The sequence below is a fragment of the Zosterops lateralis genome, assembly GCF_965231275.1.
Source record: "Zosterops lateralis genome assembly, chromosome: 5".
Classification (NCBI taxonomy): Eukaryota; Metazoa; Chordata; class Aves; order Passeriformes; family Zosteropidae; genus Zosterops; species Zosterops lateralis.
In genome coordinates this window covers 9903923-10127929 of record NC_139766.1, presented here as the reverse complement: position 1 = coordinate 10127929, position 224007 = coordinate 9903923, and the positions used below count along the sequence as shown (strand labels likewise).

At 39.6% G+C, this 224007-nt stretch overlaps 4 protein-coding genes and 1 long non-coding RNA gene across 10 annotated transcripts; 2 read left to right on the top strand and 3 right to left on the bottom strand.

The window, feature by feature from the left end:
* Window positions 1-31934: 31934 nt before the first annotated feature.
* Window positions 31935-83048, bottom strand: LOC310909466. Of its 2 annotated transcripts, none has more exons than XR_014590078.1 (4): window positions 82932-83048; window positions 76477-76531; window positions 76165-76388; window positions 31935-32050 (listed from the first exon to the last, which is right to left on the bottom strand). It is a non-coding gene; the product is annotated as an uncharacterized lncRNA (long non-coding RNA). The 2 variants fall into 2 exon arrangements; XR_014590079.1 differs by lacking the exon at window positions 31935-32050 and adding an exon at window positions 73725-74588.
* Window positions 83049-87574: 4526 nt separating this feature from the next.
* LOC310909465 (C-C motif chemokine 3-like) lies at window positions 87575-89063 on the top strand. Its single transcript, XM_083861311.1, has 3 exons — window positions 87575-87734; window positions 87971-88076; window positions 88258-89063. Exons 1-3 carry the CDS (start codon window positions 87629-87631, stop codon window positions 88349-88351), a joined length of 306 nt encoding a protein of 101 aa, XP_083717437.1. The 5' UTR covers window positions 87575-87628; the 3' UTR covers window positions 88352-89063.
* Window positions 89064-91174: 2111 nt separating this feature from the next.
* On the top strand, window positions 91175-101438 carry LRPAP1 (LDL receptor related protein associated protein 1). The gene is made up of 8 exons (XM_083860938.1): window positions 91175-91359; window positions 95565-95709; window positions 96051-96175; window positions 97507-97627; window positions 98520-98678; window positions 99227-99309; window positions 100216-100392; window positions 100704-101438. Exons 1-8 carry the CDS (start codon window positions 91180-91182, stop codon window positions 100767-100769), a joined length of 1056 nt encoding a protein of 351 aa, XP_083717064.1. The 5' UTR covers window positions 91175-91179; the 3' UTR covers window positions 100770-101438.
* Window positions 101439-110088: 8650 nt separating this feature from the next.
* DOK7 (docking protein 7) lies at window positions 110089-172233 on the bottom strand. 4 transcript variants are annotated; one of them, XM_083861624.1, is made up of 12 exons: window positions 169730-172233; window positions 169558-169603; window positions 167201-167500; window positions 163142-163342; window positions 156184-156303; window positions 148419-148526; window positions 146014-146888; window positions 127144-127186; window positions 118373-118438; window positions 117242-117313; window positions 114268-114420; window positions 110089-111952 (listed from the first exon to the last, which is right to left on the bottom strand). In XM_083861624.1, exons 1-12 carry the CDS (start codon window positions 169781-169783, stop codon window positions 111816-111818), a joined length of 2175 nt encoding a protein of 724 aa, XP_083717750.1. In that variant the 5' UTR covers window positions 169784-172233; the 3' UTR covers window positions 110089-111815. The 4 variants fall into 4 exon arrangements, with proteins under 4 accessions (XP_083717750.1, XP_083717751.1, XP_083717752.1 ...); XM_083861625.1 differs by having other exon boundaries at window positions 167201-167446; XM_083861626.1 differs by having other exon boundaries at window positions 167201-167431.
* A 964-nt stretch (window positions 172234-173197) lies between these two features.
* Window positions 173198-213181, bottom strand: HGFAC (HGF activator). Of its 2 annotated transcripts, none has more exons than XM_083861628.1 (14): window positions 212977-213181; window positions 211362-211416; window positions 209443-209539; window positions 204297-204370; window positions 199503-199616; window positions 198736-198867; window positions 197259-197369; window positions 185297-185471; window positions 182895-182980; window positions 182202-182442; window positions 179538-179677; window positions 177259-177399; window positions 176101-176231; window positions 173198-173767 (listed from the first exon to the last, which is right to left on the bottom strand). In XM_083861628.1, the coding sequence occupies exons 1-14, from the start codon at window positions 213040-213042 to the stop codon at window positions 173597-173599; spliced, it is 1734 nt and encodes a 577-aa protein (XP_083717754.1). In that variant the 5' UTR covers window positions 213043-213181; the 3' UTR covers window positions 173198-173596. The 2 variants fall into 2 exon arrangements, with proteins under 2 accessions (XP_083717754.1, XP_083717753.1); XM_083861627.1 differs by having other exon boundaries at window positions 176101-176249; window positions 212977-213180.
* Window positions 213182-224007: the final 10826 nt, after the last annotated feature.

Here is a 224007-nt window from a genome sequence, read left to right as displayed (position 1 = left end):
AGTTGCAAGAGTTTTCTCTTCTTTATTTCTGTACAAGTGACAAGGCTGCCCTGAACAGGATCATTACCTTTTCAGTTAATAGAACACTCAATAGACAGTAGTAAAAATATGACTGTGACTAGCACAAAGCTGGGATCTTTGTCTTTGGCTAGTACTTAGCTGTTTACTAATAGTGTACATGCATTTGCATTAACACAGTGCCAACAGCTTCACTGCATTTCAACACCCTGTTGCTTTAGGAGTGGAGGAAGCCCAAGATAACCGCCTTAACATCTGGTGAGCTAAAGAAATGGGACAGAGAATAAAAGCATAAAATAACTGTACTGGTAGACAGAGAAGGGACGGAGAGGAAGGTTAAGCTCATCCAGTTGCGTGTTGAGGAGTGCAGTGTTGTCAATCCAACAGCTGCTGCTCCATGGAACCCCTACTGAGATTAGCAAATTCTACTGCCTATACTCCTTTAATTGGCTACCTAGGAACCCTAGGATGTCAGGGTTCTCAGGTAATTCAAAATTAGACAGCATCAATCCACCCCCCAGAGATGAAGGGAGCTGCCCAAGAAGCCCTTGGTTAAAGTGAGAAAATTGCCCACATATGATTTTGCTCCAGATTATGGCCTGGACTGGGCTGCTGCCAGAAATCCTTCACATTCAATCTGTTTAGGACATTACCACCCCTTTCTGATGTAAGGTTTTGTACAACGCTGTCTGCCTCAGGAAGCTACTTAGATATACTCCCCTAAGAAGAAGCATTTTAGAAAATTTGCTTTTAAAATATTAGATTATAAAAGTGTTAACTTTCCGTATGATATGGCACAGCTTTGTTGATTAAAAAACAACTTAAACTCTTATTTGGTATATCTAAATGCAAGCACAGCTATTACAGCCTTCTCTAGCAGGTGAGAACTACTTCTGGTTAAATGCAATCCATATGCAGCAGAAAGTTTACTATCACACGGCTCCCCTGATGATTAGAACTTTTCCTGATTACCTGGAACAAGGAGTCTTCTTCTTCTGACCATCCTAGTGAAGGAGCCTCTCTGAGGACAATATTCCCATTAATGTTATACTCCTGTCTACAGGTCTGCATCTCTCTTTTATCTTCCCTTGCAAACAAGGAAGAACAAACTTGTATTTTCTCTACTTTGTAACATTCAAAATTTGGATGAAAAAAAACTTGAAAGAAGCAAATCACTGCCTCATTCAAGCTCACAGGCCTATATACTCCTAAGTATGCCAACATCCACATAAATGGAGTGTGGAAATGGTGAATCACAACTGTTGTAGTATGTGAATTAGCTAGATGTGACATGGCATATCCTTTTGCTAGCACCTTTATTACTTTTCTATGGTTGAAACATCAACTTCTTAAAAAAAGTTATGCACCATGGATACAGTTATTTATTTCCACCTCCACAAAAGTTACAAGTTTCAAATCTGCCCTCACCGTTTCACATTCTATTTTAAATAGCAAAACATAACTCTGATACTGGAGTTTCCATTTATTTATAAAACTGCTAAACTGGTCATCATGATTCCCTTCCTTCACTCTCTTCCTCTAAAAACTGAAAAAAAAAAAAAAAAAAAAAGGAATTACAAAAGAGCTTTCAGAGCTCAAAAACCCACAGAGGCATTACAGCATGTTTCTTTTCCACTGCCTGGGAAGTCACTGTTCCAACTGTCACAACAGACATCGTCCCTTAGTGTCAGCACGGCAAAATCCACACTGTCCCACCTGCCAGAAATTAAGGAAATGTGAAATCAGGTCAGAAGAAGATTGGGTGGTAGACTAGATAAAACATAAGTCCTCCAGGAAATACAGAATGATCAGCCTGCACCTCACCTGCCCAGGGTTGAGCCCCATTCCTTACAAACCCACTGCCACCTTCCCACAGCACCAGCAGGGAAATGTCTGCTTTGATTTCTGTAATTGCTGCCTTGGTGCTGCTTAGCAATTCCTCTCCTTTGGTAGGAGGGCAATCATTCTCATTAGATGTCAGAGTGCGACAAGCAGAGCGCTTTTGTTTGGAGTGCAGTGCAGAATGATGATTTCGAGTCTGAGAGCTGGGGAGAGCACTCCTCCCTTTGGAAATTAACAACTGACAGATGTTAGAACATCATTAAACATATACAAAGGCTCAGGGCCTCCTTGCAAAGTTCACTGTTCTATTCAATATTGGCTAATTCCAGGAGGAATTGCTTGCTGCAGCACAGGTAACTCAAACTTATCTCGTAGCACAGTGCTGGACTGAAAACCAAGGTGCCAGTGACAACCTTCCAGGAGCATTGGCCAATTAATCTCAGCAGCAGAGACTTTTAAATGTCATCCAAATCTCATCTGTGGGGCATGCCAAAAATATTTCGTACTTTTCACAAGCTAACTCTGCTTTATACCCAGGTCTATCTTTCTCATGAGATCAAAGGAGTTCTGTCTTTATGCCTTGTGAAACAAGCAATTATTAATCCTGTGTGAAACTTTATTGACATCTCAGTGTTGAGAATGAGAATGAGGTTCTTGCACCAAGTTTCAGCCACAGAGATGATTGAAGTGTCTAGTTTGGTCTTCTCTACATCGAATGAGCCTAGCAAAAGATGAACTCTGGGTCTAGAAAAAGGGATGATTGCTCACACAAGAAATTTCAGATAACTGCAATAGTACCTGTAACTTTGGAAATGAAAAGCAGGAAAGGACAGTACTTAGACAGAATTCCCATTTGTGGGGGTACAAAGGGTGACTGAGAAAAAGACTGGGCAAGAAAAAATTAAGGAGAATAGACTCGGACAAGATATATAAGGAAAACTGGACCTAACCTTATCAGAGGCTAAGATACAGGAACAGGGAGAGGAGGCTGCTGACCAGAGGATACATCCTGGGATGTCAAAGTTCATCTCTTTTTCTTCCATTGGTAAATGCCTCTGCAGCCCTTGGCAAAGTTTTACCTCACCCTTCACACTCTGGGATGTGAGGGGTGAAGCTGCAGTGGCCACAGGGCTGCCCAAGGCTGCCACTCTTGTTCCTCCACCCCTGAACTCATGAAACTACCACCCCAGGAACCTGACACTTCTGCACATGCAGCCACAGCAGCAGCTTGTTTTAGAAGCCTTGTGTCCTTGCACACAAAGTAGGGAAAAATTGTGTTATTGTGCTCCCTTACTTCATTGTGCACGACAACTTCCATGAAACCAGGGGTTACTATTAAAGACAGAAGAGCGAAAATTCAAACATAGTCATTAAAACTATGGAAAAAGTTCTAGAGAAGGATGTGCTTTTCCCAGAATAAATTTTAAAAAAGGTTTTAACACATTTTTCACATTTATTGTTTGGGTGTTTGGGGTTTTGTTCTTTTTACATCTACTTGCACTGCAAGTATTGTGGTGAATTCTTCCTAAGTGTTATTTTTAACATTGTAATTTGTCATGGTAATAATTTGTCAGGTTAAAAAAAGTGTTATTCTAATAGTTAAGAAAATGCATTCAGGAAAACTACAAAAAATATTAAAGCTTAGCTCCAAGCTCTCCCTCTTGCAAAGGCAACTGTTGGAAATACAGAACTGCCTAAGTCAGAGGAGCAATGACCTTGGGTAGAGCGCAGTAACAGATACTAGGGCACAAAACAAACAGATTTGTAGTTGAATGAGCCTTACATAAAGCATTTTTATTATGCAAGAGACAAGAGATGGAAAATTATTCTGTGTACACCTCTTCCAGGCAGAGTGCTGCCAGCCTGGACAGCCCATTGCCCCTTCCTCTGAGGGAAACAACAGGTTTATTTTTAATCCCAGTGGATTTTCCCCTCTCACTGCCACATAGGCAAAGCTTTTCTCTTCCTCCAGTAAACTGAGCCTAATCCCATCTCCATCAGACATGTCCTCACCAGCTCATGTAACATTAACAAGCCCCTCACCACAGGGAAAAAACCTCTTACCAACAAACCACAAAATATCTTCCCCTACAGAACAGAGCAAATCCAATCAATATGTGCAGCTAATTGAGACAAACGAGCAAGTTCAGGCCTGGCAGCAAGCAACCAGGGTGATGAGTTGGTAACAGATGGGGAAGGATTTGGCACAGATGGCTCTGATCCAGTTCCCTGCAGGAGCTGCAGGAGGCCCATGCACAGTGCAGGGGTGAGCAAGTTCCAGATGCAGGAAGCTGGGCCAGGATAACCCTATAAAACCACAGACTATTGCTCTTGCAGCACTATTGCTCCAGCTGGAACACTTCTGCTCTGCATCCCATGCCTGCCCTGTTCTAGGGATGAGTTGAAAGAGGACACCTGGTAAAAACTCTTTTTTCACTCCAGGAAAATAACCGTAAGTAACCTTAAGAAGGAGAAACAAGGGGGAAAGTCTCTCACCAGCAAAAGGGCTTTCTGAGGACAGTCAGAAACCCTCACTGAAGGATTTGTTCTCAACATAAGTTTTCTAATATCACTTCAACATTTTTGAAAAGTCAGTGCAAAAGAGGTTTAGGTTTTTTACTACATATTTCAAGGAAAAGTGTAGAAAATATTTTATCACAGAGCTAAAAGTGGTATGTCATTATCAAAAGTACTAAAGAGATAAAACACAGTACTGAGCTATGTGAAGTACAAAGACAAGCAACACAGGGTTACCCCCTTCTAGCTCAACCTAGTCAAACAATTAAAACACCCAATTATGTAGCATGGAGTTATCTAGTCCCCAATTCTCATTAGAAATAATTAGGTGTGTTAATTTGATATAATATTTTTCACCATATAGAAAAAAATCCAGCCTGATGTCTGATAATCTGGTGTTGTCATTCACAACTGAGATTTAAGTAATCTTAAAAGAGATAAGGTTCTTCATTATAATAATGAAGCTGTAATTAACATCAAGCACCTGTTGAAGTCATGCTTCCAATAGCGTGTTATGACTCTTTTTGATGAATTACAAACAGGTGAAATTTTTAAGATTTATAATGCAGAACTGTAGAAGTTAGTCTAGATTAATAAATCTGGCTCATAAAGGGATATGTCCCATTTTACATTTCAGGTAGGTTTAGCTTTCAAGATATTTCTTCACTCAGAGGAATGGAACTTGCTTTTTAAAGAAATTGCATTTTCTGCACCTCAAAAAGACAATAATCTGTGTCATTTGCAAAGAGCACAAGATGAGAGGAACAGTCAACATGGTATAGAAATGGATTAATGCACAGAAGCACATTTACTGTACTGTATGACCTTGAAAAGGTGTGAAATTCTAAAAATCCTGTGGCCATGTCCATAGGATTTACTTACCACAGACAATGGGCTTCCAGTCTGTAAGTGACAATGAATGAAAAGGAAGTAGGTGTATAAGTCAATCATATGACTACAAGCCATCAATGTGACGCAGATATGAAAAATATTATTGTAATTCCTCACCAGGGAAAGTATTTTCCATAGAGACAAGGAGTTATTAATGCCATTTTACAAGGCACTAAATATCCTTTTTGCACCATATGTAATCCTGGCCATGGGTGCTGAAAAGAGATGAACTGAGATCAGTCTAAGATGGAAAAACAGATATTAACATGTTCAGAAGAAGAAGAAGCTAATTTCTGAGAGAAATCAACACATTTTGTTTAACCTTATAAAACCAGAGTTGCAAGGGCTAAAATGTTATATTGCTATAAATACATCAGTGAAGTAAAGATGAGATGAGAAAAAAAAGGTTATGTAATTTTAAAGATAATTGTGGTAGAAACACATGACCCTAAACTGATCATGAGTAAATGTACATTGGAAATGTAAACAAGCTTTCTAAGCTATTAAAAAAAAAAAAACTAAAATTGACTTCAGCTGAATTTTTCACCAGTGGGAGGTTAGAGCTCATGGCATCTCAGCATGGAAATGCCAGTCATAGTTCTCTTGCTAATTTATTTCTTTCAAAATCTCTATTAAAATGCTGTCATACCTTTTCTGGAGGCTACATAACATATACATATACATATAACAGCAGGTGGAAGGGACAAGTAACTAGGAAATTCTGAGTCTCGAACTCACCTGACACTTGCAAATCTCTGTTTTCTCTAACAGCCCCTTTCTGTCTGCCCAGTCATTGTGTGCATTGACCGTAGACAAACTACAGGAACTGCTGTTGCATTTGAGAGAAGTGTACTTGTGTATCTATGTGAGGTATTTGTGTATTTATGTGAGGAAAGAACAACCACTAAACTAAAGTCTGGTCCAGAGGCAGGAACCAGATCTTCTGTACACAGTATTGGAAGAAGGAAAAAAAAAAAAAAAAACAAAACACAACATAAATCATAAATTGTTTAAATTTTACTTGTGGGATTTTTCTTTTTTTTTTTATACCTAAGGACCTCAGAAAAATCTTCTCGTTAGACAATTAACATTTTATGGATAGGTCCAGTTAAAACAATTCTGGTGTTGGCTGCCCACCAAACAAATGCAAACCTCACAACTGATCTTTCATCCACTATGGTCAGGCAATCCCTAGAGCTCAGTGCTGCATGCAGTTCATTTCTCTCAGCAAATAAGCAGAATTATTTAATAACAACAGCTGTCTCATATCTATCCCACTTGTAATTCCATTAATCAGAAAAGCTTATGCCAGGCTAAACAAATGTATATTTTTTCCTCACTCCTGAGCTCTGCTGCCTTGGTTTATTAGTGTTGGGAGATGATTTAGAGTAGAAGAAGGAAGGAGAGGCTGGTACTCCAACCCTGCAGTCCTAACAGGTGGGCATGAGGCAGAAGGGCAAGCCATGGGCAGCTACCTGGGAGGAACAAAAGCTCAGTCCTAGATTTAGGATACAGCAAGATCAATATCTCTTTAGATACAGAAAAGCAAACCACATAGAAAGCAAGCCACTGCCTGGACCTGATGGGTTTACAAACGAGGCTTTGTCCTGGTTGCACTACCTGCAAAGCAGCATTTTAACGATGTGTTCCCTTAGCCAGTCACCCTCCTAAAAGCCTTTGTGAAACAAGTCAGCAGCTTTCTGCAGCCTGGCTCAAATTCAGCCCAGTCTACAGCTTGAAAAGTGCACAGAAGTGATACTGAATTATACAACTGCCATACAACCTGCCCAAGCAAAGAAGCAGCAAGAGGCAGAGAGCTCCCAAGTCACTTTTAATGGCTGTGAAAAAAAATATGCTTTGATACATTATAAAACATTGGGGCAAAATTTCCAACTACTGTTGCTCCTTCAAGGGCTTGAAGAGGCCAGCTAGCAGATATATTGACAGTCTTTCAAATTAATAGTACCCTTCTGATTTGATTTTCTTGGCCAAACTTTTGCCAAGTTCAGAAGAGCCCAAACTGTGATTTGGCCTTTGTATTATATTATCTCTCTTAGTCTTTTATCAAACTGGCTCATCTCGGCTTTCATTTCTCTTTTTCACAGCTCTCATAATCTCTTCTACCTACTTCAGCATTGTCTATTATTTCCTTCCTTTGAATAAACTTTTGAGGAAAAAAATATCAAGATTCAGCCTTTACATACAAAATAAATTTCTGCACATACATTTACTTAGGGAAATATTTTATTTGGCTTTTCTTTATGAATTAGATTTGAAACCATTAATTTTTTGCTTATTTTACCTACTCTAATAATCACTGGGCAGCATCAGGTGGTAAGTGGGAAAAAGGTCAGGACCAGCAAATTTTTCCTTGTTTGTATTTTATATTTTGTTTCTTAATAAATTGAACAGATTCTCTACTAAAAACGTTGCAACCAACCATAGCCACTTAAAGAAAAGTACCTGAAAGAAATAGATATGCTCTATATCAACATTCTTTTCTAAGAGAAAGGTTGCAAACAGTGAAACAGTTAAATAAACACTGAAACTGATGGCTACACACCAAAGACAAAAGTTTCAGCATGATTCTGGTAAATCTGTCAAAGAAAATCCACCTCCAATGAGGAAGTCTCCATCCATTTTCGCTTTTACCATTTTCTGGTATTAACAGCACTGAGGTTACCTGTAGCTTAATGGAAAGGGTTCTTTCTTTCTCTAGTGCAAGTTAGATATGCAGTTGATCTTTTTTTTTCAGGTTTTTTGTACATCACGATTATATTCATTGTTATCAGCAAAAAAACAATCCCTGATTTAGTGACTGATCTGTCCTATCACTAGCAAATGCATAGTTTTCTTTACTTGTTTTGGTGAGGCTTTTTTCAATGGTTTTTCTCTGGGTAATTTTTATTCTCCTCCCACTCTAGAAACTAAAAAATGATCCATAATCTTCACACTAAACTGTTTTTTTAACATCAATGCATGTACTAAAGGCTGAAGGAGAGGACTATGACCTCCCTTTGCTTCTCAAGTGTTTCAGAAGTAGAATCACAGCAGCATTTGTGGAATGTTGCTTGCAGTGGAAATAACACTACAGAAAATATTAAGCTCTATCTTTGATTTTCCAGTCAGACTGAGAAGGCAGAATTCATAAGGAATTCATTAATCTCATTGCAGTTATCAGTCCTGTTTCCCAGAGACCAGTGTTGGTTGCTGTTCTGTTCTTTACCTTATAATTCTTTACTAATTGATTTATGTATCAGTTGCTTTATTATTTAACTTATATAGGCTGTTAAGCTATTTCTTAGGCCTGAAATCACCCCAGCCTCCTGTACATAATTTTTCAACATTGATCAAACATTAATATTCTGCCAATCTTCTGAAACTTCCTTACAGTTATTAATTATCTTATTGAAGATAATTCCTTGACTGACAGTTTAAAAACTCCTGCATTCAAGCCCAGATATTTTTTTTAATATTTTTTTTTATTTGTAGCAGCTTTCAACTCCAGTAGTAACTGAGGAGAAAAATAAGTACCTTCCAATATACCCTCTAATACATCAGAGGCAAGAAATAGTTCTTGATTCCATCTTTATGGTTGTTAAAGTTACTAACCTGACTACTTTTCCCATTTCTGTCTAACCAATGTCAGAGCTAGTATTTCTTATTATTCTTATAATATGTGTTTCTATCAGTAGTCTCATTTCCATACCCCACCATTATTCCTCAGTCTCCAGTGACCCTCAGTTCCCCCAGCTTTGAGCTCTAAGATAACTGTATCTCAACCCTGCAACTGAGGTAGGATGACAATAAACCTGATTTCCCAGAACCTTTTGGCCTGAGAATTACAGAGCACCTCATTACACATCCCTGGAAGGCAGAGCCTGCAGCTGCACTGTGAAGATCAAAAGCAAGAAGTCCTGGTAAAATGGAGACTAACATTCATACATGTCAGAGCTGGGCAGAGTCTTGAGAGAAGAAGATCCTAAACACAATCCTTCTGCCTTTCAGTTTAAACTTGTGGGTATCCAGCAAGTTGCATTGTTACTCTTTGCTCTCTGCAGGCTGCGCTCATTTTAACAGTTTCTACTACTAAATAAAAATATTAAATCTCCATCATCTGCACTGGTAGCAAAATGGTTTTTAGTGTATAGCTTTCTTGGAAACAAGAGATTTATTTTCATTTATTTTTGCTTTGAAGTCATACAAAGCCAACAACAAAAAAGGGAGAGTTCAGAGCAGAATCTACGATCGTTGTTTGAAACATTGCAAAATTTAAAACTTTATAGGGGAGGTAAAATGGTAAAAAAAATATGGGAAAATATATTAATTTAATAAAAAATAGTGCTTATCTAGTATAAGTAGACTGCATACCCTAAAGAAGATATGAACGTCCTTCACCTTTACTCCTGACATCCTTGGATTCCACGCTCTTTAACTGATAAGAAGGATTCAATTTTTTCTGTCATATAAACAAGCTGAAAAAGCCATGGAATTTTAAAATTCCCTTGTAGTAAGAGTCTCTTCCAGTTGAAAAAGGAGTAAGAGTTGTGTGGTAAAGTCAAGTACAGATATCCCAGCAATGCTGCCGTAGGTGGGGAAATGACTTCCAACACTGAAAATGGTGAAAAACACTGTGAGGTAGAATCCTCCAAAGAACAGTTCTGTAGGACCAAGAAAACAAGAAGCAATCTTGCTTTCCTTGCCCAGCAGGTTTAACTAACACTGAATAAAGAAAAGTAAGGGAGAAGAGGGATGTCTAAATATGAACATTTCAGACAGGAATGACTCAGAAATATGTGTTACTGGGATACAAAGAAATTCTTGTATTTTTTAACTCTGTGGAACTGAACTGTTTTTCTGTACATTTATGGTTTTCAATTTATTGACTAGACCCTCAATACTTTAATGACTTTGGCCAAGGACAGAGTAAGGGATATGAGGTGATGAACGTCACAGCAGCAAAAGTTATCCCAAACCCCAGTAGTCATTTCTTTTCCTGCACTCATGTTTTAAATTCCAATACATTTCTGCAAGGTTTCCCTGATGCATCAGAACTAAAAGAGGGATTGATTTGGACCAAAAAACAGCCTTTCAGATACTTCTAAAATTCTGAATCCCCACCACTGGGATTTTCTCCCCCACAAATAAGTAATTCTTTATAAGCTATGCTTTGTCAAACTTTCACAGCCACAGTGTCTAAGTTACCTTGCTTTCTAGCTCAGGAAATGTGGATATAGATATAAAAGACCATTCACACAGAGTGGAGCTATGAGGACAACTACAAATTTAAAGCCAAAATTGGAGGTGAATTGCAACCATTGTGCTGGAAGGATCTTGGCCTCAACTGGAAAAACAGACTCAAGTTTGTCTGAATCATCTGTATCACAGTGGAACTTATTCATTGAAATAATATAACCATCATCCATTCCTAGATTTGGAGAAGCTGATAGAAAAGTTAAAGGTCACAATGATTGAAAAAAAAAATATCCAATAAGAGAGAGAGAGAGAGAGATATCTCCAGATCTCCATACATAATAGGCATTATTCTGGGGCTACTGTTGGAGTTTGGAGATCTGGGAAGTCCAAACACTGCAACTACGAAATCACTCTTGCTGTAGTGTCTACTACATGTGGGACAAAACAGCTTCTAGATATCCTCCTTCATGGGAAGAAAACTTGGGAGAGTCACCCTAGAGTCATCGTTGAAATTGTTCTAAGCAAATGTATTTGGACTAAAGGCAAATGACACTTTTGCTGGCCAGCTCCAGCCTGAGGTTTGCTAACAAGCAAGACACTGAAAACTCTCCTAGCCCCACTTCAAAAACAGTGTACTGAAAACATTTGATCCATGAAGTAAAAGATGAAATAAGTATTCAATAAAAAGTAAAATTTAAAAAAATCCATTCTATCTATCCTAATGGGAAGAGAAAAATGGTGACACTTTTACTTCCTACTCTTCTCTACATTCTTTTTAATTTCTTATCATTAATCTTGCACTGCCTTGCACAGGTAAAGTAATGTATGACATTTCCTGAAAATTCATTTACATTGAGATGAGTTCAAATTATTTCTCTGGAATAACTTGTCAGTTGCTGTTGTAATTCTTAAATAACGCAATTCATAAGGCATTTCTCTTAAATGAACCCTTAAAAATTTTATAACTTGCTATTACACACTGAATATTAAGAGGACAGAATATAAAACTGAGTAGACTAAATGATCGATAGATTAAATAGATAGTATTATTATTACTGATATTTGAATCACTAATAAATATTTGAGTTACTAGTTTGATATACAACCTATGTGTAAGTCACCAGCAATAACTCAACCTGAGTACAATTAAAATACAATTTGCTTCAGAGATCTCAGTGAAAAGTTTTTCTCCCACCATGCCTTGTTGGAAATAATTTCCATCAAATAAAACATTTGTTTCCCTTGTAAATTCCTGTTCCTTGTCTCTCATGTGGATGCCTTTTCCACAATTTATATAACTTGAAGACTCAAAAATTTAAAAGTGAATCTCCTTTTTCAATCTCAGATGTAGTTTATCATAACTTTTGAGAACCCTGTAGGTTTCCCATGTTATACTGAAAAGTTTAACATAGTTTTGAAAGTGAGTTTCACAAATTCCTCAGCCTATTTAATGTTCATTTTATTCACATGGTTTGCAAGCCATTAAGGTTCTTTCATTCTCATCAGTGCAAAGAACACCAGTAAAGAGTAAAACTAGGAAAATTCTTTGAGTTCAGAATAATTGCCAGCTTAATCACAAATATTCTCTTAAAATTACATCTGTACAGTGTTTTCTTCAGCATACAAGTAGTTGATGTGCACATTCATAGAGAAATGTGCACTTAAGAGGCTAATGAATGTGGATCAGTTCTATATTCACAGAATTTCATTCCTCTGCCATCTGGTTGGAGCTTACGACAGATCACAACCAATAATGATCACTTAGGTAGATAAAAAACAGACCTACAAAATTATCTACTTTGTAAACCTGTAGCTATTCCACCCTCTACAATTTTGGAATGGAGGGAAAAGTTTCCACAAATTATTTTCTGCCACTGCCTGTACCCTCTACTGTGTGAGGCTGTGTTAATCTTTCTCACAGTCATATATGGGTGCCCTGCCCCCGGGTCATCAGTGCTGATAACCCACATTGCTGAGCCTGCTGGTCTGGGGCTCCTCTGGCATCAGTCAGATATGGCACATCTGCTCTCAGAAGGTGCAGAGGTCTGTGAGAATGGGCAGCTGCAGAGAATCTGTCTGTAGGCAACAGATTGGTTTTCTCACTGATAGAAAAAACAGTATTAAACAAAGGGTGTTAAATAGGTGGGTTGGGTGTTTTTCCTTACAGCAGTTGGAAAGTTAAAATTCCTCTAAAAGCCATTCTTTCTCACTGATGAGTTACAAGCCAGCTCTGCTCCCTGAAGATATTTGTTCATTCCCCCCTCCTTCCCCACTGCAGGAGGATTAAACTATTTCTCAGTGCAGTGAGCTGATTAATTTTGTTCAGCCAGTGCAGCTCCTTTTCGGGCAGGGGAGTATCACAGATTTACAGTTTTCATTACCTAAGGCTGAAATTGTTAATGAGGTTTGTGCTGGCTGCAGGGGGCTGAGGGAAGGCACTGCTCAGTTTGAATAGCCAGGCTACAAGGATGCCTTGCACAAGGCACTGGATGTGACTCCAGCCTTACACCCTCCACAAATGTTTATTTCATTGGCTCAGTGTGAACACTTCTCTCTCGATTCACAAACTGTGGTAAAAACTTGAGGCTTTTCCTCTGCACACCTGACCCAGGTTAAACTGGTTTTGAGCATGAGATGGACATATCTCACTGAGAGCAAGCAGGATTTGCTCCCTTGCACACAGGGACAGGTGTTCCTGCAGCCCTCATCCTTTACAGCTGGAGATGAGGAAGGTCTGGATGGCTCTGGGGCCATGGGCTGTCCCTCCTGTGTGTTAATGGGTACACCCACAGCCACCAGCAAGTTATGCACACCAGATGCTTGGCATTTTTGGGAAAGCAGAAAACATTTACTCCAAGTAATTCTTTCTAGGTAGGAAATAATTATTTCTATTGATGCACAGAGCAGAACATCTCTAATCAAAGGCCATGTTATACAGTTAAACACAACCTCTGATTGATGTAATCACTAAAGAATAGACAAAGTGCTTTATGATATAAGAATATTGAACAGTTCTTTTTTAGGTTTGGGTTTTGGGGGCTTTTTTGGCAGTGTTTTTTTGGGGGTTCTTTTTGTTTGTTTTTGGTTGGGTTGTTGGGATTTTTTTTAACCAAATCCATCAAAAATACATTGCATTTAATAGGTTTATCTAAAACCTTGATGGAATAGCAGTGTTGCCCTATTCTCAGCTTTCTAGCATATGACAGGGATAAAGATATGGAAATACTTAAATGTTAGTTATGTGCCTGCCTGAATAGAACAAAAATGACAGTATTTTTCATTATATAGCACACATATAGGAAAAATTAATTTTCATGAGACAGATGATATTCCTGAGTTTCAGTGAAGGAACAGTTTCTCCTGCTTTGTAGGGTAACATAGAACACAAGCTTTGAATTCGTGGCTCAGTAGTCACAAGGCTCTTTAGGAGCCAGAGATCAGCACATTCAGTATTGGCACTGAAGGCAAAGTAAAAACATTCAGTCAGTTGATTAAAAGAGCCTGAAGAAAGAGTGAGCTACAGGGAAGGAGGAACTGCTAGGAATAGCAAAGGGGGCAAGGAGCATTTGGGAATTCAGGTTTTCTTTATTTATCTATGTCCAGGCTTGGACTCATACATATCTGGGAAAATTTTCTTTCATAGACTTAGAGCTGTGAAGGGGTTTGTAAGCTGTTATTTTAATTAGTATCTTAATCTGACAAGTCACATGCTCAGAGAATTCAGAGCCTAAAACACTTGAAAATCTTTATCAACTAGTCTTGGGTTGCTTATTTTTTATATCAACTAAGCCTCAAAAATATCTAATTTGTGCAAGTTAGCTGTGCAGCAAATGTGCTCAAAGGCAAAGCACCGGGCTGAAATGCTGTAAAGTGAATTTGCTTCAAAGGGTGTAATAGCCCAGCTGTGATCAAGAAGGAAACATGGTTAGATGTAAAAGCATATTAAATATGGTATCAAAGTTCCTTGAATGCAGGTCTTTAGAGAATAGATTTAAACAGCACAGCAAAAACACGAAACAACTTTGGGGCATTCTGATATAACATAGAAACAGATGTTTTGTAGTGAGTAAAACATTTACAAAACCTCCTTAGAGGTAAATTTTCTGTATTCAAAGTATCACACTTTCCATAGTTCAGTTGATTTTCTCACGGAAAAAATCTTACCCAGATTTGTTAAACTAAAAATCAAGTAGGACATCAGTTGAGTCCTCAGCATGAGAGAGTAAGGCTGAGTGTTGTTTGATACTGCCAAGGAAAACTACCCTGGTATGACGAGCCCCTCATTTGGCCTTTCAATAATGTATTTTCTCTCCTTGAGAGTGGAAACAAATTCAGTGAAATGTAATTTCTATTCAAAGAATCGACATGTGTTTGCTTTATAGAAGCTCATTTTTGGGTTAATTCACAAACTCCCTCAGGGTTATACTTTGAAATGAAGATTTAATGAAGACAAATATATTCACCCACCCAGAAAAAATATTTTAATTGCTATATCTCTGATATTACCAGAGCATCAAGAATCCTGGCAACATAAGAGGCACTTGTATTTCATGCAAAGATAGAAGATTAAAAATGGCAGTGAATGAAGGAAAAAAAAATTAAATGCCTGGTAAATCAGTCCTATTTGAATTCAGTGCAAACAAAACTCTTGGCTACAAGGTTACAATATGGTTTCACTGAGACCATAAAGGGTTACAAACCTGGGCTGTGAAAAAGTCAAACATATGTCACAATCCATTCTGTGCAGCAGAAATGGTGTAAACTATAAACTCTATAACTATTTTTTTTCTGGATGAGTTGCATTGTGGAGATAATTTAGCTACTGTGTTGCATGACATTATTATCATAATAGATATTGATATAATTATTATCATAATATCATGAATAGACTCACTCCTGGGTGAAGGGTGAAATGGAAAAAAAGGCTGTATGTGCTAGAGTAAGAGAAAAAGAATCCAAAAAATTGTGATTTGATTATAAAAGTCTTTGCATTTTCATGATGCAGAGATATTACTGAAGTCAAAAAATACAATCCAAAAGGAGAGTAATTTAAAATTTCTGTTTCACAGAAGAAAAATAAAGAATACACGTCTTCTTAGTATAGACACTGTCTTAAATATAACTCTATGAAATATAGCAATTCTGAGTGCTTAGTTGAGATCTAAATGTATGAGATATATCAAATATATTTAAAATGCTCATACTGAAAATGCAGACCTATAATAGGGCAAAAGATAACAAAATAGATACCTTATATTGGAGCTAAATGGAAAATCCTGAAAGAGCTGACAATAATAGAGAAAAAAAAAAAAAAGACAGTGGTAATCATCCCCAAATGCTTGGCAATCCAGGATCTCCTGGAATATTACATTGTATCGCCTAGAAAATTACATCCTGGATAAACCATGGCAGAAGATGAGATAAAAGGTGGTGGGGTTCAGCTGAATAGTTTTGTTTAAGAAAAGCATAAAGAGACCAGTGGAAGAAACTGAAAGGTGGCAGATAAGGCCAGGTACTACTCCCAGAGGTTGAAGACAGGCAGGGCAGATGCCAGGAAGGTTATTGGGAGAACCAGTGTGGGAAGGATTGCTACAGACTCAGCCAAAGGTGTGTAATTTTACCTCTAACTTTGATTCCAGTGATCATAATTTAAGATGAAGCTTAACCATGTAGGATTTCTCGTGTCCTCTTGGTCTTTCTCTCTTTGCAGTCCAGTGCATTTTATTCATTAAGTGCTTGGAGAGGATTTCAAGTCATTTCTAACATAGAAGCCAGGAAGGAATACATGTTGCCAGCTTTTCTGAATCTGAATTAATCAGCATTTCTTGCAGTCTTGACTTCTGTTTTTCATCTTCACTTTAATTTAAAAAAATCACAAGGAAGGGACTTTTTCAACCTGTTGGTGATCAGAGGAAGAGTCTGTACTAAGCAAAGTGTACTGCAAGGTTGCTGAGAAGATGCATCCTCTGACATATTCTGTAAAATGATTCAGTCAGTTATTTTTTGCTGCTTAATTCCTCTGTCAATTCATAACAAACACAAGGCGAGAACAATAACAGTAATAAGCCTTGTCTGAAGACAGATGTCTTACCTCTATTTTCTTCTTGAGATATTCTTTCTAATTTACGTATAATTGCAGTGATGTTCAGAGCAAACAGTCAAAGAAGTAAAACCACAAGATGCCAGGCTGCAGTTTCCAGACTCTCCACACATGTTGCAAGCAGCATCTTCCTAATTTTATAATCTTCAAATTCATGCAGGAAGAATGACACTATATCATTTTGGTAAGCTTATTTACCTGGGGATAGCAAGATCCTACCCCTCTACTAGTGGCCATTCACAGCATTTATAATGCGACTTCTCCAGAACACACTGGGAAAGACCCACCAAAACACACTTCTGACTTGCTCAGTGTCTGCAAAATTGTTTCAAATCCCTGTCCAAACCAAGGATAGTGCTAACTTGAAGTCATTTCCCATCTCTCAAAAAATTGTATTACCTCCTATTGTATGTGGAGCAAAGGAATCCATGCCCCACCTCACTGCATTTTGGGTGCTCTCTTTGCCTTTTCCAGGATCTAAGACCTTTGCCAGGTCATCCATTAATATCTGAAAAACAAGTAGGAGATGGAAGAGCAATGCGTTTTTTATAACAAAAGGCCAGGTGGTGACAGATCACAGGGAGTGGTGGAGATCAAGGCAATACCTGGCTCCCATGGTGAAAATCCATTTTTCACTGGCAGAACCTGCAGAGCATGGACTGCTGTGGAGGGCAGAGTTTTCTTGGAGGTGGAGCATCAAACTGGCACAGCAGGAAAGCAACACACCCAAAACAGCTCCAAATGAAGTCTCAGAATAGTTCTTGTTCCTGTCTATAGTGTGGAAACCATAAGTCTTGCATGCCCCTGGCACAGGAAAATTCCTCATCCCAGTAGAACAGAGATGGCAAATTGAGGCTGTTTTTTCCAGCATTACTTGGGAAAAAAACCCAACTAATTCTGTGTGTTAACTGCACCTCTCCGAAGGCTCTTCAACCCAGTTCTCTGATGGAAAGGGTTTCATTAATTACAACACAGAGTCCTGACATCGTCACTGGAACAATGCTCCTGGTTTCTGAAGTTCCAACAAATCACCAATTTGTAGGTGAACCCCTGCCCTGTCTGCACTGACTGCTTCAACAGCCTGTGCCTTTGTGCTCCCACTGAAGTTTCATACTGCTGTACATGCACTGAGTCACGGTGATTATTTCCTCACTTAAATTGTTTCTTCTGTCTCTCTCTGTTCCTGTTAAGTGAATACAAATGGCAAAACATGTTCACTCAGTAGAACAGAGGAAAAACAGCAATATAACAGCATCTTATTGTCTTTTTCATTCAAGACAGTTTTATAACCCCAAACAACCATGATTTCAACCAGCACACAACTACCATAATTTGGGCTGCTTTTACTGTTGTCAAACAGTCTCATACTGGATTAGGCCCTAAATAACTATATTTTAGTCCAAAACATCTCTATCTGCAGCCCAATTCCTCAAAGTTCCTTTGTTCTCTCTTCCTCACTCCGTACTAAGTGTGTTACTGGAAAAATCACTGAGTTAATCAACAAGGTAATAGAATGCCTGGAAGTATGAACAACAAAATGGGTAACACATAATATATTCATCCCTTCCTTTTGGGGAGCAGAGCAGCCCTATCAAGTGACATGGAAGAATAGCTTATGAAACTAATGGATGAACAGTGTTGTCACAGCCTGATGGAAAAGTAAAAGCTTTAATTGAAATATTTTTGCAGACATGAGAGGCAGAATTTCACTGTCACAGTATTAAATTCATGGAGTAAAATTGTCTTTTTCATCATTCCAAGTGCAGTAAAGTTATAAGATATCTTGTTCTTGAGGTTGGGGTTTTGGTTTTCTTTGATTTTGGGATTGTTTTAAAGGATTTTAATGTCCCCCCATTATTACAAAAAATTGCCTTGTGTGGAAAATCCCCAAAATTCTGGTGACATCATGTCTGGGAAACAACAATTTCTCCTTGCAAATAACTAGATATGAAAAAAATCAGGATTCTGAGCACCTCAAGTTCTACTTGCAACTTCAAAGCATTTTGGTACCACATGATGTGAAATTCTCTAGGGTTCTGCTTTAAGGCTTCTCAGTGACCATGTGTGCTTCACTTTCAGAAATCTAACAAGGCTTTGGAAAACAGCAGAATATTGGAAAGAGCATTCTCCCACAGGATTTGGATTTGAGCTCTGATGCCTGTTTTTCTGTGTCAGTATACTAAAGTGCCTTTAATCAGTGAAAGATGTAGGAAGCATTAATTTCTTCACACCTGAACATACCCAAATAATGCTATTTGGGAATGTAAAAACAATTTAGCTTAGAGGAGAGGTCATGTACTGCATTTTCCCTCTAGACAAAGAAATATAAATTTGATCATACCCTTGATGGATGAGACGCCATGGGAAGTATACTTGAGAGGATGAGAAGCATATGTATGAGTGACTAACAAATACAATTATCACAGATACCAAAGTTCTCAAGAAAGATGTAAAAAATTAGAAATTAATTCCTCTTCAGGAAGAACTCCTGAGTATAGTCAACTGAGTATCATTAACAGTGGATTTGGGGAGAAAATAAAATAAAATAAAATAAAATAAAATAGGTACTTTGCACAAGCAAGGTGTAAAGGTGTAATAAAAACTACTCCAAGTGGATCTGAGAACAAAAATGAAAAGTCCATTAACTTGTTGTTGTGTTCTCTCATCATCTTCTCATGATAGTAATTGTTCATCTTTCCCCATATGTGCAACAGGATGAAGGGTGAAGGTCCCAAGGCCACCAACCTTGGGACCCAGTGGGTGAAATAACCAGGGAAAGGGGTATCTGCAAGAAAGTGTGTGCATCACAATTTTAACTGCATTGTTATTACTGAGGCTTTTTCTCCGTGGCAGTATTAATTTCCATTTTCTTTTCTTTCTCCTGTAGTAATTAAATTTGATTATAAACACTCCTGGGGACTATTAAGGCTTCAGCTCTACTAGCAGCAAAACATTGGCTTTACATAGAGGATGTGTTTCCTTTCTGCCCTTTCCAGTGCTGTGACTGGAGTGGTGCACCTGTACTCCTTCCCTACATCAGCATCCTGCCCAATGGGCATTTCACATCTGATTTACACATGCCAAGAAGTGATTCTCTTTTCAATATTGTTTTACACTTGGTATCCCCATTCAGCCCATTGGTATCACACTTTCTACCCATAATTTCTAGAGATTTTTTCCTTTCACTTCCCTGCTGTACCCTGCAGCCAGTCTGCCTGATGATAACTGCCACTGCACATTCCTACTGGATCCTCTGCAGCTTGACCCCCACTACATCTCAAGGTGAGAGGAAAAGCAGACAAGATACAGAACAGTTTTTCTGCCTTTCTACATGCCTAACAAACTGGTCTTCATAAAGCTGTAAAAGGCAATGCTGCTCTTGCTGGTCTCATGTGCCAGTAATCATATTTCAATAAATAACTCAGGAACTACAACAGCTTACTTGAGAAAGAAAAAGAGCAGCTCAGCAAAAGGACTTAATGAATTTTAAAATCAAATTAACTTGACCAATAACGCTAAAATTTTTCAGACATTACTTTATTAAACCTACCCAGGGCACAGGTATTCATAAATGTTTTAAAACCAAAAATAAAGTACTTTAAGCTGCTTCACTAAAACAATACTTCTACGACTGCACACACACACAGGCACTGAAGGGTTTGTTCTTCCAGATAAACAGATAGTTTTATTGTGGTTGTGTCAGACTGGATGCCACCTGTGTGAGGGCCTCACTTGACAGAAATATGAATTGGAGAAAGTAACAACAGCACCATCCCTGAGAAAAGAGGGAAACCTTTCTATACCACTGAAAGCAGAACATGCAAGCAAACCTCCCACTGGGAACAAACCTGTTCTACCCTGTCTACTCGTTAGTATGCTTTTTTCTTGCCAAGCTCTATGCAGAGAGGTTCTGTGTCATTAGCTAACACAAATCCAGGTTCAAAGAGGTCTTTGAAGTGACAAACCTAAAATGACAAGGGATGGAAAAATAAACTGTGTACCCAGTAAGGCTGAGCTCTCTTTAATGATGACTGTAACTGGAATACACAATAGAGCAGAAATATCAGCTTTTAGGCCCATTATACAAATAGCACTCAATGAGTAGTTGTGCCTTAATGAATGATAGTGCAGGGACAGATCAAAGAATGCTGAGTTCTCATGACAAGGTTTCTAATGCACAGATGCATAAGAGCAGGACTTTAGAGCTACAGCCTTCAGATCACAGAGACTATCAGCTTTTTGCCAGCAATGGTGCTGTGAAAATTTGCATCATTAGAGGCTTTAGTTTGTTGACTGCATTGGGACATCTCACTTGGGGTCTGAATTAAAATATGTAGGTCCACAGTGGGTAGATTATTGCAGCTACAAGGAATGCCAGGAATAAAGACTGTGAGGGCAGGAGTAACCTGTGGGATTAGACTAGACAAGGTGAGGAAGAAGGAAGAATTATTTACACATGCAGAGACGTTTAAACTTGACATGGTGTTGAATGGGGGAGCCATTTGCATCCTGCACTTGTGCAGGTGATCAGGCAGTGCCCTCCCTCCCTCCCCTCTGCTGCAGGAGCTCAGTTCTGGCTGGATTCTCATTCTGGGGCTGTTCCACAAGAGCTGATCTATCTGGGTGTCTTATCCAGATGTGACTTTGCACAGAATTTTCCTAAAACCTGTGCAATGCAGTTGGGCTGTGCTGGGGACAGAACCAAGGTAAGAGGAAAATCTCACAGTTTCAAGCCCTGAGGCTGTGGGCACCAGGGTAAGCACATCTCAAGCTGTGACTGGTGTGAGAATGTCTGCCAGGCTGCTTTGAAAGCCTCCTGTACAAGTCAGGCTCCCAGACCCTCAGTGCAGTGGCATCTGAATTAGGAGCATTTTGAGCATTTGGACCTGTCAGCATCTCTTGGGCCAAAGAGCAAGATCTGAGCAAGGGCTCTGAGGATCCCTGTGGGACATGACCCATGGCTCCAGTGGCAATGATGTATCCTAGTGCCTCTGTGGATTTATTCCTACACACTCAAATACTTCAGTAAATCTCAGCACTGAGCTTTGATCTGCATCCTCTTTTCCTCCAGTCATGAGTGCTTTATGATTAGTCTGTCATTGAGCCTATAAGGACTAATGTCATTTAGTGTTCTATCTTGGGGACTTTAAACTTTGAAATTGAAGGACAAAAAGTTACAAAGGGTACAGAGGATACACCTGGGACCTGGGAATCAACATCAGAATCAAGTGGTTTAGCAGCATTCAATCTCTTCTTGAAATCTCCTACTGAAGCATCAAAAAGAGGCCAATTCTAGGCCCTTCTTTTAAAAGAAGTTTCAAAGCATTTGGGATTTAATGATGACCTAGTTTGACTTCTGATAACAACTGAAGACAGAATAATAAAAAATAGTAACTAACATAAAAAAAAAATGATAATTGTATGTTTTGTCTCAGTAAGGAAGAAGGTAATTAACAGCAACCAGTGAATAATAGCACAAAATCCCATTTATGTCTTCTGACAAAACAAGAGCTAAAGAACATTCAACTATAACATGCAGCAATGCATTTACTCAAATTCAAAGAACCAATTGTCCCAAGATCTCAACAAGATCAAAAGTAGAGCCTGGTGTGGCATTTTTCAGAACACTTTTTTTTTTTTTTAATAGGGGAATGGCTGCTGAAAGATAAAACATATTTTCAGAAACCTGTTTTGACAGAACTGTTTTCACTTGCCTAGGATGAAAATGCTGGGGAACAACAAAGAAAGAAACATAATTTTTTACCTGTTCTCCCACTAAACCAGCATGCTGGGCAATGCATCTTGGCATGGAAAGCATGTTCAAAAGCTTGCCACCACTTAGAATTTGAATTTCTTTCCTTCCCTTCTCAAACAAGTGCTGTGTGAGCTCACTTTGTCCCAGCAGGATGCCATAGTTAGAGAAAATATCTCCCAAAGGAGAGACCAGAACAGATTTGGGAGGAGAAAATGTTCAAAATGCAATTTTGCATTCATGTACACACTTCATCTACAAAGCCAGAAGGAACATTCCTATTCACAAAAGGTTTAGAAAAATTTTTACCATAAATTTGGTTTTATTTCTCAAATTTTTTTTTATTTCTCAGCCACACACAATGCTAAACAATGCTGAGAAAAAATTAGCCATCAAAACAGATACTGGAACCATTAGCAAATGTGTTGTTTATGTTTATATTTCTCTCTAAAAATACTGAGTGTACTCAAAACACAATGACTAAAGAAAAGAGACATTTGTAGACTTTTTAATAGATCTTCCTCCACACTAATGCCCATATACCTGCTTTTCCCTCCTGTCAAAATTGGAACCTGACATCATTACAGGTGTAATGTGGCAAGACCATCTGTATCCTTAAAAAAAGGATACACAGAGATTAGAATAAATGTAACTGTGTACCCACAGTTGCAAAATACATTTAGTACTAACTTAAAAAAAAACGCCAGTAAAATTGCAATTCACATTTCATAGTGATAAAGTATGGTATATTAGGCCCTTTTCCTTCTCACCAGAGAGTAAAAATAACAATCAGAATCAGAAGTATCCCCTTTGAAGTACCAATGATGCCAGACAGAAGACATGCACTTTCTGCAAATTGGGAAGTACTTACAAATTTATGATCCCTGAAATCGTATTTCCCTGATATTGTTCATATAATGTGTAAGCAAACAGATCTAGGACTATTATAGGGAGAAATTTTGATAGTGCTGTAGGCAAATTGGGCATGCAAACTGAAAGGCAAATGCCTTCTTTGAAAAATCTTTAGTATTGTGGCCCTCTCTGACTATAATTGCCAGCCTTTTTAATTGCTTGCTAACCATGACCAGCCTCTGCCACACTGACATAAAATTAGCAACATTTCATTGCAATACTGAGTGGTTCACAATCTTTCTTTTCCAGAAATATGTCGACTTCCTGAAGAATAATGACAAGATCTGGCTGCAGAGTAGTATAAGTGCACTTTTCTTTGATGTACTTAGAAGTGTCAAGTGTTAAAAGAATAAACAACCCAATAATTGCTAGTTAGAACTAAAGTAGGTCTGGAAGTTGCATTTTGTCATGAAAATTGTGACAAGAGATGTAAAAAAATTACTTTAACTCAATCATCTTCACAGTCTGTCTCAGTAAAATGAAAACCTGAAATCACTGCTCTAGTTCTTGGGGACCGAATGTCTCTAATTCTTTGTTCTAAAAAGACAAAGATGGGTGTGAAAATAACGCTTTAAACACTGTGTTTTCCAGGTGAGCGGCTCAGTGCTTCTCCAGGCAATTGCTCATATGTTTTTTATCTAAGGCAGATGCTGTTAGTGCTCTCAAATCATATTTTCATTGCCTAAAACAAATGCACACACAAAGCCAAGTGTCCTTACTAACTCCGGGTCAGCTCCTGCCACTCCATTTAAATTAATGAGAATCTCTCCAGAATATGAACTTAAGCAGTTGTTCTTCATGCTCAACATTAAATTGGCTTTCATGGTGGAATTAATGATGGGAAGTCAATGATGGAACTCAGAAGTAATGATTTAAACTACAAAATACTCTAACAGGAGCACTGCTGTAAGCGTGTCCTAAAGGGTTTTCCTATCAAATGTGTATCAATAATCTCTGATATGTTACATGTTCCAGACATAAAGAAGAGGGAGTATAATTTTCTCGTAGTTACCAGAAAAAAATAACCAACTTGTTTGACACATGATCAATTTCTCTTGCTGAAGCAGAATGAAGGCATAGGCAAAATCCTCAGCTGGTATTTAAAAAAGAGATAGAGATTCCCTCCTCCCTCAATCATTTTCATCAAAGCCTTTGCAGGGAAGCAGGTTGGCACTGAGATGAAGGTATATTTCTCTCTTTCAGGTGGTCTGTAAGTAGCTGAGGGAGAAGGCAGAGGCAAACAAACTCAAGGACTACTTCAAGCCTTGGGTAAACCCTCACAAGAGCCCAGCACTCAGGAGAATGAAGGACTCCCCACAGTGCCAAGGGGAGGAGAGGGGCCCACCTGCCCCCCCCCCCCCCCCCCCCCATAGCTATTTCCTAAAAAACATTTATTTTAGAATGTGAGATTGATGTTAAATGCCACGTTTTGCTTAAAGATGCCCAAGCCATTTCAGCTTCACAAGTTTATATCCATGTTTCTTCAAAGTTTTTCTTTCCCACGTTTCTAATCTAATAATTTTTTAAATTCTCAGATATTCTTGGTTACCTACCCACTCCTCAAATCTGCATTGCCTTTTGCCAACACTGTAGGTTTAGTCACCAGACAGGCTATACCATGTTCTAGGTGGGAAAAACCTCTTTTTTATTACTGGTCCATCAGGCAACTAAAAATACAAAAGACACAAACACTGAGAAAATGCAAAAGTAAAAGTAAGATCTGTCCATGGCTCTGACTTAACTAGACTGTATCCCTGTCATGGCACTGGCCATTGCCACGCTTTATATGGATAAAATGCAAAAGAAACCTTTACTGAAAGGTAATATAGAGATACTGAAAGATAATATAATATAATATATCTTTGTATATGTATTTAAGTCTGCTCAAGGCTGAGTGTACCAGGTGGAAAAGCTGAAAAATACTTGAAAACCTAATAAAAAGTGAATTCTGGTAAGTGATATTTTCATATTGAAATAGACTCATGAAACAGGATGGAGAGATGCTTTGAGGAACTTGAAAACATCTGAATTTCTTTTGGTCCTACCAGAAATAGGGACCCAGTGAAGAAATATATCATCTCAAGTGGTGGCAGGGTTAATCACAATCCCTGAATTCCAGGTCAAAATGTGAATTTGATATTGATGTAACAGTGATAATGTCTGTGCTTCAGGGAAAGCTGCCAACATAATGAATGCTTGTGGACACAGGCAAAGCTGCAGCACTGGTATATACTGGCATTTAATAACTGGTTTCACAGCCAGGAAAGCAAGCTAAGGGCAATACTTTTTCCAATCCATTTTTTTGGTGCTGTTTTGGAAAAAAGACATTCAGGTACAGCCCTTGCTGGAATGGGTATGACCCACACTGAAGTCACTAGGATAGTTTTTGGTAAAGATGTGCAACCACCACAATTTGTGAAGGACCACAACTGGGACACTGAATTTTGGTGGCACCAGAGTGCCTGATTCCTTTAAACTCTCTTGAAATCCCCAGCACACAATTTAACAAAGCGTTACAATAGAATGCATTTCCAAATTATGTCAAATTGAAATTCAAACATGGCTGGCTGCACTAATACATACTAATGGAGCAAAACACTCATACCCTTAATCCTCACTGACACTTCTGGTTTACATTCTTCTCTCCAGTGTCTCATTATGCATGTTCTCACTACTCTTATAAATTTTCGTTTATGTGTCTTCTTCCTTACTTAAAATGCAAACATCTGGATTAAATCAACTAAAATCACCCTGTCAGTTTTTCACTTACTCAATAGTTTTTTAAACAGAGCTTCCAGCTTGTCTGTATTTTCAAACCTCCATCATTAAGAAAACATGAACTCTCAGTTGGTAGTTTCACTGTCTGATCATGTTCCTTTGAATGATTTCTGCTGGAATGTAAATATAATCACTCTGATTTGGTATTTGTTAGCAAGCTGCAGATTCAAAAACAAATACAGATATGTGGCTACAGAGCTTACATCTTTTATTAACAACAAATTGAGCTGAATTGAGCCCCAATCTGAGTGAGCATTTCATGCCAGCTCTGAGGCAGGGGGATGTAACTTGTGCTGCTGTGATGAGCCTCTGGTACTAGAAATGTTTTTGGGTCTTAGCATGGAAAATTTTGTCCACTTGTAAGAGCAGCTCCACAGAGGTTTTAGTTATTTTACACCAATGGATTATCCCTCCTGTATTGCTCTTTGGTGTGGAGCAATAACAAACCAGATTTCTAAATTCTTTTCTGAATCATGCTTTGCTGAGCTCTCCTCAGCAGGGCACCAGTAAAGCCCTCCCAGAGCAACCAAGCTGTGTCACAATTAGATGGCAAATATCTCAGGAGTACTAAGGAATGTGGAGAGCACTTGTGAAATAAAAGCTTTGCAAAAAAAAAAAAAAAAAAAAAAAAAAAAAAAAAAAATTAAGCAACACAGGAAAATTTTAACCAGAGAGAAGACTGGAGAGACTGGAGCATGTCTGACAAGCATCTTTATCAGAAAGGGTGTTATCCTTCTCCCACATCACCCTGCAAATGGAAGTTTGTGTGCCAAAGTAGGACACAAGGAGGTTGTGTAAGCCAAAACCTGACTGACAACAGCTGGTACTCAGGGGGTTATGATGGAAAAATGTTGGTATAGCCTTACAGAGCCCAAATGTACCCTCCCTGTTATCTCCTCTCTCCCTTACACTTCCCCAACAGCCTTCCACAACTGCTTAATATCTTGATATGTCTCAAAACAACAGCTTTTCTTTAGGGTCCCTCTACAGCCCATAGTGGTACCTTAAAATTAATGTAAATAAATATTTTAATTTTTAAGCAATTTTCAGCTAGAAAATAGAAATCTTTTCAAAATGCTGATAAAAAATTCAAAATGCCAATAAAAATCCAATACTTTCAAAACTTTTTAGATGTTTATCTATAAAAATTCACAAAATGGGTCTCCTTCCACAGGCACTTTTGGTTTCAACTGATTATTCCCAGAAAAATGAGTGCAAATGTCCTGATTAAGTCTTGTTATAAAATGTCAGGCAAGTAATGTCTGCAGCAATGAGAAGCAATTAAATGTTCAAGTAAAACAATCAAATGCAGGAAACTGTGCTGTGAAAGTCAAAAGTCATAGGGCCAGCAGAGAAAACTTGGGAAAAGAACATAAGTGACTAGGAAAAAAGCTAAAAAGGAGACTTTTGTGAACTCATCAGTGTAAAGAAGTGATTAGTCTCCTTTGTGAAAAGAGTAAATGAAGGAGAAAATAGAATATAAATAAAATTGTCAGAATGAAGATCCAAGAGATGTGAAGCTGACAAGGTGTAGGAAAGAGATTTAGAGAAAACTACAATTGGGAAAAATTGAATGCACCAGAGTAAGGCATCTTGGTCATATTTCTCTGTAAGAATGAAGAAGTTCACTGGTCCTGCCTTAAAGATACAAGACAGCTGCAGTTCAAATGTCTCTACTTTAAAGGCTGTTGTCATCAAACTGCCAAATGTTGTTATTTTTAGCAAACCACTAATTTCATGTATTTAGGACAAGAAAGGTACCTCACAATTTTTAATGCACTCCAGAAGTAGCAGATAATTTATTTGTTGAAAAATTCAGATGGATGAAATTCCTTTGTGAACAGAGGGTTTTTTTCATTAAGAAGATGCCAAAATGTGGAGAGGAAGCTACCACTCCACAGCCCAAAGCAACCAAATTGCATGGATATTAAAGCAAGTGTAATTGTGTGATACAAAAGGGGATTGCAATTATTCACAGTGAGGTAACATTTTACTCTTCAGGAAAGAAAAGCTGAATATGTAGATGAATTGCCCAATAAGTTGAGTCAAATCAAGTCTGCTAAACTTTTTGCCATCAGATATGAAGCATGTGGGAGAAGTAAGAAATTAAAACATGTTCTTAAAATATTGGTAAGGCCAGAGTTGCTGGGGTGAAGACTCTGCATTTTCTTTAATTTTATATGATGATTCCTCTCTAGTTCTGGTCATTTGTGTATATATTCCACTCTTAACAAGACTTCTGAAAATGTATGAGTTCTGCAATTTGCACAAAGAAAATTGTGTATAGAAATGTCTCCTTCACTCTTTTTTATGTGACTGAAAGAGATTTTTTCCTCAACTACATTTCTTCTTTCCATCTTCTGTGAAGGATGAAGGATTCCCTTTGATCACTCCACATCAACCTTTTTCAACTCTGTGCTCACTTTACATTCAAATACTTTGGTTTTATCTGTTGTCTCCCATAGCAACAGTAGATTTCCTTAATGCTGAAATCAGTTAAAACTTTGAAGATCTGTAACTTCTGTGGTTAATGGGAAGTGCATGTCTCATCCTTTCCCTCCAGTCTGGATGTCAAGCTGGATGGATAGCAAAGCTCCTTTAGTATTAATTTTTCCTTAGTAACAATACCTGTTTGATTTATATGGTAACACCTTCCAGCAAGACAACTGGCTTTAATCTCTTCACAGTATGTGGCACAGAAAAATAAGTAACTTCCCACTTGACTGCCATACTAGTGAAATACAGGGAAATGCTCTTCCTTTAATGAGTATATGACAAAAAGAACCTGCTGCCTACCCTGGGCCAAGGCCATGGAACAGAAAGATGTGAACATGGGGGGTGACCTGGGGTGGAGAGTGACATTCACATCCAGCAGCACGTTAAGTTCCCTCCTCAATGAAATTGCTGCCAATTGAGTGGCTCCTCTTGTGAGCACTGTGGGTGTTTTCCAGCACAGAGGGAGAACAAGCTGGATAATGTGGAGGTCAGCACTGTTAATGGACTAATCACCCCGTGCATGTGTGACTCAGGGACTCTCACTCTGAGTACCAGCTCTGACACTCATCCTCCTGGAGGAGAAGGTCCAGCACTGCCAGAGCACTGAAGCCACACTCCTACACAGCTCCAGTGTGCTCCAAGCAGCCAGAGAGGGAAAGGGGCAGTACAGCCTGCCCTGAACACACAATGGAGCTCAGGTGTGAATGGAAGAGGGCAGGTGCCCACTCCTTTAGCTTCCCCAGGAAGCAGCCTGGGTATTGTGGTAGAGGAGGTGATCACTACAACCAAAAAACTTCCTTTCCCCATCTTCAGTATTCTGACAGCCAGTTCCCTGGCTGCATCGAAGTTTCCCAGCAGGAGAGGTGTGAGCAGGAAAAGGTGGAAAAGACTCTATAAACCCCAGTGTTTTCTTTTCTTTACTGTTAATTTTCAAAGATACACTCTTCTGAGAAAGAAATCCTACGGACACCTGGGACAGAGTCTGTAGACTCAAAAACATATCATCTATTCATTACAGATATTTTGCTGTTCTTTACCCCATATAGAAAGCCCAGGTATGTTCTATGACACTGCCCAGGAGATCATGCTTAACTTCGCACAAACAGTTTCAATTTATTTTGAGCCAGTGCAGTTTGTCGGGTCCCTGTTGTTGAGAAAGAGCAAGCAGAGTTTTTTCAGTCTGTCTGGGTTTTTCTTCCTTTACTTTATGAAATGTTTTGTGTGCTGATACAAAAGATGCCTGGAGCATAAAAAAGCACATGGTTCTGTTGGACTAAAGACACTCTGACAGGAGATACTTTTTTTAATCCTTTCACTGAAGTTGTGTTCTGGTTACAGTCTTGTTATGTGTCCATGCTTCTTTTTAAGATGTGTTTTTATTTTGCAAGCAAAAAGAAGTGAGCTGTAAGCTTCTGAAAACACAGGCAAGATCTTGGTCATGAGGATGGCAGTAATTTCCCACTTCATGTTCTGTACCAAACATAAGTCAACAACTAATCATCATAAGAGTCTGCATGGTGTTCCTTAGGTATTGCTATTAGCTCTAATCTTGCAGTGAGATGGAAAGCATGGCAGGTGCTACGTAACTTCTCCATGTGATTGTCAGGGCACAACGACATGACATTTGTCAGTTCTGAAGAGAAATATACAAAAAGAGAGAAAAAAATAGTCTTGGTGTTAGGACCACTCTTGAAAAGCACTCACCGTTCTAAATTGCACTGGACTGTATGTGAAGATATAAAAATGAAAGATAAGACTAATTTTGTACATGTAAATGATGAAATGAAAGTAAAACCTTGCAGGAAAGCTGCATTGTCTCTGAATAATCTCCAGTACCTTTTTTGTGACACCAAAGAAAGCATTCAGCTGGCACCATCTGCCCCACCTCTTTCACCAAGTTTTATTGAAATAGAGCCAAAGACTGCCTATTATCCTTATTGAAGAGTGAGAAGAGCCAGGAAGTTCTAAAGAGCTTCATCTGCATTTGATGTGGAGCACATTCTCATCCACTGCTTTGCCCTATCAAATCCATCTCTCACCCCAGGGCCATCAGGAGTTCTGGTTCATCAGAAGCTCTGAGGACTCCAACCACCCCTGGCTCTCCAAATCAGCTGCTCCCCCACTGACTGCAGGTGCTCCTTCAAGAGTTTGTTTTCCAGTCTTGCTCTGAGACTGATTGAGGCTTTCCCAGCTGTACAGCCCAACTTACTGTCACACTTCTCATGTGGTAAAGTTCAGAGGTTTAAAGGATGTGCACTGGCAAGCACACAGCACTCAGAAGTGTTTCATTATTAAGCTGCTTCAGTGCAACAAATATAAGCAATAACATCTTGTAACTTAATCAGCTTCTTATGTAAACACTGTAGACAGTGTTCATCAGTGAGGTATCATCTTATTGCACATGCCACCATTTATTTGCCATAGTGATGAATGCTTTAAGGGTGAAGTGTAAGTGCTTTAGGAATGCAGTTTTTAAGAAGTTTTAAGTCAGGTAAATCAAACCATGGAGTTGAATCAACCCAAATGACAGAGCTGTAAAGTCAGATATAACCCAAGGTGCAGTTCTCCTCAACAAATCACCACAGGTGTCTTGTGCATGGCTTTGTCAGCCCTTTGAGAACTTCAGTTACCCTCCTCTTTAATGCAGTATCTGAGTGCTTATGGTGCACACTCTCAAGCTCCCCATGTAATTGCATAATTAAAACAATTAAATTTCTTAATTTTTAGGCTTTCATACTATTTCTTTACCCTACAATGAGATTCCTGGATCAGGAAACTCTTAAGAGCTCATTAATATCATTACAGCACATTCCTGAAGAGAGGAAAAGAGAAAATATACTTTAAAAAGTAACAAGAAGAAGGAAGTGGTACTATTTCAGTACTTTAAGAGCCTTTCCCTAGGAAAAGGGAACTGATTTTGCAGTTCTCTCTACATGTGCTCTTGCTCTGGCAAGTCTTTCCCACATGCAGTGTAGGGGAGGTGCTCTTAATGTGCAGCAGAGCTCAAAAAAGGCTGTTTTGTCACTGGCAACTGCTGGGTCTGTGTTAGTATCTCACTGCTCCCCTGTCTTGCTGCTGAGGAGATGACAAGGTCTTACAGTGCTAAAACGCTGGAAGGATTCCTCCACCATGAAATGCCAAAATAATGGAAGTTTGTGCCCGAGGGGGAGCAGTTCATTGCAGTTCTGTTAATTAAAGGAAAGCCGAATTTCTTTTTTTTTTTTTAATTTCATGTCAGCGATGGAGAATCCTGCAAGCCATGGGGAGTGGGTTTTGATTTTTCAGAAGACACCCATAGTTTATGATTTGGGATTATATTTTGGTATTATGCTTTGTATTATGACATTAAGTTTTCTCACCTGTGTTTAATGGAGTGCTGACCATTGGTCTTGAAAAGCACTTGAAAAACTATTTCGCCTCCAAAAAAAAATAGCTGTTGCAATCCATTAGCCCCATGCAGACTTTGTCATAAAAAAATGTTTCCTCAGAAAGTGCTGTGCATGTTTGGCAGATTTATATGCATTTATGTTGACAGGTTTCTTGAAATCCTATGGAAAGAAAACATCGTTTAAAGGCACAGTTTAAGGCTATGCATCTCTCAAAGGTTGCCTGACACTAAGAGGTTACCAAGTTTCATTAAGACAAAATTTCAAAGGATGAAAGCAGTGACTGTAATAGCACCAAACATCTAACTTAAAACATCAATTCATCCACCTCTCACCTGAATTTTGTTTTCTAGGCTATTTCATCTGCAACTACAATAACATAAATAAATAGCCTGGGAGAACTCAAGGCTTATTTAGCAGTATATTTCTAAGTAAACAACCTGCTCAGTAGAAAGTGCAGCTCCAGCACTGTGCCCCAGCCAATGCTGGTCAGGTCTCTGCAGTGTGTCTGCAGCCCCAGAGCTGCAGGTCCTTGGCATATTCAACTGCAATTATTTAGGAGTGAGTTGGTGAAACCAGTGCAAGTGTGACTCCAGCAGGTTCCCAGGGGAGGAGCTGGCTGCAGAGCTGAGGCTTCCCTGCAGCCATTTCCCAACTGAATGGTTTGGAGGCTCCTATTTCCATCATGGTGTTCAATTAGCCTGGAGAAAAGGAGACTCAGAGGTGACCTTATCACTCTCTACAACTCCCTGAAAGGTGGTTGTGGTCAGGTGGGGGTTGGTTTCTTTCTCCAGGCAGCAACTGACAGAACGAGAGGACACAGTCTAAAGCTGCACTAAGGGAAATATAGGGTGGATATTAGGATAAAGTTTTTCACAGAAAGGGTGATAAAGTACTGGAATGGTCTGCCTGGGGAGGTGGTGGATTCATTATCTCTGGATGTGTTTAAGAAAAGACTGGATGTGGCACTTGGTGCCATGGTTTAGTTGAGATTAGTGTTGGGTGGGACTTGATGATCCTGGAGGTCACTTCCAGCCTAATGATTCTGATTCTGATTCAGTAACGCTTTAGTTTTGTCCAGATCAAGGGTGGGATGCAGCTCCACAACTCCCTAGAGGCAGCTGGACCAGCTCACAGTCACCCATGAGAAAACCCCTGGCAAAGCTTTGTATTTGCACCTCACAATGCACAAAGCTTTCTTCAGATAATGGGAACAATCTTGCAAAAGAAAAATAAAATTTGCTAAGCAAAAGCTTACTATGCATCTCAGAGCTGGACATTGCAGCTCCAAGTGAGCAGTTTCTATTTCTCTGTTTCTGCACATGCCCACTCCTCAAATCAGAAAATTCCTGTTATTTTCTTTTTCAAGAATTGTACAGATTTTACCAAAATTTTATGAACCAAATAAGGTTCCTGCTATTTTTTCCCCTAAATTTCATTTTTATTATCAAGCAGTAACATGAAGACATGGATAAACAAACAAAACAGACCTTTGTTCTATCTATTTTTTCGCCATACAGTTATACTGGAAGGAATTCTACAGAAATAGCTGTTTTCTCCAAAGGAAACATGAAGTATAGTCACTGAAAGGTTTCTTTCTGTATTAGAGAACTACAGTGGTCCAAGCCAGATGCTGAGTAGTGCAAGCCTTATCAACAGGAACCAAATAGATAATCTTTATCCCAGTAAGACTCATGATTATCTGTATGTATAATACACATATTTCAGCATGACAAGCATTGGTCAACTGTTTTGTCCCTGTTCACAAGTAAGTTCACATACCCCTGCTAGTTGTCTGAGAAAGGAGAGTGCTGGGGCTAAGCCCTTGAGATAACCCATTTATTCATTATAAACCTAAATACAGATTTAGGTGCATTAAAAGACTCTTCTAAATTTGGAAGCAATGTTCCAGATGTCTGGGCTGAAACATAACTGTAAGGAATTAAATTCTCCCTCAGCCCCCCACAATAAAGGAACAATATCAGCCCCACTTGAGACTTAGATTTTGCCTTTCCCTCAGATGTGATGTATTTCAAGAAGTCAATGGCTTTATTTACATCTGAGACACTGTCTCCACCTCCCCTCCCTCCCTCCTCAAAAATTTCCCTGATATCTGAAGCTGACATACTACCTGCAGAAAGCCCTCTGATTTTTTTTTTTCATTTTTTCAATTAGCATTTTGCATTTTTAAGCCTTTGATTCATGTGTAATTGACATCTTGCCCTTTGTTCTCTTCAGTGGGCTGTGCTTACCTCTCCTTCTCTTTTCATCCACATAATGTAGTTTTCTCTTTTCTGTTTCACTTCCTGCTCTTCCACGTTTCAATATTTCTTTATTACAGCTCATTGTTCTCTCCTTGTTAGCAAAGCTTCTATTTTTTCACATGGAGGCACACTAAAGGCAGCCTGATTTGAAATGTCACCTATAATCTTGTTTTCCATTCCAAGAAATTTATGAATTCTTACAAAATTTGGAAAGCCATGTTTTGCACTCTGTTTGGTAACATAAATCCAATGTTCCTAACAGCAGTTATGTGAAGTAACGTGAATTCCTCACAATAATTCCAGATTACAAAGGGATATACATAAACCCATAAATATATACATTAAAAAAACCCAAAAAAAAAAACCCAAAAAACCCCAAAGGAGATATTCGAACTAAAAAGTATTTTCATTCTTGTTCCATCAGAAAAGAATCAAAACCAAAACAATTTTTAAAACAGTGTAAATTAAGGCTTTTCCATGTTTATTATATGGAGGACATATACAAGAAGTTCTAATAAGATAATGTAGGAATGTAACAGTATTTGTATTTTTTATAGTAATGCCAAAGAAGTCCAGAAAAAAACATGATCTTTTTTTGCTAAGAATACCAACAGCTACACATGCAGAAGAAGAGGCAGGTTCTAATCCCAACACAATTAGCAACACAAGGCAAGTTCAAAAAGAAATGTGAAATGACCTGCTCAGGAAGCCAAACAGATTCCTTGGGTGGAATGTGTTCTCTGAAAAGCTCATTCCTCATCTTTACCAACTCAGATCTCCCTTACATAAAATCTGATTTAAGCTTCAAACCATATGCACCAGAGGAAGTTTTTACTGTTTTCTCTTTTTCTACCACGATTTAGTGACTATTTTTCTTTAAGGCTGAAATTCTTGCTGAGTAACTGCAGGAGCCATCAGACCATGTTGCAGTTTTACTATTTGGAGAAGTAAGTTAGGGAAAAAATTCATCCATCTTTAAAATGCCTGTCATTTTGCATATTGATAATCAGAGGGGAAAAAAGGTTAAAAAAAAAAGTTGGGATGGGGGAAAATATTCAAAATCCTTCTCTTCCTTGGGTTCCCATAGTAGGATTAACCTGAAGGAGTGTTCTGACTCAATCTCATCAAGTTAAAGAAGACAAGAATAGATATATTTTCAGAGAAGGTTTCCAGAAGGACAAGGTTCCTGCTCTGCTCTGCTCTGCTCAGAGCAGTCCCTGTTTCCACAAGTGCTGCTTGGTGAGGGTGTGCAGGCTGGGGGTGCATTGAGAAGAAGGAATTTTATTCTTAATCCGTGTGAATTATATTAATTTGGACTAGAAAGGCCCCTCTTGCTTGTCCATAATGTCCCTCTGTCACCTACACTGTTTCTCCACACAAACAGAAGCACATAGAAGAAATCAGTCCAACAGCTTCTCAAAGTAAATATGACCCCACAAAAAACTTACTGAAATGTTTTGTGATGCAGCTGTAAATTAAACAAAGGGAAAAGAGGTGAAATTAAAATTAGAATAGCTGCTTTCAAAAGACACCAAATTGCCCAGGAGTCTGGGATTTTAACTGTCTGACAGAAAGCAGAGCCCTCAGTGTTGGACTCATTTCCTCACCAGTAAGTTCTCAGACAAACATTCGTGTATTCAGATCCATCCAGTCCATGCCATTTAAACCTGTACTTCAGTTATGGGGAAAAGAAAAATCAAGATGAAGGAAAACTGAGTTTTAAACTCTCAGAAATGGCTTTGCAATTCATTTGGTGTTCCTTCTTGGAGTCCAAGCTTCTAACTCATGTCTGCACATAATAATCTCAGCTTTCATTTGGGGGACAAAAAATAAGACTCCAAGTTTCTGTGGCTTAGAAAGATAAGAGGAAATATGTACAGCCTAAGGGTTTCCAAATCAGAAGAACAAATTTTAAAAATCTCAGAGATGATCTGCTTTAAAATCTCATGATTTATAATCTGCTCTGGAACCACCTTTGGCCTCTGACTTAATTAGTTTTGTAAGCATAGGACTGTAAATACTTCATTTCCCAAACAGACTTTTAGCAGTTCTCCTCATCCTAAGGATTTTCTGGTCATACAACTTTTGACTAATTCCACTGTAAGAAATGGCCTCTACAATATTTTTAGGAATGTTTCTTTAAAATCTTCTTATTTCAAGACATTTTAGTATACTGTAGAGGGAATATAAAATCACCGTAATTTATCACTGATGTAAAATAAGACTGTGAATAAAACACCCTAAATGGGCTGTTTTATTCTTATTCCTGTTCTCAGCGAATATTTGGTTTTGAAAAACAGAAATCATAATAATTTTAATGCAAATCAAGTTACCTTATTCCCCCTCCATCACCACACAATCAAATAAAGTGGCAAGGGAAATTACTGCAATTCCCTGAACTTGTTTTGCTATGCACAGAAACTTCTGAATACATATCATGTGAGGCAGTAATTAAGTTCCTTACTTATTTACTTCTTCTATTGGGGCTGCTTCATCTGAGCCACAGTCTTTTGGCAGGAAATCCAAATATTCATCTATTATGAGATGCAGAGTATCCTGAGCTGTTCTAGCTGCTCACAGTTTAATTTAGATATTAGCCATAAACACACCTGGGATTAGACAATGGCTATGCACTGCCTAGAAATGAAGAAGCTATAGAAATCCCTGTGTAGAAAAATCTGGCATGAAAACATAAGTGCTGTTCATGAAGAACACAAACCAGAGCTTGCTTCCAGAGGGATTTAAAGTATAAGGAATGTGAAAGAAGCAGAGGCTGGAGAACTGTCTTAGCTTCATACAGGTCCCAAACAGGGACTCAACAGAGTAAGTCAGTTTTGCAATTCCACAGGCTCTCAACATCTCCTGAAAAGTCTTTAAGATGAATATTTCCAAGCAAGAGAGAGAATAAGATATCTGGCTCAGTGTTATTGTTGTGACCAGCCAGACAGTTGAGAGGAGGAACAGCAGCAAAGGATAAGAATCAAAAGTCACTCCATCACAGCCTCCCACCTGTGTTCTGAGACCAGATCCTCCCAAAGGCCATGCAATATTAAAACTTTTACAACAATCAGGCCAGAAATGTAAGGCCATCAAAGTTTCACTGGAGGAATGATCCTTTAATAGAAGGAGTTTGTGTTTTTTCTCAATTGTCTTGCTGTTCTGCCTAGTTTCTTTGAATGCATGAGCTGATTTTAAGCAGAGGTTCTACCTGCAGACCATGCACAGACATTCAATATTCTTCCAGAATAAAAAAAAAAAAATCTACAAAGGCGATTTCAGACGTGGAAGCCTTTACTTGTGTGTTACACCACTACCTATAGTTCCTTTCCACTGCAACTTCCAACTTATTAGCTGGGTGAAAATTTCCACTCAAGAAGAAAGTAAAATTTATTTTAAATAGAAGTATCTATAATAATTATTATATAATAACTCCTTCATGATTTTACAGACTTGTCTGGCCATATCTCCTTTATTTGTTATAGTTCAAAGGGCTATAGTTCTATTTTAGCTTATTAGTGTTACATTCATTTTCTTTTGTGCTTATATTTGTGCCTGGGATTCATTAAGGTATCTAACAAACAGAGGCTAAGAAAATCAGATTTAAATATTCATTGATACATAAAATTTTATTAACAAAAAATTATGAAGTTATGAAATGTTACATGATTACATTAATATTAAAAAATACAACTTATTACTTAGACATTTATTTAGTTACTTTGTTTCCATTACAGATGTTCTAGACAATTTTATTAAGAAACTCTCCTGTTCTTTCATTGTTTACCTCTAATTGCCAAATGTGTGTTACTGCTAAATTGTTAGACTGATGATGTTATGAAAAGAAGGCATTCTTAGGCTAAAGTCCAGTTGTATCAGTAAAAATGGCATCAGGAAATGAAAGTAAAGACCCTGAAACAGGAGACAGCATCACAGACATGAGGTTGGCAGAATTCAGTCCAAGCTGTGGACTTTGGCCTTACAGAAGATGCTCTGCTAGATGAGATTTTCCAAACAAAGATGAACGGCAGTGGGTTTGGTAGAGGACTGCCCAGCTGGCTCTGGGCTGGGGGCACCAGCCCTGTGAGGAGGGGATGAAGTCATGCAAAGAAATTGTACCTGCCTTAGATTATGATTATTATTATTATTATTATTATTATTATTATTATGTGTAGATGAAAAATGTAGGAGTTGTGTTGGAGACCTGCTCTTGTTGCTCCTCCTGTTAGTGGCAGAGTTTTCTTTGATTTCAGTAGTACAGGATTAGACTTTGGCATGACAAATACCATTGCCAACAGATGTGGAGTGGGATTTTCACAGTGTCTACCTAAATCCTTCTTAAATCTCTGCCCAAACCATAAATTCACAAATAAGAGACTTCATATTCAGAGATTTTTATCTGTTGTGTCTGTTAAGGCCCAATGCACTTTGCAGTCCCTAGAAGTGGCAACTTCAGAGGGAGAGACAGAAGACAGAGCACTTATTGGTGATGAAATAAATCCAAAGGAGACAAAGACAGAGGCAGGGCTGGGGGCAAGGCCACCACATTGCTCAGGTGACAAAGCCTGAGCTCCAGGGAGTCTCCCAGTCCCAAAGACAGGAGTGTGGCTGAGGCCCCAGGTGTGACCAGGCATTAAGGAGTTAAGGAGTGGCCCCAGAGCCCTGGCACAGGCACACATTGAGGAGAGGTTCACACAGCAGAGAGGTTGACACTGGAGACAAGGAGAAAGCTTTTCACAGGGAGGGCAGTCAAACAGTGAGACATTGCCCAGAGAGCCAGTCCTTGTCCTGTGCAAGTTTTCCAAAGTCGGGATAAATTCCTGAACACCCTGGTGTGACCACACAGCTGACCCAGACTGGAAGTGAAGGTGCCTTCCAGTCAGATTGCTTATGAGATCCTATACTTCTGTGAAATTTAAGTGACTATTTAACCTAATCTTAGTTGTCATATTTCAAACAGAGTGCAAAAATGTGTATCAGTGGCATTTTATTTATACCACTCAAGAAACTGAGAGTTTCATACTGATTTACTTGTTTTATGTAATTTCTACAGACAAGAGATTTCTACAGACCAGACTTAGATCTTAATATTCATTTTTCTTGCCTTGTATAACCCGTACATGATACAGTGTTTTTATCTCTCCATCTTCATATTTCAAATGGATTTATTCTGTAGCATTTAAATATCTTTTGCATGTCTCTTGTACTCTCCATAGAATACTGTTATTTTACAACTTAATACACTATCAGATGCTTCAACATATCATTTATTTCCCTACCAAGCCTGTCATTTTTCCCTTGGTGAGACAAGTGTTACAATGGCTATTTAATTAGATAGAAGGTAACTGATCAACTTCTTTGCATTTATCAGACTGAAAATGTTTCTATTAATTTGCTGCTTTGTGCTTTGGCATTGCACTGATGTGTGCAAAGAGCTCTGATGAGAATACAGAGGAATCTGCCACTTCAGTGCATGGGGGAATGTCATCAGGGAACGAGAAATGTGCTGCAAGCCCAAGGGTTTTGCTTTTTGCTAAGGCAGAGGAATGTGCACTTCTCACCCAGAAATATTTTATTGTTAATGTTGCTGTTTAATCTCAGATATGTTCAAATAGATCATTGCACCAATTCTTATGGTTCTTCTGATACTCCGCAATAACTGAACTGCTTTAAATACTTTGACAACTGCTGGCCAAAAATGTGTATCATTTAAGCCCTTTTTTATTCAATCACTTCCATCTCCCAGGTGACAATGTTGTATTCTTGTACTTGTAAACATAAACCTGTACCACATGAGTACAGACCCTCTCACCCTTTTTCTGCCTCACCCTCATCCTTTAATGTCCTGATACCTGATACCAATTCAGAAATTCATTTAAGATTTGTCCAACACACTTATAAATGTTGAGGGGAAAAATGGGAATCCATTCATAAGGCAGGTGGAAGAGGATCCCTCTACACATTTTTTGCAAATATATGCAGCCAAAAAAAGGCAACCAATAACTGCATTGCAGCCTGCATATACGATAAATAGGAACACTAGATTCATTATGCAGGTTATCAGCCTCTGGTCCTGGCTGAATCTCTAATTTCATATATGGAAGTATAAATCTATATATTGTACAATGCTAAATATAGGCTTCTATATCTCATGATCTAGGTATCTGAAACCTGAAAAATACAGAACATCAAACAGTTTATCTGCATCTGTTTTCCTTAATATTTTTTCTGTAAAATAGAATTATTTGGAAAACAATGTTAAGATCATCAAATTCAACCACTAATCCAGCACTACCAAGTCCGCCACTAATTCATGTCCCTAAATGCCACATCTACACATCTTTCAAATACCTCTGTGGATAATGGTAATAATAACTATTCCTCAATGAGTGCAGGGCTTCATCCTCATCAGATTGCATCCTCTTCCTTCATGCATCAAGATTAACTTAAACACTCATCCATTCATCCAGAGAATCTGCAAAGTGAGCATCATCACTTCCATACCATCATTCAGTCCATTAATAAAAGTACCAAACAGCTTTGCAGACAGGACAGACCTCTGAAGGTCCTCCATGACACAGCTGTGCACCACACAGTGCACAACTCAATATCTACCTCTCTGAAGCCTCCAGTGAGTTTTGAAGCCCTTAGAGGTTTTTTTCATTAAAATTTTCTATTTCATAGAAAAAACAAAAGGCCTGAGTTTTGAAAATTGGGTGGGAGAAAAATTTGGAATGGAATTTGAAATTTAGAAATATGAAAGTCAAGTAAAATCACTTAACAGTCATGCAGTAGGGTCTCAGGTATACAAATAAAAATATATATTTGGTTTAAAGCCCTAAACCCTTCATTCAGTAAATAAGGGCTGCTTCTCTCAACCTCAAAGACTAGTTTTAAAAACCAGCTAGTTATTAAACATTAATTCAGGTGCACTTATGAATAAGAAACCACTTACCTTCTTTGTGATTCTATTCACAATAAGCAGAACTATTATCATATTTTATCATTAAGCTATCATGAGATTTAGAAATAAAATCTGCTTACTGGGAAATGAGGCCTTCATAAAGGAAAGGCTTATTTAAAGTTCATTACATCCATAGAAGGCTGTCTAAAATGTCCATGTTTAGGCACTCCAGAATTACAGGGGTCATCTTCAGAGGAACCACAGTTGCTAGGAGACTCAAGCATCAAAGTACCAAAACTTTGTAATTCACCCTTTTTTGTCAAGGGATGTTGATAAATGTACTCCCCACAATGCACAAGGTTTTAACCAGGCCTGCATCATTTTGCATGAGAAGGGGGGACCACAGCCTCCCTTTACTGTGTTCTAAGCACAGTAAAACAGGAGTTGCACATTTCCTACTCTTGGAGTAGAAGTGATTTTGCTACATCCCTTTCCCACATCGTCTCACTCCATTAACAACTCCCAAAGGCAACTGGCCCTAATGGGCAAGATAAACAGAGTCAGCATTTAATCATCTGTGATATAAAAGGCTGCCCAGTGAAGGAAGAGCAAGGGGAGTTTGGGGTGGGCAGTTTGTAAGGCAACACTAAATTTGAAAACAGCTCAGCCTGAATGAGAGGATCCAGTCATATGTGGTGGAAACAATGTTTGGGGATTTTTTTTGCCTAGGTGTAGCAATGGATCACCTTATCTCCAGATGCACAGAAGCACCAGCTGGATACAATAACCTATTTGTTTCTGTTGACCCCAGAGATCTGGTTATCAGAAAAGAGCCACCTTTTGACTGGATTAAAGCAAAAATTACACTCATCTTCAAAATGGGCAAGAAGGAGGACCCGGGAAAACTTCTGGGCAGTCAACCTCACCTCCATCCCTGGAAAGGTGATGGAAGATAACATTCTGGGGGTCATCAAGCAGCATGTAAAAGGAAAGAAGGTCTTTGGGAGTAGTCAGCATGGACTCATGAGGGGGAACCATACTTGGCCAATCTGACAGCCCTTTGTGATGGCATGGGCAGGATGAAGGAGGAGCAGTGGTTGTTGTTTACCTTGCCTTCAGCAAGGCTTTTGAGGCTACCCTGGGATTCTGTGATGTTACAATATGCATTTTGGGTTTTCTAAAGTTCTGTAAGGTTTTGTTATTAAGTTTCTGTAAATGGTTCATCCCTACCAACCCCCCTTTCCCAAATCCCTGTAATTTCCCTTACAATAGCTTCTCCCAGTCCATTGCAATTCTTCCATGATAAGTTCCATTGACACACTCTATTGCTTGATTGCTCTGGCAAAAGCTAGATGACCCAGACAGGCTTCAGCTTTCCTCACTCCCCTTTTGCCCCAAAATAGCCATGCCAATGCCCCCTGTTCCTAAGTCACTCCTCCTCATTCCCAAAGGTAACACCCCCCTGTACTTAAGGGCAGGTAAGCCGTAGAACAGGTCACTTGCACGTTGGCCTTGGCCTGAATAAAACCTTCCTGGTCCCCAAGTGTGAGTCCACTCCTTCTTCCAGCCTGGAACATGTCTCTGTCTGGGGTCTGGACCCACAGGAATAACTCATTTATATAGTTATCTGAAGAGCAGGGCTGGCTGGGGATCAGCTCAGAAGAAACCAGAGTGCACATCACTGCAATACTTCCATTCCTTTTAAGGTGAAGTCCCAAGGCACTGCCAGCCTCATAATGAACAAATAGTTACAGGAATTATTTTGAAGTGAAATGAAAGTGCTGAAGGCAGTCTGCCCTTAGCACTGAAATGGCTGCAGAGGCTTGTGGGCACCTTGACTGCAAGATTACTGAGATGGTTCCAGCACAAATGAGCTAATATAAAGTAGAAAATAATGGAACAAGGACATCCTCTAAGGACAGGTTATTTGTGACTCTCTGTACCTCTAGACAGATCAGGTCCAGGAAAATTGCCCAGAGACATACAGACTTGCACAGGTAACTACTAATCTGATCTACCTGGATGGGAGACAGGCTTTTCTTTATTTACACAGTCTGGTTACCATGTTCTACCAAAATGACTTGAAGAATTTCATTACATGTGTATTTTCCTTGATTAGCAACAGATCTGAATATATCTTTCCTTAACATCAAGTCAAATTTTGATTATTCCAAGCCAGCTCACTCTCAGGGCAGCAAAATAGATTCTATAAATTATTTATTCATATGATAAGGAAATAGTGCTTCTTCCATATCCATATGAATTATCTGGGGCTGGAACTAGATGATCTTTAAGGTTCTATCCAACTTCAAAATGAAGTAAAATCTATACACAGATCAGGACTATAAAACTCTGTAACCCTGAATCCACCAAAAGCTTGATTCAAAGCTATTCCTTGAATAGTTTCTTTAGTGTAATCATTCTTTGCTATTTCAGTGATACTTCTGAGTCTCCAGTGAGTGCACAATGCAGCACTTTCATTCCCTGTAATAACCCTAACACGGGCAAAATGATAAATTCCTGAACTAGACATTTGCTTCTCTTGTATTATATAGTCAGGAGTTTCTCCCCAGGTAACACAGCATTGCCTATTCCTCAAGATAGAAAATTAAGGGGTTTGCCTTCCATCTCAATTTTAACCCATCCCTGGCTCACCAGCTGCAGAGAGTTATCCAGATCAAGAACAGAAAAGTTCTGCTCTTGGTCTTGTCTCTGCCCTCCCATGGCTGTGGTCTGCAGAACAGAGTGTTACAGCAGCAGGATAACAAGTCCTTGTTTCCAGGAGATGGTTTCCATACCTCACATTTGCAGAACCCTACCTATTCAAGCATGTGCCAAATTACATTTAACAGTGCCAGAGTCATAAAGGAGTTGAATGCTAATTCCAATCACAAACTCTGTCAAGATGAAAACTCTCTTGAGGGATCTATTGATGTTTGGGTCCCCATGCATACCCCAATCCTTTTGTCCTTCATTGTCACTCACGTCTTTGCATCTCGAACACAATTATATTCAGAGCAAGACCACAGGGCATGAACTCATTCCATATTTACCTCCTAGTCCCAGAAAGGTCATCAGTTCCCATAGTGAGAGCAGATTTAAAAGTACTGCCACTTCAGCACCTCTGTGTCAGGTGTCTTTTGACCTCATAGTAACTCTGCAGGGACTTGGGGTTTTGGCAGCGTGAGATTCTCTGCACAGCTTACCTGTAATTATAAATCCATTTACTCAGTACAGTTCTTGATATGTATTTTTTAATTTATAGATGTTTTAAAGATAATTACTTAGTTTCATTAAAAGTAAATCTGAAATAGGAATACACTGCTACAATAGTAATATTTCACTTTAATAGAAAGAGATATTGACATATTTTAGATACAAACAAACCAGGGAGATATAGTGAGTGCGGCCACTTAGGCTGATTGAAAGATGATTGAATAATGGCCACATTACTGTGAGAAAAAGTGGCTTCCTCTTGAAAAATAATTGTTTTTCTGTCTAGCTGCAGCAGAGTAGGTGGGAAGCTTAGATTGTTTTGTTCAATCAAAAGATGACAAGAGTATGGATGTAAATCTGTACATTTAATTTAGGTTCCTTTTTTAATAGAAAAGTACTATTTTGAAACAAAGCCAAAGTTAACTCCAAATTCACTGACATGTATTCGGATATTTGAACATTTTCCTCCATTCTCTGCAGCCTCAACTATTTACAAAGTTGTAAACTGAAAACAGTTTAGTTGTTCTCCCATAGTTCATTTTTTGATTGAATGTATTTCACCCACAAAATATTATCACTCTGGCTCCATTGGGAGTATAAATAAATAATTTAAAATTCGTTGTGTTCACAACCAATGATTTTCATCAGTCACACAACCGTACTGCATTTTGCTCTGAAAGACATCAGCTGTTATTCTCCAAGGATATGGCATCAAATGACCAGACTCTTGGACTTCTCTTGAGAGATCAAAAAGCAATACTATTGGTCTATTCTCCTCGAGTGATCAGAAGTAAAGTTATTATCTGTGTTCACCCTTCTGTTGCTATCATTTTTTCATCATACACATTTCCATTCCAAGCAGTTTCAAAAGGGAATATTTTATCTTGGTGCTTTTTTTTTTTTTTTTTTTTTTTTTTTTTTTTTTTTTTTTGTGGTTTGTTTTTTTTTTTCCTTTCCTACACCTTGAGCAAATACTAAACAAGATTATGGCAGCGCCTGAGAAATGAGCCCCCTTCTTTCTCCTGGCTTGCAAATCTGGTATCCCACATTACAGTGTCTTACTGGGGGCTTCTTTCCTATTTGTCAGCTCTGGGACCAGAGGATTGCAGGTTAAAATCCAGGTAGCTTGGTTCTGTAATAGCTCTACAGAAAGAGACATTAACCAGGAAACTACACAAGTAAAACCAGCAATTCAGGCAATGAACACACTGCTACTCCACTCTGCCAGTGCTACATTAATGATGCAGCATCTCACAGCTGCGTCAGAAGTTCCTCCATCTGAATGAGGTTAAAGGTGAATCAATTAGTTTAGATATAGAAGAATTAGAAATAAGTTCAAAATATCCTCTCAGACCAACATACCTGAGAACACTGTGAAATATTTTTCAAAAATTGCTCCAAGCAGAAAGTGAACTTTGTATAACGATCATGATAGATGTTTTACCTTTACAGTCTGATTTCCCAAACCAAAACTCACTTGAAATGCCAGAGAGGATCTGAAATGTCTTGGTTTAATATCAAGAGAAAATGAGATCTGAGAAGTCACCAGAGGCATAGAGCTCTGGCAATGCACTGTCCCCTAGAATATATTATTTTAAATTATCAGACAAGCCTTTGCCACTTCAGAATTGAATGCCCAGTTAGTATGGATGTAAACAAAGGGAGCTTTCTAAAAACCAGGTTATTGGACAGAAGCTGAATCAGTGGGGCAAGCTGCCTTTCTGCCCTCCCCGTGGAGGTTTCCATCTCCCTACTCATCCTTCTGGCTCTGTACAGCAGTAGAGGCCATGACACACCTGCAAGTGTTACCCAGCCCAGAGGTTTGATCTCCACCACAGGACCCATGGCAGTATAAAGCCTGGCCCAGAAGGTACTTGGAAAGGAAAGAAAAAACCTGCAAAAAAAAAACATCTAGCCTTTCCAGGACTGGGTATTTCTGAATCACAGCCCCCCAAAATAAACTCTTATTCTGAGTCTTCCTACAATCACATCAAAAGCCAACAACAAACCTCTTGACCAACACATCCCCTAAGTATGGAAGCTGGAACCTTCTCAGTGTAAGATGAAGATGACAGAACTTGTCAAACAGATGTTGAAGGTGGCAGTTTTCTTAAAAGGAAGAAAAATATGAGTACAGCAATAAAACAGTATGACAAAAAATTGGGCAAATTAAAATTTTATGAGTGGTTGAAATTCTGGAATGTCCTATATTTCTATGTTTTTCTTTGCCATCTTGAAATTCTTTTAATATCTTTATTCAAATCAAACCAGTGATTTCTGTTATATGTCAGACAGTAAAGGCTATTTGCTGTGTATACTCCATATGTACAAAACTACTTCACATTTCAGTATTTATTAGCTTAATAAAAAAAATAATCACTTACAAATATTTTCAAAAACTGACAGTGAAAGCACTGAAGCCATAATTTGTAGAGTTTTGGGATATCTCTGACCCTTCTGAATTGAATGAGGCAGCAAAAGTGAAGTAATATTGGGGAACACTGCACTTCTTGCAGGGATAATTTTTTTTAATTGAAGATTTTAAAATAAAGAATTGACAAAGAAAAACAGATTTCTTTCATATTAGTAAAAACAGAAGAAACTGAAAACACTGGATATAAAAACACAACTAGAGTCTCTGCTAAGAAGGCATTGCCTATGAAAGGTCCAAGACTTACAGCAACACAGGGGAAAGGTTATCTTGAAACAAAATAGCTTCCACATCCATCTCCACACAGGTTTAGAAAGGTTGCCAGGATGTTCATGTGTTATAGAGTAGCTAAATTCTTTCTGAAGGAAGAAATGCAGCTGTTCTCAGAATATATTAGACCTAAAGACTGGAAAAATATTAAACTATTACATCTCCATGGACACAAGAATGGAAGGAGATCACGTCATTAAATTGTTGTTTACTTTTTAAGTTGTTTGTCCAGTATGAAATCAGTGACTTCCACTGTAAATGAAAAATGGAACTGGGTGCATTTAGACAAGTATTTCTGAGTCTTCTAGAAAAAGAAATCATAGGAAATTATATGGATGACTTGTAGATGGCAGCTTTGCATTATGGTATATCAGGTATTTAGCAACATCACTGCTGCCCACCGTAATCATGTTCTGCATATAAGTCACACAGGACCATCAGGAATGATCCTCCAGTGAAAGAATGCTATTGCCCTATTTTGTGAAAATAGCTTAATATTTCTGAACAGTAATTCCAAAAAACACAATACCAAAAGATTCTGGCTATACATGGTGGGTTATGTAATACCTGCATTTCAGAGTTACCAGAGGGTTTTGTCCTTGGAAGACAATGCCAAAGAGATGATTTTGTTATTTATTCATGGTGCACTGTCTAGAGCATAAGGAAGGTGAACACCAGCGTTAGGGAAATAATACTCTGTTGCTTATCAGAGGGAAGGCCTTCTTGTCTTAGGGGCAATTAGAACTATATAATTTTTGCAGTCCTCATTTGAACACAATTTTGGCTTCAGACCTTTCTGACGTCACCAATGCCAATCTACATTAGTGTATTAATCACCAATTTCTACATATGAAGCAATACCTCAGCACACCAATTGTTCTGGCAATTCAATAATTTAAAAAATTATGCATTCATATATGTAAACTAATAGATATAAAATCTAAGCTAACATTTTGAAACTCACTTCTATGTTACAAAAGACCAAACCATGGGTTTAGGTGGTGCTCAGACCCCACATCATCCCCTTATGCTGTGGGATCTCCAGACAATTTGGAAATGCAGACCTCACTTTTTCACCTTCAAATATGCAGCCAAAGTTTGTGGAATAAGTAGCAACAGCTTATTCTCCAGTGGGATTCAGACACAAGGTCAGATCTCAGGAAGTGATAACTCTTCAAGATGAGTCATATGTTTCTAGCACTTCCCCAGCTGATGGTTACACAAGAGAACAGATTTTTGCACTTGTTCAGCTCTCCAGTACAGTACATCAACAGGGATTAAACCTGTGATGGTACAAGCCTATAGTGACTGTATTTCAAATAAAAAAATAAGATCTTTATCCACCAATTAATCATTTGACGAACACAATGTAAAACAAGCCTCAACTGGCTTCTCCTACACCTTACAGGATTGTCTGTGAATGGACACATCAAAGCAATGACCCAAAGCAGTTAATCATTAATGTCATTGCCTTGCCAGAACACAGTGCACCTGCCAAGCTGCACTGCTCATTTTAGTCTTAATGTATTGAGAGAAAAAGCCTTGTGCCCTGTCAGAAGCAGACAGATATTCTTACCTACCCAACCCTATCAACTGCTTTACTTAGATGCACAGTACTAATCCAAAGCCTGAAAGCTGTAATACAACAACACTTACTGAATGGTATCTAAAAGACAGAAATCATTTACACTTGATTATTTTGCTCAGAAGCCCACAGGTTTAGAGGATGATCCTGACTGTGTTGTAAATTAAACAGCTGCTGCGACCGGATTGAAAAGGCTCAAGTGATTTAACCAATCGCTAAAGCTGTTTATTATAATTACAAAACAACAAAGAAAATCTTTGGTTGGTGACAGTTCATCACATTTTTAAATATTCAGCATGGCCAAGAGGCCAGGACTGTGTATATGCTGTCCCCCTGCTAAGCTGTCAGACATACACCCTTGTCGGTGTTGTAGAACACCTATTCAAAAAACATCTAATTGTTTTTGTACCAGCCATAAAGATCCCCTCTTGTTTCACAAATGAGTTTTTCAGTTCAGTCAAATAAAGACCATTTGCAAAATATTCATTTAAAAGAACAATATTCCTCTAACCATCACAGTGAAAAGTAGAGGAATTAGGAATGAGCCAGAGAACACTGAGTAAAACATCCGCAATTTGTGAAGCCCCCCAAGATATTTCAAATATGGTTTAGTTCTCACTTATAAAATGTGCTCATTTTAACACCTTTCCTCATTTTGCAGTATAATTTATTATTCTGTTCACATTTGAACGAACACACGTAATATTTTACAGTTTTTTATTCTTTCTACAAGGCACAAGGACTGATTTTCTATCTCTTTCTCATAGGTGACTCTACTGGCAGCTAAGGAGACACTCGTGATTTTTGTTCAGCAATATAAAAGAAGTCAGAATTAGACTCATATTTTCCTCAGCATTATTAGATTTATGATCTCCTTGGTTTTATGAATATTTCTATTAGGCTTATATCTACTATTGCCTTACATCTATTATTGCTACAATATCATCTTTGAAGGAAGACTAATAGGAATTCAGCAATGTCCTGTTTGACTATTCACACATAAAGCTTTAATAACTTTTCCAGGTTTTTGCTTAATAATTCCATTAAAAGCATAGTTTCTTGGATGCAAGCTGCTTCTAGAAAACAAAGTTAAAGTTTATTACAACATGAAATAAATATGTACTTTCCGCTGTTATTCGGGGAACATAAAATATTTAAATTTTTTTTCCACTCTAAGTTGTAAGGCATTTAGCTAAACTGCTGCAATTTTGTAGTAATTTAAAAAGGTCACAGACCTCTTTAAAACTTGATAATACAGTGCACTGCAACCCTTCCACCAACCAATGCAATGCTGTGCTCCCTGAAGTCAAGTGGATCAATGCCTGGTTCTACAAAACATTTGGGGCCTCCATAATGAGTGCTACTTTTCTTGATCACTTTGGTTTCCTATTTCCTGCTCCATTTTAATGGCACAGCCAGGGAGATACTGTCAATGCAGAATCTCTCTAACACTAAATAAAAAAAAAAATTGTCATTTCACTTAACAATTGTGCCTTGTTATTTCTGTGCTTAGGGAGAAACAACAACTTCTCCATATGGTCAAAATAGTTCTTTAAGAGAGATTTTCTAAGAAAAGAGCTTTGTCTTTCTTACTGGGATTGCATTGCCCATGAGTTTTGTTTTGCCTTCTGGTTTTATCTTTAAAGCCAGAGTGAAATATCACAAAACAAAAACAAGAAAGTGCAACTAGCATACCTTCCACTGTAAAATAGAGGTATTTTGATTAAATAATAAGGCATTATAGAGCGGTATGATAAAATACAACACAAAATACAATGTCCTTGTACCATATGCTGTTTATCTCCAGAGTTGCTCTGAAACCTTGACTGCAAATGCTCCATGATCTGGTACCAGGCCACACAACAGCCAGACTTGCAGCTTGCTCACCAGCACTTCTTTGAGTAGACTGAAAGAGAGACTTTTTAGAAGCTGGGGCGTCTCCTTGCAAACCTGACACCCCTCTGATCTGTCAGGGGTCCCCCTGCAGCCCCCATGGCTATAGGATGGGGCATTGGATGGAGCAATCAGTTCCCAATCTTGGCACAACCAAGATATTGCACAGCTGCCTCTCATCTGATGCAAGGCTGGAGTTATCCAAGCCTTCTGAAGGAGAGGGAATAGGTAGGGTAGAAACTGGGGCCCCTTAAAAAAAAAGGCACTTTGAGAAGGATTATGGGCCTGGTGAGTGAAAATTTCCAGGAACAAGCCCTGCTCCTGCTGAGAACAGGAATGACAGTAAGAGCAGCCCTTGGGGATCCCACTGACCCCACTTTCCTAAACCAATACCTTAACTTCCCATCCCTACTTGTGTCATTAACACCGTCTGAGAAAGATAAATGTTAATTGGAACAATTCTGTTCCATTATGGATCTTTCTTTTTCTACTATTTATTTGACTCAATTCAGAAATTTTTCTACATTATTTAAAGGGCACCTGTCTTCCGCTTAAGAGTGAATAATGCAGTAAGACAACTGTAGAGCAATCTGAATTGATTGGAAAATGGATGAAAGCTGTTATATTTAATAGAAATCATTTTGTTTCTGAACTGGCACAGATATGTCACTATCCAATTGATTATTATTCACAGTAAATCATCTTGCATCTGGTAGCTGTGATGATGTGTTGGGATTCTTCTTTTCTAGGCCTTCAGTGAAAAAGGAAAAGCTGGTCACAGTTGCAGTAACACAGAGCTGAAGTGTTAGATGAGGAATGAGGGACACAAAAACTTCTGGTGCAGACAGGTGGAACCAACAGAGTCATCAGGAGAGATGGCAGCTTCTGTCTGCCAGCAGTCCTAACTCCAATGGGTTTCAGGAACAAATAGTTGAGAGGTATTCAGGAAATATCCCTGGGAATCACTTAATTAGGAGAGGTTTAAACTACTTAAATCACCAGCAAGTGAGTGTAAGTGATGAATTAAAAACCATGTTAGAAAGACAGCTGAGAAAACTACTGGGAGGGCAAGCACATGCCAATCCTTTGCAAAAAAATGTTATATGGATAAGAAAAGCCTCTGTGAAGACATCCTTAAGGTTTCTGCAAATAGAGCTTAGAGCAGCTTAATATGAAAATCTGCAAGGGGATGGACAAACCAAAGCAAGGCTGTTGCCGTACAGTTGTTCACCACAGATGATTTTCCAAGATCCTAGAAGGATTGTAAAGTTTGATTTTTTGGCAAGAAATAAGTTTGTAGGCTATTATATAAATAATAAATTAATTTGTGGGCACTTCTCTGAAATGGCAGGAGGAAATGCAGTGGCTGCATTTCATCAACAAAAAATTGTTTAATCTTATTAACTAGCAGATAAGAGAGGCAATGAGCCACATGAAAAAAATAGTAAGCTTACGAGTTACGTGCTTTAACAGTTAAACATCTTGCTAATTGAAAGAAAAAACATGGTTCACCCAGAAGGAGCTCACCTACATCAGTGACATGAAAGCAAGAATGTGAGGGAATTCACATACCTACTGACATTTTGCTTACTGCAAAATTCTTAGTGCCGCAGAAAGTAATGACATTTTTAAATACCTCAAATTCAGCAACAAAGCTGAAAGCAAATGCTATGCAGCAACTTCTAGAAACAGCTGAATGAGATGTTTTGGGGGTGGTGTGGGAATTCTGTCCCTCTGGATCTGTTTATTAATCTGAAATAGAAATTGCAGAATTGAATGAATGCTACAGAAATAAGTTCCTGATCAAGGTGGATATAAAAGAGTGCCATTTCCTTTCATAGCCTTGCCCTGAAGCACTAAAAGAATTTTCTCTGTATGCCTGTTTCTGTGTTTATCTGCCCCAAATATTCTAGCTTTTCTAGGACTGAAAAACGAAGTTAGTACTGGAAAAAGTGAACTTTGAGTCTATGCTTTTACAGGCTCTAGAGGAACTAAACTTTTATGTTACAAACCGTATTTCTTTTAATTAGGAACAGGGGAGAAAAAGATTAGATATTGTAGATAATCTCAAACATGCCGTAAGAAAATCAGAAACCACTTACTAGCTGCCTCTGGGGAGAGTCCAATTGCCAACAAATCATTTGGTACTGAAATCAAAGCCAATGATATGTTCATATTCAATCCATAAACAGAAAATTAGTTCCTGCTTATTATGGCTTATTTTCCTTCTTTATAAAATTATTTGATTTGGCCAGTTAAGAGACTTAAGTCTCTAGATTTTATTTTGTCCAATATGACTCACATTAAATTTCCGTGGTTAGAGCGAGTTTACATGTTGATACTGACACTTCTGGCCCATCAGGTCAGGCATTTCCATCTTAAGACCTCCTTGCTAAAGGTATTGCTGCAGCAGAAAACAATTCATCACGCTGCGATTGTGAACTTGAAGAAAAATATGTGTCATGATATTACCTTGTGAAAAGGGGAGATTTAAAAAATACAGATTAACAAGAAAAATTAAAAGACCCTGGAATCTGATATCTCATTGCTTTTCTCCAACCAACCCACATGTTAGTTGAAGGTCATTTTGAGTGTCAGATGTTCTTCCACTGACTGTAGGGCTTCAGAAACTGCTGTGGTAACATACAGTCAGCAGATGCATCTCTGCCTTCCAGAGCAGTGAAAGCACTTTTCCCTGTGGGAAATATGTTCCCAAATGCAAATAGCAATTTTCTCAGCTGGTAAGAAAAAACAGGTTAACATTTCCACTCTCATCTTACTGTGTAGTTGAGGGATGAAGTTTTGATCTGTATTTGCATTTGCAACCTAGTTAATCTCACACATGCACTATTACATGTTTCCAGAGGCCCACAGTTTGTGGAACAGTTGTTATATAGAAATAATATATCTTAAATACATGGTGAATGCTTCAGCACCACTCACAAGCCACCATATTATTTTAGGGTGTCTTAAATCTTACTGGCAACAGCATAACTTGCTTAATTGGAGTCCTGGAAATAATTCTGCCACGAGTTCATTGGGAAGAACAAAAGGCTCGTGAAGAACATGAGGGTCCATGTTAGATGAGCATACAGAGAACTCCCAGTCAATGCTGGGAAAAACCCAAAGACAAGATCATGAGGTTTCACTGAAAGAATTGCTCTAAAAATTTCTGTGCTAACTCTTGTCCTGGATTATATCAACATAATTAAGAGAAAAATACAACAGCTATAAACAATTTTGCATTGAATTTTGTGTAAATAGTATCATAATCTAATAACCTCACCTATCAAGTTTTTTGCTATAGTATGTGAAATATCCTAAGTTATCAGTACTAGAATCTCACAACTCTCTTCTGACAGCCTTGATGGCAGCCTGACCCTGTTACATTTGCCAGTTTCCCTGCTGAGAATATATTTGCCACCTAAGTTTTATAACTTTCTATACTTGATACCATTTTATGCTCCTGTTTACTAATTGTTTCAGGACTGACCTATGAAAAACAAATGAAATTTTGTCCCACTAGTGATTAGTTCCAACCATCAGGTAGCAACAGACTCATCTCTACTGTTTCAAGTCCTTTATTTCTGTATTTCAAGATTATTTTTATTAGCACTAATGCTTACAATCAAAAATACAGCCAGGCTCCACGTCAAGCTTTTTAAACCTGACTCAAAGTCAGGTTTTTAAAAAGAGCAGGTCCTTACAGAAGCATTTGAAGTCATTCACTATATATTTAGGTCACAATGTACAATATCCCCCATACAAATGACAGACCACGACCATGTTGGACATAATAAGCCTATTCTTGAAACACCTTATTCAAAGTGAATTTCTAGCTAGTATTTGTTGGAAAAGGTTACTATTGTTGACAAAAGACAGGCCTTAAGAGGCTTTTGTTTACCTCTTGGAGCTAAATCTATTTACAGCTGTGGAGAACCAGGACTACAGCACTTTACTACTGTCATTAGGAAAGAATTCTGTTTTCTTGTTTGCTGTACCTACCCCTCCTTCCCAGGAAATTATGCTTTATATACATACACTCTTTGTTGTTGTTTTTACAGCTTTCCTCTTCTCTGCAGATCTTTTCCCCTAAAGTGTAATTCTACTTCAGATGGGAGTCATCTTTATCATCATATCCAAGCTCCCCCCCAGCCATCATTTTCATTCTGGGTGCAATCATTAAAAAGAAATATAGTCAATCATGCTCAGTAGCAAGTTTATTTAAAAAAAAAAAAAAAAAAAAAGTACATAATTTTACATGTCATCAAGCTCTGCTCAACACTTTCCAAAATCTCTGCTGTGTAAAGTCTTGCCTTTCTGACAACATTTGTATTCTTAGTAACAGCACAATAACATGCTCCAGGGAAAACAGCCCCTGGTGCTCAAAGAAAAGTAGCTGCTGAAGGAGGAAGTTGGTGGTGGATGGGGCTTTTCTCCCATGTTTCAGTTACCCAGAGAACTGGAACAGGCCTAGATTAACCTGCACACCTATAATAACAGTGCAGCTAATGATCCAAGCCCAGGGAGATGGCAAATTCAATGCTTCATTGACTTACACACTCACAGCAGCAGCTTCCTATTCTGCAGAAGAATAAAGTCCTAGATAGTCCCTTCCCCTCCCCTGGCTCCCTCTGATCCTGTCTCATAAAATAAGTTGTTGCTTTGTAAAAACTTTTGTACAACAGGGAAGGCACCTGAAAAGAAATTTGACACTGAGGTCTGTGGAGACTCCCTCTCCCTGATAATTGCCAAAGTGCAATTTTGTTGGAAGAGGATTTTCCAGACCACAGGGAAGGATGCTGAGCATAGTTCATTGCCCTTCCTTCCCAAGCCTTGGGTACAGACACTGCTGACTGCATCCCTTTGCACACCAGGATCAAAGGAAGGATTACCGTTGTTCACACTCACCCTGAAAGAATGAAGATAAAAAACATGAAATAGGAGAGTAATTTAACATCTGAGAGCAAAAACTACTAAAAAATTGATGCTCCACATAAAATGAAATTTTGTCATCATTGAAAGCTTCAGAAAAGACATGAAGAGTCGGTGACTCTGCACTGCCTCTGAAACTTCTGGAAGCACTGAATGACAATGCAAAAAGAAATCTTATGTCAGCTAAAACAGGAATAATAAGGTATCACAGAACATGCATGCAAATATATTTTAATCTTGCAATGTTTTATGTAGGAGAAAACCAGTGGGGAGTATAATCTACAAAATAAAAGCAGAAAAATAATTATAATAAAATGCCAACCAGGAAAAATTTAGCTTCTGAAATGTTTTCTCTTTCACTTTGGTGAAAGCTTTCTCCTGGTGGAAAGTTCCCACAGCATGGAGTGTGACTATTTTAAGTACCTGCTGTGTTAGGAGTTGAAACTTGTGACATTTGGGGGACATGGTGGAGGGAAGGGAAGGGAAGGGAAGGGAAGGGAAGGGAAAGGAAGGGAAGGGAAGGGAAGGGAAGGGAAGGGAAGGGAAGGGAAGGGAAGGGAAGGGAAGGGAAGGGAAGGGAAGGGAAGGGAAGGGAAGGGAAGGGAAGGGAAGGGAAGGGAAGGGAAGGGAAGGGAAGGGAAGGGAAGGGAAGGGAAGGGAAGGGAAGGGAAGGGAAGGGAAGGGAAGGGAAGGGAAGGGAAGGGAAGGGAAGGGAAGGGAAGGGAAGGGAAGGGAAGGGAAGGGAAGGGAAGGGAAGGGAAGGGAAGGGAAGGGAAGGGAAGGGAAGGGAAGGGAAGGGAAGGTCACTGGTTTGGAGGCACACATTGCATCTGCCTTAGCACAGTTAGCACAGTTGTTTGCCTGTCTTTGGGCTGAAGTGATCTCAAGTGGGATGCTAACTCCATGCCTGCAATTGCTTGTCAGGACAATCAAAGTTCACTAGATCAAAATAACTAATTAGATGTCCTGACTTGTCCAGACAGAAGTGGAGGCTTTCCTAAAGCTGATACATCATTTTCTCAGCAAGATCTGGTAAATTATATCCCACATCCACTCCAACCATATTTGAATTTCTCAAGTACCCAGGCACCTGGTAACAACAGTCAACATTTATTGTGCTCAGGGACAAGCACCTCCCTCAGAAATACCCCAATCTTGCCTCCACTTTCCACAGCATAGTAACACCTCTCCCATCACCTGCATAATTTCACCATGGCACCTACATCTGGCACTTGCTCAAACCATTACATAAGTGGCTCTGCTCAGCCAGGCTGCCCTTAGAACTCCACATGAATCAGTTGCCATTAACTATTCCAGTTCTCTCATCTTTCATACTTTACTCATCTCCCACCTAAAGTTTTGTTCCAAATGAAATTCAGCCACTTTCCTGCAGGGAGTGACCTCAAAGGACAGGAGTAGCTCATGGAGCAGAACTGCACCATTAGTAATTTCCTGGGTGGACAAGTCACTGAGGCAAGGAGTGGTTGCAATTCCTGTTATAGCTTTTCTAACCACCTTTGTGAAGTGCTTTGCACTCAAAAAGCACTGGATAAAATATGTGTCATTGCTATTATTTTCAGTTAGCTGCCCGAGGCTGAGTACAAAGGTGGCCTAAGCTCAGCAGCCATGACTTTATACCCTCAGCATGTCTTCAATTGCTTATTCCCACCTTAATACACATTAGAGATCCCACCTGCAGCTTGCTATTCCCACATTAGACAGCTTCTCTGAATGTAGGACTGAAGGTAGGAAGAAACAGCAGCACGAGATATGCAGTACATCACTGGCACAGACACAGATCTGCATAACAAAGAGCTTTGTGCCTATTATGAAAAGGGAATTATATGAAGCTCACACATTTTTAACCATCCCAGCTCTAACATTTCTTTTAAAGCCTACGTGTCAGTTTGGATAAATGACTTTGGAGAAGTAGGAATCTCGTGAGTCTCAGCACTTCTCTCTGGGGGTGGCAGGCTCTGAGACACTGCTATGCTACAACAGAGTAAAGAATGTGCACTTCTTCACAGCCATGAAACAGAAAATATATTGCATTCAAATTTGATTTTCCTACAGATTAGCAAATTTACTTATTAGATTATGGGACACTTCAATATGCATTTCAATAGGATAAAAATCTAATATTGGTGAGTGTTGGGTAGAAGACATTTATTGCAAAAAAAAAAATTAAAACTGAGAATTTAAAAATTATCAGATCATTAGTCAATCTTTTCCAGCACCACTGGTCTGAAAGGAGCTTATTTCAGAGCCTTCAGATTAAATACTAGAAAATATCTACAGCATGATATACCTAGATGTTATACCCTGATGATTGACCTAGTATTATCTCTCCAAATGTCCTTTGAGCACAGTTTTCTAATTAAAACCACTTCACCCTCTCAAGTATATATTTACTCAAAGAACTTTGTTCTATGGCTTCTATCTTATTTATCCATACCCCAGAGCATGCTTACCAGTATATCCACTTGGCAGCTGTATGTACATTTTAAAATTAATATCGAAAACAAATAGCTGAGGCAGGAGAATGTGCTGGCAAAAATAAATAAGAATTAAGAACTGACAGGAAATTGTGACAGACCTTAAATTTTGCTACAATGTATTTTATAGTACAAAAACACCTAGAAGTAAATCCAAGAAGACAACTGATGATTTAATCTGTTTAGCTACCTGACCTAAGTATCAAAGCCAATAATTCTAAGGCTAAAGAAAAAACTTCTACTTACATAATTTTTTCTAGGACCCACTTTGTTCACTGGTTAAAGTAAACAAAGATAAACAAATAAAAAAAAAATACTTTATTTCTTGCTCGACATCCTCTGTTTTCAGCCTGGACCCTGCTATACTTTCCTCTGTAAGACTGAAGAGCTACCTAGAATTGCAGCACTGTTCATGCTAGTTAACACTTTAGCCTTCTGGATAAAATGAGAAGTCTGAACTTCTGGGTCCTTTCCCAGTCAGCTGTTGTGAATCAATATATTGTGAAAGGATAAAGTGAGTTAGAATCATAAAATCATAGAATATCCTGAGCTGGAAACGACCTATAAAGATCATTGAAGTTCAACTCCTGACCCTGCTCAGGACACCCCAAGAATCACACCATGAGCCTGAGAGCACTGTCCAAATGCTTCCTGACCTCAGACAGGCTTGGTGCTGTGACCACTGCCCTGGGGAGCTGTTCCAGCACCCAACCAGCATGTGGATAAGTGAGAGGCAATTTCTGAAGATCATTATTGAGAGATGCTCTAAGGAGAGAGCAGCTGCTCCTTTCATCACTATTCCTACACTGTGTGTAGTGTGACATATATAGTCCTGGTTTACTGATGTGGCTGTGGCTGCAGAGCTCTTTTCTGTCCCATTCCCACTAAAGCTGGCTCTAACCTATTTCCTGCCTGAGGCTGATGGGCCCTTGCTTCCCCCATAAAACTGCTGACACACCACTACAGCAAAATCCTGGCTTGTCAAGGGTGTGATATAATCATACCAGACAAGTCAAGCACATTAACCCAGTGCTCAAAAGTACCTGGGAAAAAGCTCCAGGAATTTCAGTCTGTGTCACCTTTGTGCATAAAACACACCAAAGGAAAGGGGCATCCTCTTGATTTTTTTAGCAGCCACAGAAGCATGCATCACACTGCTTCTTCAAGCTAATACACAAAGCACACTTTTATTGAAAATATACATCAATGTGCCACATTAGACCCCGATTCACGTCTCTCTGATGTCAACAGAAGGAGTGTTTTGGGTTCAGATTACGTAACAGTCTTCAGGTTTGTGCACTTTGACATGGAGTCACATTCATTTGAGTGACATTCATCCAAGCCAACATTGCACTTGGACACTTTGTCAAAAACTAAAATCTGGAATAAGAATCTCTGTGAGGAACTGAAAGCCATACCAAATGTAAGCTGTCTACAATGGGAAGCAGAATTTAGAAGCCTCATAAAAAAACATTGCTAAACTATTTAAAGATGGCTTTTCCTTTTCAGCAGTATTTCCATTCCTTTGAAAACAGTTCAGCTGGAAATAAATGAAACTTTTTTTAAAGTGATGTTTCAATCTAATTTTAAAAGGCCAGATAAATTTCTAGATGTAAAAAATTTACTTTGAAATAACTTTTGGAATATACTGGTTTTCAAATAGGCAGCTTCCCTGGTACTTGTGTATGCAGTGCTTCTCATACATCAGGCTCTGCCCTGAAGTGGATTACTGAGCACTGTCATAGAACAAGCAATAAATAAGAACAGCAGCTTACTTCACATATCTCTGTACATGTTTTCACTTTAGATACCTAACTAAATAAATCATGGTTTTATGGTTCTTGTAGAGAGAGGATTAACTGGAAAATTGAAATCCTATTCTGGGCACTAAAACACTCACGTGTTTTCTTTTTGTGTCCGAGCCCCTTCTGGGAACTGATGCAATCTCATCACAATTCCATAAAGCCTTAGAGATTTTATAAAACATCAAAATTGCTGTTAAGTGATCCAGCACTTCCTTGTATTTCATAGCATTTGTGACAGTTCACACAGTATCTGGTCCCCAATATGTACACACAGGAGAGGAGAGGCAGTGTTTGTGCCATAGGCTTGTACAAACATTTTACATTTTCCTTAGAGGGAAAAACTTGGTTACATCTCTGCAGGGGACCAGAGCCAAAACTGCAGTGATCAATGTCACAATCAGAACAAACATAATGAGGTTGTCGCACCTCAGGCACAGAGAAAACACTTTTAGATCAGGAAAAAGTTAAACTTCCTATTAAGTTTCTCCTTATCTATCATAACATAGACTTAACACCTCATCTATCCCCTACAATAAAGCCATTAACAGGGCAGCAGTGCCAGATCTACAAAAATATTTTCTAGAATCAAATGCCATTTTTTTCCCTGACCCTTCCACTTGTGACTAGAATCTTGTGAGTCTCTCAGTTGCTCTAATTCAAAACAGGAATGAGACCTTTTACCTTGTTATGGTCACAGTAATATTATTTTCAGAAAACTATTGTTTCTAAAATAATATTTTGAGCTCTTGCGAGAAAGCATAGCATCTCAAAGTTTAAATATGATCAATCAAAATATTTCTCTGGTTAGGTTTGTCTCTGTCAGGTGCCATTTAGAACATTTGTTCTGTGCATTTGGGATAATTAATATTGTGCTGCACCTTGAATTTTGCACTATTTTCTCAGAAATACCAACATCATGGAAGGTTTTTCAGTTCCAGTGCTTGCTTCCAGGACAATCTATTGTGGATGAAGTTCCTGGAATGGAGTGCCCATCTGCTGATGTCAGTGAGAAAGTTGTTGTTGTCTTTAACAAGCCCAGAATTTCATTTTTATCTCCTTAGGAGAAGAGATATTGGTTGCACCTAACAAAAATTCAGTGCACTGGTCTGAGTTTAGGAATCAAGGTGGCATTCGGTGACATCAAAGATCCATGTCACCCAATATTCTCCACAAAACACTAGCACTGAATTTCAGTACAAGGATTCTTTATCCTGATTTCCTGTCATCTGGTGTGATGGTTCTGGCTTCTTTTCCTCTGCCAGGGTTGGGATTAATACACAGGACTCATAGTTTCGTGTTTGGACTCAGTGTTTATTATTTCTTATCTATATTACAGTCTCACAAGCCGTGAGCTCTAACTAGCAAGTTAGAAAACAAAGATAAAATGGAGCACCTTTAACTCTTTCTAAGGTTATTTAAGCGCTAATCAACCAATGAAGAGGTGATACCTATATTATTTATATTTCTGACCTAATAATGACCACCCAAGGCCCACAATATGGACCTTTCTCACTCAATTACAAAAAGCCACCCAAACCCATGAAGAAGAAGGAAGAAGGTGAAAAAGAAGGACTTAGCCAATGCCTAAAGTCCTCTATCTTGCCCCATATATTAATATATACTAAAATCTCAAATCTAAGCTTTTCACCCTGTGAAATCACACAATACTATTCAAACTGCACACCCACAATGCCAATGCTATCACTCAACTTCCAAAGCCTGTTCTATAGCCTCAATCCAAAGGTAGTGCCTACCTGAGGGTCAGTGCCCTTTAAACAGAAAGCCTGAAATTTTCAGCCTCCAGGGTTCCAACAATCTAGCACTATCCTCTTCAGGAGATTCCTGGGCTGTATGCTCTTTTCTGTGGATTTAGTTACTGTAAGCTCTTTTCCATGAAATTGTCCAGTCTCTCTCTAAGTCCATGATAAACTCCCTCAAATCCAGCAGCCACGATGTCCCAGACAAGGGTATTCAAAAGTCGACAATCAAACATGCAATCTACTGCTTCCTCCTGCCTGAACTGTGGTCTCATTATTTCTGCTTGATACTCTTACTCCTTTATTTATGTAAAGTCCTAATCTTTTTCTCCAAACTTGCTGTTATTTTGTGGCTCTCATCCCAAAGGTCTCTTCCAGCCAGAAGATTCACCAGTTACACAACTCTTCCTTGTGTAAAAGCCCTTTCACTTTTTTGATCCCGGGTTGCTTTCCCTGAACCTGACCATGCCAAACTCCAACCTTCCCACCAGGTGATAACACCAATTTGGGGCTCATTAGAGGAATGTTCACAAAATTTTTTCCTGCGTTCATCAATTCATTACCTGAATCCTATCTGACACTCTGCTGACTGATCATTCAGGCCTGCTCCTTCCACCATGTCTCCTAGGCAGGTGTCCCTTTTACTACCAGGAATAACCTACTACCTCTGCACACTTTGTAATGTTCAGATGAAAAAGAATCCCCAGCAGCAATCTGGTGGAAATGCATCAAGGACAAAGTTTGCCTTCGTTATGCATTTTAATATACTGAGAACATCAAAAGGCAAGATTTCCCCTAGTAATTTCATGAACTTGGCTTTTTTTGCCTACTTCCACCATATAGGCCAACATACCATTAAAAACACCATAGAGGAGTGTTGTATATAACATATGAAACAAGAAAACATGACAGGAATGTGCTGATTGTGCATAGAAAAGACAAGAGTGAGAAAACTTAATGGTCTTCCAGCTTGTCAAAGGTTGGAACAAGAATGAAGGCAGCAAACCATTATTCATGTCCACTGAGTAAAGGACAGAGAGTAATGAGCACAAATTGCTGCAAAAGCGAAAATGTTCAATTATCCAGGATAATTAAAAATCTGAAAAGACTTACTGGAAAACTGGGCTTGATACTACTGAGGATTCCTTAAAGAAAGCTCAAGTATCTGATTGGAAATACTGCAGCTGTATTTTTCATCTCAGCTTGGGGCATGGCTGGAGTGGAGTTAAGTAAGCAGGTTTGCCTGAACTCATCATCTTGCCAATAAGGAAATATGACAGAAAAATTCAAATTTCCATGCTTAAGAGAAGGGTTTAGACCACCTGTGAACATGATCTGGTTTTCAGAAGGGCAGAACGTCTTCAACTCTTACTAGATACAAATAACCCGTGGGTACTAAGAGTCTTGACATGCTGGATTTTTCTCTTGTTTTGACAGCTACCTAAACCAGACTTTACCTTCAGCTACACAGGAATTTACCCTTTTTTCACTAATAATGCTCAAGTATGCAATTCATTTTACCTGTGAGATGGAAACATAGGAATATTTCATCTTTGGCTTATGTGGTATTTGGGGCTAAGGAAGAGAATGTTTTACATACCTTATCTTCTGAGTCAGAAGGGGATTGTGCTGACTCTGTTTTGTAGAGGTGTTTCTGTTACTTTTCTCATTCTGCTTGAACTCTAGAGCTTAAAGTAACTTAAGAAGAGAAGTTACCCTTTTTTATTGATCAGTAGCTTTTGTGGTGTGGGGAAGCAGACAGAAAGGATATCTCTGCTGCCTTTGTGAGTGCATGATGTAAGTGATGCCAAACAGAAAACACAGATCATGCTGAATGCTAACTAAACAAGGCCTGAAAACATCTGTACCTCCCAAGCACTTGTCAGTACAAGACAGGAGAATGCAATTATTTCGGATTTGAAAATTCCAGACAAATGCAGACACTCAGCCTGGATACCTCTATGTTTATGTGATAATAATGAGTAAAAAAATAGCTGTAAATTTTAGATACTGCCAGAAACAAAACACAGCAGAGTATCTCTGCATTATGCACAGGATACCACAAGATGCACATGGCTCCTCTCAGAGATTGGGATTCAGTGCAAGGACGCAAATAGATGGTAATTTTAACAGCTGCATTTGAACTCCTGCATTGAACTCCTTTTGGGGGTGAGATATTATCTTTTAGTTGAGAAGTTCAGATGAGAAAGGGGGGAAAAAAAGTGCAGTCAAAAGCAGAGTCAAATATTCAGACTGTGCAAACTGGAACAATGCCACTGAAGTCAATCAAGCTCTGACAACTTTCAAAAGCCAAAGTGCTACTCTAGAACATTTTCTGAGCACAGTCGTTATGTATTGTGCTGTCTCCCTTTATCAAAGCAGAAATTGCTCACAGATATAGAAAATTTATTACCTCTGGAACAAACCCACTTCCATCAGCTTTGAGAAGATTTTGGACAAGCACATGTTCTGAAACTGTGAGTATCCAGCAGGCTGTTTCTGAATCAGTAAAATTTTTTGGTAAATTAAAACTTCTGACAGGTATTAATGAAAGTCTGCAATGTTCCACTGCTTCAGCAAGCAAGCTGGATGGTCCAAGAGCTGGGATACAATTAAAGTATGTGAAATGAAACTTGTCTTCCAGTTCATCTGTCAGTTACTGAAGCAGCATAAAAAAGGTCTAAGCTCCTGAAAATGAACATGCCATAGATATAGTTATGCAGAAGAATGTCTGCCTTTTGGGAAAGACAGGTTAATCCTTCAGTTGACTTCAACCATTAAAGTGAAAAGCTATCTTGATTTTTTTTCCCTTTCACTAAAGCTGGAAGTTGTGAATCTAACAGAAGGCAGTCTCTGACAAGATATTAATCTCCCTCATAAATGTAATTGTGTTGACATAATATGTTGAGATTTTTGCAAAGCATTTCACTCAATGCCACTCAACAGTCTGATTTTAAAATTTTGGCACTACCTATAAATTAATGTTGTCTTTATCAAAGTGATTAAAAACATGCATATTATGCGTAATGAATTCACCAACACATAAGGATGTTTTCAGGATGGAGAAAAAAAGAAAAAAATCCTGGGCGATGTTATTGCACATTGTTACAAAATGTTACAAGTGGAAAATCAGTATTAAGTTTGGAAGTGACAGAATTTTATCAGACACTAAGCCAAAGCAATTACCAATTATAAACAATTAGTTCATTATTGATGCAGAAATGGCTTTTATTTGATGACAAGAAAAAGGTGCTCCTCCTCTGAAAGACCAGAAAGGACCTTTGGGAAATCAACTTCTGATTTCTGCATAAGGCAGGCTGACAATATTCTCTGGTTTCAATCATGACTGACACAAGGTGCTTTAGAAAAACTGAATTCTCTTACAATTGCCAGTGATCACTCCAGCAAACTTCATAAATTGCTCTATTGACTAGTTGTCCTCATTTGTTTTAATAAAAAACAAATACATTGTTACTGAAAATGCAGCAATGATCCTCATACCTGGCCTAAATGGGATTGTTCCAGTCTGGCAGTGCTATTTGCCTGCTGGGGAGGGGAGCCCTGTGTCAGTCAGGGGTGCTGGGCAGAGCTGTGCAATGAGCACGAGGCTGTGAGAGCAGAACAGGAGTTCCTCACTCTCTTTCTGCCTTCTGCAGGGAGAAATTAATGGGAAGGGACAAATCCTATGCTCTGGAACTTCAGCACGTTGAGAGGATAAAGTCACATTACAGGAAAAAAATCCTTCACTTTACCTTCTCCTAGTGCCAGAACCCAGCACACACGACCAGAAGTACAGAGGTCTCATGGTAACAAATGTTTTGCCACTTACACAGGCATGGTTTTTTCTTTGTTGGTTGCACAGACAGAAGAACTAAAGGACTGAGGACATGAGAGTCAAAATATATGCCTGCTCTTAACATAGGACCATGTGCCAAAACAGTATAAGCTTTTTAGCTGCTCTAAATTATATAACTCCTCTAAAAGCATTGTATAATCCACTAGAATCCAAAATCTATACACTCATCCCAGAGAAGAAATGCACTGTTGTAAGACATCCCTTTAAGATAAGGAAATAACAAATATCTGATAATTAAATACATTAACAGTATAGAAATGCTCACTGAGAACTTATTGACTAAGCCTCAAGATGGAAAAACCAGCAAACAAAAGCGAGAGTCTCAAAAGCCTAGAAGAAAGAGCAAACATAGTTATGTTAATGACTATTGACAAGAGTGAAGAATTTTGTATTGAAAAGTGGTTATCTAGGTTTTAAACCCAGCTTGTCAGAATTGACAATTATATTAGTGGACAGTATTACCTCATGAAATATCTGTTGTTGAGTTTGAGCCTCACTCATTTGACTCTTCCCTTCTACATAACAACAATTTTGGTCCTTGTGATACCAAATTAGAATAAATAAATTACATTTTTAAAATTATCATATTTGCATAGGTATTAATGGACATATATAAGTACTCTGTAATTTTTAAATTGGCCAAAAGCAACCATAAAACAATGTACATGCATTAAAGCATATTACTAAAAATTACCTTTAACATTTCAACCATTTAAAAAATCCTTTAACTCCATGTAGAAGAGCTATAGCGATCTAATGTGCCAACATTCTGAGTTTTCTCTTTTGAAATCTTTAAATATTCTCCAGAGGTCAAAGTCTTTAGCATAAATCATGAGTACATTTGGTGTTACATTGATCTTCAGTAAAGCTGGTTATCTACAAGACAGTATAGTCTAAAGCCTTACAAAGAGGTCAGATATTCCAGAGACCTCCTTTATTGACTGTTTAAATAGCAATAAAAAATTGTAATGCTTGCTGCCTCCCTGAAATTGTGATGTACTTAGACTTGCATAGGTTGGTTTCCAAAGCTCTTCTGAATTTAATAGGCCTCATTTCTGTCAGCTGTAAACTACTGCCTCGGCTGATTTTTGGCACGTTGTTCTGAAACGCTGGTAATTTGGCTGGGACAGAATACAATGAATGGTAGAATGGATGAATTACCAGAAAGGCAATTGCTCATAACAGATTAATGGGCATGCCTAATATTTTTGTAAACTTAATGCCTCTCAATGCATATAAAGTGTCAGCAACCCACTTTTATCACACATTTTTTCTCTGAAACCCATTATGGGAGTGAATTCAGCCATGCTGTTGAAGTTCTTTGTAAGAATAGGAGATATTGACACACACGCCCAAGTCTTTCCTCAGGAGTCTTGTTTCAAACATAGAAAGGCAGAGGTGATACAACAGCAGAGAGCAAAATGTGCCACAAAATGTTTGCAATTGCCCATTTGGTTAGTAGCTCACACAGCTATCAGACACTATCCCAAAACCTTTAAGGCCTTTTGTATGTGTTGTTTCATATATCTGCCAAACAGCCTTTTAAAAGAACATCTGACAGAGGTCTGACAAGAAGCAGAATGATTTCAGGTATGGTCCAGTCAAGAGGTCGAAAATTCTATTTTTGAAGCATCAAAGGAAAAGCTTTACACATCTCATTTTCAACACAGCCAAATCCTCATCAATATCTCATTCTCAAAGCTGTCTATATGGCATTTCTTTCTTCTTGAAGAAAGCCTCCCTATACATTTTTCTTATATTGGTATGTTTTCTGCCCCTCCTCACTAAATTCAGGCAGGTTACTTGCTTAGAGAGAAGGGAGCTTTTGGTTGGATATGTTTGATTAAGAAACCCCCATTCTTCTCTCAAAACTGTTGCTGCTATCACCATTCAAATCCTAAAAATCCCCAAATTCCGGGGCACACGGAGAACAATCACTTTGCTGTGCTGACCACTCTGATGTCATGCCATTTGTTAAACAGCCTACTCTGATGTAAATTGAAGCGAATGCATAGTCTGCAAGGAGATTAAAAAAAATTAATTCTCAATAAGCAGAATTGCTTGATGGCTTTCAGTCAAAATCCTTATTCCAGCATTTCCATAACAATTTAAGTATTCACACTAGTGCATTTCTTCTGGCAGCAGTCACTTTGAAAGGGAGTTGAAACTGGATACTTTTGTATAAAAAAAAGATTGCTGTAAAGAGGCATTCTTATAAACAGGTGGGAGAAGAAATGGGAGAGCACTTAGATGTATAACTGGTATACAAGCAGTTATGAAAGGCTGTGATCAGCTTGGAAGTATTAAAGCAATCTTAAAATTGAAACTTCTAAATCATGTTATGTTTGTGCTCATCAGCTGGGAGTCATTTAGGGTGATCTTGGTGATACTAATCTTTTTGGAGATGTTTGTTGAAAGAAGCAGCTAACCAAATGTGTTCATTTTGAATTTAAAATTGATGAGGGGGACAACTAAACACACCTGCTATGAAAACGTGAGGAACAAGCACTATGGGATGGGAAGTATAGTTAGGATTTAGGGCATCTCAGTACCTTCCCTGCTTGGAAAGAAGAAGATGCTGGGTACGTGAGCTTTCCCTTGAAATAGCCTTTAGAAAAACAGGGCATATTCCCCAATGGTCTGAGCAAAGCTTTGAGATTTTTAAACTACAGAGGAAATTTAAATGCAGCTTAGGAGCTAACCTTCTTTTAGGCTTTCTTTGTGAAGATCTAGAAGTGCTACATGAGTGCTCATGAGTTATAACTCATCAACCCTTATGAAAATAATTCAGGATTAGGAGAGTTTTGAAGATGAGGAAAAGACAAAGGTTAGGCTTGGTTTATATTTCACTAATACTGGTGTAAAATGACTTCAACAAGAGTACCCTTCATGTAACCAGGATGGCTCTCTATGGATGTTGTTATGCAAGCAAACATATGCAGAGAAAATCAAGAGTAGAGTGGAAACAATGAAACATTTAGGCTTGGATTTCTCTCCTCTAATTTCATAAAGAAGGATTCTCAAATTAGCTGAGCAAAATCAATTACAATTCATTATATAATACATGCAAACAAAAATTAGCTTTTCCTGTGTATCTTAGGCTGAAAAATCTGGTTTTATCTACAGGAAACCAACCTGCTATGCTCACTATTCTTGTTTTTTATCGTTAATTCTACCTGAGCCTGCTCATACTTTCTCTCCTGTTCTGTTACTATACAGAAAGGAGCTTGGCTTTTCTCAAGAAGTCATTTCCTTCTGTACTCGATTTCTGTTAAGACCCCAAATCCACAGCTGAAACACTTCCAGCTGGCCAAGTAGCTAAAAGTAAATAATGTATCCAAACCAACTCCCTCATCACAAAAAATTAAGCTATAAGATATGGATGTAGGTGGAAGCTGATATCATTGTAAAGACTTTATTGGTACAGCACACTAATTCTGTCCAAGGATGAATAATGCAGGTTTCTGATAGACTGAATGTGCATATCTGGTAACTTGCTTGACCAGAAAAACTGCATCATTTGCTATGACAGTTCATTAGAACTACAGCTTCAGACTTTTCTAGTCAGAGCTGAAGTAAAAAGCAGACATTTGCTGTCAGGGGTGCACAGCTGTGGGACAATATCATATCTGAAAACCAAAGGAGAAACAAATTCAGAACTAGTGAAGACCTGGAGATTTCAAAAGCATTGCCCATCATCTCTGCTGGAGCTCTTTCTTAGAGAAGTATTATTAGCAAACTGAGTATAAACTGATGCAAATCATTCTACAAAACTACTTGCAAGACATGAACTGTCAGATGTGGCTGTAAAATCTGCAATTGCAATTAGGTTGAAGGGTTCTTTGATTGTAATTAAACTCTAATTCCAGTGCAGGAAAGGTGAATTGTCATGTTCTCCCCATGGTATTTAAATCTCAGATGCTGTTTCTTCACCTTTTTCCTCTGGAGGCAAGACTCTGGAGTACAAATTATCAAAAGAGAGCTATAATTTTGGATCTGACATAAAAAAATATGTGACTCATAGACACTATGCATCTGTTGTCACAATCCTAAATATATGATTATCTGGTAGATTGAACTTAGAGTTTCTGTAAGAGAAAGTTGCAGTTTTTCCTTTGAATTACATTTTAGGTTTGGTAAATACTCACAGGGGCACTTTTTCAGCTTATTACTACAATCAAAGTAAAGCATAAAGCACTTGGCAAGTGGCAGGTGTATTTTAAAAAACAAAGATGATGTGGGGGTGAAAGCTACGGCCCAGGAATTTTGCAATAGGATAGAAAATAGATCTAATCTTTCAGTAAAACACTGAATATGGTGCAAAGCCTGTAATACTGCCTTAAAAGTGAGATTCAGAAATTGAGGCAAATTTTCTAAGATAAACAAGGAATTGGAGTGTTGACCGGGATGGCAGGATTCTACTTTTTAGAGTTTTTAAAGAATCAGTCTTGGAGCTGATGTTAGCTAATGTTTTTAATAATTACATCAACTAAAAGAAAATTACGTCGATGAAGCTTCCTGGTGACACAAATTTAAAGAGAATATCTGAGGACATCAAATGTGAAGAACAGTGGGATTCTGAGGAAACAGGCAAACTACAAATTTCAAGCAAAATAAAAATTTCAATTCACCAAGTACCATTCTGTGGGCAATGACAAAAATCTGCAAAATTTTCTGAGCTGCAAACAATATAAAAATAAACCGACAGTCTGGAATTAGGTAGGATATGTACTTGGCAGGTACCTGTGGGAGTAAAATCAGTTTTTAATATTCTACTAATTATTATTGATGTAATTTAATAAACTTATGCTCTGAAGCAGCAACAGAGCCTTATACTTACTCAGTGATTAGTGTTTTGATCTAGTTTTGTAACAGGAAATGGTAACTTCAGCATTCATAGTCAGAGTTCGTATCTATTTTTTTGACTTATTTTGGAAATAAGACAGATAATATCATCTGTCTTTCCTAGTTAACTGTAGCACTATTGGTCATTTTTCTGTCCAAGAAGAAAATACAGTTGACATTTCAAAGATGATTATGCTCTTACTGTCATCACAAAAAAAAAAAAAAAAAAAAAAAAAAAAAAAAAAAAAAAAAAGGGAACAGAGTTTCTTGGAGACCTCACAGAGAAAATGCACAAGGCAGGAAGATCTCACAAAATCTCCAGCGGTAGGAAAAGCTTTATATAGCACTTGCTGCCAAAGGACCTAAAACTCCAGTCCTGGAGAAAAAATCCCTCATTTTGCAATAGATATGGTCAATGTTTTAAAACACAAGAAGACCTACAAAATCAGTGTATCAGCCACACAAAATTGCCACCAAGAGGTGAGTGCTGGTGCTTGTTCCTGATGAAATGGATAGACTTGTGAAGCATTTGGCTGTGTGAAATAGTTAGGAAATTATGATTTGATCCTTACTTGGAAGAGGGGCATTTCAATGTTTTAGTGCCTTCCAGGGAAACAGTAACATCAGACTGAGAAATGTGTGTCATATATCATACATGTCATACATGTTCACTGCTGTGCCTATGCCTATTCTGTGTGTTTACGTGCTTTGCATGCTGTTTTCTTCTAAACATTAAAAGTTAGAGACCTGCCTGGGGCTCTTATTTTCTTCCCACATGGCACTGGAAACAAAATATGGCAGGGAGGGTAGGAGAACACCTAAATTTTCTGTTATCTATTCTGAGATTTGCAGTGCTGATTTCCAGTGTTTGCATAAGGACCTCATACCAACTGTAAATTATAAGATGCTGTGCAATTTTAAAAATTCTTTACAGTTAGAAATGGTACAAAGCTAAGAAAAAGAGTTTTGTAAAGTAAATTTTGATATCTGAATAAAGAGGAACCAGTTAAAGGAACAGTTAAAATATATCTTGATTTTGTCAGTGAAAAGGATGGACAAGGAGGGTCAGTACCAGCTTTTACAGCCCAGAAAATACCAAAAATAACAAGCCAAGTCAATACCTGAGTATTTTCTAAGCATCCAAACATCCTTAAAAGTTGCAGAAGTGACTACCCAAACCAGAGGCTGGGGTTACCAGGAAGCTTTTTAATAAAGCTAAACCCAGCCACAGAAGAATACAACCTTAGCTTACTGGTCTGACTGTCAGAGTATCCACCTAAACTTACATGGACTTTGTCTTCTTTACCCACTCCTTTATGAAGGCACCTTTAACACACTTAATTTTCACTTAAATTTTTTTCAGAGGAGCTTAACATTTCTTTAGAGACAGGACTGGGACTAAGGCCATGTCCCTGTATTTGCTGCCCCTAGTAGCAATACAAATATCCCATAGGTGTTTGTCAGATTCCACTGTGCAACTGCACTCCTCACAAGAATCAGTTTCCATCAAAACTTTTTGGCTGGTGAAAGAAACAAACTCCTTGATTCTGACCTGATAAACTCCCTGAAGGATTCATGGTTGGGTTTTTGGGAGTTTTTGTTGTTGTTGTTGTTTGGGGTTTTTTTGCTTTTTGGGGGTGTTGATTTTTTGTTTGTTTTGTTTTTTGGGGTTGGTTTTTTTGTTGTTCCTGTTGCTTCCTCGTTCAGCCCAAATGTAATGAACAGGCATGAGCTGCCAAACACCTTTCATCACCCTGAGCCCTATCTCCCAGACCCCTCTGTACCAGCCACCCTGGGATTAACGATTAGCACACAACAAAGTAGCTGAACTTTAATTCTCTTGCCCATGTGAATAAAGCCCCCGAGTCCATGATTAAATCCACCTGTTTTTCAGACACACTCGAGCTCTAAAGCACATTTTATAACCAGCTAAGCAAACTACACAGAGCTTTAATTTTCAGCTAAAGCCTCTGCAATGTGGTGTTTCTTTTCCATGGGGGAGACTGAATTGCTCACCATGCCATCTTCACTTGCCAGTGTCAATATTTCCTTCGGTTAAGAAACAACTGCTGCTCTAACAAATTGCACAAATCTGCTGAACATCCCATGTGTGACTCCAAGCCTAGAGATAATTAAACATTCCCTTCTTCTGTAATTAAAAAAAATTATTAGAAAAAAAGATAATTCTGATGTTTTAAACACACTGAGAGATTTTTCTGTATTTTGGATAGATGCATGCTCAGGGATATTTTTGCAAAATATTACACCACAAGATGTGTCTTTGTACTTTATAGGGGTCTGTACAAACTGATAAACCATATAGACAAAGCTGAAACTTGAAATACATGGAGTTATTTGTCTGTGGTTTAAACATCTTCTACAGTGAATATTTTACTGCTTAAGATGATCCAAAAGTTCATTAATCATGAAAACTACACCTGTACTTCTTTAAATGCTATTATTTTAACTAGAGAATTTTACAACACCAACTTAGGTAGATGTAAAATAGGGCAGGCAGACACTGCTACATTCACTATAAAAAATAAGAGGTTTTTTTCAGATGTTAAACTGTATCCTTGGTTCCTATTCTTTGCATTGATATCTATGTTTCCTTACTGTTATGTTTAGCTGTAAATTTTTATGCTATACTGTAAATTTCTACTATACACAAATCTTTCTAGGAGATAAATAAAGTACAAGAGCAACAATTAATTGCCTTTATTAGCCTGGACATAATTCAGCACTTTGTAGTTTGCGGGGTTTTTGCTTACAGGGAACACACGAAGTATCTTTCTCTGTACCTGCTTCTGCATGGTCCTAAACTAATTGGGCAATGTCTCACAAATTGCATAATTGGCTGAACATTCCTGGCCTTCTGATTTTAATCAGGAACACATGGTGCGTATCAATAGTCTACTTCATTACGCCTCAAGAAGATCCAGGCTACTGTCCATTTTCAATTAAATTGTATTTTAAAAGAACAGCAACTTGACCTTTTGGAATAGCACATAATAGGTTTAAAAATTTAAGCAGCTTTTTTTTTTTTCCCTGGAATAGCTAACTAACAAATAAAAATAAGCACCCCTTATTGCAGTATGTCACCAAGGATCAGCCTTCAACACAGCTTTGGATCCACTGGCTATGTCTTGTGATGATGATAACACCTGAAAAAAATTCAGTTGCAAAAGAGTACAGACTTGTGTGTCTCTACAGCCTTGGAGCTTCCTGTTAGCATTTGTTTACTAGAAGAACATAGAAGCCATAAATGAAAAAGAGAGGGTGGGATCAAACAGCAGAACACTGAGAGGGCTCCAATCCCAAAAGGCTCACCCTTTTAACAAACAATAGTATGCTAGAGAAAAACATATGAAAAAGCCTTTTTAAAGGTAATGAGCAGATCACTGCCAGAGTTGGAAACAGAACATGCATCTTTTAAGTGGTCAATTCTATTTATTTCTCCTTAATTCCAACTCTGATTGAAATATCTATTATTTTAAGATTCTCATTATACCCCTGAAAATCTGTAAAACAGCCAAGAATTTACCATTGGCATAATTTTCTTCTAATTTGGATTCCAGGGATTCTTTTTGTTTACCTGTGGTGACAGCAGTTGTCAGCCAGTATAGTTCTGTGCATGATCCAAATGGAGAACTGAATCAGTAGCAAGCCATTAGACAGCCAAAGACAGGACTGCTCAGAAACTTTGATCTGCTACATGAGATTTCATAAAACTGAACAGAAGTCATGAGAGGCTTTTACTGGAATATATCAGCAGTTCTGGGAAGGCTCATAGAAAAAAAAATCATGCCCCTCCAGCATGTGCTGCTGGCCATGTTGCTGAAAACCTCTCTGGTCTCTTAAGCTGATGGGTTGTGTTGAACAGCTGGCTCACTAATGTGCACTGCTCTTTGTAATAACACATATCTGCCATTCATGTGCCCCAATGTTTAGGAATAATACTTTTCTCCAGCTTGAATGTCACTGTAGCCTTGTGTAAGTGAAAAGTGACAAAGCACTACCATATTTGTAGAGCTCAGAAACAATCCCACACAGTGTGTTTGTACATCACCAAATGAGATGAAAGCATAAAACAAACCAAGCATGACAACAAAACTCTGAAAAGAAATAGAACTATTCACTAAGCACAATAGCCTAAACAAATGGTACACAGCATCTCTGCAGACCGAGGTCAGAGGTGATTAAAGTTTATGTAATTTATTATTAGAGACTTCAAATGTCCTTGACCTATATCAATAGAACTATTCCCTCATCTAAAAGCATAAACAGGCACTCTCCACTAGGAATTCATCAGGCAAAGGTAAGAAAACTACTCTTATTTCAGGTGCAAGTAACTTCTTTTATTGACAGGTTCTTCAGTGTAAGTCAGTCCACTCTTTTTGGAAGTACACCTCCTTCAAAAAGTCCCCCACAAGCAGCCAGAAAACTACTAAAGAAAAAAGGAACAAAATTACACCTCTTAGAAGAGTATATTGTGGGCACTATAGAATATTTATAGAGCATCCTCCTGGGCCCTGGATAATCAGAAGCCTAACTTCAAATATTCTAATTTAGGTATTTGGAAATACAAGTCTATTTTGTTGCTGACAGAGGAACATTTGGATTTTTGGATAAAGTGAGCCTTTCTGAATGCTAATTCTCCAGTCCCCCCTACCTTCAAAACACAGACCTTTAAAACCCTGGTGTGGATAGTTTTCTGAGTTTAAACCAAAAATATTTGTGGATAGTTCAGCAGGACTGCCAAAGGCATCAGAGTCCAGGAGGAACAAGACAAGTTATTCTTTGTCATTCTTCTCAAGTGTTCTCTCATGAGCAAAAAAAACAAATGTATCCAGATGCTATAGCAGCCACCTGACACTAATTACATCCAGGATAGACAGAAGATGCAATTCATAAGCAAAGGTAATTAGGGATTTCAAAGACTTATTGTTAATATAGTGAGCTTTTGTCACTGGAAGTCTTGAAACAAAATATAATGTCATTTTAAAAGCTGTGTTTCTTATCTTAATAAGAGTCTACGCTGGAATTATGGACTTCAGTGCCCTGGTGTGGTTTGTACAGGAGACCAGATCAGACAATCCTAAGGGTCTCTTCTAGCCTCTTAATCAGTGAATAAAGAAACAGCAAATTATCTCCATGACTAGTCATAAAAATAGGTTGATCACAATAAAAAAAAGGATCAAAAGAATGAAAAGGTTGGGTTTGCCTAGTAACATTCAGAAGTATGATAAAAATAAGCACTTTAAGTAATAATCATTGTAAATTATTTAAAAATCAAAAAAAAATATAAACAACAATAAAGCAAAAAAACTTCTACCAACACTTGGTCGTCTGCTTCAGCCTGAGGAAGGGCATTGCTTTCTGTGTGTTTTACTGTTTTGTTTGAATTGTCCTAAAGGTCACAAAGCAAGATTGCCTTCTCTTCTGCACAGGGCTATTGGACACCTTAATAGATTTCATTATAAGAGCCATTTCTGTGACATTCAGTTGACATTTGACTGTTCATGACCTCTCCTGAAGTGACAGAAAATATGTGCAAATCTACCTAGAAATACACTACATGTGTGGTAGAGGGAGGGAAAAAAAATTCAGGTGGAAGCAACATCAGAGTCACCTTTGACATGACCATGTTTTAAGTGTTCGAAAACACAAAGACCGAAAAAAGCACTACTCCAACTCTTCTTCAATACTTAAGATGGAAAAGCCAATAACGGGATTTTTAGTGTAGTGGTTTGAGCAGAAAAAGTGACTATGGACTGAAGTGAGGAAGGGATTACATTCAAAAGTGCACATCAGACTTGGGTGACTGGCTCCACTTGTTTTATCTTCACTGTATATACAAATTAAGTGATGGGTAAAATAAAATAATAGGAGTCTTACCTAAGTGTCTAATTGCAAAATGTACATAACTCCTAGAAAAAAACTTAGCTGGAAAAACTTCATCACATCATGGTTTGTATCATCATTGCCCACCCTTTGCCAAAAAGACATTGGCTGTCACTCACCTGAAAGAATTCCTCTCTTTTCAGAGCACTTCAAGATACCAGCTCTCAAAATTGCTCAGTAGTTTGGAAAATGCTAACTGCCAGTTTGGGCAACAAGCCTTGCAAAGGACTTGCCATTTTCCTTGGGTTCCTGGCCTCTTTGCCAAGTCAGTCTCCTTGAAAATGCCAGATTTGTTTCAGTTCACCTCAGACAAATTTAAGAATAAAAGCCTTAAAATTTATTCCTGCAAAACAAAACATTTTGTTCTTGATTATAATACTTAAAAAACATTTTAAAACATAAAGCATAAAATAATAACATTTAAGACAAACCTGACATAAATTCTCTTTCTTTCCTTAGACACATTCAGTGGAAGTCCAGCATCTTCTAAAGAAAAGCCATAGACAAGAGTTTCAGCATTCATGGATCCATTAGAAGCAATGTGCAAACTACAAACTGAAAAATATCACTTGGAAGAATTGTCTTTGAGAAGGGGACCTCTTTGAGTCTTTATTCAGAAATAGAAGCTAAAATGGCAGCAGCTCAGTAGCATTTATTCTCTGAAACATTTTCATTTCCAGATGACCTAAGGGTTAGCTTGGAAGCTAACAATCTATCCTTCATAAATATGCCTTTTTAACTTTTAATATTACTTTAATTTTTCTTGAAGACAAGTCCTGTCAAACTAGTAACACTGATGACAGAGCCAGCCCTTAGGAAGCTCCCTGTTCTTCTCTGTTAGTCTGGAGAGTACAGATGTCTCCAAAATAAAGAGATGCAGACTGCACAAATCACTTTCATATTAATGTTTAAGTACTTGAAGTATGTTAGGTGATTAATTAAGTACTCAAATGCACTCACATGTCTGACTCTGCCAAATACCATTCTCCAACTAAACTCTTAGTCTTTGCAAACCAAGTATTCTCCCTTTGAACTTAAATCCACTGGTCTCAAAGCACTCCTAGCAGATTAATCTTCATAAAGAACACAGTGGAGCTTTCATTTTCTCTCATAAGACCAAACAGTGGTATCTCCTATTCTTCTAAGAGCCACAAAATGCACACTCAATCATCTCCTTTGGGGAATTAAAACCTAAAACACTTGCTTCTCTGGAGAATCTCCTAACTAACAAGATTTATCTGACCAGCTAAGAGCAAGGGCATGAATCAACAAAGAGCAAGGGCATAAATCAATAGCCTAATAAGTTAGGACTTCTGTTCCTGTGTCTGGATTCGAGTAAAGAACATGCCCTCCGCCTCTGGGGAAGACATGAAAAGTTTCTGAAGGAAGAAAGAAAAGTAAAATCCACCTTTCCCAGCTGAATGCTCCTACCAGTATTAGTGAGAGTCACATACTCTGAGACCCTCACCATTATCAGTTAAAATTCTCCTTACTTCAGTTTGAAACAGCTGAGGGACCAGGGCCAAAGAGCCCTCCACCAGCACTAGGGGGGCTGCCAGAGTCCCTGTTGTATTGTTTGTGCCACCTCCTGGTTCTGGCCTCCAGCTGAGATGGTGGAAGGCAGGACAGCACAAAACAGCACCAATCTGAACCATGCAGAAGCAGTAGTTCCTTAGATGTCATCACAGCTCTCAGATTCTGAACTGCAATTTGCTCTTCTGGAGAGGATTGGGAGAACCAACTGCTCAGCCCCTGCAAACATAGCTAAAGGCATAAATCCACTTCCTGATCAATACAACTTTGATGATTGTTAACTATGATCAATCCCAGTCCCCCCCAGGTACCTGCTGACAAACCAGATTTTCAGGGAATAAACCTTGCCAAATTTATTATAGAACAGTATTGCCCTCCTGTGGCCAAAGTCTGTTCCAAAAAAAAGCAAATCTTATGAGGGTTTCTCTGAATCTTTCTTTCCCTTCCTTCCTTCCTTCCTTCCTTCCTTCCTTCCTTCCTTCCTTCCTTCCTTCCTTCCTTCCTTCCTTCCTTCCTTCCTTCCTTCCTTCCTTCCTTCCTTCCTTCCTTCCTTCCTTCCTTCCTTCCTTCCTTCCTTCCTTCCTTCCTTCCTTCCTTCCTTCCTTCCTTCCTTCCTTCCTTCCTTCCTTCCTTCCTTCCTTCCTTCCTTCCTTCCTTCCTTCCTTCCTTCCTTCCTTCTCATGCACAGCCTGCTACCCACCTTTCTGAAAGGAGCTAACAACTAGGAGACTCACCTGCAAGCCTCTCCAAAACCTAGTTCCAAAGCTGGTTTGGGCAGATCAAAACATAGAAGCTGAACAGAAAAGTAAGCAGTAGACATCATCCCAGTCCCTCTGGCTCCTTACATTTCTCCTGATGATTTCACATCAGAAATTATTATCTGCATTCATCTTCAGTGGTGATGATTGATAGTGACAGCATTTCTTTCTGTGCACTGTCATCAATCAGTCCTCTTCTACCTTAGATTTACTGACTTTTTAATAATCCAAAAGTAGAATGTGCCCATTTTCAGACCAAGAGACAATCTATTCTTCCACTGAGAGCAAGCAGAGACCTTCCAAACCTTCCCCAACCCCATGTAAGAAAAGAGATTTTCTCTGATTAAAAGTCTTTTGGATCAGGTCCTGAGTGACTTAGCAAACACAATGCAAGAGTTCTGCAGAGACAGACAGCAATAGCAGAGACCAGCACGGGACTGACACACAGCTCCCCATGGCAACACCCAAGTCCCCAGGCTACAGAATCGATGTGCAAAGCAGATGACATCACCCCACCCTTGAATACATAAAGTTCTCTCTGAAATCTCCATAACTTAGCCAAAAAAAAAAAAGTATAGCTTAACCAACAAAATTGTAACTTCTTCTTGGATTAAATTCTTGGAGATAATAAAAACCTCTTCAATATATATCAGTCACACACCTGAGAAAACACTGTTGCAATAAAAGATTTTATATATGACAGGATAAATGTAGCTTAAAGCAGCCTAAATTCTTCACCATTATGTCAAAGTTGTTGAAAACCAAGATACAGTTTCTGTGGAGATTAATTGACTTTACGTATTTCATGAAATGGGCTTGGCCCAACCTATTATACCTGCCAACAGTCAGTTAATATGACTCAGCTTTTCTGCCCAACTGTCAAAGGCTGAAGAAATAAGGATAAGCAGCTCCATCTTCCTTTTCTGATTGCCAGCTATGCAGTACAAGAATAATTTACCTTTCCTTTTCACAATATGTGTGTCTTTAATCAAGCCTGATTTCAATTTATACATATGTTCCGGTATCTTCTACACTGGATTTTTGCGTTGCTCTATTCAAGTTAAAGAAACCAGTTGCAAATAATACATATAGCCAGAGAAAGTTTGGGAATACATCTGTGCTCAAAATACACAAAAATCCTGTAAGCCATTTCTGGAAAACAAACAGCCCAAAACAGGGGACAAATAGGAATCCTGGGCCACAATAAACTTCCTTGTACATAGCCACAGGTTTTCAATGCACTGGAATGCAACTAAAAATACCCCCTCCAAAATACAATTTTGTTCTGGTTAAAATAAAAAATCCCTTCTGTTTCAGGTAAGTACTGACAGCAAATTTTATTTGCTGCCTAATTTATGAACAATTAATTTTAATGATCATCTCAGGAGAAACAGCATCTGCTTAACATTAGATTCCAGAAGGGTCTGTAGAATGTAATGAAAAATGAGGACTTCATACCCAGCTGAGTACACAGAGACATGGAGGGCAGGATGAGGAATAATTCTCAATCTCTTGAAAGTATCTGAAAAGGTTTTTACCTATGCTTTCCTTCCAAGAACATTTTGTACAGACCAAGCACATAGAACTGCAGTCTGGAAGGAAGGAGAATATTTTAAAAGGTTTTATCCACAAGATAACAGTGAACACAGCTCACTTGCTCATGAATTCCGTATGATGAATGTTAAGGGTCACAGGCTTGCTAGCATTTGGCTTAATTGGGCAAAGCGACCATGTCTTCTGGATAGAGGTACAAAAAACAACTGCATTTTTCCAGCTCAAGCTCCTTTACAGTCTTGCAGCAAGGACGTGCACTGGCCACACCTTTCAGCAATGTGTCCTGTAGGACAGATGAAAAAGGACACCAGATTTCTTCTGGGAACCCTGGAGACATCATCCATTTCCTAAACATCCATGTTTACCTTCTTCCTAACCCTATGGCACTGAAAAGCCACATTTGGATGCTGCTATTCACTCCCCAGTGCAGTAAATTTTTGATTGTTCATTTTAATTTTCCATCTTTTCTGATCAGGTTTTATTTTGGATGCTATCTAGGAAAAACAAATAAAAATTAGTAAGTGGCTCATATTTAGATTCCCATTTATTTTTATTTTTGGCTGCTGGATTTGCCATCTGTAGTGCTCAATATCAGTTATGCCACATGTAACACTCTCCAGAATCATTCTTTTCATTTAACCACTGTATCCCAGAAAACAATTTTCCTGACAATTACCCTGATTTCTTTTCTTCTGGTAGCCCATCTTGCAGAAGCAACAGAATCCAGCTGAAAAAGTGAGGATAGCAGGATGCCCCCAGTTAATGCAGGCTTTTCTGCCTCTCCTCTTGCTTTTTCACCCAGGCTATGGCAAAGAAAGTCAATTCATCATCCCTCCCACAGCACACACTCACCATTTCTCTTCTGTTTGTAAGCTCAGTACTACTTGCTGTGTTGTAAAACCCTACCTGCTCCTTCTTTGCAGTGCATCTCTACCTGGACAGTGCATTCTTCAGGCAAGGAACAAGTCTCTTCTTCTGGCTCCTAAGTCCTTTTTCAGGCTGTTGTACACAGGAACTTACAGATCTATGAGAATTGCTCCCATTCCTGGGAATGGTACAACCTCATCTCCCTCTACAATTCCTTTTGGGTTCATTCCTATTGACCAGATGTTCAGCCACTGCTACTCAGGCTTTGTACATCCTAATGTCCCAGCCAATAAGGATAACAAAATAGTCTGAAATCAGTGTTTGGCTGGTGAAGTCCTTCTAACTCAACTGCAGTCTCTCCCTCCTTAAGGAATTCTCTGTGATGCCCACTAGGAAGCACTAAGATCTCAGACATAGCAAGGGATGTAGATTTTTTTCCTAGCTCTGAAATCCTCCCTTTGAACCTTCTATAGGAAGAGTAGTTACTCCAGCTGGACTGGAAGAAGCCATCTGCTTATTTGTTCCATTTTCTACAGCTCCCATGACCCTTCTTCTGAATAGCTGAAAATTCAGGAACAGTAATGAGAACGAAATGTAATGAGAATGAAAACTAGTCCTTTTAACATTCTCAAGTGCTCATGCCAGAGCTTGTAATACCCTAAAATTCCAAGCCACCGTTGAAGGCTGCTCATGAAGCATTATATTCCCCATATAACAGTAACTTGAAAAATATTGCTGGTTCTCTTCACAAGTTCTGATAACAAACATGCCAGAAAATAGAGATGCTTCTGTATGTCTCAACAGATATTAAAAAAAGATACTGAGCTACAACTGAATAATGCAAACTGCAACATACAACTCCTCCTTGCACATCTAGGAAAAGAGAGCCAGGAGTTTTGAAAGGTACAGTTACATGTACAGGTACAGGAAAGCTACATACACAATGGAAAATGAATGGGAGAAAAATAATGTACCTATTATGAATATAAATTTAGAAAGCTGTGATGTCAATGCCAAAGGGGAAGAAAGAAGGGAGCTCATGAAGGTATGTAAACAAGGAACAGCATGACCTAAGGGAGATGGGAAGAGGAAGAAAGAGAAAGCGAGCAAGGCAGAAAAGCAGGAGGCAGAAATCACTCAAGGCAGCAGGACACAGGTACGCTTGCTGAAGATCTCTTACTGTCACAGCTCACCACGAAAATCAGCACTGCAGAAGCTATTGGCATTGCTGTCCTAATTTTTGAGGAGAAATGGGGATTAAGTGAAACTGCAACCATACTTGGAAGGAGCTCTTGACTAAATTCCTGACAAAAAGGACACAGTTGCTCTGACAGAAAACTGATGTAAAGGAGCACATCTGTCAGGTTTTTGTCTATACTGCACTGTCAAATTCCAGAAAGGATGATTCAGGAGAAATGGAGTTACAATCAATTAACTGTAATAGGATGATGAGAGAAAAATACAGCATGTAAGTATATGGTTTTTAAGGAGATGGCACCAGGCATTCTTCAGAATACTTTTTTGTTATTTCATGTTCTGTTCCACTGAACAGCTCTTGCATTTTTTTTTATTGAAATAGATCCAACCATGACTTCCACTGATGGGCTTCATCTCAGAGAGGAACAGCATTTTACAAGTAGGTGAGATACCTGTTAGCAATTTGTTTGCTTATTTTACATTCATTGTTTATTTTATACTAATAATCTACAGCCCAGATTCTATTCAAAAATTACCTATATACTTACTATTAAAAATGCAAGAAGTCTCACAACAGTATAGTTCATGGAATATAAAACATTAGAATTATAAATCAAAGATGGTTTCTGGGATTCTGGAGAAACCACCTCTCATTTCAAATCTTGAAGATGTTCAGTATATAAACTCCATCTCATTGAAACAAGTCAAGATTCCACCTAAAAATTCCTCACTGCCTGCACACCTATGGGGACAAAAACAAAACAAAACAAAACAAAAACAAAAAAAAAACAAAAAAAAAAAAAAAAAAAAAAAAAAAAAGACCCTTTAAAAGTATGTGAGTATGTGTTGAGAATTGGATAGAAAGGAAAGATGGATTCATCCCTGTTGGGGAAGATGAATCAGGGAAACCTTATAAATATGATTGCTTAGCAAAAGATTCTGAAAATATGAAACCTATAATAGAAATGAAAGCTTACTTTGAGTTGTAGGACACCAAGTCTTAGTTGCTGTATAACCTGAAGACAATAGCCTAGCCAGCTGAAGGAGAATCCCTTTTGATTGAACAATACCTTTCTGCTGGCTAAGGGATCCAAAGGTCAGTGTAGCAAAACAGAAAAGTCTAAAGAGTAGTTTTTAGAGTTTAAAATATAACACGGTATGGTAATGTAGTAGTTCTTGTAGGCTGTATATAGATCCTATAGGGTTTTGTGTCTTGGTTGGTTCGTATAAATTAGAATATTCAACACAAAAGGAGATATAATGTATTGTAACAAGGACTTCACTCTCTTCCCCCCGTGCACTCTGACCCCTGCCACCTCTCTCTGTCTCTCTTGCTCTCTCCTCTCTTCTGTCTCTCTTGCTCTCTCCTCTCTTACCTCTCTCAGCTCTTACCTTCTTGTTCTTTCTCCTTCTCTCATTGGGACTTCCCTTCAGCCGAGACTGGTGGCTGAAGTCAAAGCCCTTTTTACCCACAACCCTTGCAATAAAACCACGTTCTAAAATGTCTCAGGTCTGCAGAGTTCCCTCTCCCAGCCGTCCACGGATGATCCTACACACCCCTGCAACCAACAGTTGTCCAGAGCTGCAGTCAGGAGCACTAAAATAAAGAGCCAAGAATGCCAGGAGTTCTTTGTTTCTTCTCAAAACAAGTCATGGTTCACTTTAGTCAGCTTCAAAGATCATTTCTGAAAGAGCATAATTGATAAGTTGGTTTTCATACACTTATCTTCAGCATCAGCCCTAAACAATTTAGCTGAGGAAATAATTTCAGGAGGAAAACAGCAATAGTAAGCTGTTATAATTTCTGAAAATTAACTACTCTAAAGGGATGTTTTGTAATAATATTATATCAACACTTGCTTTTTTCTTCCACTAAAATTATGTGCATAAAGGAAATGATCCACTTTATGAGAATACATATTTTAAAATAAACTGCAAACTGGTTAGCTCTCTTTGATGTTCCAGTAATTCACATTAAAGACATAGGTAAGAAGGGAATGTAAAAACAAGCATTTCCCCAGTTCATCTTTTCAGCTCGTTATGCAATTCATTTTCAGCAGTCTGGTATTGTTTAACTTTCTGCTTGATTGCACAGAAATAAATCCAAGGAAAATAAAGAAGCGATTTCAGAAAAAGAAAACAGTTACATCGATCAAATTAATTTAAATGCACAAAAAAAAAAAAGTCTCATTCACACTACAAGAGTAGTTTTCCTACAATTCAGACTCGGAACAAAGCAGACATAAAACTTCTGATGCTGGAAAAGGACACATTCTCTGGGTTTGCTTGGACACAAAAGTGAGAGTGACCCATGCAGAGAATCATGGAGACAGGAGATGTGATGCAGCCTGCTCTTCTGTGAGCTGAAAATGGAGTTTTCCCAGAGAATGCAGGTTTACAGTAAAGTCTCAGGTACAGCTGTCAGCCTCTGGGCCACTGAGGGATGAGTGTGTAAAGTGCTTTTAAGACAACTGTGACTTTCCAACCCAGTGAGCTATTGCAGATGCCTTAAGGGAATATCAAAGGAATCCAGGTCCTCTTAGCCCTGCTGAAGTAGTCAAAATTGATGTCTAAAAGCTGATTCTGACCTTGGTCTGAGATTTACAGAGCAGCACACAGTGAAAGAACAGGCTTAATCCCTTGACAAACAGGATTGTGTCTTCAATGAGAGAACTCAGCTCAATTAGTCCAGAAATATATTTCTGTCTTGTTCTAGAAAACATAAAAAAAAATCTGAATTAATTCTCCTCAATTTAAGGTGAAATAGAGTACAAGGAACTACATATCTCTGTAAAAAATCAATGTATAAGATCCACAAAGATGCTTTCTCTCTTATTTCTAAAAGAAATTTTAAAAAGAAATAGGTTCCCTCCCTACGTACAAAACCATACTGAGAGATGGATGCCAGGCACAGGGAATGTTTTGTGTCACCAAGTAAAGGCAGCCAGGCATCTCCAAAGCCATCTTGATTTGTAAAGCTCCTGTGCTATCAATACCTAACATTAAGCCAGCAGTTTGTCAAGAAGGAACCTGGATCTGTATAGGCCCAAGAAGCCTTCAAACTATTAATACCTAATCCAAAATATATTTAAAAAAACAAGAACTGCAGATGCAAGTAGAGCCAGTGTAACACATAGTGTTAAGGTACCTTTGTGGCTCCTCACAAAACCAGGCTGTAGCTCACTAGTGAGTTCACTTTGTTCAGCCTGGAGAAGAAAAGGCTTTCAGTGGACCTTAGAGCAGCTTCCAGTGCCTAGAGAGACCCTGCAAGAGAGCTGGAGAGGGACTCTTAATCAGGGGGTGTAGTGATAAATAAAATTTCTCCTTCCTCCTTTTTTTCCCTTTTGCCAGTCTCGCCTTGATTTTCCTCAGGGCTCTTGTTATGGAGCTGCATGTGCCAGTCTGGCTCTTGGCAGGTTTAGGTCCTGGCCAGTCCATGCCAGGGACCAAACAGAATCTGAAAATCACAACGTGGTGGCTGGTACTTCCCCTTCTGTGGTTTCCATGTTCACCAGTTCAGCAAATCTGGGTGCTCCTGCCAATGACCTTGTAATGATGCACTCATTTTCTTTCCATTTCCCTGGTATGATGCTCTTATTTTTTTGTAATTTCCCCATCTGAGGGCCCATTTATGTAATCCCAGCATTGCTGAGTACTCCCAGAAGGCAGATATGCTCTCCCTTCCCAGAAGACAGCCCCATCCCCATTGATGAGACCCCCCCAAGTCCATGTGGAGAGCTGGGAGTGGGTGCTGCCAGAGCAGCAGGATACTCTTGTGCACCTCTCCCCCACAAAAATGAAGCATCAGGTACCCAAGGAGGAAGGTGAGGGCAGAACATCCCCCTGAGCACTGACCAGAGCAGATTTTAACTGGTGCCCAGCTGTGCAAGCAGAAGCCCCCAAACTGTGGAAGGTGCTCTGGCCTTTCCCTCATCCAGTTCCTGGTATTAACCCCACTGGCACTCCAGCACAATTCTGGGGGTGACACTGGTGCTGTCTCCAGGCACTGTTTAGGCTGTGCCAGTGAGCTGACAGCAAAGTCATTGTGCCAGCAGGACAAGCTCAGTGTCCACAAGAATGGACTGGTGAGTCCCCAGAGCTGACACTCCATGACCCCCAGCCCCACTCCTCCAACAGTCCCTGGCACACACCCTCTTTTCCCCTCCTGCAGTACCAGGCCAGCAAGCTGAGCCAGACAGGGACCAATGAAGAGGGATTCTACAACTTTTCCCCAATAACCTGCAGGAGCTGACACAGCTGGCACAGAAGGTGAGGTTAGGGGTCTTCATGCCCTATGTCTGGCAGTGCACAGGCCAGCAACCCACCAGGGATGCTCTTGTAGCCAGCTGCAAACCACCTATCAGGCCCTCACTTACACAAAAAGGCTCATTTCTGCAGAAATTAGGTATTTTGAGAGGGTACATTATTTTATCAGTGGTTCCTGTGGCTGGTGGTTCTCACTAGCCAGGCAGCCCAGTATCAGTGCTGGGCAAGGGGTAACCAGGCTCCCTGGGGGAGTGTGGCACTGACACCAGCTGCCTCTGTGCCACCTCAGGCACACCACTACAGCAAAATTCTTGCTTGACAAAGGTAGGATATAATCAATTCCTAAAGACCCCAACAGTGCACAGTCAGAAGGCAAGCTACAAAATTTTCCAGTGTCTGGCCTTGTTCTGGTTTTCCTCAGAACTCTGGTCAGTGAGCTTCATTGTCCCAGGCTGGCTCTCAGCCACCAGGTCACTGCAGCAGCAGTACCAGGGCTCGTGTCATGGGGGCCTGGGTTCTGGTCATTCCCACCAGACACTCAAATGGAATCTGAAAGTTGCAGATCTGTGGCCAGCGCTTCCCCTTCTGTGGTTTCCTTGATCTCTCCAGCTCAGCAAAACTGGGAAATTCTGGCATAATTTCCCTGTCATGTTGCACTCATTTTTTCTCCTCGAAATTCTGCTTGAATAGGAGGGACAGTAGCAGTAGAGACTGAGTATTGTGGTCACTCCAGCTCCAGCCCTGCTTGTGTTCCCTCAGCTCCTGCAGCACCATGAAGTTCACAGAAACAAATTGTAGGATAATTTATGTTGGAAAAGACCTTTAAGATCATCAAGTCCAAATGTTAACCCAACATTACAAAGTCTACCACCAAACTATTTCCCTCAGCACCACATCTACATAAACGTCTCTAGGGATGGTGACTCCACTACATTCCCAGGCAGCCTATTCCACTGCTTGACAACCCTTTCAGAGACAAACATTTTCATAATATGCCCTGGTTCAATGTGAAGCCATTTTGTCTCATCCTGTCACTTGTTACCAGGGAGAAGAGAGCAACTTCCACCTCACTACAGCCCTCTTTTCAAGAAGTTGCAGACAGCAGTAAGGTTCCCCCTCAGTAGAGCCTCCTACTATCAAACCAACCCAGCTCCTTCACCTGCTCCTCATAAGACCTGTTCTCTTGAATTTGAAAATCATGGGCCTGTGGTTGGCACTTCCCTTTCTGCAGTTTTTTTTGCCTTACATAATTTTCCTGGTAAGTTATGCTCATTTTGTTTCTGGAAACCGTGTGCCCACCCAGTGGCAGGGGTATAAAAGGAGATCAGCAGGAGCTACCATGCAGAGGAGAGCCCTACAGACACGCCAGCTCCAGCCTCACTCGTGGCTCTCTCAGCCCTCCAGCATCATGAGAGTCCCTGCAGCTGCCCTGGCTGTTCTGCTCCTTGTGGCCATCTGCTCCCTGGCTCAGGCTGATCTCAGTGTCTCCAGGAGTGCTGGACATCCCAAGGACGGTAGGCTTCCCTTCCCCAGGAGAGAGCCCCAGCCCCACTGATTAGACCCTCATGTCCATGGAGAAGGCTGGGAGCAGATGGTCACCACCAGTGCAGGGACTAAGCCCCAGAGAGGGAGGTTTTCAGGGGGTGTTCCCATAGGACACAGCATAGGTGATGATGGCAAATCCCCTGGGAGCCACAGGAGAGTTCTGCCACAGTGTGGGGTCTCACTGGACCCATCTCTGCCCTCACAGGAATCAAAAGCATGTGCTGCCTCAGCACCATTTCACGCCCCATTCCACGCAGCAGGATCCTCTCTGCCTACAGGACCAGCAACACCTGCCCAATGGAAGCTGTGGTGTAAGTACCCAACATTGCTGGGGTCCAGGGTGCACCAGGCAGGGCAGCACCCCAAGGGTGTCCAAGGCTGTCCAGGATGGGGAAGGGCATGGACAGGGACAAGCAGGGTGCTACCAGCAAGACCTAGAGCAGGTACTCTGATGTCCTGGCTGAGTGCCTCAACACTGTTTTTTCCCAACAGCCTAGTCATCACAAAGGGGAAAAAGGTGTGTGCAGACCCCAAGGCTCGCTGGGTGCAGAAACACCTGAAGGACTTTGAGATTGTGGACTTCTGACTCTTCCCTGCTGCTGCCCGAGGGCAGTGGGCTTGGCCCCCAGCACAAAACACGTAGTAAGAGTGCTTGAGCTGCATCCTTATTCAAAGGGAAAATTTATTACAATTGGCATACACTTGTTTAACTAAATTTTGCTTGTCTAAATGCTTGAATAAAGTTTTTAGCTTGTCAAACTCTTTGAGTGTCTCGGAAGTCCCTGCTGGAGCCCCAAAATGACAGAAGGGACCCTTGGGGCACTTCTTGCCTTCCCCACTCCCTGGTTTCAGTGCTACCCACTGTGAGAGTGGCCCCATGACAGCTTCCACAGTATTCTCTCTCCCCAGCCTGGATTCAGCTCCTGCATCCCAGCATGATCCAGACACACCTGTGGGATGACACTGGCATCTCATCCATTTCTTGGGGCCCTCCCCACACAGCACATGTGGAGCCCAGTAACAAACCCCCTGGGCCAGGCAGCCCTGCTGGGAATCTGCAACCAGCTATTTGACATATTTTCCCCAAAGCCTAGAGGATCAGGACAGTCTTTGACTACCTGGCATCCCCACCCCTAGCCCCCTCCTACACTGCAGCCCCCTGCAGTGGTGGAGCTGAGGTTCCAGTGCTTCTGGGTGCTGCTGTCCCCACACACTCAGTCTGTACCACAGTGCTGCCAGAGGAGCAGGCAGGAGCAGGCAGCATTGTCCCCACCACTGCACCATCTCTGTCCTCACACCACTGCCCAGCACTGGGGACATGAGTGGGACATCTCTGCAGGTGACACCAGCTCTGCCCCTGGGCCACGCTCTGCCCTGTTCTGCTTGGGCTGGGACACACAGAATTATACCAAATACTGTTCACTTGAGGTCATAGAGGTAAGGGCACTAGAGAGTGACATCCAACAAGTCAACATAAGCAAACTAATGGTGCTGCAGCTCCTCTCTACTTCTAAAAAATTTTAGTGTAGCTCAAAAACTCAGGCAAACGAATGCATAAAGCTGTGTATAAGTACACTCAATACTAGAAGAAGATTGGGGACCTGTTGGAGTTTATAGAGCATAAAAGTTGAATTGATTCATAGAAAGCCTGAAAACTCAATTAGTATTTCAAATGACAGACAAGGTAAAACCACCTATTCCAAAATAACTCAGGAATACATATATACACTGTAATAATGAGACTAAAAGAAGGTTTAAATCCTAAACCTGATATGTTTAAAACTGCTCAAGATTTGGGCAAGCCTGATGGGCTTCTTTCCGCCTTATCAGTTTGCTGTACTTCAATGTGTACTTCAAAGCTCGCTTCAACTACTCTTCAGTGCAATGTATTAGTGCAACGCTTTTGACTACTTCTGCAATTCAGTCTTATAGCAACAGCTTTTAGGTTAATAATACTGAAAATCTCTGACAGGAAAAATGTGAAAGAGAAAACACAAGACTTTTCTATTACTTACAAGGCAAAAATGATAGTCCAGTAAAAATCCTCCCTTGGGCACTGTTTTCACAAATCTCATTATAGTTTAGGCAATCTGTTGTTAAATATACACCAGCTCTGGATGAAACAACTGTGCATTTTCACAGCATCATGGTGTTTTTTTCTTAATTTCTTGACTTAATCCCTTCCCAATCTGCCTGTAGACCACTGCATTCTTTGGCTGCCTCCTTGAGGAGGACACACTGAAGTAGGAGGTTGGCACCACCAACACCAGCTCTTCTGCCCAAGAGCTGCACTCTGAGCACCCACCACTGAGCTCAGAGCCATTCCCACACTTCAGCCCTCAAGAACAATCCAACCTACGTGTCCCTGCATTTCTCACAATCCTCCTTCTGCCCACATTGCCTGCCATCCATCCATCCATCCCTCCATCCATCCATCCATCCATCCATCCCTCCATCCATCCCTCCATCCATCACCCATCCCTCCATCTATCCATCCATCCATCCATCCATCCATCCCTCCATCCATCCATCCCTCCATCCATCATCCATCTATCCATCCATCCATCCATCCCTCCATCCATCCATCCCTCCATCCCTCCATCCATCCATCCATCCATCCCTCCATCCATCCCTCCATCCATCATCCATCCCTCCATCTATCCATCCATCCATCCATCCATCCCTCCATCCATCCATCCCTCCATCCATCCCTCCATCCATCATCCATCCATCCATCCATCCATCCATCCATCCATCCCTCCCTCCATCCCTCCATCCATCATCCATCTATCCATCCATCCATCTATCCATCCATCCATCCATCCCTCCATCCCTCCATCCATCATCCGTCCATCCATCCATCATCCGTCCATCCATCCATCCATCATCCATCATCCATCCATCCATCCATCATCCATCCATCCATCCATCCATCCGTCCGTCCGTCCATCCATCCCTCTGCACTGTCCCAGGGAGAGGTGCTCTTCTCTGCCACCACCAAGGGAGCACGGGGAAACCACTCCCCAGTCTTGCTGTCTGTCCTGCCCGAGCTGCCCTTTCTTTTTCTGTGTACTGTTGGACATGGCGTTAATATCTGCAGACTTTGTTTGATGAAAGTCGTGGTGTTGGAACCCACTGTGTCCCTTTGCTCTCGCACAGCTGACATCAACGCCGAGTGTTGGGGGGGAAACTACGCATAGAACGTGGCAGGTTCAGCATATTTTGTGAAGCAAGCACTGAGGAGAATGGCACGAAGAGAAAGAGCTCAAACATAACTCTTTGCACGCTCCGCAGACCCCAAAGCAAACCCTGGACTTCGGACCCCGGCCGGCCCCGCCCCTCCTCCCCCAGCGCCGACCGCCCCTCCCGGCGCGCTCGGCATCTCGGGAGTTGTAGTTCCCCCAGCGGCGCGACATGGCGGCTGTGCGGGCGCTGCCGGCCCTCGCCGCCGCGCTGCTCCTGGCTGCCGCCGGCCAGGCCAGCAAGTACTCGCGGGAGGCCAACGAGGGGCTGGCGGCCGCCGGCGACAAGCGGCGGGAGGCCGGGGAGTTCCGCGTGGTGAGGCTGAACCAGGTCTGGGAGAAGGCGCAGCGGGTGAGTGGCGCGGGCGATGGCGGTGCTCGGAGGGGCTGCGGGCTCGGGCCTGGCCGCTTCGGACACGCGTTGCCCGTCAGGGAGATGGGGAGGAGCGGGGACCTGTGTGTGAGGAGACACCGGGGCTGGCCGGCCCCGGCTCGGGGCTGCGGTGGCTTTTGTTGTGTTCTCGGGCATGACTGTCCCCGGCCGTCACGCAGCGAGGGCTCGGCTCGGCCCCGCGCTGTCCCGGCGGCGGGAACAAACAGCCTTCCCCGGGAGAGGGGCCGTGTGTCCGAGTCCTGGAAACTGCTGACCGGCCCGTGTTTAAATACAGCAGCTAAAACATATACCAGGGAGTTGGGAGAGGGAGAACAGCCCCTCTGGTGCCGTGGAGGATCTGCGGCGGGCTCCAGTGCCCGCGGGTTGAATGCTTTAGCCGTGTTGTTCTCGGCTGTGATGCTCCATTCGGTCTGAAGGCACTGGCCCCGGTCCCTGCTCTGCCCAGGGCAGGAGTTCACTGCAGGACACGAGGAAACCTTCCACCCTGGTGGTTGTGTCGCCTACGTCCACATCAAGTGATGTTAGACAAATGCAAGAGGGCCAGCAAATGGGTATCGCCCCTCCCAGATGAGAGCCTTAATTTTGACAGTGATACCTGAGTTTCTGTCACACTGGACTATAAAAAATATTTAATTAAAGTGAAAATACAGTCAAGTTATTTCATTACTGTGGAAATATTTGCTAAGAACTGAAGAGAACAGCTCCAACAGGAGGAGAAGAATGCACTACACATATCCCCTGAATATTGTGGACCATGAGAATTAGAGTCGTGACTGACAAAAGTTCAGTTCTTTCAGGCAAAGAAATATAGTTAATATTAATTTTGCATCTTCTGTATCCTGAATAGCCTGAGCTATTGAATTAGAGGTAGGGCATCCCTGGATTCAGCCAAAAGCTAGAACGCTGCCATAGTGCTGCCTCCCAACGTGCTTAAGGAAGGTATTAAAAATACTCCTTTCCTCAACAGGAGAAGGATGGAATGGGGCATGGGAAAATGTGTGTTAATGAAACTCCAGCTGTTGAGCTGACAGCTGAAAAAGAAACAACACTGAGACTAGAAAAAATCTATAATGATGGTAATGTCAGTTACCTCTCTCAGCTTTCCAATTACAGTCTTTTCTCATGTTCATACCTGGCTCGTCTGGAATTAAAATTTGAGGTGCTTTACATCCTCTGTGTTAAGATACTAAAATATAAAATGGATTAACTCTGTCAGTAAAAATACTAAGGCTTAGTAAATTCTGCACGTGTGAGCTAGATTTTAGAGATGCAAAACCTACTTGAACTAAATTTGCCACCATCTAAATTTCACTTTTGAGTACAACTGTCACCCAGCATGTGTTTTATAAAGCGATTTTTTAGTATTGTCTGGGCAATGTATGAAATAAGAGGAAAACTGTGCCTGTGTGTTACATCTGCTTTGAAATACTTCCGTGTGTCAGTGCAGAACTCTTCGTTCCTTTATTTTGGTACTGATAGAGAAAGTACTGAAAATAGGGAACTTCTTTGTTTTGACACGAAAGTCAGATACTGCAATTTGGCATTGCAACACACAGCTGGAGGAGCAGTCCTTAAAAAAGCCCCAAAATGTTACTTAGTGGGACCAGGAGCTGGCAAGCCACACTTCCTTCTTGTTTCCCTGAGGATGGGAAGGAGGGCTTGATCTTTCTTCAGAATCTCTTTTCATAAATAGTAAATTTGTAGGGAAGAGCTCTTTCCTCTTAGAGGCAAGAGTGTAGGTCAGGATGCTGCAGGTGATGATTGCAGGCAACCCAACAGCAAATGATGGAATTGTTGTAATGTTTGACAAATTTCCAGCACTCATTAACAGAGTTGCCACATATCTGTCTTGGATGTTAATGTCCAGGCTGCATAAAGGATGAGTTTAAGGAGCTTGTTGCTTTGTTATTTAATCATTAAACTTAACTTATCACCTCTGCTTCTAGTTAGTTATTCCAGCATGTGAGTGATAGTAAAGTGATAGGGAGTCTTACCATTGACATTTTTTTACTTGGTGTAATCCAACATAGGATAACCTTAAAGGAAGAAGTTCTTGAACTGAGTACTTTAAATTAGCTTATGTATTCACTCTGTATTACTTAAATGGGACAGGCAAGGGGCTTCCTAAAGGTTTAAAAGGATTTATAATGCTTACAAGGACAGTTACTTCAGTTTCCTACTAAATTATAATGAGAATTAGAAAAATACTGCTCTAATTAGGAGAAATTTGAATAGAATCTTGTTTTCTCTTAATGAACGGTGGGCTTAATGTAGTTCCTTAGTTTTTAATAAGACTTTAACATGTTTGATTCATGATGTCTCCAACCTTTATGTTTAGAAGTTCTGTTATTCTTCTCTATAACTTTTAGAAAACAGAAATATGTATGTTTTTATTGGGTTGTACTAACTGCAGAGGGGCTCTAACATAAACTGCACTCTGTAATCTTTTATACAGTAGTGTGTTTCTGATGACAAGGTCACATGTAAAAGATTTTTTTTTGTTATATTTGCAGTACTTAGGAGCTAAATTGCTTCTTATCTAATTACACCTGGCTATTTATTCCTGTATTTCCTCAGCCCAACTACATGTGATGTCCACTTGAACACTGACTAATATTAGAGTACAGAACTACCAAGATACTTGGCCATTCCCTTGAGAATATGTAGCAAACCTTTCACTTGGTCTTGAAGCTTCAGGGCACAATTCTTGCTGAGGGAAACATTGATACTTGGTGCCACTGCAGCAGTGACACTTGGACTGTCCGGGTCATCCTGCACCAGAAAAGCAAAAAAGTACATGATTAAGGGTTTTTTAACTTTAGCACATACTAAGAACCATAAATAAAGTGGTTCCTTCTAAGTGCTTTGTTTCTATAAAGGAGTTCCCCAAAAGTGGATGGTAAAGGAGACAAAAGGGACATTCCTTTGCTTTAGTATTAGAGGGATCAAAAGTTGTAATGTTTCTTTAAGTATTATATTTACCTGTGATTTTAACTGCTCTAAATTTTGGTAATTTCAGCAAGCCAAGTGTAAAATAAAGAGCAAAAAAACTGTTTAAAAATCAAAATAATTATATGCAGTGATGCAAGATTAATTAATAGGACAGCCTGTGATGGAAGCATAACCAATAATGGGGATAGTTTCCTGAATTCCTGTCAATAGGAAGTGCATTAGCTCAAAGTAATGACACTTTTTTTAGTTTATTGTAAAATAACCTACTGACACACAAAGGAACAGTTCAATCTTTCCAGTATCACTCAAATGTTTAAAAACAATATTGAGTTCTGAGTCTTTCTTTATTAAACATACTACTTCCTCACTGAAAATGAGAATAATCTGTAATAATAATTTTTATAATTTGTAAGCTGATTTTAATGATTAAAAAACCTCCAATAGATAAACTTTTCCGAGGACTGACAAGCCCAGGTGGTTTCAGGCTGGATCTGAGCTCCCAGGAGCTGTGTGGGCTGTAGTTGGAGGGGTTTTGTCACCTCTCTTCTCTGGGCTTCTCACCTCACCTTCTGTTTGTTAATGTGCACATAGACACAGACAAATGTAGTTCTCAAGTATTAAGATGGGGTTTTTTACATTTCTTTGTTTTAAACTGAATAGCTAGTGTCTGAATAAAAGTGTCTAAAATCTAGAAGTTCAGGATCAACTCACAGCAGTGCTGCTTAGCCAACTGCTTATTAGTCATTGTTCCTGTTCTCTCTGTAGCTCACAAAATTTCAAGCTGACCTAGCATCTATTTAAACTATTTTTTTTCCTATCTTCACCCTCAGTGTCTTACTTTATTTTTTCTAGTATGTCAGACAGGAATGCCTCTAGGTTTTGTATGTTTTAATGCACATAAACCAGGTTAAGAAATTATCTGAGATTTTTTTTATTATTATTATTTTTGATCATAGTAAAAATTGCTGACAAAGTGGCTCTTTGACCTGCTAGACTGAAAATCTGCACTAAACAAAGTTTTTCAACTCACTATAACTGTATGGTTGGAAGATGGTTGACAAGAAAGGACATGTGGTGGCAATGGCAATGTTGTTTGAGAAGAATTGCTGTGCCATACTGGTTGTTATGTGTCTGTACTGGTTCCTGAGGCAGCTCTGGAGCAAAAGGGGACTCCACATAACTAAATACAAACTTTTCTTTGTTCTTGTTAGCTCCATCTCTCTGCTGTGAAACTGGCAGAGTTGCACAGTGATCTAAAAATACAAGAAAAGGATGAACTGAGCTGGAAAAAACTGAAGGCTGAAGGGCTGGATGAAGATGGAGAGAAGGAAGCCAAGCTCAGACGTAACTTAAATGGTAAGGTCTGTTTTGGAAAGAAGGGGTTCAAACTTTGCATCAGACACACGCATGGTTGGACACTTGTGTTTAAATTATTAAATAACAGATTGTCTTTCTGGACACTGAGCACACAACAAGTTCTTTGGAAGTCAGTTGGGAACTGCAGAAGCCTAACACAGTCCTTTGCTGCCAGTAATTTCAGAAGAGGTCATTGAACCTGGGACAACTGTGCCTTGAACTGTTAGCTTTTCCTTTGAGCTGCAAAGTCCATCTCTGCAGGTCACAGATGCAGCCCATCTCTCACCTTCCATACATCCATAGCTGGTTCTCATGTTTCTGTGTCTTCTGTTCCTTTGCAGTTATTATGACTAAATATGGAATGAATGGAAAGAAGGACTCTCAATTAGTTGATACCAACTATATTAAAGATGGCACAGAAAGTGACACACTTGATGATCCAAGACTGGAAAAATTATGGAGCAAGGTGAGTAAGATTTCCAGGAACTGGAGTTCACTAGGAAATCAGTATTTCTTCACTGAACTCTTAGCTGTGTCTTCTGAGAACACTCAGACTTGGAAAATAATGGCTTTACTACTCCTTTGATCAGTACTGACCAAGCTGCCTTGCTCTGTAGCTCACATCTTTGTGCCCTGAGGGTACCCCACCTGCATCCAGAGCAACCTCTGGCAGGTTGTCTTTGGCAAATAAAACACCTGCATTAGTCTGAAGGGTCAAGCCTGGGTCCCCTGAAGTCCAACAGAGTATTTCTTCATATTTCCCTGAACTCATGGCTTCCCTTAGTGTGTCTGTCACACTGTGTGGTAGTATATCTATGGTGTTTTCCCCAGTTTTCCTACTGTTGTTTGTGGATGTTTTTAAAAAGATGCAGTTAACATAGAACCATTTTGTAGACTGTCTAAAAGTGAAATGTATTGAGGGGAAGGGTTTTAAATAAGGACCTTCTCAACCTAATACTCAACTGAAAATTTCCAGGATTTGCATTCGTGCATAAAAAGTGGAAGATGTACTGTCAAGTTGGGGCAGTTAAAACTGGCAAAATAATCTTCAGAAATTAAATAATTCAAATTTTAAGAAGCAACTAGTCAGGTAAATCTAAAGAATTCTCCCGTGAGTCTAGTGCAGTAAAGCAGAAAAGATTTCCTGGATTTTAAAATGTTACTGTAACTAGATACAGCTCTGGCAAGGAATATGATGTCCTGTGCTTTGGGGAACAGTAAAGTGCAATAGGAGAAAAAAAAGGGGGTCTGAATAGATTTCAGAGACATTCACTTTTGATCAGACATTGCAGCAAATATACCAGCAGATTTGTGGGTAGTGCCCCAGCTGTGTGAGCAGTGCTTCCTTAATAGTTAGAGAGCAAGTACACAGCAGTGATAAAATCTTCACATGCCGATAGAGTAAGATGAAGTAAAGACTGTGTTTAATATCAGGCTGCATCCCTCATGCAAATGGTTCCCTTACAGTTGTCTGTGGAGCTCTGTGGCCCTTATTTCTGTATTAAATTGTTTCCCATGGAATAGAAATGCCAGATACCTTTCACTGGGTAGTCCATAGCAAGTCCCAGCCATATTAGTCTGAAGCAAACTTCTTTTGACATGAGTAAAGACATCTTATTCATCAACATCTAACTCCTGACCACATACAGATATTAAGAGAATTAAAACATGAGATCTAAAGAAAAGCTGCACTTAATAATTTTCTAAATGTGGTGAGAAGTGGGAAGACGTTTTGGCAGTTGAGGGCACTTGAAAGCACTTGGCCTGCAAAGCATAATGAGCTCATGTTTCTTTCAGGCCAAGACCTCTGGGAAGTTCTCTGATGAGGAGCTGGATAAGCTTTGGCGAGAATTTAAGCATCACAAAGAAAAGATTCACGAATACAATATTCTGCTGGAGACTGTGAGCAGAACAGAAGGTGCCTGAACATTTTTCTGATGTTTCAAGATCAGTACAATTCTTTTCTCTGCCCATTGTTTCCATTGCTTCCAAATTTCTTTGAAACTCCTGACATTTCTGTCAGAACCACTTGCAGATGCTGGCATTTTTAGATGCTTCCTGGGTTTAGTTCTGATTAGCTGCCAAAATTCTTGCCAGCTAATGAAAATGTTGCCATTTCATTTTTTCTAATTCTGCTTGCATTTCATGCAGGGAAGATGCCATCAGATTACAATGATGGCCATTGAAGTTTATGGGAAATTATGCAGCAAGCATAAATCCACTGCTGCAAAATGCAGTTCTAAAGTCTGCAGAACATCCATGTTTTATCTCACCAGCTGGGTGCCCAAGAGGAGATACTGAATATCTTAGCCACCAAGCCTGAAGTTTATTAGAGCATCAAGCATCTGAACCCAGCTTTCTATACTAATCTGAGCTAAAATTGTTAGAGCTGAAGAACTCTAAAGCTGACAGTTTGATGTTTGCATTACATAGTCCAAGTTGGAAGCTGCTGAAAATCATTTCACCATCAGATGTCTTAGTTCCTGAAATGTCTAGGAAAGAACTCATTAAACATCCTCATCCCATTTTCTTGGGATATTCCTAACTTGGGAAAATAAAAGCATTTCCTTGCTATAATCGAGTGGCTAGTAGGGGTTATAGCATCACTTTCCAGAGCACCAAGGGACGTTGATCTGAATACTGACCTAAAAGAGGAATTACTTCTTAAAGTCTGGTTTTGGTGCTTTATTTGCACTCAACTTAAATCCTATGAATTTAGCATCTTTTCCCCTCAGATTTGGGGGATATCTGGAGTTTTCGACCTATCATGATTTGCCCCACAATCAGTAACACTTTCTGTTCTTCAACAGATATCCACAAAAATGTTATCAATCCATCTGAGGAGAACCTGGTGAAAGAGGAAATCTTGCACAACAAGCACAGAGAGCTCAAGGAGAAGTTAAGAAGCATCAATCAGGGGTTTGAGCGTTTGCGTAAAGTCAGTCACCAGGGATATGACGCAACCAGTGGTATGATACAGTGGGGTTTGTGCTTATTTGGGATTCATTTCATTTTAAAAAGATAAAATCAGTGGGCAAGTAAAAGGGTATAGTCACAGTGTCACAGTGTCACAGTGCATTGTGTACCACAGTGGGCTGAAGAGATACAGACGGTCCTATTTAGAACTGGAAGCCTAATGAAGGGATACAGTCATTGTGTCAAGAGGATAGTTCTGTCTTCCATGCCCCCATGAGAAGGAGTATTGCCCCAGGAGGGCAAGCAAATGAAACAACATGCAGGGCAAGCAGTGCCTTTATCCAGTTCCTTGGGTTTGGGGTTTTTTGCTTTTAAAAACCTACTTGTTTTACCTGGTAGTAGTATCTAATTTTATCCAGTACTTGGATACTTCTCCCTTTTCATCTAAATAGATCTATTAGAAGTGCAGTGCTTAATGTCTCTGTTCTTACTATCTATATGTATGTGAGAAAGCATCTTTTCATCTTTCATAGAAGTTGGCCATTAAAAGCCATTGTGTCATTGTATCCAGATTTTCGTTTAGTTGTATATATTTCTTTAGAGTTTGAAGAACCAAGAGTGATTGATTTATGGGACATGGCCAAATCAGCCAATTTCACTGAGAAAGAACTTGAATCTTTCCGGGTAAGTAGAATTCCAGTGACTTCTCTTGCAGAAAGATATTTTGCCACATAAAGAGACACTCAATGTTACTCTGATTGCAGCCACTTCTGTATTACCCTCTAGACACCATTAAAAAAAAAAAAAAAAAAAAGGTCATGCTGCCTTTTTAATATTTCAAATATATAGACATAATTACGTGTAACTCATCATATGCTGGTTACGTTATAATCAGCAGAATGAAAATTCTGAATCCTCTCAAAATTTAAGTGTTGCATATTTTGAATCTTTGAAAGATCAGGCCCTGCTTCTTTGTTGCCAATGCACCAGATTTACCCCTCTTGCCCAATGTCTTACTTATGTCCTTGGGAATCACTGTAATCTGTATACCCAGCATTTTCCCTCTCGTGCCCATCTCTTGTACTGTTAACTTCCCATGTCGAAGCTGTGTTTAGCTGACACAAAACTATTGTGATAAAGACTGCTTTGCAAGGTAACAACACAGAAATGCATTCCTGTGCAGTTCGTATACAATTCAAGTTATATAGAGAAAACATTTGGGATTTTTTTCTCTGACTCTGCCTGTTTATCAGATTTTAAAAAGAGGCTTTTTAAAAAATTTGTCTCTCTCCCCTCCATCTAATGTTCTTGTGCCTATCTTTTTACTTGGTGTTCACTGCTCTCATCTCGTAGCACCTCACAGCCACCCACAGTCTCATTTGGAGGACTCTGCCGTGGATTTTTTTCAGCCCCTGCTTTCAAAATCATCAGTCTGGTGGTGATGGTGATGGATTGTCCAGACATTCTTCAGAAGCAGGGAACTGAAAAAGTTCTCTGTGCCTTAGTAAAGTATCATTAGGAGTGTCTTGGCAAGATAAAGGAAGGCTTGGAAAGAAACTCCTCTGAAGCTGTGTGTATTTGCTGTCTTAGGAGGAGCTGAAACATTTTGAAGCAAAAATTGAAAAGCACCATCATTACCAGAAACAATTAGAGATTTCACACCAGAAACTGAAGCACGTAGAGGGAACCGGAGACAAGGATCATCTGAACAGAAACAAAGAGAAATATGCCATGCTGCAAGAAAAGACAAAAGAACTAGGCTATAAGGTCTGTATAAATCCAGTATTACATACATGTTGGAAGTTTAACTCAGTAGCAGAGGGGAAGCAGATTATCCAGTGCTGATTTTTCATGCAAGTTGAATGACTTCCAGAAGGGGAATTCAAGGTACATCTGTTCTCCATGTACAGCATACACATAATTGTTTTTTATAGACCTAATCCTGAAAGGTCTGAAATCTTCCTACTCTCTTCTCTTTCTGTTATAACAAATATTTGTAGCAAATTCTGAATATATTACTGTATTGATAATTTATTATCTTCCTGAAATTTGTTTTGTGTGTTTTGTTTTCCTGATAGGTAAAGAAGCACTTGCAAGACTTATCCAGCAGAATTTCTCAAGGTCTTCAACACAATGAACTGTAAAAATTTGTTTTGCTTCATGAGATCAGTCTGATAATACAAAGGAGTTAAATGTGGTTTTTTGAACAGGGCTTACCATGGAGTCCTTCTGAAACAGTAAGGATTGAACAGATGTGTCCTGTAAGAATTTTTTTTTTGTCTACTTAATTACCAATTTTGTATTTGCACTATAAAATTAAATGATTAGATTAAATATTTAGGTTGCACATCTTGTATCATATAAATCTTACATCTGAATCAAGTAGCAGCCTTTGATAGAATCCTTTTTGTCAAAAGGAAAAAATATATGAACTCTCAAAGGATTCCTGTTCATAAAAAAATACTAATCTTATAGTCAGGTAAGGTATTCTGATCAATGAAAGCAAACAATGAAGTACAGGAAGGTTAAACAGGGGCCAGAAAAGTCTTTATTTCAATGCTTGGCCTATTACATTTCCTGCTTAAGGTAACAAAAATATTTTTACTGACTTTGAGCAGTGGCTCAGAGCTGCACTGTATACGAATCTTTCATGTGAGAGGGGGAAGAAGAGTAAGGAGGGAACAGGTACTGAGGTCCATTCGCACAGTTTAGTTATTGACTAACATGTGTGCACAATTATCTTATTCATGGTTGCTTTGGTTTTGCCACATTTGGTCATTAAAAAAAAATCAAAACAAGATACTGGTGAGGCTTTTTTTTTTCCACTTTCCCTTTCACAGTGAGAAGTAACCAGACCTCTTTTTTGAGCATATTGCTAATTCCTGTAATGTTCATTCACATATTAGTTTTTAAGAGAGAAGGGATAGTTTTGCACAAGGATGATTCTATGTTCTGAATAGTGAGAAGGATTTCTCTGAGTGTATATTCCAGTGCAATCTCCAGTAAAGATTATTATCACTTTTCCTTTCAAGACCAGATTTCTCTGGTCAGAACTTTGGCAGACATCAGACACCTGGGTTGAAATTGTCTGTAATAACAATACTGACCCTTTATTTCAAATGAAAGTTTCAAATGAAACTGTTCCAGGAACAAGGCCAAGACCAACGCCCCATGTGGGTGAATCATTACAGCTGCTTGGTTCTGTCCCTCACAGATGGCAGTGCTGAGGTGTGCTGGGTCAGGCAGCTGCCCTCAAGCCTTGCTCTCCCTGCTATTCCATGAGAAATACTGAAGAGACCCATTCAGTCAGAACAGGCTACTCATTCTGGGTCATCTTGGGTTAAAACAACATGATTCTTTACTTAAAAACTGTATCTTCATGTGCAAGTGATGTGAACCAAAACTGCGCTAGCAGTCTTATTTTGAGATTTTCTTTGAAGCTGAAATCCTTTTTTCTTTTTTTACTTTTTAAATTTAATGTAAGATAAGAGTTATTTATATTCTACAGAATCGTTGTCCATCACAATAACAGGCCCCCACTAATATTAGCAGTCTCCTTAGAGACGGTTCTGTTCATGTAGTTTATGTTATACCTTTGGTTGGCAAGCTAAAAAAAGTAAATCCAAAACTAGCTACAAGCCGTTTATGAAAAAACTGCTTTGTTTTTTTTTTCAAATGCTACACACTATTTCTTCCCCAGACTATGGCTTTAAGGGCTGTTCAGCTTCTGTATCAGAGCAGCAGCTGTATTATGTTATGAGTTTATTTTCATCAGTTCCCTGTGAATGCAGAACAGAAACATATTCTGTATTTTGGTAGAAAGGAAAGAATTCACTATATCCTTCGGTTTCCCCTTTGGCAGGGTGAGAACTAAATCTGTGACCTCCAGGTTGGTTTGGTGGCTTTAGCCTGGGTGTGGGGCTCCCACAGCACTGGCCCCTGGGTGAAGAATTTGGGCACATGCAGTAAATGCATCAGCAGAGGAGAGGAACTACACAAAGCACTGAGCCACAACTGCTGAGCAGTCCTGGCTGGGAATGGAAGAGTTCTCGTGGAGCACATTCAGATCCTGCTGCTGGGGGAGATGTGCTGCAAACAGGAAAGCAATCTCAGCCTGCACTGAAGGCAGGCACAGCAGCTGTATGCTGTACACAAGAGGGCAAAGCATAAAGCTGAGTTTCATCTTCAGTGTGTACCTGAAGGACAATATGCTTATCCAAGAATTTCTGAAGAAGTCTGGAACAGCAGAAGGTGCCGTGTTCATGGAATGAATAACCAGGGTCTGATCAGTTACTGAGAAAATGCAGAGGTGCTTCAGCAGAGGCTTTGAAGAGGCAAAGGCTGAACCAGGCAGTGGCTGTGCTGTGTCTTTACCACCACACCATTACAGTAATTGGGCTCAAAGGCCAGGTGGGCTCAAGCAGAGAGAATGCTTGGCAGGTGCTGCAAAGTACAAGAGGCTGACAAAATACTTACATGTCACAGTAATTTAAAACTGGGAACAGGTCACAGCTCATCAGAGGCAAAGGTTGGAGACTGGGGTCAGCACAGTCACCTCACTTCAGTTACTGAACAGAGCTGTTAATGAGTCATAGGGCCTGAAGACTGGGCACACAAACCTAGAGGAGAACAAAAATAAAAAGGCTGTTGCTGCCCCTGCTCCCAACTTTCCCCTGAAATAGTCTGTGGCTGAGTTAGCCTTATGCTGTCTACCATAAGGGAAAACACGCGAAATAGTCTGTTCCTGTCAAGGCTCCTCAGGGCTTTCCCTGCTTTTTAAGATTTAGGACAGGAGCTGTAAAGTCTGATTCCACTCTAGTTTCTGTGGTCTGCACCTCACACACATCAATGTATGTAGAATTCAGTTCATTCCTGCACTTTAATCCTCCAAAGACTGCTCATATGGTCAAAATAACAAGAGTGGGTAGTGTTTGAGACATTAAAGATTAAAAAATAACTTGAGCCATCACTTCTGTGTTTCTGTAAATAGCAACAAAAATTCAAAGCCAAGGAAAAAGGTATAAATGAAATATACCTGCAGTCCTCTACCCTGTGAGATATACCTACAGTCCTGTACATCTAGAGTTCATAGGTTGCATGGAGAGGCATTTGGAAAGGAAAGAACAAACACTTTCATACAGTGGTTGAATCTTCTCTTCCTTAATAGGCATTCCATCTGATCCTTTTGTAATTTTTCAAATTAACAAGTTTTTAAACCACTCTGAGAAACAATTTGAAATAAAGAAGCAGGAGCAAAAAAAAAAAAAAAAAAAAAAAAAAAGTGATTTTTAGGGAAGAAAGATCAGAACATTTCATATGTTATAGTCAGTCAAATCTGCCCTGAAAAGAACCTCAATTTAATTAAACATGCCAGTGACTTCATGTAGGACAGATTTTACTTGTTTAAAAGGAGGGTGGAAAGGTGAGGGAAATAAATACATAAGGCATTAAATGCAACAAAAATAACTAAGTCTTTCTTAAAAAAAGCACATCCTACATGTTGGTACAGCAGCTAAGATGGCATCATTCTACCAAGACAGACAAGGAAAAGCACGGTAGCAGATTTATTGCTGCAATAATTTCCCCTCTCCCTTCCCATGGGATCCTGATGAGTGATAGATCTGGCAATAGAAGTATTTAAATCACCGAGTGGAGATAATTTACCTTTTGTCAGGTGAAGTGCCATCTGCCTTTTCAGATCCTGATCCTGCAGGTAGGGACCCCTGTGCTCAGGAGCTGGTGGGAGCTGGGCTCTCCTGTTTGCTGTGTGTCCAATTCTCCCTGTGGGGTTCCCTCAAGCCAGGGTTAATGCAGATTAAGGTAAAAAGCAAGAGACAGAGAAACCACCTTAGCTTCCAGACCAGGCTGCCTCAACAGCTGGTCTTGGCTGAGCATTTAGCAGTAAGTAGTACACAGAAAGTATCTTTTTTCATTTCATAGCATTTAACGAGAATAGCAGAAATAAAGTAATTTAAGTCAATAAATAGAATAGATTTTTGCTTTTGATACAAACAGACCTACCTTGGTAACTGAGAGCTGGGTGATGCATTTCCTGTATGCACTAGGTTATCTAACAAAGTGCTTCCAAATACCAGAAACAATGTTTCCAAATACATCATACAGTTAACCTGTATTTCAATCCATTCACCTAGCACCTCTTGGGAAGCAGGATGCTGATCTACAGGGAAAAAAAAAAAAAAAAAAAAAAAAGGATTTCTTTTACTAGTATCTACAGGCATAACATGGAAGCATTCATAAAATCTGTCCAGTAGAGCCAGAATAAACTCATAAGCTTTCCTCCACAGTAAATATTTCAAGTTGAGCCACATTTGGTACAGCAACAATTGCAACCCAAATGCTTTTATCAGTAGCCGTTAAAGCATTTTCATATCCAAACATTCAAGTGTATTATCCCACCACTCAACAAAAGAGCACTCTCCTAAAACAGGAACAGTACAGAGATATGTGAACTTTGTTCCTTCACTGATGCATTAATTTATCACAAAAGCTGTCCATTTTAATAAAACTAACGATTTCAGCCTCAAAGGTTGCCTCTCAATAACTGGTCTACTGTAACTTAAACCTGCCAATTTCTATAGGCAAAGTGAGCATTGAATCACTTTGAAATAGGCTTCCTGTTAAAATAAAATGCTGTTTAATGTTCTACGGTTGTAATTTTCCAGGCAATTTAAAGAGAGACAGGAGCTACACTATTTTAAGAATAAATACACTGAGAACTGGAAACTTGCATATGAAAAATAGGAAAACCAGTAATTTACAATGCCTGGCATCAGATCTTTTTAATCCAACTTCAAAATTCAAATCTCAGTTTCCAACTCAAGAAGACACGTGAACCAAAACCATTAACTAAGTGGTCCTTCAGTGGGGAACGAGTCCATTTTACAACATTTCAGATCCAAGTTCTGGGTCTCAGATTTACATTTGGGATGGTTATGCCTTAATGTTTGTGTTAACCTGCTTGCTGGTGTCACTAAACCCTTGCCACCAATCTGTTGTTCCAGGCCTTGCACAAACTGACCTTCATTCTTTGCAGAACTGCAAAACAAAGTTTTTATTCATGGTTAGTTATTGATTCAGGATGAGAACACAATTTTCCAGAGATGTTCTTAGGAATCATTTTCCTTCTCATTTTAATGTCATATGTACAAACAGTTGTACTAGAATTTTTGAAAGTAATGAAAACAGCCACTGTAACCAAATAGGACAGTCAGAATTCCAAATCAAAGTGCTGCCATAGTATGTATCTGGAATTACAGAAGGAACAGGAGTGACCCTGTTTAGCCACAAGCATACCATGAGAAAAATCTGAATTTTCACCAGCTCCTTCTGACCTAGGAACAGAGTAACTCACCCCGTTCAGCTTGGACCACCTACAGCAGAGACAGAGCAGGGTGCAGTTAGTTTGGCATCTTCACATCGGCAGTGCTGCTGCTGGGCCACCAGGTTTTCTGTTCCCCAGTTGTTCCTGCAGTGCTCAGGGCAAGCTCCCTGCTGATGGACAGAGAGACAGAGTTCCCATCACAGCCCACTCTACAGATGTGGCCAGCTGCAGGCTGTAACTTGCACCTTGGCAATTCCCCAGCTACAACAACAGCAATGAGAGGGTCTAAGCTTGTTAAGTGTTGCCACTGTAAAGGAGGGCTGTGCCATGCTGAAGAGTCTTTGCTGTGTGCAGAGCTCCAAAGCAGCACACCCGGAGCTGTCACTGCAGGAAAGGCATTCCCACAGCTATCCCTTATGGTCACTTGTGGTCACTTATGGTCACTACTGTGTTCACCATAGAAAGCACAGAGACAGCAAATCCTAGATCAGGTCCTGGGCTTTCAGCAGACCTGATCCATCTCTACCAAACACCCCAGCCTGCAAATGACACCAGTGCAGCTGAACACAGAATTAGGGGCACCCTCCTCTCAGGTTACGGTGCTCTCTGTTTCACAGCACTTCGTGCTCTTCACAGACACACATCTGCCAGAGCTGGCAAAGGACAGCTGCTTCTTGCTGGTTCTCTGCTGACACCTACCTACTTCATCAGGTTCCCAGGAAGACACTTTCCCGTGCTTCTCAATTTGTGTCCAGTACTGCTGGCTGTTGGCAGTAAAAGGATAAATTGTTAGAGCAGCCAAAGGCAGGCCACGGGGTACATCCTCCAAATGTGGCAGAGACATGGGGGAAGATGAATCTGAGTGATTCATTACATAATAAAACTCCAGTATCCAAAGACCAGGTTCCTTTCTGAACATCTAATCAGCTCTATTTTCTGTATATGGACTATCCATAAATTGCCAGCTCAGCCCACAGAAAAGTAAAATTTAACTTATACAATAGCAGATGCTAGGGCTTTTTTATTTATTTATTTTTCTTTTTAAGGATTTCACAACCATATAATGTAGAGAAAAATTACTGTCATGCTAAATCTGCTTTCTGATCCCATCCCCCCCACTGCACATTCCTCAAATAAATTGACACGTATTATTTCAGTAAAATGGTGATGTTACATACGCCTCTGTGTACACAGTGGGATAATAAATTTGAATTATTTCTAGATGCTCTGATGCAGGCGAACATTTGAAAGCATATAAGTTTTAAAGTTCACTCACCCTAAAGTTTTTACTAAATTCAAAGTTCACATGTCAGCTGCACTTTTTCCTAAATCTGCTCACTGTCTTACAAAGCTATGCCTTGCATAAGAATCCAGATCAAGATTACATGAATTTTCCTGTCACTTATATTCCAGCCTTTCAGAGAAAACTGATAACTGATATGTCAATACCAACTGATATCAGTTAGAATGAGGCAACTCTGAAGCCTGACATCTTTGGGATGGGATAGAATAGAATAATAGAATATTTCAATTGGGAGAGAACAATACATCCAATCCCCCTGCCTGACCAATTCAGAGCTGACCAAAAGTTGAACCATGTTATTAAGGGTATTTCCCAATGCCTCTTAAGCACCAACAGGGCTAGGGCAAGAATCGCCTCTCTGGGAAGCCTATACCAGCCTCTTGGTAAAGAAATGCTTCCTAAAGTCCAATCTAAACCTTCCATGGTGCAGTTTTGAACCATTCCAGCGTATCCTATCTCTGGATACCAGCAAGAAGAGCTCAGCACCTTCTTCTCTGCTTCCCCTTAGGAAGCTGCAGAGAGAAATTAGCTACCCCTCAGCCTCTTTTGCTCCAAACAACACAAACACAGAACCCTCAGCCTCCCCTCACAGTACTTCCAGCCCTTTCACCAGCTTTGTTGTTCTCTGGACACATTCAGGGACATGCCCTTGTGTTGGGGAAGATGAATCAGGGAAACCTTATAAATATGATTGCTTAGCAAAAGATTCTGAAAATATGAAACCTATAATCAAAATAGAAATGAAAGTTTACTTTGAGTTGTAGGATGCTGAGTCTTAGTTACTATATAACCTGAAGACAATAGCCTAGCCAGCTGAAGGAGAATCCCTTTTGATTAAACGATACCTTTCTGCTGGCTAAGGGATCCAAAGGTCAATGTAGCAAAACAGAAAAGTCTAAAGAGTAGTTTTAAGAGTTTAAAATATAACACGATATGGTAATGTAGTAGTTCTTATAGGCTGTATGTAGATTATATAGGATTTTGTGTCTTGTATCGGTTGGTCACTGTAAATTAGATTGTTCATCACAAAGGAGATATAGACCAAAGACCTCACTCTCTTAGCTCTCTCTTCCCCCTACTCTTGCTCTCCCTCACTCTCTTTTCCCTGCTCTCTTCTCCCTCTACACTGACCCTTGCCACCTTGCTCTCTCCCTCCCTTCTCTCTTAGCTCTTCCTCTCTTGTTCTTTCTCCCTCTCTCATTGGGACTTCCCTTCAGCTGAGGCTGGTGGCTGAAACCAGGCCCTTTTGCCCACGACCCTTGCAATAAAGCCACGTGTTCTAGAATATCTCAGGTCAGCAGAGTTCCTTGTCCCTGCCATCCATGGATGTTCTTACACCCTTGCTTCTTAAATTGTAAGGCCGAGCACTGCACACAACATTCAAAGTGAGGCTGTACCAAGGCTGAACACACATTCACCTCTTTTGCCCAGCTGTTTCTGCTGTGTTTGGTGCAGACCTGCTCCCTCCAAAAATTCCTTTTAATTACTTTTAACTCTCCCAGCCTTACTCTGCTTAGCTTGTTCTTATTGCTATATGATGTTAAATTAACATTTCCTTTCAACCTAGATTGTAAAACATTGTTTGTATGACTGGTCAAATGAGAGCTGAGGATCTTCCCAATGAAAAGCTGACATAAAAATGTAACAGCATTGTCATCTTCAAAAAACCCCATAATTTTAACAGCACCTAATGAAATACTGTGTCTTCCTCCTGTGGTTATTTTAGCAAGTATATGTCTTATTCCAGACTAACCAGAAGAGAAACTTACCAAAGGCTGCATGTTTCAACATTCACGAAAAATGCAATCACTCATAGTTCAAATTCAAATATAGTTTTCCAAGATACGCTAATTAAAACTGTTCTGTTTACAGCAGAGGGGAAAAATGAGGAATTTTTCCAAGCCATTTGCTAAAAACAACTCTCAGGGCAGATTTTCACAAACATTTACGTGCCTAAGGACACCTACTGGCATTTTCCACAGTTAGGTGCTGGAGCGCTATTAAAACCCGGACAACTATTTATGTTGTTGAGAAATTAAATCCCTCCAAACTCCAGCCCTCCATCCTGCAGCACGTTACCTTGGAGAAAATTCCATCACCCAAATATTTGCATATAAAACAGTTCCATAGCAGCTTATGAACACGCCATAAGCCCCACTGAAGCAGCAGTGCTTTAGTGTAGGTCTGTCAGGGAGAAAGAGGCACACACACAGCACACCAATGCTTATGCTTATGCTCAAACTCTGCACTTGATGACACCATTTTCTTATCACCAAGAGCACTTCTGCCACATTTAAAGTACTTCAAGAACATGTTACAGAAGCACCAGCCAAATCACATTGTTTTGTTCTTCTGGTAATTAATACTTTGTGCTCCTGGTAAAAACAGGAGGAGATCTGACTCTGATAGCATGATAAATTAAAAATTAGCAAATCCTTCTTTTTATCATCAGCAGTTAAAAGTTGCATTTAATTCCAAAAATGTGGGAGATATTTAGATTTTTTTTAATTTTTTTTTTTTTTTTAAGAGCTCTGGACTCATCCCATGGAAATCACAAACTGTATTTTAGATCACTCATGTATGTGTTCTATGTAAGGTGTGAACAAGCACAAGCCTGTTCATAGGATTATGATTTAGTTTCCATTGCCCCCAATTCACTAGTGGAAGTTGAAGGCACATGATTGTATTTATTTAGGAAAGAACATTTCCATTTCTGTGAGCTCCTGTTGCCCCGGGAAGCCCAGGCCATTCCAGTTGCACTGAAATTTAAAAAGCAGATCACCACTGTCCACTTGTCAAAGAAAAATCATTTAAATTCATAATTTCATAAGAAATATCTCTCTTCAGAAATATGCTAGGTGATTCAATAGAAAAATACTTCTGAACACAGGACAGATAACAATGGCAATTGTCAACTCTCAAGCACTTTTTTTTTTTTATTTGAGAGATTTCTGATATTTTACATTGCTATTGAGGCTACATTCAAATAAATTTATAGGTTAAATTCTGCCTCAAAAACAAAACCCCACCTCTCATTCTAAGTCATGTAGTGAAACACTCACTGGCACAAAACTTCCACTCACCAATATAAATTAAAATGCATATCTAGAAAACAGAATTTGGCTCTGATATTGGATCTTAAGAGGACACAAACAAAAAGTCAAATACCCAAGATGTCACTCCTGGCAACTTCTGGAAGCCAAAGTATATACATTATCAGAAAAAAAAATTGTTTCCTTCCTCATTATATTTCTTTGTTAGTCTAGTGTTACTGCCATACATTTTACATAATGTTGTATTTAAATAATATTTTATATGAGGACAAATAAAAGGAATTACATAGACAATGCAATATGGGAAATTAAGTTTTGAATCATAAAATCTCACTGTACAAAAGCAAGATATGGCAGACCCATAGGTAAACCTATTTTACAAGATAAAATCCTGTTGTTCCTCAAGTCTGTAGCATCTCTGGAGACATCCACTTACACAGAACTGATCATATGATACTTAGGGACAGCAGAGAATCTCCCAATAAAAGTTTTAGATTTAAGGTGGATGCTGGTTTTACATTAGGAATAGTTTTTGTGATATAAAAGCCTCAATTTTGAAAAGCTATGTTTCTTTTGAATACCTTGGTTTTAAAATATGCTGTGTGAGAAAACAGACCTGATTTTCAAAGTGATACATATGTTCATCTCCAGAAACATTGCTAAGAATTACAAGTATCCATCAACTACAAAATCAAACTTATGTTTTGACCTAGGATGTTTAAGAACAGAAGCACCCAAATGTCCCTTCACATTACTGTGGTTTATAGACATAATTAAATAACTTGTTTTGTGCTCTTGTCTGTTTGCATACACATGTGCAACCCTGACATGACAGCTTTTACATTTGAGTAACTTTTGCCAAAGCTGCAGGACTTGGTGAGGTATAAAACTGAATTATCCATAGGTATAGTTGAGCATTTCCATAAATAAGCACATAAATTGAACAAAACTACCTGCAAAAAGAGCAGGCACTGAATTTTCTTGCTTTTGTAAGAGTCCATTAATATATTAATCGAGGTTTTATGCATTTTATACACTCAGAAATATACATATATTTTTATCAGTAATGTGTGCTTACATACAGACATATGCAAACATATGTGTACATTTACCACACACACACACATTCCCTTATCTACACACATTCAAGTTCTTTATTTTCAAAGAAAATGCCACCATTTAATAAACACTGAAATTGGTTCCAGGTTCTCCATGATTTTAGAATTATAGAAAAAGGTAACTTACATCTGTCATTGCATATGACAAAAAAATCTGGACTTTACAACCAAATTAAAATACAAGGAAAGACCAATCACACCCCTCACGCTACCAGCTTTCCAATTAGGAATCAAGAGATCGGAATGAATCTGGCATAACCGCAAGAAGCTATGGCAGCGTTTTGTGTGAGTGTTTTTTTACAATAGACATGAATCTTTTGGAAGATGAGTTAGTATGAATTTGTGGTGAGCACAAAGTTCTTTCCTAAGGCAGGTCACTGCTGAGCTCCTTTCTTCTTCTGCTCGAGCTCCTGCAGGCGCTCCTGGCGGCACTGCGCGTGCTGTGTGCCCACCTTGTGTGCGGTCTCAGTGGCCGTGATGTCGATCTGGGCGTAGCGGGACGATCCACCCCCTGAAACACCAAATGGAGTCCTGTAAAACACTGCACCCCTCACATACTCATCAGTAAAAAAAAAGCTGTTGTGACAATTCTTCCACAAATTTCCTGGATGGTCTTTGTCCAGTCTCAGAGAAAGATGTATAAAGGGAGTAAGGTGATAACCAAAACTAAAACAAAATACCTCTAAAGCTTTGTTACCTACATATTTTAGCTGTCTGGTTTTCCTCAAATAAGCAAGTGAACTGTCACTGTAGGACATGAAAGACTCCAAATATTTCAAAAGGCAAAAATTATAGAAAAAGAAGGCGCTTTTTTTCCAAATTCTTACAACCTTTTATAAGGTGTTCTGATATTGATTTAACATGATTGGTCAATAGAAACAACACCTTTCTAATATCATTGGTTAAACTAGAGAAACAGAAAACACTAGCTGGACAAAGATTGTTTTGAGAAAGGATAGTTGTTTACCAAGATTGTTTTGAGAAAAAGCTTTCTTGAGAAACTTTTCTTTAGGAAAAAGTTTTCAGCTGCTTAGCAGGCTAAAATCTCTCAGGCCCACAGTGAACCACTTGCATTTCTGCCCAAGGTTTGAATCTCCTATTACTCCCAGTCAAGGACAAATTTGAATTTGGCTCTCCCACTTCTGGGAGGCTTCCTCACCAGGTTATGAATCAGGAAATGAACAATAAATACCTGGTATTTGAACAGAAAACAGTTGTGGCAGCTGGCAGTGTTCTTTGTCTGGATTAGGAACTCTGTGAATGTTTACCAGAGAAACTACCTTCCCCCTCACACAGAATGATGACACTTTAGCTCATTTTTCTTGGCGATAGGGGAGACAAAATCTGCTCAGTCCCTTAAGCAGCAAAATACTTATATTAGGGTACAGGCTGGGAAAACTTTAATATGAAAAATATATATATTTCTGGTCATTAAAGACAACTTTAAAGTAACATAATTTGAGATTGGGACAGTAGTTGACAATTAGGAAAATTTATAGCATTTAACCCTTCATTTTTAATGCCTTGGTTCATTGTCTTTAAAATTAGGAGAAAATATTGCTTTTACATTTCAACACAATGTTATAGAGAGAACTATATTAAGTTCTGGGAGAAGCTTAGAATTACATAATGAAAAACATAAAAACATTTTAAAAGCAACAGAAAAAGTCCCAGCATTTCAAAGTTAATTAAACTGTTGAAATTAGAAGGATAAAAATTAAAATTTTTATAGCTGAGAAGTATAGATGCAAAACCCATCAATATCAAATGCAAGCAATTAAATGCCAGATTCTGATGAAGGGCTTGCTGTAGCAAGGACTGCATCTCTAAATGACAACACATGGCACATCTATTGCACATTTGTGTGCCAATTGCCCAAGTTGAGCATTAGATGTAAAATATCCAATCCAAACAAAATAATTTTTAAAAAAACCAACAAAACAATTTTTAAATTAAATAATTTGCATTCTCTCTGTAGCACTTTCACACTTCCTCATGGAGAGCAGATAGAAGAACACTGTGTTCTGCTCTGAATCATTTGCTGCATGGCTCCGGAGCCAGTGTCTTCAGGAGCAAGCCCTGTACACCCACACACCCCAGCCCTGTTTCTGAAGCCAAGAAAGAAAAATGATGTAAGTGTAGTCCTAATATGCAATGAACATCTTTAGAACACAAGCAAATTACTGTCTTTCAAACTCCAGAGTTTGAAATGTTCACTTCAGGAGCGCACATACAATCACCTGTCAAAGGGATGCAACATCTTATAGAAATTCATTACTCAAAAATCTTTTCCAAGAAGAGATGCCAATTTAAAAAACTGCCTCAGAAACATAACAGGGTTCAATTTCTCTGTTAGCAGAAGCCTGTGGGTAGATAATGGAATCATTAAGGTTGGAAAAGACCTCCAAATCGTCCAGTCCAAGCTTTGACCAAGCACCACCATCAACTAAGCCCGAGTACCACATCCAGTCATTTCTTCAAGTTCCAGAAATGATAACTCCATCACTTCCCTGGGAAGGCTGTTCCAATGCCTGACCATCCTGTCAGTGAAAAAATTCTTCCTGATGTCCAACCTGAACCTCCCCTGGGGCAGCTTGAGGCCATGTCCTCTCCTGTCACTGTTGCCTGGGTGAAGAGGCCAACCCCACTTGACTATGACATCCTTTCAGGCAGTTGTAAGAGTGATAAGGGCCCCCCTGAGCCTCCTTTTCTCCAGGCTGAACACCCCCAGCGCCCTCATCTGCTCCCCGTATGAAATCAGGATTCCACATACCCCAAACATTCTGCATATTCCTTTCTGTTTAAAAGTATCACAGACTTCCTTACCTCTTATGCTTGGGCTAGATTCTTGAAGTTCCAGTTCCATGTAGTGAAGCTGTTTTTTGGAAGTAGGGCTGACAGGAATATTAACATAGGTGGCTGTCTCACTGTGGGGTCGATCTGGTGTAGGGACATCAGCTGAATAACCTACTGCCCCTTCTGAAATAAATAACAAGTTACAACAGGAGCTGTTGGCAATGACTGATGAACCAGTTCATACAGACACACTGAAGGCAAACACTGAGCAGCAATAACTCTGCTTGCCAAGCAGGACATTCCTCAGTGGTAGATGGGACATGAGAAAACTACAGTTTCTACCTAAAATATCCTGAGACACTGATCAAGTCAGGATCTCTGCAGAAGGCCACAGGCCACACACAGGGGTCTTGGCTGTGGCAGAAAGCAAACACTCTACAGACATTTCCATGAGCAGCAAAACCCCAGAAGCCTTCCAGCTCTACCTTAGATTAATAACACTTTATATGAAGTAGTTTGTTCTAGGAAAATGTGAACTATTATATCATCTGCAAGACAAAACCAAAATAAGTAGAGGTTCTTAAAGGCATGTACCAAAAACAGGGACTAAAGAACTGTTTAAAGCAAAAAGAAGGCAAACTTCAGGAGATAACATTGACATCTTCCCTGTTCAGGACAGAAAAATAATTGAAAAATGAATGATGCCAAGTGGGGACAGACTGAGTATTAAAGGATTTTCATGGCAGGAAAAAAAATTGGAAAAACCCCTCTAAACAGTAAAGATCACAAGAACTTTAGAGGAAATCCCACTGAGTTTTAAAGAAATTTCTTTAAAAAGACTCAGATTAAACCTACTAGGAAACAGTTCCTATGAAATGATTTTGACTTAAAAGCAACAAATATTTTTTCTACTGGTTTGATTTTCAAGACCTCATCTAGCCCTGCTTTCAATTATATTAATCTTGACTGCCTGTTCATTCCAGTTGGAGTCCTTACCCTTATAGAGTTTCTACTCTAAAGTCAGTTTGAGACAGAGGAGTGCAGAGGGGAAATGGTATCACTTTGAGGTTCTCCTTTTTCATGTAGTTCTCCTCTTAAGCCCTTCCTTGTCCCCACAAAGAACTCATATAAAATCTTTTTTTTCTCCAAACTCCTGCTTTTCCTTTTTGCCCATTTAGACACTATTGAGATGTGAATGGAGGGGCAGTAGGATATCAAGGCATTTTAGAGCATAGGGGAAAATGACTTCTTATATCCAGACAACAGCAGCAGTGACTAACCACTGAGGGAAAGTTTTTTCATTTTTTTCGGACATCTTATGAGTAGCAGAGATAACTTATACAATGTTAGGCAACAGCATGGGTATGTCCCAGGATAATGGAATCTCCCAAGGCTTAAGCTGTTTAAATCAAAGGAGTCTACTATACAGTCCAAAAACTGAAAAGACTGGAAATTTGGCCAATTTTCTCACAGATTTTCATTAATAAAACATGGGAAAATCCAAAAAGTATACAAATATTTCTCTGTCAGTCAGACTTCAAGTTGCTGTTGCAAAGCAAGATGTTAGGAACAAAATGACAAAAATCAACACAGAGCTGAATGCAGAAGGAATTTTTTATATTTTCATCAAATATAATTCTCAGAAATTATTTTCAGTTACTGTGTCCACAGTATTGCAAAGGAATTTGGCCTGATTGAGCGAGAAGAGACTCAGAAAAGTCATAGCATTGAAAGTCTGCATCACAAAAAGTTAGAAGCTGCAAGCAAGTGACAATCTTAAGTACAGAGTCACGAACAGTCATGAAGGAAAAGATAACTTTTGAAGTCTTTCTGTATGCTGTTAAAGTGATGTAACAGAAGTGTTAAGTGAAGCATCTTCAAAGTTAGCTAGCATGAAAACTAGCAAGATCCCCTATAGAACTAAACAGTTGACAGGTTTAAGGAAATTGAATGTCATACCTGGTGTGAACAAGCCAAGTGATTTCCCTGAGAACTAAAAAACTGCATGTGGAGAATTGGTAGGGCTTTGTGCAAGAAAAGCAAAAGAAACACATAGAAAAAAACTCCAAAACTGGCAATAGTCAAATAGTCTTCTCAAAGGAGCAAGTAGAAGAAAAAAAACAGTTGGGCAAACAGGATTGGAGGGAAAGGAAAAGCCTTCTGTTTTTCCATCAGGGCTGTCTCAATAGAAACTGCTTTCTTTGTAAACATAGCAATACTTGGTTTTTATTTTTTCTTAAATAAACCAACCAACCAAATAAAAAAACCCAACAACTTTATTAGGCACTGAAAACTGGCTTTGACTTGTTTGAAGAGAAGGGTTTATTTAAAAAGCACAAAACAGTCAGATGTTCCTACTAATAAAACCCCAGCGCAGAGCAAGAAATGGACAGTGCCTTCAGCAGTCCCTACTGCCTGGACAGAGACAGGAGGTACTTCCAAGAGGGGTCAGAGGGCCAGTATTTGAGAACATTGTGGAAGGAGGATTTAAGAACAAAACAGTCCACAATACATGGTTACAACATTCTGAAAGAATATCATAATTACTTGACAAGAAAGGGGAAAACAATAGGAATCAAAAAAGATGGTCAAGCAAGTAACAGGAAGAGAGTAAAAGTGAAAATTCAGTGGCCCTCAACTGAGGAGAAAACAAAGAAAAAGACTATAATTGGGGAGGGAAGAAGAGAGTTATATTTGAAGCTGCTGTTGCAGTCTTTCTTTCAGCAAGTGTTAGTTATTTATATTTTCTACCCAATGTAGGCAACGTTCTCAGAAATGAACAATAAATTACACAGAAAGAAAATCAGCACTACAAATATAGCCCAAATATAAGTGTGTGTGTGTGTGAGCAGCCATATAAAGCTGACATGTTCAAAGGGCAACACTTCAAAAACTACACTTAGAAGATTTCAACAATCTTTTTATTTCAACAATAAGAATAAAAAGGAAAATGAAAAAGAAACAAGAGGTGGTAGTGACCTCTGACACAAAAATCTGTACTCACCAGGTTCCTCAGAACTAGTTGGAGTTCCAGGTTCTGAAGGAAGTGTTAGCATCTCATACCCACCTTTAGGACCTAGAACACAGGAACACTATTAATGGTATTAGATTTGGAAATTTGTACAGTATAATCAAAGCCTATGCTTTTCTGGTTTTGACTTGTAATCTTTTAAACTAAATCATACAGAATAGCATAAACAGTGGCTAGTGCTGACTTTTCTGTAATGGTGATGCCAGTATTTCCTCATGAGTGTAACACCAAGGAGATAAAATTTAGGACACTATTCCCACTGAAGGCCACTGAAGTCAACAGCAGTGCATTTTGCTGTACATCAGTGTGGGGGCAGAGCTATCTTGCACGCATGAATCAGGGAGCAATGCGTGGGTGATCTTGGGAGCATCTGGAAGATTCTTGTTAAAATTCCACCTCCAGCATGATGGATAACTTCTTGATTTCTGAAAAACCATCAAAAAATGCTTAAGCTAGCCCTTACAAAGACAACTTTGCTTTCCATGTGCAAATCACCATCTTTACAAAGAAGCCAGGCTGCACAAGATCATCAGTCTTTCCTGAGCATGAGGCTGAAAAGAGATGTCCATGCTTCTTCACCATCTCAGACTCCACTCCCATTAAAACCAGGCAAGCAAAAATGCTGTGTCCACAGAATGACCATATTGCAATTAATACTGAATGACAAACACCATAATTCTATCTGCTGGCAGTGTTTGTTTACTCCATCATCATAAAGAAGTATATTTAAATGTGCTGGGTGTTTTTTTCCCAGCATATCATTGTTAGGGTACAGGATTTCTCATGGCCTGAGGTGAATTTTTTTTTTTTTTTTGGTGGGTGCCCTTTGTTAAAGTGATGGCAGCATTTTACTGCTGTGAATAAGATTACTGCTTAAACTCTGTCACTTATCTCATCTGTCACTGCCTCTTCTAAACTTATCCCATCTGTCAATGTCTTTCTGACAAAAATTCCTCAAAGCAAAAAACCCAAAGAAATACGTAAGCCTTACAATAGGGAATCAAATTATGCCTTGCCTTTAATATTTTATGAAGTTTAAAATAATTTAAGTTTAAATTAGTTTCAATTTACATACACACACACCTCATAATTACTTTCACTTACCAGCTTGGAGACTGTGCCCTCTATGCACTTTCAAAGACCCAGAAGCTGCCATGACAGAAGCACCACCTATTTTCAAAGACAGAGATTCACATTAAATCTGTTTCATTTTTAGTAGATGTTTCTGAAACATCTAGGAAAAAAAAGAAAACAAACACAAAATGCAAAGAATTACAAGTCATTGATCTTCATTTAGGCAATTAAAAAAAAAAGTCGCTAAATTCTTTATCCTGAGTTTGTGGCATTAAAATCTAATTTTGTTGGTTTCTTTCTTTTGAGAGAAAGGATGCCTTCTATAAAACCTAAGGATGCTGTCCCTCTCTGTGGTGAGTGCTACCTTCCTCACAGGGAAAGCTCTCTTGACCTAAGAAGTAAAATGGCAATGAGAACTGAGTTGGGAGTTGCTTTGCAATCCATAATGTAGCTTTAGCAACAACAAAGTTTAAAGTGTTCATTAAAATCTGGTCAGACTGGACCCAAAACCTATCTAACCTATCTGAGAAAACTTCAGCAGTCCATCCAATCCATGTTTAGATATGGATACACCAGGCCAGGGGCAAGGGAACACGAGGGATCTGCTCCACAGGGATTGAATCCAGGTCACAGCATGACTCTTGTGAAACACCCTCCCAGTGTTCCAGCCAGGAAACTTTTCCCATGGACACACCAGATGGCACAGCCAGCCTCCCTTCCCCAGCCTGATTCTGGCCAGCAGGAAGCTGTATTAGGGATATTTGAGGAAACAAGAGCTACCAACTCAGGAAGATGGAGGGTGGTACCCATGCAGTGTCTGCACACACACATTCCTTCTTCAACCAGCAAACTCAGCAGCACCATCCCCACCTGTTGGGTGTGGGATTACATCACCCCAGCCAGCCCTGAACCTCTGCTCTCTGCTCTTGTCACTGTGGACACCTCAGCAGAGCTGAGTGGCATTTACTTCCTCGCATGAATAACTGTGAGGGAACTTCTTGTGCAGGAGCTGAAGCTGAGGAGGCATCGGGTGGGAGGCTGGGGATGAGTAACCCTGCCACTGGTGACAGGGCGCCTCTGCCATGTGCTGCAGCCTGCTGGGTTCATTTTTCATGTAAAATTAACACTCTAAGCTGATGAATAGTCTCCAAGCAGGTGAGACACTGCTCTGCAAATTGTTTTTAAAATAGCCTCCAAAAATTACCACAGCTCTTATGCAACATGAAGGAATTCTGTAAGATAAATATTCTGAAATATCTAATAAAACTGCACAGCCTGGGAATCTAACGAAAATGGCAATTTCTTTTTTTTTTCCCTCCTGTATAAAATATAAATATAATTTTAATTCTAAATCTAAGAGTTTCCAAGCTTGTAAAATTAATCCTACAGTTTTATAAAATAAATCTAAAAAAACACTCATTATTTCACTTAATGAGGACAATCAATTAAAACAATAATAAAATATTCCAAAAGGGTACAACTGAACTAAAGCCTTTAGTTTGTAATCTTTCTTTACGTGAAAGCATATATAGCATAATCCAAGGTTACAAAATTCAATTATAAAGTATGCCATACTGAGTATCTGATCTTGTATTTTAACAAATGAGATCAGATTGTAGAACTTTTACAGATTGTAGAACTCTGGCGAGAACTTAACAACTAAAAATGTTATTTGGAATTTTGTTTTTAACAAGACTTCTGATAAAAATAAATGCAAAAATAGGACAGCCTCAGGCTAGCTGATTTACTTATTTTTTCACTGTAACACATCATCTTTTTTCTCACATCAGTGCATCCTCTCTCTGCATTAAAAACATCAGAATATGTTTTATGAAGCCAAAAGCCTCACTTTACTTTAAAGAAAGATAACAGCCTTATGCTAATTCCAGCTTCATCACAAAACTAGCATGCGGTTGGGGTTTTTTATTCCCTCAAAAACTTAATGCAATTCAGCAGAAATTATTCCAGAGGCATTGTGGATTTTTAAGCAACATTTTTAGGATTTGTGAAGAACACTCAGGACAGGAAAGGGATTTAAAACAACAAGATATTCCAATCCATCTATGGTCAAGTTTAAATTTTCCCATTCAGAGCTTATTTAAAAGAACCATGTTAATGTTTCAGGATTTGACCTGTTGCATTTTCCTCATTTTAAAATCTGGCAACTAACAAATATTTACATAGTCAAATCTCTCAGGGAATTTTTTTGAAGCTTTGAACTTCATAGTATAAACACATGTCAACAGAGATCAGCCTAGATATTTTCTTCCTTCTTCTTTTCAGCTACTGTATAAACTGGTTTGTTTCTTATTCATGATTTCTAGGAGAACACTTGCAGTAATGGAAGAAGCAAGTTAGCAAGATAAATTTCTGAGCAAATAAAGTCTCCAGCAGGAGACAGACACTCCTTTCCATTATTCTTTTCATTTTACAAGAAATTTTTAAGAATTTTTTTTTTCAGTTTCCCCTGCCATGCAGCTCTGTGTGGCTGACTTGCTCAAGTCTTTGTCAAAACTGAGTATCTCATCAAGAGATTTACTTCTCTTCTATATTCCTCAATGTGTAAGAGGAAGAAGGTATTCAAAATGTGACAAAATTAGACTCAAAAGTTTAATGTAGCTCAGAGAAGACAACTACTTTTTCAAAAAAAAGAAAAAGGACAGTTTACAGCACATGTGCTACAAGAAAGAGCCATGAAAAAAAAAATAAATAAACCAGAGGGAAGATGGAATAGAAACTATAAACTGAGCCCAGACAGTTTACATTTTCAAATCTTCTGACCTATCATTGCATGGCCAGTGAGGAGACACACACAGTCCTGCACTGCATTTACCAAGTGATCACTTCTCACTGCCCAGCTCCACTCTGCCTTCCAGGGGTAGGTCACAAACTCTTCAGGTCTGGAATATTAAATTTCCTGACAAGGAGTCAGGACAGAAGAAAACACCACATTCTGTGATAAACCCCTGCTCCTTGCTGAATTAAAACTAGTTTTATTATTAAGAACTTTGACCTACTCATCCAAGTAACATCCCATCTCCTCCTCTGAAAACAGATACCTTGCTTAAAAGAGCATCCAAAGGCTAAAGTGACTGATTGACAGGAGAAACACTGCAAGTACACCAGGAGGTTGTTTCATGTAAATGTAATAGGAGACTTCCTGCTGCTGTATATTTGCCCAAAAAAAAACTTCCCTGCTTGTTCTCTTTGATTTTCAAAGTAATTTCATATCTTTTCTGCTGTACAAATGACATTATCTGCAAGACATAAAAGCTGAGGGGGATACTTAAAAATGTTTATTACTCTACAGATTTCTCCATATTCAGAAATGCCTCCTGTCTCTCTAGAGAGAGACAACTTTAAAGGTGGTAGAATCTCTCAAAATTAGAAATGCATTCAAGCACTCTGCTCAAATATTGTTCCTCAAAGATCTCTATTTAGTCTGTGCAAAAAATAACAGAGGATCTAACTACCTCTAGCTATTATTCATCTTCCCATGCTGTGGGCCATTCCAGCCCAGTCTCCTATCCTTAAAAATGCAAAAGTGTTAAGCTAGGATTGTTACCATTTTCCTGTGCCAGGAAATTCAGTGTCTGGGGGGTTTTTTGAAAAATACACCTTCAAAGATGATTTACATACATTTAATTCAAAAATCTCGATACATGTGAAGCTCAGGATCTACACTGCCCAGGGATGAAGGTCACACACAAAACCAAGAATTTTTTTTAAAAATTGAAATAATTTTTTGCAGTATTTGTGCAAATAAGGTCTTCACCTTTGTCTTCTAGAAGGCTGGGATATGTAATTTCCCCAGATTCCAGTGTCAGAGAGGACATGGGGAAGCAAATCACGAATAAATAAAGGACAGGACTAAAGAGTTACTGTGGCACGGACTCAGCACTTTCTGTCAGCCCCAACACGGAGAACAGGAACCTACGGGATCTTCTCAGCCCAGAGGATGAAGCAGAAGCACTGAGACCATTCACTGGGATGGTTTCCCCACAGTTTTCTTTCTCCCCTGGGAAAAGGCCCCTCTTACTTCAGACAGTCACCAAGGTCAACATTTAGCTTGTAAATGCAATATGTATTTTAATCAGCTTAGTTTTTCTGGACTCCTGTATTTCTTCCCCTACAGAATAACTTTGAGTGGACTTGTAGAATAAAGCAGGACCAAGAAAGAGCCTGCCATATTATGGCAGGGTTTCATTAATCACGAATTATTATTTCATTAATCATGAATCATTAAAACAATGTTTTTCTATTACAGTGTTTAGCCCTATAAGGTATGAGATAACTTATCTATGGTGGACACTGTTCAACACAGTCCTTTACTGGCTCAATAAAAATATCAGAATGCACTTGGTCTTCCTACATCTGAAGAGCTGACATCACAAATCCTGAAAAAAGTGAGAATTGTAAATTGTTTTAAACCTAAGCGATAATAACCACCACAGTATGGCCCAGATTTTTTTTTCTCATTACTCTGAATTAATTCCTTAGAAGCTGACTCCTAAGCTTGGAACAAAAGTGTCATGCTGCATAGCTATGCGATAAAAATATTTAAAAATGTACAAAAAAGCACCCAGTTTTCCATCAGAAAAGCTAAGCTGTCAGACAGCTGACTTCATTTTCAGCACCTGTAATATACTTAATTTAATTCTTTCTTCTTGTCTGCCTGTCTTGAGTCCCTATCTACCTAAGAAAAATTTAATAGAGATATAGTGCTCATGATCAGCATTCAGGTGATATTTTAGCTGAATTCCAATCCACAGCTTTGTTTTATATTTATTCCTTAATGCATCCCCTCAGAACATTTCCAATCAAGCATTGTGTAGGTTTTCTATTGAAGCAAAGAGGCTGTCAGAGAGCAGGAGTTTCTGTTGCAATGCTGATGAATTTGCTCCTATGGAATAAGGGGGGAAATGGAAAAGAAGAGAGATCATTTATAAGTCAAAAAACAATATTGAAAGTGCACTGTTTCCCTGGGAGCTTATTTGTAACTTGCCCATTCATCTGCTGGTTTTTGCAAGGCCAGAGCCCATGGCACTGAGGCACAGGGAGATCAGATCTCCCTCTGGGGAAGTTTCATTTGAGTGTTGAAATACTCAGGGTTGGGCCTGGCCCATGGGAATGCCCAGACAACCAGCTCCCCTGTGGGAACTGGGAAAGGATGAAAGTTTCTGAAATATAGTGCACAGAGCTGGCATGAAATGCCTTCTCCAGGGACTGCAGTGTCCCTGAGCACTTCTGCAAGCTATTCCAGCTACCAGCCTCCCTCCTCTTAACAGGAGTCTTGGGATTCAGTCTGCTCAGCTCATTTGGAAGGGGTTGGCAGCTAAGGACAGAAATAGTGGCATTTCCCTAAGGACAAAAATAGTGGCATTTCCCCTCCACACAAAACAGCCTCATGGTTTAAACATCATTCATAAAAGAAGATTGCTGTGACAGAGGTCTACTCAACTGAGAAAATACAAATATTTTGAAGGAAATCATTCACCCTTATGAGTAAGAGCTTGGAGGTTCTTTATCTAAGCTGTTGCAATGGAATAGAAAGGAGAACATAATTTAAATAAGAGGCCTAAATTACAATGAGAAACAGCACAACTGCTAGGAAATATACTGTAAATGAAAGGTTAGCAGAGGTCTTTGGGTGATTCAAGGTGGATTAAGGATTCTCACTGCAGAACTAAACAAACATCTGTCAGACATACACAAAACATCCACACCTCAGGGCAGAGACTCTCACTAGAAAACTGCTTCATTCCTTTTTTTCATACAGTACTTTGGTTTATAGTACCAGAAAGATAATGAGAATAATAACAAGCTCTTCAGCTCACCATTCTGTGAAGGAATGTGCAGTCTATTGTTCCACCTCTCAACACTGAATGTGAACCTTATTAATGATCCCTTAATTCAAAGCACATAAGCAGTTCCTGAGAAAAAAGACCTACATAGATATCTCTGAAACTGCAACCACCAGATCAAACGACAGGATTTCTTGAGAAGTCATGAGAGTCTCTATACAGGTCCCATGAGAACTGCTCACACAAAATATATTAAACTGAGAATCCAGTCTGCAGAATCCAGCAGTCTCAGGAAATCCGAATCATAATTTTGAACCTCAATCCTGTCATGGTAGAGGTCCATCATAATTATAAATGCAGTCTATTACACTTAAGAACACACATTCAAACATCATACAACTCCAAAGAATCCCTTGCCTTTATCTGTAGTACAAAACTATGATAACAATGGGAACATTTTCCTCCTACAAACTCAAGTAATCTAATTCAGTCTCTCTTTCTAAGCAATATTTACAAAGTTATTTATAACAAAGGCAACCAAATTATTTAAACCATAATTAAATGATTCACCCCGACTTGTTTTTTTTTTCCATCTAGTAATACAACTTAGAATTGTTGCCATATTTAGAAGCCTTTTCTGTTTGCCATTAGAATGAAACACAATTCTCTAAAGTTGCTGAGTCTGTTGCTCAGCATATCTAACTAAAAGGAGAAAAAGAATACCCACATTCCCTACCAATAAACTGAAAAATACACAAAAAAATTGGTCCCTGACTGTTTAATTCCATGTCTTGCTACAGAACTGAGACATTCAAGAGCAAAATTATTGCATAGAAAATGTGGGCACCTGTAGCCCAGGAAGGAATGGGTTTGTATTCTACAGTGTGCTTGAATGAAAATATGATTAAAAAGAAATGTGTTTGTGAGTAAGTGTATTGCTACTTTAAGGAATTTTATACCTGGGTATTTGGTCATTTTACAATCATCCATGCTAGCAGAGGTATCTTGCCATGTATATGCACAATATAGATTTTGAAAGTAGTTACCTCAGATTAGTGTGCCTTCATTTTATTCTAAGCAATGGATAATAATCTCTCATAACAGAGAACCATAGACAAGTTGTAATACAGTTCCTTTAGTCCAACAGAACAGTGTGAATGACTGCTCAGCACCCTGGGACCTTCAGTTAATACCTTAGAATAAATATTCAAATGCTACAGAATTATTATGGAAGCTTCACAATGCCAAGTTGAATTATACTTTAAATTTCACATGTATGAAAGACAAAACTTTACTGATGAAATAATAATAATAATAAAAATAAAATGAAATATCTAAGAACAATAAAAATGCAATGAGACAGAAAACTACAGCTCCTTTTCCATTCTGAAAAATAGCTTTAGTATTGAAGAATAAAATTATACTGGTATAGTGGAGCATTTGAGAAGTGAAACCCCACAAAGAAAATTTCAGTCACTGGCTTTAGATGCTGCATTTGCCTTAAGCATTTATACTTATTCCTGCAAGAGCTCTTTTCATAAAGTATATTTTCCCAGTGCACCAGACAATAAAATACATCTGCTCAAATGTCTTCAGTCTTGTGTCTTCTCTTTCTGTTGACATAAAAATCTGTCCTGTATTTCTGCAGTTCCAATTTGCTTCATGATAGGTTTTATCAAAACAGCCAACTCCCTCATATGCATGAATAGCCTGAGATTAAGTTTTTTGTCAGATGTTGTTTGCATCCAAAATTAACTTGATACTGAAATTAATACAGAAATAACATTCTGCCCACCATATGCAACAGAAGTTCCTCTGTATTTACACACATTTTAGTCATAAGTGTTCTGGTTTCCTTGGTTTGAGTGGAGGACTAGAAACTTGAGTACCAGAGGGAAAGATAAAATTAATGATCCAATTTGGGCTTCTACTTAAACCTCTATAAATCAAGAGTAATTCCACTGGCTTGAGTGGAATAACTAGCAACAAGATCTGCTAAATGCTTCTGGATTTTCTTCTGCTAAGACAGACAAAGGAAGTGAGTTACTTTTAACCTTCTCCAGAGACACCTCCTGATCCTGAGTATCTTACTGGATTTGTTCACACAAGTATCCATCAGTTACACTGCTTTATGTATTTGCCAAGGTTTCTTAAAGTAATAAAGAAACCCAACCACAAAGAGCTGTTCAGTGTCTATTGGAGGTGGACATCCTAAGAAATCAAATGGATCTGATGAATTATCAGGTAAACTATTTAAGGAATGGAAAGGCATTTAAGATAACTAGCCAAGTTCTTTGCACAGATCTCTCCAAGATCTAAGATGGAGAGAAATCACATAAAACCAAATGCTTAAGAAATGTTTTCTTTGAAGTAAAATGATAATTCAAAGGTGCCAGACCACTTTGACTGCATTAGACAGGGAACTGGGGTGAGCAACACAATCCACTGATAGAGAGGTTTACAATGCAAGGATGGTCAGTGCCTTTGCCTAAATAATCTTTCCAGGCCACATACTCAGTGTCCTCTCATCAGTGATTTTGATGGTCAATCAGCTTCACTGACATGAGAGAAGCATCTCCCAGTTGCTCCTGGTAAAGATTCATTCCTGTGATTTTATGTTTATATTTAGGAAATTGGCTATACACATTGAACATCTAAATCAAGTTTGCCTTTGGGGCTAATACAGCCTAAAAAGAAAAATTTCTTGGTGTTCTTTGAGTATGTAAGTAGAAAAGGTACCAAACAGCTTTTTAAAGAATCTGACAACTTTGAACCTCTACAGATTTTATATATATAAATCTTTTCAACCAAGGTTATTACAGATTACAGCATATTTCATAACTGCCAGTCATGAATTGCAGCAGCAAAACCAACCACAAACAGGACACCTCTCAATATAGTACTTAGTTCTGCTTCCATAAATCTTCTGTTTCTCTTATCACAATTTGAGGCTTAAACATCATTGTTAAATAAAGCAAATAACTAAATGGCTCCTACCTGATATAGCTGGTAAGGCTCCAGACTGTAATACTGCTGTTCCCTAAAGAAAACAGAAAATTTTAGAATGAAAAATCTTTACAAGAATTAGAAATTTGACAAAAGACAGGAAGTATATAAAAGTACAAGGGAGGAAATCAGAAATACGGCCAAGATTTCATTTTTGAAACAGAAAAAAAATCCCACAGCATTTCAGAAAATATTAGATTATACTTGACAAATATGTGAAAATGCCAACAGAAGTTTGTAGTGTGAAATTACATCAGATGTGGAACACAGCTAAAGTATCATTGAAATTAGAGGAAAGACAACAAATAACTACACGAATCAGCTTTGATTAGATAAAGAAATGAACCTGAGATTTAAAAAAAAGTAGTGTTGGTTATTAAGTGATTTTTTCAGTCTTTAAGATTGTCTTAATTTCCCCTTTCAGTACATCATATTCTATTATTTCTGCAACCCTGAGGCCTCCTGCTGCAACCCTCTGTAAGGCAGAGGCTCCACTAACAGTGGCAACTGCAAAGGCAACTCAGCAGCAAGAACAATAGAGAGACATAAAAGCTACACCTTTTACAATTCTACAAAACACAGCAAAACATGCTTTTGCCTGTAGGAGAACCTTTTAAAATTATTATGGCATCAGGTACAAATGTAAGTGCATGGTTTTCAAATGCAGAGCATAATGCAGAACTCAGCCCACCCTATGATTACATCAAGGAGAAAAGGGGTAAATGACCTCACTCAAATCATATGCCTTTGTTACACCTGCTATGATACTCAGACAAAACCTAACATGATTATCTGAGGCCTGCATGCCTCATAGTATTACTCATAAATATAAGTTAAATATCCTTCTAGCATCTAAACTTTTATCTGTGTCCCTGGAGCTGAGTGCTGGGCTCTGGGATGCAGGGCTGTTCGCTCCAGCCACCCCAGCACTACAACACCCCCCGTAAGCAGATCCGCAGCACTCGTGTACCACACACCCCCAGCTGCAGGGCCAGGGCTATTTTAGCTCTGCCAGTGATCTGGCTGCTGTCAGATGACATTCATTTTTTATGTTCTGCTTCCAAATATCTTGGGTAGAGTTCAATGATAGATGTTAGGAGGACCCACTGGTTTGATATGCTGGCTCATCATTCATCGATTAGCTCAGTTGCCCTAAAGAGCTAAATGGAACTTAAGCCTGGCATTTCTTTCTGTGTGTACAAATAACCACCATGGCACATAATCCTTCTCACAATCAAAATGGGATTTTTTTCCCCCCCTTCAGTGTATATTTGGAATACCTTTGCCTTTTTCTCACATTTTGTTTTTCTGTTTAAAGTTTCATTTTATTATATTCAAACTTTCCTTCACTTTAAATTTCATGAAATACGAGATTGATCACACCAGTTCTCATTAAAAAAAAAAAAAAAAAAAAAAAAAAAATTAAAAAATCAGCAGTTAAAAATGTCCCATACAAGGAGGCGTACCTATCTCTATACAGTTTTTCAATGACTCCATACCTAATCCTACTCTGGTGCTGCTTATGGGAGTTTTAGTCTTTGGGTCCAAGATCAGCCCAAAAAGTCCAAATCATCTAATATAACCTCCACAGCATCCTTGCAAAGATAGTGTACTGCAGAGTTTCCTGGCTATAGAAGTTTTGCCAGATTCATAGTGACAAAAAGCACCAGAACAGCTTCACAAGCTCACTTCCATAGCATAAAAAGGAGCCAGAATCTTGCAAGTTAGGTGGATAGAAACAAAAAAAGAAAAAAATGTCTTAAATCTTATTCTTCCCATTATCGGCTGTGATGGAAAGCTGACCAATATTAACCAAGCCTTTTCACAGAGACAAAATATTTTTGTTTCCTATTTCGCCTCCTAAAAAGGAGTAACCTACACTTCCTTAGGTTTCTAAGGCTTCTGTAAGTTTGAATGCTGAGCAGAGCTCCATCATCACTGGCAAGAGGAATGAAATGCCAGTCACCTGATAACTGTGTCAACATTTCAGACACACCTCATCAGCCACAGCTTATGTAATTCCCTTTGTGTATCTTCAGAAATAAAGCTTTTCTTTCAGCTCATCTAAGTTTGGCAGCTTTTTATAGCTCCATTATTCTGCGCCTACTGAGAGTTGGAGTTCTCAGCACAGGAAAGATGAACCTCTTGGAGCAGGTCCAGAGGATGGACAGAAAATGATGGGAGGGCTGGAGCATCTCTCCTTTGAGGAAAGACAGAGAGTTGGAGTTGTCCAGACTGGAAAATGAGAAGGCTCCAGGGAGACCTTCAAGCAGCCCTTCAGTATTTACAGGGCATTATAAGAAAGATGGGGACAGAGTTTTTAGCAGATTGTGTTGTGATAGGAGAAAGGGTAATGGTTTTAAAATAAAAGAGGATAGATTAAGACTGGATATAAAGAATGAATTTTTTACTATGAGGGTGGTGAAACACAGGCACAGGTCACCCAGAGAAGTTGTGGGTGCCCCATCCCTGAAAACATTTAAGATTAGGCTGTATGGGGCTCTAAGGAACCTGACCTAGTAGAAAGTGTCCCTAACTCACTGCAGAGGGGTTAAACTAGGTGACCTTTAAAGGTCCCTTCCAGCAGAAAATATTCTATGCTTTTTAGGTCTCTTTTGCTTTAGTCTAAGCACATATATGAAGTTTTGTCCCAATCTGAGTCCTCAGACTGGAAGAAGAAAGGCTCAACATAAATAAAAGGCTTCCAGATTCTTCTTGTTATGAAACAGAACTGTGCACTTGACAGTAATAGAAGCAAATATTTGCACTGTGAGATTTTTATGCTGCACATAGCAAAAATGCACTCATAAACAGAGGCTTGATTGTAACATTGGTCAAATGCTTAATTTTTGCAGAGGAGATGATCTAGGTTGCTTTTTCCCCTCTCCCTTTATTTTAAAGCCATTATGTAGTAACAAGACTATGCAAAACATCCAGTTTTTCAAGAAATAGCCATGAAACACATGACTCAAAATGCATGAGTCCCTGAAAAGCAGGAACTGTGAAGCAGGCTTCAACAAAAACAAGCAAACGCTCTCCTGCCTGTTGTGTGTAGCTGGTGGCACGTCACCACAACCCTCTGACTGCTTCACGTAGTTGGTGTGTAGAGGGAGGCAGCAGATTACAGTCACATAACACAGTTTATTACAATTAACTTGAACGATCAGAAACTTCATAAAGGAGCAAAGGGCTCAGTGAGGGATCCCGAATGACGATTTTTGAAATCAGCATCACAAAGTTTAAAGTGCTTTTAGAAAAAGTTCTGCAAAGCTCAGATATTCCAGCAAAAAGGAACCAGTTCCTAATGCAACTGACAGTTAAAGAATTTTTACTTGTAAGAATTAAAGACTATGACTTATTCTATTATTCTAAATCACAGTAAATTTTAAAGCTTGAATGCTTAGGCTGCCACAAGAAAAATAAAGCTCCCAGGAAAGGTCAATAAATAAAGGCACATGGAGCAATCTTTAAAGGTCATCTGCATCGATTGGCTCTTTTACCCAGCAGTTGATCAGGTTCAGAACAAAAGATACAAAATTTTTAAACTCTATGATCTTTCCTAACAACTCCAAATGAAACAAACTCCTGCCCATAACATGTTTCAGGTGCAGGGCTCCAATTTCAGCCACAAATGCCTGATTACTCAGCTTCATCTGTCACAAACCAACTGCCGCCCTACAGAAAGATTGCTGAAGTCAGTTCAGAGACATCTCCACTTGCTCAGCCAAGCCCAAACATCAGCTATTTTATGAGGCATGAAGCTGACAATTTCAGTGGCACTGGCAAGCCGTGGGCTGTGCCACATAAAAATATAGCCCTTAAAATATATCCCTGTGGGATAATCAAACTCTGCTCATCTACAAGTTACAGGTCTTGTTTAAAAAACAAGAGGTGAGAAAAAACTAAAAGTATTGTTTAATCCTAGTCCAGATTTGTGTTGCTATCTTCTCTCTCTCATGTTTTTTTACACAGGCCTCTGCCGTTGTGATTCTTATATGCTTCTGCTGAGAGGCATCTCCTGCTCCTTGCTCTGGGTTCCCAGCTGCCTGCAGCCAGGAGCCACTTGTCACACAACCTAGAGCACAACCATTAACATCACAGCATGATCACTACCTCCAAAAATGACACAACTTGCCTATAGCACACTCAGAAGCTGCCCACTCATGGGAGAGAAAGAAAAGCTGGGCTGAGTTCCCTACCACAAAAGCCAATAGCTGGATCCATCTGCCAGGCAGCAGAAATTCAGATGGTGGAGTCTCAGTTGCAACACTGAAGGGTCAAATTTCAAGCTCTGCTACTGATAATATATGAGCCCATGGGGAAACTGACACAGCAACAAAGGCACATGATTTGCGCTTGACTTTTGCATTTCAAAACCAGACCTAGAACTACCACACAGGGCAATCACACCAGGAGTGTGCTGAACAACTGGACTGTAATGCAATTACATGGTCACATACCAATTTTTCCATGCACGAGAGACACACATGTGTTGGTACGATCAAAATGGCATGAGGAACAGTAAATCTGTCAATTCCTTAACAGTGGGGAGCTTAACTTTTCAACCTAAACAACATCCTTTTAACATCACACACATATCTCATAATGCACAGAAGTATTCAGACAGAATACTAGAGGAAGCAGCTATGCAATACCATCCAAGGCATATAAAATACCTGGTGTAAACACATCAGTGATGTTTGTGTCTGTCTCCAGGCATTGCTACAAGCCAAGCTTCCATACTTGTAAAAATATAAGTCAAGAGAATGTACAGCTGCCCCAAAGGAGAAACACTCACTCCAAGTCACTAGCAAAGTCTGAAGGCACAAAACACCAAACCTCCTAAACTGTCTTAACACCAATATCAGCTAGACAGCTTGCGATTACAGAGATATGCCCAAAACTATAAGTTATAACACATAAATAAAATAAAGGTGCTCTGCCACCTCCGTTAAATGGAAGGTTTTAGTTTGTCTTACCATTTCTTACTAATTTCATAAGGTTTGAGTTTCCTATGGTGCCTCAAAGATTGGTATGATGGCTCCAGATCAAACAGAATCTTTTAATACTTCCGTGAACGGGAGGGTCTCTCCTACAGGTATAATTCAGAAGCACTGGTTTCTATACAGGTACAGACATTTCATTATTTCATGGAGATTTTGCAGGGATAAATATAGTGACAATCTGCAGAGAGAGGTTGCAGTAGCAAACCTTCTAGGGAGAGCTGTGTAAGAAACTCAAATGGAAAGATAGACACTAAGGATTATGAATACTGCTGAAGAAATGAGTTAATCTAAGATTCTGAAGAGACCTCACAGGACAAAAACACTGAAGTACAGCCAGAGGACACTTCACTCCTGGTTTATGACACAGGAGGACTTTCCACAGCAGGAGCCAGGACTAAGATGCCACCAGCCAGAGGAAATGGCTACACCAGACACAGCAAATTGCCTCTGAAACCATTTTAATCCAACATATTTGATAAACACAGCCAGAATGGTGGAGGAGTTAGAAGACAGGAACTTAATATTATTATTTATGAAAATGAAAAAGACCACATGCAAATGTCACAAGATATATTCCTCAAACTTAACAGTGGGGTCAAAGCATCTCCTGATTTCAGAGCACAGAACCCTAGACAAATACAGCTGTGAATTGATGCTAGGTACATAATATGCATAACATCTGTCTTCATTGCTTCATCTTTCACCAGGTATGTCATCATAATCATTCTACCATTCAGGATTGAAAGGCTCCTTACACAATTGCCACTAAAATAAGCCACACTTAGCTCAGAAATGATAAATGCTTTCTCTCCAACTGTGAGATCTAAGAAGGAAGGCAAATATCCCAATACAATCTGAAGTTCAGTGTGTCTTATATTCTTAGGGCCAAAATAAAGACAACCAATTCTTCCAGGTAATTAGAATCAACTACATTGTTCCTCCCAACTCCTCAGCTGAGCTGTCCTGATTTACAGTAGCAAATTATGTTCTGTAGTTTTATGAAAAGAAATAATTTTTAATTTAAGCACTAAGACACACAGCAGATTTTCCAATTCAAAACAGAGTTGTCAGCTTTTTAGAGATGTTTTCACAGAAATATTACATTCCCTTCTCCCCTTCCCAGAGCCTTGTTCAGCTCGGCTCCTGTTAAGCCACATCTCCTAAGGCACAGACAAAAACACCTGCAGAAATGCTCATGCACAGGAGTCCAAACACACATTTTCCAGACTGTTTAATGTCCAGCAGTGCACACACAGCACTGCTTCAGCTAGTCTCATTGCCACAGATGAACACAAGTGCTCTTCCTCAGCTTGCAGGTGAATCACAGTAAACGCTGTAGCTTTAGCCATGCAAAGAGAGAGGCTGCATTTCCCTTATACAAGTTGCAAGGCCTTTAGGAAGAGATGTTTGTGAACAATAAAAATCAACATTAATAGGTTATTCATTTGTATTCTTATAGAAAGACAGTAAAATGACAGGCATCTGTGCCTGCAGCTGTATTTTACCATGAAACAATATTTTAAATTTAATTCAGAGTTGATAACCAGAAGGAAAAAAAAAAACTTTCCTATTTAAAAAATACTTCTTTTTTAGAGAGACTGGCACTTACATACTGGTAAAGTAATGTACACAAAGTCAGAGGCTTCAATTCCATGTATTCTGGCTTATGTTTCATATATCCCAAATTCCAACAGGGGGTAGCATTACACTTCGGCAAGAACATTTGTTATTTAGTATACACTCAGTTTCCCCACATTTGATAGTCTGAGCTTCCTTGTACAACAGATCTGTTAATTTCCACTCATTCTGTGCCCAAGGAAACCACTAAAACAGAGACTCCAGCAAAACACCCCTAACACTGAAAGTGAGGCTCAGATGGGCCCAAACAGGTATGAAAAACAGCAGATTTGACTACTGTGCAAATGATCAGTGTGTGCTTCTCAGCTCATTCTTCTTGCTCAGCACATAACACAAACAGGAGAGGCAAGGTGCTCACAGATGGGACGCAGCACCTCACATGATCCACTCCCTTTGCATTTTAAAGTTCACGAGACTGACTGTGTCCCTGCTGAGCATCTCAGTACTGCAGAAACACCTGTGAAAACCTGGCCAATTGCGAGTACTGCTGCACATTTTCTCAGAACAGCACAGCACAATAGAAAGCACAGACTTCTGAGCAGTAACCCATTTCAAGATAGTCAAAGTCAGTTCAAAATTCCTATGGAGCAAGAAGCTTGGAGAGGCTGAAAATAAACAAGAAGGACCATTATTAACATATGGACCTTTGGACACACATGCTCACACAGGGATTCAGGCAGCCTTGCTCTTGTGGTTAGCAAAGCTGCAATTTATGGGAAATTTACATGAAAAAGTGCATGAAGTATCCCCTTTACCCAAGTTTTCTCCTTGCAACAAGATTTAAAATCCAAGTCAGCTATTCACAAAGAAAAGAGATCCCTTTTTGCAAATAAAGAGTTCGACTACAACTATACAGCTGCAGTGACAGACAGTAAACAGAGAAAGACTCAAATGAAAACATTTCAAAAGCTGGCAAAGTGAAATCTCAGATCTTAGAGACAAATTAAACCTGCCCCTGTGGGTTCTTAAAGATGGAGAAAGTTTATGTTAAGCTTTAATTACCATTGAAATATTCACCTGGGGAAATCCCGAAGAAAAGTCTTTTTCTTCCTCTACTTCCCCAAAGACTATTGTTCCACAGTGGGAGCTTAGCTTCTGCTGGCACTAAAAATACACTTGTGCCTGTCTTGTAGCTGATGGAACTATGCCAATTTACATTAGACTAGTTACTTGATTCCTTCCTTCCAGCCCATTCCACATAAAGACAGAGAGAAAAGAATCCTTGTTATAACCTGTGCATCCTGTTCCACAGAGAGAGAACTAGAGTGGGCTTAATTATGGGCCTATGAAGAATAAAAATGAAAGCCTTGCAATGTTATCTTCAAATTCATTTTCCTCCTTTTTCAACCTCACATTTAGAGCTATAGTTAGTCAACTTCTTCCAGAAAAAAAAAAGTTATTAACAAGATAATCAGTGATCATCAGTAGAAAGAAATGGATGGAAGTAGAAGGACAAATAAGGGAGGAAAAGCTCAAAATAGTAAAATTAAGACAAGTGTTTTTCTTTATCCCCAGCCCATCACTGAAATTATGGTTTGTCAAAAGTAATGAAACTATAATTAAGCTGCACAGCTTCAAAGGATACAGATACTTAACTATGCATGGGGGCTTCTTTTATATCAGAGAGCAGTGCAATAAATTATTAGGCACAATTATATCTGTAGTTTCTTTCCAAAGCATCCTGGTGTAGTTATCTCCATAACACGTGTGTTCTGCTTGACTTTGTGTCTCCAGGAATGAGATGAATCGGCAAACTTCATCTGGAAATGTTTTCCTTGTGCTACAGGGGATTCAAGTATACAGTTACTAGCCCTGATATAGCCCACTTAGCACTTCTCTGTCCTTCTAATTAACCAGACCTGGAAAAGGTTTATATTTCCTTAATATTTTCCAGGCTCAGATTTCTAGTACATCCAAAATTGCTTCCAATCAGCATTGAATTAGCAGAGGATTCCACAGAATCCAGACTGCTGCAGAGGATGTGGCATGGGGAAAGGGAACACAGCCAGAGTTCATGTCCCACTGATTCCCAGCTGTTGAAACAGTCATTTTAGTTGACTGACAGCTGGCTGCTGCACTTTATCCTGTGAATAGCCCGATATCCTCATGTGACAAGACTTAGGAGCAAAAAGTCAACTTTAAAGCCCCTTTTCCATCTACATGTGGGATTGAACTTCTGCAGAGAAAGTCCCGAGGTCTGCTTTCTTTCATCTACCCTGTTTTCAGAAAAAAAAAAAAAAAAAAAAAAAAACCACCGTGGAAAGACATAAAAAATAACTCCAAGGACAACATACAAGCAGACCTTGCACACAGTAAAGGCATTTTGGCATTTTACTGCAGCCTAGAAGCCCTATAGATGAGTAGTATTCACTCAGCCCATCCTGACTTTCATTTATCATATTAATCACATTTATTTTGACCTTAGCATCCTCATCCCAGCAGAGAAAGTTCAATCTAACTTTGACACACACATACACATTTTGTGTTGTTATATTGATGCATCAAATTTCCCTGGAGCTGAACCAGAGAGGACGGAAAAACAACAGTAGCTCCACATAACATTTTTCCCTACACTTCTGTCCTACACTCACAGGTTGAATTACCAGCTGAAGTAAGTTTGTTTTTCAAGCCACAAAATGTTACACTTGCAGGGATGGCCAGAGTTCAAGGAAGCACTTCCCTCTGCAACCCCATTTAGGAATGAATCAGAAAATTTTGTGTGCAACTGGTAAAAAGAGCTTTTTCCACACTTTTAAAAAAATTTACTCAGTTGGCCAGGTGAAGTAACTGGGGTTTCTGTGTGTCACCTTGGTTCTTACCCAGAATTCCTATATTTCAAAGGTAAGTTTAGCCAGAACCAAGGCAACTTAATTGGGTTAATTGGCTACCAAAAAACCCTGCTCCAGAAGTTCCTTGCAGTCATCTGCTCTCACACCTCTTACCAGGGAAGAGCTCAGTTTTACCTAATCCCTGTTTGGACAAAATGACTTTTGATCTAATAGAGAAATTGGGGGAAGAAAAGTCATTGCATCTAAAAAAATTTGCAAAATTAGGTTTTCTGCAATATGCCTCTCCATAAGGATTTTAGAAAAGAATACATTAAGAAAACATAATACTGGTATAGATTTTTTTCCTCCCTCTGTTGTTAAAACTTGGCTTGAAGCTCAGGCATATCCTCAAGCATGTTCTTGATACCTTGCTCTTTTCTAAATGCTAAAAAATTGCTTAGCCCTTAGGCTAATCCCATTCTTAAAAAGAATTGATCTTCAACTGCCATGTCCTCAGTCTCAGATTTTCTGAATCAACTGAGTGTAAGGGCTCCCACATTCATAACTTTTTTTCCGGTAACTGCAGTTCTTGAAAGACACCATTCTTCAAGCTCAATTTCACACACAAAAAAATTCTCTTGATATAACTTGTTCAGTGCCACTGCTTTGTGGTCTTTCATTAAATAGAAAACGGCTTTCAAGTATTTGTTGAAGTTATAAAAACTAGTGATAGACTTGCCACCATTTTAAAACAAAAATTGTGGAGCAGCTGCTTCATCCTGGCAGGTAGATTTTTTTCCTTTAGCAACTCCCATTAATGACTTCCTTTTCTGTCCACAGAGCTCTTCTCAAAAGGCCAACAAACTTTCTGTCTCTCTCCCTGCCATGTGGACAACATTGTGTTTGATATAATCTTTAGCACTTGGACAGAATTTTCAAGATCCAAAGTCCTGTAGAAACACCATCCCATCAGACAACAGCCTTGGGAAGAAAATACAGATAGACTATCACAGATAGAGTGAGGTAAGCTGGTCAGAAGAAAACCTTAACAAAAAATCCCCACATCAGTCCAAATCTCAAGCTTCTTACCTCTGTTTATAAAGTGAGACAGTGCCCAAAAGAGAGACTTTGCCATCACAAACTCTACCAGGACTCTGCTGTAGAAAAGCAGCTTTATAGCACAGTGGGCACATTTATCAAATGCATTCAACACTAAGCCAGGCAGAGCAAGAACACCAGATTTCAGTATGGATTCTTTTTGTATTCCCTGAGGCCCACAGCAGTCAATTCCACTTTTCTGTTATGGGACAGGGTTTGAAATCTACCTGTTTTAAATATCAAAGGTCCATCTTACTTATTTTAACTCGCATGCAGCCCCAATCTCTAATGGAGTGAACATTTTAGCTACACTGATTGCAGTGGCCTTGCTCCTAGGAGTGTCAGAGGAAAGGAGCTGAAGTCTGCACAAGACTGCTGAACTCAGAGGGACATTTTGTTCAGAACTGTACAATTGCATGAGGTAAATCTGACAGTCTTATCTTCCTTAGGGGCTTTTAAAGAATTCCCTCTCCTTTCTTCTCTAGACAAGTTCCCTGGAATTTCAGCAGAAGCATTCAGAACTCTGCATAATAAAGCAATACATAAAATCTCAAGGAACTTTAAAAACAGTCCATCCTGAAAACTGGTAGGCATTTTTTGTATCAGAATGGCTTATGAACATTTACTACTTTCTCTTCCTATGGGAAGCATTCATTCAGTTCTGAACATATAAATATATTTCAGTGATTCATTCCTCAAATTGGTTTCAGTATAATGAAACCATGGAGCAAGTTCAATGGAGCTGGTAATAAACCATTTTCTATTCAGTAGATTCATTGCCACATATTTTATCCTAACAAAATTGCCAAAATTGCATTACCCATAGGAAGATGTTGTTACCATATTATTTCATTTCACAATCGTAATAGCTGGGAAAATTATTTGCTCTTTGTGATTAAAGGAATGCACCTTGGAATAGGGTTGAATATGACAAACAGTAAGGATTTGCCTACACCACACCACAACCAGTACCTTCAGATATAATCTGATTACAAGTAATTACAACTCATTTTAATTCTGCTGACATATTATCAGCCAGACTGAAACTATTTCCATGGATATCTTGAAGTAGTAAGTATATTGGGAATCTTGAATTCATAAAACTAATTCCACTCCCAAGTCTTGTCCTGAGCTGTGGGCGAGCTTAAGCACAGTTTGTATAATATTTTTGGAACAAATTTCAGGTTTTGGAACACGTTTCACCCTTCTAATTAGCATACCTACAGTTTTAAGTGGCTCTGTCAAAAAAGGTTGGTTGGAAAGGTCACACCCCTACTGAGCATCTATTTTGAGTCCTCTCATCTACTCACAGAGAGCTGCTGTCAGCCCTCCAGACATCCCATCTAAGTGATTGCTATCCTACTGACACTCACCAATTCCTTCTGAGCCATGCAATTACTTTGATATCACTGACTGTTAATCAAAACAAAATATTTCCTGCATAGTCTTTTTAATGCACAACCTTAAAAATAGAATGTTGGCAGACATTACAAACATTTTTCAGAAACGCAAGTCAAAGAATTGAGGTTTTTTGAAACTTTATGATCTTCCAGAAGGAGAGAAACCATATGGGAATCAAACCTGGGAATCTTAATCCAGGGCTGCTACTGAAGTTGTTCACTTCCCCTAAATTCAGCTCCATTTAATCCATGCTTTCCTTACATCTTTTGGTGTTTCCTTCCTCTTCAGGTGAATTTTAATTTCTCCCTTTAGAAAATGAACATAGAAAGTGTCTGCTAACACTTTGTAGGATTCTGTTGAATTTTTCCAGAAAAATTTCTGTTTAGGAAGGGGGGGAATACAGAAAGAGGAAAGAAAAGCCTTCCATTTTCTCATTTTGGCCACATTCCAAGTAATCTGAAGAGTCTCCTTTACAGCTGGATCAAAACCAGAAACCCCACAAACCCTACATTCCAAATGGAATATTTTTTTCCAGCATTGACAGATGACTCTTCCTTCACAGCATTTCCTTCTCTCTCTTCAGAAAACCTACTGCTCCAAACAGAGGAAAAAAGTAGCTATTGGTATTAGTAATAATAAAAGTTATTACCCAGCTTGATTGTATTTAGGAGAGGAAGCCAATTTTCCCATTTGTTCATTGTGATGGGGATAGAAGGTCAATACTGTGGTTCATCAATATCTCCAAGGCTCTCTGACAGAAAAGCAATCCAGCAACATTTGTGTTTGGTACAGAAGAATGAATTCTGCTGAGTTACACTGTCTGCATTCCCTCATGTAAGGAAAGATGCTCTCTTCTCTTGACATGGTTATCATCTCACTTACCAGTGCTTCTGTGGCAGGCACTTCTTTTCCCATTACAGACCACAGGCTCTCTATTCCCCTAAGTGCCAGATGCCAAGAAGTGCCACTCTTATTATTCCAAATCTAGATTAAAACCCTTATTCTATGCACAAAATTAGTGAAAATTCTTTCACAATAGATGGAGAGTACCTTGAGTACAGTTTTTTAGATAAAAGATAAGGTAACCTCCTACAGGGCTAAAAGCAAGTCAGATCTGCACTGCCCTGGTAGGGTTGGCATGTCTCGTGTTACTGTGACATCTCAAAACCAAATTCTTACCCCTTGACCTCCTCCACGCACACCTTTGGAAGAGCCAATCACTTTACATGAGCTCTTACCAGCAACAGCAATGGAAAAGGCAGCCGAGTCTCTCCTTGATCACTTGGGAGTGATGCCTGCTGCCAAGAAGCATTACAATACAGTGCAAGTTCACTGGGGAACTGGGAAGAAAAAAAATTCTTCCTTTCCTGCAAGCTGACATTAAGCAGTATCTCTACACACTGCATAAGCAGAGCTGAATGGGAGATGAGATCAAGAGGATGGAGATCATCTCTGCAATAGACTTGGGCTCCTGGCCAAAACTACAAAGAGGACAACAAAACAAATGTAGCTCTAAGCCTGACACTACATCCACCTGTTTTATGCCCCTTTCCTCTGTCAGCTTCAACTGGGGAACATACTTTTGCTCGTCTTTGATTTGCACTGCACTGGGTGCTTCTGTCAGCATAACCAGCTCCAGAAACAACTGTATTTCATTGTCAAGAGCAGCAGTGATCATGATTCCAGAAAGATGCTGTGGGAAAATTGGTGGGCTTTAACATGCTTTTGAATCTCTGAAAAGTCTGAAGAACAACACTACTTTACTGTAAAAATTTCAGAGCCTTCAGAGCCTTTTGCAATAAGGGTAATATAAGTCAAATACCAGATGGCCAAATCATTGTCCAGTGCAGACACCTCATTTAGTGGTGACACGTGCTGGGAGATGGACGTCACTGCTGGTTCAGGTATCACCATCAGGAGTCATAGAAAAACAATTGCAATTAAATCTTGAGAGAAAAGAGCACAAAAGCAAGTTTTCTAATTCATGCAAAAAGTCAGCAAGACTCTGATACAGAAACCTCACAAACACACCATTCAGGTCAATAATGACAACTGAATTCCAGGTTCCTCTGAGGTGCAAACTGTTCCAGTTACAATTCTGACATTGTGTTGCCCAACTGCCCAGTGCTCTGAGATTAGAGCAGAAATACAAGGAGCAACAACGCTGTAGAAGATGACAAATACATCCTTCTCAGCAGAGAATTTAGACAGCTTGTAGCTTTTTTAAAGGTGGGAGGAAGCATAAAATGTTACAGCACCACACATCAATACTGTAAAAAAAAAATCTTTGAAAAGAGATGTAAAAGATGTGCCATTACAAATAATCATGTTCCTACACTCTCAGAGAAAGCATGGAAATAAACACAGTTCAAGATAAACACATAAGGTTTTCAGTCTCCTGGGGAAAGAGGTAATGACTCCCAACAGAAAAAAAATAGCTAAATTAAGGTTGTAGTTAAGAGTACATTGTGATTTCTTTAGTATCTGTTTTAGTACTACATTAGAAAAGTACTTGATTAAAAGCCAAAAAAAATTAAAACATTCTCAGTCACACAGATATGGCCATGTAGTCATGCAGCTGCCATTTCTCAGATTTCACTACACAAGTTAACACCTTACAGGCCTTCTCTTTCACCACTCTCAAAAGCAGCATCTACAATGAAAGGAGAAACACCAGCTAACTCCAGGGTTAAGGGTTTTGTACAGCATTTGGAAGAGTAAGGCTATATTCCCAACCCACTGACAGGCTGCTCATGACCCTGGTGAAATTAGTCCAGGCAAGACAGCAAGAGACCTCAGTGTAGGATGCTCTAGAGTTCAAGCCCCTTCTCTGCCTGAAGTCGTATCAGCTGTGCTTCTCCCTAGGCTTAGTCCCTCTCCCTGGACTACAGTGCACAAGGGACACACAGATTTTCACAGTTTCTCTAGAACACAGAGCCTCTGCATTCACTCAAGGCTGCAGGTGATTAACCAGCTCTGAAAGGGGGCCTGGTGCTGTACAATCCAACACAGTAGTAAAGAGCCTGCTCAAGGGTGACAGCAAGGCAAGCACATGCCTTCCTGTGGAGTTGTAATGCAAAATAAAGCAGTTTCTACAGGACAGACTAAAAGAGTTAAATATTCCATCACGTAGTGAAACCATCTCCTCACTTAAACGGAGATCCACATGCTCCCAAGGCAGGTGCCAGTTCTCCCTGTACTGTCTAGGGAAGGGTTCTCAGCCCCTCAGAGCTGTGGATCCTGCTGCCTGACAAAACCCCTTTTATCCATCAAACATTTCTGTATTTCCACTTACTACAGATATGCTGGGAGATTCAAAGCTTGAGGCACAGAGTCACTGGGGAGCAGGAATCATACAAGTACCTCACAGATAATTTGGGTAGATCAGCTCCTAATTTCGGACCATATTGTCCCCAGGGAGGCCTTGGTATTTTAAAATCATCAGCTTAAATAGGTGGCTGAATACCAATAGAGATTGATGACACAGCCACACACAAACTGAAACATCTTTTCCCTCTATCATGGCAAGTTAACTACCAAAGCGGTACTCGTGACTCTATTTCTACATAAATAAGAACTCCCACTGACATAAATATGAGTTTAGCATGAGCTAGGCATACATAAATGTAATTCCTACTAATAGTCACATTTGGAGCTGTCAACAGTGATTTGAGTATAAGATTAAGTAGCATGAAGAGACAGCCATAAACACTCCATATTAATTTAACTTGCAAGAAGAAGAAGGTCAGGGGACAAAAAGCAAAGCAAAACAAAACCCAGAACTTGTCAGACGGAAAAGGACAAAATCAGTTGGAAAATTATTTTATTTTTCAGACTTCTACGAAAATTTACAAACAACAGTGGTGTAAAAAAAAAAAAAGGAACACCCTATAAAAAAAAGTTGACATTTCTCAAACTATAGCATCAGAGTTACAGAGCAACAAGCATACAATGAAATTCTGTTCATCAAATTAGTATTAGTTAAGTAGTTAAAAATGTAATAAGTCTAATAATAAATCTCTACAGCTTACTCAGAAATTGTAACAATCAATTCTGAGCTTAAATTATACTTACAATAGACAATGAATTCACCTCTGCAATCATCTACAGCACTGAAATCAACTAGGTCAAATTACATAGCAAAGGCACACCTTGGGAAGTCTGTAAAGGACATCTTGAGCACAGCACAATTACGTACAACAGAAAGCAAATCATCCTGCATGCTTGCTTCTTAGTCCCCAATATCTAACATGAAATACAATATACAAGTAACAGAAGCAATATTTAGTAACTCTTTCATTCTGGCTCTATTTTTCATGCAGAGTGACAGAAAGGCTTCCTCGCCCTGTTTTCTGTTTGAGCCTCGGCATTCTCCCAGGGTCTGTTCTCCCTGTTTTCATCATCATCCTTGTCATTAGAGGAGCAGGTGGTTCTTAATAAGTTAGTCCCAGTCAGGACCCCCACCCTGCCCTCCACATATGCACATCTTCATCCTGCAGCCTCTCTCCAGCTCTTCACATGCTGAACTCCAACATGCACACGCAACATGCCCAAACCCAACCTCCATTTGCCAAAGTTTACATACAGGGCACAAAACAAACAAATGCTGACAGCCTTAATTACTGCTGCAGACTTTCTTCTACTTGGGTCACTTTAAATAGTAGGCATTTAAAAGCCATTAACACAATTTAATTAACACCTTAACTCAAAATTGCAAAGGAACTCCAAACACCGGCATGTTAAAGCTTTTTGAACACGAATTTGAATAAACATGAAAACTGGTGTTTTCATCAATCCATAAATCAAGTCTTCCTGGCCCTAACTTAAATATATTCTGTCCAAAGTACAAGGAGTAATAATTATTTTTTAGTTACAGCCTATGGATTTGTGCTTTCACTGTACTCATCAGGAGAAATGCCAAAGACAGTGTCCATTAACTACTGCTAAAATAACTCATTCTTAACAGTTCAAGAGAGTGCATCAAAGGGTTATTTTTTCTCTCAAAATTAAAAACAAACCCATGAATCATCCCATTTAATGAGACTTCTTTCGTGACTGCTTATAAATGGGTTATTAAAAAAATGGCAGATGTGCATATCTCATGCTAAAACAAAAGTTAGTAAGAAGGTTGCACCAGTGTTTATCATTGAATCTGTTTAAGTATAGAGAATATCTGAATTCTTGACAACTTATCTTATTAGGGCAGCTAGAAACACCATTAAACCTGACAGCACTTGTAGGTAATTATATCATTGGGGTCAACAGGCAGCTGTAGCGGCATAATTTAGTTTTTAATTATTTTGAAGATATCCAATGGAATACTCACTTGCAGCTTCCCATCTCCCACAGATATCCAGGGTAAGATCTGATAAATTCAAATCTAAACCAACAATTCAGATCACCCAGAAACATTTAGACCATGTGAGCTAATTGTACCTGAATTACTTCTTTCCTCCCTGCCCATAACAAAGCTACCTTAGAGCTTCGTAATCCCAAAGCAGAGCCCTTCCAGAAATCAGTCTTGGTCATTTTTCCTGAATTCTCCCTAACTACAGGGAGCCAAGAGGAAATATATGGCTGTGTACCCCACCGCCTGCAGAATTCCACACTTCCAGAATTGGGCTGTGAGCGCCTGTACTGCAGGTGGCTGGCAGGGATGGCTTTGGAATATCACTGATCCTACTGACCACAGCCTTAGAAAACTTGTCCCACAAGTACCTCCCTACCTGCCAAGTGCTGCAGGCACAGGACACGGTAACATCCAAGGTGCTGTGCAAGTGGCCCAGGCAGACAGAGCTTCCTAGTTTGCAAACATGTGAAGGCACTCCATGAGGCAAATGCATGAAACACCTCATAAAAAGAAAACAATCCCTCAAATTTATAACCTTTTAATTTTTCTTTCATTACCTACTAGGCATTCAAGCCCTTTTCATAGCAGTGGTTTATGTAATCTCACATTTAATTAAATGCACACACTTCAATGGCAGTGTTCAATTCCTCATGCAGAAGTCTCAGTTGCTGAATCCTTGCTTCACACATTCCCTAAATTAAGCATTCCCTCTAACCTTCCCAGCCTTTCAACAGTTCACTAATACAAGCAAACACATTGATAAAAACATCTTTTCCAGCCTGGATAAAATCAGATACATTTTCATGCAATCTATAATTAAGCTTAGAGCCATAAAAAGCCAAGAATGTATCAGGTCCAAAAAGAATTTATAAGAATATCAAAGTCTTAGTAACAGATACTGGCAAATTTGTTTGGGAAGGCAAGTGAATCTCCACAGTTTAGGTATTAAGTCTTTATGTGACTGGTGATCAAAAATGAATTTTCCTGCAAATAAACTGTCCTGTTTGTAGCCTGCTAGTGAGTTTTTGTACCCTAAAGTACCTGTCATTGGCCAGTCACATTACTGGATTACCAAGCTGACTTGACTATCTTGTATGTCCCCATTGAGAAACAGATCTAACCAGGCTTCTTGTGCAAGGCATGTACAAACTACAGTGACAAAGAAAACAAAAAGATCAGTAAAATAAAAGTATGCACTCAGATCTCCTTAAGAGCAGCACATACTATTTGACCTCCCTTCTTTCCTTGTAAATACCAGCAGCAAGACAGGTCGGTGACTTTCATGCTTGCTTGTTATTATATGACAAATCCAGTGCCTGCAAAACTTTTCTTTCACTTACATGTGCCCAAAGCCAAAACTGGCCAATTTAAAAGTAATGATTGTGGTCTATATTGTTCAGCATTTCCTTGACTAGGTACAGATTTTGAGGCAGCTATGTGCTAAGCCTCTCCATTTCAGCACAAACAACAGAAAAAGTTATTACCTGTCCAGAGTATAAAGGAAACAATGTAACTTATGACCTACAACTTACATAACTTTAAATTAATCATGCTGTATTAACTAAGGTTCATTAGCATCCGCTCAGTGTTAGGTATTTACCTTTAGTCCACCACAGATTGGACAAGATGAAAAAAGAGCTCTTGTCATCCCAAGGTGGGGGCTACATGTGTCACAGGGGTCAGCTGAGGCCCCACCAGGTGGTGACAGCTCACTACTTTTGGAGTCTGACACCTGTCCTTGTGGTTTTGTGTCTGACCACCTTGAAACAAAATCCACATATGTCTCATCACTCGAGTCCTTGCTGCTTTCTGTGAGTAAGGATGAAGGCCTCCCTCTGTGCTGGCTGTGCTCAGGTCCCCTCCGTGCTTCCAAGTGTGGCAGTAGCAGTTTTGGGTCACTGGTACCTTGAGCAGGCAGGGCCTGGTCCTTGGGTAGCGTGGAATCTGCACTCTTCAGTTGCACTTCTTTAGAAGCTGCCTGTAACACACTCCTGGGTATATCATAAACGTGTCTGAGAGAGCTGGGAACCTGATACTCGGAGCCCACAGCTCTCTGGGACTCACTGTGAGGACAAGTACATAGACTCTGATCTGAAGGGAAGTTCAATGGCAAGCTTAGCAATGATCCAAACTCATCACCATGGCAAATGTCTAAGCTCCCAGCATAGGAAGAGAAGCTCCCAGAGTAGGAAGAGTGACTACCAGTAGCTATTCCACTGTCAGAAGAGCTCTGGCGACCTATTTCCTGCAGCTGTCTGGATCGGAGGGGCTTTGGAGGGGGTTTAGTGGTGCCACGTGCCCCTTCTGGAAGGGTCTTTTCTTCCCCCAGGTGAATGCCCTTTGCAGCTGCCAGTCCATGGCTCTCCTGAGAGGTGCTGGCTGAAGACTGCTCAGGCCACACTGTCAACCTGCTCCCAACACTGACATCCGAGTGGCTGGTATCCGAAGATGAGCTTGAAATACTCCTATCGTCTCCTGGAAAAGAAGGAAATGCATCAACCTGTGTTTAAAACACAATCAACAGACTCGAGCATGGCAAGTATGTACAAACAGGAAGGGGCCTGAGGTTCCATCTGCTTTTTGTAAGTGGAGCTGCCGTCAGAAAGCAAGAATTCCTGCAATAACTCACAGCCCCACGGGAAAAATAAAATGCAATGGTATGTTACCTTGCCATAACCCTACCACACTCTGGAACATAATGCATTCAAGGCTAAATTTTTTAAGTTTATGCACCAGATTCTCCCCTTTTTGAACATATTTTACTTTCATACAGTTAACTGGGTTGCTGTACCAAAATACAATCGTACATCACTCTACAAATAAAAATAAGAATAATACTGTTATAAAAATGTTTATATATCTATATACAAAAAATATCTTCTGTGATTCATTTATGTCTATATTGCAAGATTGCTTTCCTCAATGATAATTGCAAAAAAAGGGCATTTTATCAGGTAATTTCTACCATCTAAGACAGAATATGAATGAAAAAAAATTGGCATGAAAGAGCACAAGGACAAAACACAAACATCACACAAACAAAAAAAATACAAAACCAAACAAATACAAAACCACTTTCTTGTAGGACACACAGAGTCCACAATGTTATTTTCTTCTTTCTTAATAAAACCAATATGAAAACAAAGACAGAAACTGAAGCTGGGGCATGATTTCTGACCAGAGGCACTGAATAAAAAATATAGGCATGTTTATCTATCAAGTCTCATTTACTTTCTATCCATTCAGTTAAGTCTAGTAATGTGCTAATTAAGAAAAACCTCAGGTAGTCTCACTGGAATTCAGACACAAATTACCCAGCAGTGTCTAGGCCAAAGCAGCCATGGACATGCATATAAGCACATAATTAAACTCCTGAGGATCTTTGCAGGGACATTTTTTAGGCTTGTAGGCTTTAGAGTCAAGAGTAAAGCAGATGTTTGGGTGATCTAACTTCAGCTATTAAACAGTTCAAATGCCAGTACAGGGCACAGGTCCTTTTATAAATCCAGTACTAGACACCAATTCCACTTTGATACACTAACAACTCCAGAAAAGGCATGTACAGATAGCAGAGGAAATCACAGGAGTCCTACATTTTACTGCAAAAATGTACAGTAAGCCTTATGTGTGAACCATGCAAGTGAGTCCATCTCACAGGCTGCACTGACTAAGGTACTTCAGCAGATATCAGATTTGATACAGACAGTTCTTTTTAAGTTCTACATGCAAAAATTCAGTAGGATTCAACATCCCAAATGGTCTTCTTGGGGTGTCTGATTCAAAACTCAGTCAGCTGAGTTGAAAATCCCCAATCTACATCAAAGGACTTTAGACAATGTTGTTAAAGAACTGCCTCACAAGAAACACAACAATTTGAGTATCTTGACCATTTCTCTATTATTCTTCTTGTCAGCTCCACATCTTATAACGCAGGCCATATAACTTTTAAAGCCTGGGCAGGAGGAAACATAATGTATTTTTTATTTAACTAAAGGTATTTCTTACCTCCACTACCTTGGCGACTTGTATGGGACAGCAAGCTCAAGCGCTTTTCTAATTGCAAAGCTTCATGAGCCAATCTTTCCTCTGAATAGGCTGGGTTTGCACTTGGATCTTTAAAAAATACAGAAAATAAATAAATAAATAAGTAAATAAATAAATAAATAAATAAATAAAGGAGGTAACATGGAAAATAAATAAAAAAATAAGAGAAAAAGACATTCTTATGCTTGAAACGCTGATTGGGAAAATGTATGGGACAATCTGGCTTCAAGCACATTCTGGACATGTGCTACACAGTAAGTTAAAACTGAAAGTGTCAAAGATTTTCAGAGATTATACCCAATGTCCGTAAGAGTTACCACCAGGGACAGAACACTGAAGAGCACAGCACCAAAGTCAGTAGCTACAGAAATAACCAGTATCCAGCAAGTCTAGAGGACTTGAAAGCTAATCTGACCAACATAAAATCTGTCCTGAATTCACTGGATCCACTGGGAATTTTAACACTCAGACCAAATTTTTCATCATAGAAATTTACAAATTTACATCATAAAGTCAGAATCACAGTGATTAAACTGACATCCAGATCATCTATTTACAAAGACTTTGCTTTCAAGTTGTATGTTCAGCGGGTCATTAAGTGGAGATGTCAGAGATAAAATAAGCAACCTGGTGGCTCTTTGTCTTCATATTTAATACAAGACAAGTTAGGATGATATAAACCACTTCTTAAATGTACTGTCATGGATTTTCCACATACATTTTAGTGAGTTTGCCATTCCAGCTGAGATTATTTCACTGAAGGTGGCTCATTATATTCAAAAAAAAAAAAAAAAAATAGAAAGACTAAAAGTTAAACAGAATGTGGAAGCAGTCTCATCAGTAAAACAGGCCAGTTTCCTCTAAATCATTTTATTTCTAGCAGGCACAACAATAAAACCAGATGTTGGAAGTAATCATAACCATTATCCAAAGAGAAACCTTATGGATTCCTTCAAATACCACTAATGAGTGTGTCATGTTCAGCAGTTGCAGAGGATATGGTCTGCTAACTTGTTCATCATCAGAAACTCAGTAATTCTTATTAATATACAGGGAAATTAATTAATGACAGTGAAAACAAATTAGCTTCCTCACATCTGCTGCTCTTGTGTATCTGATCAACTGGGCAGTATGAGCACGCCACAAAAACACTGAATCATTTAGTAAGGGGAGGGGGGAAGGATGAAAAAGGCTATACATTATTGTGATTGTGTTAGTAAGACAAAAAACAGTTGGAAAAAATAAAAAAGTTTAATTTTCACCCCAGGTTTTTTAGGTTTAAAATATTTGGGTTTGATATTGTCAACACAGCAGTAAAAGCCAGCTCATAATCAGGGGAAGGAGCACTGCCAGGTCAGCTGAAGCTCCATAGGAGCTCCCTACTTTACCAACTGCCCCAAGAAACAAACTGCCACATCTCTCCTCCCTAACCATAATCACTTTCTGACCTGTCCTAGGTAAGAACAGAAATGACAATGCTGAACTTTACTACTTTCTTTCCCATGTCAAGGAGGTTTCCATCTTTGGCCAGCAATCCAGGTAAGACGAGCAGAAAAACCAAGATACACACGATCCATCCACAACAACATACACTGGAACCCAAGGGTGTTCTAACAGGGACAAGGCAACAATGCCCATGACAAACAGGGTCTGTGACCTCTGTGTCTCCCAGCTCAGACAGTGCTTGAAACATTTCAAATTTAAGAACAGAAATGATGTGGATGATTTTGTTAAGTGTCCATTCCTATTTACACTGCAAGACAGCTCACATTTGCAACTGACTAGTTCAAACCTGTGCAACTGCTTACTCAAGCAAAATCCCCAGTGCTTCCACATGGACCTCTGCCAGAGGAAAACACTACATTTGGCCACCAGCACCTATGGTGCAACCCAGGCAGGTCCATGCAAGGATCTGCTCAGTAGCATACAGTGTTACAAGCTGCTGCCTATTTTTTAATGCCCTCTGCTCCAGTTACTCTGCTGTATCTAGTTAAATGTCCTATGTCCAAAAAAGGTCCAAGAAAGATGTTCTACAAGCACCTTGAGTATAAAGTTGTCATAATAGATCAGCAAATTGATCGAACCAAGATGCAAACAGATGCTAACCCTTCCCACACCAAAAAGCTCTCAGTAGGCAAGGTCCTTTCACTTTCCTCAGAATATGACTACTTGAGAAATGCAGATTTTCAGAATATTACTAGGGCACCGACACAACAACTAGTTTTTTTAAGTAAATTATGTCACTCTTACAGACAGAAAAAGATGTAATTTTAAAAAAATAAACCTGGTCAAACAACTGATCTTATAAAATTGGCTTATAATAAAATACAAGATGGGGGAGGAGGGAAGTTGAAGTCAGAAAGTTTGCACTTCATGTGTTCAATTGCTTCCAGAAGCCAAATTCCCTATCAGCTGCACAGCTACAGAACACACCAGGTTTCACGAGACAACATGGAACCTCCACACATACTGTCTGTCCAACAGAACTGGTAATTCTTTGGTTAAACTTCCCCTTAAGGTCTGCCTATGGATAAAACACGTGTATAAAACATGTGTTCATAGTTATGTGCTGAGAGCTCACATTGCCCAGTTTTGTGGAAAACTGAGCAGAAGAACCTTCCTCAGTAAGTTCTAGGAAATACCTAGAGAAATAACTTCAAAACCTGACAAACATAAACAGAGTCTAAGTTTTAGGTAATTATCTATCAGTCTTACCCAAGTCTTTGTTTCATCTTTAATCTTCTCTGCTAATAAGCCAGACTTCTATGGAAAACAAACCCAATTCTATTCCCCAGAAGTAACAGATTCTTATTCCAGTATTTTTGGTTACAGATGACCAAGCTGTAGTCAGGATGTTTTCCTACAGGATCAGACTTTGGACTGAAGTCACTGGCAGCCACTTTTTAGGGACCAGTCCTTACCGGAGAGCACAACCTATGACCTCCCATGAGTGCTGTTGTAATAACCCTTTTTTTAACAAGTTATTTAGGCTATAATGCTACAAAGTCGGATTTGTTGGCATCATCCTCTACCTTTTGCGAGCCCAACACACAACCTCTAAATAACTGTGTGGCAATTTACCACATGAGTAACTCAGGGGGACAGAAGCAGCATGACCGGTACTGAGCCAGCTGTCCAAGGAAATTCCAACAGCTTCTGCCCACACAACATCCGAAAGCAGCTCCAAGAACAATGAGTACCTTCATTTCCCAAGCTCTTAACAAATGTATCCTGTCCTGTGATTCGTTCAGGTCCTTCAATTATTAAAAAAATTTATCATTTTCCAATCAAACGTGAATCCCTTGCTATGAGGAAAATAAACTTTTATGTGAGGCAGTCATCAAAATCTTCTTAAACACTGCTTTGGGGCAAAGGGGAAGGATTACATCAAATTTAGCTGGACTAAAAATGCCTCTGCTGGAGATTTTATTTTTACATTACGTTGGTGGGTATTCATTAAAGCCACATCAGCTGCTCATCGTGGGAGATTTTGAATACTTTGGTAACATACGAATAAAGTGTCACAGTAATTCAAAGCTCCAAGGTTGTTCAATAAGCACCTGTCAGGAAAAAATGTATTGTATCCAGTTCAGTCAGCAGCTAATTGAGTATATGCACTGTTAAAATGCAACATTGGTTAATTACTTAGTTAAACAAAATTAAATAAGTTAGGCTGAAGATCTCTCTTTTCTTTCTTCCTGTGTAACTACAGGCACATTCATAGATCAGGCCTGGACCCTCACCTTCTTGCTAACATCTCCACACCTTGTAGGATGTCTGGAGGAATGAAAAGATGTCCTAAAACTTGAGGAGGATCCACTTGGTATAGATACTGCAGAAGGCAGCCACAGAGCTGTCTTGCAATGGCCAAAGGTGTACCAAGCTTCAACAAAAAGAAAGAGCATCAGATGGATCCTCAGCAAGCAGCACTGTACACTCTCTAGTCAGTCACAAAGCAGCCTGAAAAAGCTTCCAAAATTAAAATAGAGCATCCAGACTACTAACATTACACCTGGGGTCTTTCCAGCTGCAGGACTAGACTGGCACATAATCAGATATAGAGAGTACTAGTCCGCCCACTGATCAAAGATATCACTGATGGGCTCTTGGGCCAGTGATGTGTTCAGGTTTGGCATTCAATGTGAATCTTGCTAGTGAAAAAGAGTTCAACACACACCTGATAAACATTTAGCAAATAATAAGCATGCAATTCAGTGTAGATTACAAACCATGCAATCAGTGATTCATTACTAAGTCCATATCTAGACTTCTGTCAAGACAGAATGTAAAATTCTCTGGACTGTTTTCTAAATATCTCTTCAAATGAAAAAGGAGATCATGCTAGTAGCCAGTTACAGTAGTTCTCTTCCAGCTGGTAGCTGGGGAAAACAAGCCACCCAAAGCCATCACTCACTTGGGTCTTTTATTTAAAATATTACACTTCCTAAAAATATTTACAGATACCTATACCTACATGACATTCACATTCCAGTCTTCTGTGTCTTTGGGGGGGGTTTATCTGACCTGATCAAGCAGCTTTTAACAAGTCAAAACCTCCAATCTGCCAATGGAGATACCAATAGGACCATTTTGGTACAATTTTGAAAAATTACTAGAACCCCAAAATAAGTACAACAAGTAATAAATCATAAAACCACCTAATGTCCTTTCCTTTTTCCAATTCATTTTGGATATACGCATAATAGAATATTTTTTAATTGTGAAAATATTAATTTGATTCATTTCCAAAACATCACAGAATAATTCAGATTGGAGAGGATTTCAGGAGTTCTCTAGTCTTACCTGCTGCTCAAAGCTGGTCTGCTGCAAAATTAGACCAGACTGTGATACTTTCCAAGGGTAAATCAAGTTTATGAGTTCCACTGCACTGGATTGTCATTTCATATTTTATAGATGACATGATAAAATATGTACAGCAATCATATATCCATGTGATAAGAACATCATGCTTTTAAGTGAATATGGTACAGTAAAAACTACAGTCTTGAAAAAATGTGAATATTGTCCTCGAGCAAACACCCCTTACATGCCCAGTTTACAAATTCCATTTGGATACCAGCTATTTTACATTTGTTTAAGAATCATTATGGCAAGTAAGAAAATTGGTCATTTTTCACTCCTTTTCAAACCACTCTCTACCATCTCCTATTCATTTCATACTCAAACAAATACTTTAACACCCCTTTTCACTGTATTGTTGAGCTGTTTGTACATGAAGCAACTGGCTTCATTCATTCATCCTTTCTACAAAGACAGACTACATTGATTGCATAACTTCTATAGATTATATTTGTGCTGTGGGCATTGGTGTCCAACACTGTCACTGTGGCTGTTTTTACCATCTTACATTCTTCCTCTGTACATCTGCCCTTTGTGTGTTTTCCTTGCTTGAAAATACCACAGTGCTTCAAGCATATTTCATGTTTAACTTGGAAAGGTACAGGCAAAGGCAAGAGGCCAAATTCAAGTAGCGAACTGTGAAAAGAAGGTTTCTCTTAAAGCTTTTAAATTGCACAAAAGCAGAATATTGCATATATGAAGTACGGTTGAGGCTGTGTAGTGTTCTGCACTGCAGTAAATATGAATTACACAGACAAGAAGTTTCTTGGTAGAATCCCCAGTCTGGAAGTTTTGATGTAGTTACCTGAAGTGTACAGATAATTAATCTGTTTACAAGCTGATGCTTTCAAAGGTTGAGTGAATTTCAATACTTGGCACATGGTGTGCAGCTGGTAGACTTGACCTTTTCAAGCAATACAGTACAATTTGTGTAACAACATACTTGATAAGGAAAATTAGTTTATGGATGAATCACCAGAACTGTTCATGTGTGTGTGCCTTAAACAGACCTGTATGAGCTTCTGCATTGGAAAATAAATAAAAGGGAACAAAAAAAAAAAAAAAAAAAAAAAAAAAAAAAAAAAAAAAAAAAAACCACAAAACCACTTTCTTTTTCCCAAGGAACATGTACATAGGGAGGGACAACAAACTGGAAGAGACAAGGGTAAAATACACAGGAATGAAAGTTAGAGAGTTCAAGGTAGCTTGGATAAATAAAGGCAGAGGAGTCTGCAATGAGCACAATTGCATGAGCACAACATGAGCACAGCTCTTGACAAAGCACTTCTCCTGTCCAGGGAAACAAGATGAAATCAGGTGGACCAGATTTTAATGGCAAGTATATCAAGCACAAAAGAGAAATGAAAAGACCTCAGGAAAAAGATCTTCTCTTACAAAAAACACCAAATACTCCCCAGGATGTTCCACATTCACTTCATGCACCTCGGTGAGGTCAGAATTCCTGAAGGAGGGATGAGATTGTGTTATGTGGCACAACAATCTACAAACACCAGAAGTGGTAACTAACATGGGAAAGCAGATTGACTCCTACATGTTTCTGAAAAACAAATCTTCAAAGATTGTGCTAAAATTAAAATAGTAAAAAAAAAAACAAAAAAACACACCAACAGAATAGTTGTTTGTAGACTTAATTTTTCTGGACAGAAACTTTTGTTACATGAGAGCTTTAGGGGTTGTATATGTGTGTGTGTATATATATATATATACATACACACACATAGTTTTAGCTTTTCAGTACAAACACTGATTTTTGTGTTTCTGTTGTTTGGCTTTTTCTGTTTGCTTCTTTTTTTAATACTCCAGTTAATTGAATGCAAAAACATATCATCACACAAGAATGATTTTTTTCTCTACTATTCTGGTTGATTATTTAATTTACTTCTGCTTTACAACCATGGGAAAGACAAAATGAACTGAGCCTTGTGTTCAATGCATTTACTAATTTTTTAACTAATAACTAATTTTTCATAATTTATTTTCACAAGCTTCACATAATCTAATGATCTAATAATCTAATGATCTAATCCTTTCCATCACATTTCCTTCCTACAATTATCTTAATCTTATAACAGCAATAAAACCGTGTCAAACACTAACTGCCTAACACTTACACAAACTCTTTTCATTCCACAAATCCCAGCTCATCCTTCACGATTCTTGCAACCTATACCTACTGTATTGCACCACCAAATCACAGACAATTTTCTGTAATCTTACTTCTACACTTTTCTCCTGTTTGACAGAGTCATTTTGACTCAATACTGTATTTCGCCTGCTGAAATCAAAAGGCAATAGGCTTTATTATGATGCCATCCAAATTCCTCTTTGAACATTGGAGTACATGCAGCATTTACCATGAAATAGAAAAAGGAACTTAATCCTCACACATCATGAAAAAAGCCCATGTTGAAAAACTTAAATGTGATGTGGAGGCTCGACAAAGTTTTCTAAGGCTGACAAGACTTAGAACATTGCATTTTGAAGAAACTCAAAATGCTCCAGAAGTTAGTTTTCCATTAAACTACCAAAATAGCAATGCAGACATGGATCCAAGTTAAATGTGTACGTTTAAAAGTTAGGGTTCCTGTCAATTCAAATTGCCACCTTTTAGTTCTGTTAAATAAAAGAGGGCTGGAGTTAGCAATATAACCAGAAATATGAATGAGCCACAGCAGCAGGGGGAAACTGGCTATGTCCAGCTTATAAATCTGTACAGTGACATTTCAGAATGAAAACCACTCTGCACACCCTGAGTGTCTGCAAGCTGTTCTTACAGCAGCAGCAGTGAGTGCGAGACATGACAAGTTCCTGCTTCACTTGGTTACTCAATACCCCCTGTATTAACCTGGGAGCACTGGACGCAGACCAAAAGGGCCTTTGGTCGGGGAGATGCCGCGGACGATGCAGTCGAACAGGAAGCTGATCTGCTCCCCTTCGGCACACGAGAGGAAAAAAACACCAGCCCCTGCAAGAAAGCACAACATAGATATGTAAGGTTTTCACCTGGAAACACTAGAAATATATATAGCTGAAGCTATTTATAATGTAGCAATCAAAGGAGTTTTAAGCGCAAGCCATAAAAACAAGTCAACAAGATATTCTCCTGGGAAAAGAAATAAAAAATTCAGGTCAGCACAGACACACTACACCACAAGCATACATATAAATTCAATAACTGTCTAATAATTTATGTTAATTTTATGCCATTCAGGCACTTAGAGTAGTGTCCTAGAATCACAGAATGGCTTGGGTTGGAAGGGACCTTAAGGATCATCTAGTTCCAATCCCCCCTGAATGTGAAAGCAGACACCTTATTCTCAACAGCTGTCCAAATCTTTTGTTCTTATTTACCCCCAAAACTCTGTAGGTCAAACTTAGCTATGCAGGAAATTTCAGGGGTACTTAAAGTGTCTTCTAAAGAATTAACCAAGTTAATTCTACTTTTAACCAGTTTTAAGCAAGAGAAGCTTTTTATATACCAACCAAATTAGAATTTGGTTATATTGCTGGATTATAGTATAAATTCTCCTAGACTAAGTCCTATGTGTCTATTATTAACAGAACGAAACACAACTCCAGAGGTTGTCATCAGATCTTTACCCTTTGCTCTATTCTGATATTTGCTTTCCATTCATTAAGAATAGCCCCAAGCAAAATTAGAATGAGAATCACTAAATAAACAAACAAGTTATGAGCTCCATTACACATGGCTACATGAACGACACAAAAGACTAGAAGGGCTCAACAGAACATTTTATAAATTGTCAGTCTAAATATAAATCACATCGGGGGGAAAAAAATCTTAAAACATCACACAAAAGACTACCCCAGTAACCAGCAATTTCAAGGAAATAAAACTTCAATACCAGACAAAAAGGAAAATTTGATTAGTATATAGACCTTGAAGAAGTGCTGCCACTTCACCAGAGCCAAGCACACTAGAAAACCCCAATATCAAATCTTAGACCTGCAGAAGGTTTTGCACATTACTATCCTTGTGACTTAACTCCCTAAATTGGACATATGTTTGACTTCTGCATGTCTAGCCAATTCTGAGTTTCATATGTATTTTTCCCAATTTTACTCAAAGAGGCAGAGCTGATCTTGACCAGAATGATTGCATCCTCATCACTTTCCTAACATACACCCTATCATATCCAACAGGATACTCACATTTCTCTTAAGCAACGGATACACTTTTGACAGCTGGACAAAGGGCTGTGGGATTCAAACAAAAAGGATAATAGAGAGTGGACCACAAACTACAATATCTATTTGAGTAAATTAGGTATAACAAGCAAGCTGTAAACTAACCTCTCTAGGAAAAACATATTCTGGTCCACACTCCTTTGTCATTCTCAATTTATGGCACATCTAGGTCTCTGCAAGGTCTGCTTAAGTCTATTCAAGACAACATTGTTAGAGGCACCTTCGTAACTTGATTTGTCACTCCACCACATTTGCATCTCTTCAGATCTTACCTATCAAGAATTCTTCAGCCAAAGAAACAAGAACACACCCTGGCTTCAGGATCAGAGGCCATCTAGGAGACTACAACACTGATCACACACTCTGACAGACATGAAAGTTTCTACTGGTGACTCACTTGTAGTCTTGCCCCATTTTCCCTCCCCAGGAAATGCCAAAGTCAGACAACATTGTATTAGGATAAAAAAATCCTGAGTGCAATGTATTCAAGAATTATTTGAAATTCAGCTCTTTCTTTGAGCTGACTTCTCCTCCCTGAACAGAGGAACACGACCTTTGCATTCCATGCACAATAACCAAGCAGGATATGGACACATTGACACAACATAGCAGAGGACATTCAGGTCTCAAGCATAATGATATACTATGTGGCTTGATAATTCAGCAAAATCCTACACCTCCCTGTTGCCACTCAAGGGAAAAAAAAAAAAAAAAAAAGATTCCTCAAATATTTCTGTACATAAAGAGTACATCTGGACCACTTTGTTCTTTTATAACCTTTTTCAAGTATTATTTAAACTCCTAAGACGCTCCACAAGCCTTTGACTTTAATGGAAACAAAATAAGTAAATGTGTGCATGTGAGCTGGCTGCTTAACTCAAAGGATTTTTTTCTGCAAATAACTATCAGCCATTTGGAAGTCTCAAAACCAAATGTGATGACCTTTACATAACCAGTGCAAAGAGTGTATGACCATGTGGATATGAATGTGGATACCAATCTAACATAAAAATACAGTAATTTCTTTGTAGATTCTATTATTCATATGAGCCCCTTAATTACTGGCTGACTCTTACAGGAAACATTTTTTTTTTCTAGTTTTGGTAGTTAGAACTAGACTGCAAGGGAAGGAAGAAGTCTGAGAGTCTTTGCAAAAACATCAAGTGAGATGAATGAGTAGGTAGGGTTTAACTGAAGCATACATAAAAGAAAGCAATAACATTTCTTTTCTACCTTCTTGAGAAAACTAAGAAATTCACTACTGGAAATCACATATCTCAGTCATGTGTTGGAACAGGTTTGGTGCACAGGCATTTAGAAGCCAAGGAATGTGTGGTATGCATCACTGTAACACCATGCAGCTGTTCCCCAGACTGAAGGGCTCACTCAGCTCTCTCCATGGGCTGAGACTTGGTGAAAAGCAGCCTCCAACCACTTGCCCAAGACTGAGAAACTCAGCCAAGCCTCTATGGCAGTCAGCAGTAAAGCGTGGTACAGTCCCTCAAACATTCAGGACAAATTGCCAATTCCATAAAACTTCCAAGTACTACTTAATCTTGCCAATGTTGATTTTAATTCATCATATTAAAAAAGCAAGCCCGTGGGCAAACACACTTTCAAATTAGCCAAAAATTACTTCAATCTCTGTAGTGTGAAAGCAGGGAGGAAGAGTCACTCCTTTCCCATTAATTACTACTCCTACCAGGTGCCAGACAATAATAGAGGCTGAAGCCTTTTTGCTACAGGACAGGTAGGAACTACAGCAGCTAATTCCTGGGCAAGGAGCATGTATATCCCAACCCTGGCCTTGAGCAGCCCCCTTCAGAGGGTATCCCACACTGCTCTTCTCTCTGGGGAAAATGACAGAGTATTCCTATTATTCCCAACTAAAATATGGGCATGACAACTAAAAAAAGGTAAACAGGCCTACTGCAGACAACCAACATAATCTCTAAGTAGGAGACAGCACAGAATATCTGCATATAAACAGAAGTTTTAATCTATGCAACTCAGGATTTTTTAAAAAATTCCGGATCTTGACCCAGTTTAACCACCCCCTACTACTTCTAAATTTCAAATAAATGCAAGAGGGGAAACAAGAAAGAAAAGAAGGAAAGAAGTACCAAATTTTACCAAAACAATCACAGAAATACTCCTGCTTATCCTGCAATTACCATTTGTTCTTTCAAAGGACACTAAGGGTCCTACGAGTTTCCTTCTTCAAGGAGATGCTGTCAGAAAATATGAGGCAGCTCTAAACCAGGCTCTGGCAGCTAATCCTGAAGCACTTGAACATTAGAGAGTCTGAATTCTCGTGGTGTTAATGTGCCCTTTTATTGCCCTACTTGAATTTTTTTCACACTGACCTCCAACTGAAGGTTCTGCTGGCAACTGGTCATTTTAACTGGTGCACACTAACTGAGCTGGGAACTTGGGAAAGTGAGAAGCTCCTTTTTTCCAGCCTGTTCTTCCATGTAAACCTCTCAACTGACTGCTAGGCAAAGACACCTACCTTTCTGCCAGTGGTGTGTGACTAAGCTTCAGCTACAGAGAGAGCAAAAATTTGGCCCAGAAAATAACTTATTGATGTTGCAGACAGGTAAAAGATGTTATAAAAGAAAGGCCTTATGAAATCAGGCCTTACTATGCTAAATCACCAAAGCTAGCCTGTCACTTCTAAGTGCAGCTAAGTTACTTCCAAGCTCCCATGCAAAAACAATCTTGGGTATGAAGAGTTCAGTAACACAACAACCTATTCTTGAGGAGAAAAACAAGTGCACCTGTATAAATATTAGATCTGTTCCATGAGAACCCACAAAGGAAAAATGTCAACAACCTAAATCTTAACACGTACACACCAACCACCTTCTGGCCAGTAAATGAGATAGTAAGAAAACTACCAACCAATGGGTGTTGACACGAGGTCTGTGAAAACCGTGTAAAATAAGTTACATGAATAAAGAATTGGCTTTTCTGCATGAAGAAAATGGAGTCTCGGCTGATTTATTACAACAATTTGCAGCTTTCAGAAGCAGAAAAAAAATATTTTTTTAATCTCTAGCAGTACAGTTGTGATGTAAAGAGCAAGAGGAGTTCAGAATGTAAATGCTCTTCTTCCTATGTATGAATAAACTTCTGTGAAACATCTTGAAAATGCACCTAGATCTAATGTTTGAAATTTCAGCATTATCTCAGATGGTTTCCCTTTGCCTGGACTAAGTAACAAAGCCTTTGGAGTTGAATTAAACCTGTACTAAGCAACAGCACAATTAAGTATTATATATTTATAAAAACTTTTGTGAGGATGCAAAAAAGCGAAAAGAAATTCATATCCTTTTAGACCTCAGTTCTACCACAGATATACCCAAAAAAGCTCTGTTTCAGTTTGGGGCTCCATGTGGTTTATTATGGAGAGGAGAGGCAATCAAACCACAAGATTATTGGTTCCTTTTATTAGGTATTTATTACAGTGATATTTAAACCTTAAATTCACAAATCCTCTGCATTCAGAACTCCACAGGGTGAATGTGAGCAAAGATATGGTTTAACCTGTATGAAAGTAACATTAATAATAGAGTCTGCATAATATTATATTACACTTACATGACAGGATAATGTAGAGTGCTTTTGTTTAGGAATTAAAACAATTTCTGTAATAACATATCAATTTTTTTCCTGAACACTACTTGTTTGCCTCAAGAATTCCAGAGGACTGAAGTAAAAGATATCTGAAGAAAGGTGGTCTTTCTCTTCATCAACACACTTCCGTCAAGAATAACCAGAGTTGTTTTTCTTTAGGTTCTATTTTCAAAAAGCCTTTTCTTATAGTGGCAATATTAAATGAAGTGTTTAGACTAAACACATATTTAAATGTTGTTATGCCTGCGGATATGTTTGACTGCTTGGTTAAGGGCAACAACTCCTTTAACAAGATCAGCTTGAACTTGTAAAGAGTTTCCAACTGTGGCAGGCTATTTTGTACCAAACTGACTGTGCTGTTCTTCTCTTTGAATGCACACATACAGGGGAAAGGCAAAAATAGTCTTCCATGGCAACTGAAAGGTCTCAGCTATCAACACATACATTTCTTAAGAATGATCCACAGGGTAGTGGGACCCCTTCCAAAGCACTTTTATAATTCTGTTCACTTGTAACCTTAAAAAATAATAATTTCATATTTTTAAAAGCATATACACAGGAGAGCTTCTAATGACCTCCTGCTTCTTATCAGAAACTAGTGTAAGTGTAAGAGAGGAAAAAAAAAAAAGAAAAACTGCCATGGATAATTCAGGTTCCATCACCTACAGCTCCTCATTTCACAGAATCACTGAAGCTGGTAAAGATCCTGATATAATTGAGTCTAACCTTTGACTGGACACCATCATGTCAACTCAGTGCCACATCCAGTCATTACTTAAACAACTCCAGGGATGTTGATTTCACCACCTCTCCAGGCATGTCATTTCAATGCTTGACAATCCTCCATGTGTAGAAATTCCCCTCAAAGCCCAACCTCTTCTGGAACAGCCACTTCCTCTCATGTCCCTTGTTGCCCGGGAGAAGAGACCAATCCCCAACTGGCCACACCTTCCTGTCAGGTCAGAAGGAGGTCAGGAACTTGGGTTTCCACTCCATAGAAGTATAGCAACCACAATTTACATGCAGACCAACAGTACGCAAGTCCCAGGAAGAATATATTTGGATTTGGATCAACTCCTAAATCTTCTAATTTTTCAGTTTGTTGAAGAAAGTATGCAAGTCAAAAAACTTCACATCCAAACTGGTAATCTGCATGCCCACCTGTGCTCACAGATCATCAATTCAGCATGCCTTCACACTCTGCTTATGAAATTAAAACCTTATGGATATAAAACTAATTATATGTTATTATACTTGCACATTAATTAACTATCCTTTTCAGATCTTGCATACATTTTACCTGAAGTGAGAATTTGAGAAGTCCTAAAATGGCCATTGGAACAAGAGATTTATCTCCATATAAAGGTGTATCTTAGCTACTAGGCTAGAGAAACTAGCTTCAGCTGGCTTGCTTTCACTTTGACCTCATAAATCACATGGCTCCAGCCCATAGTTACAAAGCTGCTAAAAGGGAAGGGACCAGAGAGTTGTTCTAACTTTTAAGAGCAAAAAGTCCTCTATGGGATTTAGAAATTAGCATTTACACAATGAGAACATTGATGCTGCCTGTAACCTCAAAGCTCCATATCGCTTTCCCCTCAGCAAAAAATAAAATAATTAACCATAATTTAATAATCTGAACATTATGCCATTTTATCTTATCTCTTGCATAACACAAGCCATAAAATTGCATTACCTTATTTTTGCTCTGCGTTCAATAGCAGCTTTTGACTAAACATCCTCTGGAGAGCCACAGGACAATTTTCAGCCAGGACTGCACACAGTCACATTTCCCCTGAACACCAGGGCTGAAACCTGCAGAAATCTACTCAGAACAGACCCTCTGACAAAGTAGCACAGCTGGTTCTGCAATCCCCACTTGGAATGAGAGTGCATTTACATTTCTGCAGAAGGCACCAAGCAACATTCAGAAGACAGGTTCCATCTGTACTTACAGAAGCCGCACCTGGTACCCCCTTCAAAGATGAAGCCGTTGGGGACAGCTCCGTAACGACGCAGGTCTGAGAGCTTCCACTGCCCCATGACACTGGGAGGAATGTCCTTCACAAGAACAAGGATATCATTGCAGAAATGCAGGGTGGCAGGCCCACTCTCTAGTTTTGTGCCAGGGGCTACAAAGACTTGAAACCTGTGAACTATCAAACAAGAAAAAAAAAAATTACTACAGAATATACAAGTGTTCTGTAAGTCATCCTGTCCAGATGTACTTGGACCAAACCCTGCCCACACCACAAGACTCCGGCAAAATGATCTACATGGAGCCCAGACAGCCACATGTAAGTAGCTGTAAAACCATTACTATTCCCTATTATGCCACTTTAGGATTGGAAAAAATCCACCATATCTTGGCTTAATGCTACAAATTATTAAAGTTGCAATGCTACATTGATTTATCCTAAATCTTCCAGGCTAATCCCTATCTCAGATTAGTCAATTATCCAGCCCAGATTTCACTTACCTCTTCCATCCTTGCATCATTACATGGGTTGCTTCCTATCTCCTCCTCTAACCCATGTCTCTCCTTTCCCACATGCATGCACAAAAATAAAATGGTGCTCAATGTGCCTAAAAGCCAAGGCTCAAAGTACTAAACAAACCTCTCTATCACTGACTCATCTGTAACCTTTATTAAACTGCTTCACTTCCTCCCTAGCAGTAAAATGAGGAAAATTACGTTTTTCTGCCTTGGGGATTCTGTCATGAGTTGGTGATAGTAGATACCAAGACATTTAAAATGACTAGGAAACTAAGTGATTTATAACTAACAAGCACTTTTAGATGTCAGTTAATTTTTCATATGTCACATCCTGAATTTTAAGAGTGGAGAAAGAAAAACAAACATCTATCTCATTCAGGTTTACAAAATCCAGATTCAAATCCCAATTCCAGTATCATCTATATTGCAGTATCCTTTACCTAAAGCAGTTGTTCTAGGCTGGTCTCCCATTTTCTCTTCCAGGGATATTGCATTCTGAATAATAAGTTATTGGGATCACTTCAAGGGCTCAAAACTCAGTGTTTCAAAGGGAGCAATTTAACTGAGCAAGCATATAATTCTCAAACAATTGTTTTGACCTCCACTACCACTCTAGTTTCTTTCATATTGTGATTAGACACACACACCAAAAAAAAAAAAAAAAAAAAAAAAAAACCACACCACACACACACAACAGATTAAAAAAAAAAAATACAACACTTGTCTTGGTAGAGAGAAGCATCAAGACTTATATTTCCAGGAGGAGGTTTTTGAGGAGGCTTTTGATGGTGTTTATCAAGAAGCACACAGATTTAGCTTTTGGTTATGCATCGAAGATCACACTAACAGCTCCCTCCCTATGAAATCTACAGGGTAACCTCCAGGTACTCTCAGTTCTTACATCCACTCTTCCCCGTTTCTTGCCCATGCTTCTTCAAGCATCACAAATTTCATCAGGGTCTGAGTCCTGCTTCTCATCTAACTGCTTGCTATATTCTTAGTCACGATCCAAGCTGTAAGCCTACTCCTCATCTATGACATGCATTTGCTAAGTTCCCTAAGGCTCCAGCAGAATTAGCCACAAAGTCATTCCAGTGAAATGTGCAAGGAGACAGAGATAGATCTAACTAACCACAGCTCTGCCAGTAGCACAGCTAGGGAGCAAATCAATAGTCACACCATGTCCCCTTTTGGGCACACAGTTGTTACGCAACCTGCTTAAACGTAAGCTGTGAAAAAGACAGCAAAACCGTTGCGATCAATAACACTCAGAAAGGAATCTTTAATGTCATTTGCACTCCTCTGCTCAGTTAACTCTGCCCAGTATTTTGCTGGCAATTAAACCATGGGAGAAGCAGCATTGGGATTCCTTCCGCTTCAAAACTGAGGAATGAAGCCCATTCTTCACACCATCAGTTGCAAGTTACAAGAGCTGCTGAACATAAAGAGCTCCAGCCCAAATTCTAGACCACTGTCAAAATACAGCATACACAAATCTGAACAAAACCAAAGTAAAAGGAAAAGCATATTTGAAAATGAAGCTTTTTCCATACACTGCTTTCCTAGTAAATTGGAATTTTTTTCAAAATTCTCCCCAGCCATTGACTTCTCCTACTCTATTAAAAAAAAAAAAAAATTGTGAAGACACAGAGCTGAGTTCATCCCTGAACAAAAGGTACTACTTAAATCCATCACTTTCTTCAGCCCATCTTTTCCTTTTCACAGCTATGCACTGACCTGCAGTATGCTAACTTCTCAAAATGAGTTGTGAGCACAAGCACTTCCAGGAATCACATCTATCTCATCTGCCAAAAACTGAGAGAAAACACTGGGAACTCCAGTGTGAACGCCTCCATTCTGTGGTCCTCATTCAAGAACAGTGTCAGCTCCTTTCACTTTTTTTTTTTTTGCTTCCCAGACTCTGAGGTCATCTCACCCTAGCCTATTTTTATCATCCAGCCACCTTATTTTCAAGGCACACAAAGGCACCCTTACTACACTTTAAGAAGAAACACCAGTCACTATCCTCTCTTCATCTACATCTTCTCACTTTTCTATTTCTGTCTACTCAAACTAGACTCACTTTGATTTCATTCTTCTAATAGAACATGCACTGAAAGATGAAATTCTGAAAAAAAATTCAATGTTTGGGTTTATTCTCCTGCCCCTAAGCTTTTTCACAATTAACTTTATACAAATTATTGCCAGTTGAACCAATTACACTTGTTTTCTTGCTTCTGCATTGCTTCACTTCCATGTACACAATCTCTCCCACTTCACCTTTACTCCATGGCTGCACATGTCATAATCCAGTAGGCTCTATTCCCACCTCATTCACAGTTTTCCTTGAAAAAAACTCTTCACTGCTTTTGCATGTCCTCCAATCTCAACCATACCCCTCACACCCAGACTGAGATTACTCCAGCACTACATCAGTGCAAGATCATAAAAAACAGACCTACTCTGTCATATTCAAATACTCCTTCAGCTTTTAGGACAAGTCTATGCTATATATAGATCTCAAACCTGGTTTAAAAAAAAAATAGCACTGGAATACTATACAGCTGTATCATCAAAGTGCACCAACCACTCCATCTATTCATGCTTGTATTGTTCAGCAACCCTTCTAACCTCTCCTGTTATGCAAGGCTTTTTTTTTGATAGCCCTGAGAGGTACATTCACACATCTCACTTCTGACAGTTCTACATATTTTTACTGTAAATTCCCAGGCCATCTTTCTACATATGTACTGAAAAGGAATGAGTCCACAAACCCAACAGATGGCAGAGCATATGTAACAAATGATAGAGATTGTTAATGTGTGTCTTCCTCACACCTACCCTCTTTCCCTAGTTATGACTAAACAAACATAAGACAGATACTATGGATTGCCAATATTATCAGTCTTTGTTCACCATGGTACATTTTAGAGCTGCTAACCAAGGAAATAAAATAGGAGGATGGAGAAAGGTGAAGCTAGCTAGAAAGAATGTGTCTGATGACACTCCTCATTGCAAAAAGTCTCTGAAATGGCACACTAGCAGCAATGAGAATTATCAAGGCAACATCCAGTAGGCAGCTCAGCAAACTGGGCATGAACTGGCAAAGTTCTACTCAAGACTTCCAATCTCTTAATTCAGGCTCCCTCTGAGTCCTTTTGCCAGAATCCCTGAGTCAGTTGTAGGACCAGAAGTAGAATTCTGACCACTTTGTTTCAAAGCTACACACCATCAATGTCAAAATCAAAACCCCAAGTTAAGAGCTGTCATAGTTATCCATCAGTACTGGGTGATACTGTAGCCAAAATCTATTGTAAGGGATACCTGCTTTAACATCTAAAGGGAAGAACAGTTCCTCCACTCTGAAATGAGTGACAATCTTTTCCTGAATTGTACTGTTTTATTTGCATTTTTGCTTCACTTTTGTTTTTTTTTACCCTGGGGAAAAAAATGAAAATAAAAATAAAAACAAAAAAACCAACCCACCAAAACAACAGTGTGAGAAGACAAAGGTTACCTTCCCCCAAACTGTAGCGTATTCGTACATCCCAGGCATACATTGTCTCCTTGTTATCAAATCCCAGCATCACAACTTGGGAGAGACAGATGATTGCGAGCGTGTGATTCAGGCCCTCATAGCAGAGCCCAGGATCCAAGCCACAGATGTCTTCTAAGGTCATGCTGCTCCTCTCCTTATGCCCTTTTGCTCGTTCAGATTTATCCTTGTACACCAGCATGAGCAAACAGTCTAAAAGGAGCAAAACTGTCAGAGATGACGATGCAGAGCACAGACCATAACAAATTTCTCTGCACTCTGCTGCAATACAAAGGAGCTTTAGACAACTGCAGGATCAGTTCCATCAAGTCAATGTAAAACTCTGATTTATTCTCCCAGCCCATCTCCAGGTAGTTTATCATCCCATTTTTCAGGAAGCAAACACTGAAGGTGTGTTTCACAGGTAATCTGCATGCTCAGAAATAAGGAGACCAGTAATAAATCTTCCCTATTTTATTCAAAGTCCAATGGCATTTCAGATCCTTTCCCGAGTCTGGCAGGGACTGACCATTCATTCTGAGCATTAGGAGCTATGCTAGGATAGCTGTTCACATTACAGACTCCAAAGACCAAGAGGCTATTGTTGTCTGTATTTTCATTAGAACATAGTGAACCACAAATGAAATTCTTACAGTAGCTCACAGATTACCCAACCACTAAATGGCAAGCAGACTGCACTGCAAGATTGTTCCCATCAGCTCAGGTTTCCCAGTTAAACACCACACAGCAGGCATTGCTAAAAATCATTATGTGCCACACCTTCTTTTATTTATTTTCTTTTTAGTGTTTGCTTGTTTCACCAATTGTTATTAACCCCCTCCCAGAGGTGTTTATTACACAGTAACTATGCAATGGAAGGAACCAGTTCAAGCGCCACAGCCCCATGGGGAAAGCAAGCATTTCACAAGCAAACCCATAAGAAAAGTGCCGTGAGCTCTCCCACCTTTTGCATTTATGACAAAAGCAGCCCTCTTTCCTCCACGTTCATTTCCTATCACACAGCACCCAGATGTAGATGATATTAATGATCTTTATCAAAGCTGCAACATCCACAGCTTAAGATGAGCTACAAACCACAAAAGACAAAGACCCCCATACACAGTTTTATAAACACTGGGGGTGGTGCTCCCAGCCCCGCTGAGGTGCCCTGCAGCTCTCAGCTGGGCAAGGGACTGGCAAAATCTCCATCCACAGAGATGAAAAACGACTGAAAGACTGAGCTGTCTGCTAACTAATGCAGAGCTTTGCATGGATGCCCAATTGTCTTTGTGCACCTGTTAGCAAAAACAGCTGCAACCACGGTATTTAAACATTCTGCAATACAGTTTTGTGTCTGAAGAATGGCTATGGTTTTTATATACCAAGAAAAGCAAATCACCAGGGACTTTTTTAGTAAACCTGGATAATTTAGCTAGAATAAAAATAGTATTTTTGATGAATAAGCTGTATTATCAGTCAGGCTCCACCATCTACCCCCTTTCAAAGCTGGCTGATGCAGGTTAGAAACACAGGCCCATGTTCACAGGTCTGTATACTAGTTCTGCTACCAACATGTGCCCTTTCACGCAGAGGTTTCACAGATTTAGATGAAGTATGGGTATTTAAAACACTAAAATATTACTGTAACAACTCTGGTAACGAAGAATTACTAAGAAGCCTTCACTCTTTCTAGCAAGAGCCACAGGCTGCCATAACTCATTCTGCAGGAATGCAGATTCACGTTTTCTAAGTGTAGGCAACATTTAGCCCTGGAAAGACACACTTTTGGGCCCAAATGTTTTCCCTGTTGGGAACAGATGGGGAAACCTGAAGCCTACTTTTCCCTCTGCAGGAGTAAAACATCAGCTCCGGGTAACGTTTTCAATTTCCCCTTCACAAGCATGGAAACGATTTTTTTTTCTCCTTCCTTAATTCAAAATGTCATTTTATTTTTAAATCGAAGTGATATTTTCTGTCAAAACACTGATCAAAAATAACTACCGAGCTTACAATGTCAGGGGTTTTTGTTGTTTTTGTTTTTTTTTTTTTTTTTCTTTTTTTTTACAGCCAGCAACTACCCTGAAGAAATAAGTTCCCAAAAAATTTTAAAAAATAGTAATAATAAAAAAATTTTAAAAGTGCATTTTGAACGGGCACCAAATCCACTGGCTGTGCCCTGGAAAGTGACTTTCCCCGCAGTTTCGGTGGGCGCGGGGCTGGCCCCGAGGCCCGAGGCGGCTCCCGGGCACCGCAGCCCCGGGCCGGCCCCGCCGAGGCCCCGCGGGCCGGGACAGCCGGGCCGGCTCCGAGCCCCGGCCCCACCGCCGGGCCCCTCTTACCTGCCACCGGGGAGGGCTTGCGCAGCACCAGCCACCTGCTCTTCCACTGCAACGAGAGGCAAAGGGACAGGGTTAGCCGGGGCCGGGAGGGGAGAGCGGGCTCTCTCCCCTCAGGGCAAGGGGGCGGCGGTCGGGGACCCCCGCGGGCCGAAGGGGCGCCGGGAGCGGGGACCTTTTTTCCGTCTCTCAACTTGACGTGACCCTCCACCACCACGGAATCCGTCATCTTCAGTCATGATTCCGGACAGCTGCGCCGGCTCGCTGCGCCCGCCCCGCGCTGCGGCCGCCCGAGGGGTCACTTCCAACCAAAATAGCTTTACTGGGGCCCGGGCGGGCGGGCGGCCAGAGTGGCGCTGCCCGGCCCGGCCCCCGACCTGCCGCCCGGGGATGGGGGGGCCGTCCCAGTCAGTCTTTGTCCACGTGTTTTACTTCTGGGTTAGGGGGTGTTTGATTTTTACTTTTTAATTTTTTTTTTCATCAAGGTTTCGGAGCGTGAGGCGCGGGCCGAGGCACCCGGAGAGCCGCGGATCCGCTCCGGGCGCGACCCCCGGCCCGATCCGGCTCCGGGCTTTGCCGCTGACCGCAGGGGCTGCCCCGCGGCCGGGCGGCCGCAAAGCCCGCACCGGATTTGCTGCGTGGAGCGGGGCCCGCCTCTGGCCGGCCAAAGCGCGCCCTTCCCGCACCTTCCTTATAATGCCCAATTTTCACTTTTCAGAGGTATAATTACAGCTCTCCTTGGCTCCCAGAAGACGCTGCCAACTACCCCAGATAAAAATACTCTTCTCACTTTTTTTTTTCCCTCTTTGCAATGCAACTGTCACGAGATAACAACCCGCTTACACCAAACCCGAAACAGCTACAATTAATAGAATAAGATGTGTTAATGATGTCCTCAGATTTATTTCCACGAGCAATGGACTAATTAGAGTCCATTATTCCAAAAATACTCCTGCTGCATCTTATTTGATGGTAATTAGTTCTTCAGCTTTTTTTAAACAGCACTACAGCACGTTTTTCTTTCAGTAGCATAATAGAAGGGGATTTTTTTTTTAGATGTTTGCATTTATTTCTTCCTTTTAAATTGGTCACTTTGTATGGAATAACATACAATTTAATAAAACCATCTTTTAAGTGTGTTTCATAATGAATTAGGGAAGTATTTGTTCAACCAGCTTTGCATTCTAATTCAATTTCAATACAGAGATAGGAAAAATATCAGATAAAATTTCACTGGTACATTTCAGTTTGGTTTTTATTTTAACCAAAGCAATAATCACTTAAAGGGGGTGAAAAATATGGAGAATTAGTTTCCATGGGGTAATGCTCAACAGAAAGGCAGGAGGCAGATGCTGGAGTGTCCCATAGGAATGTGGCTGATGTCAGGGTGTGAGAGGTCAGGACATCTCACAAAGCCTGGACACCTCCTTGCCACCCCTACTCTGCACTTGTAATACAGTGCTAGTCACACTTGAGTTGATGTTCAAATGATTTTTATTTAGTTCCACCAAGTCAATGAAGTCATAGTGGATAAACAGTCTGCTTTGAAAGCCACAAATTAATTTTAATGCATTCAAAGTATTCAAATTAGTGTCAGCTGGAGACTTGTCATTTAGACCTTTGAGGGCAGAAAACAGACTATTCAATATATTTTTTTAAAATGTGTTATTGTTTGTGCTGGTTTCGCTGTGTACTGGGACAAATAGCATAGATTTTGGAAACAGATCAGCTAAAAAAACTCTACACAAATTGTCAGAAACACCAGTCTAACAGCTTTCCTCTCAAACAGCCACCTTCTTTACTGCAAGAGAAGAGCAAGAGAGTATATTCATCACAAAACTGCAGGATCAAAACTGTGCACAGTGTGGATAGATGTTAACTTCAAAGTGAAACTGAAGTCACAGAACAGATACAGACAAAGAATGGCTTCATCTTTGAGTGGAAAGCTGTTCCTGATGAATCCCTTCTAAAGAAGAGCAAATAGTTCCTTCCTGCTGATGCAGAACTTGTCTCAGCAGCAGGTACAGTTGGTCCTGGCACATGGTCACATTCATTTTACGGCATTAAGCAAACCAGACTCAGACTGCAAACTGCCAGGGAGGCAGAGCCACACAACAAGAGTCTTCAGCTTGTTTTAAAAATCAAGATCCCAGAGGTGGATATCAGTTTTTTAAGCTGCTGTTTAGTGCCTCAGAAAAACGAACTAAAGGCTTTAATCCTGGGACTCAACAGTATTAATAGGTGAGAAACATATCCAGGTGCTCATATCTGCCTGCTGGAAGTGTGTATGACACTTGCATTAAACTGGGAGCACCACCAGCTGAAATTGACCCTTACAGGGTCAAAAGTATCAAAATATCAGATTTTGTTTAAAAATATGAAATTTTTAGATTCAGACACCTACTGAAAAGGATGCCTTCCAGCAAAAAGTGTTATTTCATCTTTCTACCAGCTCTCAGCCTGTAGAACAACCTACAGAGGGATTCAAAGATCTTACTGTAATTTTATACATAACAGACTAAGTTCAAGAAAGAGAGGGTAAATGTTTTTAATAAACAGTTTACATCATTTATCTAGATTAGCTTTGTTGTATATTTGTACTTACACAGATGCAAGTTTTGGTTAGTTTTCCTTTAAAAATATCTTTTAACTGCAGATAGCATTCACCACTACTAAGAAACCCATGAGGACACTGCAAGTGCTATAACACAAAACACACATCTGAATATCTAGGCACCACTTTAAAATTCTTACTTTAAAACACAACTTTGCTTGAAACACTTAAGAGAGTTCATAAATGTTCACTGCCAGAGAAGAAATACATTTCACATCAACACTTAAATGTACCTATCTCACATGGCTAAGGTTTCCCTGTAACAGAAAAAAAAAAAGGATTTTCCCTTCTTTGTCAGACTTTTTCTGTTGAATAATTTTCTGCCTGTTTTTGCTAATACACCTGAGTCCACTGCCTCTAAACAGCTGTATATTGTAATAATTGCTTTGATTTTTCCCATAAGAATTTCACAGACCATGACAGTAAAACCTGTGGTTTATGATATCACCAAATCCCCAAGGAAAATGTCAAGCTGCACCCCAGCCATCCAGTTGAAAAATCTGTTACAAGAAATCTTTCTGATTTATCTAAATAGTTGAACAACTTGTTAGTACAAAACCTAATACATCTTCAAAACACTGTCAAATTAAAGAAACGTTTAGGGATTTATCATCCAGGTGAAGTATTTCCATTGCTATCCTCAGGGCAAGGAGCAGATCACAGTCTGCAAAAGGTCCTGGCTGTATCAACCTAAATCAGCTGCTCCAACTTCCAGCATTTTTCAGCAAAATACTTCAAGCTCCCAGGAGGTGTTGCATTAACCTTGCTGGAAAATTGCACACCAGATTCAGCAGAGCTCTGAGACACATTCCTCATTTTACGTCAGTGGAACATAGAGATATGTTTGTATAAAAATATGCTTACGTGTTTGGTTGAAACAGAACCTAAACCCTCTGGTTCCTTTCCCCAGAACTGTTGCTGCAGTTAGCTGAGGAGCAGCTTTACCTATGTTGTTCTCTTGCTGTCTCTTGCCCTGAGCTTCAAGAGATCATTTCTCAGGAAGAGGGAATTTAATTTTTGATTCTCCTGTTTATTTATTTTTTTTTTTATTTCAACTGTGAATACAAGGACGATATTGTTGCAGGTTGGTTTGAGGGAGGACAGCTCCATCAGAAACTGCAAAACACATCAAATCACTTTTTATGTAATCCACCAAGCAGACAGAGAGTCGTAGATTTTTGTGCACAGTCTTGATGTGTTTGGGATTTTTTTATTAAGACACATAAAGGCAGTTGTGTGTGTTGAAGAATCCACAGCCCAAGGCTGCTGACATCAGATGGAGCCGGCCTGCTTTAAGATGGTCTGGTTTGGAACTGCTAAGGATTACCATGACAGTTTTCATATCTGCTTATAATAAAATATTTATGCCACTTCAATAAAACCAAAAGACTCCTGAACCCTGCTTCAAATGTTAGTGCATTTAACTGTTCAAGTAGTTTTTCGGGGAGCTATTTTCTCATTTATCCACTGTACATAGTTTGTCACTCTTGTATATACTCCAGGTTTGTTGACTCTGCCACAGCCATCTCCCCAGCTGATAACTCCATAGAGGTAAGAGATGTCATCTTCCTCACAAGCCAAAGGTCCACCAGAATCTCCCTGCATCAAAAGTAAGCAAAAGTTATCTAATTTGATAGAAAGAAGTCAGAAGATCAGTTCAGGAAAATCCTAAAATAGGAATGTTTGCACATAAGAGTTAAACAAAACAAAACAAAAAATAGCAGCAGTTTACTGAATTTCATTCTAGAAAGCATTTTTAGTCACATTCAAATATAATGGTGGATCTTTTTAATTACACATTAAACAAAAGTATCAAAATATCAGATTTTGTTTAAAAATATGAATTTTTTTGGTTCAGACACCTACTGGAAAGCATGGTTGATTTAGATGATTTTCAATGGAAGTGAACAAGCCTTTGAGGCTTGGCACTGTGCTGTAATATCAGCAGTACATGGAGGGATTACATGGGTGCATTTGAGAGATCTTTGATGCAGTTTATTGCAAATTGCAGAGAACATGAGAGTTTTCAAAGAAAGGTGCTGCATACAGCCACATTTTGTGACTGTGGGATGCTGTAATTTTATGTGGCATATGGGGTTTTACATGTGTTTGAATTTGCTACTCAGTATTTACCTTGTCATTAAACCATAGACCAAAAAGCAGCCCAAACTACACTACAGCAAGGGTTAATTTTTAACATTTCTACTTATTTTAAACCTTGAAAACATTCAGGACAGGGGTTATTATTATTATTATTGTTATTACTCTTAGGCTGACTTTCTAGAGAAATTAAAATGTTAGAAATTAAAAATGTGACTTAGTAAATGGTTCTGGTGAAAGCAGCCATCACTCTAGTTATTTGAGACCAAGGAAAAATGTATGTTTTACTGTCTCAAAGGAAAATTCCTTGTGAGCAAAAATACATAGGAAAATTTTGCTGCCTTTATACTGAAGATTTCTGTGATGAGGGACATCAGGTGAAGTCTTGCTTGTCTGTGTATTTTTCACAATTAGTCTAATTGATTGCAATTTTGGCATCAGTGCACTAATTAAAAAGTTTAGAAGAAAATATCTCAAAAATAATCAAGGAAAACACACTGTTTGAAGTTTCTTGATCTTGGAATATTTTTATACATAATAGATGGTTTACAGGTTAATATCCTAAGTGTACATTCAGAAAACCCAGAGGTCAGCTACATCTGTTGTTACATTAAGAGGTCTATGTAGTGTGATCTGAGGAGAAATAACAAGTCTGACAATAGGGAAAAAATAATTATTGATCCACTAATAATGATTTCATTTCACAAGCACTGTTCTTCAGCAACATCTGTGACTCTGATTCGCTGTTTCTCAGATTTGTCATTCTCTGCAGATCCCTTGTCTGTGCAACTCCTTTCTCCTTCCCTCTACTTTTTTTTCTCCTTCTCATTCCCTGATTTCTGTTTTTCCAAGGCAGGGAGAGAGAATCAGCTGTAATGTTGTCTCTTGTATTTGCACTTCCTGGGAAAGGCAAGGGGAGCTGGGCAGGCAGGGTAGTTACCATCTCTCTGGCTCGTGTGAACCCCTTGCAGCCTCAGCCTGAGCCCTGGCCTTGAGCCACTGCTGGCTGCTGCCATTTCGCTCTTGACACCTCTCTTTGGATGCTTGTGACCTCTATGGGGCTTCCAGCACATAGTATACATGATATTCTTTCCTCCACTTACACTGCCAGCTATTAGCTATGTGCTGCCTTTTCACGAATTTATGTTAATAGAGCAAAACCCTCCTCCTTCAAAACGAACTGGAGATGAAATCTGAAGTTTTATGTAAGGAATATTCTGATCCTTCATTTTAAGAAGTCTAATCTATCACCACAACAATTCTGCATCCTTTTTCAGAGCCGAGGTGTGACATAACTGAAAGTAGTAAGAGCATGAGGTCATTCCATGAAAGACTGAGGTTACATAACACAGTTTCCAATTGACTGACATTCTACACCATTCAGTCACATCCACTATAGAAACCTCAGCTCCTTCCTCCAAGCCTCACCACTGATCCTCACCTCCTACCCAGGTGTCCTTATTTTCCCTCAGGCAGGAGGCAGCAGCTCTGGGATTTGTCCCCACACAGGTTCATGCTGGTTTCCCTGCCAGCTGGGCAGTGATCCATTGCCACCACCTGCAGGCTCAGCCAGAACACACCCTCCAGTGCACAGCCACTGCCTTATGTGAAGGTAGGAGGAATACAATACCCTGGAGCCCTTCTGTAGAGCTTAATTGACATCAAACATAATAAAAAAATGAAGGTGGAAGCAGTCACGTAAGGTTCATTTCTTTAGGAGCATTTCTTTTCTTTAGGAACACTATAAAATCAAAAGTAAGACTTTTAACACTGCAACATTTCTGACCAAAACACATTTCTATCACCTGCCTAGAGATGACACCCAGCATTACCTGACAAGCATCAGATTTGCTATCGAAGTAGCCAGCACAGAACATATTTTCTGTGAGTTCTGTTCCATAAATTTCAGGACTTCTGCATTTCTTCTCTGGAATAAGTGGAACCAGTGTTTCTTGCAGGACATCTGAATAACCAGATATATCTTTTAAAAATTCCCAGAGAGGAAAAGAAAGTCATTTTTATAGAATGTCAAGAGCATAACAGGAAAACACAAGGCACAATACCATGCATTTAACACATTTAACATGTAATAAACACATTAAACACCTCTCAGTAATATACATGTTATGGACATCTTTAAAGTAAAATAATTTTTATAATGATCACTCTCTCATCCTCCAGTCAGGCTCCATAAAATAACAGTATTGCAATGTCCAGCCATTAATCCACTTCGGCTTCTCTCATTTTCTAGAGACTTAGGAACAGTATCCCAGCACTCCTGTCCTCACCTCTTTCCAAATGTGATAATAAATCATCCATGTTTCAAAGGCTCCATTACTTTTGTCTTTAGACTACACATTCAGACTGGGATATTTGCTCATACTATCTGTCACCAAAATGTGGCAGCCAGCTCCTCAATCCTTCTCATTTACCTACATAGCTCTTTCCTATCTCAACATTGAAGCAGCACGGTCCATCCTCATAATCCTGAAATTCCTCCTGTGAAAGGATGGGGTGATTTTTTTTCACCTTTATCAAGTTGGGTGTAAGCACTTCTTAGCCCAAAGTCTATCTGGCCTTCCCCTACTGATGTTTTAAAAGTGTCTTGATGGTGAAGTTAAAAATCTCTACCTGGAGAAATCAGGGAAGGATTCACTTTACTAAAATTCCAGGTGTTGGCACTCCATCGAGCTACTTTCTCCCCTCCCAGTCCACTGAGACTTAGCTAGCTCATTCCATCCTGAAATTGGTGCAAACATTTGGTCAAGGGAATCACACTTCAAATTCTAAGGAATTCCTATAAAGGAAGTTCAGGAGGAATATTTCAGATGTAAATATTGTAAGCTCCAAAAGTAGGTAAAAAGAATCCCACCAGAAGTCCCTTGCAAAACATTTTACTAAACTCTCAGTTGTATAATGTATATCTGAGTGTTATGTTTTTATTATTATCATCATTTTTTTCAAAAGACACCAGCTCTTGTTTTACTCACTCTCATGCTTGTGTCCCCATCCAGAAATCTGGCATTTCAAATGGTCAGGGAAAACAGTGTTACTTTCTGGCAGGCAGATGGGCTGAACAAACTGGGACTTCACAGCACAACGTTGGCCGTTCTTCTTCAGCTTAATCAAAGCTGCAGAGCAGAAAATACAGGAGGAAGAAAGTGACTGTTCCCTTTCTTTAATGGGATTGGCAGTAATGGGTCTCAGATACAAATTTAATTATCCCCTAAGACTCTCTTAATTAAGATATTTCAATCAAAGACAGACAGACTCATCTCAACAGCACCTGATTTCACAATAGATTGAAGGCTGAAATATTCATCTACTCCCCTTGTGGGAATATTTATTTTATGCTATGCTCACTGAGCAGATTTTGCTTCACTGCCTCTGTAGAGAAGGAGTAAGGTAGAAAATACATAAGGTGTCTCCTCCCACCTTATAGTTAAATAACAGTGACATATCCCCAACTTTCTGCTGAAGTAAGTGGGATGTGCAAATACTCACTGCTTCTGAAAGCCTGGCCACTGGCCTAATTCCAATTCCATTTAAAAAAAATTAATTACTCCAAGAGCTGGTGTATTTCGTGTCCTGCTACCACTGAGATCGGCAAAATTCAAGATCTTTAAAATTAAGGAATAAAACCTCAGGACATTTCAAAACCAAGCTTCTTGAGGCTACAAAGTATTATATAACCTACACAACCTTTACTAACCAGTCATGGGTCTGAAAACAGTGTTAATGCTTAGCTGTGGAGCATCATGAGATTGACACTGAAAGATTTCAAAAATTGGTTCCCCTGTAGAAAATCCCTTTCATTTGGCTGCAAAGCAGCAAAGGGGCTTTGTACTGGGTGGAAAAAGGGCAGCACATTGGTTTGGCCACACCACTCAAAGAGAACAGAGCTGAGGTAATGTGGACACATCTATTAAACCTTCTCATCAGACCTTTTGGAAGCTCAAAGTTTTATGAGCACAGCTGTGTGGAAAGCAAGTGACCTCACTGGATAGTCTTATTTCTCTACCAGCTACAGTTTTTGGCCTTAGTGGAACATAGAAGCAGTATCTCAGCCTGAGAAGCCCACACAAACCTGGCTCCCATACACTGCCACTTGCTCTTCCTCACCTTGCTCTTCTTCCCCACTAACTCTGCTTCTGAATCCCTCAAATTTCCTAGCAAACACTCATGTGATAGTTGTTTCCTTTAGAAAAGTATTTCCAGCAGGACATAACTCTTTGGTTGCATCAGTAGAAATCACTGACTGGACAGAACAAGCACCTGTATCTTCCCCCCACAACACATTTTTTTTTTGCCTTTTCATTTATTTTTGCAATTGGACTTGTCTTAGCACTACATGTTCAGCTCTCCCTAGATTTGGACATATGACACTGGTGAGGCATGCCTACCTAATTTCAGAGTAATTAAAAATGCTATGAGATCTCACAGTGTTATGGGTGCTTTTCACCAGGATATTTCAGAGCAGAATAATGCCTCAGATCTAGTTTGTCTCCTTGTATGCTGTGGCAGAGCTCCCACCAACACAGATCTTGAATGCTTTTTGCTATAGAGTAGAAAATACTCACCAGCTGGGAGCAAAAAAAAGCCCCATACATGCCTGACCTAAAATATTCCCAATGTCAGGCTATTAAATAGTTTCCCAGACAAAGTGCTCACACAGCTTGATGCCCTGGGGTGACATGACCACTTTCACAAGAGCAGATCAGGAAATAAGAAGTAAGTTGTGGCTCCATTGTCATTCTGACTAATATTATAGGGTCAATCAGAAGGGCATTTAACTTCTGACTGATAAGACAGCTGATTTTTAAATCTATCGCAGTGTAAAAATGATTCTTAGTACCACAGATTTTCAGAGCAGATGGGGTTATTACATTCATCTAGTCAGATCCTTTATACAATACAGACAATAGAATTTTACCAAGTAATTCCTGCATCAAGCCTACAGCTTCTGGTTCAGTTGAAAAAATGCCTAATCTCACAAAGACTTGAAGTGATGATGAATCTGCCACACATCTAGGTAAATTGCTCCAAAGGCTAATTATCATAATTATTTAAAATTTGCAATTTATTTTTCATGTGAATTTGTCTAGCTTTCAGATGCTGTTATAACTCTGAGAGAACTAAGAACCCTCTGCATTCAAAAGCCTCTCCTAGTATCCATGATTTTTCCACTCTAAAGGCAGTTTCTAACAGATCATCTAAACTTGAAACCAGGTCAAGTAAATGGAAAATAAAACTGAACAAAAATACTCACCAATATCATGTTCAGTAGGATTGAACACGGAATACTCAGGATGCAAGATGTATTTCTCTATTTCAAATGTCTGTGTTACATCAGTAGTTTTATTAAATATCTGTTGACCCAGAACTACTCTAATAGTGGATTTTAGTGGGCTGTAATACAAAAGAGAGACAAGCAGTTCTGTGATTAGCAGGACAAATGCAGCTGATTTTCCAGTGGCTGGGTATCCTATGAACCATTATACCCTCAGCCTCCCACCATGTCCATTGTTTACCCTCTCATAATGCCTTTACCTGTTTCCCAGGCTTCCTGCCCACAGAGAGCAAGGAAAAAGATGTTACAGTGACACACAGGCCCTGTGGGTCCTGATTAACCTAATTAAAGGCTGCTGCTTCTTGAAAGAAGGAAGAGGCCAGCACAGGCACTGCTGCCCAGCTGCTGTTTGGCTGACAAGCATCTTTGGGGGGGTGTAAACACCTCTCCTAAAAACTTAACTGAGTCAACTTAAACTCGACTTTGCCAATGATTACAAAAACTGCTCAGAAAGATATGAGGGATCAAAAGATGAGTCAGTGCTGGATATCTCGTTTCTCCAGGAAACCAGTCTCCTGACAAAAATTACAGGCAAGGGCCAAGATTTAAAGATGCTGGCACATTGAGAATTCAGGAACATCTGGGAAGCTTCCACCTAAAAGATATCACCAGTTCTAAGATTTGCCTATCTATGTTCAATCTGTTGTCCAGAATCAAAAGCAACCTGGTGAAGTCCCAAAAGAACATGGATTTAGTGGGAAACTTCACAGAGGAGCACACAGTATTTGCACTTCACACCATTTTTTCCAACTATCAGTTTTTTACTTTAAGAAGACCACAGTCCTCTGATACCCAGTTTCCTAAAATAATAAATAAATAAATAAATAAATAAATAAATAAAACTAATAAGAACAAGTATACAGCAACTGGGAACTAAGGGGCATTTAGGAATAATCAGAAAGTGTTTAGGAAAGGCAATATATTCTCTATCTTTGAAAGCAACAGAATTCACATTTCACTCTTGTTCTAAAACCAATACAATATGCCTAAGTCTACAATGAATTTAGTTAGCAAGAGTCTTCAACCTTGGAGCAGTCCTATGTTTTGTTATCCAGTGCAGGAGAAGAAAATCTGGTGTCACACATCATGCACAGGTGCAGAGTGGTTTCCATCATTGCAGTTCCCCTGGTTGCATTTCTGTATCCATCAGGTGCTAAAACACCACAGAACCTCCCCCAGTACTGAGTACACAGCAATGACCAGCCACCATGGATTCAGAGGAAAGAGATTCTGGACAATTGCAATGCAAAGAGACAGCAGCAACTCTGCTATAAGAGCTAATGCTCTAGGTTAACAAAGGAAAGGGCAAATTGTATTCTGTCTTACTGGAATACAAAAAGACAATTAAATGTTCTTCAATCAATAGGTAAGGCCATGATTTTCTCAGTATTTTTGCAGTAGTAAATCAACCTCCTTGAAAATCAAATTCTGGGCCTGTAAAACAGTGGAAGTTCACTTTCTGGAACAGTTATTAAGAATAATTTTAGAAGCACTGAATGGTTCTACTATGACTTACAGATGGTTCATTCAGGAAAAGAAATAAAATAGGAAGGATTACAGAAAAGAAAAAAGAAATATTTGAGCTGCACAGGTATCTATTGTCGCCTAGTGGAAAACAGTTGGAATTGTGACTACCAGAGGTACTAAACAAACAGAAGAGCGCAAATTACAATGCAGTAATTATGGAAAATCTGTATGTACCAAACGACCAGCTGGAAGTGGGTGGAAATGTCCTGAACAGCTGCCAAAGTTAGTAGCTATTTCACAACATTTGAAAAACAAATGCATTGTGGCTTAAGCTCCAAATGCTTCAGTACAGCATTCACAGTGGTATTATTAGCTCTACAAGCTATCAGTGTCTATATTCTGGCAAAAGGCTTTCTGTTTCTCTTGGCTTCTTTACTATGCAAAGGAACAATGGGTATCATATGATGTAATACTTTTCCCTTCAATGTGATCAAACTGAAATCAGGGAAAGCGTTGAACATTTGTAGAAAATTAAGTATTTAGAATAAAGAGCATCCTATAATCAATATTCTCTCCAGTGTCTCACAGGAGAAAAAAAATTCTCAAGAAAATCAGCTTCAGAAGTTTGATGGTTTAGTTCTTCAATGTGGCTTTTTGTAAAGCTCAGCCCACTCTATTTGTGTCAACCAACAGTAATTTATCATCTCCAATAAATCATTGCTTGGCTGTCTCAGCCTTTCTGAACAAAACACAGCAATGAGCATAGTCATCTCTGTTGTATCTCAAAACAGGCATAAACATTCAGAAAGGTAACCAAGAAGAAGACAAATACTTCTATTTCCCTGCAGATTCTTGCACATGTGATGCCCCATTCTATGCACTGTTTCACCCTACCTTATTCCTTTAGTCAGAGTGTTTAGATTCTCTGAGACTCTTAAGGAACAAGATAAGGGCTTATAAGATTATAGTAGTCCAAGGCATTTTTTAGATCATGAAGAGTGTTCAAATTGTCAGAAATTCCTTTTGACACAATGGTCTTTTATAATCTCGTTATCTTTCTCACTTCAGTTCAGGCTTGTTGTGAAGACCCACTGTCACACTAAGGGCTGAGTTTACCTGTTAGCAAAGCAGTGTGCTGCTGACACAACCCAGCAGGTCTGAACCAGGCTTCCACCACAGAAACTCTCTCCAATATATATAGCTGCTGTCCAGGGGTGAGATCCAGGCAGAGATGAAGATCCCCCAACAATCCTAGGTCTCACAAAACTTCTTTTTTTATGTCTTCGCCCACATGATCTTCTGGTAGTTGCAGAAGCATCTACTTTGTCTGGTACTGGTGGCCTCCTTTCCCTCCTTGCTGAGATAAAAAGGGATATGGCATCAGACTACCAGAATCTTTATGTTTTGGAATTGAACATCATGTCTCATACATCTTCAGAATGTAGATCTTTCATTGCTCACAGGGGCCCACTCCATTTCTGGGCCTGTAATTCCCAGGGTGATGCCAATTTTTGCCAGTCATTTCATCAGTCATTTCTGGTACCTTGCACATTCTAGCAGAAAATTTGGGGATATTGGCATGATTGTGGCCAAAATAGTAGTATGACAGCTGCTATTTCTGGACAAGAATCACAGACTGTATCACAACTCCAAAAAATGCAAAAGAAGCCCTTTGTTTACTGGAAACAGTAAAATATTCAACACTCCTGGGGATAGTAGAACATTCAAAATTATACAGTGAAACCTTGTTGTAGTATCAATAAATCTTCATTCATTCATAACATGGATATTAAGAAAGCCTTTACATACCACAAGTTGGAATGTCACAATACGCCCAAGACAAACTGTTGTCCTTCATGATGTAACACCAGGGTTTATCATCATCATCTGGATTTCTAGTTAATTCAGAGGAAGAGGGAATTACAAGCATTAACCACAGTGTTGTTCCAAGCTTCCCAAAGGTTTTCTGCTTTTCCCTCCTGATTTTGAGCCATCTGACAAGGTGCTGACAAAGTGCTCACCTACAGGGGTGAGCGGCGTTTCAATATAGTTCTTCATCTTAAAACTAACCAAGACTAAGGTTCTCTAGGACATGAAATACAGACATGACTGAACACCTGTAAAACTTGCCTACCAGTATTTGGATGCACGAGCACGTTCACAGCGTTTAACTACAGCCCACACTGAAGTGCTTTCACAGGTATCAGCTCAGCTATTTTCAGAACTAAATCCCATGGGAGAGATTCCTGTTTTAGGTTATTTTTTAGGCAAGGAGATTCCAACACAGGTAGAATCATAGAAAATCCATAAAAAGAATAGCTAACAAAAATGAATTTGCAAGTCTCAGGTTCACATTCCCTGGAGAGTCTGAGGAAATAAAAGACTATTTCAAGAAAATTTTGTACTCCTCAAAAAGGTTGGGGGGGGCGGGGGGGGGGAAGAGTAATGGAAACCATTTAGCCCTTTGTTACTGTGGTGTTAAACAGATTTTGGGCTGATTCCATTAGTGTTTCTCTGTGGTACAGGCTGTCTTTATCAGTGCATTATAAGTAACCAGAAATCTGCCCAGTTTACACCTCCATGAATATAGGGAGACTTTGAAGACCCAGAAAGATCTTTATTAGACCAAGAAAAATAGAAAAGGTAATTCAGCACTCTAGATAAGCAGTAATTCTAATTTCAGTTGGATTTATCACAAGCACTATCTGTTATTGTAAGGTTCTTCTATTATTTTTTTTTTTTTTCATTTTTCAATCTGACTGCTCTTCAGAAAAAGATTAGAGCACTTTCAAATTCTCAGAACTGAAGAAGCAACACAGGTTGAGTCATCTTCCGCCAACAATGTTTCTAAATTAGACTATTTGAAGAAGAAGATATCTGCAGGATTATATAGTACAGCAGAGATATCCCCAGAAATTGTAACAAGCTGACAAAAAAAGTGAAAAGCTTTTTTTCTCAGCTCTACAGAACATGAACACATCAGCTCCTACACCATTTTGTTCTCTGCATTTCAAATCTGAAAGTGAATATTGGGCATAAATAATGTAAATCAAAAGGGCTCAACTTTTATCAAAGCACAAAATATGTGCAAGATACATTGCCTAGGACACCATAAATCAAATACTGAAGTGTTTGCATGAGGACCAAGCCCTAGAAATCAAGGTGGGAGGGTTTAAAGGAGGGGGTAGAAATTGCTTATTGTTAGTTTGTGTTACATAGAGAAGAGCTACTTTCATCATGTGTGCATGCTTTTTATCACCAAACAGATTAGAAAGTGCAGTATATTCTCATTTTCCTGAACTACTGGTCTAAGTTCCATATATTAATTTATATATATATATATATATATAATAATTTAAAAAGCAATCAAGCAAACAAACAAAATTTTTATGCATCCACCAGTAATTTATGGAGAATCATCTACAGTTTGGCAGGTTTGGCGTTTGCTCATCTCCAGGATGAGAAATGTTCTCTCTAAATAGAAACATTTCCTTTATTTGTGGATATCCATTGAGCTCGTGGAGACCTCAGAAACAGGGGGAACATAAGGTGACTGAGGAGAAGGCACAAACCTACATAGCACAAGCTATTTTCATTATAGGTTAACAGAAAACATCAGCAGAAATGTAGTTTATCACTATGTGGTGCAATCAAAATTGAAACACTGTAAAATCTTGTTTGGCAATAGTTTTCCTTTGTAAGAAATCCAAAAAATAAATTTGACATTCCATTTCAACCTTATTTAAATATAGTGTTTTGATTTTTTCATTTTCAAATAACTTTTCTCTTTTGAAAATATTTCTTTATGGTATGTCTTTCACAAGCAAAGAATAAGAAATTAAATTTAGCCATTTCAATTTAGCTACTGCATTGATTTCTCCTTTTGGATGACCATTAATGAACAATGTCAAAAGCTTTGCATTATGGTCTCATTTGAAAAAAATCTCATTACCTGGGGGAAAAAAAGGACTTGGAATTTCCAACATTATTTTGTGTCTGAGCTTCTCTCAGCAGACCCAGCTATTGATTGAGCCTATCTACCAGACCTTGTCTTCTGTACAATCCCTCTTGTCAGGCTGACTGATTACTAAAGTCAGTCTAGCTTCTCTGAGACAGGGCTAACACCTGCTTGAGATCCCTGGTCCTTCTTATTTCCACAACACTTCCATCTCTGGATGAACAAGTACAGGACAAGCAAGAGCTTTCCTCACCTGCAGAAGGGGAATGGCCCCAGGCCAAGCTGCACTGCTTTCCCAATGCTGTCCACGTGAAGCTCTTGGTAAAGCAGGTCTGAATTCCAAGGCAAGCAGCTCTGTCCAGAAATTGTTGTGTTGGCTGTACCTCTGTAATCTGTGCCATTGCCAATGTAGCACTGTTGACTCGGGACTGGCAGAGGAAGAGACTGGTCAGAAATCAATGCTAATTGCATGTTAAATACTCACTTCACAGCTGAGGACCCAAATGAGAGCCAGAGGGCCCAACCCTGTAGTGCCTTTCACCTTGTGCAGGACCTGAGTGCGCCAAACAAGGATTTTATTAAATAAAGAAAAAAGGAACTCAAGAAGTTAAAACCTCTGCTTAAAATAAGTAGTAAGTTAACCTCATTTTATACAGGAGAGAGTAACTACTCAAGAGGCAGAATGGCAGAAAATTAGACCTAAAATCTGTACTGTGTATGGAAGATTTCAGTCAGCAATCTGCAGCAAAGTCAGCAATATGGCTGGGATTCCTCTGGTCTAATTTTAGACACAAATGAGCTCATCTCTGGAGGCTCCCTTTTTAGTTAATTAAGAGAAACAGAGATTTCTAGTGCCAGACCAATCCAGGCTGTTTGAGGTAACTTGTTTTGGATGAGGTGGATCCTATACCCTCCTGTCCACATTGACTGAACCTCCATTGAAAAGATAAGGTGCTTAAGGCAACCAGCTCAAAACAGAGATATAGTACTGAAAATAATCCTGCCCTGCAAGTGCTTCAAAGGCCTGATTTTTGAAAATACTTCTTTTAATGCCCTCATATGTACCCATATATATACATATATATATACACTATACTCATGTATATTACAAATATGTAACTACATGTTGCAGATACATCAATTTTGCGAAATTCTAACTAGTAGGTTGAATTTTCTTATTCGAAACCCACATCTTTGTCACCTGCATATGGGCTATTTCTTCAGATAGGTCTGACACATATATATTCTATGACCTGTATACTCAGCTGCCAAGATCTATCAACAGCACATACCAGCATTATGGCTGAAAAACATATGGGGATGGATTTGTATACAAATAGCTACACCGAGCAGAAAGCCTACACCTCAAAACACAGCTAAGAGTATCCCAAAGGAAACACAAAACCATCTAATGCACAAAGAGGATTAATTGTGACCGAGCCTTGGAGCGTTTCTTATCCCAGCCATGTCAACGTGACATGTCCTTGACATGTCACAAGACTGGTGGAATCTTCTTCTAAACTTATAGACATACTTAAAAATATAACATCATTGACCAACTGTTGAAAAACACCCTCTGAGGATGATCCATCACACCACACAGTGCAGACAGCTATTGCCAAAGACCTGTTTACTTTGACAGAATAAGGTGACACATGAACCAGGACACATAACCAGGACTGAAATAATGAACCACAGCACTGAACTGCTGCTGTTAATTACCTTGCCAAGCCATCAGTGTAGTGACAGACCTCAAAACCACAAGCAAGCATATGGCATAAATTTGGGAGATGAAGGTCAAGAAGTTTGGTGGGAGAACATTAGCATGCAAACACTTAGCTAAACCCACTTTCTAGCCTGGCCTGGCAGACGCTTCTGACATGCTGAGACCACATTTTCTCCCACCAACAACCTGAACCAAATTCCCTTTATTCAATGACTATGAATATAACATTAAATCAAATTCATATTTTAACAACCATAATCTAGGACCTCACAGATAATAATTTGTCTATCATTTTTATTATTAGCAAGAGTAACCATGTCTTGACAAACCTGCCATTTATTCTCCGAGCAAGTTGCAAGTTACACTGCTTTGTTTGCCTGAAACATTGTCATGAAAATACCACAATCATGCTGTATGCTAATTTTTGTCATTTATGAAGGGAAGTGCCAGGTGCTGTGTTTACTTGTACTGTATTTATTGCATTCAGAAACAATTTAGAGTGACTACTTTTATGAGAATGAAACAAGAGATTGTATTTCAGTACAGACCAAGGGCCATATTCTGCAATACCAATGGTTTGGACATCTTGCAGATGGTGTTTACAAATTGTGCTTATCCTTGTCAGGCTTAAAATCCAATGTATCTCTGTTTCATCAGGTCTGCCAGTCATTGCTAAAGCTGCCAGCATATTTTAACTGAAGAATTTTGGCTTCTTTCTAAATCATCCCTAACGCTCTCTTTCTGTAGCTAAGAAGTTTATATTACATCTTGCACTTGTTGAGGGGAACAGTAATATCTCTGAAGAAGTTTTTTGTTTCTTTTTGGTTTTATAAGGAGTATTTTGGACACAATCATAACTTGAGTTAATCTGCTATCTTATGGAGAGGCTTCTAAGGGGAAACAGTTGTTTCATTAGTATCTTTCCATTGGTCTGTGCTCCACTCCAGAAAACTTTACCTGACCAGTTGGCAGCAGCACCATGGTACCCACTAAGGCCATGAGAAGTCTCTGCAAAACTTTATACATTTTATCACCTTTATCACCTTTATCAACTTTATACATTTTATCACCTTTATCACCTTTATCAACTTTATACATTTTATTCAGAAAAAAAAAAACAGTTTTAAAAAATATCTCTGTAATTATTGCAGTCATATAGATATTTTGCCTCTAATTTTCTTTTTTTTTTTTTTTTTTTTAACTGTTACAGCACTGAAAAACTCTCTTTTCCCCTCTTTGTCAGAAACAGTGTGTAGGTGGTCTGCTTTCAGCAGTTCTTAATGGATTGCTCTGGCTGGGAATTGTTCAGTCCCAAATCCATAGCTTCCACAATGTCTCATAGCTCTGAAGCATATTTGTTTTCTTATGTGGAAGAAATCCATGGAGGACGTAACATGTGTTGTGTTGTTCATTCACTTCCCTTTGCTACCAGCAATCACTGCTAAGAGCAGAAATGGCCTAAACTTTCAGATTAGGAAAGTTTTGATGCAGATGCAGATTCAACTTACTCTGCAGTCCTATGCCACTATCACCCCTGTTTGCTTCTTTTCAGAAAAAATATTATTAAAATTTAAAATTAGAAATAATTTCTTGTTGTATTTTGTGTTTTAAATCTGAAGTATTTCAATAGTTCATGTAAAACATTCCACATGTGTTAAGATTTTATATTTTATAAGCAAGTCACAACAAATATTTGTCTTTTCAATAAAACAGTTTTGGGTCTTAAAATTAACAGCTACCTAAAATAGCAGTTATCCAACCAGTCCTAATTCCTAACTTCCTGAAACATTCCACAAGGCTTTTGTCTCCAGAGCTTGTTTCAAGTCCTGTATTTACATACCTGAACATTTTTAGGAGTTTCGTTTGAAAGTATCTCTGCTGAAAACAATGAATCTTTCACATTTTCTTTTCCCCAAAATGCCTCACCATAATTTTTCTTGATGTTTTTGAGCTTTTAATGTATTTTTTTCCAGATACACATAAGTTGTTTAATTCTATTTATAAAAATATTTTTTTCCAGCAGTGGTTCTGATTCTGGGGCAGGATGCTTTAACGTAACCCTTTCATTCAACAATACTTTGATTTATCTCCAACTAACATGTAATATTTTTATTAAATACAATGTTAGATTTTTTATTTTGTATTGCTCTATATAAGCTGATGGCAGGAACAGAGAGGGAGAAGAGGAAGAGGACATATCCAACCTAAATCTCCCCTGACCCAGCTTCATGATGTTTCCTTGAGATGAACAGCAATGAACAAGGACATTTTATGTCTCTGCATTAATTTGCTGCTTACATGGCCTCAGCATTACAGGATGTGCTGCTCTTCAAGCCCCCCTTTCCCAGGATATAAACCAAATTTCCTTTCCATAAGAGTTCAGACCCATCAGATGCCTGCAGAAGGGTTTGTCTTTTCTTCATTCAGTCAGAAGTTCCCTGATCTTTCCTGGGCAGCGGTCAGATGCCCTCAGAGATGAAAGGTGTGAAAACCTTTGATTTCAGGGAGCTGCACTTCCCCTGCTGCACAGGCAGCCAACCACTGCCCTGGGCTGGCAATAAATGTGTGAGAGAAAGGAGTCTCTAGTAGTCGTGGAGATTGCTCTCACAGGCATCTCATTTCATCAAATTATGCACTGAAACATAACACAGACAGACACACACACACACCCTGCCAGGTGTTCTGAAAGCAAAAAGGCAAATATTTCTATGCTAAATGAAACAAACACCATGAAGAGAGCTTTGAAAGACATCCACATGAACCTAGTACTGCTTCCAAAGGAAGGTTTGACTTACCTTCCAATGTGTCCCTATGCCACTTAAAATGTCTGTAAATATCTAGGAAGGTGCCTGAGTGGGTACCAGACTCCACTGAAGAAACCAGTTGTCATTTTTTTCACTCTTTAATGATAAAAATGTGAAGTCTGATGACATGGGGCAGAGGATTTCATGGCAGCAGCACCAGGACTGGACTGTTCCTGCTTTGAAGCAAATTGCTCAACATTTTCCTGCCTGTCTGTGAATGTGAGGAGTAACAGCACCCACTGTGGCTTTCAGAGTTTAGAAATTAATGAACACAGACCACAAGTGAAATATAAGGGGACCAATGTATCTATATTTCAATATAATTCAATCATACTGTTATAATATTTACCTAGATTTCAACATTTCTGTTTGGGGTCATGAACAGCAAATTGTACATATATATAACAAATAATTCATTCAAAGAATTGTGCCCCTTTCTGGTTTGTTGAATAGCAGTAAAACCTCTGGACTGACAGCACCTAACATTCAGCAGGGAATGAATCCCTGCTGAAACTGCAGCCTGATTATGACACAAACAATCTGTCTGAGCTAAAAACTAGCTCAGATAGGTGGGAAAACTGGTATATTTTTGTAATCAATAAATCTAACAGAAAATTACCATGTAAAACAAGGATGAACTTAAGACTATGGGGGGGAAAAATGTGATTTACATGCTCAAAAAATCTCTAAGTTGCATCCTGACGTAAGGATTTACTGAAACTAAACTTATTTTCTAATAGGTTTCTTCTTCAAAGTGTCTTTGTACCCTCATATTTGCCAATGCTTAGATCATCTGAGGTAGAATTGAAGATTTATATCTGTTATAAAAGCCAATGTACAAAGCCATCTTCTGAATAAGTTGAATTCTTTAATATAAAAGTTTAAATCCAGAAATCTATATACTCCTCTGCCCGTATTTTCTTATAGCTTAGAAAAGTAATATCCTAGATAAGAGGAAGGACTGGCTCTTTTTCCATTTCATTTTTCTATTTATTATCTCCAATTCTAGTACAATAGTTATGATTTACAGAGTCATAAATGCAATCCAATAGGTGAGTATATAAAGCTAATAAAAGCAATGTATTTAGGAAATAGGTTGTCAAGAGCTAGGGGAAAGAAATTCTGGCAACAACAAGCCAATATCAGTGCTATATTACTTTGACAGTTGCACAGATTGCCATACAGGATTTTCAAGAATATCTGAGTGCCTAATTCATAGTGAAAGCTTTTATTCTTTTGAATATACCTGTAGGTCCTGATGTGCTTAGAGTATGAGCCAAAATAACTCTGTGGGCAGGAAAAGGAGCAGACTGTGTAGCAGTTAATGATGGTCAGCAGATGAGCAACTGCTCTGCAGAGACTGTAATGAGAGGTGGGGATCTCTTGAACCCCCAGAGCATCCAGAGTGGGCTGAGAGGAGAAAGCAGGAGATGGGAGAAACAAACAATTCAGCAATCCAAGGATGAACTGCATCACATCTCCCACATCTTGCCTTCAACACCTTCCTGACAACTATACAGGACAACAGATTGCATGGACTAAAGAGATGCCAGTCCCCTCACACTTCAAGAGAAGATGTGCACTCTATAAAACATAATGAACTGAAACCACTGTCACATCCCAAATAAATCAAAAATAGGATTAAAAACACCCTAATGGCTTTCAATTAACCAGCACCCAGTAACACTGCTGCCAAGTCAGGCACTCTCTCCAGAGTAAGGACTAAGCAGCTGTTTCATATTAGCAGCTGCTAATATTAATCCTATTAATTTATACTAGGATTACAACAAAAACCTGTCATCTAAAAAGGCAACACTGGAGGAATACAGAGCAAAACACAGAAAGTTTTAGGCCCAGCAGCATCTGAAAAATGCATGTCTGTGTAAAAATAAAGAAGACATCTGTGGATCTTGAACTTAATCCTATCTCTGACCAGAGAAACTTTTTCCTCTTCTTTGGTATCTGCCTTATCTCTCAATCCTTACAGAGGCAGTCCTTGCTGTATGCCATGCTGCTGCCAGCATAGCTCATTAGCTCTCCTCTCTAGCCCACATTTGCCAAGGTATCAAACATAAATTACTAATCCATAACCTCCACGCAAACAGTACGTCCTTCTTAATTTTTGTTTTTCTCTATATTAGCCAAAAGCTTTATTATGGTCCTAAAATTGTAAAGAAGGCTGGGAGATAAGAAGAGTCTGTCTATCCTTGCTCATATTTCCCACCTCCATAAATGACATGGAATGGTTGTTTTGCAAAGCCACAGCTGTCTCTGGCCTCCTGTTCACCATCCCCTAGAGTGTCACTGTCTCAGTGCAATGAATCAGAGGTGAGGACTTTGTGAACAATGTCATGCTCACCCATTTCTCCATCTTCCAGTGCCTCCTACCACTGATCATTGCAGGCAACAGTCTAATGGGCATAGTTTTTATCCATGTAACTCCAGGGCAGGGCATAGTTTTTATCCATGTAACTCCAGCATTGTAGAATTTTTTTTAATAGTTCAAAATCTGATAAAAATCCAACCCACCATTACTATTTCTGCAGTGGTGCTCTAGGCTTTCTCTTCATTATCCTTGCATTATTAACCCATGCCTTCCCCTCATTCAAATTCCATGGTAACCTAAAAAACTTGTCCTGTGCAAATAACATAATCACCTCTCCAAGCCATATTAATTTATAATGTTGCTTTTTTATCTGTTGTTCCATCTATTTTTCCACAACTGTGGAGAAATAATGACTTTATTCTTTTTCAACCCAGTTTCATTACTAAGCCCAGCACTTCATACTTGCAAGCAACAAGCATCTTCTCAGCCCCACTTAGAAACCCTTTTCAAGTCTTACTTACAGACCTACCTGTTCAAGTTCAGTGAGGGACTGGCTGACCAGTTAAATGCCCACTTGTCATTGTCACCCAAATGACCTTTTTTATTATACTTCACCTTGTTTCTCCCTGTGTTTCTAGAAAGTAAAAAAATAAGCACTAATCCAAAAGCATTCTAGTACAGGGTAAATATAAACCAGAAAGTTAAAATTCATTATATTCTGTCTTCTTCAGAAAAAAAAATAAAACTTTCCTTCCAGCCTCCAGAGCTGAATTTCCTTTACTAAAGTAGCTTTTTTAGTAGAAAACTGCCAACACACTATTTCAGTTAAAGAACCACTAAAAAAGGTGGGTTTGCTGTCATTTTTGCTAATTCTATTACCTCAAACTCCCCCAGTTTAACCCTCAAAGATGTGGCCAGGAATTTTTTCTCCTGTATGTAATTATATATTCAGCTATTCTGTCATCTTCCTTTTCTGAAAATCCTCAGCCTACTTCTGACATACACCACATCTCCTTACATAACCAGAAGCCTTCCACAATTAGCATTCCAACTCATGTTTTCTTTAAAGATATGGTGCCCCTCTAATTCCATTATCCATAGCTTAATGAGGAAAATGCCCTAAACACTACAAAGCAGAGTTTTCAAAAATACCTTCAGCAACTTCAAATTTCATCATGACCAAAATATTACCAAAACCATTATGGCTACCTAAACCTTAATCCAAAGAAAACTCAAAATATATAATCCTCTGTGCAATGCTCCCAATATGCTCAAACCTAGTGCAACCCACAACCACAGTAAGAAAATGCTTCAGGAAAAGACTTGGTGACTAAATAAACAGAATAAAAATACCCCACTAATATATCAGTATATAAATAAAGAATAAATAAGAATAAATCAAGAATAAATTTAAAATTCAAATGAGTACCCCAAATTTATCAACAACCAACAGTAACAAAGCAGTGGTAAGAAAAAGGAAGTGCTTTCACATGGAAATCTGGCCAAATATATATTCATTTTCATTTTCATATTATCAACTAAAGCAAAAGTGTGAATGCAATGGTCGGGTTTCAACCACAGAAACCTAAAGGTACTAACTCCCTAAATAAAAAACCTACATATCCTTCCTTTACCATTTAACCCCCTTTAACTTTTCAATAAATGCATATTAAAATGAGTTATCTGTCCTCTCCCATATAGCTCCTCCTCTGTCCTTAGCTGTGTATCCCTTTGCATTCATCCAACATCTCCACCATGGCTCTTATCTGTTTTCCTATGAAAAACACAAAATGTCAAAGTAATTTTACAATTATATATTATAACTGTTTGTCATCAGTTATCACCTCCAGGGAAGCTAAATATTTCTGAAGTTAATTATCTACCAAATAAATTCGCTCTCCATTCCCTGTGCCAACCTGGGCTGGAGATAAAATATTCCACTCACACCTTTCTCAGGTTCCACTTCTTGCCCACATTTACCACTGCTAAACTGGTTGTATTTGGGCCCTTTTGATAACTTTCTGTGTTCATGATTGGACAGTTGATTCTGAATCTTCACCTTGAGCCAGGATTCAGAGCTGTCTCAGCAAGAGCTGTTTCCAAAGAGAATGCAGCTATTCTTTTAGCACAAAATCCTCATTTCTGAAAATAGGTGCATATTTAAGGGCAATTATTATTAATTGAACTTAATTAAACATGGGTCCTTGAACAATTTTAAATAGCATCTGTTTGGGGAGAGATTTGATGGTGATGTATCTAATTTCCTTCAAAATTAAACTTCACTGAAATCCTATGCATATAAACCATCTCAGAACATGTTTTTAAGTGGCAGTTCTTTCTTTAGTACTGCAAGTTTCTTCTTTAAGAAGAAAATAATGTATTACCACAAAGAATAGAAATCTATATTAGACGCTGTCTTTTGTATATCAATCTCCTTTGTTATGGATATCTCCTCTGTTACTTTTATCACCTCTCTTTTTTTTCTTTTTTTTTTTTTTAAAGTCAGCTCATAATTTTCCAGTAGCTATTTATGATAATGGCCGAGATATATATGTGTGTGTGTGTATATATATATATACATATATATACACACATATACACATATATACACACATACATATAAAGATTGTTTGCAAGATAATTTTAAGATCAAAGATGAGTTTTGAGTACTGACAGGGATACTGTAGTCCAAAAAGTAATGGACAGATAAATAGGTATCTTTAAAATCACAAAAGTTATGATTATTCTGTTACTCACTATTCAAAGGGGAAGAATAAAATTACCAGACAGTAGGTTTGTTGTTAACAATAGAAAATACTTCTTTTCATCACATCTATCTAAATTCTGGAACTTCTTGGCATGGAATGCTGTGAAAAGGAAAAGCATAAAGGAGTACTAAAGAGTTTAGACAAATTCATGGAAAACAGGTAAAGGTCTGACAGATATGATGGTCCAAACATCTAAGTCCTCAACCAAGGAGAGTGTTTCTCACTACTTTCCTGATGGTTTTGCTCCTCAGTCTACTGTACCAATGCTTGAGTCACAGCAGTGCTTAGGCTTGTGATCTGATGGATGAAGGGTGGTTCTTCATTTATTAATATTTGTTAAGTATAATGTTAAGATAAATTTGCTGGTTTTCCATTAGACATATATGAAGGCTGGTTATTCTTTGTGTAAGTCAATGGCAGAGGACATCAGAGACGCCTCAGACACCTTCTAGCTCAATAACAGTCTGGGAGACTTCCTGTTATTAAATTGATTGATTTCTGCTTTAAAAAAAAAGGAAACATAAGAAGACATTTTTGCATCACGCCTTGGCTTTAAGATTGCCTCTTTAACTGATAATTCAGAATAAAGTACACTTTAGAGAGGAAATACTGTAACACTTTCTCTGAATCAAGCATTATAGCCACCAGCTATTCTGACTAAAGGGTAACCTCACAAGTACATCCTGTTAGACAAGGGGAAACTATACAAGTCAGTAAAAAGGAAACAAAGAAAAAAACCATTTCTGCTCACTGCATCAAATTGAAGGGTCAAAGAAAAAATTAATCCAACAAATATTTTAAAATCATTTCTGAGTGCTCAGAGAATACAAGCCTGTAGCACTTTCACCAGAATGCAATTGCCTTTCTGTGGTGATACTACCAGGTCTATAGACCTGAAGACTCACTTATTTGCATTAATTTAGAATGACTAATTCTTGACAGATATTTTTCTTTTTTAAGACTCTTTGCAAGGCCCTGACACATAAACACAATCCTTCAGTTCCCCTTCCATGTAGGAGTGTTAGGCAGCTGAACACAGAAGGATTGTAAGCATCCAACGCCACTTGTTTAGCAAACCAAATGTTTGTTTTATTATTTTCAAGTAATCAAAGAGCACCTGCTTATTTCTTGTTCTAAGCTGGTCAGACAGAAACCAGTATGACAGCTGTAACACTGCTATCCTGGTATTTATGATCCAGGCCCTGCTGGGTGGGTGTCTCTGTGCACCATTGCTGCTTCAGGCAGGGGAAGCTGATAATAAAACAGCTGATAATAATTAGAAAAGCAGTTTAATGTGAAAATCAGCAGTGCAGCCCTGCCCCAAGCTCCAGGTCACACTTGTGCTGTGCAGCCCCTCACCCAGAGCCTGCAGCAGCATTTCCAAGGCCTGGAGCAATCTCCCCAGGGTAACTAAAGGGCAAAACAACTGAGCTAAAATAGTGCTCCTTATGAAGGACTTAAAAGACTCACAAACCCATTTCACATGGTTCATCAGGTACCTGGGGAGTGAACCTTCATGACCAGCTCATACACTGTCTAATTTACCCATTCACTCCTGCTATTTGCTATTCCAGCTGTACTGCTGGTCTCCCAAATGGATCTCTTTTCCCCCAGCTGGGATAGCTGGCTACACCATTTGTTAACTATCAGAGTAACAAAAAGAACACCAGATATAAATTGCAGTGTTCATTAACAGGTTGGGGTTTTTTACCTCCCCCCCCCCATTTGGATTAAGAAAGTGCCCACCTGAGCTACTGGAAGTCATGTCCTCAGTTTTGTTGAGCCATGGGATTCATGCACTCAGAAAGACACAGCCAGTGAATTGGTGGGGTCACAGGATGGTGTGACTCAAGGTCTATTAAAATTTGTGCCTAAAATGCACATTTATTTAAAAAGTAGCTACTGGCATAACTTGCAGATATAGCATGCAGGCAACTTTTGAAGCAGATTTAACCCCTGCAGGGATAAATGTTAAGTCTTCTGGAGAAAAGTTGTATCAAAACTATGTAGCATCTAAAATGCAAAACAGGACTAACACACATATACCAAAAATCAGATTTCTCTGCCCTGACCTAGCAGAGAAAGGAAGGGGATTTGTATAACCTGTACTGGGCTAAATGTGCTATTAACTTAACGTCTAAGGTAACCCAAAGGGTGAGTATTTTCTTTGTCCCACAGTCATTTAGCTACCAAAGAATGGCTGCTACATTTTGTCAGACATAAATCCCTGCTTTATGAGGGGATGCTTGGATCTGTAGGGAGGCAACAGCTCTAGAGTACAACTCTGTGACTGATTCTGCAAAATTGAACCATGCACTTCATTTATAGGCATGTGTAATTGGATTAAAATCTCTGTGTTTGATTTTCTATCAAGTGAAGGCCATGAAAAAATATTTTTAGAATCAGAGTCTCAGTGGTGAAGTGTGTGTTATCTTTTACACTGGAGAAACACATTAAACCCTTGTTCTGTGTGACTCTTCAGTTGTTACAAGAAATGTCCTCAAATGCAGAATACAACAGAGCCAGACCCATCAGCCTTACACCCAGATGAAAACTCAGAATTCTGTCTGCCTGTAGGTTGTTATACTTACCAATATTGCAATACTTCCCTGCATAATTTTTTTTGCAGTCGCATACTATTTTCCCAGTAGAGGTAAGCATCTTGCACTCTCCACCATTCATGCAAGGATCATGAACACAACCTACAAGGAAATACAACCAAAGATCAAACCAAAGGTACAAATTATTCTAGAGAATCAGTCCATTTTAACTTACTCTAGTGCATCTCTTTGTGCGTATGCATTTGGGGGAAGTTTTTCATTTTTGTTTATCTTAGATCTACACTTCTGATAAATTAAAGAAAAGGAAACTCGACTGATTTCTGCCCACTAAGGTCTGTCTCATTGTTATCACTGCTATTGGATAATGTCAGCTATTGAAAGATACTATCAATGAACAATAGGTAAAATGGGGGTGGTGATTATCATTACTAGTGGTGATGGTATTAACACTTCTTTCTCTATGGAATGTTCTGCCAGTTCCAGGCTTGCCACTGAGCTCTATTAGAATTTATAATAACATATCTAGTAGGGAGCTCAGTTAAATATTTAAGATCTGTAATTGAGAAGTATTAAGTGCTATAAAATTTCCCAACTCTCACATGGACTCTCAGTGTCCTAGAAAGCCACTGACTCTCCATACTTCAGGTTCCAGTTACATAAAGTGGGGGGAAAAAGCACCTACATATTTCAAAAGGCTGTTATGAAACTTATTTGTACTGTAACTCACTTGTGAATCTGGGCAGGGTAAAAGTTAGCCAGACTGAGTAACAGAACAGCCATATCAGAGCACATGTATAGGTGAGGTACATGATTTTTCTTCCCAACATCTCTCCTCTAAATGAGAGGTGCTGTGCTGGCTTCTTCAGATGAGTGACAACCCAAAGTGCATATCCTGCACAGGCTGGCCAGGGTGTTGGATTCCTGGCAGCCCCTAAATGAGGAGGAGGCTTTATAATGGAAGCATCATCCTGCCAGGAATAGGCCAAAAATCACGGGGACTCTGGGGCCAAATGCAGGCCTTATGGGATCTTGGAAGCAGGTAAAATTTACATGCTGGCAGTTTAAGAGTGGGATGGGCTTGGGAAGAAACACAGAGGTGAGACAGCAATATGAAGTGATTATTGGTGTGCAGGGTGTGCCTCTAAGGCAGGTTATAGTTTTGGAGAAAAAAATTTACCAATTCTATTACATAACCTGTTGTATATTCTTACGTGCTGCAGATCAGGGTTTCGTCCCTCTCAAAGAAAACACTGGGTGTGTCCCTAAAATTCATCATAATGCAAATAGTTGCTTCCTCAAATAAGGATGGACACATTGAAGGGATTTCCTGGGTCAGTATAACTGCTCACTCTTGGAAAGGAAAGCTAAAATACTGTGTTTTAGAGAGGGTACATGAGCTGCAAGGGCAGCATCAGGGTGTGAAACACGGCTCAGGCTTTGATACCCCCACCGTCCTTTATCCCCACTCCCTGCAGACCTACAGCTGTGGTACAAAATAGAGCCTTACTTTTGTGTTCTGTAGGCTCACACTGGATCTGGCCATTAACACATGTGCACTGCTCCACTACTCCTTGTTGGACTCTCGACCAGCTCACACCCACATCAAAGAATTCGTAGAGGTTGTTGTCGAAACATTTCTCTGAAACGAAGTTTTACAAACAACACAAGCTTTCAGATGTTATTTCTTGAAAGAAAAGGCATCACAATCCCTATTAGCATTCCCTGCTCATCCCTTTTTTCCTGTTGAGCAGATCCATGTTTGTTGACAATGCTTCTCAAGCTAGCCAGCCTCCATAGTGTGGAGACACTGAGCCAGTAGAGCAGCAGCCCCAGGAGCACCAGGACAGAGGTGGCTTTCTCCTACAGCCTTGTGAGCAGGACAGCATCACTGTACCCAGTACATAAGGAATAAGGCACCACCTGAAACTGTGCTGCTTTTTCGTGTCTCTGTGCATTGCCTTCTAGATATTAGTAATTTCCAAACATGTAAGGGATATTTAAATCTTAAAAACAGCAAAGGAAGGGGAAGAGGTTTTTGTGTTTCCCATGCTCAGAGCATACTTGGATTTATAATTGTACAGTCAAGCTATTTTCAGTTGTCCTATCAGGAATGGATTGTCTGTCATAACCATTTGGAAATCCACCTACACAAACATTCATGCTGCAGTGGTCTCTCCCATCACAGCAGCACTACCTTTTCATTAAGCAAACACTAATGAGCTCTACTTACTATTCATGTTTCATGTTGTAACAGTCGTGGTAGAAGATACTTACTCAGCTGACAGTCCTCGCCTGTGAATTCCTCAGGGCAGGTACAGTGGTACATCCTGTGGCTGTGTGTGAGAGAACAGGTCCCTCCATTCTGGCAGGGGTTGCCTGCACAGTGATCTAGAGAGGCCACACAAGAAGTTGTTGTTAATGAGTATAGTATAAGTCATGCTTTGTCCTTTTGGCTCCATGAACCATTTTGATTCCATACTCAGTGTGTTTAACATCATCTATTAACATAAAATAAAGTTTGTCCAACCAATTGACGGTGGGTTTGTTTCCAGCTGTGACACAGAGATATTTATCCAGCTTTTAAAAAACATATGGTGAATCAGTGAACTGAACCTTCACCACCCAGACTGAGTTGTCTGAAGGGGGTAGGTGAGGGCACACTGAAGTCGCCAGAGCTGGGGCTGTGGTGAGGAAGAAGGCGGGACAGGTGCCCACAAGATGGAGCTGTGCCTTTACACTGGGGAGGGAGGGAGGGAGGAAGGGAGAGAGGCTGCAGCGCTGCCTCTGCCCTGCCTCCTGCCCTGCAGCCTTCACATTGCCACATCCACCGCCGGCATCACACACCTCCTTCAAACTGCACAAAGGACAGCCCTCGACAGAAGAATTTGCTCTGGGGTTTTGGATTATGTCTAAAACTAATGGACAGCTGGAACCAAGGGAAAAATTGTAAAGCAAGCCACAAAGCACATCCAAGTAAATCACACCAAGGAAGATGAAAACTGGACCAGTCTAGCATATCTCCATTTACCAGGGAACTTTCTGATGATGGGAAAATGTGGTGGGAGAGGAGTTAGGTGCCAGGACAGCTCCTGCAATAGAAGCCTTACTTGGCAATGTGCAATGCGGAAGTTGTAAGAGTCTTGCTGGTCAGGCAGTGTTTCTGATTTCAGGCACTGCTGAGGGATGTATGTCCCCTGAAGTTAACCAACAGCATGTTTACACCTGCTTCAGAGCTGGCCCAACATCTTGTCTGCATCCAAATCTTCTTTTTCAATGCTAGTCAAACTCTGCTAGGCCATCTCCAGGGTTACTCAATCCAGGTGCTTCTTTGGCTAGACAGTGTGTCCTGAGCATGGGATGAAACATATAGAGGCACAGGCACACACAAACAGGGCTGGAGTGAAGCACAAAGGGTGCATCCTGAAGTCTGCTACAGCAGTGTAAATCTGAGGTTACCCAGCATGGATCAAAATATTTACTTCAGAAGAGAGTGATGTAATTCCTAAAGATATCAGGTTTGGGTGTATTCACTGGTAGTTTCAATCCAGGATAACATCAAGGGAAAGCAAGTCAGTGACATTCCTACCCTTCCTGCTGTTGATAGTTATGAAACTTCTAGTGCTGTAATGTTTCCTCAAAGGAAAAAGGTGTATTTCCTATTCCCACTATATCCAAACCATGACGTGATCTCCAAGCCATCTTCTGCTGTAACAAATGATCAAGAAAAAAATTTTGTACCCTTGTTAAATCTGCAAAAAAGCACTTCCGCTCCTTCATTTATTTCTCAATCTGTCCCTCACTACATCCCACCCACCACTCCAGTCTGACCTTCCAGGCATGTTCTGTGCTGCTCCACATCTTTCCTGGAGTCCAGGAACAAATTCTGTTCATGAGCAGATGGACATATCTCAGTTCCCAGTGGGGAATCCTGCCCACTATTAACTATCCATTAACTGGGTAGTTGCCAACTCTACACTTTCTCAGCACTGTCTAAAGAACCCTCATGGGTAAAACACTCCATGCTTGCTGGCTCTCAACTTGACTGCAGCTTCACCTTTCTGAGTCTCTGCTAATTGAGCAGTAGCCTTGTCTCATCTTTCTGCCTGTATTTCCCAACAAAAACTTTGTCTTTCTGCCACCACCTTCCTCGGAGGTCCCCCAGGGATGATGCCTCTTCCTCTCGCCTCCACAGCCCACATCACTCTACTACTTCTTTCCATATAAGCCCAGAGGGATCTTAAAAATACTGTCTGGCAAATTTTTCCTCCATGTTTGGGTCACCCTGCGGTTTTGGCCATTTGTCCAAACTTTCCAGACATTCAGAGAAGTAGTTTTGCCAGACTGCCCAAAATTTGGAAGTCCCACCTATAGGGGCATTTCACAGTTATGGATATTTGTACATATATGTGAGTTAAGCATGCACTGCCCACCTGGCCCACGTGTATGGATATTAACACCTCCCTCCAGCAGAAACTTCCTACCCAGGCTTCACTTCATCCTAAAGCTAAAGGCTTCTTGGTAAAACTTTCCCTTGAATTTGGCAGATGTATTTTTCTGGATCAAAGCCTCCAGCACTTGCTTAACATTGATTTGCAAGCACCTGCAACATTTTGAAGTTGGCTTGTCACATACATGTGGTATTCTTGGCCTGGAGAGAGTTTGTGCTTCAACCTTTGCTCTAAAGAGCCTCCTTTTCCATGCCAATGGATACACTGCTTACCAACCTCTTATGACCATAGGATATTCTCTCCCTGAAATGCCATTTTTTCTTGTTTTTCAAGAAAGAAACACCCAAAGACTTAATACTTTAGTGGACTTAAAAAAAAAAAAAAAAAAAAAAAAAAAAAAAAAGGTATTATTTTACATATTTTAAAGATCAGCACTGTTCCATTTGACTGCTTATTTCTTCCACAGCAGGCAAACTTTCCTCCCTTTGCTTCAAATTCCTTTCATCCATTATGTTGCTTTTTCTTTCAACCTCGTCATAAGCCTGTACTTTAAGCTATGGTTAATGATCTGTTAAACATTTCCCAAGTCCAAATACAGTGCTTGCTGCTTTAAAAAAAAAGCCAAGTAGACTTACCTTTATAAATAAAATAACAGCCAAAAAACTTTTATTTATTTTTTTCAAATTCTAAATGCTTCCAGAAGTAAAGGGGTTATCTTTTATTTTGCAACAGCCAGCAGTGATTTCTTCCAGCTACCCCATCCTTTTTTCTCTTTCCTTTTGTCTCTCACACATATAATTTTTTTGTTGTTTTTTTTGGGGGGACGCTTGTTCGGGTGGGGGTTTTTTTGTTTGTTTTTGGTTTTGTTGTTTGTTTGTTTGTTTGTTTGTTTCCTGAAGGAAAACTGGTAGCCAGGAAAAGCACTCACTGATGTTAGGGTACATAGACAGAGATACCCTTGCAGGCAGACAAGGCAGCTTTCTTGTTCCAACACTCCCTATCCAACACTGTTGTGGGTAACAGGCAGAAATGAGCCAGGAAGCCCAAAAAAGGCCTGCAGGCAGCCAGATGTCTGGCAGGGTAATGGTGATGGGCAGACAGAGAGACAGAGGTGGCACAAAGCACCCCCAGGTGTGTAACACTAGGCTTGGACAGCTCTTTCAGTTCCTGGAGAAGTCTCCTTGAGTGAGCCATCTGTCACCACCACAGTGAGTGTTTCACTGGAGGATTAAAGCACTCACAAGTCACAGCTACCAACGTTTTAAGCTCTGGGAAACCACTGATTAATAACTAAGTTCAGTCCTCACAACCTGACTCTTGTAAGCATGAACTGCCCATAAAGTCTATGTTCATGTCTGGCACACTTGCATTACAAAGTTGTGTACATTACTGCTTGTTTTGGGGCTAGGTCACTGGCCTCTGATCTACTGTTAATCCATTTTAAAGCCAGGCTGGAAAATAATTTAAAGTAGTTACGTTTAAAAAGGTGATGCTGTGCACTGCTTAATTTTAGACTGTCAGTGTGATTCAGCTAATTTGGCTTTTCAAGTGCTCTGGTAGATTGCAATCAGCTTGGCAATAAGATTCCTGACACTGTGGAGAACTCCCTGAAAGGGGTTGGTGGGAAAAGCCCTTCGTTTGAAAGTGGGAAGTGAATACCTAAGGCTATTGGTCATATCCTGCAGACTAAATAAGATGTGTCTCATTTTAGAATACTGAGACGGCAAAAAGAGGAATAGGATCAGCATTTAGACACAGATCCAAAAAAAGCCCCAGGGAAATCAAGTTCGACCAGTGCACCATCCAATTTTTCAAGCAGGTCTGTGGTTGTATGAAACAAGAATTTATTTATATATAAGCAAAGGCCAGTCACTGAGGGACTGCTGAAGGCAAGGATGCATATTCCCAGGTGAACTTTCACCCAGTCTATCAATTAAAGTGACTTTTATATATAAAGGTGACTTTACCACAGACCTTGACTTCCCCTTTTAGATAGACTTTCGCAATGAGGTAATTGTAGCACTGGAGTGTGGTGACCACATGAAGCCACAGAGCTCTTCAGCTAAGTAATCCTTTCATTATCCCTCAGGACTCCTGCAATGAACATGTCTGGCCTCTTGTCTTCTCTGACACAGCCCAAAGCTCAAGGAAGTCTGGTTTGAGATCTGCTCTTTCCCATGAAAGGAAAGCTGGAAGTGATGGCTGTATGTTGTATAGGGTGTCAAATGTTTCTGAGCCTTCTAAAAAAAGTAATTGGTCAAACAGACAGAAAGTGCAGCTGTGTAAATGAAGGGAAAGCTAAAAGGTACATCCAAGCCATGAGGGAGGAGAAGATGATCACCTTTGTGCTTGACTCCAGCAGGAGTTTGGATTTCCATGCTGGCATTACTATAATTTCTCTCCATGGCTTTGAGTTAGTCAACAGAGAGTGAATTACAGACTGTGTGGTATTCACAGTCTAATGCTATGGTTGTGCAGCGTCACAGAGAGATTATGGAAACAGCTGATGTGAAGGCTTGCTTCAAAAGAAATACACAAATAAAAGTTGCACTGAAGGCACTGTCCCTCCTTCCTGAAGGAGCCAGGTGATCTGGAGCAACTCAGCAATGGCTTGCCTTACCTGAGTGGTCTCTGGGCAACAAAGCACAGTGTCCCCACCTCCTGTCCCGGTCAAAGTTATGTGTTGTTGAACACCTGAAAAGAATCAAAGGAGCAGCTTAGTGCATCTTTAAACAACCTGGATGTTTGCACTAAAACTACAGGGCCTTCACACTCCAGCAACCCGGAAATTCATGCTTGTTGTTTTCTAATTATCATCAGTTTCATTCAAATTCTCTTAAGAGCGGGGAAAAAAATATGCGTTCTTTTGTTAAAGTTGCTCTGGTCCACTTCTCTCAAATTAAAAACAGGTTAAAAATAAGATGTAAATGCAGGGCCTGGGATTTTCAATGAATCCTTCAGAAAAACACCCAATATTCTTTCTGTTTCTGGGATTAGAAAACAAAAGACAGAAATAAAAACAAAAGCAAATAAAAGCAAATAAATTAAGTCTTCTTTACTTGTTACAAAACAAGCATGACAGGACCCAGCCCATTTTTGATGCATGACAGTTACTGTAATAATCTGTGGAGGCAGGAGACTGTCCACAAAGGGACTTTTCCTTGACTTTCAGTGAGAAACATATTTCACTCTTTTCACACTCAGTTCCTTTAAAGCATTCTTATTTTGGAACTTGCAAGTTCAAATGAGGAAATAACTGACACAGTGGTAATTTCCAAAGGCAGATATAAAACCTCTCTTTTCAGAGAAGGGGGCTGAATCCTGCACACCCTCACTGGTGGTCTGTTATCTCAGTCTATTATCTCAGGCTCAGAGAACTCTGAGGAGCACTGAGCTGCTATTCCTCTTTTGCAGGAGTTGATTTGGAGGCTTCCCCCAGGACATACAGGGAGCACGGGACTTGGAGAACCTTGGAGGTCCACGTCCTGTCCCAGTGCACCATCCACTGAAACATCCTCCCTAGCCAGTTATCATGCAGAATAATGTCATGTCAGCTACATGACATTAGAAGACACTGGAGTTTATTTAATGTGCCTGATGATCTATTTTCATTCTGCATGGTTTTATCATTCCTTGAGCAGTTGTGTGATCAAATTTTTCACCCTAGGATGTTAGATTGAAATTAGATTGAAATTTTGGTTAGATTGAAATCAAGTTAGATTGAAATTTTATTGTAGCACATGTCTAATTTAGACTGCCCTATTTTACTTCTTAATTAGATGCTATGTGGTATTTAAAATGCGTCATTCCTATGGAGCATCTGAATAGGCCACGTATATTAAGTTTAGTGACCTCGTTTATCAAAGGTGCACTAAAAGAGATGCTTGGTAGTGTGGTGTAGATTTACATGGCACATACTTAAAGAGGCTGTTTTCTCACAGGAATTTAGGCTGATGCAACTGCTGGGAGTTGATGGAAATGCCTCAAAGATCCTTCGGTGGGAAGTGGATTGTGCTTTCTTTAAAGGGTGGTCTAGTATGCATGAGAATGAAGAGGAGTTAAAAGTGTCTTCAGCATTGCTTGTGTCACTGTCCAGCAGCAGCCAAATTCTAAGCAAAGAGGAACCTCAATTTTTTTCCATCTTAAAAGGTTTTTTGTTGTCAGAGACCCTAAGAGAGGCTTCTTCTACCAGCTCTCCACAAACCACTGGTGTTCCCACTCAATGCTCTCCACAGCCAGCCCTTCCCTATTGCCTTGCAGTGACTACAGTGAGGTCGGTCCTCCCATGCCATGCCAAGCTGCTCCCTTGGTGCCAAGCTTCTTGCACAGACATAATCCTTCTAGATTTTCCACCACAGATCTCACTCTCTGTGACAATCTCAGCTCATCCTCAAAGCTATTTCACTTGTCTCCCTCCTTTTCTTTTAGAAATGTTTTGTCTGAGGGTGACATTTCAGTCTTGTGGAATGCTACCTCCAGCCCCCAAAACCAACCTAATGGCCTAATTATTTCTTAATGCTATTTGGAAATGTGCCCACACTCAAAATTTATGGGATAGAAAATACCTTTACATCAGCTTGTCATATAAATTGTTACCATGAATGTGAAAACATAAAGACAGAGACACTGAACTAATTATATCAGAAAAGTCCACTACAAGGCATTGATTTAAATAACATTTTAAATCCATACATGGTAAACAACATGGGAATGGACAAACGAAAGGTGTGGCACAAATGAGGCCTAACTGGCAGGCAGGATAAATGGAAAGCAGGGTATTTTTCCCACCAGGAGCATAGGGAGCCTTAAAAATAGCATGTTTTGGAAAACAAGCAAAGCCCCAGGCCAGAGACAGACAGGTGTAAGGAAAAAGCTTTGCCATCCCACCTGGTATTGTCACTATGTTTGAGACTTGGAGGTTGCCTGAGACCTTTTTAGGTGTTGTCCTGACCATGAGACCCAGCCAGACTTTGCCTGACTACACCAGACTGACAACTACCAGCTCCAGGAAAATTCAGAGCCTTATGCTTGATGTCTCCCAGCTCAGCCCACAGATACTTCTTTCCAGGACTGTCATAAATTCACCATCTTGTGATCCAGCTGACCAAAAAGCTGCCCTCTGCACTGTTTTCAGTCTGTGGCCAATGTATCAAAACTTATCTTCTTGTTTCCATGGAAGATGATAAGATCATGTCCTTCCTACACAGACCTAAGCTCAGCCTTGCACAGGGACCCCACCCATCCAGAACTCAAGCACAGGATAAGGCTTCTGCAGGGTATGAGTCAACAACTTCTAATTTATAGCCAAAATCTCAGGCAGGATCTGCTCCTGCCATTCCCCTTGAGCAGAATCTGAGGAACACATCCCACCCTGGGACACAGGGACAGGGTGGTGGCAGCTTCCCTGCAGACACAGCTTGGTCCAGTTCAGACCACCCTCCCCTTTTATTCTCAGGAGTGTTCACTGCACCCCCATTTTGTCTGTCCTTACACTGCTCTGTCTTTCTGGAGGTACCAATGAAACTCAGAAGCAATTCCAGGTTTGGGTTTTTTTCTCCTCAGCACAAAAGGAAAATTTACACTATATCTTTAGCAAGATATCATGTAAGACTTAGTAATAGGCCACTAAATGGGAATTTATCTGTGAAAGCAGATTATAATTAATGGGAAAAGCAAGAGAGGATGCTGTTATAGGAAGTCTGTTATTTAAATAGTGCAATTATTTTGACTTATTTCCTGTATTTTCAATAAATATTTATAAAGATACAATTTGTTTGTTGCTGTCAAAGAAAGCAGGGAGAGCTTTCTGTGGTCAGGAGCAGATTTATGTGGAAACACAGTATCCGTGTCATATCTAATATGGGAAAACATAAATCTAAAGGCAATTTGAGTGAGGTTTGGCCTGCACTGTAAAGTCCTGCCTGTAGTCCTGACTCAAAGAATGACTTGAGCACTGAGGATGTGGACTTAAATGCACAAGTGAGTGCTCTGATGGTTGGGTTTCCCAGAATTCACCTCCAAAGAAGCAGCTTGGACCCAGCCTCCCACCACCCCTTACTTGCAGGAGGCAGGAGCAGGAAGGGACAAGCCTTGCTCTCACACTGCTGCCTACCAGGTCCCCTGGGATCAGTGTCAGTCCAGCCTGGGTTAGTGCCAAGTCACACAAAAAATGCACAGGGCAGGTTTCCCAACTGCTACTCAGGGCTCTTTTCCCGGCACCTCTGTGCCTGGACTCACACATTAAGTTGCTTTTAGCTTATGAGTGATGAGTAAACACTGGTCAGAAGGTCACCCATAGGGTGAAATGGTCTGTCAAATCCAAATAACTCCAGCTGTCATCCTTCTTGTCTCCCTGCTTGTAAATGGCTTTTTAAAAGTCAGAAGCATAAGAGCAAGTTGTTCAAGGTCAGCTCTAAAGTGTGCTCTAACCTTGGACTCCATCCATTCACAGGTTTTTCCATTTCTGTGGCCTAACTGGCTAAAAACAAATACACAGTGTCATGTATTAACAGGATCCCTCTTAAGCATTGCATGAAATTAAGTGGGTACTAAGGTCATCAAAGTGATGTGGTTCCAGTTCATCAAAGACAGGATTCAAACTGGTAAATTATTCCTGTTCCCTTTCTTAAGGGAAAGGTAAGATAGTCTCAAATTCTTATTTCCTAGAGGCTTTTATTAACTGGGTTGTATCAGTGGATATTGGAGAAATTCTGAAGTGGTTTCCTAGCCTGAAGCTTGGTGTCCATTTGTGTAAGCAGGTTTGTATTGTGTTGTTTACATTACACCAGCACTTACACTTGAAACAGATGTGCCATCAGAAAGACGCAGCAGATCATGAAAAAATTAGACAGTCCAGTATAAAAAATGAGAGTTCTGTCCTGCCTGGGCGAGTAAAATAAACTCTAAAATATTATCTCCACCCTGAAAATAGGCAAGTGTTTGTCTTTCACGTGGCTGATCTGGGCATAATTTTCACATTACTGGTACCCACATATTCTCTGCTTTGTTGCCTTTGATTTCAGTTAATATGTCCCTATCATATGAGTTTGTCTGCAAAGTTTATCTTTTTTATTCAGTGCTTTAATTCAGTAGGGTTCCCATATGACTGCCCCTACCCCAAAAAAGGATCTTGAATACTTCTAACAACTTCTGCAAAAGTAAAAGAGTAACCTTTGCCCGAAAGAAGACTTGGCCTTAAACACATTAGTAGAATAAATCATTAACCAACAAACAGGAGTAATATCTCACTTCTTAGTACTACACTGTCCAAAGGGGTTCTGGTGCCAATCTGGATTGAGATAGAGACATGGGGGCAGGGAGCAAACAGCTTTCCTCAAAAATCAGATGGTCTCTGCTGCAGCACAAGTACAGCCTGCACAAATCAAAGTCCCTTAACCAAGTGTCCTCTCTTGAAGGTGTCTGTGTCTCTCTCCCTCAGAGGGTTTGTACCAGGTCATTCCATCAGTCCTGCTTCTTCTGTTCAAGCTACTGTCACTCATGTACGTTGCAGTTCCAATAGGAAGGGCAGCAAGGAAACATTTCTGCAGTTCCTGAGCATCCCGTGGCCATGGAAACCCAGTTCCAGGGCTCCCTTCCCCCTGAGCATGTCATGACCCAAGGGCCATGACCATCAGCAGCAGAACTGCACTAGTCTCCTTGGGCACAGCACCAAGCTCATGTTAATTATTCCAAAAGCAAGATTAAAGCACTGAAAGGATGACATTTCATTTGAATGCTGCTTTCATTTATGAGCAATGTCAACTTACCATTTCTTTCTGGAAAATGAATTTGATAAACACGTGTGATAAAACCTTCCACCAAACCGGAAAGGAAATTTGCATAAAAATCCATCCTCTGTAAACACTGAAACACAAATATAAAAAACTCATAATGCAGCTGAAAACCAACCCACAAATTATATTATATACTATTATATGAAATTATGAAGATAGATATCTGCAAGTTTTTCAGCTGTACTCAAGACCCTGTCTCTGCAGTGTCTAGTGCATATGAAGCAACTTAAAATCCTACATAATGACTGAATCAACAAAGATTAATGGACTCTGCAGTGGAACAATGATCTCAGATCATCTCAGTTCAAAATATACTGCCATTTCTGGTACAGCAAATGCCAATTATATTCATTAATTGCAATTATCATTTCTAATTATGTAGTATTGTAATTGCATATTAAAATAATTTCTGAAGTTGTATCCTTTCAGGCTATATCACATTGTAATATCTGTTTAAAATAATTAAGGAACCAGACAGTACAAACTGAAATAGAAACAGTCAGGAGGAAGAAGATTTTAAAGGTTGGGGTAGAGAGAGAATTTTGATCATACCACCTTCCCTTTGGGATAAGCTGATTTCTTACAAGTTGGGAGAAACTAATTGGACCAGTGTCTAAAAAGGGCAAGTTTTGTATTTGGCATCAGTGATGGCAGTGTAAGGAAGGATGGTGGGAGTTTAAGGAAGGCTAGTGGGAGTCTATCAAAAAAAATCCTTCAAGATGAGTCTTGAGAATGAGAGAGGCTGAAGACAAAAAAGACAATGAAAAACTGTCAGAGCTTCTTTAACCATTAAACTAAAATTAATCTGTTTTGAAATCCCAAAGTCTGAATGGGAAGCCAACCACTGCCGTAAGAGAGAAATGAGGCATTCCACCAAACTGGCAGCACAGCACATTTCCATTTCTCAGAGAGGATGTGCAACTGCTTCTTGTCCTGAGCTTACCCCTCCCATGATGGCTGGGGCTCCTGCACACTCTTACAAGATCTGTTAACTCCCATGAGCCCAGAAATCTCAAAGAGCTGCTGAGGCCAGTTATTGGCATTACAGAAAAAATAACCTATCCCTGTGGTCCAACTCCTTCTTAATCAGTTGGAATTATCCATCTGCCCTAACTGCCTCCTCCTCTATCAGTGTGAAATAACCACTGCCATCCCCTCTGCCATCCCCTTGTCAATCCCGGTTTTCATTCTCTGAACTAATTAAGCAAATTGTTCTGATATCAACTTTCTGTTGGATACCTCCGAGTAAGCAGGCAGGAGAGTTGTGAAAATACATCCCCATTCAGAAGATACATTGCATTCCAAAGTCCACTGAAGACTGTTACAACCTATGAAGTCACTATTAATGGCCCAATGCATGTAATCTTTAACAACAAAAGCACAGGACAATAACAGCTTTAAAAACTGAAACTGCGATGTTCTCCCACAGCCAGGATGTCTGACCATTGGGGTGACACCAGAACAAATGACACCCAGAAAGCTGCAACTCAAATCCTTCTCCCACAGAGAGATCAAGGGCCAGGTTAGAAGCTGAACCTGTACATACAAAGAGTTCATGTGCTTGAAAGTTACAGGGCAGCTGCAGCTCTGATTAAAGGTTGCTGCACATCTTCAGCCACACCACTTTGTGAAATAATATAAAGTCGTGCCAGCTCAGACAAACTAAAATCCCATCAGTACCTTCCCATTAATCTGCACCTGAAGGAAAATTACCTGAGATTCCTGAGCTAATCTCAAATTCCCCTTTAAACAGAAATTAATATTGGCATAACCATTCTATAATCCTTATTCATGTTGAAACAAAGACAGGCTTCCTACTGACTTGCACAGCACAGATACAGACAGGCAGACCATTCTTACTGTCATAAAACCTATTGGATTTGACTTGGTACCTTGTGGGCGATTGGACCCATGCCTTGAGCCTCTTCCTGCCCCAGATTTGTAGTGCTATAAAGAGAAAAAGAGAATGTGGGTTGGAGACACAAATTCACTCTGGGAACCATACTACTGGTTAAAACCTACTTTCCCGGGTGCCCTGACATTGTGTTTTTCCCCAATGCTTCTGAGAAAATATTATAATTTGCTTGTGCTTTTTGGTGGGACACAGCCTGGTGAAAGAGGGTAGATACACATTGACCATTGAAAGTGCCAGATAACCAGGAAAACCCAGCACAACACAACAAAGGCCAAAGCTCTGCTCCATTTTATCTTGCTATTGCCAAAGGATGCATCTCCTCTTTCTCTCAGAGGGAAGCATACATGTATTCTGTGGCCAGTTCACAGTAACAAGTAATATCTCAACATTTGCCTTTTCGTGCTATTTAGCTGTATCCCCCAGGGCATTAGTTACAAAAGCAACTTCTAACTGTATTTGGGTTTGCCAATCAGCAAGCAAAGAGCACAAGGCTGAGCTGATTTTAAGTGACAGGAAATAATGAAAAAAAGTGTAATACAAAGGATAAAAAAGGATAATATAATAATAAAGTTCTGCTGCCACCAAAGGTGCCAGCAACTGAACTATAGCAAAAAAAAAAAAATCACTAAAGCAGTCAAAGAAGCACACATCATGAACATAGAACTGGACAGGGGACATAAAAAGTGAGGGTTAAGAAAAAGCTGCTGCTAAGATATATAGAGAGGGCTTGAACAGTTCTGAGGAAAGAACAGTTTTTGCACTCCACACAGACTCTGCCACCACCAATCAAGGGCTCCAGCCAGGGATGATCTTTACCTTGACCATGAGCATTCCTCTCTGCTCCCACGTGTAATATCTGAGGACATACTTTTGCAATTCGCTGAGATAGTTAGGATTATAACATCATCTAAGTATATCTAAGCTAGTTTAAACCCAGCTAGAGAAATAAGGCTGTCTTAAGGCCACAATGCTGACCATAGGCAGCAGTGGACTAACTGCCCTGCTAGTCCATGGTGGTAGATGGCAGGCTGTAGTGGGGTTTAAGCAAACTAGCAAATTCAAACCATCACAGCCTGCTCAGCAGTGCTTCATGTGCTTGGCAGACATATCCCCAAAAAAGACACAAGACACATGATGCAAAAACACTGAGGGGTTTGACATGGAAACAGTGAGAAGTCTGAAAAGAAGACAGCCATCTAAGCTGGGCTATTCAGTTACCAGACAGCAGCGATGTCTGGCAGTGGAGCACTCTCCCTCCATGCTACTGCAGGTACCTGCTTGTGTCAACACATTTCTGAGATATATTTTTAAAGGATTTCAATTTTTGTGGTCCTTCCTCCCCTCTCCTCCCATTCCTCCTCCAAAGCAAAGCATGGATGTAAGAAAATGCTTTAAACAGAGAAAGGTACCAGTTATCCCACAGTCCCCCCACTTAGCGAGCACTACTGTCAACCTACATCTGGCTTTTGTGTTCCCTTTGAATCTCTCTTTCTCTGGGTCTGTTCTGTGGCTTCACTCATCCAAACCCAAGGCAACCTGGTCCTGCAGGCATCACACAGCTGATCCACCACTCAGGGAGAGGAATCACTCACCATCCTTGCACAGTCACTGCTCAGACTCAGAGCCAAGACAACAGTGAGAGGAGCACAGACTTTCATCTTTGCTCTCCTCTCACGCAAGTTTTGCCCGGCAGAGGAAAACTTCCAGGGTTGGGCTGAAGCAGGAGGATGAATCAGGAATGAGCTTTCACAAGGGACTGTGATTTACTTGACTTTAGGGTATTTTAGTTTTCTAAGTAAGCAGAACTGTTATCATTGTTAATCATTAATATCTCTGTGGATAGAAGGGAATGCCCCATTGGGAGAGACTCTCCCTAAACCACCAGGAGTGAAGAGTTTACAAAGTGCCTGACCCTTGGAGATGGTCCCTGGTGTAATCAGCACTGAAGGGCAACTCCAGAGAAGCGGATCCAATGCCTCTCGTAACTAGAGCTGATTTATCATCTGGATGTTTCCCTTCTCTTTCTCTTCAGGAGTTAATTAAAAGCATGGCATAGCAACAACAAGGAGCTCCAAGTAAACCCACTCAGGAGAAGGCATTACATTGCAAAAATATGGGCCAGATCAATGCCAATACCAAGGATTACTCATTAACAGATGGTTACCTGCTCAGCCATGGTTTGCAACAGCAACAGACTGGGAAAGTTAAAAAGAAAGAAAATACACATGACTCTGATAACACATTTCGTGTGCCAAAAAGCTCCCTTCTGCCACCACCTGAGCAAAGCCATCTCTGTCTTGTAAGTGCCTGTCTGAGACAGCTGCACTGCAGAATCATTGTTAATACAGATGCAGAAGGTATTGCCAAAACTGAGATTTCACCAGAGCAGACTATTTCAGCCCCACCTTGCCCCACAATGAAAATCCACAGGTTTGGCTGGTACAACGGTGTCTGTGCTTGAGGCTTTTGTCCTGTCAATCAGGGACCACACCTCTTCACACCCAAAATCCCCTGAGCCACAACAACAGAAAGAATATCATAGTCCTTGCTTAAGTTGTGTGCTGCCCTTTGAAGTTTCACCAGCACAGCTATGGAAGGGATATGATTTTTTTTAATTTTTTTGACCTAACAAAGCCATGGCAGTTGTGAAGCAGAGCTATCCCTGCACAATTTTGACATGATGGTTTATCATGGTGCAGGGAATTTACACACTGCTGTGTTTTTCATCACAGTAATAACTCCTGTTAGTTCAGCTAGGCCTATATAGGTTTATGGACTATGCTACTGTAAGCAGGGCTTGGAGCAGCAGGAAGCAGGCAAAGCTGGAATTTCCTTCCCAAAATGTGGCAAACAGACAGAAGAAAAATCTTTGCCTCTATGCATTGTTTGTTGCCAGAAGACTTGAAGTAAATATAGTTTCAGAATAGATTTGTGAAATAGATCTGTCTTATTTTCACTCATTTCAAACCTGGAAATAGGATGTACAGACAGTCTGATCTGCCTGAGAACACCTAGCAAAGCTGAAACATAGATTTTTCACTTCCTCTCCTCAATCTTCAGTCTGGCCATCAGGTTTCAAATCAGTAATGCCTACTCAATTGCTTGTAGACATCTCCTTTCCATCCAGGTTACTGAAATTTTGCAGAGAAAGGGGGAAAAAAGCCATTACCTGCTATTCCACTCAAGAGGTCCCAAAAGTTTTGTAGAAAGGGAGGAGCAGGGGAGTGAGGGGAGGAGGAAGATACTTTTTTAAGGCTGTGGAAATACCCTCTTCCACCCATTTCCAGAAAAAAAATCATCCACTTCCAGGACCAGAAATACTGAGTTTCTATGGTGACCAATGTGTGTTGTAGGGAAGAATTTTTCTATGCCTAAAAGTAACAGAGAAGAAAACCAAGAATACAATATCTACTATTGGCGTGTCTACTCCCAGTTGTTGCAGTTCATGTTGTAGATCTCCACCAAGAGCTGCAGTGTGTCTTTCTGGGGAGTGACAACTCCAAGTTTTTGGCTCAAACTGATTCCTTAACATGAGAAAGGAATAAACACCAACATCAGGAGCCACTTCAGCTGACAGGACTGTGCTGGCACAAAGTGAAAGGAAAAGACATCAAAGCCAGGAGTTGCAACAGCTGCCAGAGAAGCCCCACCATAAAATGGGAATTACCCCTGACTAAGGTCTGAACAGTGATTTCAGGGTTCAGATGGATCTGAATCACTAAAAACCCCAAGTGCTCCATGTACACTGCCTGCCTTTGTTCAGCAGAGAGGTGTCTGAACAGGTCTTAGAGCCATAGCAAAAAGGCAGAATTTGAGGTGTGGTTTTTTGGTAAATTATGTTGAATGATCAGTGAATCTTTCAGCTATTTATAAAAAAAAAAAACCTCTGTCTGCCTCCTCCAGGCATTTTATAGAATTGTTAAAATGTTTTCTTTGTTTTGTTTTGTTTTTCTTGAGAAACCTTTTATCTCATTGGCAGGAAACTAGTCAGAAAACTACAAACTCAGTTTTGATACTGAATTCTTATAAACTTCACAGGGTTTTGGACATTTGGGAGTTCAGAGGTGCAAAGAGTATGATCTGTGCCAAAACCAATGTCCCATGGGTCAGGCTGATGAACCTGCAGAGCTGCTCTCCACCACCTTCTCAAGTCCATTCACCTGTGACTCACTATTTCCAGCCTAGTGAGGGAAACTTTGTATAGAGGGAAATAAGCATCAGGTGTCTATGGAGCTAATAACTTTACAAGGAGAAAAATAACAGATATGGAAAGAATCCATATGGAATTCAAGATAAATTCCTTAACATGAGGTTTTAGACTTCTCCTAGTCCCCATTTCAAATGTAAGTGGGGACTGTAAAATACTAAATGGAAATAAATATATGTGTGTATAGATATACATAAATATAAATAAGAGAGACAATATCTGGGAAAAGGAGTTAGAGGAAAACCTGGCTTTGGAGTGACAGAATATTTGGTAGCTCTAAGGCCTGGAGCATTGCAACTCATCCCACCAGTGAAACTCCAGCTAGAGTCTGGCTCATGTTTTCAAAGAAAACTCTGTTTTCTTTTTAAAGAAAGGCACATTCTGATTCTTAATTTTGCTGCACATAATATTGAACATTTCCTGCAGAACACAGAACCCAAATGTATTTGAAGCCATATTCTGCTACTAGTAAAGACAAGGAAATGTTTCAAAATAAGACGAGAAATTCTTTTTCATGTTTGCAGACTGTAATCCTTCTGTATCAAAGGCTAAAATCCATTCGTTTCAGCAGTCACTTTCCTTTTTATACTGACATCATGGGAAAAAGAAAATGCAAATAAACACACAATAAATGAGGAGAAAGAGACAGAAGACTTGCAGTGGCTATATAACAGATACTGATAATGCTGCCTTATACATTTGCCTTTTCTTCATTTCCCATACTGTAATGTTTTTTATTACTTTAAATTTAAAAATAATTAATAAAAGCTCAGACTGAGCCCAGCCTTTGAACTACCTAGTAATAATGAAGCAATATTAACAACTATCCTAAATCATTAAATATCAACGAAACCTAAATTAACTGAGTCAGCCAACAGTATGAAATAATAAAATTGCAGAGGGTTTTTTTCATCAATTAATTGACTAGACATAAGTGGAAAAGACAAGTCTAGACACACACACACACATACACACATACATCCATTTGCATTCATTCCTCTGTACCAGCTACCAAGGTAGTGAGAGGGCTGTCTAGTGACTGCACATTCATGTGTTCTCCATTTTTTTCATTATTTTCTGACCATTTTAAATGTTTCTGAGGAAACTTCCACTCAGCTACTGCAAAACTGAAGAAAATCTATAAAGTTTTCTAATATCTGACTCCCCTTGTACTTCTGCAAATTCCTAAGCTTTTTCATAATGATAGAGTAACCCCAACTGATGGGATAGTGTTGCCCCCTGAGATGATCTTGTTTCATGGCTTTGGTTGACATTATTGCTACAAAGCCCAGACCCAACTTCCCAGATAAGGAGACACTTGCAGGATCATTGCTGGCACGAGGGACTAGTGCAGGATCTAAAGCCTCTGCAAGCATGCTCTGTCCAAGTCCTTTGTACAACCTGATGAGTATGTGTGAACAGGAAGTAATTAGAACTATTTCTGGCATTAAAAACACAACTTTTGATTTATCTTTCAGGAATGTGTAGGATGCAAGCAATCACATGTGGTAATTCTGTTCCTGGTGTACTACCAAGGGACTCAGTGCTAACGTGAGGCTGAGGTACAAACCCAACCAATTCTGTTCTTTTTTCCTCTGGGGGACCTGCAAACCACACTAGAGACATTGTTGTCACCTGTCAGGTGGGATTTCCTTCATCTCTGCTGCTTGATAGCATTCCTATCACCCTGGGAGCCATTACCAAAACTCATAAAAATTGAGTTTGAGTCTCTGATAATTAGTGAATATTCAAATCACCAGAACTGAGGTCAATGCTCATGGATTAAAAGCATAGTGACTCTTTTGTTATAAATAAGGCAACACAACAGCACTGTGAGTGCATGAGGAACCCCTTCCTCTTCTCTCCTTCAAACTCCTCAGTTGTCCCAACATGGCAGGGCACAGGTCACACCTGTCTCAACAAATAGTGAACTTCAATTTTGTCACTCATACCCAAAACCAGCATCTTCACCACTGGGTGACAAGTGAACCTCCACCTTCTTTTATGTCTTCTGGAATGGTGCCCTGAGAAAAGCCATTGTGTTTCTTTTGCTAAAGCAAAGTCAGAAAGCTGAAATAATTTTGCTTGTTTGCTTATTTCAGCAAGAAAAAAAAGAAGAGTTTTGGCTCAAATCAAACTGGACAGTCGAGTTATTTATATGAGCCTTAAACAATGTAAAATCCAGCTATATTGCAATCATGAACATCTCTGTGTGTCATCCCTCTTGTTTCCCTGGAAGCTTCAGAAATCCCAGCGGGAAAAAAATGACATGGTTTTGGCTCTCAGAAAGAACTGGAGTCTGTCCTCTCCTGCAGCAGACTTTGCTGTCCCCAAACTGGGGATAATCTCTGCCAAACAAACTCTTTTACAAATGCCCCTCCCCACTCCTGGAGGCAGGCAGCAAGGCTGTGAGAAGCACAGCTGCCAGAGTCTGGTTGCTGAGCAGCTGGGATCCAGCAAACATGGATTGGGTGCTGCACCACTCAGATAATCCTGGGACAGAAAGATTTGCCTTCAGCCAAATGTTTACTCCTCCTCACTCCTCTCACCTCCCACACTCCCCTGAGTCTCTAGCAGCTCTCCTGGCTTCCCTCACCCACAAGCTCACAGCTCTGGGGTTTTCTGCACTGATTTCCTTTCTCTTCTCTCCAGGGACTGAAGCAGTTCTCAGATCTATCATGTTATTTCTTTCATCTCACTCACTCCTCGCTCTCATCCCCTCTGACATGTTGGCTGTGGATGTCCCATCCTGGCCCACAACCTTTCCCAGCTGCCTCCAACACCTCAGAGAGCACAGCAGCAGAGGGAATGTCATCCTTCTGTGCACAAGATGGTCTCAGGGTATTACTGGGTGTTCCTCCTCCCACTACCTTCTGCAGGGCTTGGGACCTCCTGTGGCAGCTCTGCAGGCTTTCCCCTTTCCATCACATCTCCGCATGGAGATGGATCTGCTCCTGGATTTTCTCTACATGGTTCCTCCAGCTGGCCTTGGCATGTTTCTGTTAAACATCACTCTTCAGCAAACCCCACACCCTGGTGTTTATCTGACACTTCTGCCCCCTTATCTCGCTGCTGCCCCTCAGACAGGACCTCTTTGATCTTGCTCTGCACTAGCATCTTCTCTTCCCACACTGCTGGGTGTGTGCTCAGCTGTACCACCCCTCAGCTAAAAGTGACCTTGTGAGTCCCTCTCCAGTCAGAGGTGCTGGATTCACCTCCCTCCCCAGTCCAGAGCTGCACAGCCTGTCCTCATTGCCTGCATCCCACAGGAGCAGGCACAGGACCCGCCACAGCCCAGCACCCTGGGACATTTTTGTAATGGCTTCATATGTACTTCTATGTGAATTCTCAGTTTTGGCCAGATACAGCCACTACAGTTGCTTCTATATATTGCAGGTACATCTTTTAAATGCCTTTACCTGCAGCTGTGCTTATGAATGTTTTTTTGATGCATCAAAAAAATCTTAGTTCTGCTATGAAAAAACAAACCATATCAATATAGCAATGGAAGAGCTAGGCTTCAGCTGCAGAAACAAAACCAAGCCATGCTTTTACACTCCTAATCACACAAATCTGTGAGTGATTTAAAGCTCTGCTACAATCCACAATATGCAGAATCCTAATTTATGCATCCCAGACCCAGATCTAAACAAGCTTTTAGAAGTCCATTTCAGGATAACACTTAGTTCTGTAGCACCCAGATGTCATGATATAGCTAAAATACTATGCCTGCAACCAGTCTAGAGTGTGTTTGCATGAAGAGACTCTTCCTCCTACTGCATGAATAAGAGTGGAAAGCAGGTAACTGTATTTCTCAAGGACTTTGGTATAAACCTTTGCTGATAACCCTGGCTAAAACAGTAGGCCCATATACAGAGGCGTGTGGGGTTTTTTTTAGCTGTGTACTCACTGAAAACTGACAAGAAGAGGTGTGGAGGCACCCACCTTCCACCGATGCCAACACATTTAGGTAACTTGAGCACAGGCTGATTTGCAATTGTTAGGCATGTACATTTTTAGCTGTGCTCAGATTCCTGCAATTCCACCCACTTTCTTCATTAGCATATTAGACGCCCCCATGGCATACTTTAAAATGGTCTATAAGTCAGGCATGTGTGAGGGAAGTGGCTCCACTTCTGCAGCTGAAGGCAGCTGAAGTCTTCCCTTTTGAAGGGGAAAGAGCACTAACAAGGAAGGGACAACCTCATGGGAAGGATGCCAGCCCCACAGCCTGCCTTGACTTTGGGGTGATTTCCTATGGTAGGACAGAGAGCAGAGGTCACAAATAATGCTCCAATTATTCTGATTGCAGGCCTATTAGTATCCTGTATGGAGACCTCTGTGTATATATTTTCTTTTCTTCTGTATGTTTTTGATATGTGTATATATATACATATGTGTGTGTGTGTGTGTGTGCATATGTAAACCAGATGTTTTTTCTGCTCTGCAAATAACTCTGCAAGTAAAGCCAAAGGCTGAAGAGCCAGCTGACACCAGCTGATCAGCCTTTTGGCCATAGTGACCAGGGGAAGCCAGACAAAGAGGTGCCCTCTGCTAAACCTATGTACTGTGCAGGGAGTGCTCCTATCCCTCAGGGTCACTGGGGCAGCTGCTCAGGGCCAGCAGGGCTGCTTGGACACTGCATTTTTCAATATCATCATAAGGATACTCATCCTAGATTTCTCCATTTGTTGATCTAGCACAGTGTTTGCCTTGGCTTTCCCTGGGGTTTTTGCATCCCAGATGCAGTGGCAAATCTGTAAGGGACTCTTCAAGCTTCTCCCTCCAGTCTCCCTGATGCCAAGGTCTTGTTCCTATGCAGGAAAATGACCCTTGGAGCTCAGTCTCATTGCCCTGGGGTATATTTGGAAGAGCTGGTGATGTCTCAGGCAGGCAGAGAGATAAGGCTGCCTCCTGGAAGGAGAGACACAGTGTCCCTTAGCTGGGCTGCCCTCTCACTGCATACAAAAACCCCACTACTGATGCCTCTTTTCTCCCTCTGCCCTTGCCAGTCCATGGTCTCATCCTGCTGGGGACTGATGCACAGTTTTCTCACCAAATCAATAGAGATTCTGTCCCTGGCAAAACTCCAGGGACATTTTTCCTGCACTCCTAAAGGTAAGGCAGGCAGAGATGCCCCCCAGAAAGAACCTGGGTTCCCTTCTGGTGAGCAGTCCTCTCTCCACTGCACAAATCCTGACTTCAGAAGTGACTGTGTACAATTCACATGCTCAAGAACAGGCTTAGGCTAAAGATTTCACAACATGGTCAATATCCCTGCTGTATTTCCTTCTCTCTCTTTTTCCCCCCTCATTTTCCTGTGCTTCCAGTGCCACTCCTTGTAATTGCTGCAGAAATGTAATTGCTGCTCTGTGTAATTGCTGCTGAAACAATCGGAGCTGTCATTGACTTACATTGTTCACAGATCAGGAGGAACTGGCAGATGAGAATCACCCCACCTAGCTACATACACTGCATATGTATTTACATCTGGGGTAGGTATCAAGGCTCACAGATTAGGCCATGGAGACCTCAAAAGTACAGAAGTTAAATTTCAGGTATCAGTCACCTGTACAAAAGTATGTTTCAGCTCAAGGATGAAACAAATCATTCTTTTCGTACATGGATGGTATTAAACAAACAATTCTTTCTATTCATAGACAGAATTAATTTCATCCCTAACAAATACATAAAGTAACACCTGTGTTTACGATACAAAGCTTTGGAGTAGACACTTAAAGTTAGACAAGATCCCAACTGGGTTCTCCTAAAAGAGAAATCATGTCTTTCCTATCAGCTCTGCTAATTGTACTTCGAACTAAACTGGACTTTCTTTTGCAAACAGGAGGCTGGATCCTGTTGACTACAGAGTGTCTAGCAAGCAAAATTACCTCTTCTGACATCACAGAGTGGGTGTTTTAATGGTGCAAGCTGATGTCATTGCAATGAACGGCAGCAGAATCTCCTACATCTGTGTCAGTCCTTTCTCACAAGAGCATAAAACAAACAGGCAAGATGCAAAGGGAGAACCAGCTGTTTCCAGGAGATGGAGGTGGTGCAAGACCAGCAGAGCCTCACCAATCCAGCACCTTCCCACAGGAGATGAACATCTGCCTCCCTTCACAATCTCACCAGGGAATGAAATTGCAGCATGTGTTGCTCTGGATTTTCTAACATGCAAACTTTAGTCAACACTCAAATGAGCAAGGGCGAGATCAGAGATATGCTCCCACCACCACAGGTTGTCTTCTGCTTGCAAACAAGTTTCACTTAACTGCATACAGAGGGCTGATCTCAGCCAGGCATTGCTTCATGCTGGCCATAGCACTGACTCTGGAAATTTTTAAATCATGGAGGAGGTTGAGGTTACATAGCTGTCAGTGGTGAGGGAGTTCATGCTGTTGGTGTACTGGTAAATACTGGCAAAGAGCTACTGAAAAGGATGCATGTGAAAGTCTGTAAATGAGGGAAAATAGCAATTAAAGCAATAGTAATTAAATTTCTCTTCATCATATGGTTTCATCTTTCCAGCAAATACTCAAGTCATTAAGAAAGACCCCAGCTACCTCTTTCAGGAATGAGGAGAAGCATTAATTTCATTTTTGTGCCCTGGCCTAAGAACGTGTCGCTCCAAGAAGGATTAGATTTTTTCAGATGAACTTCTGGCTGACCTTTCATTTGTTTATCATTGTGTTCTGGGACTGAAGCGTGAATCTGCACAATAACTGAGTTCTAGACTATTTTGAGATTGTGAGCAGATCTTTGCAGGCAAAGAATGCAAATGAGGAACAGGTTGGTGCTCTCTGGCAAGGCAGACACAAGGTATTTAAGAATACACTACTCAAACTTGGACTCCAGGACCTTCTCAAGGGAGGTGGGTGAATGCCACTACAGCACTCATGCTGACACTTGCTACAGGCTACAGGCAGCTATGGAAATGCTCCAGTGGCTTTGCAGCTCTGTGCACCTGCAGGGATGGGATTCACATTTATCATGGGAAGCCGGGATGGAATTATCACAGAGAGCAACACAGGGTTGGCATGGACTCAGAAGACAGGTTTCATCCCACTCCCATCAGTCATTATTTTCTACTATTGGTACTTAAACTTCTGAATTCCTGTTGCTCTGGCACAGATTGTTCCAAGCACAGAGAGGGATGTGGATAAGAAGAGAACCATTGAAGAATTGAAGCACCATTGTGTCACTGATGCAGCTTAGTTTACACAGGCATTGAACCCCTGTAACTTCCTTCCTTCCTTCCTTCCTTCCTTCCTTCCTTCCTTCCTTCCTTCCTTCCTTCCTTCCTTCCTTCCTTCCTTCCTTCCTTCCTTCCTTCCTTCCTTCCTTCCTTCCTCTCCTTCCTCTCCTTTCTTTCTCTCTCTCTATCTCTTTATCTCTCTAGCTCTCTCTGGTAAATAGAGCATCTGTATATTTTGGTAGTGCTAGCAGGAAGGGCAGAGCAGTTCTGATGCACTGGTGCCCTCAGACCACCACCCAGAGCTAGACAACACTCCAAGACTGTGCAGACAAGAAGACAGAGGAGGATTACATTGTACCTGGAAAACATTCAGCTATTCAGGCTTGCAATCCCTTTGTGTTGCTAGAATGGAGCAAAAGGAAATAATTAAAGGCTAAAAACATACCCTACTATTATTAAATTCCAGAGGAAGAGCTATTTTTAAGGTATATAAATATTTGGCAAGAATTCTTAACAAATGCTCTTTTGAAGGGATTTCTTTATGTAGGCTAGGTTTAAGAGAATATCTTTGCAAAATCTAATAAAATGCATGTGAGTTTTATGTTGTCTAATACTTCCATTTAAACTGCAATGTCTAAATGGCAGCAGATCCCAGAATAACTGAAAAAATATTTTTCATATCTTTTCCCTACATTGAAATTAAATATCAATTAAACACTATCAGGTCTAGTGGCATAAATTATTTACTTACTACATACACAATCAACATTTTAATGAGTTTGACACACTTAAGATTCTATAAACATTATTATGCAGTACAGGATTTCTTAATACTTTGGGGAGACAAGGGATAAGAAAGAAAACCAGTGTGTGTTTTCACATTAGGAACTGATCATATAGATATTTGAAGACAAAACCACAAATAAAACAAGGATACAAATCAAATTCTGTATAGCAGCATTTTAGACTATACAACAGATTTATCAATTAGGACAAAAAATAGAAACAATTTTCTTATCTTTCACACAAAGAGTTCAGAAAGCATGTTGGCTCATGTGCAACATCTTGGATTTGCTAATATTTTGAGTAATGCAGGTGAGATTTGCAAATGTGATCATCCAGCACTTCTCAACAGTTTCGGTTTTTTTCTGAAAAAAAATCAAGAGCAACCTGGCTAAAAATGACAGTTGGTCTACAGAAAGAAAATATTTTGGTAAG

Coding starts and splice junctions, on each gene's coding strand:
- LOC310909465 (XM_083861311.1), top strand. CDS start 87,629: ATGAGAGTCCCTGCAGCTGCCCTGGCTGTTCTGCTCCTTGTGGCCATC. Junction 87,735..87,970: donor TGCTGGACATCCCAAGGACG/GTAGGCTTCCCT, acceptor CTGCCCTCACAG/GAATCAAAAGCATGTGCTGC. Junction 88,077..88,257: donor TGCCCAATGGAAGCTGTGGT/GTAAGTACCCAA, acceptor TTTTCCCAACAG/CCTAGTCATCACAAAGGGGA.
- LRPAP1 (XM_083860938.1), top strand. CDS start 91,180: ATGGCGGCTGTGCGGGCGCTGCCGGCCCTCGCCGCCGCGCTGCTCCTG. Junction 96,176..97,506: donor TGGAAAAATTATGGAGCAAG/GTGAGTAAGATT, acceptor TGTTTCTTTCAG/GCCAAGACCTCTGGGAAGTT. Junction 97,628..98,519: donor GACTGTGAGCAGAACAGAAG/GTGCCTGAACAT, acceptor GTTCTTCAACAG/ATATCCACAAAAATGTTATC.
- DOK7 (XM_083861623.1), bottom strand. CDS start 169,783: ATGACGGATTCCGTGGTGGTGGAGGGTCACGTCAAGTTGAGAGACGGA. Junction 167,432..169,557: donor CAAGCCCTCCCCGGTGGCAG/GTAAGAGGGGCC, acceptor TGCTCCTTTTAG/ACTGTTTGCTCATGCTGGTG. Junction 111,953..114,267: donor ATCTAGCCCAAGCATAAGAG/GTAAGGAAGTCT, acceptor TTGGTGTTTCAG/GGGGTGGATCGTCCCGCTAC.
- HGFAC (XM_083861627.1), bottom strand. CDS start 213,042: ATGAAAGTCTGTGCTCCTCTCACTGTTGTCTTGGCTCTGAGTCTGAGC. Junction 204,371..209,442: donor TCATTTTCCAGAAAGAAATG/GTAAGTTGACAT, acceptor GATTCTTTTCAG/GTGTTCAACAACACATAACT. Junction 176,250..177,258: donor ATGGGGACACAAGCATGAGA/GTGAGTAAAACA, acceptor AATTTTTAAAAG/ATATATCTGGTTATTCAGAT.